At 44.9% G+C, this 288,358-nt stretch overlaps 1 protein-coding gene and 1 pseudogene across 2 annotated transcripts; one reads left to right on the forward strand and one right to left on the reverse strand.

The window, feature by feature from the left end:
- Positions 1-55,718: 55,718 nt before the first annotated feature.
- PDS5B (PDS5 cohesin associated factor B) lies at positions 55,719-222,101 on the reverse strand. Of its 2 annotated transcripts, none has more exons than XM_040340427.1 (34): positions 221,967-222,101; positions 185,076-185,204; positions 180,511-180,714; positions 170,208-170,294; positions 170,014-170,111; positions 165,512-165,638; positions 149,704-149,784; positions 146,621-146,761; positions 138,852-138,967; positions 135,204-135,298; positions 134,887-135,032; positions 133,471-133,622; positions 131,626-131,739; positions 131,338-131,419; positions 106,524-106,572; positions 105,053-105,192; positions 103,737-103,852; positions 96,140-96,245; positions 92,547-92,707; positions 89,899-90,022; positions 87,282-87,440; positions 84,646-84,714; positions 82,628-82,764; positions 82,338-82,461; positions 71,808-72,012; positions 71,600-71,714; positions 70,306-70,438; positions 70,106-70,225; positions 67,814-67,876; positions 63,867-64,012; positions 61,656-62,201; positions 60,206-60,304; positions 58,314-58,476; positions 55,719-56,463 (listed from the first exon to the last, which is right to left on the reverse strand). In XM_040340427.1, exons 2-34 carry the CDS (start codon positions 185,181-185,183, stop codon positions 56,434-56,436), a joined length of 4,356 nt encoding a protein of 1,451 aa, XP_040196361.1. In that variant the 5' UTR covers positions 185,184-185,204; positions 221,967-222,101; the 3' UTR covers positions 55,719-56,433. The 2 variants fall into 2 exon arrangements, with proteins under 2 accessions (XP_040196361.1, XP_040196360.1); XM_040340426.1 differs by having other exon boundaries at positions 58,308-58,476.
- On the forward strand, positions 176,656-177,592 carry LOC120929167 (annotated as a pseudogene).
- Positions 222,102-288,358: the final 66,257 nt, after the last annotated feature.

Here is a 288,358-nt window from a genome sequence, read left to right on the forward strand (position 1 = left end):
TAAAAAAAAGAGAATTAAAAGGGCCCTGCTCAGAAGAGCTTACAATCTAATAGGGTGGGGCAGGTGGTACAAAGGGTTGTAACTATGGGGAATGATATAAAAATAGAAAACTCCGGCGCTGTCTGATGGACTGGGATTGAGAACTGCAGCAGCACCTGTGGATCTGATCCTAACAGAAAATGTGATAATAATGTAAAGTGTGGTAGCTGCGCTGTGGGGGAGGGGATTGGAAGGGGAAGTGAAAGGGAAGGAGACGTAAAGGGATTGTGGGTGAACTAAACAGTGAAAAAAGAAAATGTAAATAATTTTTTTTTATAAAAACGGATAAAAAAAACTCAAATTTTTTAAAACCTTTTTAAAACCTCAGACTCTGTACCCGGTGCTCCAATCCCTACGTATCGTCACGTCACGATCCCCTGATGAAGTCACGTGACGTGACGATACGTAGGGATTGGAGCATCGGGTACAGACAGAGGGGTAGATCCACGTACATCGGCGCATATATAGACCGGCGTATCGCATCTCATTTACGTTACGCCGGCTCAACTTAGAGAGGCAAGTACCGTATCCTCAGAGTATTTGCGCCCGACAATGCGCCGGCGCAACGTAAATTCCGAGGTGTAAGCCGGCGTAATTGAAAGTAGGAAGGAAATGAGCCGTGACCCCATGCAAATGAAGGTCCGACCGGACGGCGCATGCGCAATGACGCTGACTGTGTTCAGCGCCTCTCTGCGCATGCTCAGAACTCGGCCCGGCGTAATCAGTGAGATACGAACTAGGCCCGGCGTAATTAGTGAAATATGCCCAGGGCATAAATACGCCCAGACATGCGCCCGTCCAGTGCAAAAGTACATCCTCTTGTTTCCCCCCCTGAAGCAAGGTGCTTTTGTTCTGTGGTTTGTTGCTTTTCGTTCTAGAGCCATGTCAGCAGCTCGGAAGAAGAGGAAGCTTAATTTCTCCCCACAGGAGAGGGCTATCATTATCAGGGCCATGACCCAGTATGATAGGTATCTCCATGGGGAAGAGAGTGCCAATACCACCCAGGCCAGGAGGAGGGAGATCCTGGCGCTGATTGAAGATGGTGTGAATGCTTTGGGGAGTGAGGCCAGGACCCCCAATGAGATTTTAAAAAAGATCAACGATCTGCTGCGCGTGGTCCGAGGTAAGCTGGCCAGGATGACCACTCATGCCAGGGGCACTGGAGGGGGACCAGCAACTACCCTGACGCTCACTGCTGAGGAGCGGGTGGTTGCCCAGTGCCTCCACAGGCATCAAGTGGAGGGAGTTCCTGGCTTTGACTCCATTGAGGAGGTCTTGAGGACAGGTAAGTGTGTTTTATTTTCTATCTGGTGTGTAACATGTGTGGGGGTGGAAGGGAACATGTGACAAGTGTGTGGATCCTCCAACATGTGAATGTTTTGTGTCATCCACAGATGTTCAGGAGGGTGCTGGGCCATCTGGCCAGTCCACACCATCCCCGGGACATGAGTCTGAGGCAGACCCCCTGGCAAGCCAGGTCCTCTGTGGAAGGGAGTGGCCACACCTCTCCTCATGAGGAGGTTGAGGAGGAGGAGGTCACCAGTGGCAATGAGGTGAGACTCCATTTGGAGTTGTCTTCCCCTGTTGCTGCCACCAGTCAGGCCTCCATCAGGGGTAGCCCCTCCCCCAACAAGGCTTCCCCCCAAAGGGTCTCCCCTTCTCCTAGGCCCCAAGCCTCTTCCGGACACAGGAAGGTGACCAGGAAGACAAGGGGGGTGGCAGACGTTCTGCCAGAAAACCTCCGGAGGGACCAGGCCCGCCATCTGGGTGAGGTTGTGAGGAGTATGGAGCACATGGCAGACAGCATGGCCTCCATAAAGGAATCGGTGCAGGATGTCGGATGCAATACCTCAGCTGTGATCACCTGCATGGCTGATCTGCAGACCACCACAGCAGGCGTGGGTGAGGAGATCCACGCCCTGACAGAGGCTGTCAGGGCCAACACGGCAGCCATCCAGGCGGGGGTGAGGCTGCAGGAGGACACCAATGTGGTCCTCACCCGCATCGCCCTGGCGTTGGAGGGCAGGCCGCCAGGTGTGCAGAGACCAGGGGATGCTTCTCCTCCCGATTCCCCCCCCCCCTGAGTCTCCCCCGAGGAGCCGGGGCCGCCGCAGGCGTGGGGCACGGCAGCGCCGTTGAGTTTTTGTTTATTTTTTAAGTTCGACTCAGGTTATGAGTTTTTTATGTTTATTTTTCTATTATACTCAGGTTATGAGTTTTTTTAGTTTTTTGTAGCCCAGGCAGGCTACAGTGTGACTGATGTATGAATGTGGGGGTGACATTCCTGCCGGAAAAGGGGTGTCACCCTCGGTTGTTGGGGAGAAGGGATCCCCAGGACCAGGGAGAAGTGATCCCCAGGTCCGTGTGAATGGTGTATGAATGTACAGCAACATAATTGGAGCCTTGGCGTGGTGTTGCTGCTCCCAAGTCCTGATTGGTGGACTTGGGCTAATCCAATTTGATGAGGATGTGGGGTGTGTGTGTAGGGACCACAGTGGTGTGCATGCGTGCATTCTCCTTGTGCCATGATGAATGTGTGTGTTTAACGTGCAAAGATGCCTACTGTGAGGCATCTCCTGACTGATGTTCCCTCAGAAGACGGGGTAGCCTCGGTTAGGGGGGATTGTCTGGTTCGGGGGTCAGGTCCTCACGTAGGTAAATCTCCAGGCCCTTTCTCACGGCGAAGTTGTGCAGCATGCACCGATGATCTGGCACACAAAGTTTGGGGAATACAACAGGGTACCCCCAGACTTATCCAGGCATCGGAAACAGGACTTCAGGAGGCGTTCCACCACTCCATGGGTACGTGCGTGTGCATCATTGTATCTTTGCTCTCCTGGGGTTTGGGCATTCCGGGATGGAGTCATGAGATGGGGTCCAAGTGCATATGCAGAGTCACCTGGAAGGGAAAAGACAGGAGGATGTTAGTCATGCATGTGCCCCTCGTAATGTCTGCATCATGGGGGTGGACAGTCATGCCTGACTCCCATGTCACTCACCAACCAGCCAGCTGTCCCCATACACGTTCTGTTCAAATCCTGTTGGGATGGGGCTTTGACGGTATATGTAGCTGTCGTGGCTGGACCCTGGGTGTTTGGCACGGACGTGCCATATGGGGCATTGGCTATCACCTGTACGTTGATGGAATGCCAGTGCTTCCGATTATGGTATATGTGCTCTGTGTCATGGGGGGGCCGTAGTGCCACTTGTGTGCAATCAATGGCCCCCACGGTGCGTGGGAATCCTGCAATTCTGACGAAATCCCGCATTGCCTTCACCCGCAGATGCTCCTGGGTGGGTCTGATGATTTGGTTGGCCATGCGTCTGAGGATTGCAGGGACAACCTGGTGCACACATCTGCTAATGGAGGATTGTGCCATCCCAGCCACAACTCCACTTGTACGCTGGAACGAGCCACTGGCAAGGAAATGGAGTGTTGCCAGGACCTTGACCAGTGGCTCCACTGCATGTGAGCGGTGTGTCTGGCTGGTGATGTCATCTTTCAGGGTTGTGGTAATTCCAGGATGGCAGTAGGGCTGAATCTGAAGATGCGATACACCTCAGAATCCACCATGCCAAAGACGTTTATGCGCGGCCGGTATATCCGCTCCCGTGCCCTCCTCCGTGCACTCCTCCTTCTACGCGCATCTAAAGCCAGTAGTATAGCTATGACCATGGATGCCCCAGGCATGTTGGCATACAGATTGTTGTCCTGCAAGTGTGGATGCTCAGCTCGTCCCCAACGGTGCTGCTGAAGCTGACCTGCACACGTCTGGTGCAAAGTTAAAGCTGCTTTTATGAGGGGTAACTTTAGACCGGACGTATGACCTATGCGCGGCGCGCGTACATTCGTGGATCGCCGTATCTCCCTCGTTTGCATAGCAAAACAATGGTGCGTCCAGCGTATATTTGCTCCCACGATGCGCTGGCGCAGAAAAATTACATCGATCGGAAAAACCTATTTTTCAGGCGTATCTCGTTTAGTGGATACGGCGCATAGATACGACGGCGCATATTTACACTTACGCCGCGCATCTTGATACACGCCGGCGTAAGTGCTTTGTGGATCTGCCCCAGAGTCTGAGGTTTTAATACGAGTTCGGCGCTCGTGGATGTTTTACTCTACTTCATTACCCAAATGTGAGTTTTTTATTTGTTTTTATTAAATTTATCCATTATATGGAGTCACGCTATGGTCTCTCTTTCGCTCTTCTTAACCCTCCTGGCGGTATTCCCAAGTGTGGCTCGGGGTGAGATTTTCAATCTACGAACGGTAACCCCGAGCCACACTCGGGCTTGCCTCGTTGGATGCAGAAAGAGGTTTCTTACCTTTTCTCCACGATCCAGCGATGAATCCCTGCAGTGTACGGCGGCCCTATGTTCCGCCCGATGCTCTGTGTTCCTCCGATTCCCTTCCCTGCGAGCGTCGCGACGCAGGGGGTGGAAGGGGGGGCGGCGCGAAATTCAAAGTAAAATAAAGTAAAACACAGTAAAACACACTGATACTATTGGATTAAAATTAAAAAAAAAATACAGTGACCTTTTATTGCCCCCCCCAGTGCTTTCCAGTGCCCTGTCTGCAGAATTACTATACCAATGTCTGTATACTGCACAGCAATCATGGCAAAGCGCGCCTCTACTTCAAAATCATTATGCGACCTGCTGCCAAACAGCGACAGCGATACCGAATCCCTTGCGGAGGAGCTGAGTGACAGCGACGTGTAGGAAAGTTCATCGTCGGACGCAGAAAGCAATGTGAGTGACGATCCGATCCTGCACCTGTGCCCAGCGATGTGCGGACTTGGTGCGCAATTGATTGCGCTACGGAGCATGTATCGCCCCCAAGGTTTCCATTCACAGGATCACCTGGGATAAAAGTGGACATAGAGGATGATAATCCTTTGGAATACCTCCGACTTTTTTTGACCGATGAGGTAACCGACAAAATCGTTTTGGAGACAAATCTATATCAAGAACAGCAATCTGCTACCCATCAGCTATTTTCAAGGCGCAGAAAATGGGAGCCTGTGACCAGCGACGATATATGGAAATTCCTTGGCCTCCTAATTTTACAGGGAGTGGTGGGGAAACCACTCCAAAAGTGGTACTGGACCACAAATGAATTATTGGCCACACCTTTTTTTTGGAACTGTAATGTCAGAATATAGGTTTTCATTGATAATGAAATATTTGCACTTTGCAAATAACGAGGAATTCGATGAACGTTCTCATCCAGCTCCAAAGCTTAAAAAAATTTGGGATATTTACCAAATGATTCTGCAGAACTTCCAGCGGACCTATATACCTGAGAGGGACATTACCATTGACGAAAGTCTCATGGCCTACAAAAGGTAGGCTCAGCTGGATTCAGTTCATTGCATCTAAGCGCGCTCGCTTTGGAATAAAATCCTTTATGCTATGTGAGTCCAGCTCTGGATATATATGGAACGCAGTACTGTATACTGGCAAAGGGACCAAATTCTCCCCGAGATTCAGCGATTATGGAATGGAAACCGCTTCAGTCCTTTCATTGATAGAGCCCTTGCTCAACCAGGGCTACTGTATCACTACGGACAATTTCTATACCTCCCCAGAACTATACGAGTTCCTTCTTCTAAATAGGACGGACGCTTATGGGACTGTGAGGCCTAACCGGCGTGACATGCCGTCAGCATTTCCAAATAAAAAGCTTGGGAGAGGACAAGTAGCTGCATGGCAAAAAGGGAAAATGTTGGCACTGAAGTGGCGGGACAAAAAGGACGTTTCCCTTTTGAGCACTGTCCATAACACCTCGACCGCCATGGTCCATACCAGAGGTGGAAAAGATGTTAGAAAGCCACCGGTTGTGTTGGACTACAACCACACGATGGGAGGTGTGGACAGGGCTGACCAGGCCATGACTTTTTATCCAGCAATGAGAAAGCAGCAGAAAAAATATGATAAAAAGATTTTCTGACATCTTTTGGAGCAATGTCTCTGGAACTCCTTCATCCTGCTGAAAAAAAAATGGCAGGTCTTTGGTCCATGCAGACTTTATGTGGAAGGTGGCAGAACAGATTTTTCTAAAACACCAAACGCCAACGGCGGTAAACCGTTCTGGACGACGGGCTTCTGGTGTTGTAAATCCTGAGTGACTGACTGGTCGTCATTTTTTGGACCACGTACCACCCACTCAAAAAAGAAACAGCACCCACACAGATGTGTGTGGTTTGCTGCTCCAAGCGCGACGCCAGCGGAAGGAAAATACGCAAAGAAACGCGCTACTGTTGTCTCGACTGCGATGTTGGACTTTGCGCCATACCGTGCTTTAAAGATTTTCATACCCGAGACATTTACTGAATTATGATTTTGCACCCTGTTTGACCCCCCCAAAAAATCCGTTTTTGAATATATTATTTGTTAAAATGTATTGAATTAAAAGTATAGTTATTATTAAATTATTTATTTGTTATTGTTTATTATATTATAATTTATGATTTTGTGTTTCAAATTTTGTCATAGTCTACTAGAGACTCTGGTTTGGACAGATTTAGGTGAGTTTTTCCTAAGAATTGCAGGCCTGCAATCTAAAACGCCAAATTTCCATGCAAAATAATGGTACCGCTCTCAGCACCTTTTTTCTGAAAGAATCATAGCGCCAGGGAGGTTAATGCTCTCATAATACATTGAGCCTGCCATCTGGATGTATGAGGATCAAACTACACTCTCACTTGTATAGCTGACACTCTGAGGGGGATACGAGTTCGGCACTTGTAGATATATGCCCGCTGTTCTTTCATTCATGTGAGTGCATTTTCTCAAGTCTTTACCCGTTTGAGGTACCCTCACAGTGTCACGCTATATGCATTGCATATATCTTCTCTTTTCTATGACACACACTGGCCGCTGAGAGCTGTCGTAGGAATCAGGAGGAGGTGTTTTGTCAGCCTACTCATTCAGCTGCGATCAGTATCTCTGTTAGCTGTTGGACAAACAGTCGTGAGGTGAGCTGCTAGCACACTCAGAGGTGTTATCAATGAAGATTTATTTTTTGCATGTTGCATCTTGGGTGGAGGTGTTTCATCTAGAGACTGTTCCGTGGAGGAATTACTGGACTTCTAGATCTGATCTTTATTTATGGGCAGGACTTTATCACATGTGTGATTTTGATAGTTTTGCACTTTTTTTTCCACTTATTCTATGCAAGTTTTGGTGTTTGTGTACGTAGTAGCAATTTTACTATGTACAGTATTTTCACTGCTAAATCTTTACAGGATTACAGGGGTTCGTTCACTTTTATCTGTATTGTCCATTTTTGTATCATTAGATACTTTTTCCACTGTTTAGTTCACCCACGATCCCTTTACTTCTCCTTCCCTTTCACTTCCCCTTCCAATCCCCTCCCCCACAGCGCAGCTACCACACTTTACATTATGGGGAATGAGCTGATGGAAGTGGTAAAAGATTAGATGGAGACATGATAGGCTTCCCTGAAGAGATGAGTTTTCAGGGATCGCCTGAAGGTAGCAAGGTTAGGGGTATAGCCGGACAGGTTGAGGTAGCAAGTTCCAGAGGATGGGAGAGGCTCTAGAGAAATCCTGGAGACGAGCATGGGAGGAGGAGACGAGAGAGCTGAAGAGTATGAGGTCTTGAGAAGAGCAGAGAGTTTGGAGACAAGATTGGTGATGTAGCTCGGAGCAGAGTTGTGGATGGCTTTGCGGCCTCTCAGCATCAAAGCCCACCCGCCGAGAGGCCATATATGCGTATGACCAGCGGGAAGAGATTAACATTGAGCATCACATAAGTAGCTTTATGTCATGTTATCCCAATGCAATGAATACACACATTTCTGGGTAGGGAGGTTTTATAGGAGTCAATCTACTGATCAACTTCTATACAACCGTCCCTGCATTTCCAGCTCTATCAGTGGTGCAGGCTATAGCCTGCAATGCCGATCACTGTATTCTGATGGTGGGTAAGTCTCCCCACTGTCAGAATACAATAGCTCAGCGGGGAGAATTCCCTCATCCACATCAATTGTGTGGATAGGGGGGAAAAATATTTTTTTTTTTGTTCAACTCGCTGGTACTCATACTCATCTATGGCTAAAACTACTTCAAACGGCCCTTTTAATTTAATCAGACGAGAGGAAGATTGTTAGCAGAATGTAATCTGCATATAGGAAAAATGTAAATGTTTTGGTTCCCAAACAAACTCCTGATAAGCCAGGGCATGCTAAAAAGGCAATATAAGTTATGCTTTGGGCAAATAAAAGAGAGGATCTCATATAAACTGTTGTCTCCTGAGATTGAGAAAAAAATTCTTGCGCAAAATGCTAATTAAAGTATGGGAATTAGATTACTGTATAATAGTAAAATACAGTGGAAATTGTGCCCACAATGGCCATTTATTTAACCTTAAATGTGCACATGTGTTCACTTTCAACCTGATTATTTATGTTAATGTGTAGGTACTGTAAGAAGAAATGATGAGAATAGTCAACCAAAAGTATTCTTAAAATTGTATCTAAGAATTTTCATTCGAATTTCACACTATTAGTGGACTACAGCAATGGATGATTTTTATGCCGCTGGTAATATCTGGTTTCATCCAAATCTTCTGCCCATCTCCGCAAGCACCAGCCCTTTCACACCCGCTGCAATAACACAGCCTAGAGGATCTTTTTAAGATTTATTGCTTGAAGAAACCTTAACAGGAGGAAGGTCAGGGCATAGGATACTCCAAAATAGTTATTACTTAGCAATTAGAGGATATTGGACAGTCTTAGGCCTCACAGCTGGGGACCATACCAAGTCTCTTTGGCATCTGGTTATCCTGCACCAGTAAAAAACTATTGGTATCCAGTGCAATCCCAGGAACACTGGGGTAGGGTTATTATTCACAAGTCCCCAGGACAGCTACTACCTTCCAGCTTCCTCCAGACTTTCTTTAGACCAGATCCCTTTCTTGAAGTCCTGCAGTCAGATGTAGATCGCCTCCAGGTCCCAGCTCTGCCACCACAGACCTTATCGGAACAGCAAAACAATCCACAGGCTGCCTCGGCGCAATAGCCCCCAGAAGCTTGGAACTCTCATTCCTGGAGAAAGACAATCTCTCCAGGGCTTCAGACTATTTACTTAGCTGCTCAACCACCATCTTGGGACAACACACCAGGGGTTGGCATGGCCCTGATCAGTTTCACAGACTGGCTATTTTAATTCTCCCCCCCCCTAAGCTATAGAAGGGGAAACAATCACCTGTGAAACTCTGAACAGACCAAACCAAACAATCACTGCTCCCTTGATTCCAGAAGGAGACAAAAACACATTTAAAGCTGAAATTTCTTTTTGATTTCACAGATTTTCTAGAAGACGATCCTTGTTTTCAACATGTATTTCCATCTTCTATACCTTTACAAGTTTTGCAGCTGAAAAAGGATATCGCTACAGCACATGAAAGAGGAAAACAACTCTAAAGGAATGTTACAGCAGCTGAGCTTATAACTGGACAAATCCTCCACAAGTCCAGTAGTAAATTAATAAGTATACACAGTACAATCAGTGCTTACAAAAAATTGCATAAAATTTACGAACAATGCCAAAAGCATATGTTATAATAAAGCATTATTGTGAATGTTAACCCCTTCATGATAAAGAGTAAAACACATCCCAATGTCAGAACACAGTTTTGCAACTTTGACATGTGTTAGTAAAACTGTACATATCATTGCAACTACTTAGTGTATCTAGGTGAATTATATATTTTCAGGACAAATTGGGCTTTCATTTGGTGGTACATGGTAATGAATATCTCCTGACTTTTTTGTAAATTATCAAATAGAAACTGGCACAAAAAAGTAATAATAATAATAATTATTAAAAAAAAAAAATGTAGCTGTAGGTTTCTTGCTATTACCATAACCTACCACCAAAGAACAACCCAAAATAAATCTTCATGCTACTGATAATCGCAGTGATACAACATATGTGTATATTATTTGTGTGCGTTTTGCTGTTTTTTAATCTTACCTAAAACACATTGACCCCGATGCTGACACTAATACTAGTTTTAAAAATACATTTTTTTTTTAATATTACCTAAAATACACTGACCCTGACCTTTCACACTGATCTTGATCTTTCACCCTGACATGAAACAAACCCTGATCTAACAATTTTTTCTTTACACACATTTGTTATAATTTTTCTCCTCTAGCAGGAAAAATGATATAATGTATCTTTTTCTCCATTTAAGAGGAGAAAAAGACCCACAGGGGCAGGCTGCACGATGACTTGTCATTTTGATAGCCAATCAGAGGCCATCACCACAATCAGGTGATCCCACTTCCCAATTATTTGTACGGGAGAGCCTGGTCCCTGGGAGCATGCTCCAAGTACAAACACATGTACATACAGTGCCTTTGCGAAAGTATTCGCCCCCCTTGAACTTTTTCCACATTTCAGGCTTCAAACATAAAGATATAAAACTGTAATTTTTTTTGAAGAATCAACAAGTGGGACACAATCATGAAGTGGAACGAAATTTATTGGATATTTCAAACTTTTTTAACAAATAAAAAACTGAAAAATTGGGCGTGCAAAATTATTCAGCCCCTTCACTTTCAGTGCAGCAAACTCTCTCCAGAAGTTCAGTGAGGATCTCTGAATGATCCAATGTTGACCTAAATGACTAATGATGATAAATAGAATCCACCTGTGTGTAATCAAGTCTCAGTATAAATGCACCTGCACTGTGATAGTCTCAGAGGTCCGTTTAAAGCGCAGAGAGCATCATGAAGAACAAGGAACACACCAGGCAGGTCCGAGATACTGTTGTGGAGAAGTTTGAAGCAAAAAGATTTCTCAAGCTTTAAACATCCCAAGGAGCACTGTGCAAGCGATAATATTGAAATGGAAGGAGTATCAGACCACTGCAAATCTACGAAGACCTGGCCGTCCCTCTAAACTTTCAGCTCATACAAGGAGAAGACTGATCAGAGATGCAGTCAAGAGGCCCATGATAACTCTGGATGAACTGCAGAGATCTACAGCTGAGGTGGGAGACTCTGTCCATAGGACAACAATCAGTTGTATACTGCACAAATCTGGCCTTTATGGAAGAGTGGCAAGAAGAAAGCCATTTCTTAAAGAAATCCATAAAAAGTGTTGTTTAAAGTTTGCCACAAGCCACCTGGGAGACACACCAAACATGTGGAAGAAGGTGCTCTGGTCAGATGAAACCAAACTCGAACTTTTTGGCAACAATGCAAAACGTTATGTTTGGCGTAAAAGCAACACAGTTCATCACCCTGAACACACCATCCCCACTGTCAAACATGGTGGTGGCAGCATCATGGTTTGGGCCTGCTTTTCTTCAGAAGGGACAGGGAAGATGGTTAAAATTGATGGGAAGATGGATGGAGCCAAATACATGACCATTCTGGAAGAAAACCTGATGGAGTCTGAAAAAGACCTGAGACTGGGACGGAGATTTGTCTTCCAACAAGACAATGGAATGGTTCACAAATAAACATATCCAGGTGTTAGAATGGCCAAGTCAAAGTCCAGACCTGGATCCAATCGAGAATCTGTGAAAAGAAACTGAAAACTGCTGTTCACAAACGCTCTCCATCCAACCTCACTGAGCTTGAGCTGTTTTGCAAGGAGGAATGGGCAAAAATTTCAGTCTCTCGATGTGCAAAACTGATAGAGACATACCCCAAGCGACGTACAGCTGTAATCGCAGCAAAAGGTGGCGCTACAAAGTATTAACTTAAGGGGGCTGAATAATTTTGCACGCCCAATTTTTCAGTTTTTTATTTGTTAAAAAAAGTTTAAAATATCCAATAAATTTTGTTCCACTTTATGATTGTGTCCCACTTGTTGTTGATTCTTCAAAAAAAAATAGTTTCATATCTTTATGTTTGAAGCCTGAAATGTGGCAAGAGATCGCAAAGTTCAAGGGGGCCGAATACTTTCGCAAGGCACTGTATATAGATGCAGCGTCATGGAAGACTGGCTTCTATGAGGCCACATATATGTGTACATGCGGCAGGAAATGGTTAACGCACAGTAACCACTGCAACAGTTACAAAAGTATACGGTAGCACTGCACAGGAATGTATGTAATAAACTCACTCTCTTGCTGCTCTCCATATCTTAATCAAATAGTATCCAGTTTTGCAGCCTAGTAGATAATGGTATTATTAATCTTCCTTGTACAGCCGTGTAGAATTCATATAGGTTGTTGCAGGGTAGGAATCTTTAGCAGAAAGAGCACTCTAATGCCGCGTACACACGATCGGAATTTCCGACAAGAAATGTTCGATGTGAGCTTTTGGTCGGAAATTTCGACCGTGTGTAAGTCCCATCGGACATTTTCTGTTGGAAATTCCGATCGTCTGTATGCAATTCTGATGTGCAAAAATTCTACGCCTGCTCGGAATCATTGAACTTCATTTTTCTCAGCTCGTTGCAGTGTTGTACGTCACCGCGTTCTTGACGTTTGGAATTTCCGACATTTGGGTGACTGTATGTATGCAACACAAGTTTGAGCCAACATTCCGTCGGAAAAAAATCCACAGTTTTCTTGTCGGAAATTCCGATCTTGTGTACGCGGCATTAGGCCTCATGCACACTGACCTTTTTTTTTTTTTTTTTTTTTACTGTTCCTAGGGGTAGTTGGCTCCCCCCCCCCCCCCGCCTTAAAAACCCCTACATGTTAGCCAATGTGTCCAGGTACACATAGGAGGCAGAAAAAAAAACCAAGACAACCCCTCCTCCCCCATCCAGGAGCAGCAGAGTTTGAGCAGAAATAAAATGCGTCTAAACGCACCCCACTGTTAGGTGCATTTAGTGCTCAAGAGATAATTAATTTCAGTAGCCAGAATAAACACATTACACAAGTTTACAAGCATCAAGCATTTTTTCTGCCAAAACTCTGCTGCTAAGAATTATCTAAAAATAATAGTAATGGTGAGTATTAGTAATTGGATGCACCCAACAACAGCAGTAAAATAAATGGATGAGATTTTGTTTTTTGAGCTGTGGGCAAAGATCTTGCCTATTTTATTTAACATGGAGGAATGTTACTTGGTGGTGATAGTAGCTGTTCTGTGGACTCACACTAACAGAAGGAAAATCTAGGTGCTTGGGAATTAGGTATTATTTCCAATAACTATTAGTCATAGTGAAGGTGCCTAATGTTGCTTTGTAAAACTATACCCTGTTTTGATATGGTTGAGAGCCCCCCATCCCATAATATGTTTTTTTAGTCCAATAAAAGCAGGATTTTCATATAGTTTCCAATGATTGAATAACACTGCAACCAGCATTTCCAAAGTGAATTCATGTGTATTGAATCCTCTTATCTGAAGGCCACATGGTGTGGATACCAGCCACCATCTTAAGCAAAAGTGAGGAACCACCCTTATGGGAGGAGTGGCTTATTACAGGTCACTTTTGAAAGCTGGTAGTGATGAAGTATTTTAGTAGTATGCATGTTGTGTGGTAACAATGGCCATTTAGGATGCAGTCACATTTGCACCCCCTCAATAATGTAAATTAAAGCAGAGTTCTAACCTGTAAAAAAATAAAAGTCAGCAGCTACAAATACTGTAGCTGCTAACTTTTAATAACTTAAGAACACTTGTCCAGGGTTCCCCAAGCCAATTTGGGTGCAAGTGCCAGGCATTGCAACTAAGGAAAACCGGCAGTGAAGCCTTCAGGGTTCACACTGCACATGCGCAAGTCGTGCTGCACTTGCTGAGTGGTCCTGTCGTCTTCTGGGACACACACAGGTCTCAGAAGGCAGTGGGGGAAGGAGGAAGGCCCAAAGAAAATCAGGGACATGACGTACCTTGTGCGGCTGGGTACATAGGTAGTGAAGAATAACAATGGAAAATAAGGGAAAACAAACACAGAAAAGTTAGCCAATATGTTTTTAAGATGCACAGATTAACTAGATGGCGCAAAGTCTTATATGTGGGTGGAACTCCGCATTAAATTATTTTTTCGGCATTACACAAAGCTGTGGCATAGTGATCATGGATGGGTCATGGAGACATTATTAACACAACATAATCAACAGTTTTACATTACAAACATCACCATTTCAAGGGGGAAATAAGGTATAACTGTATTAGTCTTATTTTCTCTGCTCTAGAACAACAAGTTGTTAATACACTTCGAAATTTAATTATATAACTCAAACTTCTGTGCTTTTGAACAACCGCTGCTATATAAACACAAGTTAATCTCTGGTGAATAGAGTTGCTTTTATTGTGCCCATAGGATATCATTCATAAGTATGGCTTAATTAGAAACACTTTTTTTTAAGGCTGCTTATCCAGTAATCTGTGCTAAGTGTACATATTAATCTGTCAGCTAGTGCTTTCAACTTAAATATTTGAATCTTAAAAAAACATTTATTACTCACGAGAGCTGCAAGACTTTCTTTGGTCTTTACATATTTTAAAAAGTTTCATTTTACATGTTTCAATAATACGTAATTGCCAGGAAAACCTTCAAATTAAAAAGAGAAAAACAGCCTCCATGGTACTGGGCAATCAGAATATGGCACGCCCAGTCCACAAAAATAGTGGCTATGCTAGACATAAGTCCTTACTTTTTTCAGTTATGAAAATGTATATTGCAAATGTGTATAAACTCAAGTTAATGCTGCAACACTTAAAGCACTGTCTGTTTTGTAATAAACTGGTTACAGGGCCCACATGCAAGTACCTAGCAATGCCTGCACATACCTTCAATCCTGGGGGATACTAACATACGTAATGACACTGTGCTATCTCAAGTTGGCCTGCCCCACCTGACTCATTCACCTTCCATATTACAGCACACTGGGCTTGGGGGCTCCTGTAGGATCCCGGAAGCCATTTAATAATACACACAAATAGGTGGTTTCAGAAAGAGTTAGGCCGGCGTATCAGTAGATACGCCGACCTAACTCGGAATCTGCACCGTCCTAAGTTTAAGTGTATTCTCAAACTGAGATACACTTAAACCTATCTAAGATACGACGGCTTGCGCAATATTTAGGCTGACCACTAGGTGGCGCTTCCGTTGAGTTCGGCGTAGAATATGTAAATGCATAGATACGCCTATTCACGAACGTACGTGCGCCCGTCGCAGTAAAGATATGCCGTTTATGTAAGGCATTTTCAGGCGTAAAGTTATTCCATCAAATAGCTAGACTAGTAATGTTAAGTATGGCCGTCGTTCCCGCGTCGAAATGCATGGAATGCATGAAGGTAAAAAACATTGAGCCTTTACAACTACTTTAAGAGTTATAAGAAGGCAGCAAGCAATACCATCTAGCTTAATCTACAAAAATAATCCCCTACAAAGCATTAAAGGGGTTTTAAAGCTTTATGTTGTTTCACCTAAATGCACCTTGCGGCCCCGTTTTACTTACCCAAGCCCTAAATTTCTGAGGGCGCGACCCCGCATCGTTCTCCCCATGCCTGATCGGCTCTTCATTGGATAGATTCTTAGAAGCGCAGCCATTGGCTCCTGCTGCTGTCAATCAAATCCAATGACACGGCTGCCGGGGGCGGGGCTGAGTCATACAATCGGAGGCTATGGACGTCGATTGTATGACAGGGGAGCGCACCCACAAGGTAACCCCCTTGGGAGACAGCTTCCCAGAGGGGGTTAGCTCATGCCGGGAGGAGCCGCAAAAGCCGCCGTGGGACCCCAGAAGAGGATGATCGGGGTCACTCTGTGCAAAACTAACTGCACAGTGGAGGTAAGTATGACATGTTTGATATTTAAAAAAAAGTGAACATTAGTGTCACTTTAATTTCACCTTTGTGGGTAAAACTGCATACAGTTTTCACTAATGTCATTGTTTTCCCTGTTATTGTCCTCTTTTATATGTTTTTAATAAACTACAGTAAAACCTTGGTTTGAGAGTAACTTGGTTTGAGAGCGTTTTGCAAGACAAGCAAAATGTTTTAATAAATTTTGCCTTGATATGCAAGCAATGTCTTGATATAAGAGTAGAGTCATGTCACAACTGAGTATAAAAAAGAAGAGAGGAGACTCTAAGTGTAGCAATATGGTTACATTTAATGAAGGTACAACATTTAGCAACTTATTGTTACACTTAGGCCCCGTACAGAGGACCAAACATGTCTGCTGAAACTGGTCTGCGGGCCAGTTTCAGCAGACATGTTCGGTCGTGTGTAGGCCCGATCGTGCAGGATTCCAGCAAACATTTGCCCGCCGGGCCTTTTCCCAGCGGACAAATATTCCTGGACTTGTTTTAAAACAGCCCGCTGGAATCCTGCCCGCTCGGACATGTTCGGTCGTCTGTACAGACCTACCGTACATGTCCGAGCGCCCGCCATCCCTCGCATGCGTCGAATGACTTCGACGCATGTGTGGAAGCATTTAACTGGCAGGCCCGCCCACGACGCCGCGTCATCGACGCGGCGACACCGCGGACACGCCCCGCGTATTGTTCACGCGCGGATTTCTGTACGATGGTTAGTACAGCCATCGTACAGAAAGCCCCGGGCAGACATGTACGGTGAAAACGGTCCGGCGGACCGGTTTCATCGTACATGTTTGCTGGTGTGTACACGGCCTTAGAGGTGCCTCTCTTCTCTTTTATACCCTGTAAAAAAAAATGCTTTGATATACAAGTGCTTTGGATTACAAGTATTTTTCTGGAACGAATTATGCTTGCAAACCAAGGTTTTATGCCCTGTACACACAATCGGTTCATCCGATGAAAACGGTCTGATGGATTTTTTTATCAGATATCCGATAAAGCTGACTTTCATCAGTCTTGCCTACACACCATCAGTTAAAAAAACGATCGTGTCAGAACGCGCTGACGTAAAACACAACGACGTGCTGAGAAAAATGAAGTTCAATGCTTCCAAACATGCGTCGACTTGATTCTGAGCATGCGTGGATTTTTAACCGATGGACGTGCCCACAGACGATAATTTTTTTCTATCGGTTTTTTAACCATCAGATAATTTTAAAACAAGTTAGTAGTTTTTTCACAGATGGATAAAAAACCGATGGGGCCCACACACGATCGGTTAGTCTGATGAAAACGGTCCATCAGACTATTTTCATCAGACGAACCGAACGTGTGTATGCGGCATTACTGTACCAATATTTGCCTTCTTTTGACTGTAAAAAGTCATGTTCAGTGGGAAATCTGACTTATATGCTGTAATGAGTCATATTTTTCTCTGTAACATTGTCATATTTATGACTACATTTTCCCTCTTGTGATTTCCTGCCTCTAGCATGGCACAGCTTACCTATTAACTATAACTACCACTGAGCAAGTGCACTTTTCACACAAGACACAGCATTGTTCGTAAAAAAAAATAAAAAATAAAATAAAAGCAGCACATAATACAATTGTGAAATTATGGAATATACATCTAAACGTTTTCATGTAAAGGGAAAGTAGCCTACTTATTCAGTCAACAAATATTTTAGTTATCATTGCAGTTTATGTATGTTTTTTTTTAACTCCTATATTTTTAAATGCTTATTTATCCATAAATTTGGTATTGTATTAGGCCCCATTCACACCTGAGCAACTCAGAAACATACACAGAAATGTGTTTTTGCACACATCACGTGTTTTCAGCATCCAAACGCCCATATTTGACAATAATGCTAATAAAACAGGTGTTTGTTATGTGGCAAAAGGCACACAATACACACAAAAGAGCATAGGGTAGCCCATTCAAGCGAATGGACTGCCCTACATGCTGCACCAAAAACATGCAAAAAAAAAAACACGAATGGAATTTTTTTTAAAAAACTCCCACGTCATTAGGGGTGAATGTAGCCTTAAAACCCAAATCTAAGTCTACCCGAAAGTTCACCAACCCCCCCTCCTCCATTTAAAAAAAATATACATATATTAGTATACACAACTTTTTTTTTCCAGTTGTCCTCTTTTTGCACATGTGACATGCAGGGTACTCTTCCCTTCAAAAGTTGGGCATTCCTTACGTTTGTATAGAATGCATTAAAGTAGAACCAAAGGGAAAACTTTTTTTTCATTTTGGATAGAGCAAGAGAGGGTTATAACCTGTCAGATTTTTTTTTTGCCATCTGTGTCTCATTTCAAAGATTTCCCTTCACTTCCTGTCCCATAGTCAAACAGGAAGTGAGAGGAAATCCCTGAAAATTAAGGAAATTCCTTGGGGCCCCTTAGTTTACCCCATTGGAAGATTTCCCCTTTATTACTTTTCTGGGGAAAATGCTAAATTTGGGATTTTCTTTTACTTTAACTTTCAAATGATAAAAGTAAAAAGGACAAGTAGAGATGGTGAATGTCCTAACGGGGGCACAGACAGCAATAGAAACTGAGAAGTGTTCTAATCTATCTCCACTCTATCCAAAACTAAAAAACAAGTTTTGCCTTTAGTTATACTGTAATATAACGATGTGTGGGCTCCATTCTGTACAGCCATAATGTTAGGTCAGGGCAATGTGATGATGCACTCCCTGGGCTCACAGAAAGAGAAGGACACTGGGTGTCCTACCTTGAAGGCTAGTGGCAGCATAAGTAAGAGGCAACGAGTCTATGACAGACATAGGGGTTATTTACGAAAGGCAAATCCACTTTGCACTACAAGTGCAAACTACAAGTGTACTTGAAATTGCACTGAAAGTGCACTTGGAAGTGCAGTCGCTGTAGACCAGAGGGGGACATGCAAGGAGAATAAAAAACAGCATTTTAGCTTGCACATGATTGGATGATAAAATCAGCAGAGCTTCCCCTCATTTCACATCTACCCCTCAGATTTACAGCGACTGCACTTCCAAGTGCACTTTCAAGTGTACTTTGCACTTGTAGTTTGCACTTGTAGTGCAAAGTGGATTTGCCTTTTCGTAAATAACCCCCAATGTCAGAGAAAACACCTGCAGGGCTATTTTTTTAAGTGGAGCTGGAGAAATTGTATTTTTTTTCAATAAATCAGAAGCTCAGGCTTGTATTGAGAGAACTAGTAAAGTGCTGAAAGGCCTTGTCATGATCTAGGGTCAGGCTCGAAGACCAGTAGCTATAGCAGAAGTGTAGTCAGTAAAAAAAACAAAGGTCAGTAATGAGTGGTTGCAAGTTGGGATCAAGCAGAAGTTTTGTCGGGGGAAGAATCTAAGGATCAGTAACGAGTAATAGGGAAGATAAGGATGGCAGCAGGACTGACAAGAGCAAGATATTGGCTGGAGGGAGCACAATAATCTGGCAAACAGAAAGTGCAAAGGCATGGCTTTAATAGGAAGTTCATGGGAGAAGCAAAGAGTTCAAGGTTCAAGACAAACAGGGTTCTAGGTAGGAATATTCCAGCATCCCAGGTGGCTCAGTAAAAAGACCCTGCCAGACAACACAGAGTTCACAGTTTAGATCTGGACCCGACAAGCATGAAGTAGAGCCTTTGTATGCAACATGGCTGTCCCCACTGTACATATATAATTACAAACCCTACACAGACACCATGGTTTTAAAACATTTGCAATGATCACAATTTACATCCAGCTAATCTTTTCTACATGTATTATAAAAAAAAAAAAAGGCAGAAAACTACAATTGCCTTAAGCCCATAACAGAAATCATATTACATATGCCACATAGGACCTTTTTTTCTGTTAGGTGACAAGCACAATTCATCCTTCTCAGAAATTGCTTACTCTGCAGATCGCCGAGATAATGAGGCAATCCATAGCAAATGGCATTGGCAACCCTTACTCAAATAATACCCCATTATTCCACTTCATTTTGTTTGGCTATCTACTCTGAATCTATGTGCTGGGAGAATTGGATCAGCAATCCCCCATCTTTACTCCTTTCATTATCAAGAGTGCTTTGAGTATTTAGAAAAAAATCAAATAAACCTTTTTCGGGAAATCTATCCAGCTGAGAACACTTGTGCAGCTGATGGAGACAGAGAAAAGCTTGGCTCTGTGAAATGTAATTATCCACAGGAAAAAGACAGTTCACACCAGCTCCTAATTACAATCTTCACCGCTTGTCAATGCGGCAGGCTAAATCAGATCAAATATGGCCTAATGTTATCTGTTTTCAGGGCTGCTCTACCTGACTTTTATTTCAAGCTATTATTAGAACAATTAATAACGGCAAAAATCTTGTCCTGTCGTTTCAAGTAATGATCCTCTCTAATTTCCATTATACACATCCCCTTAGGCCTTGGAACAAATATGACATCAACAGTGGCTAATTATATTTTGTGTATTCTAAAAATCTGCAGGATTGGGAATTGTTCTTCTGCTCTGATGTGAAGTGGTAGATCCTCTCAATGAATTCAAAAAAGTAAACCTTTCCTTTTTTTAAATCAGAATTCCTAATCAGGATATCAACAACATCTCCAATTTTACATTAAATCTGATCATGTACACTTAAAAAAAAAAAAAAAAACTTGTGCTAAAGGCTAAAAAAATTGATTTCCGTTTTGTCTGCACTGTGTTGTGTGGCTGGAGGCAGGGGACACAGCTAGTTTTTTTGTTCCAGAATGTACATGAACCTGAATGTTACTGTTTATTTCTAATACAAACACAAGGCTTTCCTTTGTCTTTTAAACAAGGCATCCAAATGCTACGAGTTATCTAAGGTAAACAGGCATTCATAACCTGCATTTGATGATGAAGTTAAAATTTTGCATGGAATTGTCCTTTAACTGTTCAAAGCTCACTATATTTTCTAAGTTTTCCCTTCGTATTTGACATTATTTTGCACATTGTTTAATATTGAAAGACGAAACCATAAATAATTAAACTTTTAATTAAATGTTAAATAATTAAATATAGATAGGAGGTGGTGTTCAAATCTTTCTTGTCAGTCTAAGCCCAGGTTCACACTGGGCTGCGGGAATGAAGCCGTGCGAGTTCAGCTGAACTGGCACACGATTTCACTCCCGCTTGTCAATCCCGATTTCGGCTGAGATTACAGAGGCTAAAAGCCTCATACACACAATCAGATGTTTCGGCAACATATGTGTGATGGCAGGGTTTTGTCGGAAAATCCGACCATTTGTATGCTCCATCGGACAATTGTTGTCGGATTTTCCGACAACAAATGTTTTATTAATGCAAATGACAGAGGATGTCTGGACAGCCGCACTCCAAAAATATTGCTTTTTATTGTTAAAACAGGATCACAGGATACATGCCACAGCAAACAGGATACAAGCTGACGCGTTTCACACTATAACTTAGTGCTTAATCATAGCTGACATACACAGAAATGGATATCAAATATATACTCTTTCCCACAGGTCATGTGACCAGAGGGATGGTGATTAAGGGTCCAATCAACAAATTGGTAATTAGTATCCCATGTAAATATGAAAAAATGCGAACCAAAACATGTGATTGAAAAGGAAGCACTCTCATAAAATACTAAAGTGAAACTGCAAAAGGAAAAACAAATAGTGATTTTTGTAATAAAGAACGTGTGTGTGTGTATATATATATATATATATATATATATATATATATAAAGTAGGGCTGTGCAAATTAACTTTTAATTAAGCTTTAATTTTTTTGATTGATCAAAATCTTTTTGATCTATTAAAATTCTTTTGATTGGTACTCACCTCTCTGCCGGCTTCTGGGCCTTCAGGGAGTTCCGTCGGAGATCCAGTAACGTCACGGACACCGGCGGGGCTTACCGTGTCCATCTGTAGGGCTCCTTTGTTGTGCCTTCATATCTACATGCCGGTGGGACCTTACTATCTGCCACACGCAAGGGCTGTTACACTTCCCTCTATCACTTCCCTCTATCAACCTGGGAATCTACAACCATCCACTGGGAGTTGTGATAGTTTCCTTCATGGGACATCTACATGCCGACAGACTGATGTTAACCTCTCCTCATCTGGATTCAGCAGTGGTATCGTTTTACACATTTTTATACCAGTATTATACTTAGCTCAATGTTTTTATGACTGCTTTTGGTACCGTTTGGTATTACTCGCACCATTTTTAATGCTTTTCCCATCGAGCGCTGCCTTTGTGTGTTTTTTGTATCCTGCTATCCATTTTTCCAGTTGTTGGTAGCTGCACTGGGAATCAGCCTGTAAGGAGATCAGCTAAAAGTAGTTGGATCGGTATGTGCGTTATAATTAATCGAAATTAGTCGATTAATCGATATAAAAAAAAAAAATTAATCAAAACACAAAAATTTTGATCAGTAACAGCCCTAATAAAAAAAAATATTATGTGAAAACGTGTATATTACACATGTGTGAATGCTGTGAAATAATATATATTCATGAATAAAGAATAAAAAAAAAGATATATCAATTTATTTGTATATCTAGTGATTTCCAATTGACAAATTAAATATATATATTCACATATATATATATATATATATATATATATATACATACACATATTTTATTTGTATATATATTATTTCACAGCATTCACACGTGTAATTTATATACACGTTTTGAAATAATATTTATTTATATATATATATATATGCGTTCTTTATCACAAAAATCACTATTTGTTTTTCCATTTTTCCTTTTGCAGTTTCAATTTAGTATTTTATGAGAGTGCTTCCTTCTCAATCACGTTTTGTGATTCTGATTTTTTTCGTGTTTACAGGGGTTACCAATTACCAATTTGTTGATTGGACTTTTAATCACCACCCCTCTGGTCACATGACCTGTGGGAAAGAGTATACATTTGATATCAATTTCTGTGTATGTCAGCTATGATTAAGCACCAAGTTATAGTGTGAAACGCGTCAGCTTGTATCCTGTTTGCTGTGGCATGTATCTTGGGATCCTGTTTTAACAGTAAAAGGCAATATTTTTGGAGTGCGGCTGTCCAGACATCCTCTTTCATTTGCATTGTTACATGCATTGCCAGCACCCGTGGCTTCAGATCCGGTAAAGAGGTTCATCATTTGCATTTTCTACCTTGAGCGGTGACTCCCTTTCTCTAACAATTGTTTTATAGCATGCTTTCAGATTGGCCAACAACAAATGTGTGCTGTCGGATTATCCCATCGTGTGTACACAAGTCCGTCTGAAAAAAATCCAAAGTACAAACACGCATGCTCAGAAGCAATGCTAACCATAGCACAACATTAGCAGTTGCCCAAAGGGTGGCGCTAAACAGCTAAAAATATACATTTGTTGGCTGAGAAAGTTTTGCCGTCTGTATGCAGAAGAAGTTCATGGCCAACGCCCTTCGGACAAAATTCCACGGGTTTGTCTGATTGAAATCCGATCGTGTGTACGAGGCTTACAACTTTTGTTGTCTGATTTTCTTTAGATTTACCAAAATCATATGGTGCAAAGGCCTGCCTGATTGCATACAAAATTAAACTCTTACGGTTTGACCTCACTTTATATGGTTTTGGTAAATCTGAATGAAAAAAATATACAGAAAATGGTATAGTGTGTATCCAGTTTAAATTGGAGTTCCACCCAAAAGAGAAACTTCCACTCATTGTACTCCTCCCCCCTCAGGTGCAACATTTGGCACTTTTTTTAGGGGGAGGGGGGACAGCATACCTGTCAAACATATAGATGATTTGGTGATGATTTGGGAGGGGGACCTGCCCTCATTGGAGTTGTTTAGGAGTAGACTCAACTCCAATGATCAGGGGATTGTCTTAACGTGGACGGTCTCTTGTGAACAGGTGACCTTCCTGGATCTTGAAATATTCAAATCTGGGCCCAGATTAGTCACCAGAAATCATTTCAAAACTGTAGACAGAAATAGGTATATCCCTCTAACTAGCTGCCACCATCGACTGTGGCTGTGTAATATTCCTCGTGGCCAGTTTGTAAGGCTGCGTAGGAATTGCACACTAGAATCTGACTTCATAGTACAATCTCAGGAATTAGCCGCTAGATTTGTGGCCAAAGGCTACTCTATGCCTGTGATCAAGGAGGAAATAGAAAAAGTCAGGAATACTGACAGGAGTTTGATCATAAAAGATAGACCCCCTGATGTGAATTCAGAGGTAGCTAATTACAAAATGTTATTAGATTACAACATACAACACAAAAAGTTTGAGAAAATAGTGGCCAAACATTGGCCTGTGCTAAAAGGAGATATGGTCCTTGGCCCTGTTCTTCCTGAGCGTCCAAAATTTGTGTACAAGAAGGCCCCCTGTCTCAGGGACCGCCTGGCCCCAGGAGTGATAGACCCGCCAGTTATCCCTCGGCCAAAACTTTTTAACTTTTTGTCAGGCTTTTATGCGTGCGGCAGATGTGCAACTTGCAAACATGCTAAATTTAATATCAAAAAGCGCAAGTCCTTTGTTTCTAGTGTCACTGGGACAGAATACCCTATTAAAGATTTGATCACGTGCTCGACTGTGGGTGTGGTCTATATGCTCGAATGCCAATGCGGATTGCAATATGTTGGGCGCACCTCACGTGAGTTACACGTGAGGGTGGGAGAACATGTAAGCAATATACGGCGTGGTATTCGAAACCACAGTGTATCTAAGCACTTTAGAGAATGCCACAATAGGGGACCCTAAAGGTCTCAAATTTTGGGGCATCGAAAAAGTTGTTAAGCATTGGAGAGGGGGAAACTATATCCGGCAACTTAGCCGCCGAGAATCATTCTGGATATACGAAACTAAAGTTTCCTCCCCGGCCGGCCTCAACGTTGAGTTTGATCTCAATTGTTTTATTTCCAATCGCTAGTAATTTTTAGTAATTTTTTGTACTCTGATTATTGTTTTGTGTATTGGGGAATTTTATATGAATTGTATATGACATTTTTTTATATATAAGAAAATCTTTTTTATATATGATTTTATATAGATTATATATGAATTTTATATGAATTTAAATTTTTATCTATATACTGTATATTATTAATATGTTGGTATTGACGGATTGTTGCATTATCAAGTATTGGTAATTTGTTCTGTACTGCTTGATATGGCAAAATTTGCTATGTTAAGCAGTAAATGAATGTCTATTCATAATATCTATTTGTTAGTGAGAAGGCGACCGTGGTTGACGTCACTTAATTCTAAATTTATTAATTTGATTTAATGATTTTGTTTAAAGAATATTGTATCTGCCTTTTTATTTACTTTATGTTGAACATAGAGGCTTTTTCGGTCTGCTTGGCAATATGCTAAGTATGACTGGCCGTCTTCTATTTTATAGACACAAGATGGCGCTGTTGGCAGGTCTTTATTTGTTGTGCTAGGTTGCTGAGGCAACGGCACACTATATAACATACTGCGGGACGTACACGTTGATCTCCCCACCCTATGCTGATGAAGTCCCGCCCACTGGGACGTAACGTACGAAGGGGGAGGAGTCACGTGACGTCACCCGCGCTCGTGGATTCGGAAGCCTGGAGCTCTGATACATGTATTCATGCTTCACACTCGGCTTTGAGTGCCACTAATTGTGAGTTTGTTACCTGTTGTTTTTAATAAATACTTAGTTTACCATACAGAGAGCACTAGTCTGTCTCCTCTCTCATTTACATATACCCTCCTGCTGATCTGGAAATTGGCTAAGCTGTGTTGCTGGTAGCTGTCTGCCTATTGGGATTCAAGGTGTTTTGCTTATACCTGGGAGGTATAATATGCTATGTGACCTAGCCATGGTCGAATGGCTGAGGTGAGAGGCCATCTATCTATTTACATTGGTGGAGGATTCTTTACCTGTGGATCAGATTCTCTGATTTACTGCACTCAGTCACTTTACATTGGAGCACCATTTGGATTTTTTCACTTGTGCACTTTATGGACTTTCTTTGATATTTAATTATTTAATTATTATTGTAAACTGCACTATTTTTTACACTATATGACTTTGGGACTTTTGATTTGAATTGATCCTTAGTGCTGGCTTGCAATTTTTGTTTTCGTTTATTATCCCAGCGCTGAATTTTTCTCTATATCACAGTATCTCATATATACTAAGCCCTTGTCCTGAATGAACACTGAGGTTCATCGTTCCTTTGGCCCCTAGGATCCCTGTTATCTATTATTTACCCAAGATCCACAAGGATCCTCTTCATCCCCCCTGGACGTCCCATCATCAGTGGGATAGATTCTATCACCTCAAGGATAGGTAGATATATAGATTTTTTCCTCCAACGATCTGTTCGTAAAACCCCATCTTATCCTAAGGATACCAAGGATGTAATCAAACAATTATCTACATTGACCTTTGAAGGTGAAATTATTATGGCTACAGCAGATGTGGCATCTCTGTACACCTGCATTCCACATCAAAGGGGAATGGAGGCGGCACATGAATTTTTAAAAAGAGATGCCACTCTTGCTACACCTAAGTTTAATTTTATTAAAGAATTGTTGGAGTTTGCCACCCAGCATAATTATTTTTGGTTTGATGGCCATTTTTATTTACAGCAGAAGGGAGTGGCGATGGGGGCAAAATTTGCCCCCAGTCTAGCCAACCTTTTCATGCCCAAGTGGGAGGAGGATGTCTTCTATGCCATGGATTACCCACAGTTAAAACTGTGGGCCAGCTTTACTGTTAAAAAAAAAAAAACACTGTGGGCCAGGTACATAGACAACATCCTCCTCCTATGGGCAGACACCCCCGAGGCTCTGGAAATTTTTTTTCTCTGAGCTTAACGAGAACGATAGGGGGAAAACTCTGACATATGAATTTAGCCAGTCTAAGATACACTTCTTGAAACTTGAGATAGAAAAATCAGACCAACAATTGAAGTTTAGTACGTATTTCAAACCTACGGATAGAAACGAGTATATACCCGTGGATAGTTGCCACCACAAGTCATGGCTGAGGTCGGTCCCTAAAAGTCAGTTCCTGCAATTACGCAGGAATTGTACCGATACTTTTAAAATTCAAGCAAATGTCCTTAAAGAGAGATTTCTCGATAAAGGATATAATTCCGTAGAAGTCGATAATGATTTAGTCAAAGTTTTGAACATCGATCGGTCTTCACTGTTGGTGGATAAACCACAACAGGACAGAGGAGATCATTTCAAATGGTCTTTCCTTACAGCCTCTTGACACAACACAAACAAGGCCATTTTCGATCAACATTGGGGTATTTTAAGGAATGACAGAATCCTCGGTAAACTGTTACCTGAAAGACCAAAAGTTATATACCATGGTGTACCTTCACTCAAAAGCAAGATTGCACCATTTATAATTAATCCCCCAATTAGGCCAACATTTTTGATCATAGACCAATTTATTACCCCATGGAGGGGAGGGGCTAACACAAGAGGAGTATCCATGAATTGAATGAATTGAGCTCTGTCATTTCAAAGCCACTGTATCTAATATTTAGGGACTCATTAATGACAGTAATAGTACCACTGGATTGGCGCAGGGCCAATGTGGTGCCCATATTTAAAAAGGGAACAAAGTCTTTACCAAGTAACTATAGACCTGTTAGTCTAACTTCTATAGTTGGGAAGATACTGGAACGTTTAATAAAAGACCACATGGATGAGTTCTTGCTGGAAAAAAACTATTTAAGCAGCAGACAACATGGATTCATGAAAGACAGAAGTTGTCAGACAAACCTGATTTCTTTTTATGAAGAGGTAAGTAAAACCCTGGACAGAGGCGTGGCTGTGGACGTGATATATTTGGATTTTGCAAAAGCGTTCGATACAGTTCCGCACACACGGCTCATGTGTAAGGTAAGGTCTACAGGATTGGATATATCAGTTTGTAAATGGATAGAAAACTGGCTGAAAGACAGAATTCAGAGAGTCGTGGTTGATGAGTCTTACTCTGAATGGTCCAAGGTTATCAGTGGTGTACCCCAAGGTTCAGTGCTGGGACCCTTACTTTTCAATATATTTATAAATGATATTGGGTCTGAGATCAAAAGTAACATTTCTGTCTTTGCAGATGACACCAAGCTATGCAGTGGAATAACGTCCTTGCAGGATGTCGCCAATTTACAAGCCGACCTCAATGCTCTGTCTAATTGGGCGACTGAGTGGCAGATGAGGTTTAATGTTGATAAATGTAAAGTTATGCACTTGGGGGCTAAGAATATGCATGCATCATACATGCTAGGGGGAGTACAACTGGGGGGATCTGTAGTGGAGAAGGATCTGGGGGTTTTAGTTGATCATAAGCTCAATAATGGCATGCAATGCCAAGCTGCAGTTTCCAAAGCGAGCAAAGTCCTTTCTTGTATTAAGAGAGGTATGGACTCCAGAGACAGAGATATCATTTTGCCCCTGTACAAATCATTAGTAAGACCTCATCTGGAATATGCAGTTCAGTTTTGGGCACCAGTTCTCAAAAAGGATATCGGAGAACTGGAGAAAGTGCAGAGAAGGGCAACCAAACTGATAAGAGGCATGGAGGAGCTCAGCTATGAGAAAAAAAATAAGAAGAACTAAATCTATTCACTCTTGAGAAGAGGAGAATTAGGGGGGATATGATCAACATGTACAAATATATAAGAGGTCCATACAGTGGACTTGGTGTTGAGTTATTCACTTTACGGTCAACACTGAGGACAAGGGGGCACTCTTTACGTCTAGAGGAAAAGAGATTTCACCTCCAAATACGGAAAGGTTTTTTCACAGTAAGAGCTGTGAAAATGTGGAACAGACTCCCTCCAGACGTGGTTCTGGCCAGCTCAGTAGATTGCTTTAAGAAAGGCCTGGATACTTTCCTAAATGTACATAAAATAACTGAGTACTAAGATTTGTAGGTAAAGTTGATCCAGGGTAAATCCGATTGCCTCTCGGGGGATCAGGAAGGAATTTTTTCCCCTGCTGTAGCAAATTGGATCATGCTCTGCTGGGGTTTTTTGCCTTCCTCTGGATCAACTGTGGGTATGGAGTTGGGTGTATGGGATTGTACTGTGTTTTTTATTTTGTTTGTTTATTTTTTGTGGTTGAACTGGATGGACTTGTGTCTTTTTTCAACCTAACTAACTATGTAACAGATTGGAAACGTTTTGGATATACGAGTTACAGACCCACCACCCACAAGGTATGAATGTGGAGTGGGACATTAACTCTTGTATTAATAGATCCTAACATTCAGGACTGAACGTATCTTTCTTTTCTTTTAATGTTATTTTTTAACTTAATTGTATTCTGATGGGTGTGATAAGAAGTTACACCTATTAGAAGTGCCATTAATATTGACACTGTCTTGTTAGACTCATGTTAATGTTATTTTAATGTTTACAAAATGTACTAATAAATAGTAATTTTGTGCACAGTGACCCTAATTTGGAAATTACAATATAATTACATACACAAACTACCACCTTGATTTTTATATATATTTTTTTTAAATTTTTTATTCAAAATGTATACTATTATGAAACTTCACATCCTCTTTAAAACAGCATTTTCGTGACGATTATGGCTCTGTATATTTTCATAGTGAGGCTTGGTTTGTCACATAGACAAGAGTCAAATGCTTTGCTGATGGATATAATTATGATTGGTTGCATCCACAGTGAGGCTTGGTTGCGTAGGATGTCAACATCCGGTCACTTTCATAGTGAGGCCTGGATGTGATAGCTGCCCGGGACGTACTGCGTGAGCAGAAGTAAGGTATACAGCCTTGTTTTCATAGCAAGGTTTGGTTAATGTCCGCGCATCCATATTCATCTACGGGCAGAAGTGAGGTCACCTAGCCTCACTCTCATAGCGAGGTCTGGTTGGCGTCCTTACATTTATACTCAACTGGAGACGCCGGACGTCTCTCTTTTAAGCATTTTTCGTGGCCTGTGGATTTTAAATATTTTCGGCTGATTCAAGGTGGATCCCAGACTTGTTTGTTATGTCATTGTGACGCAATATAAGAACGGTATATTGCGCTGCCGTCGCTTCCAGTAGTCCGACCGGAAGTGACATCATGCGTTCATTTCCGGTGTCATAGCCATTCCACTTGGGGTCATCTAGTGTTTAAATAGCGATGTAGTTGTGGGGGGCTGCACATCCCAGATGATGACTGTTTCATTGAAACGCGTTGGGTGGACCCATCTACATACATCGCTCATGTACCTACGTTATGCCCAAGATGATCTTTCTAAAATGTGAGTGTTAATTTTTATAGTTTTTAATAAATACCACTTTAAACAGTATCACGCTATGCGATTTTCTTTCATTGCATCACCACATGGTATGTGGATACTGAACCTCTGCCTCCTACATGAGAATACGACATTTACCTTCCGCTTATATTGGAGTCTTTGATTGTTGGGGGTCAAGTTATCTGTTGGATTCAGGACCAGCTGTACCCGTCGAGTTGACTGATTTATAAGCCTTTGAGACTTGGGAGGTATATGCCTCTCCAGGTCACTGATATCTGGAAAGCCTCCCCCTATCATTGGTGGTGGTGTTTGATACTTCTGTTTCCATCTAGAGGGTCACACCTAAGATGGAGTCTTCTGATCAAATCTTTGAATACATCTATAACTTTGGACTTTGTTCACTCATTATTGCACATATCATATATAATATGATTTTCAATGTTTGAGGTGTCATTCTGTCATCTCATCCTTTGGACACGATGTGATTTCGATATAGAGTCATATATAGTGTTTATTCAATCACTGTTATTCACTCATGTATATTTAAATAGCGCTACACTATAATTTTTTCTATCCAGAAAAATCAGATCTACCTGTCAGAGACAGCTAGGATTTGGCAGTGATGGGAGGGGTTGGCAGGCTGGCATTTTAGCATGTGTCAGTTTTGTATTTTAATGGCAGGGTCTTTTAAACATCAAATCAAATGTGAGGCGAGGTGACCTGACCCTTTAAAAATTCTCAAACAATATAAAGCATTTACACATTACGCATGTGCGTGACACAATTACCTCAAACTTAAGGTACTGAGGTCATTGAGTATAGAAAGCCAAAGAGGGGCCATATAATTAGAACTGAATACATCTCATTGACACTAAATTCAGTGCAGCAGGTAGCTCTATCCAACATATAATTTACAAAGCAGAAACATTTATAAAATAAAAAAGAGCCATTTATGGGGCTGCAGAGAACAGTTATCACATGAGAAGATAGTTAATAAACAAACTAGGTTGATTTACTAAAGGCAGATAGACTTTCACGCAGCAAGAGAATTTTCCCCAGAGCTTAGTGAAAAAGGTGCAGCTCTGCTGATTTCCAACATTGAATCATGTGCAAGCAAAATTGCTGTTTTTTTTTTTTTTTTTTCCTTGCACGTGATTGGGTATTCTTTGCAGAGTGAAATTTCACTACACTTACTAAGCTCCAGGGAAAACCAGCTTATACAGTGCAACTTTCCTAGTAAAGTGAACAGCTAATGCCTTTTGTAAATCAACCCCAATGACTACATTGTGCTTGGCATAGATTAGAAACAAAAAAAAAAAAAAACAGCAACTTTAGCAATAACAATGATTCCATTTTGGATGGAGTCCAGGATTATGTTCATTCCCACTGTGTAACTAAAACGAACCTGTGGCGATAGAAATATGGGAGATGCCACTACCCACTGCTCTAGTTGCAGTGGTGTGTTTTGCATGGGCAAAGTACTGACATTTCCTAGCCACAGAGAAGCTTGCTGGTTCCCCCTTCTCAATTCAGTGGCAAGGTTTCCAAAAGCTTTATTTAGATAAAATTAACACTTATTATATTTAAAGAATACATGCATCTTTACTGTGGTTACACCTATACCCCTAGACTTACTCAATACTGTTCCCAATCCCAGCAATGCACAAATCCGATTTTTTTTTTTAAACGTAGCTAAACTGACCACACTTACAAGCACAGTGAGGACTGCATGCAGCTCAAAGAGCTGCATGAACAATATAAGAGCGCTTTATCACAGGCGGCCTGCCCGACAGGCTTTGCTTAGCGGGGGATCGCTCCCTTGGTCCCCACTGAGCTGTCTTCTCCCTCTGTTCTTCTGATGTTGACTCAATGCTCTCTCCAGCTCTAATGCTGGGTGTGCAGCGAGCCACTACTTATATTGGCATGGGGTGGGGTCACCGGAGGCCCACCCCTTATAACGTCACCGTCCATCAAGCCCCGGGTTGTGATGTCATAAGGGGCGGGCCTCCAGATGACCACGCCCAATGCCAATATAAGTAGTGTCATACCGCGCACCCAGCATTAAAGCGGGAGAGAGCGTTGAGTCAACATCGGAAGAACATAGGGAGAAGACCCGGCAGAGGGAGAAAAAACGGAGAGCGTAAGAACACTTTAACTGAGAGCGGAGAAGAGCCGGAGAGGGGAGAAGAAATTGGAAGAGACGTCGGAGCTGCCTTATTAAACTACTTTAAAAACCTGTGTACTGCATTTTATTTTTGACACTTTTTTGGGGGTGAATGGGTAGGGGTACCCCCTACTCATTCACATAGGGTGGGGGGCTGTAATCTGGGGGCCTTCTTGTTAAAGGGGGCTTCCAGATTCCGATAAGCTCTCCGCCTTCCAGCCCCCAACAACCAAGTTTGTCCGGAAGAGGCCCTTGTCCTCTTCAACATAGGGACCTCCTCATCACCTCTGGAGCCTTGATGGTCAAGCCCATCCCCTCTGGTATGAAATTCTACGGCTATCAATCTCTTCTACCTTTGTTTACATTTACCACCATGGCTAGATTATCTTTGTATCCTGTGCCTTTTAAGGGGCTCCTGTGCCCTCCGGGGTGGGTCATCCTTCCTTGGGTCCCTGACGACCCGACGTTCTTGGTAAGACAGCGGATTATGAGGGATTCTCACAGCAGATGGTTTATCTACACCAGTATGTATAAATGGTGCTACCGCGCCGCCACTTAAGTGTAGGATAACCGTGAATGATTAATAAAAATTAAGTTTAAATATGCTGCTAAATCTGAATGGGTAAATAAAATACCTGCAGTGATAGTGATCAGCGCATATATTCCAATGAATAAATAATATAACACTAATATATAACAAAATCAGTGATAAGTGACAATAATATGCAACGAATGTTAATTGTCCCAAAATGCAAACATAAGTGAACAGAAAATGACAAAAATTGGTAAATGAGTGTCCTTGTGTAATCCAAATCTTCACAATCTTCTGTGTAAATTTTCTAAGTGCTGTGCTCACAGAGCGCTTACCTTAAGGCAGGTATATGCAGGCTTGTATGAGTATGGGTAGGTTCAGGGATGGTTCCTCCGCATAGATTCCCAGCTACTGTCTGTCTCCACGGGTGCAGGTGGCCTCACGGATAGTATGCAAACATTTCACAGTAAATGGACCCTTTGGTCACCACCCTAGATAAAATGCTTGTTTATATAACATTAAACATCTCTATATCCCCCACATACCACTTTAACCCCTTCCCGACGGCCGCATGTACATTTACGTCGGCAGAATGGCACGTACAGGCACATTGGCGTACCTGTACGTCCCTGCCTTTCCGCGGGTCGGGGGTCCGATCGGGACCCCCCCCCCCCCCGCGACATGCGGCGGTCGGGTTCCCGCGGGGGGCGATCCGGGAAGACGGCGCGGCTATTCGTTTATAGCCGCTCCGTCGCGATCGCTCCCCAGAGCTGAAGAACGGGGAGAGCCGTATGTAAACACGGCTTCCCTGTGCTTCACTGTGGCGGCATATTGATCGAGTGATCCCTTATATAAGGGAGACTCGATCGATGATGTCAGTCCTACAGCCACACCCCCCTACAGTTGTAAACACACACTAGGTGAACATTAAATCCTACAGCGCCCCCTGTGGTTAACTCCCAAACTGCAACTGTCATTTTCACAATAAACAATGCAATTTAAATGGTCCCATAAATGTGTCAAAATTGTCCGACGTGTCCGCCATAATGTCGCAGTCACGAAAAAAAACGCTGATCGCCGCCATTAGTAGTAAAAAAAATAAAAAAAAATAAAAATGCAATAAAACTATCCCCTATTTTGTAAACGCTATAAATTTTGCGCAAACCAAACGATAAACGAATATTGCGATTTTTTTTTACCAAAAATAGGTAGAAGAATACGTATCGGCCTAAACTGAGGGGAAAAAAAATGTTATATATGTTTTTGGGGGATATTTATTATAGCAAAAAGTAAAAAATATTGCATTTTTTTCAAAATTGTCGCTCTATTTTTGTTTATAGCGCAAAAAATAAAAACCGCAGAGGTGATCAAATACCACCAAAAGAAAGCTCTATTTGTGGGGAAAAAAGGACGCCAATTTTGTTTGGGAGCCACGTCGCACAACCGTGCAATTGTCTGTTAAAGCGACGCAGTGCCGAATTGTAAAAACACCTTGGGTCTTTAGGCAGCATATTGGTCCGGTCCTTAAGTGGTTAAACTAAGTATGGTTTATGCTGCCTGATATCCTCATGTCTGTAACCCCACAAGAACATTTAAATATTATTCCTAAGTATTATGCTGTTCTCCCTGCCAACATTGTATGATACTATTTGCCCTATGCCTGCCACTCCTCAACTGTATAATACCTGATTAATGCTATACTCTTCTATATGATTCATATTGTAAGCAAAGTAACTCTGTCTTGTTATTGTCTTCCAAATAAAGCTTTTGTAAACAAAAAAAGAGATGAGAGGCACCTCTAAGTGTAGCAATAAGTTGCTAAATGTTGTACCTTCATTAACCGTTTGCCGACCAGCCGCTGCAGTTTTACGGCGGCAGGTCAGCTCAGCTGCGCAAAATCACGTAATATTACGTGATTTTGCATTTCAGCCACTAGGGGCATGCATCCCTGGTGCCGCGCTTTCCCTGGCGGGCACGATCACCGCCGGGCACCCGCGATCGCTCGTTACAGAGCGAGAACCGGGAGCTGTGTGTGTAAAACACACAGCTCCCGATCCTGTCAGGGGGAGAAATTACTGTTCGTCTGTTCATACAATGTATGAACGGCGATCTGTCATTTCCCCTAGTCAGTCCCACCCCCCTTCAGTTAGAACACACCTAGGGAACATAATTAATCCCTTCCTCGCCCCTAGTGTTAACCCCTTCCCTGCCAGTGACATAAAAAATAATAAAAATGCAATAAAACCATCCCCTATATTGTAGACGCTATAACTTTTTTGCGCCAACCCATCAATAAACGCTTATTGGGATTTTTTTTTACTAAAAAAATGTAGAATACGTATCGGCCTAAACTTTTTTATATATACTTTTGGGGGATATTTATTATAGCAAAAAGTAAAAAATATTCATTTTTTTTTTCAAAATTGTCGCTCTATTTTTGTTTAAATAGCAAAAAATAAAAACCGCAGAGGTGATCAAATAGCACAAATAGAAAGCTCCATTTGTGGGGGGGGGGAAGGACGCCAATTTTGTTTGGGAGCCACGTCGCACAATTGTCAGTTAAAGCGATGCAGTGCCGAATCGCAAAAAGTGGCCCAGTCATTGATTAGCAAAGTGGTCCGGGGCTGAAGTGGTTAAATGTAACCATAGTGCTACACTTAGAGGCTCCTCTCTTTTTTATACTCAGTTGTGACAGGACGCTACTCTTATATCAAGATAGATAATAATGTAATAAATTACAGTTCTAACTTTTTTTTTTTTACAATACAAAAATTTGATCAGAGTCTGATGATATTTACCAGATTCAACCTCCAATAGTATATACAGTATATCTCTTCTGTCTGTTATTCTCAGAGTGGATTGGTCTAACCATATAGTTGGTAATTTATATTTACCACCGCATATAGATATTTAAGAATAAATTGCTTTTTTTTTAACTTTACATATTAACTAAATTATGCACCGCATTTTTTTAAATCAGATTAATCGAAACAATAAATCGGCCAACTAATCGATTATGAAAGTAATCGTTAGTTGCAGCCCTAGACTGCACAAACAATAAGAAAGCCGAGATGATGCTCTAGAGCAGGGGTAGGCAACCTTGGTAATCCAGCTGTGCTGAAACTACAAATCTCAATCTTCTCCTGGGGGTCATGCCTGTGGCAGTCAGTCTTGCAATGCCTCTTGGGACATATAGTTCTACAACAGGGTTGCCTATCCCTGCTCTACAGTGTACTGCTGTGCGTGAAAATGTAATACATAGTGGTATGATGCCACTACCAAGTTTATTATCGCTTTGAGAGAAATGTCTGTAGCAGGGGGTATTCTCCTGATCTGAACCCTTCAGAAGGTGAGGAATCTTTCAGCAGAAACCTCCCCTTGCACTGTAACCAACTCAGGAGAAGTTGAAGGTGCAATGGTTGCGACACTTGCAGGTAGGGTCTCAAAAAGTCCCAAATTTCTGCCCAGGGCCATCTTTTCCATTGGGCACGCTGGGCAGTTGCCCGGGGGCCCCGCTTGTCTGGGGGGCCCCACCGGCTGCCCAGCAACCCCAGTAAAAAATTGTGGAGAGTGACAGGTTAGAACTGACCATGCCCAGTTTGCGGAAATCACAGAGAAGATCCAGTCCTCCAAGAGTGCGGGGGGGTTGCTGATGTAAGGGGGGAGTGAATGCAAAAATGTAAGGGGGCACTGATATAAAGGTTCCCCCTCCTATATTGGTGACCCCGTTTACCTGAGTGTATTTACTCTACGGAAGGTGGTTTCTTGTCACCAGAGTGCCCCCCACATCAGAGTTCCCCTTTACATCAGAGTCTGCAGGATTCCCCCTTACAATGCAAGGGGGAACTCAGTCTGCGGACCCTGATGTAAGTGGGAAAGAGAAAGCAGTGGACTCTGATAAAAGGTGGTCTCTGGTCACCAGAGCCCCCCTCCACATCAGAGTTCCCCCCTTAGATCATGATCTGCAGCATTCCCCTTTACATAAGAGTTCCCTTTCACTGTAAGGGGGAATCCTGCAGACTCTGATGTAAGAGGAAACTCTGTGCTGGCTGGGTTATAGTAACATGACCTTCATGTCAATGAAGATAATTTTTTTTTTTTACTTTTGTTTAACTTAAACACATTGCTAATAGCACCAGCTATATGTTCATAGTTTAAATACTGACATTTGCATTGTTCGGCACTGAAAACTGTAAGTTTAGGTACTTTTTTTGCAGTGGCAGTAAAAAATGTGGTTCTGCCAGTAAATTTTATGATTTTTGTCAGTAAATTCTCGTGCGTGATTGTGTAGACAGGGCCCCAGTGCACTGTATTGCCAAGGGCCTATAATGCTCTTAAGATGACACTGTTTCTGCCCATGAACTGACACTGTGGCAGAAAATTCACTCTAAAAAGGAAGGATGAGTCAAGATGGGGCAACCATCAAAAGGCTCTGCACGAATGTACTATAACCCTCAAGGGAACTAAAGGATGAGCCTGTAGGACCCCTTATTGTGCTTATGGTCTGCCATGCCCATGAATAAAATGGCCCCAGAGAGGTCCTTGTGATCCCCATAGTGGCAGAGCAGCGGGGGGGGGGGGGGGGATGCCTTGGTAGACTGCTGTAACTCAGGTGTCCTAAAAGAGGAAAGAAATCATCCAGAGAGGGGGAAAATACTCCATAGAAGAAAGCAGACTACTCTCAAAGAGAAACCCATCACCTAGCAACACTAGCAAAAAAAAAAAAGGCTAGCTGGGAGTGGTTAGATGGGGGGTGACCAGTAGGATCTTTTGGCAGTGTCCAATTACCTGAATGTAGATGCATGTGATGATTTAAAGGCACATCTATCCTGTATGATAAGGAAATAAGAATTTATAAGATAAAAATTTATGCAAATAAGGCTTCAAACTGTTATTTATGATCAAACGTTAAAATCATATATTTCCTCCTGTCCTCAATTCCAAAACAGTTGGGATGCTGTGTAAAAGCTACAAAAAAACAGAATGCAATGATTTGTAGATCTCATGATTTGTAAATTATGAGATTAAATCCTGTATTTTATTCACACTAGAAATTAGAAAACAATGTTAAAAACTGAGAACATTTATAATTTTAGGGGGGAAGAAAATAGAAAATGTATGGCAGCAACACGTCTCAAAAAAAAAAAAAAAAATGGGTAACAAAGTGGTACCAACAAGAAAAAGCTGAAAGAACATTTTGCAACTACAGTTGTATAAAAAAAAGTTTAGGAACCCTGACAATTTCCATCATCAATTATAAATATTTGGGTGTTTGGATCAGCAATTTCATTTTTATCTATCAAATAACTGAAGGACACAGTAATATTTCAGTAGTGAAATGAGGTTTATTGGATTAACAGAATATGCATCAAAACAAAATTAGACAGGTGCATAAATTTGGGCACCCCAACAGAAAAATCACATCAATATTTAGTAGAGCCTCCTTTAGCAGAAATAACAGCCTCTAGACGCTTCCTATAGCCTGTAATGAGTGTCTGGATGAATGCATTTTGGACCATTCCTCCTTACAAAACATCTCCAGTTCAGTTAGGTTTAATGGTTGCCGAGCATGGACAGCCCTCTTTAGATCACCCCACAGATGTTCAATGATATTCAGGTCTGGGGACTGGGATGGCCATTCGAGAACATTGTACTTGTTCCTCTGCATAAATGCCCGAGTAGATTTTGAGAAGTGTTTTGGGTCGTTATCTTGTTGAAATATCCAGCCCCGGCGTAACTTCAACTTTGTGACTGATTCCTCAACATTATTCTCAAGAATCTGCTGATATTGAGTGAAATCCATGCGACCCTCAACTTTAACCAGATTCCCAGTACCGGCACTGGCCACACAGCCCCGCAACATGATGGAACCTCCACCAAATTTTACTGTGGGTAGCAATGTTTTTCTTGGAATGCCGTGTTCTTTTGTCGCCAATCATAACGCCCCTTGTTATAACCAAATAACTCAATCTTTGTTTCATCAGTCCACAGCACCTTATTCCAAAATGAAGCTGGCTTATCCAAATGTGCGTTTGCATACCTCAAGCAACTCAGTTTGTGGCATGTGTGCAGAAAAGTCTTCTTTCGCATCACTCTCCCATACAGCTTCTACATGTGCAAAGTGCGCTGAATTGTTGAAGGATGCACAGTGACACCATCTGCAGAAAGTTGATGTTATAGTTTTTTGGAGGTGGTCCGTGGGCTGTGTTTGACCGTTCTCACCGTCCTTCGCCTTTGTCTCTCCATTGTTTTATGTGGCCTGCCACTTGTGGCCTTAACAAGAACTGTGCCTGTGGTCTTCCATTTCCTCACTATGTTCCTCACAGTGGACACTGACAGCTTATATATCTGCGATAACTTTTTGTAGCCTTCCTCTAACCATAATGTAGAACAATCTTTGTTTTCAGGTCATTTGAGAGTTGTTTTGAGGCCCCCATGTGGCCACTCTTCAGAGGAGAGTCGAAGAGAACAACTTGCAATTGGCCACCTTAAATACCTTTTCTCATGATTGGATGCACCGGTCTATGAAGTTCAAGGCTTAATGAGCTCACCAAACCAATTGTGTGTTCCAATTAATCAGTGCCAAGTAGTTACAGGTATTCAAATCAACAAAATGGCAAGGGTGCCCAAATTTATGTACCTGTCTAGCTTTGTTTTGATGCATATTGCGTATTTTCTGTTAATCCAATAAACCTCATTTCACTACTGAAATATTATTGTGTCCTTCAGTTAGTTGATAGCTCAAAATGAAATTGCTGATCCAAACACCCAAATATTTATAAATAACAATCATGGAAATTGTCAGGGGTTCCTAAAATTTGACACTTTTTGGCATCGATGGGTGCCGTGTCCTCCTGACTAATTGGGCCCCTTGCACTCATTGATTTTAATAGAAATAGATTTTCGTGAGTTTTTTTAGCGCAACATCTGGAAAGGCACCATCAATGCTGAAAGATATATCCAGGTTTTAATGCAGCATGTCCAAGCAAGAATGGAACAGCATTCCTCTTTCATAACGCTAGTAACTGGTCTCAGTTCCCAGGTTAGAAGAGGGGATGCTACATCATTGTAAACATGGCCTTGTCCCAAATTATTTGGAATTAGGACTGTACTTTGAGAGTTTTTTGTTGCCCTATCCCAACTTTTTTGAGATGTGTTGCTGCCATCAATTTCAAAACTACCTTATTTTTGTTTTAAAACAGTACATTGTTTAAACATTTGATGTGTTTTCTATTATGAATAAAATACGTGTTGATGAGATTTGAAAATCATTGCATTCTGTTAGTATGTAGTTTACACAGCGTCCCAAGTTTTTTGGAAATAGGGTTGTATTTCGGTTATTTGTAGCCCACTATCCTTCTGAATGATTTTGAGGTTTGTCAACTTACTTTGTGAAGCATACTGCATATTTAATTCCTTGAATTCTGGGACACTTATTCACTATGCCCTGAAGGTAGGCACGGCTGTGTCACTGAATTCACAGAGCCTGCCTTCTAAAAATACAGGAGGTGCTGGGAAAAAGGAGTTTCAGAAGGCATATAGGAATCACAACTGTCAGGTAGCAAGGTACCATGGGATATGTAGTCCTTAGAAATTGAACGTAAATCGGAGATGAGAAGCTGCAAAGCATGCAGGAAATTGTGGAAAGAGATGGCCAGAAGACAGGTGGCACTCACAACACGGAAGGAACATTTTCAAGTAAGCTTATATATAACAACTGTACTGGTATTAAAATGCTGTTATAAATCGAAAGTATACGGAGACCGCAGATCTCTCTTATATACAAATTTCATGTGACAAATAATTCAACAAAAAATAAATATTTATTAAACATTTTAAAGAGAAATTATCAAGACCACATTTAAAATATTTTATTCCCTCTTAGTGAAGATCTCAGCACTAGTATGCAACTTCTGACTCAGATAATGGACACGTTCATTAACCACTTAAGGACCGGTAGGATTTGCCCCCTTAATGACCAGGCCATTTTTGCAATATGGCACTGCATCACTTTAACTGACAATTGCCCGGTCGTGCGACGATGTACCCAAACCACATGTATGTCCTTTTTTCCCCCACCAATAGAGCTTTCTTTTGGTGGCATTTGATCACCTCTGTGGTTATTTTTTGCACTATAATAAAATAAAATAAAAAAAAAACACTTTTTGAAAAACAAAACTATATTATTTTTTACTATAATAAATATCCCCCCAAAAATGTCTTCAGGTTTAGGGAATTATGTATTCTTCTACATATTGTTTTTGGTAATAAAAAAATAAATAACTAAAATAGAAAAATCGCAATAACCGTATTTTGATTGATTTGTGCAAAAGTTATAGAGTCTACAAAATAAAATGGGGGATAGATTTATGGTATTTATTATTATTTTTTTTTAATAGTAATGGTGGCGATCTGCGATTTTAAGCAGGACTGCAACATTGCGGTGGACAGATGTAGAGAATGGAGAGATGATGGACAGCCGCACTCAAAAAGAACTTCAAAAAAGTTGTTTTTATTAAATAAAAGTCGGCATGCAGAACAAAACACAGCCACAGAGGAGGACAGCCGACATGTTTCGCACTATATCAGTGCTTAGTCATGGCTAAGTTTGCGGTGGACAGATTGGATACTTTTTTGGGACCATTGACATTTATACAGCGATCGGAGCTAAAAATAGCCACTGATTACTATAAATGTGAATGACGGGAAAGAGATTAACACTAGGGGACGATCAAGGGGTTGTGTTTCTTAGGGAGGCGTTTCCAACGGTGAGGGCAGAGTACCGACTAGAGAAGAAGAGAAAGATTGCTGTTCCTGATCACTGGGAACAGCAGATCTATCTCTCTACTCTCAGAACGGGAATCTGTCCGTTTACATTGACAGATCCCCGTTCTGGCTGAGGCGCAATCGTGGGTGGCCGGTGGACAATGACGATTCGATTTCATCTGTGAGTTTTAAAAGGCTGCACATAATAAATAGCTGCAAATTAACAGTCACAACTTATGTAGATGAATTTTTTTCACCTCTGTATCACCCGAGGCCAGGCACTTCACTGGGTATATGCAAGGGTTTACAACCACTTTGCAGCTGATATTTTGTTATTAATTTGCCTTAAATAGACTTTGTCAAGACTCTAAATCAGTGGTCATCAACCCTGTCCTCAGGGCCCACTAAAAAGGAAAGGTTTTATGTATTACCTTGGGGAGATGCAGACTAGAATACTGCAATCACTGAGCAGCAAATGATATCACCTGTGATGTATTTCAGCTATCCTGCAAACCTGGCCTGTTAGTGGGCCCCGAGGACAGGGTTGATGACCACTGCTCTATATGACATTGGCACTCTTGCAGTTCAAAAGGTAGTATGCTTACCTCTGTCCCCTACCTGCCTTCTGCTACAGTGCTGCAACTGTCAACTTCTAAGGCGTTCAAACACCATTTTCTATGGTTCCAAATGAAATCCTGACCCCTACATCACTCCTAAATGCAGTAGTGAGTTAGAGATCAAAGGAAGGAAACAAAATGCATGGCAAGGGACACAAATTCCCAACATCTGTTGCTAGTGTCAAATGCCGAGAAGAGATACAGAGGCTGCAGTGCTGCAACAGAAGGAAACCTGTGAGGTGCATGTACTACCGCTTTTATTTCAGGAGAAAGATGCTATTTCTGGTGCTGATGTTGCTAGAGACCCAACAGGGTCTTTAAAAATTCAACATTGTATACAGTGTAAGCGGCATTTACACAGTGTAAAATGTTTGATGGACGTGAAAGATCACACTTGGAAAGGACAGTATTTCCAGTGCCAGGATTCAAGAAACTGTCACGTGCATAAATTGTTCCACATCCAAGTAACAATAAAATGTGAACATTTTCATAAAGCCAGAAGGTCTTAATTTCCATATGAGACACTACTGGTGTCTGGTAGAAGCTTTTGTGATTGTTCAATGATCTGCAATGTGAGGAAGCTTTTACGACACTTTAAACATTTACCTTGAAGATGGTTTTCCAATGCAATATTTGCTCTGTTATTTAAATAAACATAACTTTTGCGTGGAACATATTTCTCATCAGATCAGTGTTCTCCAATTGCTACAGCAAAATGGAATTTCTATTTTATTCCCTCTATGAAAGACTACACCTAGGATTCTCCTACAGATCCCTGGGTAACCGACAGTGGGAATGCCTACACATTTTAGCTTTTACATGGTTTGGTGGACTGAAATAAGGACTCCAGGCATGGATGTAAATCATGGCAAGCAGGGGGTTTAATCATGCCATTTTAATCTCAATCATCCAGCTTTTAAATAGAATGGACATTTTATATTATATTATGTTTGTATACACCAATTTTGGCATATTTGTCTACTGAAGAGATATGTTTCATAAACATTTGCATACAAATTGTGGGTAGTAAGGGAATGAAGCTTTGTTCATATGCTGACAGAGAACATTTTTGACTGAAGAGGAAGCAGAAGAATGGCTTCATCAGTGTGTTACTTCTCCTTGGTCCAATTAGCAAGCTGGGGGCCTGTCCAGGTATTGTATATAAAAACGAGGTCCAAAACATGGTTTTGCTGTCTGGTAAAAAGTATCTGGATCATAAGGTTCTGTAGGTTTGTCCTTAAAGCGGAGGTCCACCTAAAATAAAAAAACATTAAAAGCCAGCAGCTACAAATACTGCAGCTGCTGACTTAATACATGGACACTTACCTGTTCATGGTGCCCGTGATGTAGGCAGCAGAAGACGAGCAATCGTTTGTCTCTCGGCTGCCCCGCCGCCATCATTGGTGAGGGAATCAGGAAGTGAAGCGTTGCAGCTTCACTGCCCGGTTCCCTACTGCGCATGCGCGTCTTTCACTGGTCCCCACTGTGTTCTGGGAACTGTGCGTTTCTCAGAACACAGCAGGGGGGCAGGGAGTGGGCAGTTGTGTAGATAGCCGCAGATTCTGCGGCTATCTATGCCCAGGAGTGGGTGCAAATACCTGTATTATACAGGTATCTTCACCCCCCTCCCCCTGAAAGGTGCCAAATGTGACACTGGAGGGGGAGGGTTCCGAAAAGCGGAGGTTGACTTTTTGTGTGGACCTCCGCTTTAAGTTGAATTTGTATGCAAGTTGGAACAGGTAACATTTTTTGTTAAGTGTAACTCCAAGTATTTTTAAGTTTTAGATAGCATGGGGAAGGGGTAACACCCCTGTAACATTTGTTTTGCTGTCTGTGTTCCTGTTCAGAAGATTTCACCTCACTTTCTGTCCCTGTGACAATTGCATTTTGAAAAATTTGGGTTGTTGTGGAAACAAGAATAGGTGATAAAAGCTTCAGTAAAGACACATTTTTCCCATGAGAACTCTTACAAGATTTTATTTCACTTCCTAGGGGTAGAATCTGCGCTGGGTTTCTTAGGCGCAAGTCGTCGTAAGTGGAAGTGGGCGTGAGCCATGCAAATGAGGCGTGACCCCATGCAAATGATGGGCCGAGCGCCATAAAGATACGAATAACGAACGGCGCATGCGCCGTCCCGTGGACGCATCCAGTACGCATGCTCAGAATCACGTCTGAACTACTCCCTAAGATACGCCGAATCACTGCCTACGACGTAACCTACGCCTAAGTCATATTCACGTACAACGTAAACGACAAAAGATACGACGGCTTGTGTTCCCTGGTCCAAACCTTTGCATGGGTTGCGCCTCATATATGGAGAATAACTTTACGCCGGACTTGCGCAAACCACGTATATAATGTGCCGGGTGCAAGTACGTTTGTGAATCGACGCATCTCCCTCATTTCCATATTTGAATAGGAAATCAATGGGAGCGCCACATATGCCAGCGTAAATATGCGCCCACTATACGCCGGCGTAGGCAAGTTACGTCGGACGGATGAAGCTTATTTTTAGGCGTATCTCAGTTTGTGGGCACGGCGCATAGATACGATGGCGCATATTTGCACTTACGCGGCGTATCTCGAGATACGTCGGCGTAAGTGCTTTGTGAATCCGGGCCCTAATGTTTATTTAGCAGTTAGCCAGTAGACACTTTGCTGAAAGAGGGACTACAGTAAAATACCGGTTGATGAATAAAAATATTTTAAAAAAATTACATTTCTCAAACTGAAAGACCATAGAATTCCAAAATCTTTCCGTTAAACAAAAAAGTCATCTTTTTACTATATTTCATCATGTTAAATTCCAGTTGGCACAGAAATACATACAAAGGCAGCTCAGCAGTTCATTACTTATATAAATTCACTTCCTATATAAAAAACAAAAACAAACCCCCCCCCCCCCCCAAAAAAAATAACAACACATCAACTCCCAACTTCTCATTGACACTGTCCAAAAAACAAAAACCTGCAGCTCTAACATCAAAGTTAAGCCACAGAGAATTATTTTTCATTCATTTTGCATTGTCATTGCTTATAAAGACATTTTTCATACTTTTAAAAAGCTTATTACACAGGTATTTAAAAAACAAAAACAACGTTTTTGCACCCTGATAATAAAAAATGTTGTGCTGTGAAAAATAGGATTTTTTGTGCTGATCGTAAAATCATTTTCTTGGGGTCCATGGAGTTTACGATCATCCAATAGTTTTACCTGTGGGTAGTTGTATAATGTGCCTACAGGATAAATCAACATTGGCAAAGCATACACTGTAGACCAGCTCAGGGTAATCCCTACTACTACTAGCATTCCTCAGCGTGTGGCAAGCAGCTCAAAGAGCAAGATAAAAAACTAAAAGGTGTTCCTCAAAAAACACCATCAAAATTATTTTACTGTGATCACAAAAATCCTGCTTCCTTTGTCATTCATTGAGGGGCATAGAAAGACATTCTCCTCCTGGATAAGCAGTCCAACTCAAGGGGTGGGCAACCCAGAAAACATGGAAGGGTCTAAGAAAACAACAGATAACTGGTGACTGCCTGCAGCTCAAAGAACTGCCTGAAGGACATTGCACACCAAGCTGGCACTGGATGAGGCCTTAAAATCCACCCAGTAAAACTGAGAATGTGTGAAAAGATGACGAGAAGGCACATTAGCATATTTCAGGTAAAAGTAGTTTGATGCTGAAAAGCCACAAAGCACTCAAAGATCTAGCATAGTGCCCCTTGACAGGAAATAGCGGATCCCGATCCTTGAGAGCTACCTAAAGATGGTGGACCGAGAAACTGGTACACTTCTAAGGGGCTCAACAGGACTGACAAAAAGCAATTCAGTCTTTCTGAAAGAAGCAATTTAATTGCGGGCCACATCAGCATTATGGTTGCTCTCAAAGGGCCAGATATATCTGTAAGACTATATACATTTATCCAGGGCTTTTCTTTCTCGGAGAATAGGTGCAGGAGCTCAACCAGCCCCACCTCCCCCAACCAAATGCATTGAACAGTGGGATTGGCCAAATTGCACAGTGGAAGGATCTTAAATGGGCAATAAATGCCAGGAGTGCATTATGTGTGGAGTTTAGGAATGGGCTATGTATAGAGTGCAGAGTTCAGGGATGTGCCATGTACAGAGTGCAGAGTTCAGGGATGCGATGTGTACAGAGTGCAGGGGTCAACTTTCTTTCACAGGCTGTCCACATCTCACTTCCACCCCTCCTCGTCTCTGGCCTCTGCACCACTCGTCCCCATTTCTGCACACATTTACCTCCACAGCAGCTCATCCCACCCCCAAAAGCTTCCTTGTATCTCACATACCAAGCCTGGGTCTATCATCATCCAGCAGTGTAGGCGGCGCCGCCTCTCTATCCCACGTGGAGAGAACATTGGTTGGCACAATGCAGCTTACCACATGATGATCCATCCTACACTGCACCTGCAGGGTGGGCAGGGATCTGTGAGAGCTGGCAAGAGGAAAGCTGTCATTGTAAACACAAGAAGGCTTACATCTTCTGTGGAAGCCAGTGCCCAAAAGGTCACTCCCAGGTTATTTTTACAAGTCCAGTAGGACCTGAATGTGGCACTCCAAAAGCCAGGCTGATTATGGCCACGCTGGATAGCTATAACTGAAGAAAACGTCTCTAGCAACAAAGTAGAAAAGAGCATTAATTGAAAGAAAACTTGGAAAGAAAAAAAAAAACGCCAGTGAAAATAGCTTAGTCTTTTACACAGCAGAGCTAAAGAAAAGGTGCATATCTCCTCTTAGGACACAAGCAAAAAGCGGAGGCAAGCTGGTAATACGAGGGGTTATCCTGGGCTGACCTACAGTTTTTTTTTTGCCAGCGTCCAATCCTATTGTAGGTTTACCTAAAGATTAATGGATTCCTGTGTCCCGCAATAGATGAGAAAAAAATCTAACACTTTTACCAATATCAGTACTTGATACTCTGAGGGATAGGTATGTTTCCACTTCCCTTACATTATATGGGCAGCACAACACCATAAAACAAACAAAAAACATTGGAGTTTTAGTTTCACTTTTTTTGGAATTTATAGGAGGTAAAGAAAGTCACTTCAGAAGTAAAAAAACAAACAAAAAAAAAACACAAGTTACATTTCTGCATATTTACCTAGATAGCACACCTGTAATTTAGGTTGTGTACAAGTGTTGTTATGGGGCAAGGTTAGATTCTAACCTCTCCTAGTGCTCGAGTTCTTTAACTGTCAATAGAACTTGTCAGTGATGCAAGTTCTGTTTTCTGAAATACTTGAATATTAAAGCAGAGTTTCAGGCAAAAAATAAAATAAAAAATCTCAGTTATATGCTCTAGCTTATGTGCAGTTGTTCTCCCTCTGAAATACCAGCAGTGGTAACATCTGTGTGTGTGTGTGTGTGTGTGTGTGTAGATGTGGAGCAATAATACACCCCCCTTTTTTTTGTTAATAAATGTGATGTTTACCTACACAGTGTAATTATCTTCAATTTAAAATAAAGTGCAACTTTCAGTGCCAATGTTCACATGCTCCCACTTTGAACACCACAATCATCAGCATTACCCCTTAAAAATGTTAAGCAGCTCTATTTACACTAAAGGATCTCTCCTCCAAGGCACCTCTTACTCCCTGTATTCAGGTATTCCAGTATCATACTTTCTCCTCCATAGACCACCACATAAGTACATGGAACAAAACCAAGGGTATACTCCAAATAGTGTACTATATAGCTTATTTATTAAAGATTAAAATGGTTAAAACCACTTACACAGATATTGCTTGCCATGCACAAGCTAGGAGCACATTACAGTGTGTTCGGGACGCTCCTGCATTCCACGGACTGAGCTTGTGCATGGCAAGCATTATCTATGTGTGTTTTTACCCATTTTGATCCTTAATAAACGATAATACACTATTTGAAGTATACCCTTGGTTTTGTCCCACGTACGTACAGTACCTATGTGGTGGTCTTTGGAGGAGAAAGTGTGATACTGGGATACAGCCCAAGGCCCCTTTCACACTGCCGCAACTTTAAAGTCACGCAATTTTGCGGCCACAATTTTAGGGAATGCCTGTATAAACTTGAGGTCTATGGACCTAAACTCGCATCAAAGTTGGACCAAAGTTGTACAGGGACTACTTTGAAGTTGGTGCGACTTGAAGTTGCACAGAAATGAATGGTTATCATTGGGAATCATGGGGTACGACTTGTCATGTGACTCTGATGTCCAAAATCGCACAAGAGTAAAGCGGGCCTAAAAGGAAGCAGGAGGAGAGATCCTTGAGTGCAAATAGAACCGCTTAGCATATTAAGGGGTCATGGATGGCTGGCGAGTGTGGTGTTCAAAAATGGGAGCACGTTAAAGCGGGAGTTCACCCGAATATTATTTTTTTTACATTAGATTGGGCCTAATTACGGGAAGCAGAATCTGGTTTTTGTTTAAAATCAATGCAGTACTTACTGTTTTACAGTTAGATGTTCTCCGCCGCTTCCGGGTATGGTCTTCGGGACTGGGCGTTCCTATTAGATTGACAGCCTTCCGACGGTCGCATACAGCGCGTCACGAGTTGCCGAACGTCGGTGCGGCTCTATACGGCGCCTGCGCACCGACGTTCGGCTACTTTCGGAAACTGGTGACGCGCTGTATGCGACAGTCAGAAGGCTGTCAATCAAATAGGAACGCCCAGTCCCGCAGCCCATACCCGGAAGCGGCGGAGAACATCTATCTGTAAAACGGTAAGTACTGCATTGATTTTAAACAAAACACCCGATTCTGCTTCCCGTAATTAGGCCCAATCTAGTGTTAAAAAAAGGATTTTTGTACTCACCGTAAAATCCATTTCTCTGAGTTCATAGACGGACACAGCATCCTTTGACCTTAGGGTTATGCTTCTTCCTACCAGGAGATTTAGGCAGAATTCTACAGCACTTAAGGTGTTAAAAACTTTCCTTCATGCCGCTCCTCCCAGGGGGCGTGGCTCCCCCAGGCATAACCCCCACTCTGCTTTAGCAGCCTCAGTTCGTAACAAGCAGTACAAACAAAGGAGGGGTGGGTGCTGTGTCCGTCTATGAACTCAGAGAAATGGATTTTACGGTGAGTACAAAAATCCTTTTTTCTCTTTCGTTCATAGACGGACACAGCATCCTTTGACCTTAGGGACGTCCCCAAGCAGTGTCAAAAAAATTCGAGGGGTGGGAAAATAACACAGCAAAAACAGGTTACACCCCAAACAAAACCGAAGTTACTCAACGGAGGAACTCCAACCTTAAACTGCCGCCTGTAACACCCTGCGGCCGAAGGAGGCATCAGAAGATGCACTCACATCCACCTTATAAAACTTTGAAAAAGTGTGGAACGACGACCAGGTCGCTGCCTTACACACCTGTAACACAGAGGCTTGGTGTCGGAAGCCCAGGAGGCCCCGATCGCCCTGGTCGAATGCGCCATGACCCGAAAGGGAGGCGCCCGCCCCTTCAGGGCGTAGGCCTGAAGCACAACCTGTCGGATCCACCTGGAAATGGTGGCCGACGAGACTGCCAGGCCCTTACTGGGACCGGACACAGACACGAACAGCGAGTCCGATTTCCGGAACGGAGCTGTCGCCGACAAGTAAACTCGAAGGGCCCGAACCACATCCAGAGAATGTAAAGAGGCCTCCTTCGGGTTCTTCGGCTGAGGACATAATGATGGAACAACAATGTCCTCGTTAATGTGAAAGGCCGAAACGACCTTCGGAAGAAAAGAGGGCTGCGGGCGCAGCACCGCCTTATCCTGATGGATGACCAAGTAGGGGGCCTTGCAATACAAGGCCGCCAGTTCAGACACTCGTCTGATAGAGGTAATAGCTACCAGAAAGACCACCTTCTGCGACAAAGTCAGCAAGGGGATCTCCCGAATGTCCTCAAAGGGGGCACGCTGAAGCGCCGAGAGGACCAAGTTCAAGTCCCAAGAAGGTAGCGGAGGGCGCACCGGGGGGGCCACATGCCGGACCCCCTGCACAAACGTGCGAACCAAAGAATTCGCTGCCAAGGGACGCTGAAAATAAACAGCCTGAGCAGAAATCTGACTCTTGATCGTGCTCAAGGCAAGAGCCTGGTCCACTCCCCGCTGTAGGAACAGCAGGATCCGGGACACCACGTAAGTACGGGGGTGCCACTTCATCTCCTCACACATAGAGATGTATGCTTTCCATGTACGATGGTAAATTTTTCGAGAAGTGGACTTCCGTGCACGCAGCATGGTAGAGATTACCGGGCCCGACAGGCCCCGGTCCTTCAGTACCTGGTTTTCAACAGCCACGCCGTTAAAGCCAGTGACCGTAAAGCAGGATGGAAGATCGGGCCCTGAGACAGGAGATCTTCCCTCAGAGGCAGACGCCAGGGGGCGTCTGTCACCAGACGTACCAGGTCCGCGTACCAAGAGCGACGCGGCCAATCCGGGGCGATCAGGATCGTTGGAATACCTTCGGCTTCCACCCTGCGCAGCAGGCGGGGTAGGAGCCTTAGAGGAGGGAAGGCGTAAATCAGGTGATATTGACCCAGGGAGCCACTAACGCGTCTGACGCGTCTGCCCACGGGTCCCTTGACCTAGCCACAAACCGTGGTACCTTCCGATTGAGACGGGACGCCAGAAGGTCCACGTCTGGAGTGCCCCATTTTTGGCACAGGATCTGAAACACCTCCGGGTGGAGAGACCACTCCCCTTGATCCAGAGTCATGCGACTTAGGGAGTCGGCTTGCCAATTCAGAACTCCCGGAATGTATACCGCCGACAGGGCCGGAACGGACCTTTCGGCCCACCGAAGTATGTGAGCGACCTCCGTCGCCGCGGCCGAGCTCCTTGTGCCGCCCTGATGATTGATGTACGCCACGGCCGTGGCGTTGTCGGACTGGATCCTGACAGGACGGCCCTGTAGCTCCAGCGACCACCTGACAAGGCACAGCTTGATTGCTCGGAGCTCCAGGATATTGATCGGCAGGCGGGACTCCTCCCGAGTCCAGCGCCCCTGGGCTGACTGGGTGCCCCAGACGCCCCCCCAGCCGAAGAGGCTGGCATCCGTCGTGACCACTGTCCAGCGGCACGGAAGAAAAGACTTCCCGGACCGAAGCACCGGAGACGTCAGCCACCATGCCAGGGAAGACTTGGCCAGATGGCTCAACCGAATCTGGTGATCCAGAGAAGATGGGACCCTGTCCCATCGTGACAGAATCTCCTTCTGTAGTACCCTGGTGTGGATTGGGCATACAGAACTGCCTCGAAGGAGGCCACCATCAGACCCAGAACCCGCATGCAGAAGCGAAGAGATGACCACTTCTGGGTCAACAACTGTCTCACTGCAGATTGCAGGGTCAGCAGGTTTTGCGATGGGAGGAACACTTTTGTCTCCCCCGAATCCAAAACCAGCCCCAGGGGTTCCAGCCTCTGGGACGGAACCAACACTGATTTTCTGAGATTCAGAAACCAGCCGAACTCCTGCAGAGTCCGACACGTGATGGACACGTCCTCCTCTAACTCTGAGCCTGAAGAAGCTCTCAGGAGAAGGTCGTCCAGGTATCCCACGATATCGATCCCTCGCTGCCGTAGCAAGGCCAGGATCGGGGCGAGCACCTTGGTGAACACCCGTGGTGCCGACGCCAGCCCGAACGGGAGGGCCACGAATTGATAGTGGTCCTCCCCGATCGCAAAGCGCAGATACCTTTGGTGGCTTGTGCAAACGGGAACATGCAGGTATGCGTCCATGATGTCTAAGGACGCCATGAAGTCCCCCTGGTGGAGGGACGCCATGATAGAACGGACCGACTCCGTCCTGAATCGCTGCACCTTGACAAAGGAGTTGAGGGCCTTTAGGTCCAGGATAGGGCGAACCCCTCCCTTCTTGGGGACCACGAACAGATTGGAGTAGAACCCCCGAAACCGTTCCAGCGAGGGGACCGGCACAACCACCCCCCTGTCCAGAAGATCCTGGACAGTCCCCGGACAGGGCTAGCCGACGATCCGGAGGAAGCTGGAGGTTGGATGGAAAAAAATCTGTTTGGGGGACAAGAAAGGAACTCTATCTTGTACCCCGAGGCGACCACCTCGCAAACCCAACGGTCGGATAGAAGAGAATTCCACCGATCCACGAAGTCGTGAAGCCGTCCCCCCACCCGAGACCCGGGCGGGGGCAGACCTTCATGCGGAAGCAGGCTTGTCCGCAGGCTTGTTCGGTTTTTTGAACCAGGGGCGCTTACGCCCGGCAGCAAGGGCTTTTGCACCTTGCGGACCTTTTCCAGCCGCGCTGGCGCACGAAAAAAACCGTTTAGGGGGTAGTAAAAGTAGGACCTTGCTTGCGGCGAGGTTCCCTACCCTTCCCCGACTGAGGGAGCAAGGTGCTCTTACCTCCAGTGGCATCCTTAATGATGTCATCCAGGGATGCCCCCAAAAGCCGTCCGCCCTTAAAGGGCAAATCTACCAAGGCCTTTTTTGAGTACTGGTCAGCCGACCAGCACTTCAGCCATATAAGGCGGCGCAGAACCACTGCGTAGACAGAAGCCCTGGAAAGCAAAGGAATCTAATCCATATCCGCCTCGCAGAGAAACTTCTGACCCTGAATCAACTGTTCAGCCAGGTCCCTAGAGGACTCGGAAGCCCCCTGGACCTCCAGGTCCTGCAGCAGGAGCTTCGCCCTTTCAGTCAGCGTCTGAGCTACCAGGGCTCCGGCCAGAGCCGGCCTTACCACCGAACCCACCACCGAGAACAGGGAGCGGGCCACGGCCTCCACTCTCCTATTAGCGGGGTCCTTGAAAGCAGGAGCCCCCTCCACAGGCAACGTAGTAGCCTTACTCAGTCTGGACACAGGAGGGTCCACCGACGGAGGAGTGACCCACTTTTTTAAAAAAGTCCTCCTCCAGGGGGTAACGGTAGCAAAGCTTTTAGGAACCGTAAAAGCCTTTTGCGGTGTATCCCATTCCTTATACAACATATTGTCTAAATAAGGAACACAGGGGAATACCTTAGCGGTACGCGGTGGTTTGCGGAATCCAAAAGGACTGACACCGCTGGTGTCTCCGCCAAATCCTCTAAATGAAGAGCCTCACGCACCGCAGTAATAAGAGCTCCAACAAATTCCTTATCAGCAGACTCCGCAGCAGAGTCATCCTCGCTGTCCATGTGGGTTAAGCCCGCATCCTCTGACATGACAGAACCAGAAGCATCAGATTCTGCGTCAGAGATATCCCCAGAAACAGCCTCCGGGGGGGGGGGCGCTTTTTTACCCCCCAACCGAGCACTGGCTGCTTCAAACCTGGTGAGAAAAGACTCCAGGACAGCCGACACCGATTCAACAGATGTGGCAGGGGGAGGGGCGCTTAAGGGTTAATTCCGGCATTGTAAGAAATGAGGGGCCTGATTCAGGCTCCATATTGCCGTTGCCATTTCACCCCTACTGCCAAGGGCAGGAAAAAAGTCCCCCACAGGTCACCTCCCGGCCGCTAGAGCACAGTATGGGGCCCCCTGAGACTCACCACCCCCTGGTACAGCGCGGTCTGTGAAGGCAAGTGTGTGCTGAGGAGAAGCTGCAGCGCTGCGTCTGTCCCCTCAGATGATTCGCGGTCTTTTTTCCCCGCCGAAACGGCCACTAGAGGCCGAACTAGTGCTGAAAATGGCGCCGGCCACAAGAAAATGGCCGCCGAATAATACAAGCGCGGCTCCGGCAAAATGGCCGCCGTTGCGCAGTTTTAAAAAGACAGTGTACCCAAAAATGACAGTACACCAAAACAGCACACAGCACACACAAAAATGCCCAGAATGTCCACCACAGTCCCCTGCAGTGACACAGAACAGCCCCAGCCATACCCGAGTGAAAAAAAAAAATAAAAAAAAAATATGAGCCCCAGGGAAAAAACCCCCTGCACAGCCGTCACCCAAAGGGGAAAGGAGGGAGAGGAATAAGGGAGAGAGGAAAGCAGGGGAAAACCCTCAGTCGACCTCCCAAGGGAAAACATTCCAGCCAGACCACTTACCTGAGTAAGGGGCCACTACTTACCTGTCCTGCGACTACCTGGCTGGAGGTATCCCAGACAGAACCAACGTCCGCGAACGGCATGGCTGTCAGCCAGACACACTGTGACAAGGCCATAGAGACCGGTCATATGTGTGCCCTAGAACCGAAGTTCCCCGGCCGCCCCTGGAGCAATGGGGCCTGTCGTGGACGTCCCAAAGCGGAGCTGAGGGCCGGCACACGCTCGAAGGCCGAACCTGGGGGGACTACAAGGGTCGAGGACCCAGCCTGTCACCCAGTCGGCTGTTGATAGAAGAATCGCAGGATTCAAAAATAAAAATAAAATAAAAAAGCGAGGAAAAAACTCGCAAAATGCAAAAAAAAAAAATTGCAAGAAAAAACTCCAGAGTCCAGGACTCCAGAGAGAGCCTGACTCTCCTGACGGTTAGGCAGAAACAAACTGAGGCTGCTAAAGCAGAGTGGGGGTTATGCCTGGGGGAGCCACGCCCCCTGGGAGGAGCGGCATGAAGGAAAGTTTTTAACACCTTAAGTGCTGTAGAATTCTGCCTAAATCTCCTGGTAGGAAGAAGCATAACCCTAAGGTCAAAGGATGCTGTGTCCGTCTATGAACGAAAGAGAAAAAATGTTTTTGGGGTGAACCTCCACTTTAACACTGGCACTGAAAATGTCACTTTATTTTGAATTGAAGACACACTTAATGAAGCACTTTATTGGAAGTTTTATATTTTTATATATGCATTTTGCAATTTTGAATGAATTATCGTTTACATTTTTGTTGCATAATATTTATTTAAATTGAACTGTGGAGGAAGATACCACATTGCACTGTGTAGGTAAACATCACATTTATTAAACAAAAATGGGAGCAGTATTTTAGCGCCATATCTACAAATATATTTGTATTTGTCGTTCTTGTATTCCTTTTCAGGGATATAATTTAGATGCAGGCAGCTAACTAAAACACCGAACATCACACTATAGTGCAGGATTCTTTTGATATTGTAACTGGAAGGCATGTCCTAAATTCTGCTTCATTATAACTTTATTGCCTTTGTTATCCCAACCTGCTTACTGGACATGAAAGGCGTGGCGCCTTTGAATTTCAATTAGATTTCCTCTGGGGTCCTGCACCATGGGAGGAGTAGCTGCTGAGTGACTGGCATGCTTATTTTTACCACTAGAAAGTAACATGAATCTGCTACTACAGAGCATTAGACTGATGCTAAGGGCTGCAAACACTTCAGAGGGTTACAAAATTGCACAGGGTTAAAGAAAAAGATTATACAATCAGGCATGTATACCTGTATTTAAAATACCTTCAAATTAGGAATACTTGAATTGAAGGATTTGCCTGAAGCTCCACTTTACTCCATAATGCCTTATGCTGAAACGTCAGCAGCTTTTTGTGAATCCACAGGCTGAAAAAACGTTGACATTACACAAAAGATGTCTGAATAGCAGCTCACAGGTTACCGATGCACTCTGCGTGTTCCTGCTCTTACAATATCAACTTACACAGAGGGATGGAAAAAAACATCAGAAAATCTACTGAAAAAAGGTAAATTACTGGAAACTGGAAAGGGAGATAAAATAGGTAGCGTCTTTAATACATTATTTTCATAGCGCAAACACTTTAGAAATTAGAATAGTTTTAAATTTATCTTTCTTACAATCTGCAATGCCACAAGACAGCCAGCCACTAAGGCCTGGCAACAATACTGGAGAACGGCAGCATTCTGACAGTCATGTTGTGATGTTCTATTGGTCACCAAGCTTCTGGGGAAGAGTAGGGGGAGCACATGGAATTCAAACAGCCAGGGGATGCACCATGAAAGGCCAAGAGCTGCCCAGATCAATAGAACACAGAAATAAAAAAGGTCATAGAAACAACAAGACTATGACAACACAAAAACATGACAGTGTGTAAAATGAGTTTGTTTTTCACAGTAAAATGTTAACAGAATTACAACACACAATGGCATATATTGCTTCACTTTGTTGTCTTGGAAAATCTGATGAGCCACTGTAATGTCAGGTTTAAAGCTGCAAAATGAAAGTTATACAAGCATCTTAACACATAAAAAAATGAGCTATTTACATATTCGGGTCTACATGTCTGGCGCACGTTACAAACCACACAAATACCCACAGTTATTGATAGAGTTGTGGCTGCATTTTCAGGGGTGTGAAATCAGTCTTTTCCTGCTGTCAGTGCATGACCCCTTTTCAGTACATATACAGCCTCAGTTCTGTATCCATGTACAGCCTTCTTTTTTCACTCTACTGCAAGCTCTGCCTGCTTCATCGTCTTTTATTTGCTCTACGTCGTACCTAGAAAAATAAGAGAAGAGTATTTTAACTTTGGAAACATTGCAACTATTTAAAGATTTTAAGTTATCTACAGGCTCTTTTTACGAACTCTGGGAAGTGTATGTGTTGCCCTGTCGCATTGATATTTTGTGTTATTGTGTTTGGAGCCATTTCCAAGAAGCAATGTCACATCTCTGAGAAGGCCACCCAAGACAGAGCGTAATATACCTCCCCTGCGTACTTTGACATGACGATGTTACTCCTGTACACATGCACTGATGATAGTGACATCAATGTGGCCTGGCCAACCATGTGGCTGAAGAGTCAGTCAGAACCAGAAAGACCGATAGAAGCACTGACAGCGCAGTGCTGGATGGGATCACTAGCTATGTATGACTGCCATAATGTGCCAATATGCTGTGCATACTAGCAAATTACAGATAAAAGCTCCCGAGCTCCAATTTACTTTTTTTTTCAGAGGTTTCATTCAACTTAAAGTGGAGTACCACCCAAAATTGGAACTTCGACTTTTTGGATTCCTCCCCCCCTCTGATGTCACATTTGACACCTTTTATTTGATTGGCTTTGGCTGCCGACATCACGGGCACCCTGGACAGGTAAGTGTCCATTTATTTAAAGCCAGCAGCTGCAGTATAGCTGCTGGCTTTTAATATTCTTTTTTTTTTTCTTTTTTAGGCGGACCTCCGCTTTAAAGTGCAAATATTCCCAAAATATATCAACAGAAGAGATGTCGTGATTGGAAGACTTTCCCCTCTATTCCTATTCTGGCAGCATATGTAAGGTTTTGGATTTCCCATCATATTCTGTTTTGGGGACAATGGTCTCCAAAACAAACAGAGGGTGAATCTCCTAAACAGGGACACAGACCGCAATAAAACATGGCAGGGCTTCTATTCCTTACCCACTCTATGCAAAGAAAATACTATAAAATACAGCTCAAAATGGAACTGCAGACTTTTTTATTCTTGCAGGAAGGGTCAACCATTGTCTTTGACCCTGAACTGGAGATTACCCCTCCCCCTTCAACTCCCCGTGACAATACTGTTATATAGTTGGAAAGTGAAGAGAAATCTCCTTAGCAGTGACAAAACAGCAATAAGAAAAAAAAAAATCTTGTTCTTAAGCCGGCCCCCATAGTCACTAGCAATAATCACATGTAAAATCGATCTATCAACTTGGGTACATTCAGCCGGCCCATACAATGTTCGATACTCGGCCAGTGCCCACTGACCCGGCTGAGATTTGAACTGTCTAGGCTGGCTTAAGTAGGGTAGTGTTTAATTTGGCTGTGACCCCCACATTAAATGTTCCCTTGATTTATGTCACTGTGACAATGCAGTGACATAACAGGAAATTAAATCTCCCAGACTGGAAACAGGCCACATAAAAAAAAAAAAAAAACAGTAGTCAGGCCTGGTTCATGCTAGTGCAATTTCAGATGCAATTTGAGTTGCACAGAAATGCATGACAATGGAAATCAAATTTTTTTCAATGGTGCCCATTCACATCAATGCATGATTTTGGGTCCTGTGCTACTTTGGTGCAGACAGTGTGATTTTGGCCTCACAGATTATGCAAACCAAAGCCAAAATTTGCCCAAGTTGCACTAATCACACTGAAAATCAGAAGGAATCGCAGGTACAGTAGCGTGAACCTAGCCTCAGAGTCTGACTGAACCTCATCCAAAAGTAAAAATTTTGACTGCAAATACACTTTAAAGCTGCCATTGTTAACAGGCCCTATAGTGTGTCAATGCATCAAACACCAGAAAACATGCATCAACGCATTGCACAAATATGAACTAGAAGAGTAAAAGCATAAGTGTGCAATGTCCAAGAACTTACAGGTACAGGTACAGGCGCCACCTCCTCCTCCTCCTCCTCCTCCTCCTCCTCTTCCTCCTCCTCTCTTGACATGTTGTCACTAAGAGCTGGGCTGTTCTGTGATACATCCATGTCGTCTTCCGATTCTGGTTCTGGTTCTTTAGGGGCTGCCTTCTTCGGCCGACCTGGGCTATAAAATAAATAATGCTCCATTTAGAAATGACACATTCACAAAGTATTAATTTCAAGCTTAAGCAACACATTTTGTATTTCTCTTTATATATTTTTTTGTTTTTCAATAGCCGAGTAGTCCAGTAGCTTAGGATTTAGATGCTGGTTGCATACCGGTTTCTACAACTGAGTTTAACCTGCTGGGATTTGTTTTCAGGAACAAGAGGTTCTGTTCTGCAGGAAAGAATAACATTTTAATTGCTCAAAAAAAAATATATATATGTTTATAGTTCATTGCAGCCTCCATTTAATTTACTGTTCATATACTGCATAGCTGACAGACCAGTAGCTGCCATGAACTTGGATAGCCACAGGTCTGAGGTCATATATACTTTAGAAACTTCCAAAATCCCATAATACCTTCTCAGGAAATGGTAAGGCCCCATACACACGAGAGGATTTATCCGCGAATACGGTCCAGCGGACCGTTCCCACGGATAAATCCTCTCGAGGATTTGTGCGGATTTCCATGCGATGGAGTGTACTCACCATCGCATTGAAATCCGCGCCGAAATCCTCTGGCGATGACGTGTCGCGCCGTCGCCGCGATTATGACGCGGCGACGTGCGCGACGCTGTCATATAAGGAATTCCACGCATGCGTCGAATCATTACGACGCATGCGGGGGATCCCTTCGGACGGATGGATCCGGTGAGTCTATACAGACCAGCGGATCCATCCGTTGGGATGGATTCCAGCGGATAGATTTGTTTAGCATGTCAGCAAATATTTATCTGCTGGAATCCATCCCAGGGGATAAATATCCGCGGAAACAGATCCGCTGGCGTGTACACACCATAGGATCTATCCGCTGAAACGCATTCGCTGGGATTTTTCAGTGGATGGATTCTATCGTGTGTATGGGGCCTAAGAGTTCAAACCACCATCCCCCCTCAGTAGCTGGGGTTTGCAAAAATTAGTAAAGTGTTCTAAAAGCATGTTTTTGCCCCTTGTCCCCTTACTTCATGTTCTGGTAACCACTTGATACCAGTTCAGAATTTGCAGGAATCTTGCCTAGCAAACACATAGTAACAAATATCTGACCTAAGGTTTACAGATTTCCTTAGTCTAGCCACAAAAAGAATATACCCATTTGCCCCAAGCTGGAGAATCTTAAAAACGTTAATAAAAATCCATCACATGTTGATACCATTGTTAGTCTGGCATGCATTCGTTCAGCAAGTTTAACGAGGATGCATGGATACAAACATCTTTACTTATCTGTAACAAATCCGTCAAGATTGGCATTAATGTTACCATACAAAAGTCTGTGGGGGCTCAACCATACTTTACAATTGTATGCCGCATCCAGACAGAAATCGGCAATGAGAGATCTGTTCTAATGCAGCTTCTAAAAGCTCCACACATGCAAACAGGTGGCAAGAAACTAGGCAGTTTAGCCACAATTCTACTGTCCCGACTGCCCATCCAAAACACAGACATGCAGCCGTGCTGGGCTGAAGCAATTCACCACTAAACGCTATTAAGATGGGTGGCAAAGGCTGTCGCATAGGTAAAAGAACCCTAAGAAGCAGATTTTAAAAGGAAAAAATGTAAAAAAATATATCATAAATGTTGATTTCTCATCAAGGGCAACATAAATTGTAAAATGTGTTTATTTATCCATTCTACAACTGATCTTGTTGTACCTGACTTTTCTAATTTACCCATAATGGCATAATATTTACCTTTTCTTTTGCTGTGTAGAAGCTGATTTGGGTGGTCTCCCTCTTCTTTTCTGCGGCGTAGCTTGAGCAGGCTCCAGGACAGAATCAGACTGGTCAGACCTGTAGTTAGACTTAGTTGAATTTTTGGTCCACATAAAAAAGTTAAACATTTGCAAATATTCAGGTTTAGGGCACGCACATGCACACCCTTCCTAGCCAACACCTGCTGTCATTGTACACAGCGGGAGTTTGTCAGCAAGTCCAAACCAATCATTCATGGCTGGGACCTGCTGATCAGCCGTGTCCAATTATAGCCCAGAGCCCTGCATTGACTATCAACACAGGGCTCTGTAAAGTTAGTCCGTGTCAGATTGCCCGCCACACAGTCCCATTACAAGTCGCTAATCACCGCTAATACTAGTAAAAAAAATAATATCATCTATCTATTATATACTGTATACACACACACCATAGTTTGTAGATATTATAACTTTTATGCAAACCAAACACTTATTTGATAATTTTTTTACCAAAGACACGTAGCGGAACATATGTTGGCCTAAATGAAGAAATTCATTTTTTTCAAAATGTAAATTTCTTGATTTATATAATGAAAAACCAAGTGCTGATCAAATACCCCCAAAAGAAAGCTATTTGCGTGAACAAAAAATAATATAAATGTAGTTTGTGTACAGCATTGCACGACCATGCAATTACCAGTTAAAGTAGCACAGTGCTAAATAACAAAAAAACGTTTGGTCATGAATGGGGTAAAACCTTCCGGGGGTGAGGTGCTTGAAGTAGAGTTCCACTAATGTTTGTGTTTATTAAAAGTCAGCAGCTGAAAAAAGTGTAGCTGCTGACTTTTAACCACCTAAGCCCCGGAAGGTTCTACCCCCTTCCTGATCGCGCCCGCCGGCCACGCGTATCAGGTCCCCCACCGTGCAGTGAGCGCGCTCCCTGTGCCCCTCCGGCGGTGTGCTCCCTCTCGCGGCTCTTAAAGGGCCGACGTACGGGTACATGATTTTGCACACCCGTGCCACTTTGTATATCAGTTGAGTCGGTAGGCCAGTGGTAAACACACATTTTCACACAGTCCAGTGATGCGGCCGCCCAAACCCTTGCCATCTTTTCCTCTCCCCTCCGTGGCATTGCAAGTGTGGGCTCCCGGCTGTGACAGCTTGCGGCTTCACAGCTGGGTGCAAGTCACACAGCACCTCCCCATTGGTCGGGCAATCTTCTGGGACTGGAGACGAGTCCCAGAAGGTTGCAAGGGAGGAGGAGGGGTACCTGCAGCCCCCACCCCCAAAAATTACATGCCAAAATGTGTCATATTTAAGGGTGGGGGGGATGTGCTTAAAGCGGAGCCTCCCCTTTTGGGTGGAGCTCCGCTTTCAATTTTAATTCAAAACATTAGTGATATTTAAAATAGGCAAGCATATAAAACACTACACCACTTCACTTTTCTTACTTTTGTGCAGTCTTCCTGGAGGCTCTTCCTGGACCTTTACCTATTCGTTTCTGCTCTACATTTTCATAGTCTTGCTCATCAGCTATATCAAGCGATTCTTCCTCCTCATCTTGTGGAATTTCTACCGCAACTGCCTTCTTCCTGCCTCTCTTGGGGGTCTTTGCTACTGGCTCTTCCTTAGTAGCACTGGCCTTGGTAGATTTAGGCGGTCTACCTCTTCTACCTTTTTTTGGTGGGCTGTTTTGTTCATCTTCAAATTCTAAGTCTTCCTTTAGTCTCTTATCTGGCCACTGTTGGTCATCTGACTCAGAGGTGGCTGCTGCTCTCTTTCGTCCACGTTGTCCAGACCTGGGTTTGGTTTCCTGAGTGGATTTAGATAGCTCATCCATGCTCAAACTGTCCTCCTGGTCTAAGAGAGACTGTTTTTTCCTCCCTCTCGGTTTGTCATTGTCAGAGTCGTCTCTCTTGTCTTTCTTCACAGGAAGAGGTGAGGACATCATAGAATAATCCTCATTCTCACTCTGATCCATTTCAGTGCTTTCAAGTCTTGCAACAGCGAACAAAACAAAACAAAAAACCATCATTAATATTTCATACAACATAGCATTTGAATCACTTGAGCTCATACAGGAAGATATTGCTGCTGAATCTTGGTATGTCGTTCACCCTCAGCTGTGTACGTTTGCCCCATTTTGTTAGTATATATGTCCATGCTCTTAAAAGTATGCACATGTCCATGGATAAGAGTATGCTATTTAGTAACCAAGAGCTTGGCAATTTGCAAGGTAGAGTAGGGACAGGCCAGATAAAGATTACTTTAACAGAGTTGGTCAGCTTGAACATTTATTGCAATATATGTGAACTAAGAATCTGCTTATGAATATGTAAGGGTGATGTGGTTAGTATAGTATGTTGTTGGGACAGTGTGTTGTATATATGAAAACAGACATATCTCAATGTCCCCTGCACAGTGCAAGTCAGTTAAACAAAAGGGCAGGGGATTCCTAAATTTTGGAGTTTTCTTTAATGGAGCAATAAATTATGAGCTCTGTGCTGTAGCCCCTTGTATTTTGGGACACACTAAGCTGCATTTATAGATAAACATCTTTACCTGTAGGTGTGCCCACCCTCTTAAAGTGGTTGTAAACTTCAGACAAGAAAAATTAAAAAACACATTCCACTAAATCAGAATCCAAAAGCAGAGAGTTTGGTTCATCTCTGATCTCTCCTCTCTTACGACTACCTGCACACGGATGCATGGGACACCTGTGCGTCCCTGTGTGAACAAATCTGGCCCTCACGTGGATGCAAGTATACCCTGTGAATTAGGCCTAAAATGTTGTTTGTTACAGAGTTCATTGGTCAGTATTTAATGATGCAGTTGCCTTTTACAATATTCAAAAAAAGCGAGCAGGACGTAGCGGGAGGGCGGTCAGGGAGTAGGACGTAGCGGGAGGGCGGTCAGGGAGCTGGACATAGAGGGAGGGCGGTCAGGGAGCAGGACATAGCGGGAGGGCGGTCAGGGAGCAGGACGTAGCGGGAGGGCGGTCAGGGAGCAGGACGTAGCGGGAGGGCGGTCAGGGAGCAGGACGTAGCGGGAGGGCGGTCAGGGAGCAGGACGTAGCGGGTGGGCGGTCAGGGAGCAGGACGTAGCGGGAGGGCGGTCAGGGAGCAGGACGTAGCGGGAGGGTGGTCAGGACATAGCGGGAGGGCGGTCAGGGAGCAGGACGTAGCGGGAGGGCGGTCAGGGAGCAGGACGTAGCGGGAGGGCGGTCAGGGAGCAGGACGTAGCGGGAGGGCGGTCAGGGAGCAGGACGTAGCGGGAGGGCAGTCAGGGAGCAGGACGTAGCGGGAGGGCGGTCAGGGAGCAGGACGTAGCGGGAGGGCGGTCAGGGAGCAGGACGTAGCGGGAGGGCGGTCAGGGAGCAGGACGTAGCGGGAGGGCGGTCAGGGAGCAGGACGTAGCGGGAGGGCGGTCAGGGAGCAGGACGTAGCGGGAGGGCGGTCAGGGAGCAGGACGTAGCGGGAGGGCGGTCAGGGAGTAGGACATAGCGGGAGGACTTCATTCAGAGGCTAGATACCAATGCAACCAAATTATCTGAAAGGTAAAGTATGATTGGCTGCTATGAGCAGCTGCTCTTCTTTGAGCTAGTTTTTCACTAAGGCATTGGAACATTTTTTTTTTTCAGCAGAATAACTGGAGATTCCTACCTTCCCTTTACCCTTCCCGGAGAGCTTGGATTAGATCCAGAGCTTGCATTGCTTAAAGTCTCCATTCTAGAAGACTTTGACTGTGTCTGTTTTCCTGCTGATGACAGAGGCTTGTTCACAGCTCCAAGAACATTTGCAGATTTAGGCTGGGAAAAATAAAGTAAAATAGTTAAAGAGGAACTGCGATCTGCTCACATAATTTGTAATAAAAACATTTGCCATTCTGAAGCTTCCCTCCAACCACTTTGCTTATTTTATATATACTGTGATTCTGTACTTGCCAAATATGCTGCAGAAATCTTCCCCCACTAAGCCTGGCTGCATCCATTTCAACTGCGAGCAGCTGAAACTGCTGCCTGTTCACTTCCTAGATTTACACAGACACACAGTGGCAGCTCTCATTGGCTCTCTTATAACTCACTCCCCCCCTTCCTGCAAACTCTTAGAAGAGTGAGAGAGAGAGAGAGAGAGAGAGAGAGCTGTGCATGATGTCATAAGCCTAGGCTTATTACCAGACAAGAAACAGGAAGTGGGCTGTAAGGTATCTACTGGCAGAAAAAAACATTTTACTATCCAAAGTTATAACAAGGGCAGAAGATTTAATAGATGGAAAGATGGAAAAAATTACTTGTCTTCTTTAAAGAAAAAAAAAAAAAAGCACCAGAAGTATCCAAGTTTAAACTATTCTGTAAACAGTTAATACGTTTACAAAGAGCTCTACAAATGGGTCAAAGTAGCGTAACTGGATCATTTTATCTTTAGAAGAAATTACCATATCCACACACGTGTTAAGGACCTTAACCATAACTCCTCTGTTAAATCTGGTACAATTGCAAATAATTTCTCGTGGTCCGATGGCAATGTCTGCTATTTGGGTCAGTGCAGAATAATAGCTAGAAACTAGTTTGTTATGATCTGCTTGTAACAGAAGGGCTTCCAGTTTAGTGTTCGAGAAAGATTCGTAAACCAGGCCATACTGCCTCATCGCAGCATGAGTGGGACATACTTAAAATGTCACAAACTGGTAAACCCCATTGATTCTGAATCTGCTCAAACAATTTAAACACTCCAGCCTCCAGTACACAATTAATCTAGAACTCTCCTCTAACTTAAAAAAATGAGGATTATACCAAATAGGGGCATTTAGTGAGAGACAGAATGACTGATCAGAGATTTGTTTGGAACACATCTTAAGAATCCTTCTCGATAATTTTAATATAGTCGTACCCCCCCCAGAGTGGGAACCTCTCCTCTGCAGAGGAAGTTTAAGAGGGATTCATATGAGGCTACTGCCGCTTCTACAGCCGTTGCTGCATTATTTAACTGGGGAAACATTTTCCAACGATTATACATAAATTGCAAAGAAAAAAAAGTTACGCACAAAGATCAGGCAGTTGTAACATTTCCAGAGACACTCTAGGTACCTTGCACCCCCATAAGAAAGAATTAAAGAGTTAATATAACGCAGTCATTTAGGAATATATATTAGAGCATTAGAATGAATATAAAGAAAACTTTGGCAAAAAAATCATCTTGAAAAAATGTATTCTACCCAAAAGGAGGTAGTCAACAGTAGGTCTTTCCATTTCTGGGATTTTCTCTTAAATGTTTAGAGAACAGGCCAAAAATTTATCCTGATGGGAGCTGTATATTGACCCCAAGATATTTAAATGTATTCTATATTGAAAAAGGACACAAAGGGAGGCATTCAATTCGGTTGCATTTCCAACCCGGAGTAACCCCCAATTTTTTGGATAATCAAGAAGCAGCAGATAGCAAAGAATTTGAATCATTGAAATATAATAGCATAACCACATACAGTGATACACACACTCTTCAAAACCTCCAATACGCAAGCTCTGAACATGAACATCCTCCCTCAATTTCACAGCCAATGGCTCAATGGCCAGTGCAAATAAAAGGAGAAAAAGGGCAACACTGCCTGGATCCCCTATATAATGGAAATGGTTCAGATATGAGCCTATTAACCGGTTAAGCCCCGGACCATTATCAGTTAAAGCGACCCGGATCCCAGTCGCCTTAACTGACAATTGCGCGGTCGTGCGACATGGCTCCCAAACAAAATTGGCATCCTTTTTCCCCACAAATAGAGATTTCTTTTGGTGGTATTTGATCACCTCTGCAATTTTTATTTTTTGCGCTATAAACAAAAATAGAGCGACAATTTTGAAAAAAATCAATAAATATTTTTTACTTTTTGCTATAATAAATATCACCAAAAAAGATATTAAATTTTTTTTTTTCCCTCAGTTTAGGCCGATACGTATTCTTCTACCCATTTTCGATAAAGAAATATAAAAAATTTGCAATAAGCGTTTATCGATTGGTTTGCTCAAAATTGATAGCGTTTACAAAATAGGGGTTAGTTTTATGGCATTTTTATTCCTTTTTTTATTTAATTTTTTACTACTAATAGCGGTGATCAGCGATTTTATTTTGTGACTGCGACATTATGGCAGACACATCGGACACTTTTGACACATTTTTGGGACCATTGTCATTTTCACAGTGAAATGACAATGGCAGTGAAGGGGTTAACCACTAGGGGGCACTGTATGGGTTAAGTGTGACCTCATGTGTTTTACTGTAGGGGGGTGGGGCTGAACATGTGACATCACTGATCGCCGTTCCCTATATCAGAGAACAGACGATCACTAACAGTGCCACAGAGAAGAACAGGGAAGGTTTGTTTACACTCACCTCTCCCTGTTCTTCAGCTCCTGTGACCCAATCGCGGGACACCGGCAGCGATAGGGTGCGGTCACGGAGCTTCAGACTGGGTCGCGGGCGCGCCATTCTGTCGACGTATATAGTCGTGCGGCGGTCCTTAAGTGGTTAACCAAGTCGAGTCAAAGGTTCAAAATAAAGAAGTTTTATTAATGATATAATGTAGGTTCAAAACCAAACTTGGGCAGTGGTGGAAAACGATATCTTTTGGTGGTATTTGATCACCTCTGCAATTTTTATTTTTTGCGCTATAAACAAAAATAGAGCGACAATTTTGAAAAATAAATATTTTTTACTTTTTGCTATAATAAATATCACCAAAAAAAGATATTAAACATTTTTTTTATTGCCCTCAGTTTAGGCGATAATTATTCTTCTGCAGAATTAAACGTTTTTTTTTTGTATCCAACGATACACTCACTCTGCTTACAGAGTAACTATGAGTCACTTATAAGTAAACAAACCACCTCCTAATATTGATATGGGCACATCTATCCAGCATTAAACCAGTCTGGTTGGACCCCACTAAATTATTTATCATTGGCTGCAGCCTTCTCGCCAATACTTTCACTGATTTTAATATCTGTGTTGATTAAGTCAGATGGTAGGATTCCCATTCCAGAGGGTCTTTTACAGGTTTAGGAAGTAGCACAATAAGGGCATTACGCGGATGGTGACAGTTTGCTCTCCAGTATGCAAGAATTAAAAACCTGTAGCAGTTGAAGCACAAGAAGCTCTTTACCTATTTATTACCACTCTACTGGATAGTCATCTAACCTGGAAATTAATTTGGGAGGGGGGACACAAAGGCAGCCGATTACAATCTAACCATTAATAACCTACATTGCTTTGACTGAATTCTTGAATTTGGTAGGGGGAAAAAAAAAGTCAGAACCTTAAACAAGTCCTTTTTGCAGTGGAATGGAGCATGTTGGTAAAGAGCCATTTTTAACTCTTGCCACAGATTTTCATTCCAAATAGGTTCTGGTCCATTCTAAGACAATTAGGTATAGGGTTTAAACCACTTCAGTGCTGCATTGGATATTTAAAACACACAAGATAGGAGGCTGTCGGATCATGCAACCAAGTTTCAAGCCTTGTTTTGGTTTTGCGCTGTTGAGAAGTTAACTATGAATGTTTGTTTTGTACCTACACATTAGTAGAGAATATACTAAATTACACACAAATTCACTTCTCACCTTTCCTGGAGTGAAAAAGGCTTTCATGTCAGCAGGAAGATAATTTTTGGTGTTGCTAAAATTCTGTGGAGGACAAGAAATAAACACTGAACACAAGAACTAATAATGAATAAGACTTTATTATAGCATGTTAGACTGCATTAAATAAAAAATAAATGGGTTAAAACTTTCCCCGCATTCTCTGTATGTTGACTGCCATCAAAAAGGATACGTTCATCTTAAAAAAAAAAAAAAGAGAGAAGGCCTGTAAAGCATTACACCCATGATCAGCAGATCATAAGTATAATGCCACGTTCCTGCAGACTGTCTATGTGGCTTTCTGCCTGAATCTCAGATATGGGCAGGCAGTTACACTTTGGCAGGATGACTCAATGAACTACTAAAGTGCCTAACAGCGCTCTGGTATTACATTGAGAACTAAAAAAATATATATATATAAAAAATACCTGCGCTCAGACTCACTACTTTGAGAAGAAAGCTACCAACACATTTGCTGGTCGCAAACAAAAAATTATAAAAATGCAGCGCTTTCCTTAAACTCCAGGAGAGATCCCTTACTTCAGCTAAACCGTCAGTTATGGGTCATTCCAGATCCAAATAATCACACTAGAGGTGTCTCCACAGTGAGCAACACACCACTCGAGGTCCGTAGTGTATACATCCATCTATAGGGTGGTCAACCGTATTCGGTAAGAGGCTGTGTGGCTTGTTTCTACTCAGGATCTCTGTTCTTGCTCACCCTATCAAGGACTGTTTTTTCAAAGAGAAACTGACTATGTGCATTTTGGTGCAGCTTGTTAAGGAAAGTGCTGTATTTTTATGTTTTTATAGTACACTGAGAACTACAAGCTAGCAGCGGCTAGTAGTTTTCACATTCACAGAACACGGTGAATAAATAATGCGGCCATCATGGATGTGTTTTGTTTAGATTGTGACAGTGAGCGGGGAATCAGTTGCCTGGGCTGGTGCATCTGTAACCTGTTACACCCTGAATGCGGGTGTAAAATGTTACAAAATGTGATCTTATCCTTTAAGCATTTGTGAAAAAAACATCAGGATCCATAACCTAATTTGTGTTAACTGCCATGCAGGAAGGGCATGTACACACATGGTGAAGTGTCCCTGTAGTGCAGGATTTATAACAGTTAACCCTAATCTCCACAAAATTATTCAAAGAGGAACCGTTTTATAATCATCCGGATTCCTCAGCTAGTGCACTACACTGTAATGTGATCTTTCTTCAATTATAAAAGTTTGGACGCAATTGAAGATTCCTAGGTGTGCTGAAAAATACTTACATTCTGTCAAATAGCAAAAAATGCCCTGGTCATGGAGGTAAAATCTTGCGGAGGGCAAGTGGTGAAAATGGATGTAATATCTGATTTCAATGACCTGCAGGCCAAAGAACTTGCTGAGTGGACTGGACACACGAGGAAAATTCAACATTTGCATTATTGATACTGTTGTTTAAGATAAGTAAATGCAACTTGGTTTTAGCAGTCTGTGTGTATGCGATTACTCAGTAATAGGTAGAGTATGATAAATGTTTATTTTGTTCTGAAAGGCATAGCTAGATTCTGAAATAAGAGGCACCATTTTGCTTGCTCAAAAAACATGCTTTCGGCGGGACAATACTTACTACACTTGTCTAGCCTCTCTCACTCCGTTTACAAAGACACCATTATAATACACCTCATCAACGCAGCGAGGCTTTGCATCCCAGCAAAGTGGAAACAAAATCTCCCACCTACCATTCCGGAATGGATACGTAAGGTAAACCATATTTCCAAAATGGAAGAATTAATATATCAATCTAGAGACTCTTCAAGATCATATCTTGATAAATGGTCCTGTTGGACACACTTTGTGAATTCCGCTGAATGTCATGCCTTACTGGAGTCCTGATGGATTGTTCTGGATAAGATTGACCTTTTTTCTGGACGTTTTTAGTCAACACATAACAAAATGAAATTATAGAATATGCCTATTGATACGTAATATTATTTACTCATTTCAGTAAACAGAAAAACCTCTCTCTCCTCTCTCTTATCATTTCCCCTCCCCATTTACTTAAGTTCTGCTTTAAATATATATACTTATTAAAGTTTATAATATGTCTGTTCATTTAAACTTATGTAAGACAAGAAGTCGGCGTTTCTCAACGCAAAAGTTTGATGTGTAATGCTTTATTGAAAATGCTTGTACACTAATATTTTGAAAAATTCAATAAACATAATTTAAAAAAAAAAAAAAAAAAACATGCTTTGATTTTATGAAGGCTACTTAACTTACCTTGTCTGGCTGTGTGAAGTACCGTGCTGGTAATACTGGATCTTTAGGAGACTCTAAACTGTAGGTTGTACTCTTTGAAATAATTATATTCATTGCTACATCACATACTGTATATAGTTTCTGCAAAACAAACAAAATAATCAACCCTGAATTTCTGATGTATGTACAGCATCTCAATTCTATAAGGAAATTAAACACACCTCATTCATTTTGGGGTCATCCGGAGCTTGTGCATCCTTTGTTTGTTTAATGTTTTCCACCATTTTTCTAATAAAAGCATGGCTGTTATTTTCATTCTTCGACATTAAAATCTCCAAAATAAACCACAAGCACCTTGAAAAAAAAAGGGCAACATTTTTGGTAAAATGTATAGGAGAAATACTGATGTAAAAAGCAAAAAAATGGGAGACAAATAAAAAAAAAAAAAAATCAACTCATATTTGATCTTTCTAGAGAGGAAAAAAAGAGGATACTTGGTTATGACTAAGAGCATTTCACACAGGTATCTGCCCTGTTTTTAAAGTAGAAGCAGAAACCTTATGAAGTCCTAGCGTATACATCACTGCCCCATCTGATGGCCATGTACTGCCCCATCTGATGGCCATGTATACCCGCACAGGGAAGCACAGGTGTTCCATGCATCCACGAGCAGGCAGTCCCATAGCTGTCAATTGGAATGCAGCAGCTGCCGCTCCCAATCTGACATCCATACGAGTGCACTGCCCCCAACGCATCAAGGGCGGGGAACGGTTCAATCTTCTTTCCTGTTAGTCAATGATATACAGTTTGTGGTGGACGTTGCACGTCTAAGCCCCTGAAGATGTCACATCTGTTGAAATGCGTAGGGTGGTGCTAGACACCTGGACATCGTGCACTGTCCCGAGATTCAGTGGAGCCTGTATAAAGATAAGCACTGCTGTTCATAATGAGTTTTTATTTGAATAAATCTTTACTGATTTACACTATTGGGAGCACTTCCGCCTTTTTTTATGTGGCATTCACACAAGTTCGTTATTAAATCTAGCCAGAGAAACCTTGTATAAATATGCTGGTTTCCATTCTGTCTGAGCTTTTTTGACTACTCTGAAAATGGAAGTCATTGCCTTCCCACAAGTGCTCATTGGCTGGTGGTGGGGGACCTCACTATAAAGTTCTTTTGGATGACATCATTTAACCCACAATCTTCTAAGAAACCACCACTGCTTTTTGACATTAAATACATTGTGGATTGGGCTTTTATATATCATTTTTTTTTATTATTATTTGCACTGCAGTTTTGAGTTTGCTATGTGATCTCATACTTTTTAATTTTCTTCTCATTTTAATGATACTTGTTTTCTTTACGACTCAAAAACTGCTGCTGGATGTACCAATGTCAGTGGACTAATATTTCCATGCTTTCTGACTACAATTTAATTTTCTGTCAACTGTTTCTTCTCAAAAAAAAACACACACTTTCAGTGTAATAGAGGAATGAATATAGAACAGGCTTACTCTTTTATGTCCTTTAGTTGTTCAATGTCCTGAATTTTCACATAATCTGGATCATGTGCAAGTAGGTGTATTGTATATGGGACAACATACTCTGGCAGAAGAGACAGCAGCTTTTCTAAAAAAAAAAAAATGCATTTTCAGTACTTCAATTATACATCCACATATACCTCAAACAAAGGGAGGCATTACAACGGTTAATCTCACTTACCACTTACTGCAGCATGCTGTTTTAAATATTCTCTTCTCACGTTGATATTTTTTACTAAGCATTGCCTGGCATGTGCCCTCCTCTCTTTCACAGGATCTTTAGCACAGAGGGCACAGACAGCCATATATTCAAGTGGCAGTCTTAATCTGGAAAGGCCTTTGTGTAGTTTTTGGGCAAATAATTGTCGGACTTGATAACACTCATCCTGTTGAAAAACATAAAACAGTTTGAAATACTACTAATTTTATCAGTGAAACCTTTGGAATGCAATGTTTTGAGCAACATGAAAGGTTTTATTCTTTAAAAAGTATGGTGAGAAGGGAAACAGATACTGACAGAAACAATTAACTAATTAATTAGCCCTCATACATTTAGGCCCCTTACACATGGGGAGGGCGCAGTTTGAGTTCACCCGCTGAGCAGGCAGATGGCTGGTCCATGTCTGTTCCGCTTATGCAGAGCTGACACAAACACAGCCTGCTCTCTTTTATGGGTGGTCGTACTGCCATCTTATCCGCCAGACGGATGGGGGACGGATCCCCAGCCACCTGTTTTTAGTGGATCGGATGTTGACAGGTGTCAATGGACAACTGTCCGTCGACACCCGCTGCTCCATAGAGCCTTGCTATTAGGGCACTCTATACTATATTTTGCAGCTTACTATTGGGTGCACTCTGGAGGAAGGAGGAGAAAGAAGTGTCGGTGGGGTACCCTAGAAGTGAAGGATCCCGGCTGTCCTGTGCAAAACCACTGAGCAGGCAAGTATAACATTTTTTTTTTAAACAACAAACCAGACTTTAGAAAAAACTCAGGGAAGATCAGCATCTGAACCCAGAGAAGGTGGAGGCTGATAGACTTGAGGTAATAGAAGGAATTACAAATACATTTACAGTAAACTTTTACCAGTATTGTGCATTATATTTAAAAATGATCATATCCATCAGCTTCAAGTACTACCTTAATATAAAAGATTTAGATCTCCCTTCCACCCTTCATATAGCTTCATGTCTGACTATGTATTATTTCTTTCACTGTACCACAGTGAAAAAAAAATGAACCCCTTCTAGTAGTGATTATTTGTTCTTTGTGTACTATAAAAGGGCTAAAAAAAAAAAAAAAAAAAGTCTCATGCCCCGTACACACGATCACTTTTTGTGATGAAAAAAAATGACATTTTTAAAAACGTAATTTAAAATGATCGTGTGTGGACTAAACATCATTTTTTGTCTTCTGAAAAACGACAGAAAAAAAATTCGAACATGCTTCAATTTTTTATGTCATTTTTTTGTGTCAAAAAAATGATCGTGTGTGGGCAAAAATGAAGTTTTAAACCCACACATGCCCAGAAGCAAGTTATGAGACAGGAGGTAAAACTATCATTCATAATTGAGTAAGCACATTCATCACGCTGTAACAGACAAAAAAGCACGAATTGTCTTTTACTAACAAGTAACCAGCTAAAAGCAGCCTCAAGGCGAATAGAACTTCCCCTTTAGAGTGCCGTCGCTTTGTTCATCATTTTTCAAAAACGATGGTGTGTGGGCAACATCATTTTTAATGATGAAGTCGGAAAAATTACGTTTTTTTTCATGATGATAAATGACATTTTTTTTCATCACAAAAAGTGATCGTGTGTACGCGGCATTAGGCCTGGGTCACATCTCTGTCTTTTTTGGTGCTTTTTGCAGAAACACACTACAGTTCATTTAACATGGTTTCCTATGGGACACATTCACATCTATGCTTTTCAGCTACTGCGTATTTGGAAAAGGTCAAGGACTTTTTTCAATGCAAAACAGTTATTTTTTGGTTTAATATACTGCTATGGAGAAGCTGCAGAATATAGTGCGTTTTTGCGGCAATTTGTGTTTTTTTAATCTCCCCAAAAACAAATTGGCAAAGAAAAAAAAAAAGCATAAAAAATTTGCAAAAATGCAAATCGCAGCAAAATCATGTGCGCTAAAATCAAAGCGCACAGCAAAAATCATTGCAGAAACAGATCAAAAGCAAACTGAATCAAGCCTTATAGAGAATATTCATACGCAAAATCTTTGCACATTCACTAAATAAAAGAATGTTGTTTGAAATTTTCACTTGCTTTTACCATTCAGTTTTAAAATGAATGTCATTTCTGAATGAAAAACCACACACTGTCTGAAATTTTCCTTTTGACCAAGTTTTCTATTTCTAAATATTACCATCACTGTGGTTGAAAACGAATGTCGATTTGACCCCACTAACGATTAGAAAAAAACGTTCTTAAAATTACATTTGTTTTGAAGGAAGACATTGTTTTTGTATGGCCAGCATATAATATATTACAGTTCCGTCGGAAAATCTGCAAACAGTCTAACTTTTTTTTTTCTTTAAATAAAATTGATCTGATTCCGATGATGATAACCAGATTCAACCTCTAATAGTATATACAGTATATCTCTTCTGTCTGTTATTCTCAGAGTGGATTAGAGAATTTTCTCCCTGACCATAGAGTTGGTCCCAGACGATGCAAGTTGTTGCGAAACGCTTCGGGACTCTACTGCTACCATGCACATTTTAACATTGATGTTCTTTTTTAATCTACCAACTGTAAGTGTTTTTTAACCGGTATTAAACTTTCCATGTTTGTACGGTATCACACTATGTGCCTTTTATTTCTTCCGTGTACCCTGGGTATGTTTTCCAACTTCCATCTGTCATCTCCCAGCTGTTAATACCTCCTTCATCTGTTATCAAGTGAAGACTTCATTGTTTCCTGTTGATCGCATATTTTTGGTGTTTGCTGGTACATCTTCTCATCTACATTTCCACAGCCTTATTGACCCTTTGAGCGTATGCTCATTTGGGTTCACTATATCTGGTAAGCCTCCCCTTCTGGTGGTGGGTGTCATCACTACATGTCTAGTTCATTAAGAATCACCGTGGGTTTTTGATCACCATAGTTGGAATTGGCTTTCTCATCCATCCAGTTTACGTTCATCCATATGGACTTATATCCTTGTACACAGTCTAATTGGTGTTGGACATAGACAGTCAGTGTCTTCGTATTATCATCTACCAGTTATTCATCTATTTGGTTTATGAGCAACATATGGACTTATATTTGTTTACACTGATATATTGGTGTTTGATATAGACCATGGGTCTCAAACTGGCGGCCCTCCAGCTGCTGTGAAACTACAAGACCCATCATGCCTCTGCCTGTGGGAGTCACGCTTGTAACTGTCAGCCTTGCAATGCCTTATGGGACTTGTAGTTTCGCAACATCTGGAAGGTCGCCAGTTTGAGACCCCTGATATAGACAATTAGTGTCTTTCTTATTTATTTCTCAGCGCTACATTTTTTGTATTTTGTTTTTCTTGCTTTCCTTCACTCACTGGATTGTATGTAGCTGCTTGTCACCACGATAGCGCAGATTTATTTTTGTTTTTTGAGCTAAGGTATAGAAATAAAGCTGCTAGCGTGAAACACGTCTCATAAATCATGCCAAAGACTAAATAAAATGAACAAAACGCAGTGCTAATGAAATGATGGTGCACACACCACTATTCAAAATAAGGGGGATATGTGTCCGGTAAGTGATGTAGATATGTGCAAACAAATAGTACAAGTAAATATATATAAATAATGATTAAGGAAAAAAAATTGCATCACACTAAAGTGCATAAACATGCAGAATTTCCCCCTGAAGAAGATACGACACCCCCTGTATCATCATGCGTAGGGGAGGTCTGTGAGTCTGTGTGAGGCTGTGAGGACTGTTTACCATATCCCAATCTGTACATCTCGCTACGAGCCTGTTATAGAGTGTTGCACTGTCGCACCTGCAGTATGTGAGTACCACGGCAAGGGATCTCTCTTTATTTAAATAAATATTGTTAAAACGTTACTTGCACCATCCAGGTTTTTTGCTTATATATTCTATGATCTGGAGCTGCCTGCCAAGGAACCAAGAACCCTGGATTATCCATTAGAACCCAGGTGTGGTTCATAAGCGTGCACAGACCAAGCTTAGTTGCAAGGTCGCATGCTCTAAGGTGAATGTCCATTACCATAGGGGAGCACCTGTGTGACTACACCGTGGCATGACTTTTGGATCACTCATTGGGCTGTGTGTTGTATGAACTGTATTATACATCACCCTTGGATTGCTGCTACGGATTACATGCACTAAAAGCACTGGAATTTTTCATTAATTTTTTTAACCACACTGAAGCACCTTTAGAATACTTTTATATGGACTAGTGTGTCATTTTTAAGGATTAGACCGTTTACCACTATTATTTAATATGCATGTTTATGCACTTATGCACTTTAGTGTGATGCGATTTTTTTTTTAATCATGTGATTTTTTTGATGCAATTTTTTTTTATTCATTATTTAAATATATTTTACTATTTGTTTGCACATATCTACATCACTTACTTGCATATGCGTTCGCTTCTGTGCGCAAGCTCGTAGGGATAGGGCGCGCTTAATTTTTTTTATTATTATTATTATTTACTTCATATTTTTTATTTTTACACAGTCCCTTTAAAAAAAAAAAAAAATCTCATCACTTTTATTCCTATTACAAGGAATGTAAACATCCACTGTAATAAAAACAAGCCGGTCAGAGCCTCTTTAATGTAAGATCTGGGGTCAAAAAGACATCAGATGTCACATTTACACTTAAAAGCGATAAAAAAAATAAAAAAGGGTCCCTTTAAGGCCAGAGGGCGGAATGACGTTCGACGTCGCTCCGTTCCTCCAAGGGCATAGAGTCGAGTGAGGGCCATCTTGCCGCCGCTGCCCACAGCTCCGCTGAGACCACTTTTGTGCTAAAGCAGCCCGCCATTTAAACAAATACAGGGGTTATGGCAGCCAGATCCCGATATTTAATGGGAATGTAGCAACATATACCCATTGGGGGCGGTCCGGAAGTGGTTAAAGTGTTACTAAACCTAAAAACGTTTTTTACCTTAATGCTTTGTTTGCATTAAGGTAATACAAGTTTTCAGTTTCCCTGTGCCCCCCCCCCCCTCCCCTGTGTGAAGAGTAAGAGAGGGAAGAAGAGATCAGCACTGTGCACGGCTACATCTTTTTTCCCCTTACTTCCTCTTCACACAGCATTTGAGAAGCAGCAGGAGCCATTGGCTCTTGCTGCTGTCAATCAAATGCAGTGGAGAGGAAGTGAATGGCAGCTCTAAGTCCCGCTGTGCAAGTCTATGGAGCGCAGCTCCATAGACATACAGGTTGGGAGCGCGCAGACCACATTTCTCCACATAGCAAACGACTGGCTATGGTGGACAAAAAAGAAGAGGAGGAGCCAAGATCGCCACTGGGAACACCAGAAGAGGAGGCCCAGTGCGCCACTGTGCAATACCACTGCACAGAGCAGGCAAGTAAACAGGTTTGTTAATCTTTAATAAAAAAAAATATAAGTTTAGTAACACTTTAACCACTTGCCGACCGCCGCACGCCGATGTACGTCGGCAGAGTGGCACGGCTGCGCATATTGGCGTACAGGTACGTCCCCTTTAATGTGCCACAGTCGTGGGTCGCGCCCACGACCCCGTTGGGTACTCCGTGACCGCAGGACCCGATCACCAGTATTTCCTGCGATCGGGTCAGAGCTGAAGAACGGGTAGAGGCAAGTGTAAACAAACCTCTCCCCGTGCTTCCTAGTCAGACTGTCACTAATCGTCTGTTCCCTGTCATAGAAAACGACGATCAGTGATGTGCCAAGCCACGCCACCACACAGTAAGAATCACTTATTAGTCACACTTAAGACCTTCACTTCTATTTTCACAGTAATCAGTGCATTTTTATAGCACTGATCGCTGTAAAAATGACAATGTTCCCAAAATAGTGTCAGAAGTGTTCGATATAATGTCGCATTCACGATTAAAAAAAAATGGCTGATCACCGCCTTTACTAGTAAAAAAAAAACAATTTTTTTATTTTTTATTTTTTATAAAAATGCCATAAAACTATCCCCTATTTTGTAGATGCTATAAAACGTTTGCGCAAACCAATCAAACGCTTATTGCAATTTTTTTTACCAAAAATATGTAGAATACATATCGGCCTAAACTGAGGGGAAAAAAAAACGCTTTTATATATTTTTTCGGGAACCTGTCGCTTTATTTTTGTTTATAGCGCAAAAAATAAAAACAGAGGTAGAAGCAGAGGTGATTAAATACCACCAAAAAAAAAGCTCTATTTGTGGGGAAAAAAGGACATCAATTTTGTTTCGGAGCCATGTCGAACGACCACGCAATTGTCAGTTAAAGCAACGCAGTGCCGAATCGCAAAAAGGGGCTTGGTCCTTTAGCAACAAAATGGTCCAGGGCTTAAGTGGTTAACCACTTTCAGGCTTACACCGCATCCAATTCGCAAAACATTTTAAAATCTATTATTTTAAATGCATCTGGTTCACATATGTGCGTTGCATTAGCACTCCGCATTGCACAAAAAACGTGTGTTTTCTAGGCAGTGCGGTGCAAATTGAAGGCACATATTCTTCTATGGGAACGCATCTGATTCACAAATGCGTTCCGTTGTAAACAGGCATTCTCTCCTCCTCCTCACTACACCTCCCCCTCTCTTTTTTTGCTAGAAAATTACTTGGAACCTCCAAAACATAAATATATATTTTTTTCTAACACTCTAGAGAATAAAATAGCGGTCGTCGCAATACGTCACACCGTATTTGCGAAGCAGTCTTACAAGCGCACTTTTTTGGGAAAAAATACAGTAGAAGTCTGTAATGTCGCCTCCATGGCAGCGAGCATCCATCTTTACCCCTCTTCTTCTGGGGGGCCGCAAACTCCGGCTCTGAGTGGCCGGAGTCCTGTGACGTCACTCCCGCATGGGAGCCACATTTAACGACATGACCCCGGCTTGAAACGGCACAGCGTGCCCTTTCAAGACGGCGCATGCGCAGAAGAAGGCGTCGTTTAGGGAAATTGCAAATATCTCTGAGTCCGCGTAGGTCTCGGAGATATTGAAAGCACCTACAGGTAAGCCTTAATCTAGGCTTACCTGTAGGTGTAACTTCCCCTGGAGGGTTTACAACCACTTTAATTACAGTACATTTTTTCTTATTTTACACTGTTCTTTTGGAAAAAAAAAAAAATTGTCACATTTATTCCTATTTCAAGGAATGTAAACATCCCTTGTAATAAAAGAAAAGCATGGCAGGAACCTCTTAAATATGAGATCTGGGGTCAAAAAGACTTCAGATCACATATTTACACTAAAATGCAATAAAAAAATAAAATAAAAAGTCCCTTTAAGAGCTATGGGCGGAAGTGCCGTTTTGACGTTGCTTCCGCCCTGCAATTTTATGGAGCCGAGCGGGGTCCATCTTCCCAGCTCCATAACTAACACGGAAGACAACGCGATTACCTCCCATGCTGACGGGGACTCCGGTAAGCGGCGCAGGGCACCGGAAAGCGGTGGGAGGGGCGGGGGCTCTCCCAGCTCCGATAAAAGTGATCATGTGGCAAATTCGCAGCAGAGACTACTTTTATTTGAAAGCAGACCGCCCACTAAAGAATGATATTCCACTTCAAAGTATCACCGTATGCTAATGTTCTGTGTTCACACCAAGCAAAGAAAAATTTGCAGGTATGATAGATCTTTTGGTTATTGTTTTTTCTTGCTTTTAGCAAGATAAGAATCACAAACTCAGGGACTCTTAAGACCTGGGCTCAACAGCCATGTTGTGAAAGTCAGAGACTCATGCCGCGTACAGACGACCGTTTTTTGGGTTGTAAAAAAATAATTTTTTAATGGTCTAAAAAAAAGATTTTTTTTTTTTTCAACCCCATCGTTAAAACAGCCTTGCCTACACACGATCGTGAAAAAAAATGCTCTAGCAAAGCGCGGTGACGTACAACACGTACGACGGCACAATAAAGGGGAAGTTCCATTCGAATGGCGCCACCCTTGGGGCTGCTTTTGCTGATTTTGTGTTAGTAAAAGATGATTCGCGCTTTTCAGTCTGTTACAGCGTGATGAATGTGCTATCTCCATTACGAACGCTAGTTTTACCAGAACAAGCGATCCCGTCTCATAACTTGCTTCTGAGCACGTGTGTTTTTTTTTTTACGCCATTAAAGCCCACACACGACCATTTTTTACGGCGTTTAAAACAACAACGTTAAAAACGACGTGAAAAATTAGAGCATGTTCGAAATTTTTAATGCCCATTTTTTACATCGTGAAAAATGCTCTGGAGCCCACACACGATCGTTTTTAATGACATTAAAAAAAAAACACGTAATTTTTTACAACCCGAAAAACGGTCATGTGTACGTGGCATGAGAAGCAGTGTAGAACAGAGGGTCTTGAGATACCAAGTCTCCCCTGTTGGAAACAGGGGCGTCTGACAGAAATCTGAATAGGTCTACCAGGTTCTTCTGGGTCAGTTTGGGGCAATGCAAATACATTTCCTCACTTGCTCCATGAGCTTGAGCAGACGAGGCAGAATTCACACTGGAGGAAAAGCATAGAATAATCTGAATGGAGATCAGGGCATTAGCAAGGCATTTGATGCTAGCACTAAAGCAGGGATATGCAATTAGAGGACCTCCAGCTGTTGCCAAACTACAAGTCCCATGAGGCATAGCGAGACTGACAGCATCAAGCATGACACCCAGAGGCAGAGGCATGATGGGACTTGTAGTTTGGCAACATCTGGAGGTCCGCTAATTGCTTATCCCTGCACTAAAGGATGTTTGATCCTGCCTACAGAGGAAGTTTGTTGGAGGCTAGAATTTCTTCACTCTTAGTCCCTCATCTGTGACATATCAGACTGAAGTTATCTGGGTGAAGCGTTCATTCCCCTTGATCCAGGTGACTGTGGCAATCTGTTTCCACTTCTGGAACTGCAAAGATTGCTGACAACCGAAGGCTTGGACATTTGCTAACAGCTGGAAGGGAAAGGAGTCCTTCAGGAGAAGACAGTCTAGATAGCCTGTGACCTGGATGCCAGCAGAGGATAGGCCATAGAGCAGTGGAACAAACTCGAAATGTCCAACACTGTAAATCACAGAAAGCACCGAAGGAGGTAGATAAATGGGAACATGCAGATAAGCATGCCTGATGTCTACAGATGCCATCTATTGCCCTCGTCTCGAAGGAGCAATTTCTGACCTTTCAGATTCCATGCAAAATGTTGGATTTTTAAGATATTTGTTGAGGAATTTTTTAAGTCCAGAATAGATTACCTCTCACCCATTGAGCTTGGTACAGTGAACAGGTTTAAATAATATTCTTTGAACCTCTCTTATGGAAGTATGTGAACAACTACTCCCTGAATTTGTAAATCTGACTTTCCTTGGGCAGTTCTTGGCCGATTTGATAAAAGAAAGCAGTGAGGGGGGGGGGGGGGGGGGGGTAGAGCTTTGAACTCTATTTAGTAATCATTTGAAACCACCAACTGAACCCACAGGTCTGGAATATCTGTGACCCAGAAGAGCAAAACTATAATAGACATTCCACCGTTCCTGCTGTTATTTCTTCATTGGGAAGAGGGCTTTGGGGAAGACTTGGTAGGTTTTATGGCCCATGACTTGCACTGAAAGGAAAGGCTGATCTTTTTTGGAAGTTGAAGCCTGGGTAGAGTGGTTAGGTGTTCTGCATTTTGAGGTAGAGATTCCTGAATAAGGGGGGTTTGGAATGTTCAACTGTGCAAGTAAAACCATCCCTCTTGTGATATCTATATATATATATATATATATATATATATATATATATATATATATATATATATATATATATATATATAAGCTGGTCAAGTGTCTCATGTATGGGAGGCGCTTTTTACAGGCAGCTTTAGCTGTCCAGGTTTTTGGCCACAAGATTCTGCATATGTGAATTCAAGGTCTGGGTGCTATAGGAACAAACATGGCCCTGGACGGGAATAGCACCTTAAGACTAACTAAACTAACAGGTTTAGTGCCGAATGCACAATCCAGTTCCCGAAGAAAACCTTGCACACCTACCACAACGTACATTGAGGGCAACTGATCTAGAATTCACTAGCAAGCCCCAAGACAAGCAGTTGGATCTTAAAAGAAGTGTCAAAGAAGTGACAAAAAGTAAAGAAAATTTCTCCATAGGAGAAGCGCTCCATCACCTAAGGACGTATGCAGAAAAATGGAGACCCACTGTAGTGTGTGCACTGGGATGGGGGAGGGATATTCTAAGCAAAGCTTTTGTTAACGTCCAATCACCTATGGTCTTCAACTTCCTGTCCTGTACGATTAAGAATTTTGTTTAACAGCTAGCAGTAGAGGCTGATTATTATAAAATACAGGGAAGGAAATCAGGCCCCAAAAACATGAACATCTGTAGCTGCGATAGACAATACCTTACTCTTAACTTTACACATTCTCAGTAGGGAAAAAACAAGTGCATGGAGGTATGTATCCATATCTAACAGTAGTAAAAAAATAAATAAAACTACAATATATAGTTAAATGCATAACTTTCATTTTAGTAAAATGATCTGTAGGGGACAGAAATAAGAATATACATACATTGACCACTAACGCACACAACTGGTATTGTTCCAGAGTTATAATTTCATGGTAACAAGGCTCCTGTGCCAACTTCACAACTGCACTTCCAGCTGCCAGCCTGAGCCGTGACATATCTGGTTTACTGCACAAAAAGACGAAACATAGGTTAGGGCACAAATGCCTACTCGTTCTGGTATTTTAGTGTGCACATACACATTGGGGGGGGGGGGGGGGATAAATAAAAGGTTCTTGAACATTAGATTAAGAATATAGACAACCATAATTGAGAATTTGAAGGACTGGTTTACCTTAGTTTCCCATGTTCAGTTAAATCTCCATCAGCATGTAATATTGCCGTCAAAAGTCGTAGTGTAGATGTTCCAGACTTACTATGGTTATTCTTCATGCCTAGTAACCAGCGCACCATCATTTTAATGCCTTGCATCTACATAAAAAAAAAAAAAAAAAAAGGTTTCTGAAAACATTCCCTTAAAAAGGCATACAGTATTTATTTTATTGTTATCCACTCATTGTTGATTACCATATAATTTCTGGTTGTTGGTATTTATGTATCTCGTTAATATTCGATATTCCATTCAGTCAGTTTTGCATAATATGCAAATTAGATTAAACGTTATGAGCTTAGATTTTGCTGGGTTAGCATTATGAGAATGTGCGGACTACAGTTCTAAATTGCTCCAATAGGGGGTATGTAAAGGTGTCCACCTCTCTCAGTTGATTGGCTATGCATAAAGCCCCATATAAACATGACAGTGAAAGCTACTAAACCATGCCCACAGATGATGTCGATGATCGACGAAACGCGTCTGGGTTGGTTGTTGTAGCGGTCAGTTAGGTGACGTCATCACGCAGATCGCGATACATGGAAGTGGTGGTTTGGCTGGACTACGGAGGCACGGAAACATCGCCCTGATTAGCTCCCGCTGCACCAACGTGATGTGATGTATTGCCTTTGAATTTTTTATATATTGCAAGTGCATTTTTAAAGGGGAGAGGTTTTAAATAAAAAGTTTATACGGTATTGCACTATTGTGGCTTTTTTTACCTCTATATCTGAGCACCAGTCGCTGGATGCGTTTATGTACCCTTTTGAATCTGAAGAAGTGGAGAGGCATTTTTGAGTTCATACAACGCTGTATATACAGAACCTTTTGGTAAGAGCAATTACAACAGGGGTGTATTTAGACCCCGAATTATCTTCAGGAGTGGTGGTTCTGGTGGAGGAGGATGAGCATTTCAAGCTGTTGAGATCTATTTTGCTTTTCTTTGAACACAGACTCTTGTTTCTACTGTTTCTTACCTGTTAATGATCTTTACCATCTTCACTTTTTCAGATATAGTATTATTTATTAGAATATATATATGTTTTTAGGTAGCACCGCCTTGATATGTAATGTGTTGTTAATGCATTGTATTGCTATAAATTTGCCTATCAGTACATGGGATAAGGTGGCAGCTTTTTACCATCATTGTTTTTTTTTATATTGTCCTAGAGGGAGGTGATTATAGTCCCTCTGTGTATTTTCATTTAGTTTATCTCCTCTCTTCCACAAGCGCTTTGATTTTAGGAAGGGCTAGTCGTTTTGTTTACTTTAAATATTGTTTCTGAACAAAATGGGCTGTAAAGAAGCAGAATGAACTTTGAGGCTGGCAGCAACCCCTAGGCTCGATTCACAAATGTCCAGGCACGGTTTCAGTGCGATTTTTTAAAGGTGTCTGGTGCGGTTTCGTTTATTGGTTCAGGTGTGAGCCGTGTGTGAATTTGTTACGTGCATGACATTTGATAATCGCATTTGAACCGGACCTAAAATTGTACAGACACCTTTGAAAAAACGCACTGCGGCCGGCCAACAGATATGTAAACGGCCCCATAGAAAGCTGGTTTGGTTCACATGTCATGTGAATCGGATGCAGTTCAAAACGCATCCAACTTGCATATATGTTAACCAAGCCTTACCATGAGATATAATGAATATATGTAAAAGAAAAACCTTTAAGACTGTTTCAGATCTTCCCAGCCTGTTGCGGTGCATTCTGTGTTAATTTGCATTGTGTTATGGCACTGGGCTGCCAACATACCAAATCAGACAAAGTCTGTATTGCACAATTTTTTAGATGCTGTGCACCAGAGCACAAGGTAGCCGTACTGTGCATTGCAACATGTGCATTTAAAGTGCGTTTGTGTGCCATTGAAAAGAAGAGGCACCACAACGCACAAATGTTCACAATATCTTGATGAATTACAATTGATGGTTCTGACTGGGTCATTACCAACAATACATGCTAGATTTAAATTTTTACTTGCCTTCACTAATGTTTCAGGCGACACTTCATCATCGGGAACCCAGAGCTTAGTAGTCTTTCTGCCAGGACACTTAAAAAAAATATATAAAAGAGATACACATTAAACTAGGTCCACAATTGTTAGTTTTTCTTTAAAGTGCAAAGATGTTTTATGTAGGATCCTAAGGAGGAGCTGAACTGTGAAAGCTGTGCAAAGGCAGACGGAAAAGGACTAGTCACCAGCATTTCCTGTGGGGTCACTACAGCTGATTTTTTACCCCCTCATTACTGACATACCATGCCTTGTTCTGCACTCTCTGTAGAGGCAGGGCTTTCGATTCCTATCAATGTCTTTAGCAAGGAGAACAGTGCGCATCACAGTAGTGACATCACCAACTCTTATTAGACTAGCAGTCAGAGGCAGAAGTTTCCTAGGTCTCATACTAAATATATATAGGAGGCTGTAATCCCAGGGGTACCTAGGAGCACTTGCATATCAGAAATTGCAGTATTTCTCAGGAGGAGTTCCAGACAAAAAAGGTACACTTTTCATGGTTAAGACACAAAAATCCTTCCCTATAACGTGGCAAGTCTTTTTTTCCTTTTTGACATTAGTTTCACATTAACTGAAACATATCCATATTTTTTTTTTACCATGAATGACTGGTCAATTTCATTGTCAAGCAGCCCCCAGTCCAACACTTTCAAATAAAAGGGAAAAGATGCACATGCGCCTCCAAGTGCAGAATTTATCTGGCACAAAATAGGAGAATAACTCACATTTTGATCAATAAAATAGGCATACAAGTATAGTCCAGTGTCCATGGGACAACCCCCACGCTGTGCCACTGGTGTCTCTGCTTAGCTGGGTCCCCAGTCCAGCTGTATGTGTATCCAACACAGAATACAAGAGAGAGGGTTGGAACGCTCTACTTTGGGCTGATTGCTGTCCGTAACTCAAGGCAAGCCAAGCCTCAGGAGAGGAGGTAGAAGTAACCTTCATGTGTCATGTAAAAGATGCAGAGGTGCCTCTAAGTGCAGACTGATTAAAAAATGTGCTGCCACAATAAGAGAGTTGCCCACATTTTAATCGATAAAATAAATGACGTCACTGATGTCCTTATAATACTTGGAGCTGCACTCCAAGAGCGTTCCAACCCTCTCTCTTGTATTCTGTGTTGGATACACATACAGCTGGACTGGGATCCCAGCTAAGCAGACACCAGTGGCACAACATGGTGGTTGTCCCATGGACACTGGACTATACTCTGTCACTACTTTCCTAAACGTGTTATTTTGAATTGTTCGAATCATCCTCCTAACAGTAGTTTCTCTACAAAAAATAGGGCCTCTTTTATTCTGTAATGGTGGTGAACCCATCAAGATTTGAAAGTGTTGGCAAAAAATGGTAAATGGCGCAATTGTTGTTAATAAATTGTCTATTTTACCATCTGTATGAAACTAGAAAACCAAATGCAATAATAAAAAAAAAAAAAAAACATGAAAATAGTCCATCCAAACATGTTTGGATGGACTACCGTGTTTCCCCGAAAATAAGACACCGTCTTATATTTATTTTTCCTCCAGAAATCACACTATGGTTTATTTTCGGGGGATGTCTTATTTTTTTTACCGGCAAGTATGGTACAACAGTATAGTACAACAATCTACATTTATTCAACTATCCCCTGGTGTTTGTGTGGGGTGAGAGACTGTTGCTGGTCAGTGCTGGGGAGAAGCTTCACTTCTTCCCCTGAGTACAGAGCGTCCTTCTCCTCACTTCACTGAGGAGACTTTTTACTTTCACTTTCACCTGACAGGGGAAGCCGACCTTACCGTATTTATGGGGCTGCCGACACCTCTCCGGTCACTTAGAAATACTGTGGAGCAGATAAGAAGGGCTGCACGACTTCTTTACAGCTCCTGAGCTCCGCACCAGTACAGTACGCCTATCACGTCTTGTTTTCCCGCCCGCGCCGCTACGCATACGACACGCCATCACCACGTCTTATTTTCGGGGATTCGACACGCCATCGCTACGTCTTATTTTCGGGGGGATGTCTTATATTTCGATCTTGCGTCGAAATCCCGCTACGGCTTATTTTCGGAGTACGTCTTATTTTCGGGGAAACACGGTATTTGCATGTTTTTTTGTTTTTTTTTATTATTATTATTGCATTTGGTTTTCAAGTTTCATACAGATGGTAATATAGACAATTTATTAACAACAACTTGCCCTTAGACGAGATGATTTGAACCAGTGCACAAAGCAAGGTCCATAAAAGACATGGACGAGCGAGTTTGGGATGGAGGAACTTGAGTTCTGACCTCAACCCAATAGAACACCTTTGGGATGAATTCAAGTGGAGACTGCGAGCCAGACCTTCTCTTCCAACATCAGTGCCTGACCTCACAAATGTGTTTCCAGAAGAATGGTCAAACATTCCCATAGACACACTCCTAAACCATGTGGACAACCTTCCCAGAAATGTTGAAGCCGTTAGAGCTACATTAAAGTTCATGTGCATTTAAAGGCATACACCCCAATACTTTTGACAATATAGTATAAAACATTTTGGCAGCAAAAACTTTAAGTGAGGAAAAACCTGAGACAGGAAGCAGATGTATGTACAAAAGGAATTCAGAATATCAACTTACTCGGTCAGTCATCAACAAATCCTTCACCACAAAATTGGCCACCATAGACTTAAGAGGAGAAGCAAACTGATCAGGAGCCAGCTGAGCTATGTGACCAATGGAAACAAGGGATATGATGAGCTGCTCAGGGTTGGTTGGATCCAAGCTTTTGTGAAGTGGCTGAACATAAGAAAATGAGTAAAAGTTAATGAAAGCGGTCATAGTCCCATATACAAACACTGCACTGTAGCTATGCTTTAACTGAACTAATTTCTTAATACAATTTGGTGGAAAAGCAAAGTACTGAAATCCAAATTGCACACAAAGCATAAAGTGCACTGTTTGGGGGGGAGCTACCGTTACCACAATAAATGCATATTAAAAAAAAAATGTCTCCTTAAAAGCAATGCAGGAAAAAAAAAGAAAAAAAGGAGGGCTCCTAACTTTTTGCTCGGGCTGGCAAACACTGCCTCTGCTGTACTGAAATCTCAAACAATGTTGTTGGTTCTGCATGAACTCCATGGCACTACAGAACACCTCCCCTTCTTCATAACATACAGAAAAGTCATTTGAGGTTTCTGGAAAGGTCGGTGTGGTGCCAGAAAAGCAATATAATGAAGATCTTCCAGGAAAGTATAATACAGTACACAAATGCACAGTGAAGCGAAAGCTGCCCTGGATAAGCGAACTAAGTAACATTATACCGTAACCTTTTAACTGAAAAAGACGTGTCCTCTATGTGGGCTTTGTACTTTTAGGCAGCAGCCATCTGGATTGCTGTAAAAATATAACCTGGTTGCCCAATCACTTCTACAGATTTTGAAGTGACCATGTTAAAGAATTTCTAAAAATGTAGGAAAATGCCTTTTTTAGTCCTCATGAAGAAGGAAGTGGCAGACAGCACATGATCCGCATTCCCTTGTTATGTGTATGTGGTACAGTACACGCTGGGACCCTCACCACACATGGTTAACAGGGAGACACGAGCCATCTACTGCCTACCTTACTCATACCTCCCCCTCCCTTTAGATTGTAAGCTCCACAAGCAGGGCCCTCCTATTTCTTCTGTATTGTAATTGTACAGACCCCCTCTTTACTGTAAAGCGCTACGTAAACTGTTGCCGCTATATAAATCCTGTACTATAATAATAATATCACAATGCCCTCAATGAATTTAACAGTGTCAAGTCTATAGTGGTTTCTTGTCTTTAGAACCCTGTGGTGAGACTGGCATGTCTACTAAAAACAATGACCCATATTACTAAAGGTAAAGGATCAGTGTAACATATTCAAATAAGCCCCCATATCAGAATTCAAACAGGACTAGGGTCTGGACTACCTTCGTCCACCTGACAAACTTTTTATAAAAGAAAGCCCACCTCCCAAATATCTTACACCTTACCACATGTAACAGATCATCATATCTTTAGGCAACTGTTCTATAGCACCCTTACTCTTATGTGCTACATATTTTTCTGCATTGACAGTTAGGCTCCATTCACACATAGGCGCTGGGAATCGCTGCGATTCTGCCCGTGTTTCCAGAATCGCAGCAAAACACTGGACGCAATTGCAATGCCATGACTTGTTAATGGCACCCCAACCACGGTGAGATTTTGTCACGACTGGCGGGGGATAAATTGTGCTGCAATCACGACAAAATCGCAATGTGCGAAGATTGGTGCTCAAAAAGGAGCAGAAGCTTCTTTTGGGCAACAGAGTAGCAATTTTTTTGCGATTCCCGCCTGCAAATTGCAGAAAAAAAAAAATAATAATTCTGCCCAAGAATACAAATGCCTAGGTGTGAATGGAGCCTCAGGGCCAGTTCACACCATAGAAACACAGTCCGTAGACATTCCATACGCTTTTCTGCATGCACGTTTTTGATGCGTTCCAGTGCGTTTTAGATGCAGTGCATTAAAAATGGTCCCCTTTTTCATAATCTTAAATAAGGATGTGTGTTCCAGTGCTATTTTGGTGTGATTAGGTGCTTTCCAGTACATTTTTGATGCGTTTTACAGCGTTCCAGTACAGTCCAGTGCAGGAAAAGTGCAGCATGCTCTACTTTTTTTTCCTGGAACTGGAATGCACTAATGCGGTCTATGCCATTGAAAACATTATAACCTACTTTCCATGCGTTTTTGATTGACTGCATGTGGTGTGAACTGGCCCTTAATGTTTGTGAGAGCTGTAAATATAGGCTGAAAGAAAAGAAACATACAACAGTACTGAAAGAAAAATATTTGATCCTTGAATCACATTAAACGCTGAAATTCACAATACACCACTCTGATCTGCTGGGATTGCATCAATCTGAAATGCAGTATAAAAGATTAAGGCAAATGCCTAGGTTTGTGGCTGTACATAGCCATCTTCAGGCAGTAAGCAGAGAAAATAACAGATTCTAGCACTCAATGAAAGCACAAGCTATAAAATGATCAGCAGCCCAGTGAGAATGGTTATGTACAGTCACCACATCAAAAGCTGGGGGGGAAAAAGAAACCACACTGTTTTGCATCCCTGGGGAAGGGCTGCAGCAACTAGGCTCACAGATAACTGGCAGGTAAAGAAATCATTAAGAAATGCGAAAGACACATCACACAGTGTAATGTAATGAAATCTTAGGCGATGCACTAACCTCAAATATCTGGGCAAACTGTGTCTCCTTGCTGGTAAATATAGCATTTATGCAATGGATGGAATATTTAGATTGACGAATGGGGCCCTTCTTGGCCTTCTGCTGCAGAACTGGAAGCAAGGCTCTTAAAAACAAGAACATAAAGGAGCATTAGAAAAGGTGAACAGAAAATTACACAACTAATGTACACTTATCAGCCATTATTTTTTGACCAATGGCAGGTTAAGAAAATATCTTATTATAGTGGCATCTAAAAGTCAGTGGGATATATTCGGCAGCAAGTAAACAGGTTGTCCAATGAGTTAAAAGCAGAAAAATGGGCATCACAGTTTGTGGTGTATGGGGTTTTGTAGCCCCAGACCGGTCACGGTGCCCATGCTGACCTGTGTGAAAAGCAATAAGTGCTCACAATTGTTTATATCATGTGGATGGCTGGGTGCATGTGCATTGCTTAACTGGGGAAGAGTTGGCACCAGGATTCGGTATGGCAGTGTGATACTTTGAGCAATGTTCTACTGGGACACCTTGGTACTGCTATTCATTTAGATGTTACTTAGACACATATCACCTACCTAAACATTGTTGCTGACCAAGAACACCCCCTTAATGGAATCGGTATACCCCGCTGGTGTTCTCTGTGCACAGGATAATGTGCCACACTTCCAAACATAGTTCCAGAATGGTTTGAAGAACACAAGTTTAAGATGTCTCCAGATCTCATGGAGAATCTGTGGGATGTGCTGGAAAAACAAGTGTGATCCACAGAAGGCTCCACCTCGCAAATTACAGGACTTAAAGAATCTTCTACTGACAGCTTGGTGCCAGATACCAAAGTATACCTTCAGAGCCAAGGTCTAGTGATGTCTATGCCTCAAATAGTCAGGGCTGTTCTGGTGGTTCCTCGAAGGCCAGACAAAAGACTGGAGTGTTTCATTGCAATAAGCAGGAGAAGTAACAGGGAAATGCTTTCTGAGTGCTGTATAGTAAGATAGACAGCATGGGGTATGTGTGCAACACTCCACCCAGAGGATGACACCAGTGTTTAGTCCCACAGTGAAAACCATCTGGGAGGCAAGGAATTCATAGGTGCCTATGGAGTAAGTCTTCAGAAACAGGGCAGGTGCTGGGGCTATTGCTGGCTGACCTGGAAAGCGCTCAACGACTAACTTGTTACCCGAAAGGAGTTTGAAAAGATCTCCATGTAAAAAACAGGAAAAACAGTGTCACCTCTAGTAAAATGCGGCGCCTGATAGCTACAATCGAAGAGACCAGCTCTAACGGTAATGTAGAGAATGGTCTTAAAAAAAGAAGAAAAAAAAGAAATAAATAAATAGTGCTAGTAAAAATTGATTTAGTCCTTTACACAGCAAAGCTCAAAGAAAATACATTAATCGTCTTAGGACACTAGCAAAAAAAAAAAGGGGGGGGGGGGGGGGGTTATACTCCGCTCGCTCACAGTTTTTGGTTTGCTAGTGTCCAATCCTCCTGTAGATGGCAGCACTACACAACAGTGAAAGTCTTGTGCCCTTTAATGTATGAGAAATAAAGTTACTTCCGATACCCATGCACAGTATACATATGCTGTTAGTGGTTGCAACCCACTCTCCTATACACTTTAACATCAATGTAAAACAGATTTTCAATGCATACTGCGGTACTAAAGGGTATATACACCTCAATAATAACCTGCTCTTATTTGCCCCATTTGGACTGTCAAATATATCATTAAAAGTGTTTGTTTTATATCTGTTCAATAAACACCTTTTGATATTTTAAGAATACTTGTCGGCTGACAGTTTCCTGTGTTCTCAAACTGTACGGACTATGATTAGTTACACTGTTTCCAGCAATCTCCAAGGACTAACAAATCCTTCCCCCAATTTAATGGAGAAGAGAGGAGTGTGTTACTGGCAGGATCACTAGTTGAAATGTGCAAAGCTTCACTATGCTACTACATTGAGTCACCTTACATGAAAGGAAGTTTGGGATTGTAAAAATAAACCCAAATTATTATTCTCACCTGGGTGGATACAGTATTGATCTGGCGCTGCATCCCTCCCCTGCAGTGAGAACCGAGCAATCAAAAAACGCTGATCGCTCAGTTCTCCCCCTCTGCTTTGAGCAGTAACTGACTAGCATCTTTCTGCTCTCCCCTCCAGCACTCACAGGAGGAGCTAGCTGGTGAATCGCTGAGAGGCTGAGCCAGGTGGCTGGTCGGGGTTTCTGGGAAGATCCCAAGCTTGGACTGGCTGACAATGGGTTACAGGAGTGCAAAACAAACTGCACTCCTGTGATCCATAGGAGAAGTATGGTCAAAACAGCTCTGGCCATACTTCTCCTTTAACATCATTGTATTTAAAAAAAAAAAATGAAATTCAATGAACAGTTTCTAGGGTCCGCATGCTTCTAACATCAAAGCACAACTTGACTATTATCCTCCAACCCATTACACTAAAAAGAGAAGAAAAGTGATAATTGTGAACCTCTGGTAATTTTATCATATTTTAAAATCTAAAATTACTGTCTGCATCTGCAGCAGAGTGGAGTTTGCCTTTCAAGCAATCCACTTGCATGCAGCCTTGTAACTTTCTTAACCATATAAATCTACAGCACATAATATACACAAAAGCTCTCAAATGAAAACATACGATCTAATGTGAGGAAAATCATCTTCAATTTTGTTTCCGGTGTTCTTAAAGATTTGCAGAGCTGCCTCAGCCACCTTTTCATCGTCCATTTTCAGACAACCCAGAAGGGATTCAAAGGTTTCAGCTGAGTGAAATGAAATGGGATGTGTGAAAGATAACACCTGGAAAGACATTGGAAGCCTGTGAGAACAGCACAGACACATTCAAATACAGATAACAGCTACACTACTGTTATAGTTCTACTACTAAAATCAAAAGAATATTAGGAGATCACACAAGCCGTTTTATGGATGGGCTTTATAGCAGTGTTTTGGTACCATTTTGTTGTTGCAGAACTCCAACCAGTGTGGTTACAAATCCCTCCACCCACCAAATGCCCCACAGTATCTTGAGGAGGGACCTTTTTTCCCCGATTTTTCCTGCAATGTTCAAGCAAGTCCGATGATGCCACAGAAGGACCCTCTTCTCCTTTCTGCAGCAAGAGAGCAGGTATTCTTTCAGGACTAAGCAGATCTTAAAGTGTAAGTAAACCCACCTATCATTTTCAGGCAAGGAAGCTGCCATCTTGGCCTATGTTTAATCTTCAACTGCCATGATGCTGCACATGTGATCAGTTATGACACCAGCCATTGGATGGTTTGACAGTTTGGTTGAGAGCACAACCAATGTGACAGTTAGCAAACCCGGCATGCCGGAAATGTAACTGCTTTTTGAAACTGTTAGATCGATGGGTTTACTTCCGCTTTAAGTAATGGTACTTTAGCTTTACTACCCTTTTCTAGCAACCTTGCTGTGTGCTGTGCACAGGCATCAAATGTACACATTTAATTCTATCCTTGTCATTAAAGAGTAACATTCCATCAACATCTATGGGACATTAGTGCACAGGCACAGAGAGGTCAAGACAATGCAGGAGATTTGTCGTTTTAAGGAGGAAAAAGCAAGCGCTTTTGGGGGGGGAAGGGCTGTTGGAAAAAAAAAAATGTACTTTAATATTTTGAGTATCGACTTTTTAGTCCTCCATAGGCAACGCATTTACACTAGAGGAGTGTCTTGTCCCAGCAACAATAGAGGGTTAAATAAATAAAGAGATATACCCGGGTATAAATTCAGTACAACTCCTCGGGAAGGCATTGCGAGGGGCAGACATGACCACTTTTGTGAAAAGTACTATTGTCTGCGTTAAGTGTATGGCACTCAACACAACACTTCAACTTTGACACAACATTAAGGCAACATTCCATACTCCAAACAGCCTGGAAGTGCACTCTCATTTCATCTAAGCTTAGGTTCATATTTTGAGTACCGCATTCAAATCGCACTGCCCTTGTGATCTGCAGCAGGTGTGAGTGCAATCTTAACAACGTTGCAAACACAGTGCCAAGCGATCCGGTTGCAGTGCAGTTCCAAAGTTGGTGCATGTATGACTTTGGTGCGATTTGAGCACATTAAAAAAGAATGGGCTCAAATCACAGCGCACTGAATCGCATGTCAACAGGAATGAGATGTAGTTCCTGTGTGATTCACATGAGTTTCATAGTGTGAACCAGGGTTAACTCTCGCTCTCTAATATGATCTCATTAACCTTTCTTCTTGCAATAATGCCCTCTTGCCCCAGAACTCTTTATTTTGCCTCTCCAACTTGCAGCCAATACAGGTCACTCTCACTTCTGCCCTCTACAATTCTCCTGCGCTTTTTGGGTCCACACAATGTCACAACTTCCATATCATTCAGGTATTTGCTGTCATAAATTCTACGCTCACCTCCTGTTACTCCTATCTTCTGGTCCCCTCCTCCTGAGATCTGCTGTTCCCAATGATCGGGAACAGTGATCTCTGTCATGTTCCAGGCAGCCCATCCCCCCTACAGTTAGAACACGCCAAGGAAACACATTTAACCCCTTGATCGCCCCCTAATGTTAACCCCTTCCCTGCCAGTGTCATTTATACATTGATCAGTGCATTTTTATAACACTGATCATTTTAATAATGTCACTGGTGCCCAAAAAGTGTAATTTAGGGTCAGATTTGTCCCGCTAAAAACGCAGATTGCTGCCATCACCAGTAGAAATAAAAAAAATAAAAGTCCCGACATAAATCCCATAGTTTGTAAATGCGATAACTTTTGAGCAAACCAATCAATATATGCCTATTGCGATTTAACCACTTCAGCCCCGAAACATTTTGCTGTCAAATGACCGAGCCACTTTTTGCGATTCGGCACTGCGTCGCTTTAACTGACAGTTGCGCGGTCGTGCGACGTGGCTCCCAAACAAAATTGCCTTCTTTTTTTTCCCACAAATAGCTTTTTTTTGGTGGTATTTGATCACCTCTGCGGTTTTTATTTTTTGCGCTATAAGCAAAAATAGAGCAAAAATTTTGGGAAAAAAATGAATATTCTTTACTGTAATAAATTATCCCCCAAAAATATATATAAAAAAATTCCCCTAGTTTAGGCCGGTACGTATTCTACATATTTTTAGTAAAAAAAAGAAGAAAAAAAAAAACGCAATAAGCGTTTATTGATTGGTTCGCTTAAAAAGTTTTAGCGTCTACAAAATAGGGGAGTTTTATGGCATTTTTATTAAAAAATATATTTTTTTCCTAGTAATGGCGGCGATCAGCGATTTTTAACGGTACTGCAACCTTATGGCGGACACTACGGTCACTTTTGACACATTTTTGGGACCATTGGCATTTTTATAGCGATCAGTGCTATTGATTACTGTAAAAATTTCACTGGCAGGGAAGGGGTTAACACTAGGGGGCGAGGAAGGGGTTAATTATGTTCCCTAGGTGTGTTCTAACTAAATGGGGGGTGGGACTGACTAGGGGAAATTACAGATCGCTGTTCATATATTGTATGAACAGACGACCAGTCATTTCTCCCCGACAGGACCGGGAGCTGTAACGAGCGATCATGGGTGCCCGGCGGTGATCGCGCCCGCCGGGCATGCGTGTCGGGAGCAGGGTGAGCCCCCTTCGGCGCTGCGCACACAAGGCCAGGATACCACCAATCTTAGGCTTTTGATATCGACCGAGGTATGGATCCGGTTATAGCTCCTAGGCCTCCGCAGACAGACCATCAAAAGAGCACTTTCTTCTTAGCACATGTTGAACGTGACCAACCACCTTAAACACTGGCGAAAAAAACTGAGGTACTCTCCATTTGGGAGAGGTTATATAGGGGAAAAACTCTATTTAATTGGGTTTACCAGTGTCCAATCACCTGTGGCGACTACATAACCCATTAAGTAATTAAGGCTCTGTGTCCCGTGATGTATGAGCAAGAAATCAGGACTTTTTTTTCACTCCGGTGTGCAGCCACTCTTTTGTTCATATAAAACTTGCATGGCAGACGAGCCAAGGCTTTCACCCGAGGCAGGAGTCCTCATCCCAGCTCACCTCGATTCACCCACCTGGAGCGGTGTTTTTCTTGTCTCCATTACATTTTGTACCACTTTTACCTCACTTTAAGATTTTTAAGCTCCACCAGCAGGACCCTCCTATACTTCTGTATTGAACTGTACTGTATCGCTGTAGATTGTAAAGCGCTGCACAAACTGTTGGTGCTATAAAAATATGAACTATACCTTTAACAATTCAAGTCCTGCTCGTATTGCTTGGTCTGTAGCTGCACCTTCCTCTTCATCATCTGCTGTGCCATCTATTGACTTGTTCAACAGTTTAATGAGGGAGCTGTAACACAGAAAACATCACTCACAAATATGGTTTAGTCACCAGCAGAAAAAAAAATATATATATTACATATTAGCAGTGCACCGAAAATCAAGAACACAGGGACATGACCTCAAACCAACTGGAGGAAAGTTCAAAACCAATCTTTGAAAGTATTATGCTACTGAAAGGGCAGTTGGTTGGAATAAACTACCAACAGAGGTAGTAAGACTGTCAAAAGTAAATGGCTTTATGGTATAAAAATAGATCTAGTCAGACAACAAGGTTAATAAAAAAAAAAATAGGATTTTTGTACTCACCGTAAAATCCATTTCTCTGAGTTCAGCATCTTGACCTTAGGCATTATCCTCCTTCTAAGAGATTGACTAGGCAGAAAAGCAGCATGTTAAGTGTTAAACACATCACACAGTACAGTACCTCCCAGGGGGTGGTTCCCCCGTGTACATCCCCCTCTCTCTGCATCTGCAGCCTCAGTTCGTCAACAAGCAGTACAAACAAAGGAGGGGTGGGTGCTGTGTCCGTCCATGAACTCAAAAATCCTATTTTCTCTTCCGTTCATGGACGGACACAGCAGCATCTTAAAAAAAAATCGAGGGGTGGGAAAAAACACAGAAAACCAACTTCACCCCTAACAAACCAGAGCTCCTCAACGGAGGAACACCAACCTTAAACAGCCGCCTGCAAAACCTTGTGACCGAAGGAGGCACTCACATTCACCTTGTAAAACGGCGAGAAGGTGTAGACCGACGACTAAGTCGCTGCCTTACACACCTGTAAAACAGACGCCTGATGGCGGAAAGCCCAAGAGGCACCAATTGCCCTGGTCGAATGCGCCTTAACCGGGAAGGGGGGCGCCCGCCCCTTTAGAGCATAGGCCTGAAGCACGACCTGCCTGATCCCCCTCGAAATGGAGGCGGATGTGACCGCCAGACCCTTCTTAGGGCCAGCCACCGACACAAACAGTGAATCCGACCTCCGGAACGGATTTGAAGCTGACAGGTACACCCGTAGGGCTCCAGGACAGGACATTGATCGGCAGTCGGGATTCTTCCCGAGTCCAGCGCCCCTGGGCCGACTGAACCCCCCACACTCCCCTCCAGCGGGTGAGACTGGCGTCCGTCGTGACCACCGTCCAACGACATGGGAGGAACGACTTCCCGGCCCGAAGAACCAGAGACATCAGCCACCACACTAGGGAGGACCTGACCAGGCGACTCACACGGATTTGGCAATCCACAGACGAAGGGCGCTTGTCCCAACCTGACAGAATTTCCCTCTGTAACACTCTGTAACAGAATTTCCCTCTGTGAAACTGAGCATACGGAACCGCCTCGAAGGAGGCCACCATGAGACCCAGAACTCGCAGGCAAAAGCAAAGCGACGTCCATTTTTGGGTTGTCAACCGCTGCCCCGCAGCCCGCAGTGTCTGTAGCTTCTCCATGGAAAGAAAAACTCTCGCCTCCGAGGAATCCAGGACCAGCCCCAGGTATTCCAGGCGTTGAGACGGTACCAACACCGACTTCTGAACATTTAGGAGCCAACCAAAGGGTCTGGCAGGTGATAGACACATCCGCCTTTAACTCTGAGCTTGAAGAAGCTCTCAGAAGAAGGTCGTCCAGGTATCCTACAATAGCGATTCCGCGCTGCCTCAGCAGGGCCAGAATCGGAGCGAGCAACTTGGTGAAAACCCTTGGCGCCGAAGCCAGGCCGAAAGGGAGGGAAACTAATTGAAACTGGTCCTCCCCTACCTCAAAGCGCAGAAATCTCTGGTGCTTTGCGCATATGGACATATGCAAGTATGCGTCCTTGATACCAAGGACAACAGGAAATCCCCTGGATGGAGCGCCGCTACCACAGAGCAAACCGACTCCATCCTGAACTTTTGCACCCTGACAAAACAGTTGAGGGCCTTGAGATCCAGGATTGGACGGACCCCTTCCTTCTTGGGGACCACAAACAGATTGGAGTAAAACCCCTGAAACCGTTCCAGTAAAGGAACCGGCACGATCACCCCCCTGACCAGCAGATCCTGAACTGCCCCAAACAGGGCTTCCCGACGACCCGGAGGAAGCTGGAGGTTGGAAGGAAAAATTCAGTTTGGTGGACAAGAGAGAAACTATCTTGTACCCCGAGGAAACTACTTCGCAAACCCACCGGTCGGAAAGAAGAGACATCCACCGGCCACGAATTTGCAAAGTCGGCCCCCCACCCGAGAGACGGGCGGAGGCAGACCTTAATGCAGAAGCAGGTTTTTCCGCAGGGTTGTTGGGCTTGCGGAACCAGGGGCGCTTCTGCCCTTCATCGGGCGCCTTAGCGGACTGGGAACGTTTACCTGCAGCACCGGGCAGACGAAAAAAAACGCTTGGGGACGGTAAAGGGGGGCCCTTGCCTACGGCGAGCCTCCTTACCTGTACTGGATTGTGGGAGCAGAGTGCTCTTACCTCCCGTGGCATCTTTAATAATGTCATCTAGAGAAGCCCCAAAAAGCCTTTCACCCGTAAAGGGCAAGTCCACCAAGGCCTTCTTAGAAGACTGGTCCGCGGACCAACACTTCAGCCAGATAAGGCGGCGCAACACCACTGCATAGGCCGAGGCTCTGGAGAGCAAGGGAAGCGTATCCAGGGCTGACTCAGAAAAATTTAAGGCCCTGCACCAACTGGTCGGCCAGCGCCACACAGACCGGAGGGGCTAGATGCTCCTCCAACTCCTGAAGCAACAACTTTGCCCGTTCAGTAAGTGTCTGAGACACCAGAGCCCTGGCCAAGACCGGTCTCACCGCCGACCCCCACCACCGTGAACATGGAGCGGGCCACAGCCTCAGCTCACCTATCTGCGGGGTCCTTGAAAGCGGGAGCCCCCTTCCACAGGCAACATGGTCGCCTTGTTCAGTCTCGACACAGGGGGGTCCACTGACGGAGGAGAGGTCCATTTCTTCAGGAAATCCTCCTCAAAAAGCATAACGGACCGCAAAACATCTTGGAACAGAAAAAAACTTTTGCGGCCGATCCCATTCCTTGTACAAAAACTTTTCCAGATAAGGAACACAAGGAAACACTTTTGCAGTGCGGGCCGGCTTACGGAACCCAAAAGGGACCGACATCTCTGATGTTTCCGCCAAATCCTCAATTTTTTGAGTATCCCGCACCGCAGTGATAAGAGCTCCCACCAGCGCCCTATCATGCGCCGACCCTGATGCAGAGTCATCCTCACTGTCCGTGTGGACTGGGCCTGCATCCTCTGATGCCTCGGAACCAGGGCCGGGAGCAGAGGCCGGGCCCGATTCCGTGTCAGAGGCATCCCCAGTAAAATGCGGGGGCACTTTTTACCTCCACTTTGGCCACGCGCCGCTTCTACCCTGACAACAAACGCCTCTAGGACTGCCGTCATAGCATCCACAGGTACAGGGGCACTAAGGGTTAACTCCGGCATGTCTGGGGGAGAAGCATTCGGTTCGGACACCATGCTGACCCACCCTTTTGCCTCCCTTGGAATGCAAGGCAAGATCCTCAGGCCACCCTCCCGGCCGCAGAAGAGAACAGGGGGACCCCCCCCCAGAGGACTCACCACCCGACCAGGCCTGTAACGCCACTGTCTGCCTCCTGTGTAATTCCGTCCCTCAGGAAGTGTGCTGGAGCCGTTCGCGCCGTTATTTTAGCTACTAGAGGCAAAACACCTATCGAAAATGTCCGCCGACACACCGCAGACCATGCGGGCTACAAGAAAATGGCCGCCGAACTACAATAAAAGCGACCCGCGCCGCCAAAATAGCGGCCACAAGTGATACACAGAAGAAAAAAAACAGCACACAGCAGCAAACACCTGGGACCCCTAGGCCGCCCCCCCCCCCCCCGCACACACAGCAAACGACAGCACCCTCCCCCCCCCCCCCCCCCCCCGGAGAGCAGACAGCCCCAGAAGGCGGACCCCCAACCTCACGGCCGATCCAGAACGTAGGGAAGGAGGGGGAGGAAGGGAGAGAGGAAAGCAGGGCGGACCCTCAATCGACCTCCCCAGGATTGCCCAGCCGCACCACCCTGCCAAAGCAAGGGGACTGCTACTTACCCATCCTGCAACGACCGGCTGGAGGCATCCCAGACAGAACCAACGTCCGCGCGGTTACGGCATGGCTGTCAGCCCGGCACACTGTGACACGGACATAGAGCCCGGTCATATGTGTGCCCTGGAGCGTATAGCTCACCGGCCACCCCTGGAGCAACAGGGCATGTCGTGGACAGCCCAGCACGTAGCTAAAAGTCCGGCACACGCTCGATGGCCGAACTGGGGGGACTACAAGGATCCAGGCTGTCACTCAGTAGGCAGTTGATTGTAGATCTCAGGATCCAAAAATGCAGAAAAACAAAAAAGAAAAGCAAGAAAATTGCAAAAAAAAATCCCCAGGCCACATGGGCCCAGAGGAGCCATGTCATTCTCCTGTGCTAGGCAGAAAAAAAAACTGAGGCTGCAGATGCAGAGAGAGGGGGGATGTACCCGGGGGAACCACCCCCTGGAAGGTACTGTACGATGTGTTTAACACTTAACATGCTGTTTTTCTGCCTAGCCAATCTCCTAGGAGGAGGATAATACCTAAGGTCAAGATGCTGCCGTGTCCGTCCATGAACGGAACGGAAGGGAAAAAGAAAAACCCAACATGGGCAGACTTAATGGACTTCTCAGTCTTTTTTTGCATTTTTGGTGCATATTTGTCAATCATAGGGAGGGGCATTGTACCCAAGAGACACAGTCAGTCCCTGACAGGGTCACCGACGTGTATGGGAGGTAAAGCTCCCCCACATTTGTGAGATCGTGGAGGGGCCACACCTGTCTGGGTTCGGAAAGAATAAAGGAGGCACAATTGCACTATGGTTTGTTGTCGGATTTTCCGACAATTGTCCGATGGAGCATACAAACGGTCGGATTATCTGTCAACATCCTGCCATTACACTTTTCCCGTTGGAAAATCCGATCGTGTGTACAAGGCTTAACACTAGGAAGTTGCTGACAGTAGGAGGGAGCCGGGTGATGACATTTCACCATTGTACAATAAATGTGCTGCGGCAAATAAGTGAAAAAGCATTATTGTTCAACTACAGAGAAGAGAATTCAGGCTATACTTTCTGGAAAGGCTGCTTAAATTACAAGACTGATATAATAATCAATCCATCAACAGGTGCAATTCTTTACATATATTTCAACTAATTAGTAAAGATGTAATGTTTTGGTGTTTAATTTGTTTCAAATTGTTTAACTGCTTGCCGACTAGCCGCCGCAGTTATACGGCGGCAGGTCGGCTCCCCTCCGCAAGAGCCCTTAGCTATACGTCGGCTCTCGCGCAGGCCACTAGGGGCGCGTGCGCGCCCCTGTGCGCGTGCCCAGCGGGCGGGATCGCTGCCGGGCACATGCGATCGCTCATTACAGAGCGAGGCCTGGGAGCTGTGTGTGTAAATTTGCGTGAGGTTCCCCCCAGGATGATACCTTCAGGCTGGTATGGATCTCAAAGGGAATCCACCACACCAAAAAAAAAAGTTGTGGGGGTTCCCCCAGGATCCATACCAGACCCTTATCCGAGCACGTAGCCCGGCAGGTCAGGAAGGGGGCGGGCGAGTGAGCGCCACAGCCCCCCCCCCCAGACCATATGCCCTCAACATGGGGGGTTGGTGCTTCCCGACAACCAACAGCCAGGGTTGTCGGGAAGAGGCCCTTGTCCTTATCAACATGGGGACAAGGTGCTGTGCCCCCCCCCCCCCACCCCAAAGCACCTTGTCCCCATGTTGATGAGGACAAGGGCCTCTTCTCGACAACCCTGGCTGTTGGTTGTCGGGGTCTGCAAGCAGGGGGCTTATCAGAATCTGGAAGCCCCCCTTTAATAATGTGAATGAATATGGGGTAAACCTGGGGAAAAAAAAGTGTAAAAAAAAAAAAACACTACACAGGTTTTTAAAGTATTTAGGCAGCTCCGGGGTCTTCTTCCAACTTCTCCGCTCTCTCCAGCGTCTTCTCCACGCTCTCTGGTGCTTTCTGCCTTCTGCCAGGCTCCGCTATCTTCTTCCAGCTCTTTTACTAGCGGCGGCCCAGTCTTCCCCGTCATCTTCTTCCCTCTTCTCTTCTGATGTTGATTCGACTATCTTTCCCGCTGTAATGCCGCGTGCGTGGTCCGCAACGATTTATATAGGCATGGGACGTGGTCACTGGGCAATGTCACCCGGTGACCCCGCCTCCTATGACGTCACCGCCCGGAGCATGATTAGACTGGCGTCATAAGAGGAGGGGTCACCGGGTGACATCACCCGGTGACCACGCCCCATGCCTATATAAATCGTTGCGGACCGTGGACACGGCATTACAGCGGGAGAGATCGTCGAGTCAACATCAGAAGAGAAGAAGAGGAAAGACGACGACGGGGATGACCAAGCCGCCGCTAGTAAAAGAGCTGGAAGAAGATAGCGGAGCCTGGCAGAAAGCACCGGAGAGCGAGAGGAGAATTGGAGAGCGCAGAGAAGGCACCGAAGAGCGGGAGAAGACCCCCAAAGTCGGAAGAAGACCCCGGAGCTGCCTAATAAACTACTTTAGAAACCTGTGTAGTGTTGATTTTATTGACATTTTCTACGGGCGGGGGGCTTAATGGAATCTGGGGGCCCCCTCATGAAAGAAGGCTCCCAGATTCCGATAAGCCCCCCGCCCGTAGACCCCGACAACCAATGGCCAGGGTTGTCGGGAAGAGGCTCTTGCCCTCAACCTGGGGACAAGGTGCTTTGGGGTGGTGGCGCAGTGCCCCCCCTGCCCCAAAAACACCAACCCACCCATGTTGAGGGCATGTGGCCTGGTATGGTCTAAGGGGGGGGGGGGCTCGCCCCCTTTCCTGACCTGCTGCGTGCTCGGATAAGGGTCTGGTATGGATCCTTGGGCAACACCTACGCTTTTTTTTTTGTGTGTGTGTGTGTGGGGGGGGGATTCCCCTTAAGATCCATACCAGACCGAAGGGTCTGGTATCATCATGGGGGGAACCTCACGCAATTTTTTTAATTCTAGCGGGGTTCCTCTTCGAGATTCTCCACACACGAGTCGCCCTGCAAGTCGGATCATCTTGATCGGACTTCTGAAGCAACCTCTATTCAAATCAATAGGCTCCCATAGGGAACCACTGATTTTGAATAGAGAAAGAAATGCCGGACGAGGCTTAACACAGCGTTAAGCCTCGTTAAATCGCGTTTAACACCCTTTGCCGGTGTCTGACATCTTTACAGCTCTAACTCTGGAGCTTCAGAACGCACTGTTTTTTTGTTTGTTTTTTAACAGCTGAAAAACGGCTCAGCCATTTACAGCTCAAAAACGTGGAGAGACGTTTTTAACCTGCAAAAAACTCTCATAAAAGTGGCTGTAAAAACGTTTGTTGGAATGAAGCCTCAATGTTGTCCCTTACTTATTTTCTAACAAAAATAAAATTATATTATAATAAGCATTAAGGGAAAAAAAAAAAAAACGAACAGATCTTACCTTATGGATTCTGCATCAATGTGCACAGGTGCTATCCGCTCAAGCAGGAATTTCATCATCTCCAGAAAAGGGTTTGTTGGCTGCTTAGGATTGCCCAGCTTCTTTGTAATATCACGCTTTTTGAAGAAAAAAATAAAACAAATCGGTTTTCTGTTAATAGAAGGAATTTTGACTTGCTTCTAAAATTCGAAATATTCATAGACCCTGGATTATAGGCTCATATCTTCAGGTGACTGGACACTGGCAAAGCTTTTGAGGATACTTCCCCTGGGACCAATGCAAACTCATCAAGGAATAGATGGGAGGGTGGCTTTTGTCCTGTCATGCACTCCAAGATATGGAATTTACATAAAAGTCTAGGATATGGGCTGAGTATTCATAGACCCTGGGACATCCTCGGGCAAAGAATGAGAGGGCTGGGCAACAACTAGGCCAACAAAACCGTGCCAACAGGCCCAACAACAAGATTTAACAGATTCAACTTTAGAGTGTCGCTGGAAGAACCCATGTGGCCAAAAGCTGCATCTGCAAAAAAGACTGGACGTCCTTTGAAAAGGCAAGAACAGGGGACTAGGACGTGGCCCTACAAAGCGGAGATACGGAGGGCTAGTGCCAGAACGCCCAGGAAACCCCCACTGATCTGGTGGAGTGGGTACGTAAAAGCACAGGAGGAGATTTTCCATTGAAAACTGAAAAAGATTCTTTCAGCAGAGGGACAGGTCCATCACCTGCGATCACTTGCAAAAAACTGGGGTAATGCTGGGTTATGCTCAGCAGTGTCAAGCCTTGCTATTTGCCAGTGTCCAATCACCTGGAGCCAGAGCATTACCCAATAGTCTAAGAATTGACGCTCTTGTAATTTACGATTAAGACACATTGTTAAAGCATTATAGCTCACAAGAACCAAGGGAAAGCTATGGTGCTACCAATACCCACTGTACATTAATGTCAAATTCTATTATAAGTCTATTATAAGAGTCATTGACTAGAACATATTTTTCCTGGACATTTGCTATTATGCCGATACCAGATGTAAAGGACAGTCAAACAGTGAGCTGGGCTCATGCTACAATTATTCCACACAACCATGCAGCAATTAGAACTTCTTTCAGACAACCCAAGAGCTATAGTATTAAAAACTTTAAAACTAGTATGTCAATGTATGTTTGACTATGCGAATGTCCATGAAAAAGAACTCAAGCAGACCTAGAAAAACAGAAACCATGGCATACTGGACAAATTCAGGCTTTATCGGTTTTAGATATAAAAAAATAAATAATAATGGAAAACCGTTTTTAATAAATGTATTCACTTACCACACACACTTCTGCCTGCTTGCATGAACAGGTCGGACTGACAAGTTTCTCCAGCTGCCCTCTAATCTTCTCATCTTCCTCCAACACTTGGGTAAATTTTTTGAGAAAGTCTTGGCCCTTACCAGGGTCTGGTAAATTTCCTGAGAAACAAAAACCGTGAAAAATCTTGGTAATCTATAACTTTACAAACAAAGAAAATATAAACTCGCTAAAAGCGAAAACTACAACTAAACATACAGAGAGAAAAACAGAGCTGTCCAAATCAAGTAGGAAATGTCCACGTCAACCACCAGAGAACCCAATTTCTTGCACAATTTCTATTCCATGACGTACTGCTGAGCGAAGCACTTCAGTGGTGAAAACCCCCTCTCCGGGTGTGCCCAATCAGCACACACTACTTCCTGCACGTGAGGGTGCACAGGAAAATATGTTTTGTGGCCACCAGGACCCCCAACTCAAGTGATAATAAAAAAAAAAAAAAAAAAAGAAGAGAGGACTCCAGAAGAGATAGCTTTAAGCCACAGGAAGCACGTTGTGGTCTTCTGTGTCTGAGACAGTCCCGAACCTTGAAATTCCTCCTAGCAGGACTTGCCTACAGAGATTCCCGGATCCAGAACAGCTTATTCTTCTTCTTCCTCATCCTAAGGATGTTCCTTCAATGCCTCATACCTCATGATGCACTTTAGGCTTCTGGGGTGTGCTCAAGTATAGCTGAGCTGCTGGAGCTGTGGTTGCCCTGTAATACCCTGAAGCCTCCAATTGTACATGTTACTGTGCCACGAGAACCAATAAAATGCACATGGCACAGACATATGCAATGACATCTTCACACACACCTGCAATTCCAGGCTGCCCCTTTTGAAAACCACCAATACAGTATGGCCCCAAATGCACAGAGAAAATCTTATGGAAAGACTTCCACATATGCGCCACTACAGGGGCCCTCATCAGTCCACGTTGCTAGGCCAGAAGACCATCTTCAACCCTCATGGCAGGTGTACCCCACAGGATCTGTATAGCACCCTGCGGCAAGGTCACCAGATGCTTTGTACCCTGGAGATTTCTGCCTGCAGAATCTAGCATCAATTGGCAACAATACTGGCCCTCTCTGCTTTTGAATGCTGAGTCCAGGCACAGTCCCTTCTTTGCCTTCTGGTCATAGACAACTGATCCCTACCTCAGCAGGGGTGTTCAGAGTTGGCCATAACAGTGGACTAAAGCCCACAAAAAACAGAACTTTAGACATACATTTGTACGCACATCACTTTAGGACACCTGAAGGTTACAGCATTACCCAAGTAGTCATAAATACAATATGAAGTACTCCATGTAATGTATGATTAAGAAAAGTTGAGGCCTTGTGTGCATGGGGCTTCATGAGAGCCTTTAAGAGCAAACACAGGAATATCAATTTGGTTAGCCATATACTTTAATTCCCTATTTCACATAAAACAAACCACTGCTTACTTACGTGTAATGACCATGACTTTAGAAAATATTGCTTTACTGTTGGTTTCCGACTGAAACAAGAAGAAAAAAATGAATTAAAGCCACTGCACAATACAATGTTTGAAAATTGTGGTGGGGCCAATATCAGGACCAACAGGAACTAATAGACAGAATATATATTGGTTCCAATATCTAAATCTCTTTTCCACCCATATTACATATTTTTCGAAAATAATTTATATGATTTTAACAAAATCTCAAACGTTATGTAATTAATAATGAATTTCCTCTAGAAGGAGTGCACTGTCCTCAAATCCTGCTGCCTACAGAATTTAGGGCAAACTCATAGGAACATGCTAATGGGGGGGGGGGGGCTCTGTCTCCTCTGCAAGGATCCTTCCAGATAGCTGTGGCACCTTAGCGTCCCAACAAGTGATGCACACCGGGCTTCAGATTCTCTACTAGCAGAGAGCAGCACCAAGAGCTGGTTAGAAGGAGCCTTGCAGCTTTTTCCCTCATCCTAGGCACTAGCAGGAAAAGCAGATGGCGGGGATCCCAGCATAATATGTGAACTGAAGGTATAGCTGTTGCTTGCCTATGCAACGGAATGGAGAGGAGCTTGTTAAAGCGGCACAAAACTGTCCTGAAAATACAGAAGCCCCCAGGTCCAACTAAACTTAAGCGCACACAGTATGTTGGCAGGGGAAATTGGGGTGTGCACTCACTTTCACATTATCAACCTCAGCTTTGTATCTACTGCTGGAGCTGCGAAAAAATTAAAAAAAATAAAGACTTTTCTGCTCCTGACAGGTTCAGTGCTGCCCCAGTAATGGCTCTTCTTTCATTGATTCCTAGCTTGCGATTGCTAGTTGCAAGACTGCATCCATTCTAAATAGTTTGCCTTACTGCGAGTCCAAATAATGACTCAAAAATGAAATGAGGAGAACTCATCATGGCGGACATGCCCTGTTAGAGCTCCACACCCCCAGGGAGAGGCCCTGACAGCTCTAAATCGCAGCACAGTCACCACACTACCCACCCAAGATCTGTAGCTTCCACCAAACATGATGCATATTGGCAGCTACCCCTTTACTCACACGATGCCTAACTGCTAATACTCACAGCACTGGAGAGGAAAAAAAGACCTCAACCTATGCAGTACTTTGCCCTTCACAGAAACAGACTCATTCCAATGAGACCTGTTGAAAACAATATGAAACCACGCTACAAAAAAATACTGCATGCTACTTCCATTCACATCACAGAAAGACTCTCCAGGGAAATCCATGAGCTAGGCCAAGGAACAGTCAATTTAGAATCCTGGGTAGACAACCTTGCAGCAACAGTCCATAGGTATGAGCAAGACATTGACTCTCCGTGCAAAGAGAACATGCTCTTCATAACTTGCCTCGAGGAGGCAGAAAAGCACTTTTGTTGGTCTAACCCAGGGGTCTCCAAACTTTTTACTTCGAGGGCCACATTCTATATTTTACACATATTCGCGGGCCGGAAACATAATTTATAAATAAATCCACAGTAGAAGAAGAATAGAATAGAATTTGACTTACTGCTGACAGCAAGATTGAATGGTGCTCCTCTATTCTTTGCTGGCACCTAAACGCTGGAGCATCATGCAGCGGGGCTAAACTTCCAGCGTGCATGAGGCTTTACATCCGTGTCACCATCATCTGTGTCACCATCAGTCTCCCCATCCATCTGTGTCCCCATCAGTCTCTCCATTCATCTGTGTCACCATCATCTGTGTCCCCATCCATCTGTGTCCCCATCAGTCTCTCCATTCATCTGTGTCCCCATCTGTGTCCCCATTCATCTGTGTCCCCATCAGTCTCCCCATCCAACTGTGTCACCATCATCTGTGTCCCCATCAGTCTCCCCATCCATCTGTGTCCCCATCAGTCTCTCCATTCATCTGTGTCACCATCATCTGTGTCCCCATCCATCTGTGTCCCCATCAGTCTCTCCATTCATCTGTGTCCCCATCTGTGTCCCCATTCATCTGTGTCCCCATCAGTCTCCCCATCCAACTGTGTCACCATCATCTGTGTCCCCATCAGTCTCCCCATCCATCTGTGTCCCCATCAGTCTCTCCATTCATCTGTGTCCCCATCTGTGTCCCCATTCATCTGTGTCCCCATCAGTCTCCCCATCCAACTGTGTCACCATCATCTGTGTCCCCATCAGTCTTCCCATTCATCTGTGTCCCCATCAGTCTCTCCATTCATCTGTGTCCCCATCAGTCTCCCCATCCAACTGTGTCACCATAATCTGTGTCCCCATCAGTCTTCCCATTCATCTGTGTCCCCATCAGTCTCTCCATTCATCTGTGTCCCCATCAGTCTCCCCATCCAACTGTGTCACCATAATCTGTGTCCCCATCAGTCTCCCCATCCATCTGTGTCCCCATCAGTCTCTCCATTCATCTGTGTCCCCATCTGTGTCCCCATTCATCTGTGTCCCCATCAGTCTCCCCATCCAACTGTGTCACCATAATCTGTGTCCCCATCAGTCTTACCATTCATCTGTGTCCCCATCAGTCTCTCCATTCATCTGTGTCCCCATCTGTGTCCCCATTCATCTGTGTCCCCATCAGTCTCCCCATCCAACTGTGTCACCATCATCTGTGTCCCCATCAGTCTCCCCATCCAACTGTGTCACCATAATCTGTGTCCCCATCAGTCTTCCCATTCATCTGTGTCCCCATCAGTCTCTCCATTCATCTGTGTCCCCATTCATCTGTGTCCCCATCAGTCTCCCCATCCAACTGTGTCACCATCATCTGTGTCCCCATCAGTCTCCCCATCCATCTGTGTCCCCATTCATCTGTGTCCCCATCAGTCTCCCCATCCAACTGTGTCACCATCATCTGTGTCCCCATCAGTCTCCCCATTCATCTGTGTCCCCATCAGTCTCCCCACCCAACTGTGTCCCCATCAGTGTCCCCATTCATCTGTGTCCCCATTCATCTGTGTCCCCATCAGTCTCCCCATCCAACTGTGTCACCATCATCTGTGTCCCCATCAGTCTCTCCATTCATCTGTGTCCCCATCTGTGTCCCCATTCATCTGTGTCCCCATCAGTCTCCCCATCCAACTGTGTCACCATCATCTGTGTCCCCATCAGTCTCCCCATTCATCTGTGTCCCCATCAGTCTCCCCACCCAACTGTGTCCCCATCAGTGTCCCCATTCATCTGTGTCCCCATTCATCTGTGTCCCCATCAGTCTCCCCATCCAACTGTGTCACCATCATCTGTGTCCCCATCAGTCTCCCCATTCATCTGTGTCCCCATCAGTCTCCCCATCCATCAGTCTCCCCATTCATCTGTGTCCCCATCAGTCTCCCATTCATCTGTGTCCCCATCAGTCTCCCATTTATCTGTGTCCCCATCAGTCTCCCCATTCATCTGTGTCCCCATCAGTCTCCCCATCCATCAGTCTCCCCATTCATCTGTGTCCCCATCAGTCTCCCCATTCATCTGTGTCCCCATCATTTTCCCCATCCATCTGTGTCCCCATCCATCAGTTTCCCCATCCATCTGTGTCCCCATCCATCAGTTTCCCCATCCATCTGTGTCCCCATTCATCTGTGTCCCCATCCACCTGTGTCCCCATTCATCTGTGTCCCCATCAGCCTTTCCATTCATCTGTGTCCCCATTCATCTGTGTCCCCATCCACCTGTGTCCCCATCAGTTTCCCCATTCATCTGTGTCCCCATCAGTCTTCCCATTCATCTGTGTCCCCATTCATCTGTGTCCCCATCAGTCTCCGCATTCATCTGTGTCCCCATCATCTGTGTCCCCATCATCTGTGTCCCCATTCATCTGTGTCCCCATTCATCTGTGTCCCCATCAGTCTTCCCATTCATCTGTGTCCCCATTCATCTGTGTCCCCATTCATCTGTGTCCCCATTCATCTGTGTCCCCATCATCTGTGTCCCCATCCATCTGTGTCCCCATTCATCTATGTCCCCATCAGTCTCCGCATTCATCTGTTTCCCCATCAGTCTCCCCATTCATCTGTGTCCCCATCAGTCTCCCCATTCATCTGTGTCCCCATCAGTCTCCCCATTCATCTGTGTCCCCATCACTCATCAGGCTATCCCCAAAAATTGGTGTCCCCATTAGAGCCCCCCCATCATTTATCCGAGTCTCCCTGCACATTTGTGTCCCCATCACAGCCCACCCCCGCCTGCATATTTGTGTCACCATTAGAGCCATCAGCCCCCCTCCTCACATGTTTGTGTCCCCATAAGAGCCACCAGCACCCCCACATTTGTGTCCCCATCAAACCCCACAGATATTTGTGTCCCCATCAGAGTCATCACCCCCCCCCCCACATTTATGTCCCCATCTGAGTCATCACCCCCCCCCCCCATATTTATGTCCCATCAGTCATCAGCCCCCCCCCCCCCCCCATTTATGTCCCCATCAGTCATCAGCCCCCCCCCCCCCCCACATGTATGTCCCCATCAGAGTCATCAGCCCCCCCCACATTTGTGTCCCCATCAGAGTCAGCCCCCCAACATTTGTGCCCCCATCAGTCTAAAACCCCCCCTCCACGTGTGTCCCCAGCAGAGTCATCAGTCCCCCAAAATTTGTGTCCCCATCAGTATGAAAAACCCCCTCCACGTGTGTCCCCATCAGAGTCATCAGCCCCCAGATGTTTGTGCCCCATCAGCGCCATTCAACCCACCCCCACACAAGTGTATCAGCCCCCCTCCTTGCATGTGTCCAGCGCGTCTCCACTCTCCATCACTGGCTGTGCACTGCAGACCTGCTGCATCTCCCGACTCCCGCCCCGCTGGTATTACACACTCGTTACTGGTTACCGAGGCGGGAGGCGGGAGCAGGGAGGCGGCAACAGGTCTGCCCTAAACACCTCATTGGCTGCTGGGATGCCGTGGTCCCAGCCAGCAGCCAACACACACAGTGAGACGCCGGGAGGGATTGCGGGACCTGCGCTGCATATTGCCTGGGGCGAATATGCAGCGCAGGTTTCACAACTAACAGGGGAACTAAGGATTCACGCTGCGGGCCGGAATAAATGGCCTGGCGGGCCGGATGTGGCCCGCGGGCCGTAGTTTGGAGACCCCTGGTCTAACCTATGAATCAGGGGCATACCTAAAAATGTCCTAGACCTGCAATCAACCATCATTGCATTATTTCAGGAGGTGCTGAATCAACAGTCTCAAAATTAACAGTGTACACCAAGCCTTAGTATGCTACCAAATACATGCCCCCCCCCCCCCCCCCCCAAGAGATATCATCGATAAGCTCCATTTCTACCGTACTAAAGAGCCACTTCAACAAAAGGTGAGAAAGGGAAGTGCTCTCAGTCCAGGGCAACAACTACCAAATCTTTGCTGATCCAGCACCCCTCACAATTGTGAAATAAAAGGCTATTAAACCCTAGTCCAACATCAGATTAAATATGGCTGGGTCTTCCCGGTTGCTCTACACTCCAAAAGACCTGCAACCCCCCCTCCAAGAAACTGAAATAACCTATACCTCATCCTCTGGGAATTGGAAACAGCAGGACCAACACAAAGACTGTTTCCTCATCGCTTGACAAGACCCTATACCAGGGCTCGACAAATCCCGGTCGCCATGGCGACTAGAAATAGTGTCCTGGCGACTTGGCTTGGAAGGTGAGCAAAAAAAAAAAAAATTGGGGGTTTTGTGAGCTGGAGCCATCTGGTGGTGAGCCGTTGGTATTACAAGGTTTTACCACCAGATGTGAGCTGGCGCCATCTGGTGGTGGCCGTTGGTATTACAAGTTAAGCATTACAAGTTAAACAGCAATTCTAATGTCATTTTTCACTGCCATCTTCTTCCCTCTAATTAGAACCCCCAAACATGATATATATTTTTTATCCTAACACCCTAGAGAATAAAATGGCGATCGTTGCAATACTTTGTCACGCTGTATTTGCGCAGCGGTCTTACAAGCGAATTTTTTTGGGAAAAAAAGTACACTTTTTTTTAATTAAAAAAATAAGACAACAGTAAAGTTATCCCCATTTTTTTTAATATTATGAAAGATAATGTTATGCCGAGTAAATTCATGTATGGGTCTCCGATTGCGATTGCTAACGCTATTGAAGATGTTGAAACGCTTTTGTACTGTTGTATACATCTTTTAAATCTTTTCAATAAATATCATTGAATACTAAAAGGTAACATTATAAACAAAAAACATGTTATACTTGGAGCCCATTCACACAGGGACGACTTGGGATCTGACTTCAAGTCGCCCTGCATGAGAAAATCAATGTAAGTGAATGGAGCCGTCTTAAAGCACACTACTGCAGTCGCTCCGACTTCAAAAAAGGTTCCTGTACTACTTCAATCCGACTTCTAGGTGACTTGTAGGCAACTTGTACCCATTGATTTCAATGGAAGTCGCATCACTGTCTTAACTGAAGCAACAATACAGGAAGAGAACATACATTTCTCAGGCAAACCCCTCCCTCCCTCCTACAGAGCTGATTGTTGTTCGATTGGCCATTGGAAAGCCTCCTGCGACTTGAAGTTGCCTTGTACTGTCCTGGAGGCAACTTGAAGTTGCCTTGTAAGTTGCCTGATGATTCCTACTCAAGTCGTGTCCAAGTTGCCTCCCAAAGTCGTGCTGGAAGCCGTGTTGCCCCTGTGTGAATGGGCTCTCACCTGCTCTGTGCAATGGTTTTGCACAGAGCAGCCCGATCCTCCTATTCTCATGCACATTGCTTTATCAAGATCAGGCTTGAGTTAGTATGGGGGGGTTACTTTAGAACCACTTTAAGGATATATATCTACATCAACCGAAACATTGAAAATATCACAACACCCTAGGGTTATCAGACACTCCTGAAAGAGATCGCTCTGGTCTTTTATTCCTATGGTGTGTAGCATTGATGCTTACTACTTCTTATCCACATATCCACATTAAGGGACATACATTTCCAAACTCCATCTGACTCTTGCCACATCTAAGCAGAGGAGGCTCTCACTATCTACCTCCTTAGTCTAGTAAAACTGAAGTTTATCACCCCACACCTTTCACTGTGCTAATAAACTATGAATTACAAGCTTCACAAAAATAAATCCATACAATTAAGCTAATTAAGAGAACTCAGTGTGACCATATGCTGCTGGGTAAATGTTGCTTCACAAGTCACCCAATAAGAGAATAATAGGATTTTTATAACAGCTTACCTGTAAAATCCTTTTCTTGGAGTACATCACGGGACACAGAGTCTAGTACTTACTAAGTGGGTTATATGTTCCACCTTCAGGTGCTGGACACTGGTGTAATCAATTAGAACAGGAAGTTCCCTCCCTATATAACCCCTTCCATACTGGGAGCACCTCAGTTTTTGTAGCACAGCAATAAGTGTCCCAATATCCCCAAACAAGAGGGGCGGGAACTCTGTGTCCCGTGATGTACTCCAAGAAAAGGATTTTACAGGTAAGCTGTTATAAAAAATCCTATTTTCTTTATCGTACATCACGGGACACAGAGTCTAGTACTTACTAAGTGGGATGTCCCAGAGCAATGCTTACTGAGGGGAGGGAGACACCAACAACGCAGACCGCCATCCGACATGAGGACCTCTAATGCTGCCTGCAGCATACTGCTTCCAAAAGGTTGCATCCTCCTGCCGTCTTACGTTCACCCGATTAGGGATTAGTGAACGTAAGCACAAACGACCAAGTTGCAGCCTGGCAAATCGGAGTCAAAAAGGCTTGGTAATGCACCCCGCATGAAGTGCTTACTATCCTGGTAGGGTGCACCGCAAAACAAACAGGGGGAAGCCCTCTCTTTAACCACAAGCCTGAATAATAACCTCATGAATCAACATTTGACAATAGTTGATTTAGACGCGGCCTGCCCTTTCATGGGGCCTCCTGGTAGCGCAACAACATCAGTTTTCCGTATCCGATCAGCCGCTTCAGATAGGTCTTGACCTCTCTTACTCTAACGAGAAAGCGTGTACCCATTTTAATAGCTGATCTGAACACTGCCTGCCCACATCTAGGGTCTTCTGGCAGCAAAACAAAATGTTAGGTTTCTATAGCTGAAGCCTACAGATAGATTTTAAACTGCTTTCATCTCTATTGAAAGAAAAGCAATAACCTTTCCTTCCACGGACCAAGGTTTGGAAAAAAGGAAGGCAAGAATATCTTGATTCAAATGAACACTAGATCCTTCTAGTAAATAAGGTTGAGTGAGGATTTAACATCACCCTTCTTGTAAAAATAATTAAAGGGTCACTAAAGGAATTTTTTTTTTTTAGCTAAATAGCTTCCTTTACCTTACTGCAGTACTGGTTTCATGTCCTCATTGTTCGTTTTTGCTTTGAAGTAGCTGTAATTCTGCTGTGATCTCCACACTTCCTGGTTGCCTGTTTCCTTATAACCATCGTACTGGGAGATTTTCACGGTGGTCTAAGCTGTCATTACTGTGTGTCTAAAACTCCTCAGAACCAATCAGATTCATTTTAAAAACAAAACACTGCCCTGGATTTGTTGTTTTTGTTCTGCGAGTCTTCCCGACTCACTTCTCACCCGGAACTTCATGTATGTACCTTTAAAACCCAACGTGAAACTAGAGGCACATTATATGATCGATTAAATTCAATTTTTAATCATTTTTAAAAGGAATCAGTTAACTTTTATGTCTCTATACCCTGTAAACAGTCATTTCAGCAAAAACATTTTTTTCCTTTAGTGACCCTTTAAGTATGGCTCTATACAAAGAAAGTTGCCAATACTCTCTTGCGGAGGCAACCGCAACCAAGAACACCAATTCCCTCTTTAGAAGGATGAAGGGAATATGGCGCATCAGCCCAAGGTGCTGACCCTGTAAGCCGGCAAAACTAGATCCAATCCTCCGAGCCCACGGGCGACCTAACTGGTGGACTTATACACGGCACCCCTTGTATAACGGCCCGGATCAAGAGTGTGACACAAGCGACCTTTGAAAATATTGACAATGCCGAGATCGGATCCCTGATGGAACTTAAGGCTAGCTCCATCTCCTTTCCAAAGCAGGGAGGCAAGAATTTTACCTATGACATACTACCAAGGATGCCACCCCTTGGTTTCACACCAGGAACAATGGGGCTTCCAGAAAAGTCGGGGTGTAGAGGTCAATCTCCCGGACACAATTGTTGACGGCTCCAGCGAATCGCCTGCCAATTCTACATTCCATGAAATGACGATTGTCAATAGGCCAGGCACAAGCTCCTCCTTGGTAAACAAAGTAAACCACTAGAGAGGCATTGTCGGATTGTATTCTGACAGAACAACCCTGTAATCTAAACGTTCAGGCCCTTAAGCCAGATGCTCCATCCGTAGCTCTAGAAAGCTGATGGATAAGGCTCACTTGGAGCTTGACCACCTCCCCTGGGCCGTGGTCTCTTCAAGGCCTGGCCTCTATCCCTAAAGGTCAGCCCTCGCAGCCGCCACCTCCCAGGTAACGGGTATGAAGGATCTTCCCTTCTGCCAATCCTTTAGTTTAGAACCATCAACTGAAATTTCAGCATATTCCTGGGACCAGACTCTCTGGATAATGCTAGGTTAGGATCCACTCGTTCCAGGCCGACAAAATAATGTTTATAACAGCCTTGAAAAAAACGGAGCATAGAGAACTGTCTTGAATGAAGTCGGCATATTCCCTAACACCTTAAGCAAAAGGTAAAAACGCAAGGAACTGTTCCTTGCCGTGAACACATAGACCAGCTTTCTCATAGCGATGATCTTGTCTGAGGCCAAAAACTCTCCTCTTTGGGCTGTGTCCCAAACATTCCAAGCTTCTTGTCAATGAAAGAATGTCCCTCTAGACTGGGATCCTAACCCAGGGGTTCCAGATACTTAACCATGCTGGACTCCCCTAGGCTCAACCATGCTACTGACTGATCCGCCAGCAGGAATTTGCCTCGGTATGCCATTTCTGCTATACCCTGGGCCTTTAGACCTGCTAGAGGCGGGCCCTAGCACCCTATTAACCCAAGGGGCAAGACCACCAACTGGAGACAGTGCTGTTCCCCTGCGAATTGCAGACAACCTTGCAGTGCAAATGGCTCCCCATATGTGCATGTGGCAAGCTTTAAAGCCACATGCCTCTATGGAAGCGTGTGATCATGGAAGCGTGTGATCATGGAAGCATGAATTCATACAAATATTTTTTTCTGCAAAAACATAAAAAAGGCATATAAATATAGCATGTGAGCTATGAACAAGCATCTTGCAAGCAAGTATGCGCTCTGAACGGGTTATGCAGCATTGTGCAACATGTACCCCTGCAGACACGTATTCCTATGTAAGCCCACGGAATCCTGTATAATTAAGGAAACCTAATTATCATGCCTCATAAAGCAACCATGCAAAATCTAGGCAAACATGCATCCTTATGCGATTCAGCATTCTTCATGCAATCAAACATCTTATGCATCTTAAGCACTCCTGTGCGGATAAGTACCCTTGTGTGACAAAGGACTCTTGTATGATCGAGCACCCCTGTGCGATCCAGCATTTTTATGCAATTAAGCATTTTAATGCGATTTTAGGCATCTCTGCGAAAAAAGCATCTCTATGTGATCCAGTATCCCTGGGTAATCAGGGACTCGGTTGATCAGGCAACCATGTGTGATCCCGCATCTTTATGCACTCCAGCATTTTTATGCGATCTTAGGCATTTCTGTGGAAACAAGCCTCTCTGTGTGACCAAATATCCTTGGGTAATCAAGGACTCGGGTTATCAGGTAACCATGTGTGATCCCGCACCTTTATGCACTCCAGCAGCTTTATGCGATCTTAGGCCTTCCTGTGGAAACAAGCCTCTCTGTGTGACCAAATATCCTTGGGTAATCAAGGACTCAGGTGATCAGGTAACCATGTATGATCCAGCATCCTTATGCACTGAAGCATCTTTATGTGATTTTAGGCACTTTGATGTGATTAATCATCCTTATGTGACCATGTAAATCATACAAACAAAAACATATATCTTTATGTGATCAACAATAAAACATGCTCTGTTACTTGTTTTTACCCCACATGCATTTTGAACATTCCAAACTCATGTATTTCATGCAAACATGCGGACTGGTAAAGAGGCAGTTATGCTCTGCAGATGTGCGTCTCCGCAAACCTGCGACGTTAGCCATGTGCACCAGCAACTGTGCATTCCCCAGTTGTGCATTTGGTTAGCCTGAAGCCAACACCAGGATGAGGACCTTATGGAGACAGGGGCTCTGGCCGTCTAGGCTGAGGGAAGTTTATATGCAGCTTGAATCTCTGAAAAGACTGCAGCTGCAACCAGAGCTTGTGGGGCTTCTGATAGCTTCTCCTCATTAAGCTGCACCTGTTACCTGCCTTCTGACAGTGAACCTTCATCCTCAGGTCTTTCAATCCCCTTGTTTGAGGATTTAGAGCAGGGAAAGGGGCACACCCTGTTTTCTGCTTGTGAGGATGCTGCGAATATAGCAGTTGACCTTTTATAGACCCATAAATGCAATGCAACAAAACATATGCAGAGTGACTGCAATGTTGGGGGAGGCTGCAACGTCTGACAGGGCTGATAGCTCATTGTGTGGGCTGTCTTAAGTCTCTACAGGGGAGGATAGTATCATGCAAGCATGATAAAGGGCCACCAGATTCAGGTGGCGATACCCTTTATATTCCTACCCCTGAACCCTCTTTTTCGGGGAGACAAAAGTCCTAAGCCAAAAGCAGAGGAACTTAGCCCTGGTGCATCAACAGCTGAACTTAGTCTAGCAAATAATGCCTGCTAATCTGGCAGCTAGATGCTGAGTAGGTGTCTTAGATGAATCTGTATCCAATCCACACGAGGTGCTTATGTGCCCCAAGCTACTGTGTCCCCCTGGCTTTACAAAAAACTCTGACGTCTGGGCCTTTTGAAGGGGCCGCCCTGCGGCTGCACCATGAGCCGGCGAGCACGTGCGCCAGCGGCAACCACATCGTCCCCCCGCCTACAAAGCGCGCCCCCCCCTCGCGCACACGCGCGTAGGGGAATGGGGGAGAGGGTTCCCCTAAGGAGCGCCGTGGACCCGGACTACGAGGGACCCCCCCCCCATCGTGGAGGGACCCCCCCCATCGTGGCAGAGCCTGAAGCAGAGGAAGTGAGCCGCACAATAGACCAGCTAACCTTGAGCTTCCGTTCCTGGAAAGCATGGTAAGCGGAACACCAGGCATGTCTTTTTACTGCCTTTAGTGCGAAAAACAGATAAGACATGCAGCTACTCATGGAAGACAGTCCTTTGCATAGGACTTAGGGGTACCAGCCCCCTCAAGAGGAGATCTATGGGTACTACAGCCATCCTGTCTCAACAGACATAGTGGTTTCTTTTGCCTAGGCACACATGCATTACAGGCAACACCCAATAGCCCCTTATGGACGACCTCCTGTCGAACCAAGTCCCGCAGGTACTTCCCCTTACCTTCCACGCCGCAAGGTTTTCCAAAAGCAGAACACCCAATCTTCACCCTTCACCGTGGGTATTGTCTAGGACCTTCAGGGATCGGGGTCCATGGGCAGGTTCACCACTCCCCTGGACCTACATAGCATCCTGGCAGCAAAAAAACATTTGGTCCTTGGTAAGGCACAAAGTACTGGAACCCAGGATCTAGCCCTCTGCAGAGAGGCATTATAGGCTAAACCTCGTTCTTCGTACCGAGGCCCGGGTACCGTCCACTTTGGCTATGAAGCACCTTGGACAGATCCAGATTCTATGGAGGTTTTTTAAATCCAGCATGGATCCCTCCAGTGGAGCTCCTCAGAGCACATGTTCACTCGTGACCAACACCTTAGACACTGGTGAAAAAACGGAGGTGCTCCCAGTATGGGAGGGGTTATATAGGGAGGGAACTTCCTGAAGGTGGAACATATAACCCAGGGTTTGACAAATTTGCTTGGAATCTAGGAGCCAGCTAAAAAAAGTTAGGAGCCAGAAAACGCACCCGTCCCGACGAGCTTGCGCGCAGAAGCGAACACATACGTGAGCAGCGCCCGCATATGTAAATGGTGTTCAAACCACATACGTGAGGTATCGCCGCGATTGGTAGAGCGAGAGCAATAATTCTAGCCCTAGACCTCCTCTGTAACTCAAAACATGCAACCTGTAGATTTTTTTAAACGTCGCCTATGAAGATTTTAAAGGGTAAAAGTCGGCATTACACGAGCGGACGCAATTTTGAAGCGTGACATGTTGGGTATGAATTTACTCGGCGTAACATTATCTTTCATAATATTAAAAAAAATGGGGATAACTTTACTGTTGTCTTATTTTTTTAATTAAAAAAAAGTGTACTTTTTTTTCCCAAAAAAGTGCGCTTGTAAGACCGCTGCGCAAATACGGCGTGACAGAAAGTATTGCCACGATCGCCATTTTATTCTCTAGGGTGTTAGGATAAAATATATATATAATGTTTGAGGGTTCTAATTAGGAGGGAAGAAGATGGCAGTGAAAATAGTGAAAAATTATATATTAGAATTGCTGTTTAACTTGTAATGCTTAAAGGATCACTAAAGGTATTTTTTTTTTAGCTAAATAGCTTCCTTTACCTTACTGCAGTTTTTGCTTTGAAGTGGCTGTAATTCTGCTCTGATCTCCACACTTCCTGGTTGTCTTTTTCCTTATAACCATCGTACTGGGAGCTTTTCACTGTAGGTCTAAGCTGTCTGTCTAAAACTTAACAGAACCAATCAGATTCATTTTAAAAACAAAACACTGCCCTGGATTTGTTTGTTTTTGTTCTGTGTGTCTCTCTAGTTCACAGGAACATAAAAACAGTTTAAAAGTGAAACTAACCTACAGGCACATTATATGATTGATTTTTTATCTATTTGTAATCGTTTTTAAAAGGAATCAGTTAACTTTTATGTCTCTATACCCTGTAAACAGTCATTTCAGCAAAAAAAAAAGAAAAAATTCCTTTAGTGACCCTTTAACTTGTAATACCAACGGCCATCACCAGATGGCACCAGCTCACACAAGGAAGAGCTGGGGACTTTTTTTTTGCCCACCTTCCAAGCCAAGTCGCCAGGAGGCTATTTTTAGTCGCCGTGGCGACCTGGATTTGTCGAGCCCTAATATAACCCACTTAGTAAGTACTAGACGCTGTGTCCCGTGATGTACGATAAAGAAAAAGGCATTTACATCCTTTGTAGCCCTAAAGGCCTCCAGGAGATATACTATTCTGCTTCTGCAACCCCAAAAGACTTCAGTCCCCTATACCCCCTCAGGTATACCTCTCATTTGCCGTAAATGCGCAAATGTGTACTGATCGGCTTTCAGAGTGGTAAATTGTTTGTCACATTCCTGTAACTGATACATCTGCAAGAGAGCTTGTTCTTTTGAAAAACAAACTTACTGGCAGCATCACCAAATGAAAATAGAATGGAAAAAAGGCCTAAAGAAGACAACTAATACAGCCATCACATCGAATAATTTTTAAGCTGCAATAGGTTTGTTTTGGGGTTTAATACCACTTTAAACAATACACTGTACTTACACTGTACTGCTCTCTCACCACACACACCATTGCTGCCATTCATACAAAATTCCTCATTGTATCCAGGCTAAGTATCCCCACATCCTTTGATGCCTGGATCAAATTCAACTTGACCAGGCTATACCATCTAGCGGGCTCCAATGGGATCAAGTCCTACACAAGAAAACATAAGCTACCAAATACAGAAGTTTTAAGATATTTACAAATCAAACATTTCTACACAAACTTCTCTAGACCAGCTTTCTTTTTTGAGCACATGTGCGTCAAAGACTCTGCAGGCCTCATCTCTAAGGTCTATTTAGGGATGATTTCTAAACTTTCGCCTCATCCTCCTTTTTAAACCAATAAACATATAACTGACCTCTGTGTCACTTTGGAGATGTGATTGTAGCCGTATTAGTGCAACTGTGACAGAGAAAATGGAGTACTGTCCATGATACTTTTTTTATTTGCATTAACATACAATTTTTCAGGGCAAGCTTTTGGGGTATGTCCCCTTCTTCAAGGTTCAAGCAGTACTGATTCACAATTTTTTTTAGAAGAATGTTAAAACAAAAAAAAAACAAAAAAAAAATCTCAGGAGGGAAAGGAAAAAAACAAAAAAACAAATACATACAAATCAATGGTAATGCTGCCGTCTTTATTACCATTGATTTGTATGTGTTTGTTTTTCTTTCCCTCTGAGATTTTTTTTTTTTTCCTTCTTGTTTTGTTTTAACATTCTGCTAACAAATTTGTGAATCAGTACTGCTTGGACCTTTATCCACTTAAAGACCTTAGGTGTTTTTCAGATTTGGTGTTTGCAAGACTAAAACAGTTTTTTCTGCTAGAAAATTACTTAAAACCCCCAAACATTATATATTTTTTTTTTTTTTCGAACACCCTAGAGAATAAAATAGTGGTTATTGCAATACTTTTTTTCACACCGTATTTGTGCAGCGGTCTTACAAGCGCACTTTTTTGGGGAAAAATTCACTTTTTTGAATTAAAAAATAAGACAACAATAAATTTGGCCCAATTTTTTTATATATTGTGAAAGATAATGTTACGCCGAGTAAAATGATACCCAACATGTCACGCTTAAAAATTGCGCCCGCTCGTGGCATGGCGTCAAACTTTTACCCTTAAAAATCTCGATAGGCGACGTTTAAAAAATTCTATAGGTTGCATTTTTTGAGCTACAGAGTAGCTCTAGGGCTAGAATTATTACTCTCGCTCCAACGATCGCGGCGATACCTCACTTGTGTGATTTGAACACCGTTTTCATATGCGGGCGCTACTCGCGTATGCGTTCGCTTCTGCGCGCGAGCTCGTCGGGACGGGGCGCTTTAAAACATTTTTTTTTGTTTTCTTATTTATTTTTATTTATTTTATTACTTTTTACACTGAAATAAAAAAAAATTGATCACTTTTATTCCTATTATAAGGAATGTAAACATCCCATGTAATAGAAAAAAGCATGACAGGTCCTCTTAAATATGAGATCTGGGGTCAAAAAGACCTCAGATCTCATATTTAGACTTCAATGCAAGGAAAAAAAAAATGTAAACTGTCATTATTTCAAATGACAAAAAAAAAAAAATGTCTCTTTAAGACGCTGGGCGGGACTGACGTTTTGACGTCACTTCCGCCCAGCAAAGCTATGAGGACGGGTGGGGGCCATCTTGCCCTCACTGCTCAGGCTGCAACATCCGATCTCCTCCGCCGCTACCGACGGCTCCGGTAAGCGGCGGAGGGCGTGGAAGAGCGGCGGGAGCGGGGGCCCCTCTCCCGCCACCGATAACGGCGATCTCGCGGCGAATCCCCCGCGGAGACTGCCGTTATCGTTTACACGGCCGCCCACTGAAAAGATGGATATCTCAGTTGTGGCAGCAGCTGCTGCCGTTACTGAGATATCCATCTTTAAAAAGAGGACGTACATTTACAATACGCGGGTCGGCAAGTGGTTAAGAAGGGGACATACCCCGAAAGCTTGTCCTGAAAAATTGTATGTTGGTGCAAATAAAAAAATTATCATCACGGACAGTACTCAATTTTCTATGAGAACAAATATTGGATGTGAAATCTGTCCACAACAAAATCCTGCTCACAAAATCTGGCACCCTTCGAAAGAAAATTACAGACTACTTTTCCAATTATACTTAGTCCCTAGCAGTATAGCCAAATTTGTTCCCAACTACATACCCATTAAGCTTTCAGGGCTGCATGGATCATGGCACTCAAACATACGAAGAACTTGCCCGAAAAACAGCAAATTTGGGTCAGACATTTTTTCCATATCTAACCTCTGATGCACCACTATTCTCCCAGACCTCACAATAAGCACTTCAACAAATGCCCTTCTGGTATCACCAACACACAATTTTAACGTCTCTTACAAGTCAGTACTGCTTCTAAACAAACTGGAAAACATCTAGAGAGTCTGCCTTATAGAAACTAAAAACAGAAAAACACTCAAGCTATGATTCACTGGAACATTGAGACCATGTTTCAGGATAAAAATCGCTAAATAAATATACAAAGATATGGTAACCCTGGATAGATACATAGCTTTCACCAGACCTGAACAAATTATAACCTCACTACCCTTTTTCACAGAACAAAAAAACTGAAAATCTCAGGAAGAGACACTGTACTAACTATCCAATATTAGTACCATGATTTCCCCGCCCCTTTCACAGAAGCAAGACGTTAAGCCGGCTTCTGTACACAAAGGGCCGAATGTCAGCCGGTTTCTACTGAATAGGCCGATACCACCTGATATTCAGCCCATGTGTACAAGGCTTTAGACGACTACACTGAATACCTTCCCACACCCTGCCTACCCTTTCCTGTACTTAAACCACCTTTCTACCTCCTTCCCTATCCCCAACCCTGTTATCCCATCGATAAACAAAAGCCACGTTAAAACAGGTTTATACAGTATATGTATTGCATTAATCTTTATATTCAATCAAAAACTAAGCAAGCATACAAATGTAGAAGACAAAATATAAACATGTATGCCAGGTTATATACTGTTTATATGCCACAATTTGAATTGTAACCTGCTAATGCCACTTAATAAAAATATTGAACAAGGAAAAATAGAATTGAAAAATAGCTACGAAAACTGGAATTGTAAAAAACAAATAACCACTGTCGGGGGAATTTTTGCTTTTTATTGCACACATATCTCAGACAAATAGGATGTTTGAACAAACGGTTTATCAAGCACAAATTTTCAGTAACAAATAAACCAAAGTTCAAACAAATGCACTATACTACCATTTCATAAAACATAAAAAGACAAAATTGTGCTAAGTAAATAGATTCGCAAGTTAAGCTTTATTTAAAATTGCGCGCAAAAGTTCAGTACCTTAAATTGCGGCAAAGTTTGGTACCCTAAATATTCAGCCCCAAGAGGTCATTATGGCCAACATAAAAAAAGAATGGCCTTGGAATTCGTGCTCTCACTCTAGTGTGGGCTGCCAAACAATGTGTAGCACAATTTACATTTTTATACATAGGTGACATGTGTTTATGTTCATACGAGCAAGTATGTAGGGGAAGGCTCATTTAAATGCTTGTGTGTAACTATTAATTTTATTTCTTTTTTACATAAAAAAAATAAAAGTTTATTTATATCACATAGGACAGGGCTCAACATTTCCAGTCCTGAGCCACTAGCCAGGCCTTAAGAGTTACTAGCCACCAGTTGGCCTACCCAACCCCTACCCTGTCCCACGCCTATGTCCGCCCCTAAACACGCCCTTGTAAATTATCCTTAAATGTTTTAAGCAGAATTAAGTTCCAAAAATAAATATTAACAACAACTTTAACAATATTAACCAAGCAGATCAGTACCCATCAGTGCAGCCTCACTGTGCCTGGCGAACGCAGCCTCGCTGTGCCCATCAATATACTGGTCTAGGGGGACGGAACCTTGTTACACTGCGCCGCCGAACACAGACCCAGCTCTGTGACACACAGCAGGAGATGCCCACTGTGTGTGATACGCAAGAGGAGAACGCTGCAGCCTCAGCTCAAAGCAGCGCCAGGGCAGCACTGCCACTCTGTGTCTTTCTGCTGACAGTTTCCTGGCTGATCGCTTCAGCCAGGAAACAGTCAGCATGGTCCTCCCCTGCTCCTCACTCGCCCTGCACTAAATTCCACTCGAAAAATGCGAGCAGGCAAGTGGAATTTTTGGGGCTGACAGAGGAGACCAAAAGTTCCCTATGTGATACAATTGTGCAGTTACGGGTTCTCTTTGAGACATCAGGTGTCTGTGGCGGGGGAAAGTGACAACCAAACCCAGAATCAATCTAATCCATGGGGCCTCCGGGTTCTTACTAGGAAGGGAAGATCAATGAATGGACGCTCACTTGTTTCCCTATGGGGGTGCCGAGACCCCAGGAGGGAAAGAGAAGCTCTGAATTTCTTCTACCTGGCAGCCAACAGTTAGCTTCTCAGATTTCCATGCATTCCTGGAGGACAGAAATTGTGCTACTGTTAAAATCAAGTAAAACATTAAGGGAAAAGGTAAAACAAGAAAAAAAAAAAAAACAAAGCCATTGCATCTAAGGCTCTAGGCTTTCTCCCTTACGGCCTGTCAGTAGCAATTAGTCTGACATCATTTAGTACAATGCATAGCCCATAGCTCTGCACTGGACAAGGGATAGTCTACTGCCATAGTGTAGAGGAGTAGGGAGTAGTGGGGAGTGACAGCTGCAATGATAAGAAACTGCTCAGTGTTCTACTGAGCTAGGAGGAGCTGTTGGGAGTGAAATTTGAAAGTCATAAAGCACGGAGTGGCTACATAATCATTGATCTGTGTGGAATAAATAGACAATTCACATTCTATCATGAACATCTTGCAGGGACTACAGGGCCCCTGCTAAACAATGGATGAGGCTAAAGATTGCTATTTTTAAATTGTGTATTATACTTTGTTACTCTAGTGACAGGTATGAACCACATGTATAATCGTTTCTTTTGGGTCACTGCAAATGCATTTTCAGTTAAATTTAATTAAACCGTTTGTCGTGATTTTTAACATGACACAAATAAGTGAAGTTGCATTCATATTTGAGTCTGAAATTTGTGTAATACAGTATCCATTATAATTACACTGTGCAATCATTTAAAGCATAGATATTGATGGATATGAAGTAGCGACATTGAGTAATTGTACAAAAAAATCAATGCCAACACGCAAACACAGGAATAAGTCACCTCAAAGATTTGGGTACATAATAAAATGGAATCATGGCACAATGAAGGACATGGGCATGAAATGTAAAAAAAGGATTTTTTGTACTCACCGTAAAATCCTTTTCTCTGACGTCCATGGACGGACACAGCTCCTTAAATCTTGACAAGTGGGTTATGTTCCTGTTCACAGGAGAGGACTAGGCAGAAACATGTTGGATAATTAAATACATGTTACTTTAACAGAGTTGAACAGCCCTGCCCAGAGGGCGGTCCCTCCAGACATAACCCTCCTCCCTGCAGTATGCAGCCTCAGTTCTTAACAAGCAGTACAAACCTAAAAAGGAGGGGTGGGAGCTGTGTCTGTCCATGGACGTCAGAGAAAAGTATTTTACGGTGAGTACAAAAAATCCTATTTTCTCTTATCGCCCATGGACAGACACAGCTCCTTAAATCTTGACAAGTGGGACGTCCCCAAGCAGTGTCAAAAACGAGGGGTGGGAACAGTATCAGTAAAACCAATTTCAACTTCACCCCAAAACAAGCAGAGCTCCTCAACAGAGGAGGTGCAACATTAAACAGCCGCCTGCAAAACCTAGTGGCCAAAAGAAGCATCAGAAGATGCACTCACAGCAACCATGTAAAATCTTCGCACAAAGAGACGCAGGCCTACCAGGTGCAATGGTAAATCCTCCTGGAAGGAGACTACCTTGCTTTCAGCATGGGTGATATGACCGAGTGGGACAGACCCCAGTCTCTTAAAACCTGGCTTCCAATAGCCAGGTCGTGCAAACCAGAGACTGTACCACAGGAGGAAGTATGGGACCTTGAGACAGAAGGTCCTCCCGCCCTGGCAACCGCCAGGGTACATCCGCCACCAGTACATCCGCCACCAGGCGCCCGAGATCCGCGTACCAAGGACGCCGAGGCCAATCTGGAGCGATTAGAATCATTGGGATCCCCTCGGCCTCCACTCTTCGACTTCCTGGGCCGAAGAGTCGGGGATCTCAGCTACCAATTCAGAGAGAACTAAGAGATTTGTACCACTTGGACAGTATCTCCCACTGGAAAACACGAGTGTGGAACTGGGCATAAGGTACCGCCTCAAAAGGAGGGTACCAACAGGCCCAGGACTCCCATGCAAAACAAAGAGAAAACAGGGGAAGAAAAAACCTTTGCCACTGAGGAGTCCGGATCAACCCTAGGTACTCCAAACGCTAAGTCGGAACCAGGACCGACTTCAAAATGTTTAACACCCACCCGAATTTTTGGAGGGTCCACAATAGCTATAGACACATCCTCCACGGATTCTGAGCCAGAAAAAGGGTGTCTAAGTAGCCCATGATTGGCAAAGCCTAGCTGTCCCAGCAAAGCTAGGATAAGTGCGAGCACCCTGGTGAAAACTCTTGGTGCCGACGCTAGATCAAAAAGGAAGGGCCACAAACTGACAGTGGGCCTCCCCAATCGCGAAGCACAGAAATCTCTGTGACTTGCGCAAAAACTTGCGCATGTATGCGTCCTTGATGTCCAAGGATGCCAGAATGTCCCCCGGATGGAGCGCAGCTACCACCGAACGAATGAAATCCATGCAAAACTACCCATCGTTCACAAAGGCATTTTAGGCCCTTGATGCCCAAAATCAGACGGACCCCATCCCATCTTTTGGGACCGAGAACAGATTTGAATAGAATCCCTCAAACCTCTCGTTCTAGGCAGGTAAAATTACTCCGCAGCTAGCAAGTCCCACACTGCCCCAGGGCAGACCGACGAGCCGCAACGGAGAGGGAGACTCGAGGGAAAATATCTGTTCGGTGGATAGGAAGGAACCCTATCTAATATTCCGAAGAGACCACCCTGCAGACCCACTGGTCGGCGAGCAGGGAGGTTCACCAAGCTGTGAACCTGCAAAGCCGTGCCCCCACCCAAGAGACGGGCAGGGGGAGGCTACATACATTGGCGGGATAGGGTGCCGGCATGTTCGGCTTAAGCACCCACGGACGTTTCAGTCTCCCAGTTGAGCCTTTAGTCGGCCTGGGAGGGTCAACCCGCGGGCCCTGACCAACGCAAAAATACTGCTTTTGAGCGGGGAATGAAGGACCCAGCCCTTGGTGGACTGAGGGAGGAGAGTGCTCTCACCCCCAGTGACATCCTTGATAATGTCATCCAAGGAAGTACCAAAAAACCTCCCACCCCTGAAGGGTAAATCAGCCAGGGCATTTTAAGATGCTAGGTCAGCAGACCAGCATTTCAGCCAAATCAGGCAGCGCAAAACCACCGCCGAAAAAGAAGCTCTGGAAATCAAGGATGCCCTGTGTAGCATCACAGACATATAGAAGGCCCTGGACCAACTGGTTGGCCAGTCTAACAATTTAAGGAGGGAGCTGGTGCTCCTCCACAGTCTGGTGCAAAATCGTGCCCATTCAGAGAGTGTCAGAGACACCAAGGTTGCGGCCACAACAGGTCGCAATGCATACACCAGCATGATAAACATGGAGCGAGTCAGCGCCTCGGACCTCCTATCAGTAAGGTCCCTGAAAGCCACCGCCCTTTTCAACCGGGCACCGTGGGTTACAACCTGAGGATAACTTTTTTTTTTTAACTCTCCTCAAAAGGGGGGAACCCCCAGGAGCCGAGGAACTAAAAAAAAAAGACTTCTGCGGCATATCCCATTCCTTATTAAGGAAAAGCTTTTACAGAGCGGTCTGATTTGCACAAAAAAAAGACAGAGCCCTCAGAGGAAACCTCCGCTGCACAGACAGCATAAGGGAGTTCCATACAGCGCACTGACAAGTGCTCTACACACGTCATGGGAGTGTGGGAGGAAACCGGATTACCCAGAGAAAAACCCACACACACATAGGGAGAGAGAGCATGCAATCTCCAGGCAGTTTGGTGTTGGAGTCCAGATTTAAACCTGTGACTCTCTTGCTGCCAGGTGAGGGAGTGAACCACTACACCACCGTCCACGGCTCCAGATAAAAACAGAACCAGGGACCTGAGCCGCAGCCAGGTCCCGGTCTGAAACAGAGCATTCCCCCAGGGATAGCGGGCGGAGGGGGAGCTTTTGTATGCCCCTCACATCCGCACTCTACTCCCACCCTGGCAACAAAGGTTTCCAGGACTGACAAAGTGTCTGTGGGAATCCCACCTCAGGCATGTTTGGGGAAGAACCAGAGACTGACTCCATTTCAGAAGCTCCCAGGGCCCTATTCAGGCTAGACTGAAACCCCAGACTGACACATTCCTGACAGGCCTAAAACCGCAATGGAGGTAGCTGTCTGCCCGGTCCACTGTGAGTGAGACAACACCACAGCCCAGTCATGTGTGGACCTCGGAGCAAAGCTCACTGGCCACCCCAGGAGTCATAGGGTATGTCGTGGCAAACCCAGCCTCTTTGCAAAGGTGTGCTCACGCTCGCTGGCCGGACTGAGGAGACTACAAGGATCTATATATCCAGCCTGTCTCTCCGCCGACAGTTTCTTTCAAGAAAAAATAAAATAACAATTTTCCTCAGGGCGCTGGGCCCAAAGGGAGCCATACGTCCTTCTCCTTTGCTAGGCAGAACGAAACTGAGGCTGCATACTGCAGGGAGGAGGGTTATGTCTGGAGGGACCGCCCCCTGGGCGGGGCTGTTCAACTCTGTTAAAGTAAAATGGATTTAATTATCTAACATGTTTCTGCCTAGTACTCTCCTGTGAACAGGAACATACTGGTAACCCACTTGCCAAGATTTAAGGAGCTGTGTCCGTCCATGGACGATAAGAGAAATTCATTTTAAAGATGAACAGAGCCAGGCGACTGCAAACATCGGATCACTGATTAAAGAGTCTAAGTGCCAAGCACTACAACTGCCAAGCACTACAACCTTGTGCTGCCAAGTCAGCACTAGTTTAAAAATAAAATTATGAATTAATCACTTGCACAATTGTTACCGCATGCCGTATATTACTGCATTTTATAAGCCATTATTTAACTCTTAGTGAATTGACCCCTTGGAATGCAAGTCAAGGCTCTTCCCATCTTGTCTTACACCTCCCCACTGCTTCCCCTGGTGAATGCACTGCCTGAACAAACTATTTTTTCTGGAAGCAGTAAGGGAATCAGCACAAAAGATAATGGGGGTTATTTACTAAAACTGGTGCACAATCTGGTGCAACTCTGCATAGAAACCAATCAGCTTCCAGATTTGTTTTTTGCCAAAAGCTCAACTAAACAAGCTATAACAAGTTATAAGCTGATATAACCTGGGCACAGGTTTATTATCGGGTTGACTTGTTGATTAGACCTGTCCTGTACTACACACTACTGCCAAGACCCACCATCTGTCAAATGCCAGAGATTTCTTTGCCAACCAAAGCTTTGTAACTTGGCAGTTGAATGACCAGAACCAAAAGGGGGCTAGTCCTCTGCTTTCCCATTAAAAACTGCTCACACTAAGCAGCAGAGCACACCGCGGTCCGTTCTCTATATTGGGGAAATCATCCTGCTCTCCTCAATCGATCAGACTCGCCCTGACGCGCACCACCTGCACAACCTTACACTGGGAAGCTCATTGTACTGCTTTTGCTCCTCCACCAGCTCTTATACAGGTGAGAACAGAGAGTATGTGATCACTTAAACAAAAGGGGGGGGGATATTTATGTTTTTTTTTTTATATATCCATACACAGATGTTTTGCCTTTCAATCCCATTTTAAACTGAATGGGTTGTTTTACAAGGTGATGGTTTCGAAATCACTTTAATCTTGACTTGCGCAGAAGTCAAGGTATCTGATGTAAAGGGATGCCCAGATCCATGTGGGCTTCACAAAAGCAAAAAAGGATTACGGGTATGTACCTGCATGTCAGCAGTATTGTTAAACGTTCTATTGTAGGTCAGGTTCACACAAAAAAAAAAAAAAAACGTGGTTTAACACCACATGGAACAGACTACAAAAGAAACGGCATTCATTACATTTTTTTTTTTTATATGAGTGCATAGATATTAAAGCAAAAACCATGTGAAATAACTCAATTACGCATCCAAAGTTGCCACTGCAAGGCACTACAAAAGGTGGTTTTGAACTATCACATGATCATTTCACAGAGAAAAAAACACCACTGCCACTTACTTTGGGCTGTTTAATCAAATCCAGCAAATCCTTCACATGATGCCTCAGCATGTTCTGACATTTCCACATTTCATTCAAGGCTCTGGGGAAGTAGGAGGTAAAGGGATTCCAGTCATGAAAATGGATGTAATTCAATACATGCATTCTGTTTTAAATGCCAAATCTATGGCTTCTACCCACTTAGGAACCCACAACAGCAACTACTACTGTGTTCATAACATTTAGTAGTGCCAAAATATGTTCAATATAGTTTAAAAAAAAAATGCCACTAACTACTACAACACTTACTTAACAGCATTGGGGTCCAACGTTGCATACAGATAATACAAGCATTTCATTCTTTCTGTGGTTTCCAAGTTATGAGGTACCATATACTGGGCAAAAATTCGCTCCACCAGCAGTCTACAAAAAAAAAAAAAAAAAGTCAACACCCTGTCAACATAGTATTCAACATGACCGTATAGGTGTTTTTCTGAATACGAGCATCATTATTACAAGTGATAAAACTGACTGAATGTAAGAAGCTTTGAGAAAATGCAGGATGTTGACCTCCTAATTGGCTAATATTCTTGCAAAATGTTCAATGCACAGAGATATGTGAATGAATGGACTACAACTACTGTCTGCCACCACAGGAGACAGCGTGTAGTTCTCAATAAACTGTGAAGAGCCTGGTGAGCGCTCTTGTATAACATTGATCTTTCTACTCTCCAGTACCTATCTGCCTGTACAGGAGGTTCAGGCAGACAGCTATATTGAGAGAGTCTGCAGGATCCTGAATTTGCATGATCGCAGGTGCAACGCTCCGCATGCTCCAAAATAAACATTTTTTTTTTTTCACCTGAAAAAATATGTGCATTTTTTTTTTTTTTTTTTTTTAACGGTGATCTTAAAACATACCCGCTTAGGGTGGGTGGTTTGGTGGAGACATGTAGGCTGAGAACGCTCTTTATTGTTTATTCACTTAGGCTGGTCAGAAGTTGTGGCAAACCTTAGCATGAGGTTGCACACAAACCAAGTTGTCACCGACAGCTTTTTGATAAGGCTTCTAAATGGGAGCAAGTGTGGCAAGCTTCTAATCACGTGACCACTGGGACATCCTAATCGCATCACTCACATGATGCAGAAGCTGCACAATGGGTTAAGGACTGTATTACTTTTCAGCAGTCACAGAATTAAAAAGTTAGTCGCTTCCGATGATTGGGTTCTCCAAGTACCTAGTTCAGCAGGGAAGGCAAGCATTACTAAGCTGCGATTACATTTCATCCCATGGATCACTATAGCATTAACGTTAATTTAAGTTATTAGCTAATGTCCATGGGTAACTACCCAAGAGAATATAAAAACAATACCAACTAAAGCCGGCCATAGACGGGTTCAACCTCCCCGTTGAACTGGCCAAAATTCGAACCATGTATGGGCAAGATGAATGTACTCAAGTTAAAATTGCTCAACTTGGGTACAACCAGCCTGTCGGATTTTACAATTACATTGTGTTCTCCCCCCTGCCAAGAGAACACAATGGGGGTTATTTACTAAAGGAAAATCCACTTTGCACTACAAGTGCACGTGCACTTGGAAGTGCAATCGCTGTAGATCGGAGGGGGACATGCAAGGAAAATAAAAAACACAGCATTTTTGCTTGCACATGATTAGATGATAAAATCGGCAGAGCTTCCCCTCATTTCAGAGCTTCCCCTCAGATCAACAGTGACTGCCCTTCCAAGTGCAGAGTGGATTTGCCTTTAGTAAATCAACCCCAATGGCTCCATAGGAGAAACTGGCCCATGCAACCCATGGCCCATTAATGGCCAGCTTTTCTTTTACACACAAATTGTTGTGTATAAAATACATACCTGTGCCCAGCGTCTAATGCTTTTAAGTTAGATTACCTTTTATCAGAAAGAACAACAGTTCATACATCATCCCCACGGTGCTAATGAAGTCTCATTTATACTAACAATCTCAGGATTTGTTTGAATTGACAGTGTGGATTATGACTGCAACACCACTTGTTTTGTATTGTATTAGTTATTATACTGTAAGTATTCAGTGCAGTGTTGCATAAAAGAAAAACAAAAAATATGTTTAATAAAATCAATGAAATACTAAAATAAATAAAAATAAACTAACCTATCGTCAATACTATTTTGGTAATATATGTGCAGAAGTTTATCTTTTATCCAGGAAATCTGTTTTGCTGCCTCTTTTCCTGCTTCTGCCTGCAAGGCATACTTCTTATAGATCTGAGCAAGACCCATCATTGCTTCTTTTCTCACTCTCCACTACAAAGGTATAAAAATGGACAACAATGAAGACAGGATTGTTGGAAAAAAATAACTTAACAGCAGTAACAAAATAGGCTGAACCTGACAAACTTCACAAACATTATCTACATGACATTGGTTAACAAAAATTCTAAAGAAAAACTTTAATGCAATTAACATTAAACGTGCATTTGGATTTTGTTTTTTTAAATATGGGTTAAATTAAATTTGAGAGGGTTTGGGGAGGTTGGCTTGATACACCAGGCTTGGCCCCAGTAGACCTGATTATAAATAGGATATTAGGGTAGAACGCTGTTGGTTACTCAATGCTGGTTGTCACTACAGTATCTCACTATGGAGCGTGCAATATTAAGACCCCTTTCACACTGAGGCGCCCATAGTGACGGCGGCAAAACTCCGCAAATTTTTCCCGCCGATGCTATGGGAGGGATTTGTGGCGCATTTCAGCCTCTAGTGGGGTGCTTTTAAGCCCCGCTAGCGGCCGAAAAAGGGTTAAACCCGCCCGCAATGCCAGCGGTATTGCCGCTCTGTCCCATTGATTTTAATCAATGGGACAACACACAAACACACCGCTCCAAAGATGCCGCTAGCAGGATTTTTTTTTACCGTCCTGCTAGCGCAACGCTCCAGTGTGAAAGCCCTCTGGCTTTCACGCTGGAATGAATGGTGCAGCCGTTTGAGGGCGGATTGCAGATTTGTAATGCTATAGCGCATGAAAAACGCCCTTAGTGTGAAAGGGGTCTAATGCTCTATTGGCACTATCATTTCTGTTTTCAGCCACTAGGTGGGGATGTGTGTTCTTTTTAGAGAGCTCTATGCAGTTGGAAGCTGTAATTGCCTATTAGGTTTCTACTGTTATTTACATTACAACTTTGCATTCTTTTGTGTTTATGGAACATGTATGCTTGAATGTGTTCAAATAAAACTTTCTTCCAATTAAAATAATAATAATAATAATAATAATAATAATAATAATAATAATAATAATAGGAGCCTGTGTTCATGGGCTTGTGCTCATGGCATCAGTTTAAGGAGCTTCTGAGATCATTCAGAATTCACTGAGATATGTATTTGACTTCCTCCTGACCTGTTGTAAGCAGTTTTTTTGCATTTCCATAGACTTATATTGGAATGCAAAATCCATTTGACAAGGACAAAAGCTGATCAACACAAGTCCTAATGCAGCTTCCCAAACTACTTGTATGTCACTATGATCACTCATGCACAACAAAAGGAATAAGTAGACAAGTTCTATTCTTACCCTTTTGTCCAGAGTCCTCTCCCGAACAAAATTAAGAAGATGGTCATTGACAAGCAGAAGGTCTTTCTTTGCAGCAGTTACTATAGATACGATGACATCATGTCTGATGGCTTCTTCGGGGTCATGGGATCTTACTTTTAGATATTCTGAAAAAGAGAACCCATGGTTTACCAAGCTTGAAAATCGATCTACAGAATTGTATACTAAAAATGATTACTGGACAAAAAAGAAACAGGCTGCATGTAATCTAAAGCTACAACAGTTCAGCCAACTTCAATTCAACATTGTATTGCACAGATTCAGGACTATTCACATACCGGTTAAGTCTTTAGCCAAATCAGGGTGGTTCATTAAGCAGTGGCTGGCAAACTTCACACATTCCAATCGGATTGGCACATGTATGTCATTGAATCTATCAAATAAAAAAAAATGAATTAATGCTTTAGATGTGTGTGTTGAGCACACACGGTCAACTACCCCTGCTACAGAGTGTGTAGTCACACAGACTATAGAGCAGTGCTTCTCCAATACCAGACCATCACCATCCTCCCCACCAGGCCCTGGTTTCTTGTCTCACCCTAACAGCTACAGTTTGTCTGTTGGAGAAGACCAGGAACAAAGCTCAGTATGAACAGTCTTGCAATCCTGCTGGCTTCTGGAGGCCAGCAGGAGTGCAGGACAGAGCAGATCTCGGCATATATGCTGCAACAATGCAGTGGAGCCCCAGTTACAGGCAAATATTCCAATCGGAAGCTAGAGAGGGGGAGATGAGATAAGTGTTCAGCATAAAGCTATGCCACATACACACACACGCACCTCCTGAAGCCACTAGGACTGGCTGAACTACAGCATACATAGTAGGTTGGCAGGGAAGCATGCAACCCACTGCTGGGATGTTGTGTCTGTGTGGCTCATACTTTCACAATCTACTCCTGGGCTCTTGTCAATTTATGAAGAATTTCTCTGCTGTCTGCCAGGCTCAGTGCTGCTTCAGCGATTGTGTTTATTTCATGGATACCCATGCTTGCTGTAAGTTTTTATCCATTCTGATTGGAGGGGGCATTCACGCAATGAGTCATTGTGCTCCATGGACTGTATGTTACATTAAAAATGACAATTAAAAGTATGCAACGAACTGAAGTTGCAACCAATAGGAACCAATCAGATTTCAACCAGAATTCAAAGTTTATTTTTGGGGAAACCTTAAACAAGAATTTGATTAGTTGCTGTGGGATACAACTGCAATTGTGTGCTTTTTCTCTTCTCTTCGGTTCAAATGCATTAGCCCTATAGCCATTTATGATAATAAGTCATGCATTTTAGGTGGTATCTGCAGCCCAAACTATTCTTTTGTTTGTTATAGATAGAGTAAGGAAGGTTTAGACTGGGGAACGCAACAGGCTAATCACTATTTACCACCTGACCATGGCTATGTTGGGGGCATAAAGGTTATAGATACATTTACCTATTCTGGGTCTCTTTAAAAGAGAAGAATGGCTTAAAAAAATGCAATTATACTCACCTAGGTGGATTCAGCACAGATCCAATTCTGAATCTGCCCCCCGGCTATGCGGTGAGAACTGAGCGATCAAAACACTGCTGATTGCTCAGCTCTCCCCTTTGTGACCCGGGGAATACTATATATGAAACCAGCTTGTGTTTCAGCCCATGACATAGCACTCTGACAATGTTAAGGGACTTTACGATTAAAGGGGTTGTAAAGGTACAATTATTTCTTCCTAAATAGCTTCCTCTACCTTAGTGCAGCCCTCCTTCACTTACCTCATCCTTCCATTTTTCTTTTAAATGTCCTTATTTCTTCTGAGAAATCCTCACTTCCTGTTCTTCTGTCTGTAACTTCACATAGTAGTGCAAGGCTTTCTCCCTGGTGTGGTGTGTCATGCTCGCCCCTTCCTTTGGACTACAGGAGAGTCAGGACGCCCACTAACACACAGCTAATTTCTCTATCTGCAACGTAGAGAGCATCCTGACTCTCCTGCTCGTCCCCTCCACACCAGGGAGAAAGCCTTGCATTACTGTGTGGAGTTACAGACAGAAGAACAAGTGAGGATTTCTCAGAAGAAAAAAGGACATTTAAAAGCAAAATGGAAGGATGAGGTAAGTGAAGGAGGACTGCACTAAGGTAAAGGAAGCAATTTAGGGAAGAAAAAAAAATTGTACCTTTACAACCCCTTTAAGCCCAAAGTGGGTAAAACACATCAGAGGGCATGACTGATAGGCTGGGATTTGAGCTGAAGCCAGTTTCACATGCTTTATTTTATTTCTTTTTTTGAACCAAAAAGGCTAGATGTTCTGCTTTGCAGTGCATTTTATTGGTATGCACCTTTAAAAATAAGGTAAAGGAAAGCCACACTGGTGTGAACTGCACTCCTTGGAAATCAATCCTTCTTGATGTCCATGCATTGGGAATGCATTAAAAAAATGCATTTCAGTGCATATTGTGTAAATGGGTCTTTAAAGTGAATGTAACATTTCTAATATTTTTTTTTTTTATTGGACAAACATGTAAGAGCGTTCAACTCGATGCAACTAACCTTTGTGTTAATGCTTAAAAGCCTTATAGCTCTAAATGTATTTTTTATACGTGTACATAATGGCAGTCATATTTTCCCTTTACATATAAAGGCTCACAATAAAATTACTGCTTCCCCGAAAATAAGACCTATCGATTTTCTAGGATTGCTGCAATATAAGCCCTGTCTGCAAAATAAGCCCTAGTTAAAGTGGTTTTACACCATGTAAACCCCTTTTACCTACAGGCTTACCTGTAGGTGCTGGAAACATCTCCTAAACCCCCACGGTTTAGGAGATATTTACACGAAAGCTGCGTGCGGATGTCTACGGCGCATGCGCAATTTAGAAAGGGCAGATCGTGCCGATTCTAAAGGGGTCATGCCGTGACTGCTGTCACGTGGCTTTTGCCAGTCACAGAGCCGGCGTTCGCGGCCCCAGAAGAAAGAGGGGTGAAGATTGACACTCTCTGCCAGTGGGGACAGCGGTGGCTTTCGGTTTCAGGTAAGTGACACATAATGGGCTACTATGCGATGCATAGTAGCCCATTATGCTTTACCACTACAGGGAAATAAAGGGTGTATCATCAGGGTTTACTTCCTCTTTAAAGTCCTTGTAAAATCATGTTATCCACGCTGTTAAATGATTATATGTCCAGTGTATGTAACATTATTGTCAAAAATACCTTATTTATAACGCCGTTGGGCACTCATGTGACCCGCCAGAGCTCTCCTCCTGGCTGACGTTAGCGGCTCCTCCCTCTGCAGTGCTCAGAGCAGGGCTGACGTCAGCGGGTAATCATGGCATCTCCCTCAGCAGTGCTCGGAACGGGGGGGTTAAGAGCTCCAGCGGGTCATGCAAGCACCCAGTGGTGCTGTAAATAAGGCATTTATTTTCTATGATGTTACATAAAGACACACACTGGAAATTATATAATCTATTTACAGAGCGGATCAAATGATTTCACAAGGATTTTGATGCCGACTCATGATCTGACAGGGGGGGGGGGGGGGGGGGGGGGGAGAGAGAAAAGACAGGTGGCAAAAGACATCCCCTGAAAATAAGTCCAAATGCATTTTTTGTAACCAAAATTAATAAAAGACCTGGTCTTATTTTCGGGGGAAACACAGTAGTGCTATAAAAAGGTGTTTTTTTTTTAGCACCTGCATATTTATTTTAGCACACAAGTTAAAAAAGAAAGAGGCTGGGTAATGGTTTGACTTTCACTACAATGAAAGTATTATAAATCATAATGTCAGCAAGGAATGAACATTGTCTGGTGGGTGAATAAAATTTAGGTCAGGAGCAAACGTGTGGCATACAAACACAGCATAAAATATTTTTATAAACAATGACACAGCACTGTGGGGATTTTATGCATATTGGCTCTGCTCTATTCACTGTATACAAGCCTTGGATAAAGATTCAATTACCTCCCCAAGTAGCACTGCCAAAGCGGCTTATTTTGAGAAGCCAGTTCAGAATCCTTTGCTCCAAACATTTTTGCAAGAAGTTTCACCACCTGCAGTCGTTCTTCATTGTCGTTACTCTACAGAGATAAGAAACAGACAGGCTTTTCATACAGAAGACAATTCGGTCATCAGATACATAAAGATAAACTAGGCAACGAAAGCAGCTAGTAGGCCTGATAAATGCAATAACAGCAATGCACCAAGTCTGAAGAAATCACACCAACAAATGCAAAATTTGAAGAACTAGAGAGAGGTATGGAGGATATTACAGATGCAGTATTGGGCAGAAAAGGAGTGCAGAAGGTAAAACAGCAGACAATTTGGGCAGTACGTAGAGGTGAGGAGTGAAAAGGGTAGGACATGGGGCAGTATGTGCAATAGAGTAGTGAAGAGGATAGGATGGCAGTGGAGAGAATATGCAGGATGCCAAGGAGCAATGTGTCAGCAAGTGTCACAATGACAAGTTGGAACCCCATTTAAATTAAATGCACCAAAGCGGACATGTGTGAATGGGCCACAATACTATCTTAATTCTACAGCTTCTCTGCTTTCAGAAATATATTCTTGGATTCTTTCTGAAATGTACACAATATAACTGGGCACTAACATTTATAGGTAAAGATGATCCAGGGAAAATCCGATTGCCTCCCGGGGGATCAAGAAGGAATTTTTTTCCCCTGCTGTAGCAAATTGGATCATGCTTTGCTGGGGTTTTTTTTCTTCCTCTGGATCTACTGTGGGTGAAGGATTGTGTATATGGGATTGTATTTGATTTTTTTGGTTGAACTTGTCTTTTTTCAACCCAACTATGTAACTATATGATCTGGGAGGTTTGCGTTTCCAGACTATAACCTACCGTATTTGCCGGTGTATAAGATGACTGGGTGTACGAGCTATTCCAGCTAAAATGTTGGTTTTGGGATATACTCACCGTATTAAGACTACCCCCCTCAGGCTAGTCTGTCTGGAAGCTGAGGGGTAGCCGGAACAACCGCTGACAGGAAAAAACGCTGACAGAAACAGGCTTTTTTCAAATCTCACTGTGCCATTAAATTACATTACATGCCTCACGTGCCATTGCCTACCTTACTGTGCCATTATACATGCCTCACTGTGCCAGTATGCCTGGCCTCACTGTGCCAGTATGCCTGCCTCGACGATCTCCCTACCTTCTCCTGTTTGCAGAGTTTCTCAGGCTGCGGGCGTCCATTATTCAAAAGCCGCGCCTCCTCCTCAGGCTGTTCCGTGATAGGCGGAACACTAATTTTCCCAGCAGAGCCTCTGTTCAGTGTTCCGCCTATCATGGATGTCCTCTCGTCCGAGGATGAGAAGGCATCCGTGATAAACGGAACACTGAACAGAGGCTCTGCTGGGAAAAAAAGGATTTTTGTACTCACCGTAAAATCCATTTCTCTGAGTTCATAGACGGACACAGCATCCTTTGACCTTAGGGTTATGCTTCTTCCTACCAGGAGATTTAGGCAGAATTCTACAGCACTTAAGGTGTTAAAAACTTTCCTTCATGCCGCTCCTCCCAGGGGGCGTGGCTCCCCCAGGCATAACCCCCACTCTGCTTTAGCAGCCTCAGTTCGTAACAAGCAGTACAAACAAAGGAGGGGTGGGTGCTGTGTCCGTCTATGAACTCAGAGAAATGGATTTTACGGTGAGTACAAAAATCCTTTTTTCTCTTTCGTTCATAGACGGACACAGCATCCTTTGACCTTAGGGACGTCCCCAAGCAGTGTCAAAAAAATTCGAGGGGTGGGAAAATAACACAGCAAAAACAGGTTACACCCCAAACAAAACCGAAGTTACTCAACGGAGGAACTCCAACCTTAAACTGCCGCCTGTAACACCCTGCGGCCGAAGGAGGCATCAGAAGATGCACTCACATCCACCTTATAAAACTTTGAAAAAGTGTGGAACGACGACCAGGTCGCTGCCTTACACACCTGTAACACAGAGGCTTGGTGTCGGAAGCCCAGGAGGCCCCGATCGCCCTGGTCGAATGCGCCATGACCCGAAAGGGAGGCGCCCGCCCCTTCAGGGCGTAGGCCTGAAGCACAACCTGTCGGATCCACCTGGAAATGGTGGCCGACGAGACTGCCAGGCCCTTACTGGGACCGGACACAGACACGAACAGCGAGTCCGATTTCCGGAACGGAGCTGTCGCCGACAAGTAAACTCGAAGGGCCCGAACCACATCCAGAGAATGTAAAGAGGCCTCCTTCGGGTTCTTCGGCTGAGGACATAATGATGGAACAACAATGTCCTCGTTAATGTGAAAGGCCGAAACGACCTTCGGAAGAAAAGAGGGCTGCGGGCGCAGCACCGCCTTATCCTGATGGATGACCAAGTAGGGGGCCTTGCAATACAAGGCCGCCAGTTCAGACACTCGTCTGATAGAGGTAATAGCTACCAGAAAGACCACCTTCTGCGACAAAGTCAGCAAGGGGATCTCCCGAATGTCCTCAAAGGGGGCACGCTGAAGCGCCGAGAGGACCAAGTTCAAGTCCCAAGAAGGTAGCGGAGGGCGCACCGGGGGGGCCACATGCCGGACCCCCTGCACAAACGTGCGAACCAAAGAATTCGCTGCCAAGGGACGCTGAAAATAAACAGCCTGAGCAGAAATCTGACTCTTGATCGTGCTCAAGGCAAGAGCCTGGTCCACTCCCCGCTGTAGGAACAGCAGGATCCGGGACACCACGTAAGTACGGGGGTGCCACTTCATCTCCTCACACATAGAGATGTATGCTTTCCATGTACGATGGTAAATTTTTCGAGAAGTGGACTTCCGTGCACGCAGCATGGTAGAGATTACCGGGCCCGACAGGCCCCGGTCCTTCAGTACCTGGTTTTCAACAGCCACGCCGTTAAAGCCAGTGACCGTAAAGCAGGATGGAAGATCGGGCCCTGAGACAGGAGATCTTCCCTCAGAGGCAGACGCCAGGGGGCGTCTGTCACCAGACGTACCAGGTCCGCGTACCAAGAGCGACGCGGCCAATCCGGGGCGATCAGGATCGTTGGAATACCTTCGGCTTCCACCCTGCGCAGCAGGCGGGGTAGGAGCCTTAGAGGAGGGAAGGCGTAAATCAGGTGATATTGACCCAGGGAGCCACTAACGCGTCTGACGCGTCTGCCCACGGGTCCCTTGACCTAGCCACAAACCGTGGTACCTTCCGATTGAGACGGGACGCCAGAAGGTCCACGTCTGGAGTGCCCCATTTTTGGCACAGGATCTGAAACACCTCCGGGTGGAGAGACCACTCCCCTTGATCCAGAGTCATGCGACTTAGGGAGTCGGCTTGCCAATTCAGAACTCCCGGAATGTATACCGCCGACAGGGCCGGAACGGACCTTTCGGCCCACCGAAGTATGTGAGCGACCTCCGTCGCCGCGGCCGAGCTCCTTGTGCCGCCCTGATGATTGATGTACGCCACGGCCGTGGCGTTGTCGGACTGGATCCTGACAGGACGGCCCTGTAGCTCCAGCGACCACCTGACAAGGCACAGCTTGATTGCTCGGAGCTCCAGGATATTGATCGGCAGGCGGGACTCCTCCCGAGTCCAGCGCCCCTGGGCTGACTGGGTGCCCCAGACGCCCCCCCAGCCGAAGAGGCTGGCATCCGTCGTGACCACTGTCCAGCGGCACGGAAGAAAAGACTTCCCGGACCGAAGCACCGGAGACGTCAGCCACCATGCCAGGGAAGACTTGGCCAGATGGCTCAACCGAATCTGGTGATCCAGAGAAGATGGGACCCTGTCCCATCGTGACAGAATCTCCTTCTGTAGTACCCTGGTGTGGATTGGGCATACAGAACTGCCTCGAAGGAGGCCACCATCAGACCCAGAACCCGCATGCAGAAGCGAAGAGATGACCACTTCTGGGTCAACAACTGTCTCACTGCAGATTGCAGGGTCAGCAGGTTTTGCGATGGGAGGAACACTTTTGTCTCCCCCGAATCCAAAACCAGCCCCAGGGGTTCCAGCCTCTGGGACGGAACCAACACTGATTTTCTGAGATTCAGAAACCAGCCGAACTCCTGCAGAGTCCGACACGTGATGGACACGTCCTCCTCTAACTCTGAGCCTGAAGAAGCTCTCAGGAGAAGGTCGTCCAGGTATCCCACGATATCGATCCCTCGCTGCCGTAGCAAGGCCAGGATCGGGGCGAGCACCTTGGTGAACACCCGTGGTGCCGACGCCAGCCCGAACGGGAGGGCCACGAATTGATAGTGGTCCTCCCCGATCGCAAAGCGCAGATACCTTTGGTGGCTTGTGCAAACGGGAACATGCAGGTATGCGTCCATGATGTCTAAGGACGCCATGAAGTCCCCCTGGTGGAGGGACGCCATGATAGAACGGACCGACTCCATCCTGAATCGCTGCACCTTGACAAAGGAGTTGAGGGCCTTTAGGTCCAGGATAGGGCGAACCCCTCCCTTCTTGGGGACCACGAACAGATTGGAGTAGAACCCCCGAAACCGTTCCAGCGAGGGGACCGGCACAACCACCCCCCTGTCCAGAAGATCCTGGACAGTCCCCGGACAGGGCTAGCCGACGATCCGGAGGAAGCTGGAGGTTGGATGGAAAAAAATCTGTTTGGGGGACAAGAAAGGAACTCTATCTTGTACCCCGAGGCGACCACCTCGCAAACCCAACGGTCGGATAGAAGAGAATTCCACCGATCCACGAAGTCGTGAAGCCGTCCCCCCACCCGAGACCCGGGCGGGGGCAGACCTTCATGCGGAAGCAGGCTTGTCCGCAGGCTTGTTCGGTTTTTTGAACCAGGGGCGCTTACGCCCGGCAGCAAGGGCTTTTGCACCTTGCGGACCTTTTCCAGCCGCGCTGGCGCACGAAAAAAACCGTTTAGGGGGTAGTAAAAGTAGGACCTTGCTTGCGGCGAGGTTCCCTACCCTTCCCCGACTGAGGGAGCAAGGTGCTCTTACCTCCAGTGGCATCCTTAATGATGTCATCCAGGGATGCCCCCAAAAGCCGTCCGCCCTTAAAGGGCAAATCTACCAAGGCCTTTTTTGAGTACTGGTCAGCCGACCAGCACTTCAGCCATATAAGGCGGCGCAGAACCACTGCGTAGACAGAAGCCCTGGAAAGCAAAGGAATCTAATCCATATCCGCCTCGCAGAGAAACTTCTGACCCTGAATCAACTGTTCAGCCAGGTCCCTAGAGGACTCGGAAGCCCCCTGGACCTCCAGGTCCTGCAGCAGGAGCTTCGCCCTTTCAGTCAGCGTCTGAGCTACCAGGGCTCCGGCCAGAGCCGGCCTTACCACCGAACCCACCACCGAGAACAGGGAGCGGGCCACGGCCTCCACTCTCCTATTAGCGGGGTCCTTGAAAGCAGGAGCCCCCTCCACAGGCAACGTAGTAGCCTTACTCAGTCTGGACACAGGAGGGTCCACCGACGGAGGAGTGACCCACTTTTTTAAAAAAGTCCTCCTCCAGGGGGTAACGGTAGCAAAGCTTTTAGGAACCGTAAAAGCCTTTTGCGGTGTATCCCATTCCTTATACAACATATTGTCTAAATAAGGAACACAGGGGAATACCTTAGCGGTACGCGGTGGTTTGCGGAATCCAAAAGGACTGACACCGCTGGTGTCTCCGCCAAATCCTCTAAATGAAGAGCCTCACGCACCGCAGTAATAAGAGCTCCAACAAATTCCTTATCAGCAGACTCCGCAGCAGAGTCATCCTCGCTGTCCATGTGGGTTAAGCCCGCATCCTCTGACATGACAGAACCAGAAGCATCAGATTCTGCGTCAGAGATATCCCCAGAAACAGCCTCCGGGGGGGGGGGCGCTTTTTTACCCCCCAACCGAGCACTGGCTGCTTCAAACCTGGTGAGAAAAAAGACTCCAGGACAGCCGACACCGATTCAACAGATGTGGCAGGGGGAGGGGCGCTTAAGGGTTAATTCCGGCATTGTAAGAAATGAGGGGCCTGATTCAGGCTCCATATTGCCGTTGCCATTTCACCCCTACTGCCAAGGGCAGGAAAAAAGTCCCCCACAGGTCACCTCCCGGCCGCTAGAGCACAGTATGGGGCCCCCTGAGACTCACCACCCCCTGGTACAGCGCGGTCTGTGAAGGCAAGTGTGTGCTGAGGAGAAGCTGCAGCGCTGCGTCTGTCCCCTCAGATGATTCGCGGTCTTTTTTCCCCGCCGAAACGGCCACTAGAGGCCGAACTAGTGCTGAAAATGGCGCCGGCCACAAGAAAATGGCCGCCGAATAATACAAGCGCGGCTCCGGCAAAATGGCCGCCGTTGCGCAGTTTTAAAAAGACAGTGTACCCAAAAATGACAGTACACCAAAACAGCACACAGCACACACAAAAATGCCCAGAATGTCCACCACAGTCCCCTGCAGTGACACAGAACAGCCCCAGCCATACCCGAGTGAAAAAAAAAAAAAAAAAAATATGAGCCCCAGGGAAAAAACCCCCTGCACAGCCGTCACCCAAAGGGGAAAGGAGGGAGAGGAATAAGGGAGAGAGGAAAGCAGGGGAAAACCCTCAGTCGACCTCCCAAGGGAAAACATTCCAGCCAGACCACTTACCTGAGTAAGGGGCCACTACTTACCTGTCCTGCGACTACCTGGCTGGAGGTATCCCAGACAGAACCAACGTCCGCGAACGGCATGGCTGTCAGCCAGACACACTGTGACAAGGCCATAGAGACCGGTCATATGTGTGCCCTAGAACCGAAGTTCCCCGGCCGCCCCTGGAGCAATGGGGCCTGTCGTGGACGTCCCAAAGCGGAGCTGAGGGCCGGCACACGCTCGAAGGCCGAACCTGGGGGGACTACAAGGGTCGAGGACCCAGCCTGTCACCCAGTCGGCTGTTGATAGAAGAATCGCAGGATTCAAAAATAAAAATAAAATAAAAAAGCGAGGAAAAAACTCGCAAAATGCAAAAAAAAATTGCAAGAAAAAACTCCAGAGTCCAGGACTCCAGAGAGAGCCTGACTCTCCTGACGGTTAGGCAGAAACAAACTGAGGCTGCTAAAGCAGAGTGGGGGTTATGCCTGGGGGAGCCACGCCCCCTGGGAGGAGCGGCATGAAGGAAAGTTTTTAACACCTTAAGTGCTGTAGAATTCTGCCTAAATCTCCTGGTAGGAAGAAGCATAACCCTAAGGTCAAAGGATGCTGTGTCCGTCTATGAACGAAAGAGAAATGAGTGTTCCGCCTATCACGGAACAGCCTGAGGAGGAGGCACGGCTTTCAATAATGGACACCTGCAGCCTTACAGACAGGTATCGGCGTATAAGACAACCCCCGAGTTTTGAGTCATCTTTTTACATGCAAAAGGTCGTCTTATACGCCGGAAAATACGGTATGCTTTATTCTGCAGCTGAAAATAAATAAATAAATAGATGCTTCGGCAACAAGGGGTTGGTGTCAGGAAAGAAGCTCAATTTCAACTAAAACTTCTTCACTAAAAGATATGTCATAACAAAGACTTCAAATCAAGTGACCACCAGCTTTAGAGTCTTGAGGTGTACCATTCTTCTGGGAGCCAGCTGACTGTACTGTACTGTCAAGTGTGGGTTCCAACTGTTTTTATTGCATTGTCTCTAATGTGTCCACATAGAGGAGCTCCAAGTACAATACATTATAAACTTACTGAACTGTTCAGATTATAAAAAGTACCATCACACATAAATGTGAATAAAAACGGTTTCAGTAAGTGTAACAGAAGTGTAACAGATGGATACATACCTTGAGCTTGAACTCTAGCTGAGGTAAAACAGAAAGGAGTAGGTGGCTATCAATATTGTAAAGCTCCAAAATCAGATCAAACACGTGTTCAGACAAGTCGCTAATGGAGGTTTTACCAAGCATAAGAACTTGATTAAAGAACTAAAAAAAAAAAGAAAAAAAGAAAGATGTTTAAATAATAGTTTAAAGAGAACATTGAGGCTCGGTTCACACCTAATGCTCACAGTAGGGGTCCTGTGCGTCCTGGTCCACAGTTTTTTAGGTCAGATTTCAGACCGAATTCTGGGCTGAATTTGGACCTGAAACAGACCAAAAGATGCACAGGGCTTCTATGCAAATTCACACCGGAGCCGCATCAGAGATATGTGAACCGGCTCCATAGGGAACCGGACACAATCTCCTGCTAGTGTGAACCCGGCCTGACACTTTGTTTTACCTTTCACCATCTGTTCAAATACCGGTAGTTTGCATATCTGAAAGACCTAAATTCCTAAAATACGTAAAGCACAGGGGTCTGATAGGTTACAACCATGATAAATGCAACAGATAGCACAGAAAATTTTTACTCTGTGAAGATGAATATCAAAAAGCACTTCTGAATCTCAAGCGACCTATCGTGAGAGAATAATATTGCTTCCCACCTCCACAATACTAATCTGTCAAGCCTCCCTTCAAAGAGTACATTCAAAAGGTACAGATCCTTCATAAAACTTTGCATGCCATGGATGTGTTTTCTTAGTTTTTTTTTCACTGCTGCTTGCAGTATGAAAGAGCAAGTAAAATTAGTTAAAGCGGATGTGCCATGGGAACAAAATATTAAAAGCCAGCAGATACAAATACTGCAGCTGCTGACTTTTAATATTAGGACACTTACCTGTCCTGGAGTCCAGCGCTGATCGCAGCAGAGCACGAGCGATCGCTCGTCACTCTGCTGCTCCCCCCGCCATCCACGCTGAGGGAACCAGGAAGTGAAGCGCTGCGGGTTCACTGCCCGGTTCCCTACGGCGCATGCGCGAGTCGCGCTGCGCCCGCCGATTGGCTCACACGTTGTGTGCTGGGAGCCGAGTGTTCCCAGCACACAACGGGCGACAGACGGGATGTGACGGAATGCCCGTCTTTCGCCCGTAGCGTGTGGCCGGAAGTGGGTGCAAATACCTGTCTTTAGACAGGTGTCTGCACCCCCCTCCCCCCTGAAAGGTGTCAAATGTGACACCGGAGGGGGGGAGGGTTCCGATCAGCGGGACTCCACTTTAGGGTGGAGGACCGCTTTAAGAAAAAGGCCTGACAAAATGATTAGGGTGAGAAAGCTGGATATCAATCTCCCAAGATGAACAGACACACCTGGAAGGAATTGGACTGCCTAGTCAGCATGCGACTCAAATGTGAAGGAACATTTTATTTTTTATATATTTACCTTCACCTGTAAGATTTTTCTGCACTATATCCTGGATGTTTGAGGACTACCTAATGCACTATGCAGGCTCATTTTTAGATTTCATGTCCACTTTTTTCTAACATCTGAAAATGTACAACAAAATGGCAAGCAAACTTAGTAAAATTGACCATCATGCTAGTATACGTTTCTATATCTACCTATATACACTGTATGTAGACCACACATTTTGCATATGTAGCTACTATTTCACATTTAATACACCTTTTACTAGTTGCATATTTGGTGCCCCTTTCCAGTATCAAAGACAAACCTGATTTTACACAGGTTTTGTGGCCCATACAGCGTGCACGAGAGATGTTTTTCGGCTGGAGCTGTTTGCAGGCAGCATACCTAATTATGGGGAAGTAGTGGCTATGCTGACACAGCCGCATGTCCTAATTTGACAGGCATGCAGGAGCGGATACGCGGCTCCAAATGCACACCCGCCCCTGCAGGCCTGTCAAATTAGGACAATGAAGCCATTTCTGTACAGCTGCTGAATCTCCATAGGGTAACATAGGCTACCAGCACACAGCTCCGGCTGAATGAACACTCCACTTATTCAGGCTGTACAAGTCACAGCAATATGGAGGACCTTTGAGCCCTGGTTCACACTGGGTACGATTTGGAACTATTTGAGATGCGATTTGACATGTCAAATCGCATCTCAAATCGGCGGCAATTGTCGGCAATGGCACTGTCCTAATCAGTGCGACGCCGCATCTGCGATTTCAAAAAGTAGTTCCTGTACTACTTTTTGCAATTTCGGGCCGCGATTTACATTAAATTGCGGCCGAAATCGCGGTAAAATCGCAGCCGCGGAATCGCGGTAAAATCGCGCATTTTACCGCGATTTTGAATTCGCAGCAGTGTGAACCTAGGCTAAAGGCCCGTACACACGATCGGATTTTCCAACAACAATTGTGTGATGGACAATTGTTGTCCGAATTTCTGACAAAAAAAGTGGAATAGCATGCTCTCAAGTTTTCCGACAACAAATGTGTTCTGTCGGATTATCCAAACGTGTGTATACAAATCCGTCAGACTAAAATCCAAAGTACAAACACGCATGCTCCGAACCGATGCTAACTAGAAGACAATATTAGCAGAAGTTGCCCAAAGGGTGGAGCTAAAGAGCAGAAAAAACACATAGTTTTGTGCATGTTGGCTGAAAAAGTTCTGCCGTCTGTATGCAGAACAAGTTCACGGCCAGTGCCCTTCGCACAACAAATTCATGGAATTGATGGAATCAATCCCCTTCGCATTGAGGGATGCTGATATACAGTGCCTCGACATCGATAGCAACCAGGATCGAATCCTCTGAAAGGACTAATTCCTCGGCGGTCTGCAATAGATGAATAGTATCCTTTACAAAGGATGGAAGAGATGTAACATAGAGTTAATCTGCAGTTTTTCCAGGTCTCATAACAGACAGAGGGGAGACATTTGACAGGTAAGGATACATGCAGGAGGCATCTATATCCTTATAGATCAGCACTATGGCAGTAGTTTAGAAAGGATGAGAGTGGGTTTACATCCACTTTAACCAAATTTTTGCTGAATCGACTGAAGAACCGCTTTAAGCAGTGACAAAAATTGAAAGCTAGTTCAGATCCCATCATAATATAGATATAATTGTTTAACTTACATTTGTTATGTATGGTTCAATTGCTTGAGCAGTTCTTTTCAGCAGGGCTTTGGCCAGATCATAAGCCTGTTTGTTCAAATTCTATAAAACAAACCACAGAATGAATGGAGAAATAATAGGGAATCAAATAACAAAGTTACCAGCGTATAAATATACATTCATAACAAACAGGCATATTTTAGAATCAAACCTTTTGTCACAAAAAGCCTACAATATACAATGCATTCTAAAGCTGGCCCTACAACAGTTTGTTTGCTCATACTGCAGGCTGAATGGGGGGGGGGGGGGGGGAATGGATTCCTTCATCTACAATATACAGCACATATGAATGAATCCCCTGCTGTGCATATGGTATTTTGACAGCTGCCCCACCGGCTGACAAATTATCTGAGGTGCAGTTGTATCCGATTGGATTGTAGATGCTTTTAAGCCACCTGTCTCCTCTGATTTTTTTTAAACTGAGGGATGTCAAGCAGGAGGCAGCTGACAGGGCCATCCACTACACAAATTTCAGTCGGTTCCTCGGGGACTGTTCGAAAATCATAGTGTGTGGCCAGCTTAACGCATTCAAGTGGGGCCCTGCTGTAGCTAAATTGCCCTTACTCGCAATTGTCAAATATATTAAAATGATGTATTACATAGCAGAATTTTAACAGCACACACTTCAGTATTTGGAACCAATCGTCACGTGCCAAAGATACACATTTTCAACAAAGTATCAATACGAATGGTATGATCAGTGTGAACCATAATTTAGGCTTCCACTAACCATAATGTCATTGTTATCCTTTAGTTGTACTGTATATGTTTCTCTTCAAGTTCCCTAAAGTTGTTCTAAATCCTAAAAACAATTTTTTTTTACCTTAATGCTTTCCTTGCTCAGGAGTGAGCACGCACAAGTGCCCCTTATGGGTTGCAGCTTCCCATGGGGGCACTGGACAGAAGGGGGACCAGAAGCGCCAGAAGGGGAACTGAGAAGAGAAGGTTCGGGGCTGCTGCATGCAATTCCTTTGCACAAAGCAGTCAAGCATAGAGGCTTCCCCCTCCTTATAATCACTTTAACCGCTTGACCCCTGGAAGATTTATCCCCCTTCCTGAGGCCAATTTTTGCGATACGACACTGCATTACTTTAACTGACAATTGCGCTGTCGTGCGATGCTGTACCCAAATAAAATTGAGGTCCCCCCACAAATAGAGCTTTCTTTTAGTGATATTTGATCACCTCTGCGGTTTTATTTTTTGCGCTATAAACAAAAAACACTGATAATTTTGAAAAAGGAAAAAAATATGTCTTCATCAATTTAGGCCAATATGTATTCTGTTACATATTTTTGGCAAGAAAATCACAATAAGCGTATATTGATTGGTTTGCACATAAGTTATAGCGTCTACAAATCATGGGATATTTTTATTTATTTATTACTAGTAATGTCGGCGATTTATAGCGGGACTGCCATAGTGCGGTGAACAATTTGGATATGGAAACTTTGAGGACCAGTGACATTATTAGTGATTAGTGCTAAAAAATGAGTGCTAAAGAATAATTATGTGCACTAGAACGGAGTGTTTTTTTTTTTTTTTTAAAGATGTACACTAGGGGCTCTAAAAAAAAAACAAAAAAAAAACAACAACTTGCCCTCTTCTGTAACATTGGGATGTCTGTAGTTTTCAGACACGGCTAAGAAAAATGCTGTTGGGCTCTATTCACACCAACGCTTTTTTTGATGCATTTTGCAGAAATTTCTTAACATGGTTTCCTATGGAACATGTTCAAATCAATGGCCCGGATTCACAACGGAGTTACGACGGCGTATCTCCGGATATGCCGTCGTAACTCCGAGTTGCGGAGTTGTATCTATGCGACCGATTCATAGAATCGGTTACGCATAGATTTCCCTAAGATCCGACCGGCGTAAGTGTCTTACAACGTCGTATCTTAGGCTGCATATTTACGCTGGCCGCTAGGTGGCGCTTCCGTATATTTCCGCACGGATTATGCAAATTAGGTAGTTACGCCGATTCATAAACGTACGTCCGCCCAGCGCATTTTTTTTACGTCGTTTACGTTGGGCTTTTTCCAGCATAAAGTTACCCCTGCTATATAAGGGGTATTCTATGTTAAGTATGGACGTCATTCCCTCGTCGAATTTTGAAAAATGTACGTCGTTTGCGTAAGTCGTTCGCGAATAGGGCTGTACGTAAGTTACGTGCACATCTAAAGCATTGACGATTTGCGGCGTAATTTCGAGCATGCGCACTGGGATTTTTTCACGAACGGCGCATGCGCCGTTCATAAAATACGTCAAATACGTGGGGGTCACAGTGGATTTATATAAAACACGCCCACAACAAACATTTGAATTAGGCGGGCTTACGCCGGACCACATACGTTACGCCGCCGTAAACTTAGGGCGCAAGTTCTTTCTGAATACGGAACTTGCGCCCTAATTTACGGCGGCGCAACGTATCTGAGATACGTTACACCCCGCCGAAAGGTACTCCAATGTATCTGAATCCGGCCCAATGCTTTTTTGTGCCTCTGCGTTTTTGGAAAGGGTCTGGGACTTTTTTTCCTGCAAAAAGCAAGTACCGCGTTTTTACCGCGATTTGTGTTTTTTTTTTTTAACCCGTTTATAGCTGGTTGTTAAAGGAAATCTAAAAAAATTAAAATTGCCAGCTTAAAGCGGAGCTCCACGCTCAAATTAAACTCTGCATCAGCACTTTTAAAAAAAATTCATTAGCCGAGTAATAAACTTCCAAATCTGCCTTCTTCCTGCACCGCGGTCGTTTTCCTCTGCCTACACCGCAGACTCCTGGGATCGATGAGTCACCTCCCCCTCCTAGTCACTAGTCACGCAGTATAACAGTAACACCCCCCTCCCCCCTTGAGACTCACTCGCGGCACACGCTGATCAACCCCCCCTCTCAATATTTTAAAAACGAGCCTCACTCGCGGGACACCCCCCCCTCAACATTTTCAGAGCCTCACTCGTGGATCCCCCCCCAACATTTTTACTCGCGGCACTCGCGGATCCCCCCCCCCCCGCTTCTCAACATTTTTTAAAATAAAGAGCCTTACTCGCGGCACCCGAGGATCGCCCCCCCCCCCCTCTCAACATTTTTAAATAAGAACATTACTCGCGGCACCCGTAGATCAACCCCCCCCCCCCCGCTTCTCAATATTTTTAAAAACGAGCCTCACTCGCGGCACCCGCGGATCACAAAACCCCCCCGTCTCTCAATATTTTTTAAATGAGCCGCAATCCAACCGCGGCACCCGCTGATCATCCCCACTTCTCAATATTTTCTAAATGAGCCGCATTCGCGGCACCGGCGGATGGCCCCCCCCGCTTCACAATATTTTATAAATGAGCCGCGGAACACACTGCCCCCCCTTCTCAGTAATTTTTTATTTCCTTCGATGATGGGCGATCGGCGGCAAACACCCCCCTTCTCAGTGTCTTCTTTGGCCGATCGGCAGCACCCCCCCCTTCTCAGTGTCTTCTATTATTCTATGATGGTTGATCGGCGGTTCTCCCCCCCCCCCCCCCTTCTCTTGGCAGCACCACCCTTCTCAGTGTCCCTTTTAATGGGCGATGTCATTTACTTTCAGCGATCGGCAGCAGAACCCCCCCGCTTATCAACTTTTATTGTGCAATGTCAGTGTCATTTATATTCGGCGATTAATTGTCATTTCTCTCCATTTACTTTCAGTGATCGGCAACCCCTCCCCCCCGGGTTATCAACTTCGGAGATCGGCAATCCCCCCCATGCCCGCTTATCAACTTTTAGTGGGTGATGTCATTGTTTTTTTATTATCAACTTTTAATGTCATTTACTTTCAGCGATCGGCAATCCCTATCCCCTCCGCATATCAACTTTTAATGGGTTATTTCAGGAGAGGTTTGCATAAGGGGCGGCAACTTCGTCTGACACTGCCGTTGCTGTGGAAACCTGACCTGAAACCTATTACACTGCTTGTGCAGCACTGAGCATGTGCGAGATCTGCAAAGCTGAAATCCAGGAAGTAATACAGTCTGGCTTCATATGCCCACACTTAAGATGGCCACGGCCTAATGCTAGTTTATAAAGTTTCAAAATGCTGTAATAACCCAACAAAACGGACCTTAGTTTACAGACTAACTTTACTAGAATACATTAAGCTTGTGTATTATAGGGGTATTTTTATTTAAAAAGTGTAATTTTGGCCGGAACTCCGCTTTAAAAAATAAAATAAAAACGCAAATCGCGGTAAAATCGTTGTAAAAACGTGTGTCAAAATAACACGGCAAGCACCGCAAATACGCTCAAAAGCAACATCCATAGGTGTGAATCGAGCCTTAAAGAGTGCACCTCATGAAGTCATCAGCTCACAATATAATATGTATTTTGAATTTCAGAAAATTTGACTAAAACCATTAAAAGATTCCATTTAAATATACAGTTATGAACTATGTTTATTCTTTGTGCACCTGAATTATTGGAAAGATTATAATAGTTCTCTGCCTACACAGGAGTAATAATCCCCTACACTATTGCATAACATTTAGAAAAAACAACTTTAAAATGCTAAATATAGATCGTGAAGTGGGGGTTCTGTTGATGTGAAACAAGATATTAAATATGGATATAAAACGATAACTGGTGAAAACAAGAATAGTCAGTACTGTTCAATCACTTACTGTATTAAGTGGAAAATTAGGGGCTCTTTTTCTTTTGATACCAAGCCAAGGTCAGGTAGACCAAGAAAGATTGCAGCCACAATTGGTGGAAGAATTAATTGCTCATGATACAAAAGAAAACCCCACAGGTAACCGCAGGAGAAATACAGCACAGTAAAGGCCTCTTTCTGGCAACTTGACCATGCAGCTTTTTTTCCCCCAGTATCATCGTATTGTGCTCTTTAAAAACCACCACACCATCTTTTTCCAGAGCAGCCAGTGTTTCTCCTGAGGTTACCTGTGGGTTTTTCTTTGTATCCCAAACAGTTCCTGTGGCAGAAATCTTTCTTGATCTACCTGACTTTGGCTTGGTATCAAGAGATCCCCAAATTTTCCACTTCTTAAGTAATTGAACAGTACTGACTTGCATATTCAAGGCTTTGGATATCTTTTTATATCCTTTTCCATCTTTGTAAAAATTCATTACCTTATTACGCAGGTCTTTTGACTGTTCTTTTCTACCTCCCCATGGCTCAGTGTCTAGCCTGCTTAGTGCATCCATGTGAGAGCTAACAAACTCATTGACTATTTATATACAGACAAAAGCCACAAATGTGGGAAATTAACCTGCATGCTGCTATAGGAACGCACTTTTACTAACCGCATACACGGCTGGAGAAGCTGGATGCCGGTATAGAGGCACATGAATATGTGAGTGCAATAGTCTTTGTATTTTTAATTTAATAAATACGTTTTTATCTACTACACTATGATATTATTTCTCATCAGCATTTATAGAAGAGAGGCCATAACAACTTATCCACCTGGGAAAGGCGGCAGTTTGTTGGTTCCAGTAGGATTGGTTATTCAGATAATGATAAAGGGTGAAAACTCTGCGCCAAGTAAATAAATATATAGTAGTGAATAAAATAAGCTGGTCCCCTCAAAGAGTGAATGCTCCTAGTGATATGGGTAAAAGATAGGGGGCACTAATAATTAATAAAAATAACAATGAAAATCATAGGACTGCACTTCTGAAGTCACTAATCCTTATCAAATAAACAAATGTGCACAAAAAAAGGATTTTTGTACTCACCGTAAAATCCATTTCTCTGAGTTCATAGACGGACACAGCATCCTTTGACCTTAGGGTTATGCTTCTTCCTACCAGGAGATTTAGGCAGAATTCTACAGCACTTAAGGTGTTAAAAACTTTCCTTCATGCCGCTCCTCCCAGGGGGCGTGGCTCCCCCAGGCATAACCCCCACTCTGCTTTAGCAGCCTCAGTTCGTAACAAGCAGTACAAACAAAGGAGGGGTGGGTGCTGTGTCCGTCTATGAACTCAGAGAAATGGATTTTACGGTGAGTACAAAAATCCTTTTTTCTCTTTCGTTCATAGACGGACACAGCATCCTTTGACCTTAGGGACGTCCCCAAGCAGTGTCAAAAAAATTCGAGGGGTGGGAAAATAACACAGCAAAAACAGGTTACACCCCAAACAAAACCGGAGTTACTCAACGGAGGAACTCCAACCTTAAACTGCCGCCTGTAACACCCTGCGGCCGAAGGAGGCATCAGAAGATGCACTCACATCCACCTTATAAAACTTTGAAAAAGTGTGGAACGACGACCAGGTCGCTGCCTTACACACCTGTAACACAGAGGCTTGGTGTCGGAAGCCCAGGAGGCCCCGATCGCCCTGGTCGAATGCGCCATGACCCGAAAGGGAGGCGCCCGCCCCTTCAGGGCGTAGGCCTGAAGCACAACCTGTCGGATCCACCTGGAAATGGTGGCCGACGAGACTGCCAGGCCCTTACTGGGACCGGACACAGACACGAACAGCGAGTCTGACTTCCGGAACGGAGCTGTCGCCGACAAGTAAACTCGAAGGGCCCGAACCACATCCAGAGAATGTAAAGAGGCCTCCTTCGGGTTCTTCGGCTGAGGACATAATGATGGAACAACAATGTCCTCGTTAATGTGAAAGGCCGAAACGACCTTCGGAAGAAAAGAGGGCTGCGGGCGCAGCACCGCCTTATCCTGATGGATGACCAAGTAGGGGGCCTTGCAATACAAGGCCGCCAGTTCAGACACTCGTCTGATAGAGGTAATAGCTACCAGAAAGACCACCTTCTGCGACAAAGTCAGCAAGGGGATCTCCCGAATGTCCTCAAAGGGGGCACGCTGAAGCGCCGAGAGGACCAAGTTCAAGTCCCAAGAAGGTAGCGGAGGGCGCACCGGGGGGGCCACATGCCGGACCCCCTGCACAAACGTGCGAACCAAAGAATTCGCTGCCAAGGGACGCTGAAAATAAACAGCCTGAGCAGAAATCTGACTCTTGATCGTGCTCAAGGCAAGAGCCTGGTCCACTCCCCGCTGTAGGAACAGCAGGATCCGGGACACCACGTAAGTACGGGGGTGCCACTTCATCTCCTCACACATAGAGATGTATGCTTTCCATGTACGATGGTAAATTTTTCGAGAAGTGGACTTCCGTGCACGCAGCATGGTAGAGATTACCGGGCCCGACAGGCCCCGGTCCTTCAGTACCTGGTTTTCAACAGCCACGCCGTTAAAGCCAGTGACCGTAAAGCAGGATGGAAGATCGGGCCCTGAGACAGGAGATCTTCCCTCAGAGGCAGACGCCAGGGGGCGTCTGTCACCAGACGTACCAGGTCCGCGTACCAAGAGCGACGCGGCCAATCCGGGGCGATCAGGATCGTTGGAATACCTTCGGCTTCCACCCTGCGCAGCAGGCGGGGTAGGAGCCTTAGAGGAGGGAAGGCGTAAATCAGGTGATATTGACCCAGGGAGCCACTAACGCGTCTGACGCGTCTGCCCACGGGTCCCTTGACCTAGCCACAAACCGTGGTACCTTCCGATTGAGACGGGACGCCAGAAGGTCCACGTCTGGAGTGCCCCATTTTTGGCACAGGATCTGAAACACCTCCGGGTGGAGAGACCACTCCCCTTGATCCAGAGTCATGCGACTTAGGGAGTCGGCTTGCCAATTCAGAACTCCCGGAATGTATACCGCCGACAGGGCCGGAACGGACCTTTCGGCCCACCGAAGTATGTGAGCGACCTCCGTCGCCGCGGCCGAGCTCCTTGTGCCGCCCTGATGATTGATGTACGCCACGGCCGTGGCGTTGTCGGACTGGATCCTGACAGGACGGCCCTGTAGCTCCAGCGACCACCTGACAAGGCACAGCTTGATTGCTCGGAGCTCCAGGATATTGATCGGCAGGCGGGACTCCTCCCGAGTCCAGCGCCCCTGGGCTGACTGGGTGCCCCAGACGCCCCCCCAGCCGAAGAGGCTGGCATCCGTCGTGACCACTGTCCAGCGGCACGGAAGAAAAGACTTCCCGGACCGAAGCACCGGAGACGTCAGCCACCATGCCAGGGAAGACTTGGCCAGATGGCTCAACCGAATCTGGTGATCCAGAGAAGATGGGACCCTGTCCCATCGTGACAGAATCTCCTTCTGTAGTACCCTGGTGTGGATTGGGCATACAGAACTGCCTCGAAGGAGGCCACCATCAGACCCAGAACCCGCATGCAGAAGCGAAGAGATGACCACTTCTGGGTCAACAACTGTCTCACTGCAGATTGCAGGGTCAGCAGGTTTTGCGATGGGAGGAACACTTTTGTCTCCCCCGAATCCAAAACCAGCCCCAGGGGTTCCAGCCTCTGGGACGGAACCAACACTGATTTTCTGAGATTCAGAAACCAGCCGAACTCCTGCAGAGTCCGACCCGTGATGGACACGTCCTCCTCTAACTCTGAGCCTGAAGAAGCTCTCAGGAGAAGGTCGTCCAGGTATCCCACGATAGCGATCCCTCGCTGCCGTAGCAAGGCCAGGATCGGGGCGAGCACCTTGGTGAACACCCGTGGTGCCGACGCCAGCCCGAACGGGAGGGCCACGAATTGATAGTGGTCCTCCCCGATCGCAAAGCGCAGATACCTTTGGTGGCTTGTGCAAACATGAACATGCAGGTATGAGTCCATGATGTCTAAGGACGCCATGAAGTCCCCCTGGTGGAGGGACGCCATGATAGAACGGACCGACTCCATCCTGAATCGCTGCACCTTGACAAAGGAGTTGAGGGCCTTTAGGTCCAGGATAGGGCGAACCCCTCCCTTCTTGGGGACCACGAACAGATTGGAGTAGAACCCCCGAAACCGTTCCAGCGAGGGGACCGGCACAACCACCCCCCTGTCCAGAAGATCCTGGACAGCCCCGGACAGGGCTAGCCGACGATCCGGAGGAAGCTGGAGGTTGGATGGAAAAAAAAAAAAATCTGTTTGGGGGACAAGAAAGGAACTCTATCTTGTACCCCGAGGCGACCACCTCGCAAACCCAACGGTCGGATAGAAGAGAATTCCACCGATCCACGAAGTCGTGAAGCCGTCCCCCCACCCGAGACCCGGGCGGGGGCAGACCTTCATGCGGAAGCAGGCTTGTCCGCAGGCTTGTTCGGTTTTTTGAACCAGGGGCGCTTACGCCCGGCAGCAAGGGCTTTTGCACCCTGCGGACCTTTTCCAGCCGCGCTGGCGCACGAAAAAAAACCGTTTAGGGGGTAGTAAAAGTAGGACCTTGCTTGCGGCGAGGTTCCCTACCCTTCCCCGACTGAGGGAGCAAGGTGCTCTTACCTCCAGTGGCATCCTTAATGATGTCATCCAGGGATGCCCCCAAAAGCCGTCCGCCCTTAAAGGGCAAATCTACCAAGGCCTTTTTTGAGTACTGGTCAGCCGACCAGCACTTCAGCCATATAAGGCGGCGCAGAACCACTGCGTAGACAGAAGCCCTGGAAAGCAAAGGAATCTAATCCATATCCGCCTCGCAGAGAAACTTCTGACCCTGAATCAACTGTTCAGCCAGGTCCCTAGAGGACTCGGAAGCCCCCTGGACCTCCAGGTCCTGCAGCAGGAGCTTCGCCCTTTCAGTCAGCGTCTGAGCTACCAGGGCTCCGGCCAGAGCCGGCCTTACCACCGAACCCACCACCGAGAACAGGGAGCGGGCCACGGCCTCCACTCTCCTATTAGCGGGGTCCTTGAAAGCAGGAGCCCCCTCCACAGGCAACGTAGTAGCCTTACTCAGTCTGGACACAGGAGGGTCCACCGACGGAGGAGTGACCCACTTTTTTAAAAAAGTCCTCCTCCAGGGGGTAACGGTAGCAAAGCTTTTAGGAACCGTAAAAGCCTTTTGCGGTGTATCCCATTCCTTATACAACATATTGTCTAAATAAGGAACACAGGGGAATACCTTAGCGGTACGCGGTGGTTTGCGGAATCCAAAAGGACTGACACCGCTGGTGTCTCCGCCAAATCCTCTAAATGAAGAGCCTCACGCACCGCAGTAATAAGAGCTCCAACAAATTCCTTATCAGCAGACTCCGCAGCAGAGTCATCCTCGCTGTCCATGTGGGTTAAGCCCGCATCCTCAGACATGACAGAACCAGAAGCATCAGATTCTGCGTCAGAGATATCCCCAGAAACAGCCTCCGGGGGGGGGGCGCTTTTTTACCCCCCAACCGAGCACTGGCTGCTTCAAACCTGGTGAGAAAAGACTCCAGGACAGCCGACACCGATTCAACAGATGTGGCAGGGGGAGGGGCGCTTAAGGGTTAATTCCGGCATTGTAAGAAATGAGGGGCCTGATTCAGGCTCCATATTGCCGTTGCCATTTCACCCCTACTGCCAAGGGCAGGAAAAAAGTCCCCCACAGGTCACCTCCCGGCCGCTAGAGCACAGTATGGGGCCCCCTGAGACTCACCACCCCCTGGTACAGCGCGGTCTGTGAAGGCAAGTGTGTGCTGAGGAGAAGCTGCAGCGCTGCGTCTGTCCCCTCAGATGATTCGCGGTCTTTTTTCCCCGCCGAAACGGCCACTAGAGGCCGAACTAGTGCTGAAAATGGCGCCGGCCACAAGAAAATGGCCGCCGAATAATACAAGCGCGGCTCCGGCAAAATGGCCGCCGTTGCGCAGTTTTAAAAAGACAGTGTACCCAAAAATGACAGTACACCAAAACAGCACACAGCACACACAAAAATGCCCAGAATGTCCACCACAGTCCCCTGCAGTGACACAGAACACCCCCAGCCATACCCGAGTGAAAAAAAAAAAAAAAATATGAGCCCCAGGGAAAAAACCCCCTGCACAGCCGTCACCCAAAGGGGAAAGGAGGGAGAGGAATAAGGGAGAGAGGAAAGCAGGGGAAAACCCTCAGTCGACCTCCCAAGGGAAAACATTCCAGCCAGACCACTTACCTGAGTAAGGGGCCACTACTTACCTGTCCTGCGACTACCTGGCTGGAGGTATCCCAGACAGAACCAACGTCCGCGAACGGCATGGCTGTCAGCCAGACACACTGTGACAAGGCCATAGAGACCGGTCATATGTGTGCCCTAGAACCGAAGTTCCCCGGCCGCCCCTGGAGCAATGGGGCCTGTCGTGGACGTCCCAAAGCGGAGCTGAGGGCCGGCACACGCTCGAAGGCCGAACCTGGGGGGACTACAAGGGTCGAGGACCCAGCCTGTCACCCAGTCGGCTGTTGATAGAAGAATCGCAGGATTCAAAAATAAAATAAAAAAGCGAGGAAAAAACTCGCAAAATGCAAAAAAAATTTGCAAGAAAAAACTCCAGAGTCCAGGACTCCAGAGAGAGCCTGACTCTCCTGACGGTTAGGCAGAAACAAACTGAGGCTGCTAAAGCAGAGTGGGGGTTATGCCTGGGGGAGCCACGCCCCCTGGGAGGAGCGGCATGAAGGAAAGTTTTTAACACCTTAAGTGCTGTAGAATTCTGCCTAAATCTCCTGGTAGGAAGAAGCATAACCCTAAGGTCAAAGGATGCTGTGTCCGTCTATGAACGAAAGAGAAACATTATCAAACAACATATGATTAAAAAATATTGTGAAATATCAATTAGTGCAAATAATATTCAGTCCCAATCTTAAGCACAAAAAAATATATTATGATAATAAATCAAAGTCCATAAAACACCAAACGTCCATTCGGTGCTTGCTGTTATATACTGATAGAGAAGTGATCCTTCACCAAACCTGAATGAACACCCAAAGTGACTGGATAAGTAATCTGCCTACCAGAGCACATTGACTCCTTTACTCAAAAAGAGTCAATGAGAGCTTATGCAGGATAATGCCTGCTCACATAGGCTGAAATGGAGATATTAGGCGACTTCCTCCTTAAAGGTCTCGGCCGGATATGAAATAATAATGGAAACATCCATAGCGTAATTTTGTTTATTAAAAAATGAGCAAAGATAAAACTTAGCCAAATAGCTACTCACATTTAAAAGTGCCTATCCCGGCACTGGGGCTTCTGGCTCTAATCGGTATTCTGGGGATCTGCTGTGCTCCCACCGCACTCTGTCCATGACGTGTGTTCCACCTCACAGGAACCAACAAACAGCAGGGCCAGAAATGACGTACGTAGCGTGACCTGGTACCAAGCTCTTTGAAAAAGTTGAACACTCACTGGGACTATTCAACAAAATCGAGGAAAAGAAAGGGGTCTACATAGTGTTTTCCCCTTCTTTTACCTTTTCTATTCACATTTTGTTCACATTATTTATTTTTAAGTTTTGTGACATTTGATTCTTGAAATTTATAACACAGACGTTTAGAGATTCACTGGAATAAGTGGAGTAGCCAATATAGGCATAATATAACTGGTAACACATACCAGTGAGCAGTTGCACTTTGCCCCTTTGGGGGAATATTTCACACAGGTTATCCATTTAATGCACAGGGGCTTTTATTTGTTTGTCTTACGCATTTTTGAGTAATACACACACACAAAACACACATTTGTATATTTATATATACACACACACACACACACACACATTTGGATAAATTTTTTGTAATATAAGCACATATATTTATGTTGGATAAGATAAAGCTTTTTAGGGCTTTATAGATGGGTTAGTGCAATCTATTTACTGTTCAAATATTCTTGGCATTTCACCTAAAAGTGATATGCATTTTTTTGATTGCAGCAAACCAAACAGCAAGGTATCAATTTAGCAGAAAAATAGGATTTTTGTACTCACCGTAAAATCCATTTCTCTGAGTTCATGGACGCACACAGCAGCCGTTGACCTTAGGGTTATATCCGCTTCCTTCCAGGAGAGTTAGGCAGAAATACAGCACTTAAAGTGGAGGTTCACCCTATAAAAAATGTCTAACAGTACATCCAGCATCGTGCTGCATATAAAATGTCACTGACCTTTATTTATTTTTTCCCGTAGATATCGTTTAGGCGTGGAAATTACTGCGGCTTCCGGGTAGGGAATCCCGCGGGAGTGGGCGTTCCTATTGACATGCCAATCAATTGGCATGCTAAATGACGTTGCACACAGCGCGTCACGACTTCCCGAAGGCACGGTGCTGGATGTACTGTTGGAAATGTTTTATAGGGTGAACCTCCACTTTAAAGTGTTAACAACTTTTCTTCAGTGCAGCTCCTCCCAGGGGGCGTGGTTCCCTGGGTATAACCCACACCCTGCTCTAGCAGCCTCAGTTTGTAACAATCAGTACAAACAAAGGAGGGGTGGGTGCTGTGTCCGTCCATGAACTCAGAGAAATGGATTTTACGGTGAGTACAAAAATCCTATTTTCTCTTCCTTTCATGGACGGACACAGCAGCCTTTGACCTTAGGGACGTCCCCAAGCAGTGTCAAAAAATTTCGAGGGGTGGGAAAAACAACACAGCAAACCAAACTTCACCCCAAACAAAACCGAGGAACTCCAACCTTAAACCGCCGCCTGTAACACCCTGCGGCCGAAGGAGGCATCAGACGATGCACTCACATCCACCTTGTAAAACTTTGAAAAAGTGTGGACCGACGACCAGGTCGCTGCCTTACACACCTGCAACACAAAGGCTTGATGGCGGAAAGCCCAAGAGGCACCGATCGCCCTGGTCGAATGCGCTGTGACCCGAAAAGGAGGCACCCGCCCCTTCAGGGCATAGGCCTGAAGCACAACCTGACGGATCCACCTAGAAATTGTGGCAGACGAGACTGCCAGGCCCTTTCCAGGACCAGACACCGACAGGAACAGTGAGTTTGACTTCCGGAACGGAGCCGTCACCGATAAGTACACTCGAAGGGCCCGAACCACATCCAGGGAATGTAAAGTGGCCTCCTTCGGGTTCTTCGGCTGAGGACATAAGGATGGAAGAACAATGTCCTCATTAATGTGAAAAGCCGAAACGACCTTTGGGAGAAAAGAAGGCTGCGGACGCAGCACCACCTTATCCTTATGGATGACCAAGTAGGGGGCCTTGCAGGACAAGGCCGCCAGTTCAGACACCCGTCTAATCGAGGTAATTGCTACCAGAAAAACCACCTTCTGTGACAGAGTCAACAAGGGGATCTTCCGAATGTCCTCAAAGGGAGTATGTTGAAGCACTGAGAGGACCAAATTTAAGTCCCATGGGGGCAGTGGAGGGCGCACCGGAGGGGCCACATGCCGGACCCCCTGCACAAACGTGCGTACCAAGGAGTGCGCTGCCAAGGGTCGCTGAATGTAAACAGCCAGAGCAGAAATCTGACTCTTGACCATACTTAATGCGAGAGCCTGTTCCACTCCCCACTGTAGAAACAGCAGAATCCGGGACACCACGTATGTACGGGGTGCCACTTCATCTCCTCACACAGAGATGTAGGCCTTCCACGTACGATGGTAAATTCTCCTAGAAGTAGACTTCCGTGCACGCAGCATGGTAGAAACCACTGAGCCTGATAGGCCCCGGTCCTTCAGCCCTGGGCTCTCAACAGCCACGCCGTTAAAGCCAGCGACTGTAAAGCAGGGTGGAAGATAGGACCCTGCGACAGAAGATCTTCTCTCATGGGTAGATGCCAGGGGGCGGCTACCACCAGACGCACCATGTCCATGTACCAGGAGCGGCGCGGCCAATCTGGAGCGATCAGGATTGTCGGAATCCCTTCGGCTTCCACTCTGCGCAGCAGGCGAGGAAGACGCTTCAGAGGAGGGAAGGCGTAGATTAGGCGATAGTGACCCCAAGGTGCCACCAACGTGTCTGACGCATCCACCCACGAGTCCTTCGACCTGGCCACGAACCGCGGCACCTTCCGATTGAGACGGAACGCTAGGAGGTCCATGTCCGGAGTGCCCCTCTTTTGGGGCAGACTCTGAAACACCTCCGGGTGACCACTCCCCTTGGTCTAGTGTTGTGCGACTTAGGAAGTCGGCTTGCCAATTCTGTACCCCCGGAATGTACACGGCCGAGAGAGCCGGAACGGACCCAGAAGGCCTGTCCTCTCCTGACGTTAGGCAGAAAAAAAACTGGGGCTGCTAGAGCAGGGTGTGGGTTATACCCGGGGAACCACGCCCCCTGACAGGAGCTGCACTGAAGAAAAGTTGTTAACACTTCAAGTGCTGTATTTCTGCCTAACTATCCTGGAAGGAAGCGGATATAACCCTAAGGTCAAAGGCTGCTGTGTCCGTCCATGAACGGAAGAGAAAATCTTTTTTCCTTTTGCGCCGGTAACATCTGTTTTTTCTATTATTTATTTAGATGAATGAGCTGCCATGCCCGTGCAAACCAGCAATAGTGTGAACCAGACCTAACTGTGATGAATTATTACTGACCATACACAAGGCAACATGTATGAGAATTCAATCAGTTTCAACCAGCTTTCAAAACACAAAGATTGCCAAACAGACGAATGTAACCGTGAACTACGGGTTACCGAAACCATGATCAAAAGATCAGTTCAGTTGTTTAAGATTAAAGGCTGGTATTTACTGAAGATCAACATTTTCTATAACTGGGTCCAATACAAGCTATATTTACTGAAATCCAACTGCAAAACAAATGATGGTCCATTTCACTGGCCCTATGTGTATAACTACATTAAATTAGACTGAAGTAAAAATATACTCTATACTTTAAAAAAGGATAAAGTTCACTTGAAAAAAACAGCAAAAAAAATAATAAAAAAGTATGCATGCAGGTGCTTTAGTAACAGGTTACATTCTGAATATGGGTGTACTTGTTACTAAAGGTGAACTTCTCCTTTAATTATTACAATTTTACAAATTGTGACATTTACAGCAATAAACTACTTTTTTGGGGGAGGAAAAACAAAACAAGTACCTTGTGTGCAGGAACCAAGTTTACGAGAACCGTGTCTAGCAATTCCTGAGAAACTGTATCTCCTTCAGAAATGATTGAGCTCATCAGGTCCACCATATGCATGTGAACTTTTTGATTATGACCATTGCTAAACAGAATGAAAAATTAAACAATGATTACTCCACTCACTAAAGAAAATACCACACAACCAAAACTATGTCAACAGGGTACCATCAAGGTGACCTAATTGATCCCACCCACTCTCTCCAGAGATGCACAACTGCTGCATCTACGGCCTCAGAGGATTGTTTACATCCTCACACCACAAATCCTCTGTGTCCTGGCTAAACCTGCAGAGTGAAGCCCAATAGAAGTCTATGGGGCTCGTCTCCCAGTGTTTCCTGACGGAGGTAGACTGCCCCATAGATGCTTATGGGGCTCTGTTGTGCAAGAATGGCCAGACCCACAGGGGACTTGCAGCGTTGGATGTATACAATCCCTGGAGGCAGTGGCTGTTGGATCAAGGTAAGTATGCATCTATGGGTGGGTTGGAGGTGGGGGGTCTTCGTCGGGTCACCTTAACACATCAAACAGGATAGGTGCACTTTCTCTATCCTTTAAGAAAAATAACATGTTAACAATACTTAAATGTCACTAAACCCACATCATATGGTGTATTACCTGCCGTTCATGCTCACTCAGTCACTACGAGATTCATATTCTGCAAAAAAACAGGTTGATCCTGCTGTTCATGTCCCCATTTCAGCTAGGGATTTTGCAAAGCAGTGTTGGCAGTTCTGCACGTGCTCAGTTTTCAGTGAGTTTCTATGCTGAGCATTTCCTCCCTATCACATATAAGCAGCCCATGTGACTATAGAGTCACACATGTGGGTGTATACACTCAGGTAAATGACAGCCCACTCCCTCCTCCATGTCCACTAACCAGCTAAATACAATGGGGGTGGGATATTACATGGAGGCTTCACCTCCCTCTTATTCTAAGACATAGGTTGGAGGGCATGACAGCCTATGACTGGCAAAAACCTGTCCACACCATGTTATTGCCAACAAAATACAAAAGATTTAAAATCGAAATACATATTTGTATGACAATTTAAAACAGTTTGATATTTATTTTTACTCTGTATTCCAAAAGGCATGTGACATCTATATATCAATTAGGAAAAAGGTAAACCATTAAAATGTAAATAATAACAGTGCCATCATCATCCACATACAGAAATAAAAGGGACAATGTAAATTAAAAAGTGAGTGTTTAGTATAATTTTAAGTAAACACATCTTCCAATTCAAATCATTCATGCTTTTGTTATTTCTGCACACTTCAGAATCTGCAGGCAATGTTTAACTGCTTAACGACCGCCGCATGTATATGTAAGTCCACAGAATGGCACATACAGGCATTTGGGCGTACATGTACGTCCCTGCCTTTCCGCGGGTCGGGGTTCCGATCGGGACACCCCCCCCCCCCGCGCTACATGCGGCGGTCGGAAATGGTCGGGGAGCGATCCGGGATGAGGGCGTGGTTAACTCCCAAACTGAAACTGTCATTTTCACAATAAACAATGCAATTTAAATGCATCTTTTGCTGTGAAAATGACAATGGTCCCAAAAATGTGTCAAAATTGTCCGAAGTGTCCGCCTTAATGTCGCACTCACGAAAAAAAATCGCTGATCGCCGCCATTGGTAGTAAAAAAAAAAAAAAAAGAATAAAACTATCCCCTATTTCGTAAATGCTATAAATTTTGCGCAAACCAATCGATAAATGCTTATTGCGATTTTTTTTTACCAAAAATAGGTAGAAGAATACGTATCAGCCTAAACTGAGGGAAAATAAACATTTTATATATGTTTTTAGGGGATATTTATTATAGCAAAAAGTAAAAAATATTGCATTTTTTTCAAAATTGTCGCTCTATTTTTGTTTATAGCGCAAAAAATAAAAACCGCAGAGGTGATCAAATACCACCAAAATAAAGCTCTATTTGTGGGAAAAAAGGACGTCAATTTTGTTTGGGAGCCACGTCGCACGATCGTGCAATTGTCTGTTAAAGCGACGCAGTGCCGAATCGCAAAACCTGGCCTGGGCATTTAGCTGCCTAAAGGTCCGGGGCTTAAGTGGTTAAATAGCTTCCCCTTAGCAGAAGAACCCCACTTCCAACTGAAAAATTGGGAGACTCGGTTACTACATATAAAGTGTTAGATGCAAACCCATTAAAGGACAGCACTAGGGCCGAAACAACTAATCGATTAATCGACAACTAATCGATTATGAAATTAATCGATTACAATTTTCATAATCGATTATTCGGGCAGTAACATAATGGGGTTAAAAAAACTAAAATTAGCCCTTTATAGTACAAAAAAGCAAATCGCTACTGTAAATATTACTTTCACTGTCCCACAGTAAAAAAATAAAAATGAACCCCTTACAGTAGCGATTATTTGCTCTTTTTGTACTTATTTTTGTTTTTTTAACCCCATTATGTTACTAAACATCTCAGGCCTGTGTTCACACCTTTTTGGTGCTTTTTGCAGAAACACTACAGTTCATTTACATGTTTTCCTATGGGACACGACGTTCACATCGATGCTTTTTTTTTTCAGCTGCTGCATATTTGGAAAGGGCAAGGACTTTTTAACACAAAACGGTGCTATTTTTTTTTTTTGTTTGATTCAATATACTTCAATGAAGAAGCTGCAGAAAAGCATGTAATGTGTTTTTGCGGCAATTTGTGTTTTGTAATCTGCCCAAAAACAAATTGGCCCAAAAAAAATAAAAAAATGCGTTTTTTTTTTTTCTAAGGCTATTATCCGATTAATCAAAATAAATAATCGGCCAACTAATCGATTATGAAAATAATCATTAGTTGCAGCCCTAGACAGCACTAAAATTTGAGTCGGGTAAAGGTTTTAGGTTTGTATGTGAAAGCAGTCAGATTAATGTAAATATAAAAAAAAACAAAAAACTTTTTAGGCCCCAAGAACGCTGGACGTTTTTACAGCAGCCGTTTTGGCTGTTGACGGTTTTTTCTACAGTCATTAACCACTCCGAACCATTATGCAGGTTAAGGACCTTGCCCCTTTTTGCGATTCGGCACTGCGATGCTTTAACTGACAATTGCGCGGTCATGTGACGTGGCTCCCAAACAAAGTTGGGTCCTTTTTTTCCCCACAAATAGAATTTTCTTTTGGTGGTATTTGATCACCTCTGCAGTTTTTATTTTTTGCACTATAAACAAAAATAGACTAGGGGGCACTGTAGGGGTTAAGTGTGACCTCATATGTGTTTCTAACTGTAGGGGGGCAGGGCTGGACGTGTGACGTCATTGATCGTCTTTCCCTATATCAGGGAACAGACAATCAATGACACTGCCACAGTGAAGAACAGGGAAGGTGTGTTTACACACACACACACACCTCTCCCCGTTCTTCAGCTCCGATGACCGATCGCGGGACACCGACGGCGATCGGGTTCGCAGGTCCAGCGGGCGCGGTCACGGAGCTTAGGACCAGGTCGCGATCACGCCGACGGCGGCGTGCTCGTGACCCCACGGCTGGGCTTAAAGAGACAAGTACGCGATTGTGCCCAGCCGTGCCATTCTGCCAACGTATATCGGCGTGAAGGGGTCCTTAAGTGGTTAAACTCTATGTTATCCTTTGTGTCCATGCACACATATGCTGTTATCAGCAGTTTTGGGCATTTGTGTTTTTGAGCAGAAAAAAATAAATAAAAAACACACTAGTGGGTTCTGAGAGACGTTTTTCTGCTGTAAAAACACCAACGCTGATAAACGCAGCTCACCAGCATTTAACGTTTTTGATCCATTGGGAAAAAAAAAAGAAAAAAAAAAAAAGAAGAAAGAAAATAATATTTTTTTCTCAAAAAAAAAAAAAAAAAAAAAAAACAGAAAACGCGAATGCGGAAAAAACGCTATTGCAAAAACGTTTGGAAAAAGTTAAAAACACTTACTGCAAAGCTACTGGCGTTTTTATAATGTTATTTTAGGTCCAGTGTGCATGAGGCCTTAAATGTATTCTATCTAAAGCTCTGTAATATATATTGCATGTATGTAGTATTATGTGATCATTGCTTGTGCAGGCTCTGCTTCCTGCTTAGCAGTGCTGAAAAATCAATCCATTTTACTTCTCCTTTGTCTCATTTTAAAGGCTTTGGGTCAGATCTGACTTGAATAAGAGATTCACTCTTCATATGTGTAAAATTTGAAGGTAGTAGTTGTTGCCTGCCCATTGTATAAACGGGGAATAACTTTTTTTTTTCAATTTGTTGAATTATATGTACTTATTAAAACCTGCCCCACCACAAAAAATAAAAAAATAAAAAACCGGCCATCTGACTGGGTGTTATATCTGTTACGTTGTATATTCACAAATAAATAAAAAATTAATATTCTACTAGCTTTTATATACATAGTAAAACATAATTCCTATATATTGCCATTGTATATGCAATGCACAACTGTTTTGATGCCTTTACTTACTTGATAACTGAAAACAGAGTCCTATACAGCTGTGTGAAAATTTCATTGCTATCCTCCAACTCGAAACATATATTGTAAGACTTCACCCAAGCAATATTCTGTGCAAAAAAAAAAGAAGTACAAACACAATTAAGAAAAACAGATTTTGCTTACAAATATATAGTCCAGCAATGTCCCAAAGATGATTTACTCACCTCAAGTAAATAAAAATATCTATTAAACTGTGGGCTTTTTGTATCTTCCAGTCCCTTAAGTTGTCTTGTTATGAACATAAATATATCCTGTTGAAAGAAAATATTTTCACATTTTAATTTATCAGCTCTATTTACAAAACACAAACTGTTCATGCAGAGAGATGCCAATTTTTCTTAGGCTGCATTCACACCTTGGCGTATTTACGCCCGACGCTCGTGCCGCTGGAGGGGCGATTTTACATTGTTGTCTATGAGATGGTTCACATCTCACGCCGAACGCAGTACGCCTGCCGCCTGAAAACAAGTCCCGGACCCTTTTTTCAGGCGGCTTTCGGCGTTCGGCATAGACAACAATGTGTTGTAAAAAAAAAAAGAAGGTGGTTAAAACTACCCGTTTTGTCGCGGCAAATCGCGGTACAATACGCCGCAATTAGTCGCGGCAAAATACGCCGCGTTATAGTGTGAATGCAGCCTTAAAGTGAACGCGACAAGTCTTAAAATGTTTCTTCGATAACCGTGCTGAAGAAGGTAGGCACCTGCTTGCAAATACATCAATTAGACATCAAATCCTATGGCATCCCCTTGGCTACTGGGCCCAAGCTGTAAAAGGAGTCTCAATTTAAAGCCTAAATTCAGTCTAAATTAAAAATAGAAACATCAGCACAAGCGACATAACCTACCATAAGTATGAAGTGTGCCTTGTGCCAATTCTTAGATTTTTCCTTAAACATGTTCTATATGATTGGCACAAAACCAAAATAAATCCGCGCTATTGTGACAAATGAGCAGCTACACACAATCCGGTGAGTGAAGGAAAGCAAAAAACAAAATACAAAAGATGTGTAGCGCTAAAAAATGGATGAATAAATAAGAAGACACTAAATGTCTATGATCAACACCAAAAATTAGCAATGTAAATAAATAAATGAAAGTCCGTGTAAATGCACATAAACGTGATAGATGGATGAACAAACTCAGTTGTTATGTCAAACCCACTGTGATTCTTAGGAAACAAAACGTATAGTGATAATACCTGCCACCAGAAAGGGAGGCTTACCAGATATATTGAACCCAAGTGAGCATACACTCAAAGGGTCAATAAGGCTGAATATATGTGGATGGTAGATGCATCAACAAAAGCCGAGTGTGCGATCAACAGGATACAATGAAGTCTTCACTTGATGAAAGATGAGGGAGGTATCAACAACTTGGAGATGACTCATATAAGATCAAACCATACCCAGAGTACATGGAGGAAATGAAAGGCACATTGTGCGATTCCGTACAAACATGAGGTATTTAATGCCGGTTAAAAACACTTACAGTTAGTTGGATAAAAAAGGACATCAATGTAGAAAAGTGCATGGCAGCAGTGGAGTCGAAACGCATTGTACTCCACTGCTGCCATGCACTTTTCTACATTGATGTCCTTTTTTATCCAACTAAGTGTTTTTAACCGCATGTCTTTAGAGAGTAGAAGGAAACCGGAGTACCTGGAGGAAACCCACGAAGGCACAGGGAGAACATGCAAACTCCAAGCAGATGGTGTCGTGGTCTTGATTCGAACCAGCAAACCTTTTTGCTGCTAGGTGAAAGTGCCAACCACTACACCACTATGCTGCCCATAGAACTCTTCAACCCCCCTCGCCAATATGGTCTTCCCAGAGACATTGTGGTTTAACCATACTTCTATGCTGTCAAGGAGGAAGTTATGAGGAAGGCCTGGGATTACAAAAAATCTCAATATACAGTAGGAACCCGGTCCAAATATTTGCAGACTTGTCTCCCACAACTATCTAACACCGGAGGTCCCTTATCCTCTCTTGGGGGCGTTATCTCAAAAGTCTGAAATGCTGGTGGTCTTTCCCATTCCGTCTACAGTTTCAATTTCGGAATAAAAACATACAGCTTTTCTTCTTTCCAATATGGTGAAAGCCTATTGCTACAACTGGGCATCTTCTGCTAAATCGCCAAGGCTCTTCCAAGTTACCACCTCCAGACAGCCCTCTGACCTGTCTGGCATAAGCAGACACAAGGAAAACATTGCATCTCCAACTTCCATGAAGGTGCAATCTGCCTCCGGATTTTCATTTGACCCTCGTCGGTCCACTATTGGTTAGAAAAACTCTTTCCCAGGTTACAGGTTTATGACTGTGCCCTACTGTTACTTTACCAATTTGGGGGCAACCTTATTTCAATTGTTTAGTTTTTCCTCCCATGAAGTCACCTTGATCCACAGTTAATATGGTGCAATTTTTACCTTGCTCCCCTTTCCAGGTTTTGGGCCCTCTTGGCTAACCTTTGAAGGGTAGGGCATAGCATACTAGCTCATTATGATTTACCTGAGAACGGAGCCCCCGCAGCGGTCCTTGTTCCCTTCATCCATTCCCTGCCATCTCTTCCAGAGTGGCTTCCAGGTATCGTGGCTCCAGCGCAGTGACGACGTCACACATGCGTGCGGGAGCCGCCAGTCACGGCACGATCGCCTTTAGAAACGGCACACTCGCCGCTTCTAAAAGGTTTCCACAGTGCGCCGTAGACATCGGTGCCGTTTTTTTTTTTTTGCAAATATCTCCTAAACCGTGGAGGTTTAGGAGATATTTCCTGCACCTCTACAGGTAAGCCTTAATAGGCTTACCTGTAGTTAAGTGTGGTCTGTAAAGGTTTAAAACCACTTTAATGTAATTTAAACCAGCACCTTACATTTTGACACTTTTTTTTCTGTGTTACGTTTTAGTGTGCTTTAACTTTGTGAGGGAAGGCCCTTGGTCTTAAGATTCACTATGTTCTTGATATTGACTTTTTTGATATTTTATATAAATGAGGCTCTAAGGCTGAAGTGGTTTCAGTGCTCCTCCCCCTGTTGTGACACAAGGGTTACAGTTCTCTTGGGTGATGGCAGGATGCACTGGCTTTTTTTTTAGCAGGACTAGGTAAATCCTGTCCTGTGTCCAGAGAATAGAACAATTCCAATTCTGGGTTCTCTTCTCCTCCTCTTCTGTAACTTTTCTGTCTGTTCTTTTATGTTCTCTCTCGTCTTTCAGATACATTGGCAGAGGCCTTAGCATCATTTCAATGGATTTTGACTCGAAACTTCACAGACTCGTTTCTCAGTGGACCCTTGGTAGGCTATCTGGGTATGTGCATATATATCAATTGATGGTGTATTTCTCCTCTCCATGTCTAAACCTGTTAAAGCGGTTGTATACCCGCATGCGCGCGGGAGATTTCATTCCGGCAAGGTCTGGCGGCTGCCGACCCTTTAGCCGAGGATTCCCGCTGCGCATGCGCCGCTACAATCAGCGGCACATTGTGAGGGGAATATCTCCTAAACCGTACAGGTTTAGGAGATATTTTTTATACCTACAGGTAAGCCTTATTATAGGCTTACCTGTAGGTAAAAGTGGTAGTAAAGACTTTACTACCACTTTAAGAAAGGTGAAACTCTTAGAGAGTGGCATCTCATAAGACACAAGGCCTTAATTGTCAGATAAAGAGAAGCAAGGAATTTCAGCATTATCATTCCCAGGGTATTGACGTCCTCCTGCTATAGGAGACTCACTTTCCTGGGAATTTGAATCCAGTGTTTGTTAATCATAAATTTCCCACATTTTTCTTAGCAAATGCAGAGGTCAAAAAAGGGCAGTAGCTACCCTTTCTCTAAAAAAAAGTTCCCTTTTCCCACGCTCAAATGATTAAGGACCGTAAGGGTTGACACATCCTGGCTAAAAAGACATAAGACGGTTGCCTCTACACTTTCATCTCTTATTGCGCCCCGAACCAGGGTCAGGCCCAGTTTTTCTTAGAGATGCTAAAAATCCTCTCTCGCCACTTTGAGGGTCAGATAGTAATGGGAGGGGACTCTAATATTGCATCTGACCAGCTCTCAGACAAAAAAGGGGGCAGGGGCACCCCAGCTCAAAAAGGCCCCTTAAGCAAAGCCTACGTATATAGCCAGGCTCCTCCATTCTCTGGTAGACATTTGGAGGCTACTGAATCCTTCCTCCCAGGACTTCATTTACTATTCGCCTCCTCACAAAACATATGCTTGAATAGACCGTATCCCTTCTAAGTGACCCTATTAGATGTACTATGTTCGAGAAGGAGATGCGGGAGTTCTTTCTTCTGAATGATGTGGAAGACATCTCACCGGGCTCTTTACGAGGAGCTCATAAGGCGGTGATCCGCAGAAAACTCATTCAAATAGCTTCTCAATTAAAACGAGAGCGTCAGGTCGACATAGACAAGCCTGAAAAGAGATTTAAATCCCCCAGCAAAGCCCAGAAACGTAACCCTAACTCCAGCTATGTTATCTAAACTTGACACAGCTAGACTGGCTCTGAACTTAACCCCTACCTCTGCAGCAGGAAAAAAGTCTAATGCCGCATACACACAACCGTTTTTCGCAATGTAAAAAATTACTTTTTTTAATGTCATTAAAAACGATTGTGTGTGGGCAACAGAGCATTTTTCACGACGTAAAAAATGGGCATTAAAAATTTAGAACATGCTCTAAATTTTCGCGTCGTTTTTAAAGTTGACGTTTTTAACATCATAAAAAATGGTTGTGTGTGGGCTTGAACGACGTGAAGAAAAACGCGCATGCTCAGAAGCAATTTAATGAGATGGGAGCGCTCGTTCTGGTAAAACTACCGTTCGTAATGGAGATAGCACATTCATCACACTGTAACAGACTGAAAAGCGCGAATCGTCTCTCCCACCAAAGTTTTACGAACACAAAATCAGCAAAAGCAGCCCCAAGGGTGGCGCCATCTGAATGGTACTTCCCCTTTATAGTGCCGTTGTACGTCACCGCGCCTTGCTAGAGCATTTTTTTTTTTCACGATCGTGTGTAGGCAAGGCCGGCTTAACAATAATCGGGTTGAAAAAAAAAACTTTTTTTTTTTCTAGACCATTAAAAACGGTCGTGTGTACATGGCATAAGATGCCAGAACGCTGTTTTTATATACAGAAAGACTAAATCGGATCGAAGTTTGCAACCAAACTGACCCCTAAATATTTTGCCATCATTATTCCCAAAATTAGGTCCCTGATGGGTGTAGTTACTCAAATCCAAATCGTATCAAGGAAACTTTCCACTCTTTATTCTAAACAATATAGTAATGAAAACGATGAGGACCCCAGATGTCTGGATGCCTTCCGGGGGGGGGGGGGGGATCCCCCTTCCCACTCTTAAAGATAGAGATCGCTCCCTCCTCGACTCCCATATTTCAGAAGCAGAGGAACTGGATGTTCTTAAGGGTCTCCGTATTGGGTCTGCCCAAGACATTCACAAACATTCCCTCTCCCTATATGGCCCTGTTTTAATAACTCTCTGAGGAAAGGTAAACCACTGGACCCTGCCGCTAACCTTGCAATTATCTCAAAACTAGGGAAAGATCATAGTGAAGTAGGAAACTAAAGGCATATTTAGCCTAACCGCGGAACGGGGGTCCTCCCCAGGAGGGCTACTTATTATCATTAGACCTTCAGAAGGCTTTCAACAAAAGTCTCTTGGTCCTTTCTATTCTCCATCCTCAAAAGATGGGGTTTTGCCCCCAACTTTACTAGAGTGTTAGAAGCTTTCTATTCTCACCCTTTCGCAGGAGATAGGATGCATATCATCACGTCACCTCATCCCTTATGTCAACTCCTAAAATTCTCAAATTGCTACACGATTTTGGTCAAGTTTTCGGCCTCAAAGTCAATATGTCCAAATCTCAGGCCCTTAGTATATCAACTTCTCCGTCCTGGTGGATCGTCTGCGGGATCATTTCTCTTTCACATGGAATAAGAAGTAAATCCCTTATCTAGGGATCAATTTGGCTTCATCTATTGACCAGCTTTACACCGTTTCTACTCTTTAAGAAAACTTTCTACTGACCTGTCACAAAGGGCTCTCTCGGCTAGGCAGAGCGCATGCAATTAAAATTAGGATATTACCCCAAATCTTCTACTTTTCACTCCCTTCCTATCCCAATAATCAAAACCCATCTCTTCAAACTGCAATAGTCTGATTTGGGTGGGGCACCGCTTTTCTAAGCATATATTATATAGGTCCAAACTTCAGGGGAGGCTGGGCCTTCCCAATCTTTGGTGATACTACCAGGCAGCTCATATAGCTCAGATCTCTATTGTCTACTCTAGAGGAGTCAAACCTGACTGAATTGCTATGGAGAGACAATCGGTCCCTAACTTTGCTATAGACAATCTCATCTGGAATGACCCTAAATCCCGAAACCCCCATATTCTCCCCAACTTTGTCTCATTCGATAGCCTTATGCGACTCCCTACATAAGTCACCCAAAAATCGCTTCAGTGTGGCACCCGCTAGTCCATATTTTCTATAACCCTCCTTTTCCCCCTGGGAGTGACATACGGGCATTTTAATGGTGGACAGTCAAAAGGTCTATAACGGATTGGACATTTCATTAAATCGTCAGGGCGTCGCTGCTTTACACAGACTCTCTTGGAAGCCACACACATACCATGGCAGCCCAGGGAGAACCTCAAGTTCAGTTCAAGCTTGTTCTGGTTGGTGATGGTGGTACTGGTAAAACAACATTTGTAAAACAACATTTGACTGGTGAATTTGAGAAAAAATACGTAGCCACACTTGGTGTTGAAGTCCACCCTTTGATTTTCCACACCAACAGAGGTTCTATTAAATTCAATGTATGGGATACTTCCAGTCAAGAAAAGTTTGGTGGTTTGCGAGATGGATATTACATCCAGGCTCGGTGTGCCATTATCATGTTTGTAACATCAAGAGTCACATACAAGAATGTACCCAATTGGCATAGAGATCTCGTAAGAGTATGTGAAAATATCCCCATAGTCTTGTGTGGCAACAAAGTGGACATTAAGGACAGAAAAGTGAAGGCAAAAATCAATCATATTTCATAGGCAGAAGAATCTTCAGTACTATGATATCTCTGCAAAGAGTAACTACAATTTTGAAAAGCCCTTCCTTTGGCTTGCCAGAAAACGGATAGGGGATCCCAACCTTGAGTTTGTAGCCATGCCTGCTCTTGCACCACCCGAAGTGGTTATGGATCCTGCGTTGGCTGCAGAATATGAGAATGATCTACAGATTGCCCAGACCACAGCACTGCCAGATGAAGATGATGATCTGTGAGGTGAATGAAGCTCAAGCCCAGAGTCAGAAGTCTAGTTTTATAGGCAACTGTCCTGTGATGTCAGTGGCGCAGCGTGTTTGCCACTTTATTTAGCTGAGCAGAACATGTGCTAAACCTTTTGGGATGCTGAAGGAGATGAATGGGCTTTGGCGTGAATGTGGCAGTTGAGAAATAAATCCTTCATATTTTGGACCTGCATATCTAGTTGTTTGGGACTGCAAATAATATTCCCTTTAAAAGTTTCAACTATAAGTTAAGACTGCTACAGTCACATCACAATGTTCTATGGTGATCCTGTTTGTTACTGTCACTCCCAAACATTTTTCGTTAAGATCATAATAAAGTTGTATCTCAAATAAAGCCCCCCCCCCCCCCCAAAAAAAAACCGTCAGGGCTTCTCTTTTGCCTACTGTGTTAGTAAACTAGAGATGCCATCAGGGCTTCTCTTTTGCCTACTGTGTTAGTAAACTAGAGATGCCACTTTCGGAGAAATTTCGCTTCACCCAAATTTCTCACTTTTTACAGTCTATTTGGGTTAAGAAACCAAGCCCATTAACAGTAACATCTTACGAACAATGGTGTTCTAAGGTCATGGAGATAAGAGTAGGTATTTATTTAATTTACTTGGCTTTAGGGGAGTCTACAGAGAAAACCCCCTATATGTGGGGATGGGAACGAGACCTCGTATTTGAATGGGATCTAGATACTTGGCATTTGTGATTTGCGCATTCCTTGAAGGGACTGCATAATATCTCACTGATATAGACCAATCTGAAAGGCATATCCCGCTGGTACATGGTACTTACTCGCTTTGTAAAAATATATCCGGCAGTATCCCCTTTATGCTTTAGAGCGAGTGGGCATACGGGTTCACTGCTCCACATCTTTTGGCAGCGCCCCAGAATCCGAAGATTTTGGAATTGGGTTTTTTACCCGAATCGCAAAGTCACATGGGGCCATCTATGCCACAGGACCCTGGGATAGCTCTTCTCAATCAACAAATAGCTAAAACTAAATTAACCCAAGCTCTGGATTAGGTCCATCCTACTTGAGGCCAAAATTAAGATTGCTCGGGCATGGAAGAGCCCTATTGTTTCATTTATAATAGCAAAGAGGAAAATCTCTAGAACGATGTCTCAAGAGAAGATGACGAGCATTGTTCAGAATTCCGTTAAGAAATTTGAGCTGACCTGGGCCACTTACTGTATATGAATGTTTTCATTTAATTCTTATTGTATTTTATTTCCTTTTTTCCTCCAAATATTGAATTTTTTTTCTTCTTGCTCTTCTCTTCCTTCCACTCTATCCCTCTTCAATTATCCTAGATATTCTGGAACATTTTCTGGATTTTCCAGATAATTATTCGGTTGTCGCTATGACCTTCTCAACCCCCTCTTGGAGGGGGTAGGCCCCCTGTCCTTTCTAGGTTATGTCTCTGTAGTACATTGGTGTAGTGGTGTTCCACTACCCAGGGGCGTTCCCCCTCTCTGGTTTGTCCTTTAGTTAAGGGCAACAAGTTTGTATTTTAAAAAACTTTTCATTTGATATTGTTTGCATTTTTCATATGTGCATACTCCTCTTTGAAAGGAGAAGCTTGAGATATAAAAATTCTCGTTTTAACACCGAGTCTGTTATACGGTATACATACTGCACTGCAACCTTACCGTCCCTTTCCTTATGCTACTATACTAATTTGTACTGTTATTTTTACTCATGGCAACCATTATACTACTTCACTTATGTATTGGTTATTTGCATTTTTGCTTAAAACGCAATATAAAATATTGAAAGTAAAGAAAAGAAAGCGAGCAACCTGCTTCCCTACACAAAAAATACCAGGCACTTTATTAATTACTGGAGGCTGGAAGAGCAAAGAAAAAGTGAGAATGCACTGTAGTAAAGATAGGTATGAAAGCAAACCTGTTGCTTTACCATGCATGACAAAGCACAGGTTTGCTTTCAAGCCAGCAGATGGTTATCTGGCTCCTGAGTTTTCCCCAAAGTGTGATCTTCAAGCCATGGAATCATTTTGAAATTAGGTAATTTCCTGAACCATTTTCAGCAAATAAATACATTTCTAACCTAAACAAGCCGGAGGTTTTCTAGCTGTGCATGTAGGCGTCTATTATGAAGTTTTCCATGTATGCTGGGGGAGCATTTGTGAAGAAAAAAAAAAAAAAAGTATCACCTTGTAAGTTTAAATGTTTAACCACTTGCTGACCTGCCAGGTCAACACGATCCCGTGAGCCGTCATAGCTGTAGGTCAGCTCCTTTAAGAGGAATAGCAGGCACGCGCATGCTCCACTGTGGGGGTGCGGATGTACGTGACCGGCGGTTGCGATAACCACTGGCCGGGCATGAGAGCCAGAACAGGGACGTGTATGTGTGTATAAAACACACACATCCGAGTTCTGTAAGGGCAGAAGAGAGATATCTTGAGTTCCTAATAGCTAGGAAGCACGATCTCTCATTTCCGTCAGTCACTCCCATCCCCCTACAGTTAGAAAACACACTAGGGAACACAGTTAACCCCTTCCCTGCCAGTGACATTTACACAGTAATCAGTGCATTTTTATAGCACTAATCGCTGTATAAATGCCAATGGTCCCAAAATTGTGTCAAAAATGTCCAATCTGTCCGCCATAATGTTGTAGTGCCAAAAAAAAAAAAAAAAAAAAAAAAAAAAATCGCAGATCGTCTCTATTACTAGTAAAAAAAAAAAATATATAATAAAATGGCATAAATCTATGCCCTATTTTGTAGACGCTATAACTTTTGTGCAAACCAATATACGCTTATCGCAATTTTTATTGCTAAAAATATGTAAAAGAATACAAATCGGCCTAAACTGAGGGAAAAAATAGCTTTAAAAATTGGGGATATTTATTATAGCAAAAATTGTCGCTCATTTTTGTCCATAGCGCAAAAAATAGAAACCGCAGAAGTGATCAAATACCACCAAAAGAAAGCTCTATTTGTGGGGTACAACGTCGCACGACCACGCAGTTGTCAGTTAAAGCGACGCAGTGCTGTCTCGCAAAAAAATGGCCTGGACATTGAGCAGCCAAATCTTCTGGGGCCTAAGTGGTTAATCTCTAAGTGAAAACACATCTCTGCAAAGGATTTTGCAGTCATTTTATCACAGAATAGTAAAATGAAATTACCTTCAGCTTATCTGGCGAGGTGTACGGAGCCTCTGGAGCATAAATCCTGAAAATATCTGCAAGACAACAAGCTACTAGCAAACGGACATCTTTATCTGGGTGCTTTAAGAAAAAATCAGAAGCCAGGTGCAAAGCCAGGTTTAGATAATGCTCCTTTTCTTCTTCAGAGTCCTGATCCATATCCATGAAGGTTTTCACAACCATCTAAAAAAGGGAAAACAAAAAATTAACTAACTATCAACAGTGTGGGTGTTTTATACAGTCCCAATACCAAAAAAAATTAGGACACTTTGTAAATCTTCTTAAAAAAAAAAACAGAATGCACCGACTGGCAAATTGAATAAACCCATACGATTCACAATTAGAAAAAGGAAACATCAAATGTTTAAACCAAGAAAAAAATATCATTCTGAAATGGGTGGCAGCAACATCTCAAAACAGTTGGGGCAGGGCAACAAAAATCTGGCAAAGTAAGTGGTACCAAGAGTCGGTTCACACAGGGGCGACCTGTCGGGCGACTCAGCTGCCTGACATGTTGCAGTCCTCTCTATTCAATGGAACCGTTCTAATGCCACGAACACACCATCACTTTATGTGATGAAAAAAAACGACATTTTTTGTGAAGTAAAAAACACATTTTTTGTGAAGTAAAAAACTACGTTTTTGAAACTTCATTTTTCAAAAACGACGTTGCCTACACACCATCGTTTTTTCACAATGCTCTAGCAAAGCGCGGTTACGTTCACCACTTTTTTCCATTGAAGCTCGCTTCATAACTAGCTTCTGGGCATGCGCGGGTTTAAAAACGTTGTTTTAAACGTCGTTTTTGCTACACACAGTGATTTTTTGTGAAACAAAAAAAACGACGTTTTGAAAAACGACACAAAAAAATTGAAGCATGCTTCAATTTTTTTTTGTCGTTTTTCACAAGACATAAAACAAAGTTTTTCCCCACACACGGTCATTTAAATTGACGTTTTTAAAAACGTCGTTTTTTTTCATCACATAAAGTGATGGTGTGTACGCGGCATAATAGGAGCAATGCAAGTTGCAACCAATGGAGTTAATTTGCAACACGTCAGTAAGATGATTGGGTATAAAAAAAATTAAATAAAAACATCTTGGAGAGTCAGGCTTGGTTTACGTTTGTGCGTTGCTGCAAACCCTGCGAATCCACTGTGGGTTCCCGTATCACACCCGACTCACAGGCAGTTCACACTGCCTTATGCAAACCTCTGGGAGTGTTAATACAACCAATTCTGGTGCAAACCAAAAAAAAGGCCCTGCACAAATTTGGTGCGAATACGATGCAAATTCAGCCATAAAATCTGTATGGCTGAAATCGAATTACACAGACAGCGCATTTGATTTGCACAGCCGTGCGAATCACACGCAAAGTCGGACAGCGCACCAATGTGAACCGAGCCTCAGGAGGTGGAGAGTTACTAAAATTGGTGCAACTGTGCATAGTAACAATCAACTTATAACTTCAGTTCTTTCAATTAAGCTTTGACAATATAGCTTAGAAGCTGATTGGTTACTATGCAGAGCTGCACCCATTTCTGTGTGCACCAGTTTTAATGGAATCTACCCCACAGGGTCTCAGAAGTAAACATGGGCAGAGGTTCACCAATCTGTATCAAACAAATTTCCGAAATAATGTTTCTCAGTGTAAAATTGCAAAAACTGTAAATATATCATCATCTACATTCATAGGTGCGCGTAGCCTATTGCATTAGGGCAGGGGTGCCCAACCTTTTGAAGAGTGAGGGCCACTTAAGCCACTTGGTAACCAGTCGCGAGCCACAATGATCGGAGCGGGTAGATGGCAGCCCACTCTACTCTATAGAGCCCACTCATTCACTCTGACACCCATTCTTTTTTTTTCCTGGATCAGATTGGAGGTAGGCATTTGTAAACGGACACAGGTCAATTTATATCTATCAATCCTTAGGAGGTGACAAAAAGGTCCGATTGGGGTCTTCTTGGGGCCTTCTTTCACACCGATGTACTGTTTACCCGCACCGCGGGTGCAGCACAGTTTACTTGTGGCTTTTCTTCACGTTAGCTGCACTTTGCCCTAGACTTCTATTATATTCTGCAGTGTTGGTGCACTTTCAGAAAGCTCACCAAATTCACAGGTAATAGAAGTCTATAGCTCAGTGCAGGTAACCTGCAGGTGCACTGCTCTGCAACTGCGGATCAGTTTGAAAGCAGCCCAGTAACCACTGCAGAACACACATGCCCATATATACACTGTGTTTTCTTAATAAACTTACCTTTAATAACAGTATTTTATTCTATCCCAGAGCAGGAGGTCGCGGGCCACATCAGAGGGCTCCGCGGGCCACTGGTTGGGCACCCCTGCATTAGGGTGTGCACCCAAAGCTCAAACACACGTTTTTATAAATATATATTATTATTGTTAAAATGTCAGGTTTTTGTGATGTAAAAACATTTTTTTTTACTAGTAATGGCGGTAATCTGTGATTTTTAGCGGGACTGCGACATTGCTTCAGACAAATTGGACACTTTTTTGGGACCAGTCACAATTATAAAGCGATCAGTGCTATAAAAATGCACCAATTACTGTATAAATTACACTGGCAGGGAAGGGGATAACACCAGGGGGGTGATCAAATGGTTAAATGTTCCCTAGGGAGGTGTTTTCTAACTGTGGGGGAAGTGTACTGACAGGGAGTACAGAGAGATCGCTGTTCCCAATCACAAGGAACAGACAATCTCACTCTACTCCCCTGACAGAATGGGAACCTGTTTTGTTTACACTGGCAGAGCCCTGTTCTGCCTCCGATTGGCTCCCCTGCTAACGAATGGGCACATGCTTCCACAGATCGCTGTGTACGTGCCCGACATACAATGATCGCAATTCGCGCAGGAGAGCCAATCTGCCACAGTACAACTGTGGTGGCTAGTCGGGAACCAATTAAACGAATACTTTGTTAAAGCACCTTTTGATTTTATTACAGCACTCTTTTTGGGTATGAGTCTATCAGCATGGCACATCTTGACTTAACAATATTTGCCCACTCTTCGCAAAAACACTCCAAATCTGTGAGATTGCAAAGGGCATCTCCTGTGCACAGCCCTGTCAGATCACCCCACAGATTTTCAATGGAATTTAGGTATGGTCTTTGGCTGGGCCATGCCAATACTTTAATCTTCTTCTGGTGAAGCCATTTCTTTGTTGATTTGGATGTATGCTTTGGGTCCTTGTCATGCTGAAAGATGAAGTTCCTCTTCATGTTAAGCTTCCTAGCCGAAGCCTGAAGGTTTTGTGCCAATATTGACTGGTATTTAGAACTGTTTATAATTCCCTCTACCTTGACTAAGGCCCCTGTTCCAGGTAAAGAAAAAACAGATGCAACTCTGTATTGGACATTACTGCATGGGCTCAGGAATTACTTCCAAAACTCACTGTCTGAACACAGTTCACTGTGCCATCCAAACATACAAGGTAAAACTATCATGCAAAGCTTAATATAAATTCAGAAGTGCTGCCGCCTTCTCTGGGCCAAAGCTCATCTAAAACGGTCTAAAGTATTCTGTGGTCAGATGAATCAAAGTTTAAAACTGATCTCCAGCTTTTAAGGTGCAAGATGAGACCTTCCTGTCTCACACCCAGAACAAAAAATAGTGTCGGCCTGAGCGGCACTCATAGAAAGCTTTGCATTCTCCTCTTTATGGCAATATTTGGTTGACAGAAGCAGGAGTCAATTTCTGCTACCTCTGTGAGCAGAGAGCCACTGTAGACGGGCACAGTGCTGTATCTAAAAAGGACTCGGGTAAGTATAGAGGGGACTGAGGGGGCGATACAAACACTGGGACATAATTTTACCTTAACCACTTGCCGACTGCACTATAGCCGGACGACGGCTACAGTGCAGACAGCTAGTTCTGATACGCCATCAAATGATGGCCTCAGTTTATCGCACCCAGCGCACACTGTGATCACAGTGTCCGGAAGACACCACTGATCACAAATTGAGGTCAAAAGCCAATCAGTGATCAGCTGTGTCCAATCACAGCTGATCACAGATGTAAATAAAAGCCGGTTATCGACACTCCTTTCCTCAGACTGACAGCTTAAAGAGAGAAGAGACCCAATAACCAGCTTCTCTAAAATGGACATGGGCACCGATTATCAGTACAGTGCTAACAGTGCCAACAGTGCCCAGCAGCACAGCCTCATCAGCGCACATCCGTGAAGCAGAAAAATTACCCGTTTGCAAAATTTAACAGACTATGAAAATGTTTTTTGTTTTTCGGCTTGTTTAGCAAAAAAAAAAAATCAACAATGATGATTAAATACCACCAATAGAAAGCTCTGTTTGTGTGAAAAAAAATGTTTTTAAAAAATGTTCTTTGGGTACAATGTAGCATGACCGCGCAGCTGTTATTCAAAGTGCGACAGTGCTGAAAGCTGAAAATTGGCGAGGGAAGGAAGGGGGGGGGGGGTGTCCAGTAGGAAAGTGGTTAATGCAGATAGACTGACAGCTATATACACTTATTCTGTAATCTTTCCAAGCAACAGACGATTAGCTTACCTTCAAACGCCTAACCATTTCCTCTTTGGAAATTTTGTCAGAGATTTCTTTGACTCCCGGGGGATATGTGATCTTTGCATCATTGCCCTTGGTCTTCGAATGAGCCATGATGGCACAGTGTGTTTATCCCTGGAAGAAAAAAAACACAAGGTGGTGAAATTAAATAAATAGCACGCAAATCGTGTGTGTGAGTGTATACATACACATAAGGCTGCACGCACATGCTTATCAGCTTCTATGCTGCGTACAGTTGCCAAGTAAAGGCACCACTTTCACTGTACGCCCATGTGTAGGTAAAGGTTTACCCAAACATAGCAGCGTAATACATTCACTTGTTTTGGCAGCCGAATGTGGCACGTGCAGCTCCCTGGGCACCAGAAAACACTGGGGATTATATGGCCTCTGCACACAGAAGCTGCCAAGCGTCCGTGTGCATGAGGACTAATAGTACATGATATTCCCATATAAGCCAGCAAAGGGAAACACAACACCTCTCTCCCATCAGAACTAGATTAGACATGCCCGTGTACACCTGAACTGCCTCTAAAGCTTGAAAATGTTAACCGACTCAAATAAAACTCTAATCTTACAATACATTCATGGATTAGGGGAATCAGCCTTAAATACATATTAAAAAAAAAAGTAAAAGCACTCCTGTTGCCCCACGCATACACGTTTGCATAGAAAACATTGAGCCACGCGCTATACATCACTGTACATGCCAGAGTGATAACTCTTCATTTAGACCCCTTTCAAAGATGCCTGCTGTTACAATCAGCAAGGAATCTATAAGCGAATCCCCTACTGATCAAACAGAGCGGGTCAGATGACACGTCTATGTCTACTAGTCTCTGCTGAGCAGGCAGACAAACCCCACTCTGCTCTATGGGCAGCTGGGAGTAAACAAACTCAGTTGTCTGTTTACACCCAGCTGCCTCCGATCCAGGCAGTCCTTTCCTTCAAAAAATGGTTCGATAAATAGCTGTGCAAATATTGTGCAACATATAAAACCAACTACCTTCTTTATTATTCTACAGGGTCTCCGAATTCAGGATTGTTTTAATAAATCAGGGTTTAAGTAATTGTACAGCATAACAATGCCAATGTGCGTGAAAAAAAATAAGATATGGAAAAAAAAAAGGGGGGGGGGGATAAAAATGTTCCAGATGGGAAGTTATTAAAAGTAGAATAATTGTCCAATATAATATCACAATTTTTCCCTCCCCCTTCTTTATTCTGCCTAATCTACCGTATATACTCGAGTATAAGCCGAATTTTTCAGCACTTTTTTTGTGCTGAAAATGACCCCCTCGGCTTATACCCGAGTCACCTTTTTGCGCCCAATCTCCTGGACTTTGGGGACCCGGTACCAGCCATTCGTAGGTCCCATGGACACAACTCATATAGCCCCACTCTTCCTCTACAAGTGTGCAAAGTTTGTTGTCCGGGGGTCCTACAGCTGGGGAGCACCGATTTTTCAAACCCGGGCACCCCTTCCATAGACTCCCATGTTAAACAGTAATTTCTCCGGTGAATTTGAGGACCCGGTACTGGCCTGTCGTGGGTCCCCTGGACCCCAAACTTGGCACACATTTAGCCCCACTCTTCCTCTACAAGTGAGCATAGTTTTTTGTCTGGGGGACCGATGGCCGGGGAGCACTGATGTTTCAAACCCGGGCACCCCTTCCATAGACTCCCATGTTAACATCAGTCTAGTCATGGACACATTGAGGCATGCACATGGACACAGTGAGGCATGGAGATGGACACCCTAGGCTTATACTCGAGTCAATACATTTTCGCAGTATTTTTGTGGTAAAATTAGGTGCCTCGGCTTATACTCGGGTCGGCTTATGCTCGAGTATATACGGTACATAAAAAGGATGTGTACACTTAACTATTTTTCTTCCACTTTAATGCGACCACACGATCCCTGTGTCAGTCAGTGGCAGGGGAAAGGAGGAAGCACTCGACAAAAGGCTGGGATTTGCGGGAGCAGTGACATCACTCATAGGCTCCCATGTCCCAGACTGTCAGTGTCAGGACACACTCTACTTTGCAGATAGAGAAAGGAGCTGTGTGTTAGTGGGCGTCCTGACACTCCTGCTCGCCCCCTCCCCCCTCAAAAGGGTTTCTCCACACCAGGGAGAAAGCCTCACATTACTGTGTGTATTTCCAGACAGAAGAACAGGAAGTGAGGATTTCTCAGAAGAAATAAGGACATTTAAAAGCAAAATCGAAGGATGAGGTAAGTAAAGGAGGACTGCACTAAGGAAAAGGAAGCTATTTAGGGGAAAAAAAAAAAATGTACCTTTACAACCCGATTGCGAGCCAAAAAAAAAATAAAAAAAAGAAGGAGCATCTTAAGCCTGGTACATCCGAGTTTTTTTTTAACCCTGCGGGTTGAACCAAAAAAAACTCAGCTCCGGTTGGAGCCGTTGTACTAACGATCTGATGTTAGTACAGCAATCTCTCCCACTAAGCTGTTGTGTTCTAACAGGGGGATGTCGCCCCCCAATGGCAACATTCCGATCAGCGCTCTCAACCATTGGCTGAGAGTGCCGATTGGAAGCCAGTTGCCTGCTGGTTTTCCAGCATGCTCATCCGACAGAAGCCAGCTGACAGTGAAGCACACACACATTCTGAGTGTTGGCCGGTTTTTATAATACCGGCCGATGTGTCCCGACATTTGGCCCATGTGTACTAGTCTAGACTAGTTTAGACTAATTAGAGAGTCAAAGTATCTCAGAAGTAAAGATGGGCCGAGGTTCACCAATCTGTGAAAAGCTACATCTAAAAATTGTCCAACGATTTTCGAATAGCGTTCAAAGTAAAAGTGCAAAAAAAAAAAAAAATATTTGCAAATCATTGCATTCTATCCCCCCACACCATGTAGAATGCACACAGGGTCCCTTTTTTTTTGGGGGGGGGGGGTTCTATTTAAAAGCAACACCATCTTTTATATTTTATGAAAAAAAAAACGGTATGATATTGTGTTTGCATGAAATCCATTTTAAATATATTTTTTTCTGGTAAATGACTGTGCAAAAATTGTGACACTGTGACTACTGCCATTTATTCCCTGCTTTTAGAGAAAAAAAAATTGTGCCGGTAGACAACTATGCCAACATGTAAACGGGCCTTGTAAGAAAATACAAAACAACATGTTTTGCATAACTACCTTTAACGAACCAGATAATCAATTCAATTTCCCCACATACAAGCCCATGCCCACGTCTATATGGATTTTCAGCACAACCAATCATCAAGCTAAATAAGGAAATGCTTCTAGAACAGGGATATGCTATTAGCGGACCTCCATGCAGAGGCATGACCTCCCATCATGCCTCTGCCTGTGGGTGTCATGCTTGTGGCTGTGAGAGTCTTGCTATGTCTCATGGGACTTGTAGTTTAGCAACAGCTGGAGGTCCGCTAATTGTAAATCCCTGTTCTAGAAGCTAAAACTAGTTACTTGGCCTCATTGTATACAATTAATCTTGACAGGCTTGCCCTGGATGTCTGAATAATGATGGTGGTGATGGTTTTTCAGTGTGCAAGAAAAAGTCATTCAAATACTAAAAATATTGCTGCAGAATAATAAACATTGGCAAATTAGATTGCTTTCAAAAGAGGAAAAAAAAAAAAGAAGAAGGAGGAAGAGGATTACAACGCAAATGTACTGTACATTAGATACTGCATCGTGTTGCACACCAACTATAAAAATCTAATTGGACTAACATAAGATTCCCTCTATTATCCCAATTTACTTTAGTAAGGATTTTATTTGTATCTAAAATTACTATGCAACAAATTTTATTTTATAAAATCTCTCAGTGTTAAAGCAAAATTATTAGGATGCATTCACACCTTTGGCAGTCTTTACCACCCCTATGACAAGTTGATGCGCTGTGGATAGCTTTTCAGAGGACAGTACATAAGCTGCTACCAAGCATTCTTGGAGGCGAGACCGATGCCCATAAATTCCCCCCCCCCCCTTTCTTTTTTTTTTTACTTAAAGCGGAGGTTCACCCATAGCCAACACCTTTTCCCCTTAGCTTCATGCTCGTTTTGTCTAGGGGAATCGGCAATTTGTTTTAAAATAGGATCCGTACTTACCCGTTTTCGAGATGCATCTTCTCCGCCGCTTCCGGGTATGGGCTGCGGGACTGGGCGTTCCTTCTTGATTGACAGTCTTCCGAGAGGCTTCCGACGGTCGCATCCATCGCGTCACGATTTTCCGAAAGAAGCCGAATGTCGGTGCGCAGGCGCAGTATAGAGCCGCACCGACGTTCGGCTTCTTTCGGCTACGAGTGACGCGATGGATGCGACCGTCGGAAGCCTCTCGGAAGACTGTCAATCAAGAAGGACTGCCCGCTCCCGAAGACCCATACCCGGAAGCGACGGAGACGATGCATCTCGAAAACGGGTAAGTACGGCTCATATTTTAAAACAAATAGCCGATTCCCCTAGACAAAACGAGCAGAAATCTAAGGGGAGAAGAGAGAAAAAAAAAAGAATTGGGTGAACTCCCGCTTTAACAGCCAAGTGTAGATTTTTCTTATTTTATTTTTCTTTTATGTAAATACTGCACTGCAACTTGAACTGGTCACATTTGATGGCTGTACTGCCCACTGAACTTAAAAGGGATTGTAAAGGTAAATGTTTTTTTCACCTTAATGCATCCTTATGCATTAAGGTGAAAAAACATCCGACAGTTTTTCTCTCCCTATAAGCTTGTGCTCTTATGTGTGTTATTGCTCAGTTTCAAGCATAAAAGGGTTTTTATTCCACAAACGCTCCCCTTAGCTAATTTTTCCTTTAGTTGGTGCTTTTTTGTGCATTTTTGGGTGCTTAGGTGTCTTTTGTGCCCGAAAGCTCCTCTCAAAAATGCAAGTTTGGTGGGGGGGTTTCTGCCTGTAAGCTCATATGCCAGTAAATTCCTGAAAAAGCCATATAGTGTGCATGGACACATTGGCAAACATGGAGGGTAGATTTCCAGGCAGTAAAAAAATGAGGAGCAGCTTCTTTGAGATGCAGTGGGCATGAGCACCAAGTCTGGCAATAGATTTAACCACTTGCTGGTGGCCATATAGCTAAATGACGACCACAGCGTGGTTAGCTAGTTTGGGATGCCGTCATAAGATGGTGTGCCGCGATCAGGTCCCACAGTGGGTTCAGAAATCCAGCTGTGCTGCTGCTGGGGAGGATCACAATTAGAATTTAGAATACTGCCCAGTTAAATACGCTGACCAGTGTGAATAACGAAAGTCCCACCTCTCAGATCCTACCCTCCCACAGCCCAGCTCCCTGTGAAGGGATTCATTTACATATGAAGTAAACACCTTCATAATAACCTCCCATAGCCCTTCCTATGTAATCTTGCAGCAAGCCATTATTCTATAACATGCTGCAAGACAGGAGGAGGTATGCCACAAGTCCCAGAAACACAGTGCCGTATCGCAAAAAATGGCCTGGTCAGGAAGTGGGTAAAACCTTCAGGAGCTGAAGTAATTTAGGAAGGTGAGGAGGATAAGCTATTGAAAGGTTTTTTACCTTAATGTAAAAAGTGAATTGGGTGGGGGGAAAAATGTAATGGTACGCAGGAAAACTGGAGAGGGGCAAAGACGGAAAGAAAATCCCTCTCCACTCTATCCAAAACTAAAAGAAAAAAAGTTTTGCCTTTATACAGTGCCTTGCGAAAGTATTCGCCCCCCTTGAACTTTGCGACCTTTTGCCACATTTCAGACTTCAAACATAAAGATATAAAACTGTAATTTTTTTTGAAGAATCAACAAGTGGGACACAATCATGAAGTGGAACGAAATTTATTGGAGATTTAAAACTTTAACAAATAAAAAACTGAAAAATTGGGCGTGCAAAATTATTCAGCGCCCTTAACCACTTAACGCCCGCCGCACGCCTATTTACGTCCACAGAATGGCACGTACAGGCAGATGGGCGTATATATACGTCCCCGCCTTCTAGCGGGTCGGGGGTCCAATCGGGACCCCCTCCGCTGCGGGCGGATTCCCGCGGGGAGCGATCCGGGACGACGGCTATTCGTTTATAGCCGCTCCGTCGCGATCGCTCCCCGGAGCTGAAGAACGGGGAGAGCCGTATGTAAACACGGCTTCCCCGTACTTCACTGTGGCGGCTGCATCGATCGAGTGATCCCTTTTATAGGGAGACTCGATCGATGACGTCAGTCCTACAGCCACACCCCCCTACAGTTGTAAACACACACTAGGTGAACCCTAACTCCTACAGCGCCCCCTGTGGTTAACTCCCAAACTGCAACTGTCATTTTCACAATAAACAATGCAATTTAAATGCATTTATTTGCTGTGAAAATGACAATAGTCCCAAAAATGTGTCAAAATTGTCCAAAGTGTCCGCCATAATGTCAGTCACGAAAAAAAAATCGCTGATCGCCGCCAATAGTAGTAAAAAAAAAAAATTATTTATAAAAATGCAAAAAAAACTATCCCCTATTTTGTAAACGCTATAAATTTTGCGCAAACCAATTGATAAACACTTATGGCGATTTTTTTTTACCAAAAATAGGTAAAAGAATACGTATCGGCCTAAACTGAGGAAAAAAAAAATGTTTTTGGGGGATATTTATTATAACAAAAAGTAAAACATATTGCATTTTTTTCAAAATTGTCGCTCTATTTTTGTTTATAGCGCAAAAAATAAAAACCGCAGAGGTGATCAAATACCACCAAAAGAAAGCTCTATTTGTGGGGAAAAAAGGACGCCAATTTTGTTTGGGAGCCACGTCGCACGACCGCGCAATTGTCTGTTAAAGCGACGCAGTGGCGAATCGCAAAACTTGGCCTGGGCATTTAGCAACAAAATGGTCCGGGGCTTAAGTGGTTAAGTTAATACTTTGTAGCGCCACCTTTTGCTGCGATTACAGCTGTAAGTCGCTCGGGGTATGTCTCTATCAGTTTTGCACATCGAGAGACTGAAATTTTTGCCCATTCCTCCTTGCAAAACCGCTCGAGCTCAGTGAGGTTGGATGGAGAGCGTTTGTGAACAGCAGTTTTCAGTTCTTTCCACAGATTCTCGATTGGATTCAGGACTGGACTTTGACTTGGCCATTCTAACACCTGGATATGTTTATTTGTGAACCATTCCATTGTAGATTTTGCTTTATGTTTTGGATCATTGTCTTGTTGGAAGACAAATCTCCATCCCAGTCTCAGGTCTTTTGCAGACTCCATCAGGTTTTCTTCCAGAATGGTCCTGTATTTGGCTCCATCCATCTTCCCATCAATTTTAACCATCTTCCCTGTCCCTGCTGAAGAAAAGCAGGCCCAAACCATGATGCTGCCACCACCATGTTTCACAGTGGGGATGGTGTGTTCAGGGTGATGAGCTGTGTTGCTTTTACGCCAAACATAACGTTTTGCATTGTTGCCAAAAAGTTCGATTTTGGTTTCATCTGACCAGAGCACCTTCTTCCACATGTTTTCTGTGTCTCCCAGGTGGCTTGTGGCAAACTTTAAACAACACTTTTTATGGATATCTTTAAGAAATGGCTTTCTTCTTGCCACTCTTCCATAAAGGCCAGATTTGTGCAGTATACGACTGATTGTTGTCCTATGGACAGAGTCTCCCACCTCAGCTGTAGATCTCTGCAGTTCATCCAGAGTGATCATGGGACTCTTGGCTGCATCTCTGATCAGTCTTCTCCTTGTATGAGCTGAAAGTTTAGAGGGAGGGCCAGGTCTTCGTAGATTTGCAGTGGTCTGATACTCCTTCCATTTCAATATTATCGCTTGCACAGTGCTCCTTGGGATGTTTAAATCTTGGGAAATCTTTTTGTATCCAAATTCGGCTTTAAACTTCTCCACAACAGTGTCTCGGACCTGCCTGGTGTGTTCCTTGTTCTTCATGATGCTCTCTGCGCTTTAAACGGACCTCTGAGACTATCACAGTGCAGGTGCATTTATACGGAGACTTGATTACACACAGGTGGATTCTATTTATCATCATTAGTCATTTAGGTCAACATTGGATCATTCAGAGATCCTCACTGAACGTCTAGAAAGAGTTTGCTGCACTGAAAGTAAAGGGGCTGAAAAAAGTTTGAAATATCCAATAAATTTCGTTCCACTTCATGATTGTGTCCCACTTGTTGTTGATACTTCAAAAAAAATTACAGTTTTATATCTTTATGTTTGAAGCCTGAAATGTGGCAAAAGGTCGCAAAGTTCAAGGGGGCCGAATACTTTCGCAAGGCACTGTAGATATACTTAAGGCTCCTTCAGTTGTTTTTACAAATTAGATTTTTCCTTTTTTTACTGGAAAAAACAAATTAGATTTTAAATAGCAAGAAGCACTTACAATCAAAAAAATCTGATGAATTCAATGATTCCAGACCAACCCAAGTGCTATAAACTAAGCACTATGATGAGGACTTCCATTGAAATTAATGCAAAATACAAAAAGTATGAAAAACACAACAGTATGATAAAAGTACAAGTATCCAAATTAACCACTTCCATACTGGGCACTTATGCCCCTTCCTGCCCAAGCCAATTTTCAGCTTTCAGCACTGTCGCACTTTGAATGACAATTGCGCGGTCGTGCTACACTGTACCCAAACAATTTTTTTCTCATTTTGTTCCCACAAATAGAGCTTTCTTTTGGTGGTATTTGATCACCTCTGCGGTTTTTATTTTTTGCGCTATAAACAAAAGAAGAGTGACAATTTTAAAAAAAAAACACAATTTTTTTACTTTTTTATTTAATAAATATCACATTTTTTTTTAAAAAAAAAGTTTTTTTTCCTCAGTTTAGGCCGATATGTATTCTTCTACATATTTTTGGTAAAAAAAAATCGCAATGATCATATATTGATTGGTTTGCGCAAAAGTTATAGCGTTTACAAAATAGCTGATAGATTTATGGCATTTTTATTTTATTAATTTTTTTACTAGTATTGGCGGCGATTTGCGATTTTTTTTACTGTCACCGTGACATTGCGGCGAACACATCGGACACTTTTGACACGTTTTTGGCGCCATTCACATTTATACAGCGATTAATGCGATAAATATGCACCAATTACTGTATAAATGTGACTGGCATTCAAGGGGTTAACACTAGGGGGTGAGGGAGGGGTTAATATGTATACCTAAATTGTGTTCTAACTGTGGGGAAAGGGGGGTGACTGGGGGAGGTGACCGATGCTGTGTCCCTATGTACAAGGGACACAGATCCGTCTCCTCTCTCCCCTGACAGGACGTGGAGCTCTGTGTTTACACACAGAGCTCCACGTCTTGTCCCTGTAGCCGCCGATTCCGAGTGCCTGGCGGACATCGCGACCGCCAGGCACGCGCATCGGCATCTCGGGGACGCGCCGGGCGCGCTCGCGCGCCCCCCAGTGGCCGCAAGAATACAGGACGTCAAATGACGTCCTGTTGAATTTTCAGAGTAACCGTGGAGCCGTCATTTGACGATGGCCCGGTACTCTAGTGGTTAAGGGTATACTTTTTTTTTTTTTTTTTTTACCGAGTGGACATGCAGGCTAGATTCAGTAAGACTACTGAGTCTATGAATTCAATTCACAAAACAAAAATATCACCATGGAGCGATTACGGTAAGTTTGCATAAAATGGGCCTTTAAAAAGACCCTGTTATTATTATAATTTGAACAATTTCCCCTCAAGTTTATCTGTCAAATTACCGTTTTGTACATTTAATCTCCCTGTAATTATTGATATTTTGATACTCAACAGACCTGAATGCTGCCATCTTGGAGGTGACACCAGAAGCCCCAGGCACACCAAGAGATGTCACTCAAATGATGCTCTGTACTACGCCCCAATCATTTATTTATGTTCCAGGCTAACTGAAAAGTCCATCCTTTATTTGACAGACAGGGCAGAGAGGCTGACAGCAGGAGATCACACACAGCAGAGCATGGAATAATGCAAGCAGTGACACCTCATCCACTGCAAATATATTACAATTAACTTCTTGTTTCTATACGTTTTTGTGCTCGAATGCCTCGGCTTACTCCTCTGGGTCACAGGAGTGCACTTACTTTTGCTCTCCTGTGGCCGACAGCAGACATCACAGAGCTGCTCCAGGCTCTGGAAGGATTTTGACCATATTGTAGGGATCCACCCAGCTGCCCAATTCACAGTTGGTTCCGGCTCTCAACATACATCTGAGTGCCAAGGCCAGCTGTGCCCCCCCAGTGCTTCAGTGAGCGCTAGATAGGAACAGAGGAGAGCAGTGACTGACAGTCACTGATGGTGACTTTAAGAAGACCAAGAGCTAAGCAATCAGTGGTCATGTTATTGATCAGTTATTGGTCTTGGAGCGGAAGTAGGACAGATGCAGCATTGAGGAAAGTACTTACGTTTGTTTTGTTTTTTTACGTTCCCCGTGCAGCTTCATTAATTACTTTACTATACTTGCCTAAAATCTAAACATTTGTAGCTGTGTGGGTTCCTGCTGTCTGCTTGCTGCAGAGGCAGAGGCAGGAACGGACGCTTCCAAGAAGTGGTCAGATTTCTACCAAAGGTACATGGGTCATAACCTGGGAAAATGCAAGTGTTTATCCTCTGCTGCTTCAAAGTTTTCACTTAAAAAACTACGTCCAATTATTTTATCAAAAAGTGTTTTTTTATTTCTAACTTCAACACTTCAGCCCCTAAAGGTTTCACTCCCTTCATGACCAGGCCATTTTTTGTGATAAGGAACCGTGTCGATTTAACGGACAATTCGTTAACATGACGTTGTACCTAAAGTTGATGTCCTTCCCCCCCCACAAATAGAGATTTCTTTTGGTGGTATTCGATCACCTCTGCGGTTTTTATTTTTTTTACGCCATCAACAAAAAAAAAAGACCACCAATTTTGAAAAAATAAATAAAATTTTCTGCTATAAAAAAACACATCCAAAAAAAAGAATATCTAATTTCTTCATCAATTTAGGCCAATATGTATTCTGCTACATACCGTATTTATCAGCGTATAGCGCGCACTTTTTTGCCCTGAAAATCAGGGCAAAATCATGGGTGCGCGATATACGCCGATACCCGCGCCGAGTTTTGAATACTGCGCCGACATATACCGAGCGCAGTACACTCGGGTATAGTCGGCCAGTCTCGGCTTCTTCCGTGCTCACGTCCTGGACGTACAGGACGTGAGCGCGACAGTTGCCGAGCCTGCCCGAGTGTACTGCGCTCGTTATATGCTGGCGCAGTATTCAAAACTCGGCACGGGAAACGAGCAGGGAGGACGCGAGGACGCCTGACCCGACCATAAGGACACCCAAAGCCGCAGACGGACGCCGGATTCGCCGATGGACGCCGCGCAAGACACCAAAACTGTAAGTACAAAAAACTATTTTTTTCCACAGGAATGGGGGCAACTTTAGGGGTGCGCGCTATACCCCAATAAATACGGTACTTTTGGTAAAAAAATAAAATAAAAATCTCAATAAATGTATATTGATTGGTTTGCAAAATTTTAGCAAGACTGCAACACTTTTTGAGGATCAGTGACACCAGTACAGGGATCAGTGCTAAAAAACAAAACAAAACAAAAAAGTTGTCAGTGGCAATCAAAGGGGTTAAGTGTGCTCCTAGGGAGTGATTTCTAACTGTGTGGGGGATGGTTTAACTGGATTAAGAGAGAGATCTGTGATCCCGATTAGCAGAAGACAAGATCTTTCTCTTCCTCTCTGACAGACCGTCGTTCTGCCTCGCCAGCGAACGATTGGCAAGTCCCGGCAGCTGCCGGACCCGCTGTGTCCAATCACAGTGGGAGCAAGTCGCCATCAAGCGATCACACACCTCAGAAGATGGGGGGGGGGGGGGGAAAAACAAAAAAGGTACGTTGTTTCGCGCAACTGGGACGGCCTGCCAGCAGTAAATGTGCGGAGAATGGTTAAACAGACACATTTTCTCTTCAGTCAATTCAATGATATTTTCAGTGAAGTGATAATCTTTGTAAACTGACTTCAACAGTCAAAATGCACACATTTACAGTGGGTATCGAAAAGAATCGGCTCCTTTAGGTCCCTTTCACACTTGTCCTGCGACTTGGGACTGCAAAGTCGTATGAGAAGTCGTACCCCATGATTTCCAATGAGTACCATTCATATTTGCGCAATTTCAAGTCGCAGCGACTTCAAAGTAGTCCCTGCACTACTTTGGTCCATAGACCTCAAGATTACACAGGCATTGCTTCAAGTCGCACTCTCAGTTCGCACAAGTGTGAATGGGGCCTTAAAATAATCACATTTGCATTGCAGCCTAAAATGAAGATAGACCTGATTTTTGTTTTATCCAGCGCAACTAAAAACATTCCAGTATTTTTTTTATTTTATTAACCACTTCAGCCCCGGATCATTTTGCTGGTCAATGACTGGGCCACTTTTTGCGATTCGGCACTGCTTGCTTTAACTCGTGCGACGTGGCTCCCAAACAAAGTTGGGTCCTTTTTTCCCCACAAATAGAGATTTCCTTTGGTGGTATTTGATCACCTCCGCAGTTTTTCTTTTTTGCGCTATAAACAAAAATAGAGCGACAATTTTGAATTTTTTTTTATATTTTTTACTTTTTGCTGTAATAAATATCCCCCAAAATATATATAAAAAAAACTATTTTTTTCTTCAGTTTAGGCCGATACGTATTCTTTAACATATTTTTCGTAAAAAAAAAAAAAGAAATCGCAATAAGCGTTTATTGATTGGTTTGCGCAAAAGTTAAAGCGTTTACAAAATAGGGGATAGTTTTATGGCATTTTTATTAATATTTATTTACTAGTAATGGTGGCGATCTGCGATTTTTATCGGTACTGCGACCTTATGGCGGACACTTTTGACAAATTTTTGGGACCGTTGGCATTTTTATAGCGATCAGTGCTATAAAAATGCATTGGTTACTGTAAAAATGTCACTGGCAGGGAAGGGGTTAACACTAGGGGGCGAGGAAGGGGTTAATTATGTTCCCTAGGTGTGTTCTAACTGAAGGGGGGGGAGACTGACTAGGGGAAATGACAGATCGTTGTTCATACATTGTATGAACAGACGTGATTATTTTAAAGGAGGGGTAATTATTCTTTGCTATATCCACTTTTGTATATTTATATCATGGCTCAACAAATCCCAGGCGCCAGGTCACCATGGCGACTAGAAATTTCATGCAATGCATGGGCAATGCATGGGCACACAAATGCACCGACAGGTCTGCAGATAACCTGCATGACATCAGCGATCTGCAATCTGCTGATCGATCGTGGGTGCAATGCGAGGCTCAAGAAACATATAATATATACATAAACATTTTTACCTGCAAAAAAAAAAAAATGTGCATTTTTGTTAGGTGAACCAATCCTTAAACCAATCCTTAAAAAAAAAAAAAAAAAACATTAACCACTTCCATACCAGGCACTTACGCACCTTCCTGCCCAAGCCCATTTTCAGCTTTTAGCGCCGTCGCAATTTGAATGATAATTGCGCGGTCATGCTACACTGTACCTAAAAAAAATTTTTATCATTTTGTTCCCACAAATAGAGCTTTCTTTTGGTGGTATTTGATCACCTTTACGATTTTTATTTTTTGTGCAACAACTAAAAAAAGACAGAAAATTTTGAAATAAATTATTTTTTTTCTGTAATTTTTTTTGTAAATAAGTACGTTTTCTTCTTCAATTACGGGCACTGATATGGCGGCACTGATGGGCACCAATGAGGCGGCACTGATGGGCACTCATAGACGTCACTGATGGGCACTTATAGGCAGCACTGATGGGTACTTATGGATGGCACTGATGGGCACTGAGAGGTGGCACTTCAGTCAGTGCCTATGTTGCCAGTCAGTGTCCATTTGTGGGCACCGATTGGCATCTATTGTGCTATTTTTTTTTACTGTTTTTTTATTGTTTCCTTTTATTGCTGTATTGGGTCCTGGTGGCTTCCCTGGTGGTCCAGTGTGGGCATCCGAGGGGGGGCTGCGCTGATAAACAATCAGCGAGAACCCCCCCTGTCAGGAGAGCCGCCGGACAGTCAATAGACGTCCAGTCGGGATTTCAGAACCACTTCCCGGACGTCAATATACTATTGACCGGGCGGGAAGTGGTTAAGGGTTTAAATACATTGAGCACAATAAAGCAGGCCATACATAATAAATGTTTTCTTCATTCGACCAGCGCGTTGAAAAGTGCAGATTTACCCATTAACTAGGGGTGCACCGAATATACATTTTGGTGCCGCAACTGAAACTGACAGTTAAAAAAAATAGAGAATTGTATTATATTCGACTTTTTAATTAATATCAAACCATACTTACCTCTGCTGTGCAGCTCGTTTTGCACAGAGTGGCCCCGATCCACGTCTTCTGGGGTCCCTCGGCAGCTGTCTTGGCTCCTCCCGGCATCAGATAACCCCCTTTGGGAAGTGCTTTTCCCAAGGGGGTTACCTTATGGGCATGCTCCCGAGTCCAGCATTTGCATCCATAGACACGAATGCCGAACTCTGCCCGGCCCCCCACGTCATTTGGATTTGATTGACAGCAGTGCGAGTCAATGGCTGCTCTGCTATCAATCTATCCAATGAAGAGCTGAGAAGACCAGGCCGAGAAGAGCCAAGAAGCCAGCGTGTTCTCGATGCGGGACTTTCGAGGGCTCAGGAAGTAAACCGGGGGGCATAGGATTCATTAAAGCGGATGTGCCACGGGAACAAAATATTAAAAGTCAGCAGCTACAAATACTGCAGCTGCTGACTTTTAATATTAGGACACTTACCTGTCCTGGAGTCCAGCGCCGATCGCAGCAGAGCACGAGCGATCGCTCGTCACTCTGCTGCTCCCCCCCGCCATCCACGCTGAGGGAACCAGGAAGTGAAGCGCTGCGGCTTCACTGCCCGGTTCCCTACGGCGCATGCGCGAGTCGCGCTGCGCCCGCCGATTGGCTCACACGCTGTGTGCTGGGAGCCGAGTGTTCCCAGCACACAACGGGCGACAGACGGGATGTGACGGAATGCCCGTCTTTCGCCCGTATCGTGTGGCCGGAAGTGGGTGCAAATACCTGTCTTTAGACAGGTGTCTGCACCCCCCTCCCCCCTGAAAGGTGTCAAAAGTGACACCGGAGGGGGGGAGGGTTCCGATCAGCGGGACTCCACTTTAGGGTGGAGGACCGCTTTAAGGTGAAAAAAAAAAACGGAAGTGTTACAACCCCTTTAAATAAAGTGTGGTGTATAAATTTAACCACTTAAGGACCGCCGCACGATGATACACATCGAAAGAATGACACAGCTGGGCACAAGGGCGGACATGTACGTCCCCTTTAGGAACCCAGCCATGGGTCGCGAGCGCAACGTCCGAAGCTCTGTGACCAAGCCCGCGGGCCCGATCGCCGCAGGTGTCCCGCGATCGGGTCACAGGAGCTGAAGAACAGGGAGAGGCGAGTGTAAACAAACCTACCCCGTTCTTCACTGTGGCAGTGATCGTCTGTTCCCTGTTATAGGGAACGACGATCAGTGACGTCACACGTCCAGCCACGCCCCCCCTACAGTAAGAAACACATGAGGTCACACTTAACCCCTACAGCGCCCACTAGTGGTTAACCCCTTCACTGCCATTGTCATGTTCACAGTAATCGGTGCATTTTTTTTAGCACTTTTCGCTGTGGAAATGACAATGGTCCCAAAAATGTGTCAAAAGTGTCCGATGTGTCCGCCATAATGTTGCAGTCACGAGAGAAAAAAAAAAAAACGCTGATCGCCGCCATTAGTAGTAAAAAAAAAAAAAAAATTATTAATAAAAATGCCATAAAACTATTCCGTTTTGTAAACGCTATAACTTTTGCGCAAACCAATCAATAAATGCTTATTGCAATTTTTTTTTTTTTACCAAAAATATGTAGAAGAATACGTATCGGCGTAAACTGAGGAAAAAATATGTTTTTTTTTTATATATTTCTTGGGGATATTTATTATAGCAAAAGGTTAAAATTATTATATATATTTTTTAATTCTTGCTCTATTTTTGTTTAATAGCACAAAAAATAAAAACCGCAGAGGTGATCAAATACCACCAAAATAAAGCTCTATTTGTGGGAAAAAAATTACGCCAATTTTGTTTGAGAGCCACGTCGCACGACCGCGCAATTGTCAGTTAAAGCGACGCAGTGCCTTATCGCAAAAACTGGCCAGGTCCTTTACCTGCATAATGGTCTGGGTCTTAACCCGTTAGAATGTAAAGTAATAAAAAAAAAAAAAAACAGCAATTTATTCTGAAATATCTCTATGCAGTCGTAGATATAAAAAACCAACGATATGATTAGGGAGTAAAATCTTGAATCCGCTCTGAGAAGAACAGACAGAAGAGATATATAGTATATTAGGAGGTTGAATCTGGTAAATATCAGACTCAGAGATCACATTTTTTATTAAAGAAAAATAAAATTAAAGACTGTGTGGCAGATTTTCAGACAGAACTAATATATTATGTATGACAGACTCTCTTGTCATAGGCAGGTGGCTTGATAAAGGCTGCAGTCAAAAACAAAAAATTTCTTCTTTGAAAAAAAATAAAATAATTTCAAGAATGTTTGTTCAATTTTCCAATCGTTAGTGGGGTAAAAAAAAAACATTTGTTTTCGACCACAGTGACGGGAAAATTCAAAGGAGCAGAATAGAAAACTTCTTGGTCACAGGAATTTTCAGACAGTGTATGTGGGTTTCGTGCAGAAATTTAACATTCAGTTTTAAAATGAATGCAAAGCAAAAGAAATTTTCTCTTTAATTCAGCGAATGTACAAAGATATTTCATATAAAATATTCTTGTCCGAAAATCGTTCAGTGTATGGCCGGTATAAGGCTCAGTTCACACTTATGTAGTTTGCTTTTGATCCATTTCTGCACACATTTTTTGCTGCAATTTTTTAATGCTTTTTTTTGCCAATTTCTTGTTGGGCAGATAAAAAAAAACGCAAATCGCAGCAAAAACGCACTACATGCTTTTCTGCTTCTTCTCCATTGAAGTCTATTTAACTAAACAAGCAAAAAAAAGCACCGTCCTTGACCCCTTCCAAATATGCAGCGGCTAAAAAAAGCAATGATTGGTCTGCTTAAGAAAGGGTGCGGGTCACATACACATAGCGGCCTGCCCAGATCCCACCCCACTGGCTTGTGTGTTTGATAGCTGCCGGGTCCCGTCCACCTCTGGCATCACCGCTGAATTTTGACAGCTCCTCTCTCTCTGCATTCAGTTACAAATGTCAGTTCCACACACCGAGTGGCTCTGGCAAGCGTCACTCTGACAATGGAGTGTGGGGAAGGGAGGAGGAACACTCGTGGGTCGACGGGCACAGTGCGGTCAGTAATCAGCCAAATTTGCAAAATAAACGACAGATGCCGATTTCTTCAAAAAAGGCCAAATATCAGCCGACATATCTGTTGCCCTCTAACACACACACACTATTTTATGGTCATGAAGCTATATGGAGGGTGGAAGGGAAATATAAATATTTTATATTAAAGTAGTACTAAAAGCTGAAACTATTTTTTTCCATGGATATAATAATTTTGTATATAATGCACAATACTGGTAAAAGTTTACTGTAAATATAATTGTAATTCCTTCTTTAACCTCAAGTCTATCAGCCTCCACCTTCTCTGGTTTGAGATGCTGATCTTCCCTGCACAGTCGTTAACCACTTAAGCCCCGGACCAATATGCAGCCTAAAGACCCAAGGTGTTTTTACAGTTCGGGACTGCGTCGCTTTAACAGACAATTGCGCGGTCGTGCGACGTGGCTCCCAAACAAAATTGGCGTCCTTTTTTCCCCACAAATAGAGCTTTCTTTTGGTGGTATTTGATCACATCTGCGGTTTTTAGTTTTTGCGCTATAAACAAAAATAGAGCGACAATTTTGAAAAAAAAGCAATATTTTTTACTTTTTGCTGTAATAAATATCCCCCAAAAACATATATAAAAACATTTTTTTTCCTCAGTTTAGGCCGATACGTATTCTTCTACCTATTTTTAGTAAAAAAAAATCGCAATAAGCGTTTATCGATTGGTTTGCGCAAAATGTATAGTGTTTACAAAATAGGGGATAGTTTTATTGCATTTTTATTTTTTATTTTTTTTTTACTACTAATGGCGGCGATCAGCAATTTTTTTCGTGACTGCGACATTATGGCGGACACTTCGGACAATTTTGACACATTTTTGGGACCATTGTCATTTTCACAGCAAAAAATGCATTTAAATTGCATTCTTTATTGTGAAAATGACAGTTGCAGTTTGGGAGTTAACCACAGGTGGCGCTGTAGGAGTTAGGGTGCACCTAGTATGTGTTTACAACTGTTTGGGGGTGTGGCTGTAGGAATGACGTCATCGATCGTGTCTTCCCTATAAAGGGAATGACGCGATCGATGCGCCACCATAGTGAAGGACGGGGAAGCCGTGTTTACACACGGCTCTCCTCGTTCTTCAGCTCCGGGGAGCGATCGCGACGGAGCGGCTATAAACAAATAGCCGCGCCATGGTCCCGGATCGCTCCCCGAGCGGACCCGACCTCCGCATGTAGCGGGGGGGGTCCCGATCGGACCCCCCACCCGCTAATAGGCGAGGACGTACGTGTACGCCCATGTACCTGTACGTGCCATATTGTGGACGTATATGTACATGCGGGGGTCGGGAAGTGGTTAAAGTGATTTTTTTTTTTTTTAAACAAACGTGTTATACTTTTACCTGCTCTGTGTAAAGGTTTTTGCACAGAGAAGCCCTGATTCTCTTCTTCTGGGGTCCCCCACTGATGTCTCTGGCTCCTCCTGCCTTCAGAGTGCCCCAATAGCAAGCTGCAAAGTATAGTATACAGAGCCCCTATAGCAAGGAAACACAACTTCCTTTAGATCCACTCACATCACACATTCACATGTTCTCAGGCCAGGGCTTGACAAATTCCGGTCGCCAGGTCGCCATGGCGACTATAAATAGGGTCCGGGCGACTTGGCTTTTTTGTGAGCTGGCGCCATCTGGTGGTGAGCCGTTGGTATTACAAGTTATTACCACCAGATGTGAGCTGGCGCCATCTGGTGGTGGCCGTTGGTATTACAAGTTAAGCATTAGGCCTTGTACACACGGCCAGACATGTCCGATGAAAACGGTCCGCGGACCGTTTTCATCGGACATGTCTGCTGGGAGGTTTTGGTCTGATGTGTGTACACACCATCAGACCAAATTCCCCGCGGACAAAAAACGTTTTATGTCATTATGAAAGATAATGTTACGCCGAATAAATTCATACCCAAAATGTCACGCTTCAAAATTGCGTCCGCTCGTGGAATGCCGACAAACTTTTACCCTTTAAAATCTTCATAGGCGACGTTTAAAAAAAATCTACAGGTTGCATGTTTTGAGTTACAGAGGAGGTCTAGGGCTAGAATTATTGCTCTCGCTCTACCAATTGCGGGATATTGTGTGGTTTGAACACCGTTTACATATGCGGGCGCTGCTCACGTATGTGTTCGCTTCTGTGCGCAAGCTCGACGGGGTGCCTTTTCTGGCTCCTAACTTTTTTAGCTGGCTCCTAGATTCCAAGCAAATTTGTCAAACCCTGTCTCAGGCAATTACTGACATGTATGGACGTTGTACTGAGATGTATGTGTGCTGCACTGCATTTCCGGATATGTAAACAAATAACGCGTTCTGTGATTAATCGATTATGAAAATAGTCGACAACTATTTTCATAATAGATTATTTGGCGATTAAAGTGGTTGTAAACACACTTTTTTTACTTTTACCTACAGGTAAGCCTATAACAAGGCTTACCTGTAGGTAAGGAGAATATCTCCTAAACCTGCACAGTTTAGGAGATATTCCCCTAGCAATGCGCCGCAGAGCATGCGCAGGGGGGATCTACGGCGAAAGGACCGGCAGCCGCCGGACCTTGCCAAGTTTTAAATCTCCCGCGCGCACGCGCGGGAGTGACGTCATCGCCGCTCCAGCCAATCACATCGCTGGAGCGATACCCGGAAGACACGCCGAGGCAAGATGAAATCTCGCTCGGCGTGGACCAGGTAAGTGCTACACACCTCGTTCCGAGGTAAGTATTTCATAATGACCCAATATGCGGTGCATATTCGCTCATTATGACTTTTGCTTTGCAGGAGAAAAATAAAATAAAAATTGATGCGGGTTTACAACCGCTTTAATCATTTCGTTCTTTTGGCCCTAATCTCTTGTATCATGTACTCAGTCTCTAACCATCTCTTGTATCATGTCTGCAATCCAGGAAGACATACAGTCTGGCTTCATGATGCCCACACTTAGGATGGCCACAGTCTATTTCTAGTTTATAAACTTTTTAAATGCTGCAACAACCCAACAAAACGGACCTTAGTTTACAGACTAACTTTACTAGGATACATTAAGCTTGTGTATTACAGGGGCATTTAAATTTAAAAAGTGTAATTGTGGCCTGAACTCCACTTTAAACACAATGCTAATAGTATTAGCTACATTTTTATTCGGTGCACCTCTAGCAGGACATGAAACAGAAGATGGTCAGAGACTGCAGACACGATACATCCTCACCTGTGCCCGTCAGATGCAGCCTCACCAGTGCCCGGATCAGAGCAACGATCTCTTGCTGTGTCACAGTGCTGGATTTAAATTTCCAGGCAGCAGTAACGATGTCCCGTCTCCTGTGATAGCGTCACACCGATTCAACTTCCCAGCATTGGATCAGCGTGCCGTCTATCACAAGAGGCGGGACACTGTTACTATGGCCGCCTGGACAATTCAGCTAACACACGCCGATTGCCGCTCTGCACGAAGAGGGAGGACTCTGAGCTGCCAGTATGAAACCCCCTCAATGGGCGCCAAACGGGATGGACTCTGCCCCCTTTTCTGTGCCATTATCGACCACTTTTCTTCTTTTTTCGGCCGATGCCAAAAACAGTTTTCGGCCAATGTGTTTCAGCAGCTGAAATTATGGTGCACCATTAACACACTGCTGATGAGTGAATACCTCCCATGGCACAATTGCGTTCTACCAGCGGGGAGCCTTACATGCCTACAGAATACGATTGGTGTTGCCAGCTATACCTGGAAGGACTGCTTTTGTATGGCTGAATTTGCATCGCACAGACATCGCAGCAGTGTGAACCGAGCCTTAGAGTGGTGAGCTTAACCACATTACTGCTTTGAGTATCAATTTCTGCATAATATAAAACTTTAACAAAATATGCAGCCTGACCTCGTACACCATTTCTGAGCCCAAAAGAAAAGTATGATTATTGTATTGTGTACTTTTATTACATTAGTTGCTATCAATTCTTGCTTACAACTGATGTGACTATGCTCTTTTTATTGTTTTTGATGGGTTCACTGTTTTAGGTAGGAGGAGCCTCTCACCCTCTCTTAAATTAAGTTTTCCTTTGCCTGCCTCCCTCCACCCAACGACAATCCCAATTCAGTAGCTAGATCAACAGGTAGCAATCGTGTTTGTATTCGTTAAAAAAAATATATATAAGAGCTCCTGTTCCCTTATAGCAGGTTAAACAGCATAGTGCTTTTGCTGTCTAACCTGTACCTCTCGATCCTGCCAGTTCCTGTGTCCCCCCCCCCCCTGTGTACTGAGCACGATAATCATGGCGGCTGAGCACCGATTACTGTGGTCAGTTTACGTGCCTCTGTCATCTGCAGCTCTCCTCTGTCTCCCTCACTCCTCCCTCCCTGTCAGCGCCATGTGCCTGTGTCCCCTTTCCTGCCGCTATTAGTAGTTTTAAAAAAAATAATGGAATCGTCACTGGCAGTCCCTCTATTTTATTTAGACATAATGCACTTTAAGAGTTTTTTTTTATTTTTAAAACAAAGCCTTTAAATACCCTTTAACTATATTGAGGTTGGTCACGTGACTCCCGGCCGCTCTGCTACTCCGATCCAGGGCTACAGCGGGAGGGGGTCAGAAATATTTTGACTAGAGGTACATCTACTAACCTCATCTAGCAGCCGCTACTTGGACTTTTAGTGTAGTGGTCACTAAGCTTAGGTCTGCTCTATCCTGTTGGAATTCCAAAACAGAGTTAAGCCCCATACACACTATCAGTTTTCTTGCAGGTTTTTCTCTTCAGGTTTACCAAAACCATGTAGTGAAAGGGCCTGCCTGATTGCATACAAATTGAAACTCTTGAGGTTTGACCTCATATTAGATGGTTTTGGTAAACCTGAAGACAAAAACCTGCAGGAAAACTTATAGTGTGTATGGGGCTTTAGTTACTGGCCTACTGACGTAGTTGCTATTTTTCACCATATTTTAAAACATTTTCCACACTTTATGATAAGATAGTAGACTGCTTCCTGTCATTCAATACGGTGTTTATGACTGTCTGAAGGCCCTTTGTCTTCAGCAAGTCCCTATTAGAAGCCACACTGAATGGTCTAGCTTCTCTACTGCCGGAGGCCATATTTTTGATTTATGGATTAAATATGGCCACTAAGGCAACCTCCATGGGTTCTCTATGTCCAGTTTGCAGAATGCTGAAAACCAGCCTCTCTTCCACCAGAATGGTGCAATTAAAAAACACATCGCTTTCCGGTTCAGCAACAAGGAGAGGAGTGGACGCCAGTCCGCTCTTCTCCCTCCCTCCCTCCCTCTACCTGGCGGCACCCGAAATGATGGTCCCGGGCCTGCAGAGCAAGACAGCCACACAAAATGCTTCCATCTAATAGGCAGGAGTCTGCTTGTCAAATTTACACACAGTACCGGTAGCCTCCGAGATGGTGTGTAAAACTCCCTGCTGTCAGATCCGTATGGCGGGCAAAAGGGTTCAAATGCGATAACCAGCGCCAGCTTAACCCCTTGGCGCCGGCTGCATGCATATTTTTGTGAATTGCTGTTAATACAGTTGTGCCAAGCTGCCCCGGCGCCTAACCGAAAACTCACAGCGGTCACATGCGACTAAGCCCTGCCATCATAAACCTCTTAAAGGGACAGGAGGCGCCGGCGTGAACAGGTTAAAATTGCCCACACTGGATTAAGCTCGCTTGGGGTAACTCTCCACTATTTCTGATCCATGGGATCCTTAAGGGCACCTCCATCCTTAAATGAGAGATTGGTTTTCCTGGAAACCTTGGACAAGGAGCCATATATAGTTAAACTGGATGGACTGTGTGTCGTTTTTCAACCACACTATTTAACGATCCAATCTAGGGCACTTCTTCCAAAGACCAGAGCGGTCTTTGAATCATAAGATTTGGAAGGAATTCCTTCCTGCAAGGATGGATTCCTTAAACATAGGATGGACTGGAAATGTTTGTAATTGCTTCTTCTGTAAGCCTGCATATAACGAATCATGTAAATTCATAACCTTCTGTTCTTCAAACTCCAAAGTGTTGTGTATGGCTTTTAATATTTATTTTTTCATCAATAGGAATCTTTGCAACTTGCTTTCCTGCTCTTCTTTTAGCTCTCCCAGTGTTCCGATCCTGATGCATTGCTGCAGTTTACTCTCAATTCCTCTGACCTGCCCTACTCCTAATTGTGCGGGGGTTAAGAATAGCTGCAGATACGCTAGAGCCAGAAGTACCAAGTAACCCATCACTACAGGTAGATTCATGGAGGAGGGTTCTAATCTAAAGGACTGGAAAGCAAGTGCCATTTCTTCATTTATTCTATCCATGAATCATTTGAGAAGATTCCCTGACTCTCATTTTATCAATGAAATCTTAACAAAGTGACTTTCTCCATAAGACTGAAATTTTCTTTTTGCACGATTCAGTTCCTAGGTTTTTGTGAACAGTTGAGTGGCTTAGCCTGGTTTCCATGTAATATGCATGAAAATATAGAAACTGGGGTGCAGACAAATGGAAGCCAATTGCTCTGGACTGGACCAGAATTTAAAATGTTTGGCTTTAGCAAAAGGCAGTTTGTTTGTGAACGGCTGGAGAGCAGTTTGGGGCTGCATTTCAGCAAATGGAGTTGGAGATTTGGTCAGGATCAATGGTGTCCTCAATGCTAAGAAATACAGGCAGACACTTATTCATCATGCCATATCATCAGGGAAGCGTGCGATTGGCCCCAAATTATTCTGCAGCAGGACAACGTCCCCAATGTCATTCAGAACCATCTTCAGCGTAAAGAAGAACAAGGAGTCCAGGTTTGGCCCCTACAGAGCCCCGATCTCAACATCGAGTCTGCCTGCGATTAATTGAAGAGACAGAAGGAATCAAGATGTTTGCAACAACCTACCTGCTGAGTTCCTTCAAAAACAGCGTGCATGTTTACTCTAAAAATGTAAGCCGTTTGGAAGGCAAAGGGTGGTCACACCAAATCATTTGATTTTCCCTTCTGTTCATCTTTCCATTACGTGAGTTGGGGAACGAGGGTGAGGTAAGAGCGTGAGGGTAGTTGCTGAGACTCTACAAACACAAGCTCAATCCACAATATTTGTGGTGGACTGTCTCAATACTCATACAGGAAGATACAATTCCTTAGATAAGTTTAATTTATTACATAAAAAATAAAAATACATCATATTTAAAATGATTGAATAAACAGTATATCAGTACATCAGTACTCAAGGGTTTTCCCCAAAGAGTATCTGTTGGTGAAATGTTTCTCATGGATGAAAAAAATCAGACCTCTACTAGTTTCACAGTGAGGCACTGCTTCGTCAGGAGGAGTGATCTATAAGAGCCGGTTCACACAGGGGCGACTCAGCGGCCTGACAAGTCGCACTCCACTCTGTTCAATGGAACCGTTCTAATAGGAGTGGCTCAAGTCGCTCCAACTTAGAAAAAGGTTCTTGTACGACTTTGGGGGCGACTTGCATTGACCCCCAAAGTCGCGGTGCCCCTGTGTGAACCGGGTCTTAGACAAATGGTCACATTTGCCACACTGAAAAACACATTCAGATACATGACAATTTATAGCAGTATTGTAATTAGATACAGTTCAGCAAAAACAATGATGTTGCTTACCCAACAATTTACAAGCAATTAGTACAGGTCTGATTAATCCAGGGCTCGACAAATCCCGGTCGCCAGGTCGCCATGGCGACTAGAAATAGCATCCTGGCGACTTGGCTTGGAAGGTGGGCAAAATTATTTTTTTTTTTTGTGAAGTCCCCAGCTCTTCCTTGTGTGAGCTGGCGCCATATGGTGGTGGCCGTTGGTATTACAAGTTAAGCATTACAAGTTAAACAGCAATTCTAATGTCACTGCCATCTTCTTCCCTCTAATTAAAACCCCCAAACATTATATATATTTTTTATCCTAACACCCTAGAGAATAAAATGGCGATCGTTGCAATACTTTCTGTCACGCCTTATTTGCGCAGCGGTCTTGCAAGCGCACTTTTTTGTGAAAAAATTACACTTTTTTTAATTAAAAAAATAAGACAACAGTAAAGTTATCCCCATTTTTTTTTAATATTATGAAAGATAATGTTACGCCGAGTAAATTCATACCCAACATGTCACGCTTCAAAATTGCGTCCGCTTGTGGAATGCCGACCAACTTTTACCCTTTAAAATCTTCATAGGCGACGTTTAAAAAAATCTACAGGTTGCATGTTTTGAGTTACAGAATAGGTCTAGGGCTAGAATTATTGCCCTCACTCTACCAATCGCGGCGATACCTCACATGTGTGGTTTGAACACGGTTTACATATGTGTTCGCTTCTGCGCGCAAGCTCGTCGGGACGGGGTGTGTTTTCTGGCTCCTAACTTTTTTAGCTGGCTCCTAGATTCCAAGCAAATTTGTCAAACCCTGGATTAATCTACGAGAAACATTTCACCAACAGATATACTGTTTATTCAATCATTTTAAACATGATGTATTTTTGTCATTTTATATGCAATAAATGGAATTTTTATCTAAAGAATTGTATCTTCCTGTATGAGTACCGAGACCGTCCACCACAAAAATTGTGGGTTTGAGCTCGTGTTTGTGGAGTCTCAGCAACTATCCTGGCCGAATTTTTGAAATTTTGACATCAATACTGAAAATATGACTGAATATGCCAAAGAAAACCTGTCTTTTATTAAGGCTGGGTTCACACTGGTACGACAAACGCTCTGACATTGGGAGTTCATGTCGTATGACGTGTGAAAATTAATGTTTCCCTATAAGACCTGTCTTAACTGGTCTGACACAAGTGGACTTTGGTCCGACTTTGAAAATGCTCCCTGTACTATTTTGGTCCGACTTTGATCCTACTTCAGCCCATTGAATATCATTGAAGTCGGACCAAAGTAGGATCCTTGTCCTTACCATCCGACTTTTGACATCTGACATGATGATTACAACAGCAGTAAAAGAAATTTATCTCACATTGGGGTTGTTTTGATTGGTCAAAGGACAAGTCAGATAGTCACAAAGTTGGATCAAAGTAGTATCCAGTTCATGAAAGTCGGACCAATGTAGGATCGATGTAGGACTGATGTCGCAGAGCAAAGTAGGATGAAAGTCATATGACTGTCGTGTGGTATGAGGCTGGGTTCACACTGATGGATGTCTGTCGTGTTGTATCATCCGACTTTCATGAACAGAATACTACTTTGCTCTGCGACTTTGTGATAGTCTGACTTGTTCTTTGACCAATCAAAACAATCCCAGTGCGAGATAAAAAAAATTTACTGCTGCTGTAATCGCACTGTCGGATGTCACAAGTCGGATGGTAAGGACAAGGATCCTACTTTGATCCGACTTCAATGATATTCAATGGGCTGAAGTAGGATCAAAGTCGGACCAAAATAGTACAGGGAGCATTTTCAAAGTCGGACCGACATGTGTCGGACCAGTTAAGACGGCTCTCATAGGAAAACATTGATTTTTCACACGTAATGCGACATGAGCTCCCAATGTCGGAGCGTTTATTGGACCAGTGTGAACCCAGGCAGATACTATGCGACATTTATTCGACTTTCAGGCCGGGTTCACATTGGTACGACACGACAGTCATACAACTTTCATCCTACTTTGCTCTGCGACATCAGTCCTACATCGGTTCTACATTGGTCCGACATCCATCTGACTTTCATGAACAGGATACTACTTTGATCCGACTTTGTGATAGTCTGACTTGTTCTTTGACCAATCAAAACAATCCCAGTGTGAGATAAAATAGGATTTTTTGTACTCACTGTAAAATCCTTTTCTCTGAAGTCCATGGACGGACACAGCTCCTTAAATCTTGACAAGTGGGTTATGTTCCCTGTTTACAGGAGAGGACTAGGCAGAAACATGTTAAATAGTTAAATACATGTTACATTAACAGAGTTGAACAGCCCCGCCCAGGGGGCGGTCCCTCCAGACATAACCCTCCTCACTGCAGCTTGCAGCCTCAGTTCGTAACAAGCAGTACAAACCTAAAAAGGAGGGGTGGGAGCTGTGTCCGTCCATGGACTTCAGAGAAAAGGATTTTACGGTGAGTACAAAAAATCCTATTTTCTCTTATCGTCCATGGACGGACACAGCTCCTTAAATCTTGACAAGTGGGACGTCCCCAAGCAGTGTCAAAAAACGAGGGGTGGGAAATATATCAGTAAAAACTATTTTAACTTCACCCCAAAACAAGCAGAGCTCCTCAACGGAGGAGGTGCAACTTTAAACAGCCGCCGGCAAAAACTAGCGGCTGAAAAAAACATCATAAGATGCACTCACAGCAACCATGTAAGTTCTGGAAAAAGCGTGAACGGACGAGCAAATCGCCGCCTCGCACACCTGTGAGACCGACGCATGATGTCGGAAAAAAAAAAAAAAAAAACCCAGGAAGCACCAATTGCCCTGGTCGAAAGTGCCGTGACCGGAAAGGGGGGCCCGCACTTAGGAGCATAGGCCTGTATGACGGCCTGCCCGATCCACCGAGAAATGGTGGTCGACGAGACCGCCAGGCCCTTTTGTGGACCAGACACCGACACAAAAGAGAGTCAGAAGCTCCGAAATGGAGCCGTAGTAGGCTGGTATACCCGCAAAGCGCGTACCACGCCTAAAGTATGAAAGGCCGAAACCTCCTTCGGAAGAAGGGAAGGTCGCGGGCGCACCATCACCTAATCCTTATGGGGGATCAAGCATGGCGGCTTGCAAGACAAGACCGCCAACTCAGAAACCCCTCTAACAGAGGTAAAGGCCACTAAAGGGGCCACCTTCTGAGATAGTGTCAAGAGAAAATCTCTCTGATGTTTCCAAAAGGAAGGTTCCTGAAGAACCAAGAGCACCAGAGTCAAAACTCATGGGGGAAGAGATGGGCCAAGAGGGGAAAGTATAAGGCAAACCCCTTGCACACAAAAAAAGGGGACCCACCAGGGAACGGGCCGCAAAAAGGCCACTAAAAGAACACAGCCAAGACTGAAATCTGCCCCCAAACGGTGCTTTAAGCAATTTTTAGATCCAATCCAAGCTTTAAAAACAGCAGGACCCTGGACACCGAGAGTACGCCCGTGGACGTCACTCCATCCCTTCGCACCAAGAGAGGTGCGACGGTAGATCCTCCGGAAGAAGACTACGGTGCCCTGTTGAGATGACCGAGTCAGACAGACCCTGGTCACCTAAAGTCTGGCTTCCAATAACCATGTTAAGCAAGTCAGTGACTGTACAACAGGAGGAAGTATGGGACCTTGAGACAGGAACCTCCTGCCCTGGCAATCGCCAGGGTGCCTCCGCTACCAGGCGCCCGATATCAGCGTACCAAGGACGCCGAGATTAATCTGGAGCGATTAGAATCATCGGGATCTCCTCAGCATCCACTCTGTGGTGCGGCCGAGGAAGCAACTACCATGGAGGAATGGCAAAAAATCACGGATACAGACAACACAGGGCCACCAGCGCGACTGACGCGTCTGTACAAGATCACTAGACCTGGCCACTAACTGACACCCTTGCGGCGGAGACAAGCTGCCAGGAGATCCATGCCATGTGAGGCTCACCTCCTGCAAGGGAGCCGAAACACCCCAAGCACAAAGACCAGTCGCCCTGGTCCAGCATCTGGCGACTCCAGTAGTCCACCTGCCGGCATACCTGATGGTAGACTGAAGCCACGGCCGTGGCGTTGTCCGGCTGAAACCAGATCGGTCGACCACAAGGAGAAGCATAGCCTGATCGCCTAAAATAGTAGGACAATGAACAGTAGACAGCACCTGGTATTCCCAGGCGGTCTCCCACCAGGCACTAGCCAGGCCCGACCCTGGGTAGCTACCGAGACCAGACACATTCAAGGAGGTGTGGTCATAGGTCCACGCAAGTCCAGCGACTCAGGGCCGACTGGACCCCCCAGTTTTGTGAACCTCCAGGTTCACAACCCGTGAGCTGGCATCCTTCGTAAACACCGACCACTGGAAGGAAGGAACAACTTCCCGGACCGAAGAGTCGGGAATCTCTGTCACCAACTCAGAGAGACTCTGACTAGGTGGCGCACAGGAATCTAATGATTTCAGAGACAAGAGATTTTTACCACCTGGACAGTAGTTCCACTGGAAAACCAGGGTGTGGAACTGGGCATACAGTACCACCTTGAAGGAGGCTACCCACAGACCCCGAACCAGCAGGCGCCCGGAGAGAAGACCGATTGCGTGATGCCAATACCTTCTCCGCAGACTGAAGAGTCTGCAATTTCTCCAGGGGAAGAAGGACCTTTGCCACTGAGGAGTCTGGATCAACACTAGATACTCCAACGCTGAGTCGGAACCTAGCATGCCCATAATTTGAACCCTGGGTCGCACACATGGAGGGCAGGCTTGCTGCCACTGAGCTACACTTTCTGGCCTAAACGTTTAACATCCACCCGAATCTTCGGAGGGTCTGAATGGGAATAACCCATCCACTAGTTAGGAGACAGAAGCTGCTCTCAGAAGAAAGTCGTCAAAGTAGCCAATGAGGCAAAGCCTCGCTGTCCCAACAAAATTCAAATAAGTGCGAGCTCCTAGCTGAAAACCCATGGTGCTGACGCCAGATCAAAAGGGAGGGCCACAGGCTGACAGAGACCCTTCTCTCATCACGAAGCACAGAAAAAAAACACTGTGACATGTGCAAAACGGGACATGCATGTATGCGTCCCTGATGTCCGAGGACGTCAGGACATCCCCCGGATGAAGCGCAGCTACCACCGAACAAATGGATTCCATGCGGAACTACCCGACGTTCACAAAGGTATTTAGGGCCTGAGGCCCATAGAAAACCCCAAAACTCTCGTCCTGCAGGAAAGGTAAAATTACCTTGCAGCTTAGCAAATCCCACACTGCCCAAGGCAGACCGACGGGCCGGGAGGGGAAGACACAAGGACAGAACTTTGTTCTGTGGATAGGAGGAAACCCTATCTAGTACTCCGAAGAGACCACCTCGCAGACCCACTAGTCGGAGAGCAGGGAGGTTTCACTGAATTGTGAACCTGCAAGCCGCCCCTCCCACCTAGAGACAGGGAGGGAAGGCTATATACATTGGCAGGATTTGGGTGCCGGCGTGATCGGCTTATGCACCCAGGGACAGATTAGTCCCCCAGCTGGGCCTTTGACAGCCTGGGAGGGTTGCCCCTAAATAATACACACACATAGTGTGTATGTATATTATGTAGGTGTATGCACACATGTCTTTGGAGGAAACCGGAGTACCCGGAGGAAACCCACGCAGACACAGGGAGCGACAATGCAAGCTCCAGGCAGATTGGCATCAGTGTGCAGATTGGCGTCAGTGTGCAGATTCGAACCAATGACTCTTTTGCTGCCAAGTAATGGAGTTAAGCACTACACCACCGTGTGCATAAAACCATTCTGAAACAGACGCCCTGGATAACAAGGGCGCAGCATTCAATGAAGCATCACAGACCTATATGAGGCCCTGGACCAGATGGTCCGCTAGGCTAATAACCTCAGGAGAGAGTCGGTGCTCCTCCACTGTCTGGTGCAAAATGCTCACTCTGTGAGTTGTATACAGCACTAGGGGTCAGGACTACTCCAAGATGGCCACCGAGCGTTCAGAACGCGGCCACAGGAAAAAGGCCAGCACAATGTAAGCTGCGCCATAGCGTGGCTACGACAAAGTGGGCGCCAATGGGAGTTTTCAATGTAATTGAAAAACCTCCCAAAAAATAGTGCCAGCGACCACTGAGACACCAGTGTAGTGGCCACAATAGGCCGCAAGCCAGACCCCAGCATGGTAAACATGGAACGGGTCAGTACTTCGGATCTTCTATCAGTCAGATCCATACAAGCGGGGGTTCCCGCCCAGCGGTGAGGGACTACAAAAGCCCTCAGTGGCTTTTCTCATTCCGCATCTCAGAAATTATCAAAGAAGGGCACAGAAGGAAAAAACCTACACAGCGGTCTGATTTGTGTGATCCAAAAAAGACCGAGCCCTCGGCGGAAACCCAGCTGCACTATGCAGCTTAGGAGAGTCCCTTGCAGCAGTAAAAAGCGCACCCATAAATGCCTTATTCTGCCTTTTTTTTTTTTTTTAACTAGGTACCTAGTCCATGGCTCCATAACAGAGCATTCCCCAGGGGATAACGGGGGAAGGGGGCACTCTTTTACCGCCCGCCCGCAGTCCACCCCCACCCTGGCACAAACTGTGTCCAGGACTAACAATAAAAACTCTGTGGGAATCACAGGTGCTAACACCTGCTGCCACCACCAGCATGTGGGGAAGGACCCAGATACTGACTCCAATATTTACATATAGTGTGTATTATAATATGCACACCTGTCCATACAAATAGACAAAAGCTCCTAGAGCCCTATTCAGGGCCTCTCATCCACTTGCTGCACTGACCAGGGGTAACCAGGGGACTCCCTCAGGAGGAGACTGCACAGCGCTGCCTGTGAGGAAAAGAACCGTGAGGTAACTTTTGCAGGGACCTGTGTTTAAACAGGAAAAGCCTCATAGGGCTGTTTTATTTAAGGATAAGACACAGATACAGCATAAAAAGCAAAACCGTTACAGGTGTCACCAATCAGTCAGCGTCTGCTGAAGTACAATCATAAACATCTGTGCTCATCACAGGGCTTTTTACCTCACAGGAAAGCCCAATACAAAAAAGAAAAAACACAGGCCAGATAACACAGTCCCCTCAGGAAGGCCCCCTCCCCCCTGACAGCGGCAATGTTAGCAATGCAGCAAGGGAAAGGAGCAGGGAAGTAAGGGGAAGGGACCCCCGAACCCCAGGAATGCCCAGCCGTACCAACCCACCGAAGCAGGAGGGACTGTACTTACCCGTCCAAGCGAGGACTCGCTGACACATTCCTGACAGAACTACAACCGAAATGGAGGTAGCTGTCGGCCCGGTCCACTGTGAGTGAGACAACACCACAGCCCAGTCATATGTGGACCTCGGAGCAAAGCTCACCGGCCACCCCAGGAGTCATGGGGTATGGCGTGGCAGACCAAGCCTCTTTGCAAAGGTGTGCCCACGCTTGCTGGTCGGACTGAGTAGACTACAAGGATCTATATTATCCAGCCTGTCTCTCAGCCAACAGTTGAAAGAAGATTCTTCAAGAAAAAGTAAAATAAAATAAAATTTCTCCTCAGGGCGCTGGGCCCAAAGGGAGCCATACGTCCTCCTTTGCTAGGCAGAACGAAACTGAGGCTGCAAGCTGCAGTGAGGAGGGTTATGTCTGGAGGGACCGCCCCCTGGGCGGGGCTGTTCAACTCTGTTAATGTAACATGTATTTAACTATTTAACATGTTTCTGCCTAGTCCTCTCCTGTAAACAGGGAACATAACCCACTTGTCAAGATTTAAGGAGCTGTGTCCGTCCATGGACGATAAGAGAAATTCCTTTTACTGCTGCTGTAATCACAGTGTCGGATTTCAAAAGTCGGATGGTAAGGACAAGGATCCTACTTCAATGATATTCAATGGGCTGAAGTAGGATTAAAGTCGGACCAAAGTAGTGCAGGAACTTTTTTCAAAGTTGGACCGACTTTTGTCAGACCAGTTAAGACAGCTCTCATAGGGAAACATTGATTTTTACACGTCATGCGACATGAGCTCCCAATGTCGGAGCGTTTGTCGGACAAGTGTGAACCCAGCCTCAAGGATAGCGATCACATGAAGCCATTTATTAGCACATAGTTTTTGGATCCTTTTTAAAATCATAACAGAAATCATCCAAATGGCCCTGATACAAAGTTTACATACCCTGGAATGTTTGGCCTTGGTACAGACACAGAAGGTGGCACACACAGGTTAAAATGGCAATTAAAAGGTTAATTTCCCACATTTGTGGCCTTTTAAATCACAATTAGTGTCTGTGTATAAATAGTCAATGAGTTTGTTAGCTCTCACATGGAAGCACCAGGCAGGCTAGACACTGAGCCGTGAGGGGGTAGAAGAGAACAGTCAAAAGATCAACAAGGTAATCAAACTTTACAAAAAGATGGAAAAGGGATAAAAAATGATATCCAAAGCCTTGAATACAAAAATTCTTTAAGAAAAAAAAAAAAAAAACCCACCACACAAACCACTGGATGGGCAAGTTTTTAAACACCGGCTGTCATTTTCAGATGCACTGGTTCCTTTGATTTTTATTAATATAATTTCAATGCAAAACGTAAACATAACTCAGGTTGCAAAACGATGCGCAAACTGTTGGTGCAATATAAATCCTATATAATAAATACATTTAGATCTGTTTCATAAGGAAAGAAAATTAACAGGAGTAGTGATCATCAGTATATTTTACCTACACTAAATCTTCACCTAATGAATGAAAGCTCCCTGAATAGCAACAGATCAGAGGTCAGCTGTCGTCTTGTCCGACACATGAACTCTGTAGAAACCTTTCAGGAGTTCCCATCTCTAACACTGACTGACCAAAGAAAGGGGGGGGGGGGGGGGTTCCAAGTGAAAGGACACAGAGCTAACACACAGTACATGACAACCCCTTCAGGGGAAGAACTGAAATGACAGCGCCAAAGACCGACAGAAATACACAGGTCCCAAAAGACATAAAAGCACAGCACAATGCATTTGTCACACAGAAAGGTGACAGGTGATATATTACCAAATAGAATGAGCCTGGCCCAAGGAATGCAGCAGCCCACCCCACATCAGAACGCCATAAACAAAGGGCACCATGCAATCAGTAGCTGCGTACTACATGACCATAACCCAGCATATCTCTCATCACCGAGACCTGATAGAGATGATGAGCATTTCCTTTCTAAACAGGTAGACCATTGGAAAAGCTCATCTGCCGTTCAGCCTGCAGAGACACTCCGGTACGCTTGAAGAGGATTTCTGAAATCATTGTCAACAGTATTCTCTCTGCATTTTTTAGCCATGTGTTTCACATTCCCTGAATGAATGTCAATAACGGCAATGACATTTGTTCTCTTAAATGATTGGACTGTATCTACCATACATTCAGCATTATGACCCAAATTTAAGTGGCACGCTATTGCAGCATTAAAAAAAAAGAGAAGGACGAATAAGCAGAACTCCTAGAAAGGAATGTGGAAGCCCACCTCACGTCTGCGTGGCATGAAAAGGGCAGCAAGCAATGAGCACTCACTGCTGCCAAAGCCTAATAGATGTGTTCTCCCGGGCATTTAAGAACACCCTATAGAGACCAATTTACATGAGGCATAAGCAAAATAAAAACAGTAAAAGTAGAGAAGGCAAATCAGAAACAGATTTATAAAAACTGGAGCTGCTACCCAACATTGCACAGCAGGCGACATTTCTCACATACAACATGAAAGGTACTGGTCACTACAAGATTTCCAGTCCTGCTTAAAGGGGTTGTAAAGGCGGAAGTTTTTTTTTTAATCTAAATGTAATAAGATAAAAAGCCTTATGTGTGCAGCAGCCCTCCAATACTTACCTGATGTCCCTCTCCATCCAACAATGTCCACAAGTGTCTCAGCCATTCAAGATTCTCCTTCCTGATTGGCTGAGACACAACCGTGGCGCCATTGGCTCCCACTGCTGTCAAAGTCAGCTAGCCAATCAGGGGAGAGGGGGTGTGGCCAGGTCTGGTTCGGCGGCTGAATAGACACATGGAGCTGTGACTCGGCTGCCCTCATTGCAAGCTGCTTGCTGCTGGGGCAATAAACAGGGAGGATCCAGGCTGCTCTGTGTAACAGAGCACCATTGGAAGGGGAAGCTGGCACTTGCCATTGGAAGTGAAATGGGGGGGTGCCAGCACTCGGCAATTGAGGAGGTGGGGGGACACACTGCTTGTCATTGGAGGGGGGTGCCAGTGCTTGGCTATTGAAAGGGAGGGCAGCACTCACTATTGGAAGGGGATTGGGGGGTGCCAGTACTCAGCAACGGAAAGGGTGACAAGCATTCGGCAATGGAAGGGTGAGGGCCCAGTGCTCAGCAATTGAGGGGGTAGCGCTTGCCATTTATAGGCGAAGGGTGGGGGTGCCAGTACTTGGCAATTGAAAGGCAAGGCAGCACTAGCTATTGGAAGGTGAAGTGGGGGCCCAGCGCTCAGCAATAGAAGGGGGTGCTTAGCAGTAAAAAGGGGGGGGGACCCAGCGCTCGCCAATTAAAAGGGGGGGGACCCAGTGCTCGCCAATTAAAAGGGGGGGGACCAGCGCTCGCCTATTAAAAGGGGTGGTAAGCGCTCGCCTATGAAAAGGGGAGGGGCCAGCGCTCGCCTAGGAAAAGGGGGGGGACCCAGTGCTTGCCTAGGAAAAGGGGGGGGACCCAGTGCTCGCCTAGGAAAAGGGGGGGGGGACCCAGTGCTCGCCTAGGAAAAGGGGGGGGACCCAGTGCTCGCCTAGGAAAAGGGGGGGGACCCAGCGCTCGCCTAGGAAAATGGGGGGACCCAGCGCTCGCCAATGAAAAGGGGGGGGGGGGAACCAACGCTCACCAATGAAAAGGGGGGGGACCCAGCGCTCGCCAATGAAAAGGGGGGGGACCCAGCACTCGCCAATGAAAAGGGGGGGGACCCAGCACCCGCCAATGAAAAGGGGGGGGACCCAGCGCCCGCCAATGAAAAGGGGGGGGGACCCAGCGCCCGCCAATGAAAAGGGGGGGGGACCCAGCGCCCGCCAATGAAAAGGGGGGGGACCCAGCGCCCGCCAATGAAAAGGGGGGGGGACCCAGCGCCCGCCAATGAAAAGGAGGGCAGCCAGCGCTCGCCAATGAAAAGGGGGGGACCCATCGCTTGCCAATGAAAAGAGGGGGGACCCATCACTCGCCAATGAAAAGAGGGGGGACCCATCACTCGCCAATGAAAAGGGGGGGGACCCAGCGCTCGCCAATGAAAAGGGGGACCCAGCACTCGCCAATGAAAAGAGGGGGGACCCATCACTCGCCAATGAAGAGGGGGGGGACCCAGCGCTCGCCAATGAAAAAGGGGGGGGGACCCAGCGCTCGCCAATGAAGAGGGAGGGGGGCCCAGCGCTCGCCAATGAAAAGCTGGGGGGAACCATCGCTCGCCAATGCAGAGGAGCTGTCAGTCAGTTATAAGATGGGGGGGGGGGGGACAGCTGAGCCAATAAAACCTGGAGAAGATGCAGGACTGCCGCCCATAGCAACCAATGTCACCATCACAAGCCTGGCTGGTTGGTTTCTACGGACAACAACAGTAGTACAGCGCCCCCTCCCTGTGAAGACGGGTCACCACATTCTCCAGAACACACTGTGCTGTACCTGGGGGGTGCAGGAGATGTAAAACATGGCACTGGTGACCATGACAACCAGACCCCTCTGTTGCTATGGGAAACCCCCTCCCCCACACAGGCAGGGTGGTGTGTCTGTGGAGGAATGCATTGTGCTCTATAACGGGACTCCGGGGAGGGGGGTGGGAACACAGGCCGGGTAGATAGGACTGACCCCAGCCGGGCTCCCCAGCCTTGGCAATGACAGAGAGCTCCGGACACAGGCAGGCTGGGGGGCCGCTCCCCGGGGTCCCCATTGCACGAAAACCCGGAGGCCGCCCGGCTACTGTCGCCTCTCACCTTCTCTCCCCCGCAGGCGTCGGTCGCACTCTCCCGTAGTCCGCACCGGCTCTTCCCCGCCCGTGACACCCGCACCGTGTCGCCTTCCCCGAGCTTCAAAATGGCGCCAATTTGTCACCAGCGGCTCCAATGGAAGCGGCTGTGGGAACAGCGAGACCTGCTGCACAGAGCGGGCGAGGAGCGCCACCGTGCGGCCAGCGGAGGGAGAGCCAGGCCACGCCTCCCGAGTGACATCACCCGCTGATAGGCAGCCCCTCTGCGACCTCCAGAGAATAGGGACAGCGGAGGAGCCACAGAGACCGCTCTGCCTGACACGCATAGTTCTTCTCTGCCGTGCAAAACCTATGGTAGAGGCTATCAGAGGCTATGCACCACTACAGAGAGAGGATATCAGAGGCTATGCACCACTACAGAGAGAGGATATCAGAGGCTATGCACTACAGAGAGAGGCTATCAGAGTCTATGCACTACAGAGAGAGGATATCAGAGGCTATGCACTACAGAGAGAGGCTATCAGAGGCTATGCACTACAGAGAGAGGCTATCAGAGTCTATGCACTACAGAGAGAGGATATCAGAGGCTATGCACTACAGAGAGAGGATATCAGAGGCTATGCACTACAGAGAGAGGCTATGCACTACAGAGAGAGGATATCAGAGGCTATGCACTACAGAGAGAGGCTATGCACTACAGACAGGGCCGTCTTTACCGCAGGGCAAATGGGGCAGGTGCCCTGGGCCCTGTCACTGTTGGGGGCCCAAAGCAACCCCCTTTAAAAAAAAAAAAAAAAAAAAAATTTTTTTTTTTTTTTTTTTTTTTTTTAGGGGTCCGGAGGCCCCCAGGGGCCCGGAGGACCCCAGGGCCCCAGATGGCAACCCCCCCTTTTTTTTACTTTTTTTTTAAATAATAAAAAAAAATTATATATTTTTATTAAAGGGACAATTTTTTAATATATTTTTATTTTATTTTTTATTAAAGGGCCAATTTTTTTTAGAGGTCTGGGGGTCCCCAGGGGCCCATAGTTCCCCAGGGCCCCGGATAAAAACCCCCTTTTTTTAATAAAAAAAAATCGTTTATATATATATATATATATATATATATATATATATATATATATATATATATATATTTATTATTATTATTATTATTATAGGACCCAGAGGTCCCCAGGGCCCCGGATGGCAACCCCCCTTTTTTTTTATAAAAAATATTTTTTTTATATATTTTATTTCTTTATATATATATATATTTGTTTTATTTATTTTTAATTTAAGGGCCCAGAGGTCCCCAGGGCCCTGGATGGCAACCCCCCCTTTTTTTTTTTATAAATGTTTCTTTATATATATTTTTTATTAAAGGGCCCAGAGGTCCCGGATGGCAACCCCCTTTTTTTGTAATTTATTTTTATTAAAAAAAAAATATTAAAGGGCCCAGAGGTCCCCAGGGCCCCAGATGGCAACCCCCTTTTTAAAATATATTTTATATATATATATTTTATTTCTTTTTATTAAAGGGCCCAGAGGTCCCCAGATGGCTACACCCCTTTTTTATATATATATTTTTCTTTATTTCTTTCTTTATTTCTTTTTTTGTAAAGGGCCCCCGCTTCTAAATTTGCGGCAGCCCCCCCCCCTGCTTCTCAATTTCAGGCGGCAGCACCCCCCATCCCGGTTCTCTGCTCCAGGGGGCACATGCCTGAAGCTGTGTAAGTGGCCCCATAATTCCTGATGGTGGCCCTGCCTCCCGTTAAGCCCCTGTGCTGCCCACAAATCAGGCTGAAAATCATCAGCGGCATGCAGCCAGTGACAGTACTGCTTCCCTTCCCAGTGTTTTAAAATGTACAGCACCCCTGACTTCCCTTTAGACGCGCACTTCTCCCTTCCTGCCACTGGGTGCTGCTTGTATATAAAAGTGAATTAGAATGTGATTTTATAACATCCCCAGTTTGCTCTTCCTGAGGCTGACTTCTTTATGTCCTGCTCCTCAAGGCATGTCACTGTTTGCTAATCTATATTGTAAATTGAAGTTTTCTGTAGAGTGTGCCCAAAGTCTTTATAATATTTGATGATTCACTGCAGGTCTGGTCAGTGTTTTAAAAAGTTCCTCTATTTTACACATGGCATGGCATGGGGGTCACAGCACCGTCTGTCCATTCTGCTTTAGCACCATGGGACCCCATGCCATGCCATGTGTAAAATAGAGGAACTCTTTAAATCACAGACCAGACCTGCAGTCCAGGCTGATTAAAGCCTCAGAGTACATGACATTACTGTCTGTATTTAACTGCTTGATGGGCTTATTTTGGGCCTGGCTGGTTCACATGTATGTGTTTTGGCGGCCCACATTTGCGCAGGCACAGCAGCCCATTCATTTGAATGGGCCGCCATGCCTGCGTTTCCTGCAAAGAAAAGCGCATGCCTCATGTAATAGGCTGCGCACACGGCACGCCTATGCCCATCAAGCACTGAAATACAGCACTGTCTGTCCATTCTGCTGTCTGCTGTGACTTATCTGCAGTTCCCGCACTGTCAAACTTGCTGCATTTTTAGATGTTTAGGTCAGGCTTTTAAAAACACAGTGCGTTTGTGTGTGCAAGAACTGCAGGTAAGTAGCATGGTGCAAAAGCAGAATGGATTTCAAGGCAACTGTATTTTTAAAATGCTGAATGCACCTTTTTTCTGCAGGAAACAAAGGCATGGCAGCCCATTCAAATCAATGGGCTGCTGTACCTGCACAAATAAGGACCGCCAAAACATACATGTGAACCAGCCAGGCCCAAAATAAGCTGGAGGGGGGCCCAAAAAAAATGTTTGCCCTGGGCCCAAACCATATTAAAGACGGCCCTGACTACAGAGAGAGGATATCAGAGGCTATGCACTACAGAGAGAGGATATCAGAGGCTATGCACTACAGAGAGAGGCTATGCACTACAGAGAGAGGATATCAGAGGCTATGCACTACAGAGAAAAGATATCAGAGGCTATGCACTACAGAGAGAGGATATCAGAGGCTATGCACTACAGAGAAAAGATATCAGAGGCTATGCACTACAGAGAGAGGATATCAGAGGCTATGCACTACAGAGAGAGGATATCAGAGGCTATGCACTACAGAGAGAAGATATCAGAGGCTATGCACTACAGAGAGAGGCTATCAGAGGCTATGCACTACAGAGAGAGGATATCAGAGTCTATGCACTACAGAGAGAAGATATCAGAGGCTATGCACTACAGAGAGAAGATATCAGAGGCTATGCACTACAGAGAGAGGATATCAGAGGCTATGCACTACAGAGAGAGGATATCAGAGGCTATGCACTACAGAGAGAGGATATCAGAGGCTATGCACTACAGAGAGAAGATATCAGAGGCTATGCACTACAGAGAGAGGATATCAGAGGCTATGCACTACAGAGAGAGAATATCAGAGGCTATGCACTACAGAGAGAGGATATCAGAGGCTATGCACTACAGAGAGAGGATATCAGAGGCTATGCAATATAGATAGATGATATCAGAGGCTATGCAATATAGATAGATGATATCAGAGGCTATGCACTACAGAGAGATCATATCAGAGGCTATGCACTACAGAGAAAGGCTATCAGAGGCTATGCACTACAGAGAGAGGATATCAGAGGCTATGCAATATAGATAGATGATATCAGAGGCTATGCACTACAGAGAGAGAATATCAGAGTCTGTGCACTACAGAGAGAGGATATCAGAGGCTATGCAATATAGATGGATGATATCAGAGGCTATGCACTACAGAGAGAGGATATCAGAGGCTATGCACTACAGAGAGAGGATATCAGAGGCTATGCAATATAGATAGATGATATCAGAGGCTATGCACTACAGAGAGATCATATCAGAGGCTATGCACTACAGAGAAAGGCTATCAGAGGCTATGCACTACAGATAGAGGATATCAGAGGCTATGCACTACAGAGAGATCATATCAGAGGCTATGCACTACAGAGAAAGGCTATCAGAGGCTATGCACTACAGAGAGAGGATATCAGAGGCTATGCACTACAGAGAGAGGCTATCTAAGGCTATGCACTACAGAGAGAGGCTATCAGAGTCTATGCATTACAGAGAGAGGATATCAGAGTCTATGCACTACAGAGAGAGGTTATCAGAGTCTGTGCATTACAGAGAGAGGATATCAGAGTCTATGCACTACAGAGAGAGGATATCAGAGGCTATGCACTACGGAGAGAGGCTATCAGAGGCTATGCACTACAGAGAGAGGATATCAGAGGCTATGCACTACAGAGAGAGGATATCAGAGTCTATGCACTACAACGAGAGGATATCAGAGGCTATGCACTACAGAGAGAGGATATCAGAGGCTATGCACTACAGAGAGAGGATATAGGAGGCTATGCACTACAGAGAGAAGATATAGGAGGCTATGGACTACAGAGAGAGGATATAGGAGGCTATGCACTACAGAGAGAGGCTATCAGAGTCTATGCACTACAGAGAGAGGCTATGCACTACAGAGAGAGGATATCAGAGGCTATGCACTACAGAGAGAGGCTATCAGAGGCTATGCACTACAGAGAGAGGATATCAGAGTCTATGCACTACAGAGAGAGGATATAGGAGGCTATGCACTACAGAGAGAGGCTATGCACTACAGAGAGAGGCTATCAGAGTCTATGCACTACAGAGAGAGGCTATGCACTACAGAGAGAGGCTATCCGAGGCTATGCACTACAGAGAGAGGATATCAGAGTCTATGCACTACAACGAGAGGATATCAGAGGCTATGCACTACAGAGAGAGGCTATCAGAGTCTATGCACTACAGAGAGAGGCTATGCACTACAGAGAGAGGCTATGCACTACAGAGAGAGGATATCAGAGGCTATGCACTACAGAGAGAAGACAGGGCCGATCCTAGGGTCACAGACGCCTGGGTGCAGAAATATTTCTGGCACCCCCACATGGGCGTGGTCAGAATTAATTAGTGAAGACTAGCGCCGAAACATGTTTTCGTAATAGGCTCCGCTGTGGTACCCAGCCCGGACTCCGGGGACAGCGGGAGGTATGCGCTCTTGTCAGTTGCCAGCGGAGAGAGCAAGCGGGATGGGGAACCGCAGCACCCGCTACATGTGCTCTGCCTCTGGACACAGACAAGGAGGAGGGAGGGTCAGCACTTTGGAGCTTCGGCGCCCCCACCTCTGCGGCGCCTGGGTGCGGAGCACCCCGTGCACCATGCCTAGGATCGGCCCTGAGAGAAGATATCAGAGGCTATGCACTACAGAGAGAGGATATCAGAGGCTATACACTACAGAGAGAGGATATCAGAGGCTATGCACTACAGAGAGAGGATATCAGAGGCTATGCACTACAGAGAGAGGATATCAGAGGCTATGCACTACAGAGAGAGGATATCAGCGGCTATGCACTACAGAGAGAGGATATCAGGGGCTATGCACTACAGAGAGAGGATATCAGAGGCTATGCACTACAGAGAGAGGATATCAGAGGCTATGCACTACAGAGAGAGGATATCAGAGTCTATGCACCACAGAGAGAGGATATCAGAGTCTATGCACTACAGAGAGAGGATATCAGAGGCTATGCACTACAGAGAGAGGCTATCAGAGGCTATGCACTACAGAGAGAGGATATCAGAGTCTATGCACTACAGAGAGAGGATATAGGAGGCTATGCACTACAGAGAGAGGCTATGCACTACAGAGAGAGGCTATCAGAGTCTATGCACTACAGAGAGAGGCTATGCACTACAGAGAGAGGCTATCCGAGGCTATGCACTACAGAGAGAGGATATCAGAGTCTATGCCTTACAACGAGAGGATATCAGAGGCTATGCACTACAGAGAGAGGCTATCAGAGTCTATGCACTACAGAGAGAGGATATCAGAGTCTATGCACTACAGAGAGAGGATATCAGAGGCTATGCACTACAGAGAGAAGATATCAGAGGCTATGCACTACAGAGAGAGGCTATGCACTACAGAGAGAGGATATCAGAGGCTATGCACTACAGAGAGAGGATATCAGAGTCTATGCACTACAGAGAGAGGATATCAGCGGCTATGCACTACAGAGAGAGGATATCAGTGGCTATGCACTACAGAGAGAAGATATCAGAGGCTATGCACTACAGAGAGAGGATATCAGAGTCTATGCACTACAGAGAGAGGATATCAGAGGCTATGCACTACAGAGAGAGGATATCAGAGGCTATGCACTACAGAGAGAGGATATCAGAGTCTATGCACTACAGAGAGAGGATATCAGCGGCTATGCACTACAGAGAGAGGATATCAGAGGCTATGCACTACAGAGAGAGAATATCAGAGTCTATGCACTACAGAGAGAGGATATCAGAGGCTATGCACTACAGAGAGAGGATATCAGCGGCTATACACTACAGAGAGAGGGTATAAGAGTCTATGCACTACAGAGAGAGGCTATCAGAGGCTATGCAATATAGATAGATGATATCAGAGGCTATGCACTACAGAGAGAGAATATCAGAGTCTATGCACTACAGAGAGAAGATATCAGAGGCTATGCAATATAGATGGATGATATCAGAGGCTATGCACTACAGAGAGAGGATATCAGAGGCTATGCAATATAGATAGATGATATCAGAGGCTATGCACTACAGAGAGAGAATATCAGAGGCTATGCACTACAGAGAGAGGATATCAGAGGCTATGCACTACAGAGAGAGGATATCAGAGGCTATGCAATATAGATAGATGATATCAGAGGCTATGCACTACAGAGAGATCATATCAGAGGCTATGCACTACAGAGAAAGGCTATCAGAGGCTATGCACTACAGATAGAGGATATCAGAGGCTATGCACTACAGAGAGATCATATCAGAGGCTATGCACTACAGAGAAAGGCTATCAGAGGCTATGCACTACAGAGAGAGGCTATCTAAGGCTATGCACTACAGAGAGAGGTTATCAGAGTCTGTGCATTACAGAGAGAGGATATCAGAGTCTATGCACTACAGAGAGAGGATATCAGAGTCTATGCACTACAGAGAGAGGATATCAAGGGCTATGCACTACAGAGAGATGATATCAGAGGCTATGCAATATAGATAGATGATATCAGAGGCAATGCACTAAAGAGAAAGGCTATGCACTACAGAGAGAGGCTATCAGAGGCTATGCACTACAGAGAGAGGCTATCAGAGTCTATGCATTACAGAGAGAGGATATCAGAGGCTATGCACTGTAGAGAGTGGGACTACAAGAGGCTATGCACCATAGAGAGGGGCCACTAGAGGCTATGCGCCATAAAAAGGGACCACCAGTCGCTATACACCATAGAAAGGGACTGCCAGAGCCTATGCATCCCAGAGAGAGATGCTACAAGTGGCTATGCACTTTAGAGGGAAGCTACTAGAGGCTATGTACCATAAAGAGGGACTACGGAGGCTGTACACCATAGAGAGAGGCTACAAGAGGCTATGCACCATAGAGAGGAGCCACTAGAGGCTATGCTCCTTAGAAAGGGACAACAAGTCTCTATACACCATTGAAAGGGACTGATGGAGCCTATGCACCATAGGGAGGGACTACCTGAGGCTATGCATCCTAGAGAGGGACTACCAGAGGCTATGCACTGCAGAGAGAGATTAGCAGAGGCTATGCAATGTAGAGATGGACTACCAGGGGCTATGCGCCATAGAGAGATGCTATAAGTGGCTATGCACTTTAGAGAGAGACTACTAGAGGCTATGAACCATAGAAAGGGACCACTAATGGCCATACACCACAGATTGGGACTGCCAGAGGCTATGCACCATAGAGGGGCTACTAGAGGCTATGCACCATAGAAAGGGACCACTAATGACTATACACCACAGATAGGGACTACCAGAGGCTATGCACCATAGAGAGGGACTATCAGAGGCTATGCACTGCAGGGAGAGATTAGCAGAGGCTATGCACTAAAGGAAGGAGGATATCAGTGGCTATGAACTGTATAGAGAGGGGCTACCAAAAGGTATGCACCGTAAAGACAGACTTGCAGGGGGGACTATCAGAGGACTCTGTTAGTCCCTCTCTGCAGTGCGTAGCCACTAATACTCCCTTTCTACTGTGCATAACCTCTGATATCCTCTTCTGCAGTGCAAAATCTCCCTTTCTGTATTATATAACCTCTGATAGCCCCTCTCTTCAAGAGAGAGGGACTACCAGAGGCTATGCACCAAAGAAAGGAGCACCAGTCGCTATACACCATAAAAAGGGACTGCCAGAGCCTATTTACTATAGGGAGGGACTACCAAAGGCTATGCATCCTACAGAGGGAGTACCAGAGGCTATGCACTGCAGAGAGATATTAGCAGAGAATATTCACAATAGAGAGGAACTACCAGAGGCTATGCAATATAGAGAGATGCTACAAGTGGCTATGCACATTAGAGAGAGGCTATACACCATAGAGAGGGACTACATAGGCTATGCACCATAGAGAGGGACTGCCAGATGCTATACACCATAGAGAGGGACTACATAGGCTATGCACCACAGAGAGGGACTGCCAGATGCTATACACCATAGAGAGGGACTACATAGGCTATGCACCAAAGAGAGGGACTGCCAGATGCTATACACCATAGAATGAGGCTACTAGAGCCTATGCACCATACAGAGGGACTATCAGAGGAAATGCACTGTAAAGAGGAACTACCAGAGCCTATGCACCATAGAGAGGGACTACCAGAGGCAGGGCTGGTGCAAGGATTTTTGACACTCTAGGCAAAACCTAATTTTCCCCCCCCATTGACTTCACCCCTGACTCCAACCTCTTTGCCCTGCCCATGTGACAGGAGGTGGCGCTATACAGGAAGCATTGGCTCTGTTACCTCTAGCTCTGGCTCCAATGCTGCGCTGTTCCTCTAATTACACTACCGGTCAGATGGAGCAGCTGCCTGAGACTGAGAGTTAGTTACATGCTACAGCCTGCAGAGCATACACATGTGAAGGGAAACCAGCGGCCGAGCCCTAGGCGGCTGCCTAGTTTGGAGTGTCGTGCTCGCCCCCTCCCTTGGACTACAGGAGAGTCAGGACGCCCACTAACACACAGATCCTTTCTCTATCTACCACGTAGAGAACATCCTGATTCCCCTGTAGTCCAAGTGAGGGGGCGAGCACGACACTCCACACCAGGGAGAAAGCTTTGCATTACTGTGTGGAGTTACAGACAGAAGAACAGGAAGTGAGGATTTCTCAGAAGAAATAAGGACATTTAAAAGCAAAATCGAAGGATGAGGTAAGTGAAAGAGGACTGCACTAGGGTAAAGGAAGCTATTTAGGGGGAAAAAAATTACCTTACCGGCAAAATCGTGGTAAAAACGCTGCAAAATCGCAGTACTTGCGTTTTGGATGTGGGTTCATTGAATTCTATTACATGCAAAACGCTGCTTTTTGCGGGAAAAAAAGTCCCCGACCCCTTCAAAAACAGCAGAGGCACAAAAATGCATTGCTGTGAACATGTTCCATAGGAACCCATGTTAAAAAATTTCCCTGCATTTCTGTAAAATGCAAAATGCACCAAAAAAACACATTAGTGTGAATCAAGCCTAACAACCCATGCAATCCATACATACAAAGAAACCAAAACAAAAAAGTTCAGCAATGAAGTTATATGTAATAAGATGGAATGACACAGGGATAAAGTATTAAACACGCTAACTGAAATGTATTTAATATTTGGTACAAAATCCTTTGTTGGTAATGAAAATTTCAAGACACCTCCTGTATGGAGAAAGTAGTAGCATGAATTGCTGAGGTGTGGTTTTGGCCCATTCTTCCTCACAAAGGGGTTAATTTACTAAAGGCAAATCCACTTTGCACTACAAGTGCAGTTGCTTTAGGTCTGAGAGGAAGATCTGCTGATTTTATCATCCAATCATGTACAAGCAAAAATGCTGTTTTTTATATTTTCCTTGAATGACCCGTACTTCCAAGTGCACTTGTAGTGCAAAGTGTATTTTCCTTTAGTAAATAAACCCCCGGTCTTTACATCTTGAAGGTTCCGTGGGCCTCTTCTATGAACCATTTATAGGAGCTTTATTTTCTTTCTTTGAAACCAATTTTCGTTGGCTTTGTGTTTGGGATCATTGACTTGCTGAAACGTCCCCCCCTCGTTTCATCTTCATCATCCTGTTAGATGGCAGCAGATTGTTTTTATCAAGAATCTCTTTTTTTCCCATTCATCCTTCCTTCAATGATATGAAGTCAGTCAGTACCATATGCCATATGCAAAAAACAGCCCCACACAGACATCCCCGGTTTCAGGGGACAGTCCCCGGATTGAGGACACTGTCCCCGGACCCGGTTTTGTCCCCGGATTGGATTTGAACAGGCAGGCCCATCGCTACAGGACAGGCAAAACAAACAATTGCTTGGGGCCCCCGAGCTGGCCTGGGGCCCCCAACTTCCCCTTCCCAGGCTGTAGTGTGGCCGAGCTCCTCTTCCTTCCTCCTGGAGTCCTGTCAGTCCGGAGATTCAATTTCCTGTTCCCGGCCGGACTGACAGGAAGAGCACACTGAGTGCTCACTTCCCTTCAGTCCGGCCGGGAACACAGAAAACTAAATCTGCTGTACCGCGCGGTGTAGGGCCTGGCCCGGGTACTATCTGATAGAGGACTGGGGACCCATAATGATAGAACACCGGACTGACAAGAGGAAGAGGAGCTCGGCCACGCTACAGCGGCTGCCTACAGGGAAGAAGGGGAGGTGAGAATAGACAAACATAGGGACTAGGGAGGGGGGAGGAGTAAGAACATGGGTGTAAAAAATTATTGTAGCGCTAACGTAGGCTTTGCGTGAGAGGGGGGGGTGCTTGGGGGCCCCCATTTTGCTTGGGGCCCCTAAATTCCTTCAAACGGCCCTGTGAACAGGGGCAGGGGCAATTTCAAAGACATTCAGTTCAGAATAAAAAAAAAAAAATCTGAATTACACACCTCCACTCCGCCGCTCCTACTAGCTTAGGGGGTGTATTTTTTTCCATTATCTGTGCCCCTTTCTGATGATCATGTGCTGGTCGGAGTGGAGGAAATATTTCTTCAGTTTTGGGTGCATGCCCATTCAGCTCCGCTCGCATGTTCTTCTGCCTTGGCTCAAGTCCCGGCCAGCCGCCTGCCTGTTTATCTCCTTGCCTTCCCTGGCGGAGTGATCTTCCTCCGCTCCCCACCCAGGCTGCAACTGGCAGAAAGTCGCTGATTGCCACCATTACTAGTAAAAAAAAAAAATATGCCCCTGGATTTCATTTAAAAAATCTGGACACCTTATAGTTGGCCAGGGCCGCTGGTAGGAATCATGGGGCCCTGTACAGCCTACCCGACGCCCCCCTCCCCACACACACATACCTGACGGTATTCTATACAATATTTTGACAAAAAAATACATGAAAATCATTATTAATGGACACAAATGCCACACCAATTCCCCCTCCTAGTACAAATCTCCCCTGCCTGCACAATTTCCCCAATCCCTCCTATTAGCCCCAAATTCCCTCATCGGCTCCTGGTACACAATCACTCGCATCTTCCCTCCCAGCACAAATCTTCTTTCTTCAATCCCTCTCCTAGTACACATTCCCACAAATCCCTCCTCCTAGCACAACCCCCCCTCGGGGCAGGGGAAGAAGCTCAACGGCGGCTGGCCAGGTTCATTATCCCTCTATATCTCTCACCCAGCAGCTAAAATCCGGCGGGAGGGAGAGGGAGAGGAACCTGGGTGAGAGACACGGAGGGCATTGTTCTCCACCAACCCTCCTGCTGTCTGGGCCCCTCTGTGTGCTGGGGCCCCCTACAGGAGGGCTGGTGGTCCCCCCCTATCAGCGGCCCTGTAGTTGGCACTAGTTCACACCATGCAGTCAGTTTCAAGTGCATGACTATTGTAGTCTGATATTGCAACCCTGTTATTAACCTTCCCCCCTTTTCACCCCAACCCCCCTTTTCCCTTCTCTTGACCCTCTTACCCAGTAAGGACACTGACACAGTAAAATTGGAGTAAATTGGCCACAACAGCCATTTTTATTTTGTAACCAAATTAAATTATATTTTTAACCAAACGTGAAATAGGAATTTCCAACAATTCCAACTTTATTATTAACAAATATTTTATCAAAACTCTTTTATTATTTACACCAGTCCCAATTGGTCTTTGACGGTAAACCCCAGTTAACCTTTTCCTTCACCACCACCACTGCGTTCCATTACCATAACCGGCCTCCAGCTGACCCAGCTCTGAGACACCCCTTTAACCTGCAGTGTACCATCACCGTATTACAGCGGACACCATTCCACTGTAATAACCCCGTAAGGGGGGAGCCATCCCACCGATGAGCCCCCCAACCATTTCCATTCCATCCGTTAACTGCCACCATCAAAGACCAAGGACACCGCCAATGCTGTTGCGACAATCCTGCCTTTATCCTGAAAGAAAAGAAAACAAACGCACAACACCAACACACACCACAAAAAACACAGGGAGGGTGGGTGGGAAAACTGTCCTCCTTGTCTGCTTCCTTCCCGGGGCTGTGCACGTGGGCCGCCCCCGCCCCCCTTATATACCACTCCTCCCCCTTCTTCCAATTGGTCCCCAGCCTCCTCCCTTGCTACCACCTCCTTCCTTAACCCCTTGGTTGCCTGCATCCACCACCAGTCATGCCCGGCCCTGCATTATATTTCTTTGTGTTTGTCATTCCGGGCCTCACTTGACTATTGTAGTCTGATATTGCAACCCTGTTATTAACCTTCCCCCCTTTTCACCCCAACCCCCCTTTTCCCTTCTCTTGACCCTCTTACCCAGTAAGGACACTGACACAGTAAAATTGGAGTAAATTGGCCACAACAGCCATTTTTATTTTGTAACCAAATTAAATTATATTTTTAACCAAACGTGAAATAGGAATTTCCAACAATTCCAACTTTATTATTAACAAATATTTTATCAAAACTCTTTTATTATTTACACCAGTCCCAATTGGTCTTTGACGGTAAACCCCAGTTAACCTTTTCCTTCACCACCACCACTGCGTTCCATTACCATAACCGGCCTCCAGCCGACCCAGCTCTGAGACACCCCTTTAACCTGCAGTGTACCATCACCGTATTACAGCGGACACCATTCCACTGTAATAACCCCGTAAGGGGGGAGCCATCCCACCGATGAGCCCCCCAACCATTTCCATTCCATCCGTTAACTGCCACCATCAAAGACCAAGGACACCGCCACAGCCCGAAAGGGAAACCCCCCTTTTCCTTACGGGCCCCTCCACACCCGCAGGGCCCTCTGAATTCCCTCCTGCACTCCCAGGACCCACAAGTCCGTACCCACGTCGGTTAGGTGAACACCATCCCTGAGCAGGTACAGCCCCAAATTAAGCTCCAATTCTCTGTGTCTCACCACTAACCCCCCATGTTTTGCCACAAACCGCCCTAGCACCTTATTTACCTTTATTCTCCCTTTGTTGACCCGGTCCACTGACCTTGCCATACGCCAGGTAGTTCGCGCGACAATGTCAGACCATACTATCAGCATTCTCGGGAAAGATGCCCGCAACGTCAAGACGTCCGCCTTGACTGCCGTCATCAAGTCCCCTATCGGCCGGATCCCCAAGTCGTTTCCCCCGACGTGCAACAGTAGCACATCAGGAGGTCGGTCGAGCCGAGCATAGCGCTGCACTTCAGACAGCACCCTGCTCCAACCCATCCCGGGGATCCCCAACCACCTGACCGTTGCCTCCCGCCTGGAAATCCCCAACTGCCTACCTTCTGGCCTAGCATCTGCTCTCCTGGCCCCCCTACAAACATATGAATGCCCCATTATCCACACGAGGCCTGGCTTTTCTCCACCTGTAAAACAAAATAAACAATGATCATCCACACCCTAAACATATTGCAATAAACCGGTCCTTTTTTCCTGATCCCACACCTCTCACAAATCCAACGCCAAGTGTGGGCGCACGTAAGAGCGAAATCTCCTAGATTCCCATCTCCCGATTCGTTTTACTGCTGTCTCATCCAACCCGCACCGGGCCGCCTCGGTCGCCGCCCCAATGCGGAAGGAGTGCGAGGCAAACAGCCGCTCGTCCAAACCCGCCTTTTTCAAACATTTTCTAAACAGGGCCGTAAATTGAAACCGTGAAACAAAAGACCCGTCCCCATGCATCAAAAATGGGCCCCCCAACTTGGGGCGTACCTTAAAAAATTCCCTTACCACCCCTACCGGACAAGCCTCTGAACCCGGCAGCGAATACAAAGATACGTCCACCCCTTTTCCCCCTTGATCCGTTTTTGAGCGCTTAAGGCGAAAAAACCACTTTGCCCTCTGCTAAATGAACGTCGTTGACCAATAAACCCCCGGGAACCCGCCTGGAGGGACTTACTAGCTCCCCCACCCGAAACGCACCGAAAAACGCAACCGAAAACCCCGCCCGAAACAACCGTATTTCATATGCGGACGAACAAACCTCCCCCAATACCCCAAAAATTCTGCGTAGTACGGAAAATGTCACCGGCCTCCGCGCATCACTGCTCTGACGTCCCTTCTTGTATCCCTTTACCGCTTGCCTTACCCAAAACGACTTCGTAAAATCCTCCCTCCCCTCCAGTTTAAACAAAAAGGCCAGGGCCGCCAGCTTCTTTTCCAACGCAGAGACTGACCCCACCTTTTCCATGTGTCTAGACACAAAATACACCACTAACCAGCCCATCTCCATGTCTGCCCGCTCCACCTCCGCCAACCGCTTAAAACCAGCCCATTCTGCCCATACCTTAGCATATGCCGTCCACGTCGGCCCACTCACCGACCTCCTGAGCCAGTCTGCTGCGGCTCCAAAGCAAGTCCCCACATCCACCCTGGGCAAGGAACCCCTTCCGCGTCGGCCCCTGGAGCCAGCTCCCTGAACCTGTCCCACTGGAATCGAGACAGGGCGTCAGCAAGCCTATTATCCACCCCCGGAATATGCACTGCATACAGGAAAATATTCCACTGAAGACAACGTAACACCAGGTGCCGCAGCAACCGCACCACCGGAACCGATGAACCGGAGATACGATTGATGACCTGCACCACCCCCATGTTGTCGCAGTTCAACCTGATCTTCAGATCCCTGCATTCTGCCCCCCATATCTCAATCGCCACCACCACTGGGAATAGCTCCAGTAGCACCAGGTTCTTTTCAAAACCCGCCGCCACCCAGGACTCCGGCCATGCCTCCGCGCTCCACCTTCCCTTAAAGAAGGCCCCGTAACCTGTGGATCCAGCCGCGTCCGTGACCAGATCCAAATCAAAATTGCTGAAGGGGCCGGACATCCAAATGGCCCTCCCGTTGTATGTCTCTAGAAATGTGTCCCACACCTGTAAATCAGCTTTTAGATCCCTTGTCAACCTAATGTAGTGCTTCGGTGCCCGAACACCCGCGGTTGCTGCCGACAGCCGTCGGCAAAAGACCCTGCCCATAGGGATGATGCGGCAGGCGAAGTTCAATTTTCCCAATAACGACTGCAACGTCCGCAACTGAACTTTGTCCTGCCCCACCATCCCCCGAATCTCCATCCGGAGATTCTCAACCTTGTCCCTCGGAAGCCTACACTCCATTTTTTCTGAATCAATCATGATACCTAGAAACATCAATTCCGTGCGCGGGCCCTCCGTCTTGTCGGCCGCCAGCGGCACTCCGAACTTCTCCGCAATGTGCTGCAATGTTGCCAGCAAGACTGCGCACACTTTGGATGACGGGGGTCCCACGCACAGGTAGTCATCAAGATAGTGGATAACTGAATCCACCCCTGCCACGTCCCTGACCACCCACTCCAAGAAGGAACTAAATGTCTCAAACAGTGCGCAGGAAATCGAGCATCCCATAGGCAAACACTGATCCACGTAAAACTCCTCTTGCCACCGGCAACCCAACAGCCTAAAACTGTCCGGGTGAACCGGCAGCAAGCGGAACGCAGCCTCAATGTCCGACTTCGCCATCAGGGCGCCCCTCCCGTAACGCCGCACCCACCGCACCGCCGCGTCAAACGACGCGTACGACACGGAGCATGCTTCTGGATCTATTGCGTCATTCACCGACCCCCCCTTTGGAAAAGACAAGTGGTGAATGAGGCGATACTTGTTTGGTTCCTTCTTGGGCACCACCCCCAGAGGTGACACTACCAAATCCGGCAGTGGCATCTCCGTGAACGGCCCAGCCATCCTGCCCAGTTCCACTTCTTTTGCTAGTTTTTTCAATACCACTGAAGGATTCTCCAAGGCAGACCGCAGATTCTTCGCCAAGGGTGGCACCTTCGACAAAGAACTGGGAATGACAAATCCCTCGGAGAACCCCGACGCGAGCAGCCGAGCTGCCGCCCTATCCGGGTACCTATCTAGAAAAGGTCCCATCTTTTCCACCCTCACTGGCGTTACCCCCTTTGCTAGCAGCGTCCCCCCCCCGCTTGCCCTTCTTAAAACACTGTGACAGGGGGTGAGCACCCCCGCATCCGGAGCACTCGTGCTTAAAACGACAGGTTCCCCCAAACTTGCAGGAACCTTCGTTGAACTGCCAGCACACCCCCCATTTTTTCCCGGCCGGCGATCCAGAGGTGGGTGTACCCCCGGCCCCCCCCCTGAAAAAACGGTGTATTAGTCCTGGGAGCGGAAATCATCCTCATCCACAAGCTAATATCCTTATGGTCCCAACGCAGAAACGGGCGAACCGCCCGCCGCTGCCGAAACTGCTCGTCGTACCGCAGCCATCCCGTTCCCCCATAAACCCGCTGTGCTTCCCCTATGGCGTCCATGTAGCAGAAAAGCGCCGAACAATGCTCCGGGCTTTTCTCTCCAATGACGCTGGCCATGATTGCAAACGCTTGCAACCAGTTGCTAAACGTACGGGGAATCAATCCATACCTCCTCTTTTCCTCATCATCCTTTTTTATCCCATCCGTTTTAACCCTGTCAAGATTGAATTTTTCTAAAGGCAACAGGGAAAAAATTTCAACATACTCACCCTTTTCTATCTTATCCTTGACCTCCTGTTTCAAATGGGACCCCAGTGGACCCTCAAAGCATACATACATTTCCCCTCTCGCCGCATCTTCCAGCCTGACCTCATCCCCCTTTCCCCCCCCCCCCCGGGCTTCCCACCCCCTGCGGCGTCTCCTGACCCACCCTCGGGTGCCGCCCCCTTTTCCCCACCAACCAGGGCTGGTGCCCCAACCACTACGGGGGGCACAGCATTAGCCCCCAACCAGGGCGCAGCCTGCGGCGGCGTCACCACCCCGCCCCCCCCGGCAAAACGTTGCATTAGCTCCCCCATACCCCTCAATAACTCTTGCAGCCCACCAGGAGAACCCTGGGCGGCAGGCATTACCCCCGCCACCCCGGGGCCCCCGGAAGGCGGCAGGACATTACTCCCCACATTGCCCCCTGTTACCTGAGGCCCGCCCCCCCCAACCCCCAACAATGAGCATAACAAAGCAGCAACATCCCCAGAAGTAAAATTAGTTAACTTACCAGGCTGACCAGGAGCATCCCTCACAGCCGACACCGGAAGCTCCACCGCTGGCGAATCCTCCACCCGATCTTCCTCATCCGATCCCGATGACTCCACCTCAGAACGACCTTCCAAGACCGGCGTTGCCGACGACGTCAGCCCCCCAGGCCCGGTAAGCCTGGAGGCCGAAGACCCCAGCCTCTCGGCGGGTCGTCCTCTCCCCCTCAACCCGGTCGTGGACGCATCAAAATGTCCGCTCTGTCCCTGGGATCTACCGGACACCTCCCTCCGCCTTTCAAGTGAATCCGGCCTCCCCGCTGACCTGGAGCCGGTGGTCCCGATCCGTGAGGACCCCCCGGCCGTTCCATTGCTTGTCTCTGGTTGGGGCCCCCCCCTTTTGTTCCCGTCTGCTCCTGAGGGACCCGCTCCTGCTGCTGTCTTCTTTTTGGGCAAGACACGGGCGCCATTACGGCCCGATGCCCCGCCCGCAGGGCCCAAATTGAGTGGCGTATTGCGTCTACCTGCACCCCCGGCCGAAGCATGAGAGCGCTTGGCCGGCGGGGGTGACGGATCCTCCCGAGGGCTCCTATTATGGCGCTGGGTCCTGGCAGTTGGTGCGGGGGAATAACGATCCGGCGCTCGCGACCGCCGAGCACGTGGTGTAGCTACCTCTGCGGCCTGCGACCCCCCCCCCTTCTTCTGGAATAAGGGCCCCCATCTGCTCCTCAAGCCATCCTGGTTCTCTATTCGCCGCTGCCGCGCGCAGTTTTGCCAAAAATAAGTCAATTTTCTGCATTTTCTTTTGAGTGAAAACGCTGCTGTGCAGATGGGAGAAAAAACTGTCCTCCTTGTCTGCTTCCTTCCCGGGGCTGTGCACGTGGGCCGCCCCCGCCCCCCTTATATACCACTCCTCCCCCTTCTTCCAATTGGTCCCCAGCCTCCTCCCTTGCTACCACCTCCTTCCTTAACCCCTTGGTTGCCTGCATCCACCACCAGTCATGCCCGGCCCTGCATTATATTTCTTTGTGTTTGTCATTCCGGGCCTCACTGAAACTGACCGGAAACTGACTGCATGGTGTGAACTAGTGCCAACTAGAGCCATTGAAATACATGGAAAACACTGTGCATGCATTTTGTGCAGAAAAAAAGCACACAGAACTGCGTCTGGTGTGAACTGGCCCTAAGGCCGGATTCACACTAGTGCGGTGCGAATTTCAGCTCTCTTATCTCTGCAGAGAGATAAGAGAACTGTTCAGCAGATCAGCTCCGTTTTAGATGCAGATTTGGAGACCTGGGAGAGGGGGGGGGAGGGGGGAAGTGTATTCAGCTGATTGAGAGAAATCCTGAAGAGAAATGAACACATGTGCGAATCAGATGCTTGCCCATAGAAGATAATGGGCCTGAATTCGCACCTGAGCCGCACCGCAATGCCTAGAAAACGCACACGTTTTTTCGGCAATGCGCAATGCGAATGCATCGCACATATGTGAACCAGCCTCATTGAAATCAATGTATTTTATAATTTTATGCGAATTGGATGCCGTTTAAGCCGCAACCAATTCGCATAGGTGTGAACCCAGCCTTAATGTCATTAGTTGAGACTGAACCAGCTGATATTAATTTACACTGACAAGGGGCAGGATTGTTCTTAATTTCTGATAGATTTCAGCTGGTGTCTTGGCTTTCCATGTCTTTCTGCATGTGTTCAATACTTTTTACCTGTGTCATTCCATTTATTACACCTCTTCTCTGAACTTTTTTTTGGTGTCTATTGTATGCATGGATTGCATGGGTTGTTACCGATGTGTAGTAAAAAAGTTCATGTTAATAGCGCGTTACAGCCGGTTCACACTACTGCAATGCAGGAACCCTGCAAATCCACTGTGGGTTCCCGCGTCGCATATTTCCCGGCGGCAGTTCACACTGCCCTATGCAAACTTCTGGGAGTGTCAGTTAAAAGTTAATGACACCCCCAAATCAGTTCGCATATCGCAGTGCGATCTGCAAACTTGGGCAGAAATCGGAACGCATGGGTGTGAACATACATGAAACATGAAATACTTACCTTGGAACGAGTCGTAGGGAACTTACCTGCTCCACGCCGAGCGAGATGTCATCTTGCCTCGGCGTGTCTTCTGGGTATCGCCGCTCAATCGCTGTGAGTGGCTGGAGCGGTGATGTCGTCACTCCCGCACATGCTCGTGGGAGACTTCTTGCTGTCAAGGTTCGGTGGCTGCCGGGCCTTTAGCAGAGGATCCCCGCTGTGCATGAGCTGCTCCAATCAGCGGCGCATTGCGAGGGGAATATCTCTAAACCGTTCAGGTTTAGGAGATATTATTTATACCTACAGGTAAGCCTTATAGGCTTACCTGTAGGTAAAAGTGGTAGTTCAGAGTATACTACCACGTTAAAGTTATTTTCAACACAAACGGAGCTTATGTGGTTAAATACAGTACCGTATTTGCCGGCGTATAAGACGACTGGGCGTATAAGACGACCCCCTAATTTTCCAGGAAAAATTTTGGTTTTGGGATGTACTCGCCATATAAGACTACCCCCTTCCTACTAGTCTTTCTGGAAGCTGAGGGGTAGCCAGAACCGCTGACAGAAACAGGCTTTTTTTAAATCTCACTTTGCCATTACATTACATGCCCCACTGTGCCATTACATTACATGCCCCACTGTGCCATCACTTGCCCCCACTGTGCCATCACTTGCCCCCACTGTGCCATCACTTGCCCCCACTGTGCCAACAGTGCCATCACTCACGTTTTGCTGATTCTGACTTCCAGGCCGGTGACAGTCTCCGTCTGCTGCGAGCGTCCATGATTTGAAAGCCGCGCCTTCTCCTCAGACTGTCCTGTGATAGGCGGAACACAAATTTTCCCAGCAGCGCCTCTGTTCTGTATTCCGCCTATCACGGATGTCCACTCGTCCGAGGATGAGAAGGCATCTGTGATAGGAGGAACACAGAACAGAGGCGCTGCTGGGAAGATTTGTGTTCCGCCTATCACAGGACACTCTGAGGAGAAGGAGCGGCTTTTAAATCATGGACACTCGCAGCAGACGGAGACTGTCACCGACGTATAAGACGACCCCCGACATTCGATGCATTTTTTTGCATCCAAAAAGTCGTCTTATACACTGGAAAATAAATAAATATATAAAAATCTGACAGACTGTTTACATGTTACATTTTAAAATCCGCAGCAAACCTGCTGACCTTACATGCTTGCTAATGTGAAATAACACCTCTCTGATTTTCACATTTAACTAAATGTGAAAACCAGAGGTGGTCTGTCACATTAGCAAGCAGGTAAGCTTTGCTGCTGCTTTTAAAATTTAACATGTAAACAGTCTTTCAGATTTTCATATACTGTATTTAAGCATATAAGCTCCTTTTTGTGTTGAAAATACCGATAACTGTGAAATTTAATACTCTGTTTGGTGTAACAAGATGTCCGCTTGCCCCCTTCTCACTAACATTACTGTGCAGGAGTGTGGGGGGGAGCAAGATGGCGGCGACAAAACGTCACTTCCTGACGAGACAGCCGCCAGGTGTACCAAGATGGCCGCCGCTCCGGAGCTAGGCCGAAGCCAGGGACTTTCCTATGGCTGCACCAGAAAATCGTGGGTCATCCGGCCTGAAGATCGCGCGGGGGTGAATCGAGATCGCAATTAATCCACGATTAATCGTGCAGCTCTACTGTCATCCGTTTTTTATTTTGTTTTTAGTTATTTTTTACAAAACATGGAAAGAGGGGGGTGGTCAGAGAAAGAGGGAGGTGAAAGAGAGATACGGGGTGAGAGAGAGAAATGGGTGAGAAAGAGCAAGAGGGAGGGAGAGTGGGGATGTGAGGGGGGCAGGGTGAGAGCAAGAGGGTGAGGGGGTAAGAGAGAGGGGGGTCAGAGAAGGACAGAGAGAGGGAGAAAAAATGGTGAGAGGGGGATCTGAGAGAGGGAGAAAAGTGTGAGGGGGGTCAGAGAAGGAGGGAGAGAGGGGGTGAGAGAGAGAGGGGTCAGAGAGAGGGAGAAAAAAGTGTGAGGGGGGGGTCAGAGAAGGAGAGAGAGAGGGGTCAGAGAGAGGGAGAAAAAAGGGTGAGAGGGGGGTCAGAGAGAGGGAGAAAAGTGTGAGAGGGGGGTCAGAGAAGGAGGGAGAGAGGGGGGTCAGAGAGAGGGAGAAAAGTGTGAGAGGGGGGTCAGAGAAGGAGGGAGAGAGGGGGTGAGAGAGAGAGGGGTCAGAGAGAGGGAGAAAAAAGGGTGAGAAGGGGGTCAGAGAGAGAGGAGAGGTGAGAGAGAGAGCAGGGTACTCCTCAATCCCCCCTCATGCTACACCATGAGACTCCCCCCCAAGTTACAGCTGTATAATGTTCTACAACTTTTAGATGCCTGTAATGTACCTGGGTCCTATCAGCAGGGTTCTCTTATTACTACATATCTGTGTTTAAGAAGTATGTGTTCTGTCATCTCATCTTATATCACTGACTATTTTTCACCTTCCCGGTGGCCGCATCAGCAGGTGCATGTAGTGCTCACAGGTGAACTACTTCTGGCATCTGGTAGGGTGACGCCGCTGCCTCCTCCTCCACTCCTCTCCCATCACAAGGGCTGTCTTAATGAGAGGGCACACCTGGGCACTGCCCAGGGGCCCCAGCTGCATGGGGGGGCCCCCACACTTTCCCCAAAGCAGCTGGTCCTTGAGCCCACGCATGACTTTATGGCTACCCTTAATAATAACGAGAGAGGCATTGGGCCTGATTTACTAAGCTATGTGCGCTGCGCTGGTTCATGCATTAATTAGTACTCCGGGTGGAGGCTTAATCAGGCGCATGAACCAGCGTAGCAGCCGGCGCATTGAAACTAATATGTAAAGCCGCGCCGAACTCCCTATAGAAGTCTATGGGAGAAATCAAAAGTGTTCATTTTAAAGGCTAATCTGCAAGTTTTGTCCTAAAAAGTGTTTGGGGACCTCAGTCCTGCCCCAGGGAACATGTATCAATGCTTTTTTTATTTTTTAAAACGGCCGTTTTTTCGGGAGCAGTGAAATTAATAATTCTTAAAGTGAAACAATAAAAGTGAAATATTCCTTTAAATTTCGTACCTAGGGGGGGTGTAATGTCAGCATGTGAAATAGCGCATTTTTCCCGCACTTAGAACTCCCCCTGCACAAAGTGACATTCTGAAGGAAAAAAGTCATTTAAAAATTCACACGCGGCTATAATGAATTGTCGGCTCTGACAATTCTAAAGGGATTCATTCATAAAACAAACAAAAAAATGTGTAGGGGTTCCCCCAAATTAAATTACCAGGCCCTTCAGGTCTGGAATGGATATTAAGGGGAACCCCGCCGTAAAAACCAAAAAAAAAAAAGACGTGCGGTTCCCGGCAAATATCCATTCCAGACCCTTCAGGTCTGGTGTGGATTTTAAGGGGAACTCCACCCCAAATTGAAAAAAAAAATGGCGTGGAGTCACCCTAAAAATCCACACCAGACCCTTATCCGAGCACGTTGACCTGGCCGGCCGCAGAAAAGAGGGGGGGACAGAGTGCGGCCCCCCCCCTCTCCTGAACCGCACCAGGCCACATGCCCTCAACATGGGGAGGATGTCCCCATGTTGATGGGGACAAGGGTCTCATCCCCACAACCCTTGCCCGGTGGTTGTGGGGGTATGCGGGCGGGAGGTTTATCAGAATCTGGAAGACCCCTTTAACAAAGGGGACCCCCAGATCCTGACCCCCCCCCCTGTGTGAAATGGTAATGGGGTACATTGTACCTCTACCATTTCACCCCAAAAAAAATGTCAAAGTGATAAAAATGACAGTAGCCGGTTTTTGACAAATCTTTTAATAAAGTCTTCTTTTCTTCTTTCCTTCGGGGTTCTTCCGCTGCTTCTTCTCGTCCACATCTTGCCCGACGTCTTCTTCTATCTTCTCCGTCCGTCCTTCCGCCTTCTGGTACCGCATCTTGCCCGTTGTCTTCTCCGTCCGCCTCCTCGTCCGCATCTTGGGTCTTCTGCGGTCTTCTTCTCGGTCCGCCACCTTCTCGTCCCCTGCGTTTGAATTGTAATTGGCCGCCGTTTTCCCGCTCCTGGGACCCGCCCCCCTCTGACGCCACAAGTAAACTCCTTAGAAGGTCATGTGCGTCAGAGGGGGGCGGGGTCACATGAGTGTGACACGGCGGGAACTTCTTCTCCGGGCGGCGCGATTGAAATTGAATTCCCCCGCTGTGTGACGCTCTGCGACCCCGCCCCCCTCTGACGCACATGACCTTCTAAGGAGTTTACTTGTGGCGTCAGAGGGGGGCGGGTCCCAGGAGCGGGAAAACGGCGGCCAATTACAATTCAAACGCAGGGGACGAGAAGGTGGCGGACCGAGAAGAAGACCGCAGAAGACCCAAGATGCGGACGAGGAGGCGGACGGAGAAGACAACGGGCAAGATGCGGTACCAGAAGGCGGAAGGACGGACGGAGAAGATAGAAGAAGACGTCGGGCAAGATGTGGACGAGAAGAAGCAGCGGAAGAACCCCGAAGGAAAGAAGAAAAGAAGACTTTATTAAAAGATTTGTCAAAAACCGGCTACTGTCATTTTTATCACTTTGACATTTTTTTTGGGGTGAAATGGTAGAGGTACAATGTACCCCATTACCATTTCACACAGGGGGGGGGTCAGGATCTGGGGGTCCCCTTTGTTAAAGGGGTCTTCCAGATTCTGATAAACCTCCCGCCCGCATACCCCCACAACCACCGGGCAAGGGTTGTGGGGATGAGACCCTTGTCCCCATCAACATGGGGACATCCTCCCCATGTTGAGGGCATGTGGCCTGGTGCGGTTCAGGAGAGGGGGGGGGCCGCACTCTGTCCCCCCCTCTTTTCTGCGGCCGGCCAGGTCAACGTGCTCGGATAAGGGTCTGGTGTGGATTTTTAGGGGGACTCCACGCCATTTTTTTTTTCAATTTGGGGTGGAGTTCCCCTTAAAATCCACACCAGACCTGAAGGGTCTGGAATGGATATTTGCCGGGAACCGCACGTCTTTTTTTTTGGGGGTTTTTACGGCGGGGTTCCCCTTAATATCCATTCCAGACCTGAAGGGCCTGGTAATTTAATTTGGAGGGACCCCCTTTTTTTTTTTTTTTTTAATGAGCAATGACTCTATTCTTTATAGCCATGAGTACTTTAACCACTTGCCCACCGGGTTAATTCTGGCACTTCTCTCCTTCATGTGAAAATCACAATTTTTTGGCTAGAAAATTAATCAGAACCCCCAAACATTATATATTTTTTTTTAGCAGACATCCTAGGGAATAAAATGGCAGTCATTGCAATACTTTTTGTCACACCGTATTTGCGCAGCGGTCTTACAAGCGCACTTTTTTTGGATAAAAATCACTTTTTTGAATTAAAAAATAAGACAACAATACATTTTGCCCAATTTTTTTCTATATTGTGAAAGATAATGTTACGCCGAGTAAAATGATACCCAACATGTCACGCTTAAAAATTGCGCCCGCTCGTGGCATGGCGTCAAACTTTTACCCTTTAAAAAACTCGATAGGCGACGTTTAAAAAATTCTACAGGTTGCATTTTTTGAGTTGCAGAGTAGGTCTAGGGCTAGAATTATTGCTCTCACTCTAACGATCGCGGCGATACCTCACTTGTGTGGTTTGAATACTGTTTTCATATGCGGGCGCTACTCGCGTATGCGTTTGCTTCTGTGCGCGAGCTCGTCGCGACGGGGCGCTTTAAAATTTTTTTTTGGGGTTTTCTTATTTATTTTTATTTAGTTTTATAATGTTTTACACTGAAATAAAAAAATAAAAAAAAAATTATCAGTTTTCTTCCTATTACAAGGAATGTAAACATCCCTTGTAATAGGACTAGTGTGTGACAGGTCCTCTTTATGGAGAGAGGCGGGGTCAATAAGGCTGGAAAGCATGGTATTGAAAAAAAAAAAAAAAGATCTCATGCTTTCAGCTGCAATCATGTTCGTTCACCACAGTGGTGTAGTGTATAGCACTTTGACCTAGCAGCAAAAGAGTCGTTGGTTCGAATCCCGCCCGTGACAGCATCTGCATGGAGTTTGCATGTTCTCCCTGTGCCTGCGTGGGTTTCCTCCCACAATATAAAAACACGCTGTAAATCGGTTCCGGTCTAAATAAGCCCTAATATGCAGTAGTATATTAAGGTTTGGTTCTGCCCTAGGCCTGACTACATATCTGCACCTCCTAATAGAAAAATGACCCACCCCTTCCTGTCAAGGTCACACCCTGTTTTTGTATAACCCCGCCCAGTAATTTTCAGGGGACCCACACACTAGTTCTGGGGGGGCACTGGATTCCCTTAACCACTTCCATACCAGGCACTTACGCACCTTCCCGCCCAAGCCAATTTTCAGCTTTCAACACTGTCGCACTTTGAATGGCAATTGCGCGGTCATACAACACTGTACCCAAACAAAATTGGCGTCCTTTTTTCCCCACAAATAGAGCTTTCTTTTGTTGTTATTTGATCACCTCTGCGTTTTTTTTTTGCGCAACAACTAAAAAAAGACTGCAAATTTTGAAACAAAAAAACCTTTTTCTTTTTTTAGGTTAATTTTTTTGTAAATAAGTTTTTCTCTTTCAATTACGGGCACTGATATGGCGGCACTGATGGGCCCCGATGAGATGGCACTGATGGACATCGATGAGGTAGTACTGACGGCACAGATGAGGTGGCATTGATTGGCGGCGCTGCTATGCGGCACTGATGGGCACTCATAGGCGGCACTGATGGGCACTCATGGGCGGCACAGATGGGCGGCACTTATGGGTGGCACTGATGGATACTTATGGGCGGCACTTATGGGTGGCACTGATGGATACTTATGGGTGGCACAGGTGGGCACTGATAGGTGGGCACTGTGCATGGATGGGCACTGTGGGGTGGCACTGATTTTCCCAGTCAGTGCCCATTTGTGGGCACTGATTGGCATCTTTTTTCTTATTTTTTAATGCTTTTTGTTTTTTTGTTCTATATTTTTTTTGTTTTTGCACACCCTGGTGGTCCAGGGTGGGCATCCCTGGTGGTCCAGTGTGGTGATCCGAGGGGGGGCTGCGCTGATAAACAATCAGCGCGAACGCCCCCTGTCAGGAGAGCCGCCGATCGGCTCTCCTATACTCGCGTCTGTAAGACGCGAGTGAGGAAGAGCCATCGATGGCTCTTCCTGTTTACATCGTGATCAGCCGTGATTGGACACGGCTGATCACGTGGTAAAGAGTCTCCGTCTCCGTGAGAGACTCTTTACCGAGATCGGAGATGCAGGGTGTCAGACTGACACCCCGCATCACCGATCGCCGCGCTGCGTGCCCCCACAGGCGCGTGCGGCATGAAATCCTGCAGGACGTCCTGTCAGGATTGTGTAACCACTTCCCGGACGTAAATCGGCCATAGGCTGGGCGGGAAGTGGTTAATTTGCATAGTTTTTCTCTCACTTCCTGTTTGGCTATGGGGCAGGAAGTGAAGGCAAATCTCCCCAATTGGACACAGATAATACAAAATAAACTGACAGGGCCTATAACCCTCCCTCACTCTATCCAAAATGAAAGAAAATAAAACTTGTTGATTATAGTTCTTGTCAGGGGCGGACTGACCATTGAGTCACTCGGGCACTGCCCGAGGGCCCCATGCCACTAGGGGGCCCCATCCGGGTTGCCAGGCTCAGTAAAACCAGGGACAGTATGTAAAAATCTGTGTTTTTTTTAGATCTGTCCCTGATATGTCCGAAAATGACATGCTTTTAATGTGAATATCCCAAGATTTTAGCTGCCCGCCTCTGCACTACCTCCTGGCGTGGTGGTCATCTGTAAGCCAGAGGGGCCCCATAATCTTCTATTGCCCGGGGGCCCCATGAGTTGTCAGTCCGCCCCTGGTTCTAGTTTAAGCACAAATTTCATAGAGTTTTATTGAGAGCCCTAAGAAAATATAACCATGCCAATAGGCCAGGATAGAGCGTGGCCAATATGTAGGAATGTGTGTGTTAGAGCACCCCACCCAATGTTAACTAAAAAATTATTAATTTGCAAATAAGTATTATCTGCTCATTTTTTTGGGGATGTCTGCACCCCTGATAGTGACAACATTTGTGAGGTGTCTTCACCCTTTCTAATTCATTCACTTCCTGTCACATAGCCAAACAGGAAGTGAGGGTAAAACCTTACTAATATATTTTCTTGTGGACACAGATCAATCTAAATAGTTTCCCATTATGTAAATTGCACTCTAGCATTTTGCTGTGTACACCCCAAATTATTAGGGATCTTGGACTTTGGGGTCCATTTACTAAAGGCAAATCCACTCCTACAAGTGCAAAGCAAGGAAGAAAACAAAACAACTTTGCTTCTACAGGATTGGATGTTAAAACCATCAGTGCTTCCTCTCTGATTTTCAGCAACTATGCTTGTACTGCAGAGTGGCTTTGCCTTTACTAAACCCCAAACTAAATAATCATTTGGGGCAGGGATCCTCAAACTACGGCCCTCCAGCTGTTGTAGAAATACACATCCCATGAGGCCTTGTAATGCACTGACATTCACAGACATGACTAGGCATGATGGGAATTGTAGTTCCTGAACAACTGGAGGGCCGTAGTTTGAAGACCCATGATTTGGGGTGTACACAGCAGTGCTGGAGTGCAATTTGCTTAATGGGGACACTAGTTAGATTGACCGGTGTCCCCAAGAAATGACACTGGTAGGGTTTTAACCTCACTTCCTGTTCAGCTGTGTGACAGGAAGTGAAGCCAATTTTAAGAAAAGGGACACAAAGCTCAACACAAAAATAAAAAAACACAAAGCAGGGGTTCTAACACTCACTTGGCTTCCCTCAAACACCCACAATTTGAATAGGATTGCCTTGCGCTAGATTTAAGCACAGTGCTGTAAATCAGCACGTCAAGCCTGTCCACCAATAGCAAACCCCCCCCCCCCCACAGGCCATGTTTGCAGGTTTTCCTTCATCTTGCACATGTGCTTTAAAATAGTCTGGACAGCAATTCTTGATAAGAGAAATCCCCAAAACATGTCCTGTCGGGGGTACTTGAGGGCTGAGGACCACTGCAGAATAAATAAAATACTTACCAGTTTTTGTCTTTAAAGTCAGGGAGAATAAACATGGCAAACATTTCATGATTACACACCAGGAAAGAAGCTTAGACAAAAATCACACATAATTTGTTAGGCCCAAACCTAGTTCAGCTGCAGCTGTCAACATATGTAGCATGAAAAAGTAACAAAAGACAAACTTAACAATTTTAAAGTAATTTTTATTGGTCAACAAAACAAGGAAAGCAAAAAAAGACAAACAAAAATACATTTCAAAATTCTAATTAACCATAGCTTTACACATTTTTCATAAAATAAGGCCACATAGACAAATACATCAAAGTGAACATTATTTAAAAATAAACCAAAACCATTGGCAAAATAAAACAAAACCCATGCAACAAACCACATTTGTGTTTAGCAACAGCATTTCTGCCAGCCTGCCCCTTCTGAGGGCAGCTGAGGAATGATCGATCCAAGCTTTTTATAACAGTGCTAGTAATGAATCAATTGAAATCACATGAACAAATTGCAGTCTCTAGTTTGGGTGAGCTTGTAATTGGGCACACCTGCAATTAACCCAAACCACGCTCTATGAGCATCCAATGAGTGTTTTTCACCTTTTAAAAAGAAAGGATATTTTTTTTCTAAGTGTTTGAGCATGCTCAGTTCATCACACATGTAGGAACCAAGCTGCAATGGAATGAGAGCTTTTTTTTTTTGTTTCCCCTGATCTGATGCTTTCCAGCCTGAAGGGGAGGTGTTAAAGACAGAAGTAAACACGCACATTTAATAATCTATTTGTGTGAAAAAAAAGGTTGCCAATTTTGTTTGGGAGCCACGTCGCACGACTGCGCAATTGTCAGTTAAAGCGACGCCGCGCCGAATCACAAAAACTTGCCCGGTCATTGACCAGAAATATGGTCCGGGCTCAAGTGGTTAAAATTTAACAAAACACAAAAGTGAGCCCAATTTTTGGGGATAATGTGAAAGATGATGTTACACTGAGTAAATAGATACCTTACATGTCACGCTTTACTATTGGAAACACTCCTGCAATGGGGCCAAAATGAATTCCGTGAATATCCCCATAGGCGACCTTTTATATTTTTTTCCATGTTACCAGTTTATAGTTACAAAGAAAGTCTAGTGGTAAAAGTATTGCTCTCGCTCTAACGCACGCGTCAATACCTCACATGTGTGGTTTGAACGATGTTTATATATGTGGGCGGGACTTGCGTAAGTCCCGCCCACATATGTAAAAAATATTTTTACTTTTTGCTATAATAAATATCCCCAAAAATATATATTCAAAAAACTAAAAAACCCCTCAGTTTAGGCCGATACGTATTCTACATCTTTTTGGTTCCAAAAATTCGCAAATAGCGTTTAGTGTTTGGTTTTTGCAAAAGGTATAGCGTCTACAAATTTATTTTTTTTGTTGTTTTAACTAGTTATTGGGGCGATCAGCGATTTTTATCGGTACTGCGACATTATGGCGGACACATCGAACAGTTTTTTGGAACCATTGGCATTTTTCTAGCGATCAGTGCTGTAAAAAATGCATTGCTTACTCAAAAAATGCCACTGGCAGGGAAGGGGTTAACACTAGGTGCGAGGGAGGGGTTAAATATGTTCCCTGGGTGTGTTCTAACTGTAGGGGGGGGGATGGGACTGACATGTGTAAATGACAGATCGCTGTTCATGAAGGGGAACTCCAGACCCCCCCAAAAAAAATAAGGTGGGTTCCCTCCAGGTGCATACCAGGCTCTTAGGCTTGGTCTGGAACATAAGGGGTTAAACCGGGGCCCAAAAAAATAGCGTGGGCCCCCCCCCCAAGATCCAAACCAAGCCCTTATCCCAGGCACGCAGTCTGGTCAGACAGGAATGGGGGTGGGGACGAGCGAGCGCCCCCCTCCCTCCTGAGCCATACCAGACCACATGCCCTCAACATGGGGGAGTGTGTGCTGTGGGGGAGGGGGGCACTGCCCCCCCAACCCAAAGCACTCTTGTCCCCATGTCGATAGGGACAAGAGCCTCTTCCCGACAACCCTGGCCGTTGGTTGTCGGGGTATGCGGGCGGAGAGCTTATCAGAATCTGAGAGACCCCTTTAATAAAGGGGTCCCCAGATTCCGGCCCCCCACCCTATGTGAATGAGTATGGGGTACATCGTACCTCTACCCATTCACATGGGGGAAATGTAAAGTAAAAAAAAAACACCACACAGAATAAAATATTTTATTAATCTGCTCCGGAGCCCCCCCTTTCTTCTTTAGCTCTCTTAGAAGGGGGGGTTTCTTCTCTCCCGATCTTCCGCCGGGACCCTGGGCTTCGGTGATTTCTGCCGGGGGAGGGCGCCATCCCTCGGTCCTCTCCGGAGCCTTCCGCCGGATGCCCCCACCCCATTTAAGCTCTTTTTCATTAGGGAGGGGCATCCGGACTTCGGGGTCTTCTGCCGGGGGATGGCGCCTATCCCCCGGTCTTTCCGGTGCCTTCCGCCAGGGTTCCGGTCTTCTGCCGGGGGTGCGCCAACTCCCCGGTCTTTTCTCTTCTGTCTTCTCTGCTCCCTCTTCTGCCTGGCTCCCCCGCGGAGCCAGGGCTTTCTTCCGTCTTCTTTCTTCTCTCTTCCTTCTTCTGCCTGTCTCCTCCGCGGAGCACAGGGCTTGTCTCCGCTGTCTTCTTCCTTCTCTTCCATTCGATGTTGACACGACGAGGTTCCGCGCTGACATGCCGTGTCAGCGGCGGGCATGGACTTATATAGGGTAATGCCACCATGTGACCTCAACCCATGTGACATCACATTCCCTGGGCATGATGGGAATGTGATGTCACATGGGTTGAGGTCACATGGTGGCATTGCCCTATATAAGTCCATGCCCACTGCTCAGACGGCATTCCAGCGCCGGACCTCGTCGTGTCAACATCCAATGGAAGAGAAGGGAGAAGACAGCGGAGACAAGCCCTGTGCTCCGCGGAGGAGACAGGCAGAAGAAGGAAGGGAGAATAAAGAAGACGGAAGAAAGCACTGGCTCCGCGGGGGAGCCAGGCAGAAGAGGGAGCAGAGAAGACAGAAGAGAAAAGACCGGGGAGTTGGCGCACCCCCGGCAGAAGACCAGGAAGACCGGAACCCTGGCGGAAGGCACCGGAAAGACCGGGGGATAGGCGCCATCCCCCGGCAGAAGACCCCGAAGTCCGGATGCCCCTCCCTAATGAAAAAGAGCTCAAATGGGGTGGGGGCATCCGGCGGAAGGCTCCGGAGAGGACCGAGGGATGGCGCCCTCCCCCGGCAGAAATCACCGAAGCCCAAGGTCCCGGCGGAAGATCGGGAGAGAAGAAACCCCCCCTTCTAAGAGAGCTAAAGAAGAAAGGGGGGGCTCCGGAGCAGATTAATAAAATATTTTATTCTGTGTGGTGTTTTTTTTTTACTTTACATTTCCCCCATGTGAATGGGTAGAGGTACGATGTACCCCATACTCATTCACATAGGGTGGGGGGCCGGCATCTGGGGGCCCCCTTATTAAAGGGAGCTCACAGATTCCGATTAGCCCCGCCCGCATACCCCGACAACCAACGGCCAGGGTTGTCGGGAAGAGGCTCTTGTCCCTATCGACATGGGGGCAAGAGTGCTGTGGGGTGGGGGGGCAGTGCCCCCCTCCCCCACAGCACACACTCCCCCATGTTGAGGGCATGCGGTCTGGTACGGCTCAGGAGGGGGGGGGCCGCTCGCTCGTCCCCTCCCCCATTCCTGTCCGGGCCAGACTGCATGCTTGGGATGAGGGCTTGGTTTGGATCTGGGGGGGACCCCCGCGCCGAATCGGCGCGGGTTTAACCCCTCACGTTCCGGACCAAGCCTAAGAGCCTAATGTAGCCCTGAAGGGGGACCCGCGCCGATTTCAAGTTTGAAATTTGGCGCCGAGTTCCCCTTCAGGGCTGAAAACAGCTCGGAGATTCCCGTGCGCCGCGTCACGCAGCGCATTCACGGGTACGCCGCTTGGTATTTACCAAGATTTTCACGGCGTACTGACAGGGCGCACGGGAATCCCTGACTTTTCTCTCTGCGCATGCCCAGTATGCAAATGAACCTCCCGAGGTTCAGGCGCACTGTGCAAGCGTACGGGGATCTGTTTTCAAAAAACACTTTCCCTTTCAATTCGGCCCGCCAAACACTTCAAAACACATGTCACTTCACTTCCCCTGCATCCCCCCACCTCCCCCCTTAATAAACTCCCGCCCGAACCCCCGCAATTTATAGTTTAATGTGCCGTGCGCCAGGTCTGTACTGGTGCACAATGCACCCTCTCCTGGGCGCACGGAGCACATTAGTAACTAGGGAAATACACTGCACTAGCAGCGTATTTCTTTAGTAAATGGCCAAACGGCTGCTACTCCTGCTTTTACTCCATGAGTCATGGAGTAAAGGCTTGGTAAATCAGGCCCACTGTGTTGAGTTATGAGACCAGCCCTACCACAATACATTTTCTCAAATTAGAAATTTTCATTGTTGACCACCAGCTAGTCACTAAGACTTTCTTCAAATCTACCGACCAGAATGGTTATATTCCGGTTGACAGCTGCCATTACAGCTCATGGCTGAAATCAGTACCGCGTAGCCAACTACTACGCATTAGATGTAATTGTGCGAACCTATCCGATTTTCATCAACAGGCAGGAATCTTGAAGTCTAGATTTGTTGAAAAAGGATATCTTCCAACAAATATAGATATCGTTGATCGATCGGTGTATGCTAACTACTGACCAACCTAAACATAGTCGATGCTGAGTTTAAATGGTCCTTTATCACCAAATTCTCTGTAAAGCAAAAAAATATATATATATTTTCACTGGAGGGTACTTAAGAATGATCCATTGCTGGGCCCTGCCCTTCCTGACAAGGCTGAAGTTGTATATAGGGGAGCCCCATCCCTAAGAAGTAAGATTGCCCCTAATGTGACAAATCCCCTGTGACAGACTCCAGACATCCTGTTGGGTATTTCCACCAAGAAGCTGCTTCCCAAGTCCTGGAACACGATACCAATTAGGGTGCCCACGTGTCCCGGATTGCCCGGGACTGTCCCGCAATTGACATGTCTGTCCCGGGTGCCGGGCACCTTCATTCCGGGACAATACAATGTCCCGGAATGAAATAGAGGACACAGCCACCCCCTACTAACTAATAACTACATTTGCGGAACTGATTTCTAGGGGCGGCCCTGCCAGGCATTACTTTAAGGTAATATTGGATATATGCCATTCAGTTTGGCGCAATGTGAGAACCATAATGCATGTTCATGTGTTTCCTTTTTTTTTGTTTTTTTTTTTAAACATTACATTTATTTTACTTTTAGTATGTTAATATAATATGTTTCATTTCAGATAGTGAAATGTATTTTTCCACTATTACCTTCTTTTGCTCGTCCTTAAAGAGGAGTTCCACCCAAATTTGGAACTTCCTCTTATCCCACTCCTCTCCCCCTTACATGCCACATTTGGCATGTCATTTTTTTGGGGGGGGAGTGGGGGCTTCAGGAAGAGTGGGACTTCCTGTCCCACTTCCTCCTTCCTGTAGGCGACTAAGCTTAATCGCCTACAGGAAGGGGCTGCTGTAGGCGATCGCCTAGGACACGTCACAGGTCCTAGGCGATCTCCTGGCCAATTACACGGCGCCGCGCCGCTCGCGCATGCGCAGTGCCGCTCGCGCATGCGCAGTGGGTGCCCAGCCGTGAAGCCGAAAGCTGTCACGGCCGGGTGCCCACACTGAGAATGAAGACGCCGGCCGGGGAGGGGGGGAGAGGAGCGGAGCCCCGGCCGGCGCGTCGCTGGAGCGCTGGAGCAGGTAAGTGTCTGTTTATTAAAAGCCAGCAGCTACACTTTTTGTTGCTGCTGACTTTTAATAAACATACAAATGGCTGGAACTCCCCTTTAAGAAGCCTCACGGCAAAACGCGTAGGCGACGCATAGGGAATATTTCTCATACTCTACATCCTGTATGGTTTTATTTTTGTATATTGAGTTGTTTTGTATATTTTCTACTTTTGTAATAAAACTATATATTTTTCGATATTCCTGTCTGTTTTGCCTCTAAAGACCATTGATTACCCTTTTTTTGAGTAATTTCTTTTTTCGTCAACCCTGAGACTACATTACCCCCCGCCCCCTCATCTTTCTTTGGGGAAGGTGAGAGAGGGGGTGTGTCCCTGAATGGCAGTTTGGAAATGTGGTCACCCTAATACCAATGGATCTGGCTATAGAAGCCACAAGGACCAGACAATACCAGTCTTGGAGTACACCAGAAAAGGAACTGCTTTATTTTTTGAAACATACTGAATTTATACAGCAAACCATCAGATAAGGATTACTCCCATTATTTCAGACAAAGGTCACCTTACACAGTAGAGCTAGTCCTATTATCATAACAATAACCTCCTTAGACAGTCCTGTTCCCTCATAGAACTAACTTGCATTAGAAGCCACAAGCAATAAGTGACCAGCCCTGTCTGGATAACTTAAGAACACATTATAACACAGAGTTCTCCAGGCCATTCTCTTGCAGCCCAAAGTTTGTGACATCCCCCTACAAGACCATCTTTTTTTCACAACCTCAAGGGTTATTACCCTTGCCAGAAATGCAATGTTTGCATACACAATCTATGCAGGAGAAGAAAGTCTGAGATCTTTAAATCCACTACTACACAGGTGTCAAACACAAGGCCCAGATGGGAAAGAAACTTGCAAGTCACCTTCACAGAACCCCAAAAAGACTGCATACTCTTTTTCGCACAGAAATCTTCTCTATGCAGCAAATATCAAGACACCAGATATAAAATAGTGACACGATGGTACAGAACTCCTTCTGTACTGGCTAAGATATTTCCTCTACAAACTGACCGATGTTGGCACTGCGGCCTACACCCAGGCACCCTATTGCATATATTTGGGACTGCCCTGTGCTCCAAACTTTTTGGCAACCGGTACTTAAACTCATACAGAAACTCACGGACATCTCCCTTCAGGATATCCCACCTGCGGTTCTCCTTAACTTTACTCCCCTATCAAGGAAACGTTACCTTAAATCCCTCCTTAAACATCTCCATAATGCTGCTCTGGCCAGCATCCCACCTCTCTGGAAGCAACAGTCTGCGCCAACGGTGGCCCAATGGTTCGCAAGAGTGAGGGACATTGAGCTAATGGAAGATCTGACCTCTGCGCTCCGAGATAAGTCGGAGGAACATAAGTCCAGATGGATTCACTGGAACCTCTTTTGCTTCTCTGACGAATTCACCCAATGCATGGCAGGATCCATCGTATAGGATCCCCAGTGCCAGTTCAGCGTTAACGATCTGGGCTCCCTTGGGGTAATTGCCCCTTCCCTCCTGTCACCCCACTCCCCCCTTTGTTTTTGTTTTTCTCTTCTCTCCCTTTTTTATTTCTTCTTTTTTTTTTCTCTTCTTTCTTTTTATGGCTTCTTTCAATAAAAAATAAACAAAATGTGATGAGCACAGATGTTTATGTTTACCCTGTATTAGACTTCAGCGAATGGTAGGACTCTGACTAAATAGTGACCCTTACCCACACGCAACTATTTTGTATGGTCATTATATTTAATATGCTCATTACAATCTATCGGTAATGTGAAGTTTTTTTATCCTTGTATCTGTGTCTTATCTTTAAATAATAAAACAACAAAAAACAAGGCCCGGGGGCCGAATTCGGCCCTCCAGGCCATTTCATGTGGCCCTTATGTAGCGCCCCCTTACTTTCAGTAAAGGCGCTACTCTAAAGTTAGTGGGGGAATGGGGGAGGTAAGTTGCTCTCAATCAGTCAGTGTCAGTTCAGTGAGGGAGTAGGACGCTTCCCGACGAGTCTGCTCTCTCCAGGGACCAGACAGATAGCCAGCTAGACACCGCAGACAGGCAGGCAGGCTCCTACAATCTTTGCTGCATGAATCAACTTGCAGCCCATAGGACCGGCTCCTTCCTTCCCTTCGTGGGCCCCTCTCTTCAGGTAAGACCCTATCTTTCAGGGCCATCTTTCCACCCCCAGGAATCGCTAGTGACCGTCCTTTTCAGGACAGCCACTCCAGCGATCCAAATTGCGGCTGTTTACCTTCTCTTAGAGCCGCATGCACCCCAATCAGTCACCCATAATCACCCCGGCCACCCGCCGCGCATAGCAGCGCTTTTTTCTGGCGATCTGCGGCTCTTTCCCGCACCCGCGCCAGACCAGGCCTTATTCGCGGCCGCCGCAATTAGGAAAGACCGCGGCTTCAGCCGCGGCCTAGCGGCGGGCCACAAAAAAGGAGCACTGACAGCCTGGAAATTTTCCTGGAATTGTCAGGGATCATCCCCCTATCCCTGGAGGATCCCATCCTTCCCTGGATTAACAACCAGCTCATACCCACCAAGCCAAACAGCCCCCAAACCTGAGGCATGTGGCCCGGTCGGCGGCCATCTTGTACTCCTCAGCTACAGTGACACCCTTCTTCCCCCCCTCCCCCCCCATTCCAAACAGCACTTGATCCAGGGTTTCGTCCGATCGCCTTTCAGGGATCAGGAAGGAATTTTTTTCCCTGCGGCAGCAAATTGGCTTAGCACTGCCAGGGTTTTTTTGCCTTCCTCTGGACCAAGGCCAAGCGAGAGGATTCAGCGAATCTTCCCTCCTATTGCAATTAATCCCCCCCCCCCGGTGACTGGCAACAATGGTTAAACTGCGATACTCTGCAGAAACGATTTGGGGTCTGAGACAATTCGCAACAGTATTACCAGCCGTCACCAAAAAGGCCTTAAAAATAGACCAACTTTTGAGATTCGATCAACGATCGACCATCAAAAATTTCAACCATTTAACCCAGCTCAAGCACATATCATGTGCTTTGATCAACACAAGATCGGCAGTAAAACACCGATCAGAAATCCACGATTTCTTACTACAAAACGATCTAGACTGCCTCTTTATCACAGAAAGCTGGCTTTCAGACGACTGCAACACCATTCTTGGAGAATTGGTGCCAGAAAATTATCGAATTATAACGGAAAACAGAATAGGGCAAAGAGGAGGAGGCCTGGCGGTGATCCATAAGTTTCATATTGCAATCACTAAGCCGGTCCTTCAAAATCCTCTTCCATTTATGGAAACCCTTACTCTTCAACTTCAAACTAACCCCCAGGAGACTGTTCACATTCTCCTCTGCTATAGGCCACCTGGGCCAAAATCGCAGCTTCTACCATCATTAACGGAGTTCATATCCACTTATACCCTTAACAGCAAACATCTTTTGCTGCTCGGGGACTTCAATCTGTGGGCCAACTCCTCACAGGATCCCATTGCGGATGCCTGCATCGATCACCTGGAAGGATTAGGACTACAGCAACTTATATGCGGACCCACGCATGCTTCAGGTCACACACTCGACCTAATTTTCAGACAAAATCTGAAAATAAACATTTTGGGAAATGAACCTTTGCCATGGACAGACCACCATGCAATTAGTTTCATAATTTCCAAAATTCCACCAGTTATAAAAGCACCCAAGCCGGTGACAATACACTGGGCTAGATCTCAGAAGAAGCTCCATTCGGAACTCTTCAAATCTACCTTGGGAAACCGAATCGAAATCCTCAGTTAACAGCCTCAGATACACTGGATGCCATAAATGCAGCTTTGCTACAGTCAGCCGACTTAGTAGCACCGAAACGCAAAGTCCGCATCCGGAAAAAAAAGTCCGGCTGGTTCAACAACCAGCTGTCCCTACTGAAGCAAGAGCGCAGAAGGGCGGAAGCCGCCTGGAAAAGAAGCCCTTCAGAAGATCACCTCATCATCTACAAGGCAATAACAACACGATATCATAAAGAAATCTTCAAAGACAAGAAACATCATTTTTCTATGACGATTAACAGCGCCATGAACCGCCCCCGAGAACTCTTCAAGATGGTCACCCAGACCATGAATCCGGGATGTCTTGAAGTCCCCAATTCAGACACCCAAGAGTTCTGTAATGAACTATCGGATTTCTTCATCGACAAAATCGAAAGAATCCGGGTAAGTATTCTGCAAAATAAAACCCCCCTCAGCCCCCTCTTCAATCAACTACAAAACACCAACAGAAACCTTCTACAATCAACTAAGTTCACTCTGGAACCCATCTCCATCGATACCACCAAAAATATCATTGGTGCGTTGCGGAACAGCACAGCACCCAATGACATCATTCCCACCAAGCTGCTGAAGGAATGCGCCGACATTCTGGCGCCTCCCATCACACAGCTTATAAATCAGTCATTTAAAGAAGGCATAGTGCCATCCCTGCTGAAAGAGGGCACAATCCAGCCCATCTTGAAAAAACCTAACTTGGATCCCAAGGACCCAACTCACCGCCGCCCCATAACAGGCCTAAATATTCTCTCCAAGATAATGGAGAAAATAGTGGTACAACAGCTGCAACAGCATCTGGATACCCACAATTTACTCGATCCATTTCAATCAGGCTTCCGTCCCGGACACGGGACAGAAACGGCCTTACTCAAAATATGGGACGATGCCCTCGAGGCCGCAGACGAGGGAGAATCCTGTCTACTGGTTCTGCTGGACCTAAGCACAGCCTTTGACACAGTAGACCACAAAATGTTACTGATGAGACTGGCCGAGGTAGCCAGAATCGCAGAAGGTGATTTACCATGGTTTTCCTCCTTTCTTGAAAACCGATCACAAACAGTGAAACTGGGATCTTTCACGTCGGAAAAACGCACGGTGCCATGTGGAGTCCCCCAAGGATCCCCCCTGTCACCGGTACTGTTCAACATCTATCTTCGCCCTCTCTTTGATATTATCAGTAGCCAAGAACTACTTTATCACTCTTATGCAGACGATACGCAATTGTATTTTCGCATCTGCAACAAAAAGGATCATCATCCCAGTTTAGAGAAATGTCTCTCTTTGATAGAAAACTGGATGACTAAGAGTTATCTTAAACTCAACAGTTCCAAAACAGAACTTCTTATGTTTCACGCCAGCCGAAAGAGTCAACTGGCAACAACCTGGACACCGCCGCCCATTCTGGGCCAAAGCATCACCCCTAGCTCCAAAGTCAAAAGTCTAGGAGTCATTTTTGACACCTTCATGACAATGGACGCACAAATAGGGTCAGTAGTCAGCGGATCTCACCATTTGTTGCGCCTACTACGCAGACTTATTCCATTTATCCCCAAAGAAGACGTAGCAGTCGTGGTGGGAACAATCGTGAATTCCAGACTGGACTATGCAAATGCCCTTTACCTCGGGCTCCCAAAGTACCAAATCGCTCGTCTGCAAGTCGTACAGAATACGGCCTCCAGACTGGTGACTGGGAAAAGGACATGGGAATCAATCTCACCTTCGCTGAGAACCCTTCACTGGCTGCCAGTAAAAGACAGAATTGTATTTAAAGCACTCTGCCTGACACATAAGTGCATCCATGGGAAGGCGCCGCAATATCTTTGCGACAAGATAGAACCTCACAATTCTAATCGCGTTCTGCGATCCACTGACCAAAATCTGGTCAAGGTTCCAAAAACCAAATACAAGTCCAAAGGAGAAAGAAGGTTTGCTTTTCAAGGTCCGAGACTATGGAACGCTTTACCAACCAGCGTTCGGTTGGAGGAAAACCACCTGACCTTCAGAAGACGGATCAAAACTCTGCTCTTTTGATGTCATGAGACACGAAACATCAAGCGCCCAGAGGCGATTCAGTTCGCATGTGCCGCGCTATATAAGTTTTTCATTCATTCATTCATTCATTCCTAATTATGTTAAATTTTGCTGTCGCCAAATCTGGATTGTTCTGTGGGTCAGACTACATTCCAGGGATGCGGTACCATCCCTGGACGTCAGGTGGCGCCAGAGGGGTCCAGGCGGAGTCACTTCTTCCCAGCAGCCAATGAGAGGAGTTGAGCCTCGCTGTGCATGCTGGGAGGGAGTATTTCTGTGGCGAAGGCTGTTGTTCTGGGTTCTTTGTGGGTTCCTGGTTCCGGGTGCGGCACCCACCTTTAGGGTGTGCGTACATCGCGGGCCCCACCACTATGGCCTACCTGGCCTGGGGTCACGCGCACCGCGGAGTTCCTGACTCTGGGCCCTCATGGCCTGGAGCAACTGATGCTACCAGGGGCCCCAGTGACTTACTGGGTCCCCAGCTCTACTGAAGAGATCCTAAGCTATGTGCTGTGCGGTGGGGGATCGGCTCAAGGAGAACCTGGAGGCAGGTTGTCTAAGAGACTTGAATGAACCATCGGGGATCTGGTGACCGGGACACTGACAGGTACACTTCCACTGTCAACCGGTGACCTTAGCGCAACTTGTTGGGAGGATTCGCTCTGCTGTTCACATTGTCAGCATTGGGCCTGTGGCAGAGGCCTCATCTGGCACCTAAAGTTTAATATAATCAGAGCCAAGTCCGTGGCAGGGACTTGTTCCTTCCCAGCAACCTTAAAGTGACACTTCGGCTGCCAGGCCTGTGGCATGGGTCTGTCCGGGGGCACTTCACCCACTCTGGCTGGAGTGATGACGAACTGTACTGTTGCTGAAAGCAGGATTGCTTTCCTTCTATCCAAGCCTGATACCGCAAAGTTCCTTAACTTCATCAACCTTTTCTATCTACCTCGAGTTGATGTTGGTCTTGTTGGGTCGAGAAATAAAGCATTCAAGAAAAACCTTATTCGCTGATTAGTTTACTGCTCTACTCACTACCATCACTCCTAGACAACGATTAGAGGTAACTTAATACGCCGATCCCAAAACAATCAGCGGCTCCTGAGGGGGTATCGCTACACTTGCACTTCTCCTGCAGCTGCAGGATAGCTCCAACCCTCCTCTGGTCCTCCTCCAGACCCTTACTTTCTGCTTTTAAGCAATGCATCCAGCTTCTTCTCAGCAGCAGCATAAGGAAAGGTGGGTGCACTGTGATATAAGGGAGAGTGGGGGACTCAACTTCTGATGGTGGGGTGTCTCCTAACATCTAATGTAAGGGGAGGGGATGCGCTGGACATCTAATCTTACAGATACAATGGGCCCTTTTGAGGGCAATCAAAATGCCAAACGCTATGTTGTCTTTCTTATCACGTGCCTGTGCAAAAAGCAATATGTTGGACCGACCATTAGATCATTTTCTGTTAGGGTGAACAAACACATTGCTAGTATTAAGAAGGGTCGCATTAATCATAGTGTACCTAGACATTATTTGTACCATCACGATAAAAACCCTTTAGACACTAAATTCCAGGTCATTGATAAATTCAGAAAACCAAGATAGTACAGCGCTAAAAAATTTATATTGACCACCAAAAAAACAAATGAAAACTAAATTAGTGAAATAATCTGTGACAAAAAAGAAAGAATTAAGAAAAGTCCAAAAACATGTTCCAAAATCCAAATGAATGGATGAAGAAAGTTCATAAGTGTAATTCATATATAGCTTGATTAAAATAGAAATCCTCCACCGAAAGGGACACCCGATAAGTGAGAATGTAGTCTCCTTACCAGAAGAAAAGACCGGTATCGCAGCGGTCTCATAGGGCTCAGGGATGTTTTAAAAAGTCTTCCCAATAAGACTGCTTCTGAGACTGGAAAGTGTAGGAAACAATTCCGGACTGTATGTGTTCCACCAATCAGGTACCAGTGTAAACTCCCATGTAATAAGAAATGACGGGAAACCACATAGTGTAATACCGCTTTGAATGGGGGTTTAATTGAATAAAAATTGCACTTGCAATTAGGTGAATGATTCAGCGCAATATAGATAAAGGTTGGATAGGATGGCGTCTCCTCTAGCCTTCCTCCGTCTGCTCAGTTCCGTCATCGCGTATCTCTGTGTAGTGCGTGGTGACGTCACCCAGCTAGGCCACACCTACGCGTTTCCTCACAAACAGGACGTCGTCGGGGATAGGCTGCTGATAAATTCGTCCCCCATTGGAGAGGTGAAACATGTGTGAGAGTTTCACAGTTAGAGACGTTCTGGATCCATGAGCTCAGATGCTACTCCCCATATGGGATGAATATTGACTGGGATATTAATGCCTTCATTCATAAAGCCTAGTTTCTGTTTTCTCTTTTTTCTGGTCAGTTCCCTATACATTTTTTATTCTATACACCGGCAATTCTTGCTGCATTGCAACTCAGCTGCTAGTATAGATTCTTTTTTTTTTGTTTTCATATTTTTTTTATCTTACATTCATGCACTGCGGGATTTGAGGTTCAGTTAGCACCTATTAGACCTTGCATTGTGCATCACACCATGGCCTGCATGGTTAGAATCCAATCGATTTTAAAGCGGAGGTCCACCAAATTCTTTTTAAAAGTCAGCAGCTACAAATACTGCAGCTGCTGATTTTTAAAATAAGGACACTTACCTGCCTGATGTCAGCACCCAAAGTCGATCTCTCTCTCGGCTCTCGGATGCTGCCTCGAGCCTTCATTTCCTGGTTCCCTACTGCGCATGCGCAAGTCAAAAGGTCCCTGCTGTCTTCTGGGACATGTGTGTCTCCCAGAAGACAGCGGGGGGGTGCTGGACGTGTATCTATATAATACGGCTATCTATGCCAGGAAGTGGGAGCAAATACCTGTATTAGACAGGTATCTTCTCCCCACTCACCCCTGAAAGGTGCCAATTGTGGCACCGGAGGGGGGGAGGAATCCGATGAGCGGAAGTTCAATTTTTGGGTGGAACTCAGTTTTAATTTATGTGCTTCTTCCTTTGTATATAAAGTGGGGATTTTACCATGATTATTTTTTGTGCCTTCCATTCTGTTTATGAATGTATCACTAATAATCTATATTAGCCCGTCTATATCATTATAGGCAGTGGGGTCCTCCTTTTATGTATATAAGGTGTCAGGATCAGCTGGGTTGCTAGCGATTCTTGAGCGATGATGCCTGTCATGGGAACATACAGGCAGATTATTTGCAAGTTACTGGCCCCTGTTGCATAGTTACATTAAATAACGATAGAGACTACACTTCCTGGTCATGTGACTTAGGCCATGTGTCCTCTGAGCAGCCACTGATTGGCCTATTATCACACAGACTGTGTGCCGTGTCGTGATAGGTCCAGCCTTGGACTGTTAGGCCCCATGCACACGAGAAGCAAATGCAAACTCATCTAAACACAAGTTTTCAAACGCAAAAACCGGCGTTTAAAACGCCCGTTTTTGCCGCGATTTACCGCGTTTAGAAGCATTTGGTTAAGAAACATCATAAGACCCTCCCTAAGCTCAAAAAACAATATTATTTAACCATTTCAGCTATTTTGTGAGACCAGAGCAGCTGAGAGAGCAGCAGTGTACGTGTATTTAGCGTGTCACTTGCCACGTCACCTGGCCACATCACCTGCCACATCACTTGGCCACATCACCTGCCACGTCACCTGACCACGTCACCTGACACAAGTTGTGGATTGTCCACTGGCCACGTCACCTGCCACATCAACTGGCCACGTCACCTGCCAAGTTGTGAATTGTCCACTTGCCACATCACCTGGCCACGCCACCTGCCACAAGTTGTGGATTGTCCACTGGCCACGTCACCTGGCTATGTCACCTGCTACGTCACCTGGCCACGTCACCTGCCACAAGTTGTGGATTGTCCACTGGCCACGCCACCTGCCACGTCACCTGCCATGTCACCTGGCCACGTCACCTGCCACAAGTTGTGGATTGTCCACTGGCCACGTCACCTGCCACATCAACTGGCCACGTCACCTGCCAAGTTGTGAATTGTCCACTTGCCACGTCACCTGGCCACGCCACCTGCCACAAGCTGTGGATTGTCCAATGGCCATGTCACCTGGCTATGTCACCTGCCACGTCACCTGGCCACGTCACCTGCCACAAGTTGTGGATTGTCCACTGGCCACGCCACCTGCCACGTCAACTGGCCACGTCACCTGCCACAAGTTGTGGATTGTCCACTGGCCACGTCACCTGCCACATCACCTGGCCACGTCACCTGCCTCAAGTTGTGTATTGTCCACTTGCCACGTCATCTGCCATGTCACCTGGCCACCCCACCTGCCACAAGTTGTGGATTGTCCACTGGCCACGTCACCTGCCGCAAGTTGTGGATTGTCCACTTGCCATGTCACCTGGCCACGTCACCTGCCACATCACCTGGCCACGTCACCTGCCACAAGTTGTGGATTGTCCACTGGCCACGTCACCTGCCACGTCAACTGGCCACGTCACCTGCCACAAGTTGTGGATTGTCCACTGGCCACGTCACCTGGCCACGTCACCTGCCACGTCACCTGGCCACGTCACCTGCCACAAGTTGTGGATTGTCCACTGGCCACGCCACCTGCCACGTCAACTGGCCATGTCACCTGCCACAAGTTGTGGATTGTCCACTGGCCACGTCACCTGCCACATCAACTGGCCACATCACCTGCCATGTCACCTGCCACGTCACCTGGCCACGTCACCTGCCACAAGTTGTGGATTGTCCACTGGCCACGCCACCTGCCACGTCAACTGGCCACGTCACCTGCCACAAGTCGTGGATTGTCCACTGGCCACGTCACCTGCCAAGTTGTGAATTGTCCACTTGCCACGCCACCTGCCACAAGTTGTGGATTGTCCACTGGCCACGCCACCTGCCATGTCACCTGCCACAAGTTGTGGATTGCCACTTGCCACGTCACCTGGCCACGCCACCTGCCACAAGTTGTGGATTGTCCACTGGCCACGCCACCTGCCACGTCACCTGGCCACGTCACCTGCCACAAGTTGTGGATTGTCCACTTGCCATGTCACCTGGCCACGTCACCTGGCCACATCACCTGCCACGTCACCTGGCCACGTCACCTGCCACAAGTTGTGGATTGTCCACTGGCCACGTCACCTGCCACATCAACTGGCCACGTCACCTGCCAAGTTGTGAATTGTCCACTTGCCACGTCACCTGGCCACGCCACCTGCCACAAGTTGAGGATTGTCCACTGGCCACGTCACCTGCCACATCACCTGGCCACGTCACCTACAACAAGTTGTGGATTGTCCACTTGCCACGTCACCTGCCTCAAGTTGTGTATTGTCCACTTGCCACGTCATCTGCCATGTCACCTGGCCACCCCACCTGCCACAAGTTGTGGATTGTCCACTGGCCACGTCACCTGCCGCAAGTTGTGGATTGTCCACTTGCCATGTCACCTGGCCACGTCACCTGCCACATCACCTGGCCACGTCACCTGCCACAAGTTGTGGATTGTCCACTGGCCACGTCACCTGCCACGTCAACTGGCCACGTCACCTGCCACAAGTTGTGGATTGTCCACTGGCCACGTCACCAAGCCACGTCACCTGCCATGTCACCTGGCCACGTTACCTGCCACAAGTTGTGGATTGTCCACTTGCCATGTCACCTGGCTACGTCACCTGCCACGTCACCTGGCCACATCACCTGCCACGTCACCTACCACAAGTTGTGGATTGTACACTTGCCACGTCACCTGGCCATGTTACCTGCCACAAGTTGTGGATTGTCCATTGGCCACGTGACCTGGCCACGTCACCTGCCACATCACCTGGCCACGTCACCTACAACAAGTTGTGGGTTGTCCACTTGCCACGTCACCTGCCACAAGTTGTGGATTGTCCACTGGCCACGTCACCTGCCACACGTTGTGGATTGTCCACAATGCAATGCAAGCAATTACATTTTTTATGTTTTTTTTTATGGTTTTTCATCATTTGCCATCATTTTTGAGATTTCTAATGTAAAAAAAATAGGTCACCTTTAAAAACGCCTATAAACGAAATCGCGGCAAAACGCCGGTACCGCATTTTGCGTCTAAAACGCGAAAGCTGAAAGCCTCTGAACCCAAAATTTTGGGTTTGGAAAAACGGCCCTAAACCCAACTGCTTTGAAATGCCAAAAAACGTGATTGTGTGCATGGACACATAGGATAACATTAAATGTGTTCAGGGGCAGTTGAAAAAAATGCCCAAATGCCTCTGAACTCGAGTTTAGCAGCGTCTCGTGTGCATGGGGCCTTAATGGTTATCACATGACGTTGCTAAGCTTGCCAGATGGGTTGGCATCACCTTGTCACAGAGCGCCTGGCCAGCCTATTATATCCTCTCGTATTTAACTCACATGGAGGTGAATCAGTGAGAGGCTTGGAACACAAGCTGTAATGTTATATGCACAGTGCGTAATGACGTAATACGGTGGCAACGCGATTACACAATTTTGACGCCGGACTCCCCTGATTGGCCTGATTGACCAGGGGGAGTTGTAGACATCAAAGTGTTTTGTTTGAAACTGTAATGGAACATGTGGTTTTTAATTGTACAGATTACTATATATTGTGTGGTGTATTGTAGCAGGTTCATGCCCCAGTTGAAGTATTTTTGTATAAGGCTGCTTTTACATTGCAGCGTCGAGCCGCGGTGGCGGTATAGCCGCGCTATTTTGTAGCGCGGCTATACCATCGTGTTTACCGCGATATTCGGGCGCTAGTGGTGAGGTTTTAACCCCCGCTAGCGGCCGAAAAAGGGTTAATACCGCCCGCAACGCGGGCGGTATTACCACACTTTCCCATTGATTTCAATGGGAAGGCGCGGTATAGGAGCGGAGAACACACCGCTCCTATACCGTGGTAAAGATGCGGCTAGCAGGACTTTTGGAGCGTTCCTGCTAGCGCACCGCTTCAGTGTGAAAGCCTTCGGGCTTTCACATTGAAGACTACAGGGCATGATTTTTCATGCGGTATAGCAGCGCTATTTTTAGCGCTGTACCGCATGAAAAACGCCCCAATGTGAAAGGGGCCTAAATCATATCGGGTACATATCCTGCTCAGCTCTACACACCATGCTTGTTTTTTACCTACTTTGTGATCACGCTTTGTACACATCTGATGCGATGTTTGTACCGTTTTATACATTTCATTTTTTATTTGAATACATTTTTAAACGTTAGATTTATCTGCACTGTGTGGAGGCCTTCTTTTTTTCCTCTGATCCACGCTGCTTTGCGGATGTAAAGAGAACCATTTCTACCAGGAACATTACCACTGCAGCCCACGTCTCCGTGTCACCCTTGGCTCTATGGATGCAGGTGTAGGCGTACACCAATCCCTCTGCAGGAGTTCAGGTCGGAGAGTGAGTTCCTGACGATCATCTTTGCCTGTTTTACCCACCGCCGCCGGCGTGTGTGTCCACAGCTTGGGGTAAGAGTACCCATCCCCCTTCCCTGGTGTTGGATGCACACTCCCGGGTGCTGTGTGTGAATATCACCCTGTATATTTCGGTTTCATTATTACACCTCATGAACTCCAGCATCCTGTGATTATGTTTATGGAGCTGAGCATGATACATTGAACTTTCATTTTTAGGGACTTCCATGTGGTCATTCAAGTCTTTTGGCTTTTAGAAGGTTTTTTCTTAAAAAACATTTCATGCGCAATTCATTTAGGCCAATTTATGTTTGCTTATCTCTTGTTTTACTTTCAGGATCATTTCTCGTATACTGTATATTTATATATATATATATATATATATATATATATATATATATATATACACACACATAGCACTTTATACAACACTTTGATATATCTTTTGGTATGTTTCATACTTTTTCACTTTCCGGATTCTTTATTGAATGTATATGCATTTAGCCCATTATATAGTAACTCACATTAAGCACACACCCCTGAACACATATTTGGGGTACACTAGGCTGCCCACGTGTCCCGTATTGCCCAGGCACCTTCATTCTGGGACAAAGTAATGTCCGGAATGAAATAAGAGGACACAACCACCCCCTACTAACTAATAACTACATTTCCGGAACAGGTTGCTAGGGCCATCGCTGCCTGGTATCTTGCAACCAGTGACAGTGCCCATCAGTGCTGCATATCAGTGCCGCCTACCAGTGCTCATCAATTCTACATATCAGTGCCACCTTATCAGTGCCGCCTCATCAGTGCCCATCAGTGCTGTCTCATCAGTGAAAGAGAAAACTAAATTTTATTACCGAAACAAAGAAAACCTTTTTTAAAAAAAAATGTTTTCTTAATTTTTGTCAGTAAATTTTGTAAATAAGTAATTTTTCTCCTTCACTGATGTGCGCTGATGGGGCTGCACTGATGGGCACTGATAGGCTGCACTGATGAGGAGGCACTAATATGCTGCACTGATAGGCGGCACTGATATGTGGCATTGATGGGCGTCAGTGGTAGATACTGATAGGCTGCACGGATAGGCAGCACTGATGGGAGGCACTGATGGGTATTGATGGGCAGCATTGATGAGCAGTCACTGAAAGGCATCACTTATGGGCACTGCTTTCCTGTAAACAGGGCCCTATCTGCCCTGGCCTTTTCTTCAAGGGGATGCCGCTGATCGGCACTCCTCACCACACACTCTGTCAGTGTGAGGCTAGGAAAGCTGATTATTGTCACTTCCGCATTTACGTGTGATCCACTGTGATTGAACACAACCGGTCACATCAGGGCCATCTTTAATATTGATTGGACCCTGGGCAAACATTTTCTTGGGCCCCCCATGCAATTTTGCCCCCCCTCATCATTACACAGGGCTCACTCCCCCATATTACCCAAATCATTACATAGGACCCCCATAATTACAGGACCCTCCTCCAACATCATTGCACAGGACCCCCTCCCCCATACTACCCCCATCACTACACAGGATCCCTCCCCCATAATACCTCCATGATTACACCGTGTAGTATGGAGGGGGCTCCATACTACATCGCCACTTATTAACCATCAGCATTCTGCTGTTCCTGTAGTAAGAAGGGGTATTGCTGAGGACAGAGAAGCAGGGAGGGGGGTTATTGTTGGGTTGGAGAAGCAGGGATTGGGGTTATTGTTGGGAGTGGAGAGGCAGGGATTGGGGTTATTGTTGGGAGTGGAGAGGCAGGGATTGGGGTTATTGTTGGGAGTGGAGAGGCAGGGATTGGGGTTATTGGTGGGAGTGGAGAGGCAGGGATTGGGGTTATTGTTGGGGGTGGAGAGGCAGGGATTTGAGTTATTGTTGGGGGTGGAGAGGCAGGGAAGGGGGTTATTATTGAGGGTGGAGAAGCGGGGAGGGTTTTTTTTATTGAGGGTGGAGAAGCGGGGAGGGGGGTTATTATTGAGGGTGGAGAAGTGGGGAGGGGGGTTATTATTGAGGGTGGAGAAGCGGGTAGGGGGATTATTATTGAGGGTTGAGTAGCTGGGAGGGGGGGGTTATTATTAAGGGTGGAGAAGCGAAATTTGAAATTCTAATTTCAGAAGATGATTTTATATATATATATATATATATATATATATATATATATATATATAGAGAGAGAGAGATCTATATATCTATATATTTATATCTATATATCTAATTTATACTATTCGAATTAAGGAAGACGGTTATGTTCTATTTTATTACATTCTATTCTTTACTATTCTTTTTATTCTATTACTTTATTTGTTTTCAAATTCGATTTGAATTTGTTTTCTAATTCGATTTGAATTTGTTTTCTAATTCGATTTGAATTTGTTTTCCAATTTCGATGCGAGTATGTTTTTGAATTTGATTTGACGTTCGTTTGCGTTATTTCAGATTTGTTTCAATTCGTTACTTTTGTAATTCGGAAATTCAGAAACATACGAATTTCCGAATAATGAAAAATTTGTCCGAATTTTGATTTGGAACGAAACAAAATGCACATGTCTAGCACTGTGAATACTTTCCAGATGCACTTTACAGTTCCTTGAAAAAGCATTCATACTCCTTGAAATTTTTGCACATTTTGTCATGTTACAACAAAAAATGTAAATGTATTTTTTGGGGATTTTATGTGATAGACCAACACAAAGTGGTACATTGTGAAATAGAAGGAAAATTATAAATGGTTTTCAAAAGTTTTCACAAATAAATATCTGAAAAGTGTGACATGCCTTTGTATTCAGTCCCCTTTACTCTGATACTCCTAACTAAAATCTAGTTAAGGCAATTGTTTTTTCAGAAGTCACCTAATTAGTAAATAGTGTGATGGCACCCATGTGTCATTTAATCTCAGTATAAATACTAAATACAGCTGTTCTGTGAAGCCCTGAGATGTTTGTTAGAGAACCTTAGTGAACAAACAGCATCATAAAGGCCAAGAAACACACCAGACAGGTCAGGGATAAAGTTGTGGAGAAGATTAATCACTTGCGGACTGCTGCACGCCGATATACGTTGGCAGAATGGCAGCGGTAGGCAAATGGGCGTACCTGTACGTCCCCTTTAAGAATGCGTGTCCGCGGGACCCGTGGACTCAATGTCCGACGGTGTCCCGTGATCGGGTCACAGAGGCAGAACAGGGGGATGCCTGTGTAAACAAGGCATTTCCCTGTTCTGCCTAGTGACAGGACACTGAACATCTACTCCCTGTAATCGGGAGCAGCGATCAGTGTCATGTCACAGTGAACCCTGCCCCCACACAGTTAGAATCACTCCCTAGGACACACTTAACCACTTACTGGCTCCCTAGTGGTTAACCCCTTCCCTGCTAGTCACGTTTATACAGTAACAGTGCATTTTTATAGCACTGATCGTTGTATAAATGTGAATGGTCCCAAAATAGCATCAAAAGTGTCCGATGTGTCCGCCATAATGTCGCAGTCACAATAAAAATCACTGAACACCGCCATTACTAGTAAAAAAAATATATATTAATAAAAATGGCATTAAACTATCCCCTATTTTGTAGATTCTATAACTTTTGTGCAAATCAATCAATAAACGCTTATTGCGATTTTCTTTTTTTTTTACGGAAAATCTATATAAGAATACTTATCGGCCTAAACTGAGGGAAAAAAAATGTTTTTATATATTTTTTGGGGGATATTTATTATAGCAAAAAGTAAAAAAATATATATATATTTTTTTCAAAATTGTTGCTCTATTTTTGTTTATAGTGCAAAAAATAAAAAACGCAGAGGTGATCAAATACCACCAAAAGAAAGCTCTTATTATGGAAAAAAAAGGGTGTCAATTTTGTTTGGGAGCCACGTCGCACAATTAAAGCGATACAGTGCAGAATCGCAAAAAATGGCCTGGTCTTTGGGCAGCCAAATCCTCCGGCCTGAAGTGGTTAAAGCAGGGTTAGGTTATAAAAAAATATCCCAAGCTTTGAACATCTCACAGAGCACTGTTCAATTCATCATCCAAAAATGTAAAGAGTATGTCACAACTGCAAACTTAACAAGACATGGCCGTCCACCTAAACTGACAGGCTGGGCAAGGAGAGCATTAATCAGAGAAGCGGCCAAGAGGCCCATGTTAACTCTGGAGGAGCTGCAGAGATCCACAGCTCAGGTGGGAAAATCTGTCCACAGGACAACTATTAGTCGTGCACTCCACAAATTTGGCCTTTATGGAAGAGTGGCAAGAAGAAAGCCATTGTTGAAAGAAGTCCCATAAGAAGTCCCATTTGCCTTGTGGGGGACACAGCAAACATGTGGGAGAAGGTGCTCTAGTCAGATGAGACCACAATTGAATGTTTTGGCCTAAAAGCAAAACTCTATGTGTGGCGGAAAAATAACATTGCACATCGCCCTGAACACACCATCCCCACTGTGAAACATGGTGGTGGCAGCATCATGTTGTGGGGATGCTTTTTAATCAGCAGGGACAGGGAAGCTGGTCAAAGTTGATGGGAAGATGGATGGAGCCAAATACAGGGTAATCTTAGAAGAAAACCTGTTACAGTCTGCAAAAGACTTGAGACTGGGGCAGAGGTTCACCTTTCAGCAGGACAACGAACCTAAACATACAGCCAGAGCTACAATGGAATGGTTTAGATCAAAGCATATTCATGTGTTAGAATGACCCAGTCAAAGTCCAGACTTAAATTCAATTGAAAATCTGTGACAAGACTTGAAAATTGCTGTTCAGACGCTCTCCATCCAATCTGACAGAGCCTGAGCTATTTTGCAAAGATGAATGGGCAAAAATGTCACTCTCTAGATGTGCAAAGCTGGTAGAGACATCCCCAAAAAGACTTACAGCTATAATTGCAGAAAAAGGTGGTTCTACAAAGTATTGACTCAGGGGGGCAGAAAAGAAATGCATGCCACACTTTTCACATATTTATTTGTAAAAAAAAAAAAAAAAAATAAGATTTTTTTATCATTTTCCTTCCACTTTACAATTATGTGCCACTTTGTGTTGGTCTATCACATAAAATCCCAATAAAATACATTTACGTTTTTGGTTGTAACATGACAAAATATAGAAAATTTCAAGAGGTATACCTTTTCAAGGCACTGTATATGTTGGAAGTACGCTTGTTCAATGTGCTATGGTACTATTGACAATGAATGGCACTGCAACACACTAAGCATTTAACATGTGATAACGTATTGCAATAAGGCTAAAAAGTGTGATTCAGTGTTAAAGCGGAGGTCCACCCTTAAAACAAAACAAAAAAAATAGACAAAAAGGCTAAAAAAAAAAAAACGTTTACAATTTATTTTTATTTTTTTACAGCTGGACTTCCGCTTTAAGCATGGCAATTCACAAAACAATACAATACACAGAATCCACCGGAACACTTACCAGCCAGTCAGCAAAATAAAATAAAAAAGTTTCCATTGTTTGAACAGTTTTAGGTAGATTCAGGTACGTGAGCCTAAAGATGCGGCGGCGTAGCTTAGCCTGTTTAGGCTACACCGTCGTAAATTAGCTAGGCTAGTAATGATTCTAAATCAACTTACCTGCTAATTTACGGCGGCGTAGCCTAAAACGAGCGGGCGTAAGGGCGCCTAATTCAAATTGGTTGGAGGGGGGCGTGTTGTATGGAAATGAGGCTTGACCTCACGTTTTTTGACGTTTTATGCTACTGCGCATGCGCCGGGCGCCTACATTTCCCAGTGCGCATTGCGGGTAAGTACGCCGCACGGGCCTATTGATTTCGACGTGGACGTAAACGACGTAACTCCCAATTCGCGGACGACTTACGCAAACAACGTAAAAAATTTGAACCTCGCGGCGGGAACGGCGGCCATACTTTAACATTGTTATTCCACCTCATAGGTGGAATAACTTTAGGCCGCCTAAGGCCTTACGGAAACAACGTAATTCGACTGCGGCGGCCTGGCCTACGTTCTGGAATCGGCGTACAAGCTCATTTACATAATCTACGCCGGCCGCAATGGAAGCGCCACCTAGCGGCCATCCGAAAAATTGCAATCTAAGATAGGACGGCGCAAACCGACCTATCTTAGATATGTTTAAGCGTATCTCTGTTTGAGCATACGCTTAAGCGTATCTCTGTTTGAGCATACGCTTAAACATACGGCGGCGTAGATTCGGAGTTAGGTCGGCTTATCTACTGATAAGCCGGCCTAACTCTTCCTGAATCTACCTATGTGTGTTTGGTTTACATTGGATACATTTGCAAATATATGTGAAGCCGCACTGCCGTGTCAAGGCTCCTCTGCACAGTACGGTCCCTAACTCTACTCTAACATTTTTTCCAAATGGAGACATACATAGCAAGAAATTCATTGAGAGGCTAAACTAGTTCAACAAATTCATAAAAAAAAATTATTGGTTGCATATATTTGCAATCATATGTGAAATCATCTTCCATTTTAGCAGAAAAAGTTCCAAAACATGCCTGAAAAAACGACTGGCTCCTCTTAAATCAGGACCCGTCAACTACTTCAACTTCCCTCACATTCTTCCTCCCTCGCATCCTTGAAAGCCCATCCTCTGCTCAGCCCCACAATCTCTTTTTCTTCCAGGACACTCTAAAAATACAAACTTTCCCTGGTCCCATCCCATCTGTACCCAACTTTAGGTAACAGATAATTTCCCCCAGGTACAATCCCAGGCCTCTTCAGGCCTGGATTTTTTTTCAGACTTCCATAGTTGCCAACAGTCCCGGGACAATCCAGATTTTGGGAAACTCGTACCGATTGGATGCCGTCACGATTCTGGATTTTGCCTTTTTGTCCAGGGAAATCGGGAATGTTCGGCTCTGCAGCAGCTGGCTCCAAAAAAAATGTCCACGGGCACCGCCGAGAGATCTCTTCCCCTTGTGTTCAGTGGAGAGGGGAGGAGGCTCAATCCATGCAGCCAATGAATCGGCTTCTCTCTTTACAATTCTGAAGCCAGGTTAGCTGCATGGATCGGCCCCTCCCCTCTCCACTGAACATGCAGCGCTGCTCGTTCAGTTTACTCTGCTTTGAGTCTGCCCTTGTTTCTCTCGGTGTACAGCCCAGGCCAGCAATGTAACTGTAATGTACAGGGGGGGGTTACAATGTACAGGGGGGTTACAATGTACAGGGGGGTTACAATGCTCTGAGTCTGCCCTTGTCCCTCTCGGTGTACAGCCCAGGCCAGCGATGTAACTGAGTGTCCCTCACCCAGTTCAAACACCCCTTGGCCTCCTACTAGCCTCCAACCTTCCCTTATAGCTGGTCCAACACCTGCCTGAAAAAAGGTGCCGGTCTATAACCTCCCCTCATATCTGGTCCAACACATGCCTGCACAAAAAGGCTACTAGTCTACCAGTCTCCATCCTCCCCTCACAGCCGATCCAGCAAGCGCCTGCAGAAAAAAAAGTCTACTGGCCTCTAACTTCCGCTCACAGCCGGTCAAACACATGCCTGCAGAAAAGAAAAAAGTATACCGGCCTCCAACCTCCCCTTACAGCCGGTCCAACACACACCTGCAGAAAAGAAAAAGTCTACTGCCCTCCAACCTCCCCTCACAGTCAGTCCAACAGGCGCCTGCAGAAAAAAAAAGTCTACTGGCCTCCAACCTCCCCTCACAATTTCACAATTAGGGATGAGCTGAACACCCCCACCCCCCCGTTCGGTTCGCACCAAAACCTGCGAACAGACCAAAAGTTTGTGTGAACTTTAGAACCCCGTTAAAGTCTATGGGACTCGAACGTTTGAAATCTAAAGTGCTAATTTTAAAGGCTAATATGCAAGTTATTGTCCTAAAAAGTGTTTGGGGACCTGGGTCCTGCCCCAGGGGACATGTATCAATGCAATTTTTTTTTTAAAAACTGCAGTTTTTTCGGGAGCAGTGATTTTAATAATGCTTAAAGTGAAACAATAAAATTGAAATATTCCTTTAAATTTCGTACCTAGGGGGGGGCGTATAGTATGCCTGTAAAGTAGCGCTTGTTTCCTGTGCTTAGAACCGTCTCTGCACAAAGTGTCATTTCTGAAGGAAAAAAAGTCATTTAAAATCACTCGTGGCTAAAATCACTCGTGGCTATAATGAATTGTCGGCTCCCGGCAATACAGAGAAAAGTCATTCATAAAAATAAAAATGCGTGGGGGTCCCCCCAAATTCAATTACCATGCCCTTTAGGTCTTTTATGGATATTAAGGGAAAAAAATATGTGGAGTTCCCCCTAAAAATCCACACCAGACCCTTTATCCGAGCACATAACCTGGCAGGCCACAGGAAAAGAGTGGGGACGACGAGAGAGCGCTCCCCCCCCCTGAATGAAGAGGAGATCTTCTCATCGCTGGACCCCGGAGAGGAGATCACCCATCGCAGGATGCCGACAGCGTTGGAGCGGAGACCGAGAGTGGATTACCACCTCTGGAATCTTTTTTTTATTTATTTTTAAATATAGGACTTTCCCAACGGTGTCTGTTTTTTTTACAATTGTTACACTTTCTTGGCTAAATGGTAGAGGTACAATGTACCCCATTACCAATTCACATGGGGGTGGCGGGATCTGGGGGTCCCCTTTGTTAAAAGGATCTTCCAGATTCCGATAAGCCCCCCGCCCGCAGACCCCCACAACCACCTGGCAAGGGTTGTGGGGATGAGGCCCTTGTCCCCATCAACATGGGGACATGGTGCTTTGAGGGGACCACAGACCCCCAAAGCATCCTCCCAATGTTAAGGGCATGTGGCCTGGTACGGTCCAGGAGGGTTTGCTGTTCGAACTCGAAGCTCATCCCTACTCACAATGGGTCCAACACACTCCTGCAAGAAAAGAAAAGTTTCCGGCCTTATACCTCCCCTCACAGCCGGTCCAACACACGCCTACAGGAAAAGAAAAAAGTCATACTGTCTTTTATTTTTTGTATTTTTGTTTCTTTTTTTGTTTCTTTTTCTTTTGTCCTGAGGCTGATGACACTTCTGGGCTTTGAATTTCTTTCTTTTTTGCTTTCTGACAGCGAACGTCACTTTTTTGTGGAGTCTCAGTGTCAACGTTGCTTTCTGGAAGAAGAAGCGTAGATCGATCACGACGTTTTAGTGGAATCCTCGAGTCAAGGTATTTCTCAAAGCGACGGCTATGTTTTCGTTGAGTATCAGTTTCATCGTCCATTTCTGGAGGATCAAACAGGCGGACTGATGGAGTAAGCATAAAGCGAACATGACGTTTCTTTTTGTGGAGGCCCCAAAAAGGGTCGCACTCTGGTGGAGTGGCCATGTCTAGGTCGCACTCTGGTGGAGTGGCCATGTCTAGGTCGCACTCTGGTGGAGTCTGAATTTTAACATCACTTTTTGGCGGCGTCTCAATGTGATGGTCGACAGGCCTGCCATGTGAGCCTTGTCTGTAGTAAATACCGTGTACATCTTCAAAAAAAAAAAGAGAGGAATTAGATTTAGCACCTTCACCTACATTTCACATATTTTTCTTTATACAACATCAAATTATAGAGAGAAAAGTTCAAAACTCTTGTGCCAGGGACAATGAATAAACTCAACATGACAGGGACACACGGATGACTATTGTTGGCCTTTGTATAAAAATGCCGATTGCCTGCCGACCCACTGGCTGGCAATAAATCGATGAAAAATCAGAGGGGCTGGTTGTACTCAGCCCGTAATCAGCCTGCCCATACATGGTTAGAATCTTGGCTAGTCCCTGCTGAACCGGCAGAGATTGGAACTGTCTATTGCCAGCTTTAGGAGCACAGAAGTAAAAAATATTGGGGGTTATTTACGAAAGGCAAATTCACTTTGCACTACAAGTGCAAACCACAAGTGCAAATTGCACTTGAAAGTACATTAGAAGAGCACTTGGAAGTGCAGTCGCTGTAGATCCGAGGGGGACATGCAAGGGAAAAAAAAAAAAACAGCATTTTACCTTGCACATGATTGGATAATAAAACCAGCAGAGCCTCCCCTCATTTCAGATCTACCCCTCAGATTTACAGCGACTGCACTTCCAAGTGCACTTTCAGTGCAATTTCAAGTGCAGTGTGCAAAATGGATTTGGCTTTAGTAAATAAACCCCATTGCATTTTTTTTCAGAATTGTCGGTCTTAGTTTTGTTTATAGCGCAAAAAATAAAAACCGCAGAGGTGATCAAATACCACCAAAAGAAAGATCTATTTGTGTGGGGAAAAAAATGATCAAAATTTTATTTGGGTACAACGTTGCACGAAAAACACCCGTCCCCCACATATGTAACAGTAAAATCACATGTCCCAATGATCATTTGCACACATATGTCCGTGATCACCTGCGCACATCTGTACATGATCATCTGCATACATAAGTCCATGATCACACAAACCAATTATTATACACTTAACAGGATTTAGATTTTTTTTACCAAAAACATGTAGCAGAATACATTTTGGCTTAAATTTATGACAGAATTCGATTTGATTGGATTTCTTTTCAAATAGAAAGAAGGAAATATATTTATTTTTTTTTAAATTTCCACTTTTTTCTCATTTATATTGCAAGAAATAAAAAACGGAGTTGTGAATAAATACCACCAAAAGAAAGCTCTATTTGTGTGAACAAAATTATAAAAATGTCATTTGGGTAAAGCGTTGCATGACCGCGCAATTGTCAATGAAAATGCCAGAGCGCTGAAAGCGGAAAATTGGTCTGGGAATGAAAGGGGGCGAAAGTGTCCGGTATTGATGTGGTTAAACAGGTGGTGAGGAGGCAATATAACACCTTACCACCTGTCAAATGCCCTCTGATGAACGACCTGACTGTGGATTGCTGTTCAGAGGGCACCACATGTTTAAATGAGCCCTACAATCCATTATTTTTTGTCAGTTCAGCAGGGAACAGGAGGGACTAAGGCCCATATTCACAAAGGAGATACGACGGAGTATCTCAGATACTCTGTCGTATCTCTCAGAGTATCTATGCGACTGATTCATAGAATCAGTTACGCATAGATAGCCAGAATATCCGACAGGTGTAATGGACTTACACTGTCGGATCTTAGGATGCAGTACCGCGGCCGCCGCTGGGGGGAGTTCGCGTCGTAAACCAGCGTCGGGTATGCAAATGAGGAGTTACGGCGATCCACAAATTTTTCCCGTTGTTACTTCGTCGCAAGTGTTAGATTTCCATCACAAAGATAGGGCACCTTTAATATGGTGGAAAAGTACTCCACCATGTCAAAGTATGCCCGTCTTTCCCGCGTCGCTTTTGAATTATTTTAAAATGTTTTCTTTTTCCCGGCGTAAGTTTTTTGTTGACCCTCACAAAATGTCGGCGCGTCGTAATTTCGCGCAAAGCACGTCGGAAAATTTGCGACGGGAGCATGCGCAGTACGTCCGGCGCGGGAGCGCGCCTAATTTAAATGGTACCCGCCCCATTTGAATTGGACCGCCTTGCGCCGGATGTGTTTACGATACACCGCCGCAAATTTCCAGGTAAGTGCTTTGTGGATCGGGCACTAAATCTGAAAAATTGCGGCGGTGTAACGTAAACGGGTTACGTTACACTGCGCCGCGGCTGGCCCTAGGTATCTATTTACTTGGCGTAACATCATCTCTCACATTATACAAAAAAAAAGGGTTATCTTTAGTGTTTTTTTTTCTATTTTATAGTCATGAACGTTTAAAAAAAAAACGCATTTGAAAAGTTGCTGCGCAAATACAGTGTAACATAAAAGCCTAGGGTGTCAGCTAAAACAATATATATATGTTTTTGGGGTTCTGAGCAATTTTCTAGCAAAAAAAATATGATTATTACATGTAGGAGAGAAGTGTCAGAATTGGCCTGTGTGGCAAAGAGTTAATTACCATAAGTAATATACAAAAAATTATTATATATATTGTTTTTAAGGTAACTTACTATATTTTCAAAAATGGTACTCAAGCAGGTTGCTTAATGGAGAAATTACTGAAATATGAATTCTGAAATTTGAATTTATAACTCAAACCAGTAATTTCTCAGTAAATAGATAAATAATGCATTATTGTGTTATAACATATAGCATATAAATATATGATTTAGCTTGATTAAAACAGTACCTTTTCAACAGCAGCAGATTCTCATTCTCCCTCTTAACTGTGTGAGAAAAACATGGGATAGTGGGTAAATCTTATACCCATAAACACATGTATTTCCTTGTAGTTAAGAGGGTTGGGCTTAGGGTGACCACGTGTCCCGGATTGCCCGGGACAGTCCCGCATTTTGCAGGTCTGTCCCGGGCAACCGCATTCCAGGACAATACAGTGTCCTGGAACGAAACTGACACACCTACCCCTCGGGCCAATCTGATGCCCCCAAAAAGGCCGCCACATCACTGCTTTACTCACTAACAGTACTTGTCCTGGCCTGGAATGCCTGGAAGAGCACAATCCCCGCCCCCTGCACAAGCTGATTTTTGGGAAAGGGGGGGGTGTCCCTAAATGGTAGTTTGGAAATGTGGTCACCCTAGTTGGGCTGGAAGGGAGCATTTGTCTTTTAGACACATTCCCCCTTCTATGACACTGCAGTGAGAGGCGTGCCTCCACTGCAGCATTTTTATTGGACAGCTGGGGCTAATGGTACTTTACCATTGGTCCAAAACTCCAAGCTGTCCATTGAGCTTAGTGCTTCTGACAAGAAGTGAGAGGCACTGTGAGCTCTGCCTCCCCTGACTGCACATCCCTGATACGATTGCTACACAAGTCATATTGTAACTGAACATTATTAAAAATGATCTTTCCTTTTCAATCTGCAGTGTTGTAATTTTCTGTATACATTATGGCAACCTGGAGGCATTCTGTACATGCATGGTGTTTGGGACACCACCGAAAATGTAATTTCCTGCTTGTGAGATTGGCTTACTGATTTTCCCAGAAGTCTGCACTAAGACAAAAGTCAGAATTTGGTTATCATCTGCAACAAAAAATGTAATTTTTGGAGAGATACTCTTAAAGAGAAATCACGTCTAAAGAGATTTAGACCCTACCACTTTCCTTATTAGAACCCTAGGTGCAGCAGCTGATTGATACTTTAAAAAGGCATTCACATTCACTTTGCACATGGACACAGGCAAACCACCAGCTATTTTTTCAGAATAGCAAAAGGTAGTAATATGCAACAATGTTTGTTAAAATCCTTGCAATGTACCTAGATCACCCAGAAAGGAAGTTTTTTTTTTTTATTTCCTCAACAAAAGTGGAGTTATTCTTTAAGCTGTGCTCAAATGAACACCTGTGCCTAAGCAATAAGTTATATTCCTAGCCCAAGGTTCCAGCCTTTATTAGCTCCTGCGAGTTTGCATTCCCTTCTTCTCTGGTTACTGACTTCAGCTTATATTGACGGTGGTTGTTCACTCCCCTAGGTGACCTTTGCTCTGTTTCTGTATCTGACAGTTGACTTTGTACCATACTCTGGTTGTAGCCTTAGGTCAGCTGCCATCTGCAGAGTTGTGATGAGGGCCCAACATAGTATACCCTCAGACCATCAATTCTTGTGGGGTGCTCAGGTTAAGATCAAGTGGCATACACTTTGATTCTGCACCTTAGGCCGCGTACAAACGATCGGTTAAACCGATGAGAACAGTCTGATGGACCGTTTTCATCGGTCCAAACCGATCGTGTGTGGGCGCCATCGGTTATTTAACCATCGGTTAAAAAAAAAGCCAAACTTGTTTTAAATGTAACCGATGGATTCCTAACCGATAGAAAAAAAACGATCGTTAGTAGGCACGACCATCGGTTAAAAATCCATGCATGCTCAGACTAAATTAGGGGATGGGAGCGCTCGTTCTGGTAAAACTAGCGTTCGTTATGGAGATAGCACATTCATCACGCTGTAACAGACAGAAAAGCGCGAAACGTCTTTTACCAACACAAAATCAGCTAAAGCAGCCCCAAGGGTGGTGCCATTGGATTTGAACTTCCCCTTTATAGTGCCGTCGTATGTGGTTTACGTGTCCGCGTTCTGACACAATGTTTTTTTAAACCAATGGTGTGTAGGCGCGACTGACCATCAGTCAGCTTCATCGGTTAACCGATAGAAAAATCCATCAGACCCTTCTCATCGGATGGACCAATCGTGTGTACGCGGCCTTAGGCTTTTTTCAGGCTCATACCCACTACAGTGTACAGAGGGTCCATTCTCCATTATTGCCAGTGTACCCTTTTTTGGTTGGTAATGAAGCTTACTGTAAGAGGATTTCATGGCCTACTAAGGGGAGTGAGGGTAATGTGATTGAGACAGACTTTCTAACTTGCCCAATGGATGGCTTTTGGTTGTGACCTTCTGATGTCTTCGATGATAAACTGTGGCTTTAGAAACTATCAGCAGTTAAAGTAGAACTATAAGCAAAACTTTTTTTTTTCTTTTGGATAGAGTAAAAAAGGGTCATAACCCCTGTCTGTCTATTGTTTGCCATCTGTGTCTCATTGGAGAGATTCACCTTCACTTCCTGTCCCATAGCCAAACAGGTAAGCGAAAATCCCTGTAAATTAAGGGAAATCCTTGGGGACCCCCAGTTTACCAGAGCCAGTGTCCCTATTGGAAGATTTCACCGCTATTATTTTTCTGGGGACAACCCGAAATTTGTGATTTATCTTTTACTTTCACTTTCAATGATAATAGTAAATATGATAAAAAAAAAAGAGGGTAGATCTCCCTAACGGAGGCACACCCACAGATAAAAACTGACAGGTGTTCTTATCCATCTCCATTCTGTCTAAAAAAAGTTTTGCCATTAGTTATACGTTAAAATAAACCTATACTGAGGAAGAAGGATGATCTAATCTCTGATCTCTCCACCTGAAAGTTATGGTTCTCTGAATGTCAGGATCCATTGTCTTCAACATCTGACCTCAGACCAGATTGCAGATTGTGAATTCTGACTGCAGCCAAAAAAGAGGGGTAATCTACATATCGAGCAATGGAAACTTATGAATTTCATTTGACATTCCAGCAGGCCACAGTTAACTCAGTTCTGTACCATTGCAGGCTAGCAAGAGGCCTCATGGTTCCAAACCTGAACAGTTACTTCGCTGCTGCTCAGATTGAGCCCCTAGTTTCTATGCATGCCACATAGGAACTTCTCATTTGAACCCACTTTACCATTGTGAACTGTTCCCTATTCCAATATATAAACCTATATGGATGCCCCCTCTTTAGAGGCCTCCCATTGCCGACCCGTCTGTATGTACACGTTGCAGCAATGGGTTCTTGTTAAGAACTCTGGGTACCTTATCTCCTCCACTTACCCTTAGTTGGCCTTTTTTACAAGCCCCCCCTTCATACCCGCTTACGAAGACCCATCGGCATTTCACTGGTGGCGGGGCGAAGGGCATCATATCTGTCCATGCCCTCTTTACAGTGGATAAAGTATAATCATATCCGAAAGAACACTAGGGGTTACTTGATTCAGAGACTTCAGAAGCTCTGGTCGTAGCCATTGCCCGACCAGAATTCCTTTTTTTGAAAGCCACTACCTTAAAGAGCCCCATTAAAAAAGGCCTGATGTCAGCTATATATGCTGTATTTACTGATACTATGGCAGAGCTAATCTTCTGTATGTTGACAGGTGGGAAAAACACCCGTGGGGCAGTTCTGCACTTGGCAGATTGGTACAAAATATGGGGGCCCATGGCCAAGTGCTTGCCAAACATCCTAGATCAGGAAAATGTCTTTGAGGCAGGGCTCAAAATTTCAAGTCCTGAGCTACTAGCCAGGCCTCAAGGCATACTCGCCACCAGTTGCCCCGCCCAACCCCTACCATGTCCCGCCCCTAATCCCACCCCTAGACACGCCCTCATAAATCTCATGAAATTACACTTAAATGTTTTATGTAGAATTAAGTAATAAATATTAACAACAACTTAATCCGTGCCCAAAAATGCAGCCTGCCTATGTCTACCAATGCAGCAAAATGTCCCCATTTTCCAGCCAGAGTCCCCGCACCCACATTGCAGCCAGAGTCCCCGCACCCACATTGCAGCCAGAGTCCCCGCACCCACATTGCAGCCAGAGTCCCCGCACCCACATTGCAGCCAGAGTCCCCTCACCCACATTGCTGCCAAAGTCCCCTCACCCACATTGCAGCCAGAGTCCCTTACACAGCTTCGGGCATGGGCCCCCTGGAGGGAGCAGAGAACCAGGGGGGGGGGGGGTGCTGCCGCCTGAAATTGAGAAGCGGGGGGGCTGCCGCGAAATGAGAAGCGGGGGGGGGGCCCTTTACAAAAAAAAAGAAGAAATAAAGAAAAATATATATAAAAAAGGGGGGTAGCCATCTGGGGCCCTGAGGACCTCTGGGCCCTTTAATAAAAAGAAATAAAAAAATATATGTTTCTTTTTTTTTTTTTAAAAGGGGGGTTGCCATCTGGGGCCCTCTGGGCCCTTTAATATATATATATATTGTAACGTTCAGGGGCTTTAGCTCGGTGGGATTAAGTGCACAAACCGTTCGACCTGAACATAAAAAGGCTTTTATTCATAGGTCAACAAAAAATAAGGCTTTTCTCAGCACACAAGGAAAACTATAAACAAAAAGTCCGCTTAGCTTCAGCATCAAATAAAGTCTGCTTATCTTCAGCACCAAAAGTAAGTCAAAAACAAAACACATACAGTTCGTTGGTAGACGGGTCTTCGCCCCCTGTGTTCCAAAAAAGTCCTCACTGTATTCTGAACAGCAGCTAACAGACTCCCAGCTTGTCTTCACAGGTGTAATCTCCACACTCCCTCACTACCTCCAACACCACTTCCTGTTTAAATGGGTGGTTCTCTGGGAGTGTTAACACCTTGTGTGCTGGCTCTCAGTGTTTAGGAGTGGAGGCTCTTTCCCACCCAAATAACACTTTAGAGCCTCCAGAATTCCAGGCCCCAAATTACTCTATCAAGACAGAGAGAACTGCGAGCCAGTCCTCTCTGGATTAACTCTTACCTGGAATCCTTCACCCACTTTGGGTGACCCCCTGAACACTCTTCCCGCTATTAAAGGGACCATAGCCCAAATAGTGGTGCTGTATAGCACCCGTCCAGGACCCAACCCTGGCGTCCTGTACAATATATATATATATATATATATATATATATATATATAAAGAAATTACAAAAAAAGGGGCTTGCCATCCGGGACTTCTGGGCCATTTAATGAAAAAAAATTAAAAAATAAACCTCTGGGCCCTTTAATAAAGAAAAATATATAAAAAAAAAAGGGGGGGGGTTGCATCCTGGGCCCTTTCATAAAATTTTTTTTATATATATATATATATATATATATATATATATATATATATATATACAAAAATAAAAAAATAAACATTTATAAAAAAAATTATTAAAAAAGGGGGTTTTCCCCATGGGGCCCTCGGGACCTCTGAGCCCTTTAATAAAAAAAATGATATTATATATATTTATATATAAATAAAAATAATTAAAATATACGTTTTTTTTAATAAAAAAAGGGGGTTGCCATCCGGGGCCCTGAGGACCTCTGGGCCCTTTAATAATAATAATAATAATAATATTATATATATATATATATATATATATATATATATATATATATATATATATATATATATACACACACATACACATACATATATATATATATATATATATATATATATATATATATATATATATATATATATATATATATATATATATATATATATATAAACAAAATAAAAGATAAAAAAAAAGTTTTTTTTTTATTAAAAAAAGGGGGGGGGGGTTACCACCCGGGGGCCTCCGGACCTCTAAAAAAAAAAAAAAATTGGCCCTTTAATATAAAATAAAAATATATAAATATATATAAAAAAATAAAAAAAAGGGGGGTTTCCATCTGGGGCCCTGGGGACCTCCCGACCCCTGATGGCGGCCCTGCTCAAACCATTGAACCATTGAACCATTTTCAATGCATGAACAAATTGATGTTTATTTCTGTGTTTTCTCCTTTTTAGATGACAGTTACAATCTTATTGAGTTATAGCATTACTTGGCTTTATCTATTTTTCAGTACTTGATATATTGTTTAATTTTCTGCATGTTGGCTTATTTTCAGTTGAAATGAAATGTAGTATTCTTGTGTGCATAAAGGCTTGTTTTATAACAAACTGCAAAAACCTCTCTATTTTCAGGCGTAAATAAAACTGTTCTGATTACACAACACTAAATGAGTGCATAGAAAATAATAATACTGCCATGATAGAAAATTGGTGACTCAAACAATGCTGTTAAAAATAGGTAAAAAGGCTTTTACAGTTCTGTCAGATCTTAAAAATATTTATACAAGAACAGAAAAGATTTTTATGCTATAAATGCTCAGGCATGTTCATGACAGTCAGTAACTTGGATGAGGAGCAAAATGTGTTCAACATTTTGAATATCAACTAGAGATTTGAGGATAAACGCACCACATCCCAACGGTAAATAACAATTGTTAGAGCATAGAGAGGGATTTTTAAGATGTTAATTTTTTTATATAATCAATGCGCATGCGCGAGATTGGAGAGAGAACGGGCACTGTATCCTGGAACAGGATGCTCGTGGGCTTCACATGCCCACAAGCAAAATGAAAACGGCCAAGAAAGGATTAACAAACCTTATTTAAGAGATAAATCCGGACATCGGGGGACACATTT

Source organism: Rana temporaria, chromosome 2, assembly GCF_905171775.1.
Source record: "Rana temporaria chromosome 2, aRanTem1.1, whole genome shotgun sequence".
Classification (NCBI taxonomy): Eukaryota; Metazoa; Chordata; class Amphibia; order Anura; family Ranidae; genus Rana; species Rana temporaria.

What these genes read in the sequence shown, in the direction of transcription:
- PDS5B (XM_040340426.1), bottom strand. Translation starts at nt 185,183, where the DNA reads ATGGCTCATTCGAAGACCAAGGGCAATGATGCAAAGATCACATATCCC. An exon ending in CCTCGCCAGATAAGCTGAAG is followed by an intron (nt 170,295 to 180,510) that starts GTAATTTCATTT and finishes TTCTTTCAACAG; the next exon opens with GATATATTTATGTTCATAAC. An exon ending in CCTTTTTCACTCCAGGAAAG is followed by an intron (nt 64,013 to 67,813) that starts GTGAGAAGTGAA and finishes TATTTTTCCCAG; the next exon opens with CCTAAATCTGCAAATGTTCT.